Source organism: Vidua chalybeata, chromosome Z (genome assembly GCF_026979565.1).
Source record: "Vidua chalybeata isolate OUT-0048 chromosome Z, bVidCha1 merged haplotype, whole genome shotgun sequence".
NCBI classification, from domain to species: Eukaryota; Metazoa; Chordata; class Aves; order Passeriformes; family Viduidae; genus Vidua; species Vidua chalybeata.
The window spans coordinates 70551259-70786003 of NC_071570.1; the positions used below are offsets into that span (position 1 = coordinate 70551259).

The following is a 234745-nucleotide window of genomic DNA, read 5'->3' on the forward strand; positions in this document are numbered from 1 at the left end:
CAAATTATTAGGAAAATCTATTGAATCCCAGCTTTCTTTGTTCCAGGGAAGGTACTTGGGATGTGAAGATGAGGCCACTATGAGTATTCACTCTGAATGCAATCCCCTGGGGGATGCAGTTGAAGGCTGGAGGCCTGATCATTCTCATTGTGCAGCTGCTGTTTCTCCTGCTGTCAGGTGTCCTTCTATCCTGAAGGAGAGGACAGAGGAGCAGCATCACCTCTGTCACAGCAGACCCAGCTGCAGCATTTTTTCAAGTTTCTGAGGCAGGCACTTAGGTGCCCTAGACGTGAGGCAGGATATGAGCAGCCTGTGGGCCAGATGTGCTTCACCAATCACGAGTTGGACAGTCAATTAGTTTCTATGTTGTGATTAACAGTTTTACAGCCCCTTTGCAGTCTTTTCTGCTAAAGCTGATTAACATATTTTTAAAAAATATAGAAAAATAAAATGGTAACTGAAATAGAAGTTTTCAGGTTGTAAGAGCTCTCAAGTGGAGAGTTTCATGTATAGCTGGAAAGCCTCAGCAGTGGGAAGCCTATCCTAGCATATTCCACAGAACTAGAAGATTCTAATCCTGGCTGAAGGCTACAAAGAGATCAAACATCAATTACCTGATTCTGTCAGGCACTTGGATTGATGTCTTCCCCTTTGCAAGACATCACACTCAACAGACAAACATTTGTTTCTCCTTTAAAATTTTTAAATGCAAATGTTAATTTAGGAATGTTTTCCCAAATTTTCCAGTAACTGATAGTTATCTCCATTGTATGAAACAGCTGCTTATACTCTATCTCATTTAAGTGAGAGACAAATGGAAGCCAAAGCATCCAAGAGTCAGTTCAAATTTATTTGCATAGTTTAATTTAAGGGGCTTGTTTTGTAGCATATTTTCTCTATCCCCCTATTATGCCTTTTTCAGTAATTTTCTCTCTGCTGCTAAAAGTGAAAAAATCAATCAAGAATGATTCTCAAGGTGCAGTGATCACACCACTGGCTCTAAACACAAAATCCAGTTATTCCTTACACTAATCAAGGGTCTCACATAATTCATGGTTCAGCAGCCTCTGTGAAGTACTCTGCTCTTCTCTTCCTGGTGAACAGTGCTCTGTAACCTACGTTCCAATGGCTAAACCAGTGAAAGTGAGAATCTGCCTTCAGGGACACGCTGAGCCTGGGCTGCACTGGAGTGCTTATCACTGGCTGCAGCACCAATGTCACAGGTTTTTCAGTTTTGGGGTTTGCATCCCCCAGGCGAAGGGAGAGGTGCCAGTACTGTTAAGAGGGGCTGGGAAAAGAAGCCAAATGCATTTAATGTTCATGGTGCAAAACTTGACAGCCTCAGGTAAAACTGAAGACTTATATGAAGACCAGAATGTAACCCTAAAATAATGGTTAAGAGAATAAGAACTGTACATAGGTGCAGCTGACATAACATGAGATAGCAAACATGGAATAAACATTCTTATTCAGTTGTTCCAGTGTTCAGGAAAACAGGAGTTAATACAGGAAAGAAAAAATGCCAGGCTACTTTTGAATAAAATAAATGGAGTTGCAGAAAGGGCTTCAACACTCTTTGTCCTAATTAGAAGAGCTGGCAATACTCCAGGCTGTTTTCTAGTTTCTTGGGTCAAAAGAGTTGAAATTATTTGAACCTAATGCAAAATAAACGTCACAGTCAATATCACAATTATTATTCACATAGTATTTTTACATGTAATGCATCATTATCTCTTGCAATATTTTTGAACTGGCATGGTACAAAAAACCTGGGGTGTTGTCATTGAGTTTAAAGATGGGCTTTGGGCTCACAGATTTTTTATTAATTCTTTAAAAATTGATCTTATGTCATGATATTTGTTCTTTTACATTGGTTGCTACAGAAATTGGTTTCTTTAAAGAATCTTCAGGAAAGAGTGATGGAAAACTAAATTATAACTTGACATGCAGGAATAGAATATTGTGAACTAGTTTGTTCACATGGATTATTGCCATGTATTATTCTCACTGATCATAAGGCCTTCCGGCTGATTTTCAGCTACCAGATGTAAACTCATGTTTAATTACTCACATTAATAATTTTGCTATTGGAATTTTTAATAGGTTGAAAGTTATTTGTCTAACTTGTGTTTATGAGATCTTCTAAGTTACTGAATAGTACTTGAGTACCTATTGGATTACAATGATTGCCAGTCCAGGCTGTGGATGTTGAGGATGCCCTGCTTTCTTTTGCTGTGAACAATTCAGATTGGTTGCCCAGCTGAAGGAACTGATGTCTGTATCTGATCCAACAACAGATGGCATCATTTTTATACTTTTGCCAGCACTGATGTATCGTATCACAGCAGATCTATGAGCAAACTTTTTAATTTGAAGGTATTGTGAGAGAAGACTGCTGGTGTCTTGAAAAATTAATCATTTTATTATCCTGAATGATGTCTGAGATGAGGAAAGAAAAAAAAGCCAGTAGATTCTATCAACTCAATTTCACCATCAGAGCCTGAGGTATGCTTGAAGTTCCACAGGCTGCACATATTTTGCTGAAATGCCTTTTTCCTGAAAATAAAAGTCTGCATTCAGCACTGGTATGATTCTACTTTTGCCTCAGATGCTCCTCATTTCTTAACTCTACCCCAGCCAGAGCCACCACACTGACTCAACCCTGCTTCTGCATGATAAAATCCTCTTACATCCTGTCCTTGCTATGGCCAGCACAACTGCTTGTAGGGACATCCTGTGCATAAAAGCTGAGGACTAATCTGACAAAAAAAAAATTGGCAAAATAGAAGTTTCAGCATTCAGATTAGTGTCTTGTACATACTGTCCTCCTTTCCCAGGTAGTTCTGTTAACACAACAGATGGCTTCACACCGCAGGGAGACAACGGAATGAGCAGCATGAAAACGAACAGCTTATAGTAAAACACATGTTTTTAATCTACCACTGAGTAATAAACCAAGATTTAAACTTGCACTTAGTTTTATGTAGTGCTGATTAATTCCTAGAATATCTTGAATATCTTTGAAGGAAAAAAAATTCCTCAGTTCATTTGCACATTAATTTATTCTTGTGCCAGTTTCTTGTGCAACAAATTTTCAAAAAGGCTGTAATGTATGGAAGACTTAAGTCATTTTTGTGGGGTTCTTCTCTGGTTTTTTTTTTTTTTTTGTGTTTCATGATTAATCAATGTTGTCATTTTCTGTGTTATTGTAAAATGCAGGCAAACCCAGGAAGAAATGATGATATCCAACTCCAGTTCAGAAGGCTGAATGATTTCTTTATTATAACTATGCTATAATACATTAATATACAATTTAAAGGAGATACTAAAACTACATACCTACTTTTTCTAACTACCAAATCTAACTAACTCACAACTCATGACCCTCTCTCGAGAGTCCAGACACAGGTGGATTGGATTGGCCATCAGGCTCAAACAATCCTCACCAGAATCCAATCAAGCAATCACCCCAGGTAAACAATTCTCCAAGCACATTCCACATGAGAAAACAAGGAGCAGAAATAGAAATTGTTTTCTCTTTCTTTCTCTCTGTGCACCTCTATGAAAAATCCTGAGAGAAATGTGCTGCCACACTGTGCAGTCACATCTCAGTCAGACTGAAGGCCTACCAGCTCAAGATCTCATCTACAATGGTAGCAGAGAGATAGGAGAAAGTATAAACATATAGTAACATTTCTTGAAAGTGAACTCTTGCTGTAAGGCAGTACTGGCTTTATTTTGCCAAATTCATGAAACTACGCTTGTTTCCTCTGTTTTATCAGAGAGAAAAAAAGAAAGTTATTTACCAAGAGACCAACTGTTCTAGACCTATAATGTAACACTTTTCTCAGGTGGGTAGTAAGAACTTTCCTTCCAACTTCAGGCTGACTGAGCTTTGACTGGGATACAAAGAAAAGAAGTAGGAGGAGTAAATTGGTATGTGGTAGAAGCTTTGCATGACTTGTTTGCCTGTGCTGATTGAGACTGAGCAGCTGGACTTGTCAAAGGTCAGAGACAAGAGGGTATGGTTGATAATTTGACCAAATAGTACTGGAGGCAACAAGATCATTTCACAGGTAGAATAACGACATTTGGAAATGAACTCATTCCAAACTAGCAATATATTTATGAATGATACATCTCCTAGACCATGCAAGTTTACAAAGGATCAGATTAATGAGCAGATTGAAACGATTGACTAGAAGAAAAAGCCACTCTACTTTTGAATTTTCCTTGAATTCATCACTCTGAGGGAAGTGATGTATTCAAGGACCATTCCATTCACAAATAATCTCCTTTTTAGCATTTCCATGGTCTGCAAGGACTCAGTAGCCAGAGGAAGCGACAGATATTGAACAAAACTGTGGTATGGTGGATTTCTAAATTTTTTTCTTGAAGTCCTAGTGTCTTGAAGTGTAACCTTTCTGGGGATACATGATGCATAGGAGGACCATGTTACTCATGACATGCTCAACATCTAATTTGACAGAAGAACATTTCTCTAAGAAGTCTTTAAATTTCTATGTCTATGATTCCAAAATGAATTAATCGAAGCCCCAAAATGTATCCAGGCTCTTCCCTCCATTTCATTCTTCAAATAAAAATTGTACAGCAAATTTAAGCAATCTCAGGTAGGTACCATCATTTGTCTTTAGCTCTCTCTCTTTTCTGAGACAAAATGAAGAGGCAGCCAGAAAATATTGCATAATCCCTTTCAGCTAACTTTTCTCAGTTCTTTTTAGGAATTGCCTGATCCCTCTTGTTGCATCCCGGAGTTTGGGTTTAGATTGGGGTTTTTAATGTATGTTAAAATAAATTCTGTAATCCCGCGTTTCCCCCGCGTTGTCCCCCCCCGCGGTTTCTGGCCCCATGTTGCCTGTTGCTGGACCTTACCCCTGTGCCGCTCCTGTAACCACCCTGCCGTCCGGCCCCGGGAAACCCCGTGCTGGCCGCCCCGAGCCACACGATCCCGCTCAGCCCGCGGCTCGGTGCCCGCCCCTGTGGGGTTCTCTGGTTGGTCGCTGTTGCTGGCGTCACCGCCACGGCAGCCGCCCCTATTGGCCGGCAGGCCATGGATCCTCTCACCCCGCCCCTCTATAAAACCCTATCCCGCCGGCAGTCAGACGCCATTTTCTCCCATGCGAGTGCCGGGAGCGGTCGCGTCTTTCCATCGAACCGCGCCGCGTGACCAATAAACCGTTCCTGCCAAGCACGGAGTAAATGGACAAATTCCTTCCTCTTTGCCGGGTCCTTAGCGCACGGTAACAGAGGCTGGCCAGCCCACGCGCCCGAGACACGGAGCCGTGTCCGGGAACCCGCGGCAGCAAACCCCGGCAGCACGTGGAAGCTACGCCACAGCCGGGCTCCCAAGAGCCGCGTGCAGCCGGGGAGAGCAAAAACCCACGCCGCACCCTCTGTCTTGGGTCAAAGAAACGAATAAATTTAGCATAAAGAGGCAAATCCATGCTGCTTATTATGCCTGTGTTCTCAGTTTTGTGGCTTGGTATTAGAGAAGTTCTATTCATAAATATCTTGTGAAAGCAGCCCAGTATCTTCATTTCCTTTTCATCAGTTCAAAAGGAGCCTCTATATGTAGTGCTCTCTGTGTCCCCCCTCTAACATTCATTCATTCTTTAAAGAATTTAAGGGATTGAATCCTTGGATTAGAACAGGCAATTGAAGATTCTTCTTATAACTTGGAGTACATGTCAAAAAGTAGAAAACTGATATTTTTCAGATAACCATATTTTCCTAGAATAGAAAATTACTGAAAACTAATTCTTCTTGTTCAATCTATGCTGCATTTCATCTCTACTTTAGACAAAAGAGCAGCTCAGTCGCTAAATGTATTGATCCCTCAGTCAAAATGATTAACCAATGTATCAGTTGTCTTTAATTTTGATATTAAAGAGCTGTGTTGGTTGTGGGAAATGCACTAGAAAGATGTTTCTCTCATGTGTGATAAGCTGAGCATCCCTGAGACAGAAAACAGACCAGGAACTCTGAAACACATGATCAAACAGCTGTGGCCATCTATGATTTGACCAACTTGCAGCTTTTTCTCACCAGAATTCTGGTAGAAGTCACTTAGATATGGCAAAGTCAACATACTTTACAGTCAGCTGTACACAGATCAGGACTATAATACAGCTCACCTTTGTCAGCCACCTTTGTCAGCCTTTATATTAAAGGTTTGGCTTACAGAGCAACTGAAGCTCAAAAACTTGCTTCTGTTTTCCAAGTCAGCTACTGGGCATAATCTTCAGAACAAGATCAGTTAGACAGCTGGGAAAAGAATATTTTGAAGCCCTTCATTAAGGTTTGCCAGAGCTTATCTGTCAAAGATCTTGAGGAAAGTAGAACACCTAGGCACAATGATTTATAAAAGTTAATGACTCAGCATTTTAAGGAAAGTTTCCTCTCCAAAGGCCTATGCTAGAGCAAGCCTTGAAGAAGCTAGAGACTTCGAGTTTCCTAGGCTAGTGGAAATTTGCTTTTAGATCTCTTTAGGGTAATCCATGGAAACTTTCATGGAATTTGAGTGTTTCCCGGCTGGTTATAACCAGCTTCATATCTCAGCTGCTTTTAATAGTATTGAATGAAAGTTGACAATGCTTAAATGAAAATTGCTCCTGTCTATTTTTGCTGTTTATAAGTAGAAATACAGATACACCTGGATTTAAATGTTTTTAGAAATAGAAGGAACATGTAACTGCTTGCAACCTCCTTTGTAAAGATGTATGATTGTGAACAGACTTGCTGACTGGTCTGTCCGTAAACTTGTTGGTAGCTTTCGCATTCCTTCCTTTGAATACGGTATGCTAATTGGCCTGAAATGAAACCATTCTTTGTTTTTATTAACTGATACGTGGAGGTAAGGGTAGGTGATGACGTCATCTTCCAAGCAGGTACAAAGGACTGAGCAATGCTTTTGTAGCCAGCTCCCCTCACTAAGCCAAACTTAGTAAAGAGGGGATCCGTCTGAGTAATTTAACAGATGTGAAAAAAAACATCTGTGTGCAAAGGATGCCTATTTGAAGTGGCTTTCTAAAGCCCAACCATTTTCTTTTGCAATTGCTACATGTTGATGACAGACTATAATAACTAACAAGTGAAGCATTTAGTAGAAGCTAATATTGAACTGTAGATCTAAGAAAAACAAAGCAATTTCTGCTGCTTAATGAATGTCAAATCTTGACCTAGAGGTTACAATTGCTTAAATGGAAGAAATTTTACTTTTCTTTAAAGCACATTCACATTTTCCAAATTCTATCTCTTCCTAATTCTATCTCTTCCTAATTCTATCTTTCCTAATTCTATCTCTCTAAACCAGATTGAAATCTGTCTCCAGCCTGCTTTCATACTGTTATAAGAATTAATAAGAAAGGTTTTGTCATTTGAATGTGATTGAATAAGAAGATGCTTTAAATGTTCAAGCATCATAGTTTCTATTAAATATTAAACCAGTCTAAAAGTGGCTTGGAGAATAACTCACAGGCTCTGGGTGAGCAAGATGCCTGTGCGGGTGACTTTTCAGAAAGATGAACAGCATAAACTATGGAGTCCAAGTGCCATTTATGTAAGATATTTTCTCTATTTAAAGATATGATCATCACTTCCCACTGGTAGTGATTCTAAATTTTACTAACTTGCAAGGTAGCAGCCATATAAGAAAGACTAATTCAAGTTACTCCTAAAGTTAAATTGCAATACAATTATTGTATTTGCAATTCACTAATACACTTATGATTAATTACTTTCATAAACCTATTATCATGGATATAAATTGGGCATAAAACCTAGAGATATATCCTACTCTTCCCTCATTAGGAGCATTCTCTCTGAAACCCTCCTGGAAAGTCCCTGGTCTTTGACAGCATCAGGTGTCTCTTCTTTCTGAGGGAAGGCATGCATCTACCTATCAAGCAGATATTATATATTTCACCATCAAGCTTTACCACAAACTTAATGTATAGGCAATTTCAGCAGTTTTTGCTGTTCTTTTTTTGCTATGCTTAAAATTTGCATCTCTTTTTGGGTTGTGACTATGTTTGGTGTGCAAATAGCTGGATCATGCACCCACCAACCCTGCAAGGTTTGTGACATGGGTCCAGAGAAAACTCTGGTGTTGGCAGTGAGCTTGTCAGCAGTGGAAAAGCTGAAAAATCAATGTTAGGCACCCAGTGCATGCTGGTGTCAGCAACTGACACCCTTATTGACCTTACATTTCTCTTGTATTAGACTGCAGGTTACCTGACATTTGGAAGGTTATAGTTTTTTGATTAAGTAGCTTAGTATGGCAACTACTAAGATATAAAAATCCATTGGTGAAGTCTCACATGTATCTTGCAAGACTGAGTTCTGCTTTCACACACAGGTAATCAGAGATCAGTAAGCAACCATCCAGTTCAAAGCTCATACTTCATCACAAATAAACTTGTCACATTACAAAATAATAAATGATACAGAATGCTCTCGCCTCATCTTGAATCTTGTTCAGGAATTTATTCTTTAGGATTTTCAAAGTTTTCAAAGATTTTGGAGTACTGGTAGAAAAGCACCATGAATTTCATGTCACTCAGACTGGTAATACATGTGTTTTTTCCACCCTAAATGTTATATACTGTTTGCTATGAGCTGCTCACCCAGCATTTCAGTGACATTTAGTGATATATGGTACTTAAAAGATATATGAAAGATGCTGCTCTGTGCTTTACCTGTTAGAAAATAATCCACATGCATATCCACAAGACAACTTTGCCTCCAGGTTATAAATTATTTGAAGCATATGTGACATGTAGACCACATCCTATTTCTTTCTGTCCAATCAGCATTTTCTAAATAGATTGTGACATCTTTTTCATCTCATATATGAATCATTCTAACATGTTTCATTAACAGATATGTGATTATAGATTTAGGAACATACTATACATAGATCCTTCTCAAAGTACAAGCTAATGCATATTTCTATCTTTAGAAATAACTAGTCACATAAAAAAGAGAAGAGGTGTTTAAAAGTTCTTTAGCCTAGTTTTGGCAATCTGGTTTTGGTGTGAGATAATTTTTTTAAAAGAGACTCAGAGACTTGGGTTCTCATCTGTGAAATTTTGCAAGTTCCATTCACAGTAAACAAACATTGATAAATTCACATGCAATAACTTACATCCTGTTTTTCTTTTCAACAAAGCTTAACAGAAGAGTGAAAAACTTGAGTATGAATGTCTTTGAGATTCAATAAAATACTAAATAGTATTAGTCTTTTCAACAGTCTATCTTGTTTGCTTCAATAACAGATCCAAAGGAAGTGCGAGGCAGCCAGATGGCCAGAACGCAGCATCTTAAAGGGGAAAAAAAAATCAATGTGAGAACATTACATAATAGAACAAAGTATTCTTTCTTCATTCAGCAGGTTTTTTTTTTTGTTTGTTTGTTTTTGTTTTTTGTTTTTTTTCTGAAGGGTGGATAACTGCCAGACTGGCCATATTGCATTAGAAATGTCACTGTTTGCAGTAAATGTGAAATGTAGGCAGTTTCAATAGTCAATATTAGCCCATCAGTCACTCCAGGCTTTTCCTCTGTGAACTCAAAGGGACATACATCAGTCTGCAAACCTTTTTCTCCGGTACTGAAACGTCCTAGCATTCCCTCTGTGAATTCCTACAAAAGTGCTCTTTTCTGAGCTTTATAGCCATATCACAGCAATTTCCCCTCACATCTAGCTGAACCATTTCATATTGTCTGGTTTAACCAGTCCATCCACTTAGCATGAGATGTGACTGCTGGCTTAATTTTTTTTTTTTTTACCCCTAAATTACCTGCCGGTAATGTTCACACTTGAACTGAAAAAGTTTTCTAAAGAACAAAATCTTGAACTTTATCCAAGATGAGGAGAAAGTAATCTATATCACACATTATTTTGTAGTACCCAGTATCTTGCAGTAGTCTCTGCTCCAAGAAATAGACAAGAAAAATGTGTCCTTACAACATAAGGAAAAACTATAACAGTACTATACATACATTATGTACCTTAATGGATTATAAAATAATTAGAAGTTATTAAAAGTAAACAGAAAGTACAATGTCATTCATTCCTCATCATACCATACCATAGCTGAGTTTGGGAGGGATCTTCGGAGGTCACCTGATCCAACTCCCCCTGCTCAAGCAAGGCCACCTAGAGCTGATTATCCAGGACTGTATGCAGACAGATTTTGTATACCTCCAAGGAGGGAGACTCCACCAGATCCTCCACCAGCAACCTGTGCCAGTGCTCGGTCACCGTCAGAGTCTGAGCCCTTTGCCTCTTCTCCTGTCACTGGACACCACTGGAAAGAACCTGGCTCTGTCCTCTTTACTCCCTCCTTGCAGATGAGCTACCCCTAAACCTTCTCTCACCCATCATGAATAGTCCCAGCTTCTTCAGCCTTTCCTTCTAGAAGAGATGCTCCAGTCCAACATATTTGTGACCCTTCAGCAGACTCTCCCAGTATGTCCATGTCTGTCTTGTACTGGGGAACCAGCGCTGGACACAACACTCCAGTTATGGCTTCCCCAGTGCTGAATAGAGAGGATCATCTCCCTCAACCTGCTGGCAATACTCCTAAGGTGTCCATAATGCAGGATACCATTGGAGCTCTTTGCTGCAAGGGCACATTGCTGGTGCATATTCAACACTTGGTGCTCACTGGGATCCCCAGGTCCTCTTCTCCCAGTCACTGTGATTGACCAGCCATCACTGAGAGTGGCCTTGCAGTGACATCAGTGCCCTGAGCACTTGTGGGTCCATCCCACCAAGGCCCATGGAGGTCTATTTTGCTCTAAGTATTCACTGCCCAAATCCAAGGAATAGGATCTTCTTTATTTTATTTGCTCCTTCCTTTCTGACCAGCCTTGCTAGTAAAGACGGTGACAAGAAAGGCATTCAGTATCTTAGACCTTTCAATAGAATTGCCCATTACAGTCACTTCTTCCTGGTCATCCAGCAGGTGGCCCAAACACTTCACTGGAAGGCACATCTGCTCCTTTTGTCTCCTCTTCCACTTTCAGGGTGGAGCCTGTGCTAAACCCGAAGCTGGGGCAGGACCTTCCAGCTGAAGTCAGGATTATGAGCTCCCAGCCTTCACCTTGCCCCCACCCAGCGGCAGCAGGAACCATTAGGTTTCTCAGAGATTCGTGGGGTTTCTGTAGTGATTATGGATCCCATCCCTGCAAAGTTCATAAGCTTCCAAAGCAGAATCCAGAGACTGCTGTGCAAACTAACGCCCCTTTTTGCTGTGCTTTCAGGACAGTCAAGTAAAGATTGAGGTGCTTGCTTCAGCTATTGGAGAGAAAAGGCACAAGCACAGCAGTCAGCTCTTTCTACTTTACTGGTGCAGTGAAATTTCCTTCTTTCCTCTTAGTTTGAAATGAAACTGTATAGGTTTTTTTTCATGGGAATTCTAATGTTTCTAATAGTTTTTAAATCTGTATTTTCAATGACAATTTAAAATTTGTCATTAACATTTAGGAATCAGGTATTTTTAAAAAAATCTAACAAAATAGAGATTTTTCTTCTGGCTCAAATACTGGAATATGGAAAAGAACAATTTATTAATGAATGTTGCCAAGAAAGCATCTCTCCAGTTCCTTTAGACTTACATTTGTTTTCAAACTTTTTTTCATACAGGTTCTGGCATTCCTGAAGCTAAGCAGGGAGGCTTAAAAAGGAACTGATTTCAATAGGAACTCACAGAGGAAAAAAATTTCCAGGCAATTTATTCCTTAATATTGTTTGCTTTGATTTCTAGTATACTAGTATTTGGATAAGGAAGGATTTGAGTATATTAGCTTCAGAACTAAAAGCATTAGTTATTAAATGCACCATCAAATGCACCAGCTTTTTAAAACCATATTTCAGGACATTTGCACATTCTTTCCCCTATCTTAATCTCATAATCACTGAGTGGTTACACAGTCTGACATTTTATCAATACATTGTAGAGTGCCATTATATCTGACCATGGGATTCTGTTAAATGCTCAGTCAAACCAGATCTTGTTCAGATGAAGGTGATACAGGAGAGCTCACTGAATGACATAATCAAGTGGCTCCACAGAAAAAAATTGTTATGATCAGCTCTGTATTTATAAAGAAAATCCAACCCAGAAAATGCATAGAACCTTCTATTTAGTATGAGAAGTGCCACAGTGAATAGCATTATTCCCATTTTATAGCTGAATGGTCCAAAGGTTGCATGGCAAGAGTGCCTTCCAATCTCCGTAGTTCTTGTTTTATAGATGTCAGACCCCATTCTACCAAAGCTTCAGTTCTCTGTATTGTCAGCTTAAATCAGCACTCTTGCTCTATCTGGTACCAGCAGAGGCTGAGCACAAAAACCATGCAGAAGGTGTTCATGGTATGATGCTGTGCTCTAGAAATAAGCAGTTTAATTCTTCATCAGCTTCAAGACTCAAGAGTTCACTGTAATATCATGCCCTGATCTAGAGATAGAAATAAATAAAATGCCACCCAGATCCATGAAGCTACACAATGATGCAAAGGCTGTAACAAATCTAGTAAAGTGCCCTCTAACTCAGAAGTCAGATGAAGTGGCAGCTGAAGTATGTGCATGCTCAGCAAAAGGACTCACATCTTTTCCATATCCTCTGGTTGCTTTCCTTGCTGTCATCTTAGTATTACTATCCAGACTGAACTTAAATCAATTTGCTCCCAGCCACGCCACAGTCTCTACCAAGCTTTTAATGAGATGCTTGATCACACTCTCTGTGCAGGCTGCTGCAGACACAAAATTCCCCAACAGACTCCCCTAATTGCAATTGCCTGATCCTTCTATTGAGCAGAACCATGACAAGATCCCATCAAGTGTCCTTCATGCTAGAACAACTACAATTGATTTAGTGATTATTCACTTGCTTATTTAATAATAAAAATCAATGCACAAATCCAAGCATCAAATAACAGATTTTTAAAGGCTATTTTAATGTCTCAAAATTTATTTAATTTAGTTTTGTCTTCTTTCTTCTTTAGAGGATTCCTGAATCCTACTTTGTTACAGTAGTAGGATTATTGAGTTTAACTGCTTACATTGGAAAATAAAACACCTCCACACAACCAAGGATGATAAGATAGAATTGCTGCAGCCTAGGGGGTTACTGAAAAGTATCTTCCATAGATTGATTCTTACTATGTGTGGGTTGGTGCAATCATCTCCCCATCCTGCAGCAAAATAAAATCAAAAATGTCACTGAAAAAGTAGTGAAAATGAAACATTCTTGAGTGTGTCTTTTAACTATATGCATTAATTCTCTGACATGTCTTCCTGTCCTCTCCTCTTCCAAATGATTTATAGTATTTTAACTTTGTGCTGGAGTGATTATGTCCCCCATTGCCACGCAAAATCATTCGCATTTTGAAACCATAATGAATTCGTACTACAGTGGTGGTGGCTGTGGGATTTCTCAGTGAATTTTATTTAAGAACTCAGTAATAATATCTATCAGTAATGAAAGCCTGCAAGACATAGTGACAGAATACATATGTATATATGCACAGACTTGTATTAATTACTATGTCCTTCTTTTATCCCTAAGTCATGTTTACATTATTCCAAGAGATTAATTTTTCCTCTGTACCTTCTTCTCTTTTCTTTTTCCCCCTAAGCAATTTGCCTGCTTTGAACAAGTTTTTAATTTTTGTGTTCTTCAGCAGTCTTATTTTTTTATATGTCTGCTGCTGTAGATAACACCATGATATAGTCAGAGGCAATATCAGGTATGTACTCCTTCTCAAATAAAGACAATATTCTCCTTCTAGAATAAATGCTATAAATTCTTAAAATCCACTTATATCATGACTGTCTTATCAAACAGACTTTGAGATGAATAATTTCATATTTTCCTGTGCAGGGTAGAAAGGCAATTTTTTTATAACTAATCTTTCACACACCACCATGTCCTGCCACTTTGCTGTTATTTGCTGGAGCTGTAATAGAGTTCAAAGGCCCCAGCTGAGATCAGGATCCTATTACAATAGCACTGCCATGGGGCAAAAGCACTTCACCCTCTGACCTTGTGAAAAGAGTGGAATTAAACTCAGTAATAATCTTAAGCATGTCCAGGCTAGAGATGGACAAGGAAATATGTGGATTAAAGAATGAAAATACTGCTGCCCCAATTTTTTCAGTGGGGTAGAAAGTGGCAGCAAATTTTCATGATTTATCCAGGACACAAAAGGAATTCATGACACAGATAGATACTATCTTTTCAGTCAATAATCTTATGGATCTTTATTTTTTGCATCTTATTGTCAATAGGAAGAATAAGGTTTAAGGTGAAACTGCACAGAAACAATAGTGTTTTGAATTGCAATGTGTTAAACAGAAGCATAAAAAATAGATTTGTAAGCATACAGGTATCACTTAAGGCACAGCACTATGACAAATCTGCACCAAAGGGTATTTTGAAAACCATTTTTTCTGAGGCCTGCCTGTGGAGCCTGAGGCTTGATTAGGAACTCCAGAGGACAGCAAACTAAGCTAATAAGAACTGTGATAAATGGGGAGAAATGGGCATCTAGGGGAAGAAAGGACTCAAATTGGAAATAAAGGAACAAAACTGGATCTGTCATAAACTGGAGGGAAAGGACTAGAAAGGACCAAATTTGCAAAAGAGGCATGAACTCACAGTGACACAAACTTCTTTAGAAATTAGATTTAAACTACAAATTCCCAAATTTCAGAGTCCCTAGACTATCAGCAAATCCTTCACAAATCATCTTTCTACCACTCAATTTTTGAAGACACTCTGCTGCAGTTCAGCTCGGAGCTGCATAAAGACCCAGCATGATCCAGGTGAGTATCTGCACGGTGACATACAGTCCACAGCTTTGTTTTGTTGCTTGGGCTTTTTAAAAAACATGCAAGATTACATGCAAAAACATAGCTTAAAGCATTTTTGAAGTTTCCTATATAAACTTAATAAATCCCTCTTGTGTCTTTGCATTATAATTTGGAAATTTACTTTACACAAGGTTTGTTTCCCATCCAGTGCTCTCTGAATAGTCTTGCTCTAGGAACAAATGAGAATTATACAGGGTAGGATGCTGTATAATCCTTCCATTAATTTTGCAGAAGTTAGAAGACATGCAGCAGAAACTGATGAAAAGAAGGGATGGTCTGAAAATTCAGGAAGATTGAATGGTGGCCTCAGTAAGTGTATCCCTCATTCTCTTATGGATCTATCACAGCTACATCACCTGAATAGTACTCTTGGCAAGTGGTCACCTCTGTATTCCTCTTTGTTGTAACTTCAAGCCCTTCCTGTGGTCTGAAAACATTAGGTATCTATACCTGCAACACAGGAAACAGGCATTGAATGTATCCAGTACCATGTCTAAAGTAAAACATATACTGTATCTAAACCATCTGAAAAATCAGTTTATGAGCATCTCAAATTGACAGTTAAAAATAGTGGATATTTTCTAATTTATTCTGTCTTAGTTCTCTCTCTGTCAAATTAGATTAATAATTCCTCTTCAGTGCACAGAAGTGCTGAGAAGATAAATTCATTAAGATTTGTTAAGCACTCAGACACTGCAGTTATGAGCACCATGGAAAAGCCTGGGAATTCCAAGAGTTGAGCTTTTGGCTATAAATACACAGTAATTTTTTTTTAAATGTTTTTTTGTTGTTGTTGTTTAATATGTAGAAAGCTTAAAAAACCTCTATCTCCCTTAAATCCTTTCACTAAGACATGACAGCAGCCATAGGTTTGTCTAATGTTACAGCTCATCCCCTAATTCAATAGATTTGAGGTAGTATTGCTCATGCTTCTTCCAAGTCAGCTTAATACCTTCTTTTAAAAGTGTAGAATCCTACCAGAGACAGATGAATATTAATGTAACAATGTCAAGTAAAATGAATGCTATTAAAAGAATCTGAAGAAAAGTTAATTGTAACAATTCAATACCTGTTATATGAATGAAACACAGAATTTGCTGGCTGAATTATCTGGAAGACATTAATCCCACCTGAGAATAAGTTATCCCTAACTACATAAAGTTTCTTTTTAAATTTAAATACCCAAAGTTAAACAAACAAAAGGCTGCTCTTGGTATCTTTAAGTATAAAAACTAGATTTGAAATTCACACTGACTGTTTGGTTTTGCCTTCAGAAAGTCACCTTTCTAATTCTGTTGGCAGTGCTCTGATTGTCTGATTGTTTTTCATTGCCTTGATTGCAGTATCTTTCCTTAATAAGTCAATCAGGAAACTCTGCATGTTTCATGGTGTCCCAGTAGCCCATATCAACTAGCTTCACAGAAAACTTTTAATAAAACGTGGAATAATGATCCTTAGATATATGGGACACTGGGTTTTTAGAAAGAAATAATCCCTTTCTTCTTACTAAAAAAATGGTTTAGAAAGGGGAAAAGCTATTCTCAAGATGTCTGCAAATAAGCAGAGACAGGTAAGTAATTTAAAATCCTTTTTTTCCTAAATTTTTAGAATTCCTCCTCAGAATACCAGGGGTTTGGTTTTTGGGTTTTGTTGTTTGTTTGTTTTTCACAGAAATGTAAACATGGGATGTCACTTTTCCCAAACAGTACTGAACAATCTTAATATTCCATAATTTTTCATACATATGAAAGAGAAAAGAAGGGCAAAAAAGTTTAAAATACTATTTTTTAGATAAAAGTATTTCTATAGTAGTCTTGTACTTTCATACACAATTTTAAAATTAAGGAGATTACACGAGTTATAAAATAAATCAAGACTGATACAGATAAAGTGTGTTTTAATGTATGAATTTAAGTCTTTTAGGCTTCCTTTCTATTTGCATATGGGTTTAAAGGTTAAAAGTTAGAAAAAAATTTAAAGCCACAGTACAGAACAGGGGTTCAATTTATCCCATTTAAAAACTACTTGGAGTTCATGGGTATGAGTAGTTACTTAGTACATATAATGAACGCTTCTGTGGTTGGCATCCAGTGATTACTGGGTTTAGTGCTTTTCCATTTTTATGTTTTTCCGACATTGATAGGACTCTAGTGAAACATCAAATATGACTGTAACCTGTGAAGAAAAAAATTACAGAGGTTAAAACTGTAAGATTTTATGTTATGGAAATATAGATAATGGTGAAGTTAAGTAAGTCTGTCACACTTTGCTGGATAAATGTTCCATTTTTGCAAGACATCAAGCAGTATTCCTAATATAGGACAGTGTATTAACTTTACCTGAATCACTGGGCATCTTTCCAGAAACAAGGCTAGAATGAGACAGGCATAAGACCATCCAAAATCATAAAGTTTGAGAGAAGAAAGATTCTCTGTGGAACCAAATAATGAATTGTCTGAACCAATCATCCCAGTCAAGTACAAACAGATGTGTCTAAGAAGACACCATATGACAATATATAGCATGTCATTTTGTGCTCTGGGCACCAAGTACCATAATAGAGCAGGAAGTTCTCATGCTTTATCTCTATTGCCCTGACAATAGGTTTTAGATTTCCAATGAATTTTAGAAATCCTCTGCCCCAGGTAAATCTGAATGCTTTAGAGAGGTAGATGGAAAATTCAGCCACTGGCAGATGTTTGCTAAGAAGCTTCAAAAAGGTGCCCGGCATAGCAGAGGAGTTTCAGCATCCCTGACTACTTCTGAAATCTCTCTTGGTCACCTAAGTGTAATGAAAGGCAAAATCCTTTTAAATCTAACTCTGTAACAACTATTCAGCTCTGAATTTGCACTTTGAGTAAAGGGGAAAATGAGGTTCAAGAGACCTGAGGGGAAACTGTAATATGTAATGTAATGCCATGCAAATGGCTGCAGGTTTTAGGTCACAAGCTTCATTAGCAATACCTGCTGTACTTATTTTGATAGTTCTGAATATTCTGATATCTGGAAAACAATGAATGGAGCATGTAAAAAGATATCCTAAGACATATTTATGTCTCTTATACCTACATCTCACATTACTGTTGGTAATTTCATCATCAAGTCCATTTGACAAACAGAAATGCTGTTGCGATGAGCTGCAGGACAGGCTTCAAGACAAAAGACTGGACTATTAGATATTAAATTGCTCACCTAAATCCCAACGATGAAGAATTCTTAGCTTTCTTTTGCATCCGCCTTAATGCTTTTACAAATAATAAGAGGTTCTTGTTTGCTGAAACAATGTGTTCCCTTGAAACCCGAGAATTCACATGTTTCAGGAACAGGCAATTTACCAAGTACTGATCCAGTTTTTCACTCCTGCTTTGTTACATTTTTAATCAAAAGTAACTCTTGCAAGTGCAATGATACTATGAATATTCAAATACACCCCAAATTTGTAAGACTTGATGAGCTGGTATCCAGCCCTGTTTAGCAACCAGTAAAGAGCTACCACAAGCAGAAGAAGTCTAAGTTGTTGAGTCTCAGCCTGTAGAGTAGCAGCCTAGCTGGCCTTAAAGAGGAAACAAGCACCAAACAGGCACAACAGCCAGCATTTACTGTCACTCCAGAAAATCTGAGTGGTAGGTCAAAACAGAGAGCCTCAGAATTCCTGTATGGGAGGTTCTTGTACACCAGGTTACAAGATTAAGCTCTGTACACTGGTGAAGCAGATCTTACATAATAAATTTCACAGCAAATTTTCTTCCTGATATTTGTAATGCTTACAAAGCTGTAATAAGATACATGTCTCATTCCTATGACGGTTCTGGGAAACAGTACACAGATTATATTTTTATTCCAATGAGATTAGTTTTCATCCCTTTGTAGAGACCAACAACAGCAGTTCTCTAAATTTGTCAGATCATGGGTGGTAGCCAAGGAAAAAAAATATAATTTGATTTCTGAAGTGTAACATGAGGTATACTTTGATTGACTATATAAATCAGAGAAATCCAAATTTTGAAAACACACATCTACAAAACCAGGATACTTTCCATTAACTATGGTTGAAAAGCACTTTTCTTAAAAAAAAAAAAAAAAAAAAAATAGTCCATGAAGTCCATGAGTGACACGAAGTCATAAAATATTGTTAGTTATAGTAAGGTGGGGAACCAACATCAGAATTAGAAGGCAAGCAAAAAAAAATCAGTAAGCATTTAGTAGAAATATGAAGCTTGAAAAAAGCAAAGAAAAAGGTTAAAAAAAAATCAATACAGTTGAAAATTAAGAAGAAAAAAGATTCCGTAGAATGATAGCATGTTGATATGTCAGTGGGTAGAAAGGTTGCATCAGCAAAAAACAACAGCACAGCTCTGGGTGTGCTACGCCATCAATATCCACAGGCAAACAGAAAATAAAATACAGAAGAAAATTACTCTTGCTTAATTGATATTTAGTAATTATTTTCTGTTCCTTACCTTTCCAATTTCACTTAAAATATTATCCTTCTGCAGCAGAATTTAATCAGAATGTAATATTCTTTACTTAATGTCAAACTATGACATAGACTTACCTGTGTGAGAAACAAGACAGTTTCTTCCTATCTTCAGAAATAAAAGGGATAAAATGAGTGTGAAATGAAAAGGTATCAGAGCTTCTAAAATGGACATTTAATCTCTAAAATACTTATGGCCATATGCTGTAGTGCAACATTTAATGTAAGATACAGTTCAAGGGTAAAATTTTTACAATATGGCTCAATAATTTTGTCTTACTGTCACTAAAGGATTTGTGGCACTCTTTCAAGAGATCCATTATTAAAACTCACATTAACCAGATTCCAGTTTGGAGTGCTTATTTAAAGCAGACAGTGTTTACAATTTTGAATAAATTGATATAAATTTCTCCTCTCCTCTCCTCTCCTCTCCTCTCCTCTCCTCTCCTCTCCTCTAATGATGAGACCCTCTCCTCTCATCATTACTGCAATGCATAGGCGAAGAGTTTTTCTTTAAAATGAGACATATAAAACAAAGGACTAAATAATTCATCACTACAGACTTCATTCCCCAGGTGTAACACACCAAAACTTCTTGAGTTGGATCTGTTAGGATGATCCTGGTTAATCTGGTTGCACAAAGTTTAAATGTGCCCTTAGCAGATATTCTCAGTGCTATGACACCTTTCAACAATCCCAGTATATAGCCACGAAAATAGTTTTTGTGTCCTGCTGTTGGAGCTGTCCATTGGGACTGTGACGCAGTTTTGTCCAAGGAAAGCAGCTTACAATCTACTCTGTGATCACAATCAGTATTGCTTGCCCTCGGTAGAGAGACTTTAACACATCAGAGACCCTGAGCATCACACAGTTGGTACATGACTAATATTTTATATTATATTTAATGTATGAGTATGAAGTCAGCACTGGTCAGGATTTCTGCTGAGTGATGCCGACACGCTCTCATGTTCTTTCCTTGCTGCAGTGTCAGTAAATAATGACAGAGGGCAATGTAGGCAAGTCTTATGGGACTCGCAGACTGGGATGTACTTAGGGAATCAGTAGCTGGGAAATAATTTTATGCTACTCTGAAGACATCATTCTGCCAAGGGGTAATTTTTAGGTCATTAAAACATGCACAAAGAGGTGTCCATTTTAGAAAAAACCCTTTCTCTTGTCCTGTAGATTTGAAAGCACCCTGAAGCAGCACAGAGGAAAACTGCAGGTCCTGTCAAGTATGCTCAGAAGCACCAGTAAGTAAAGGAAATTATTAGAAAATGGAGGCCAACTGGCAGAAAAAGACTGCAGCTTTTCTAGTCAAGTCTCTAGACAGGTCTCCAAGAAAGGAGCTGCAAGCAAACTACCTGTCAGAGGTGGAGGGGCCTGATGAATTCTGACTCCCAAATCACACCCAAGGATAATTCTAGGCAATGTTAAGCAATAGACAAAAATATGTCAGGAAATACACTAGTATAGGCGTATCCAAAGTTTAGCAGGCTTTGGATCTAATAGCTTTGAAAGTAACTTTTGTGGCTTATCAGAAATTCACACACAGATCTGGACTGCATTGCTATTACTGCAATCCAGGAACAGAAGACTGCTCATTTTTATAGCATTGCTCCTTTCAGTGCTCTATAAATGTTGGAGATTTTATTAGTTGGCATTCCAATCTTAAAAGTATTTTAAAAAGCATTGCATGATTTATGCAGTCTTAATAAGAGATTTATGTCAGAATTCATAGCTATCACCCAGGAGCCTGAGAAGAAAGTTTAAAAATTTAATACACAGGTAGAATGTGGGACATTTATCCTTCTGAAATAAGAGGATTCTAAGCTAAATTTCACCTTTCTTTTTCTCATTTGAAGTGCAGGTTATTTTGTTGCATCCCGCTGCATTATTTTATTTGAAAATTAGAAGAATGACTACCAATTAAATAAAGAGAAGCAATTTTGGATTTGAACAATAGGAATATGATAGTTGCTTAAGTTGGAGATCACTTTACAATTACACAATCTTGTTGCCCATTAAATCTATACTCACTCTCAATTTGTCAAGTTACAATTAGGACACACACTTATGAGCCTGGTTTTTTATTAATCCAGTTCAACAGATAATAATTTTCAATTTTAGCAGTCTACAAGTTTCTTCCAGAAATAGTATAACAAAGTTAACATAAACCCCAAACGAATATGCCACAAACCTTGCAGGCCTTCTGAGGAAATGCTACAGGCATTCACAATACTGAATGAACTTTTCAGCTTGCCCACTGGTGAGACTCGACATTCATTATCTCCACAATTTTATTTGTCCCAAGCAATGAAGGGAAGAAACAATTTATTTCTGAATTTGACTATAGCTACATCTCAAAGCTATCAAGAGAATTTAGATCTAAGGATGGATATGATTCCATAGCTGACTTCAAAGTTATACCAGATTTGCTGTCGTGCTAAATTGTGACAGGTGGCCATATGTAGATTTGAAACTGGACTATTCATATGGCACTTGAAGATGAATGTGAGAAGCATTTTTATATACTGCTATTGTTTTTAAAAAGTAGAAAAGATACAGCATTTACTGCTTAAAGTCAAAGTCAGAAAGTTACTTCTGTGCTTCATAAAAAGCAGAATTGCAGGGAAGAGAAGGACTTAATGAACTCAGATAAAATTTATTTAATTGCACATGAAGACCTATGTCTAAATAAGCTCATTACAGTTGACACATCAGGTACTTATCAAGTACATATCAAATACATCCCAAGACAAGGAGCCAGTGCTGGGGTCAATACTTTCTAATACCTTCATCAATGGTATAACCAATGCTATTGAGTGCACACTCAGGAAGTTCTCAGGTGACACCAAGCTGAGTGGTGCAGTTGACACTCCTGAGGGACAGGATGCCATCCAGAGGGATCTGGACAAGCTGGAGCAGCGGCCCATGGGAATCTCATGAGGTGTAACAAGGCCAAGTGCTGGTGCTGCACCTGGGTCAGGGCAATCCCTGGTGCCAGCCCAGGCTGGGGATGAACAGATTGAGAGCAGCCTTGCCCAGAAGGACTTGGGGGTGCTGTGGGTGAGAGCTGGACATGAGCCAGCCATGGGCACTCCCAGCCCAGAGAGTCAAGGGTGTCCTGGCTGCACCCAGAGCCCCATGGGCAGCAGGGGACGGAGGGGATTCTGCCCTCCCTCCTAGCACAGTAGGTAAGATTTAAATTATAAGAGGGTAGATTCAGGCTAGATAAGGATGAAATTTTTTGTGGGGATGGTGGTGAAACACTGTTCCTTAGAGAAGCTATAGATTACCCATTCCTGGAATTATTGAAGATCAAGTTGAATGTTGCTCTGGGCAACCTGATATATGTTGCTGCTTATTTCAGGATGTTGCACTACATGACCTTTAAAGGTCTCTTCCAATGCAAACCATTTTATGATTCTTTTATTCTATGAAGTGTTAAGTTCGTGGTTCTCAGAACATGTGCTAATAGGCAAACACAACATAACTGCTGCATAACAAAGTGACTAACTCTAATTTGCCTTAACCTTTACATTTTTAAACTACTTTTTCCCTTTGGACTCGCACATTTATTCACTGATTATGTTGTGATCCTAGTAAGGCTTTGAACATTCTCCTCTACAATACTTTTATACCTAGAGTAGGATATTATAGATGCAATGAAAAACAAACAAACTGGAGAGCAGCTGGAAGGGAGATGAACATCCTGCTCTACAGCAATTTGAGTGATTCAGCTCTGTGCCCTGTAGCATGGAAGGCCAACAGCATCCCAGCCTGAGCTGGGATAACATAATAACATGAGCACAGGTTAAGGGAAGTGATTATTCTGCAGCTCTCATTAGCCCACATTTAGAGTACTCCTGCCTCCAGTTTTGGACATACAGTGAAACAAAACATTGACAAACTGGAGCAAGTCAAGCAGAAGGCCACCAAGAGGGTAGCCATGTCACCCAAAAATCCCATCTTAGCCATCTTCTGGTGGGGCACTAGTTGACCTCTGCAGCTCTGCTCAGCCTCACGTGGGACCCTTACCTGTGTGACAGACTGCCACCTTCTCCCATAGGCACAGGGTGACATTCAAGGAGTGCTGCTCTCCAGCCACACCTGCTCATATGCTGACCAGTAGGGTTGTTTCCTGGCTTGATCTTGGACCTGGCCTCTCCTCACAGATTTGTGAGATGCCCTGGACTTGGCGTTGCTCTTACTTTCAGCCCATCTGCACTGTGCACCTGCCCTGCTCCCTTCCTGGAATGCTGAGATTGATTGCTGTGAGATTCCTGTCCTGACAGAGATGGGTTCCCCTTGTCTCCCTGGGCCTGGGGAGATCCTGGTCCTCTTCTGTGCTCTGGCACCTAGTCATGACAACATTTTCAGTTGGCTGGTTCTCTGCACTCAACTCAAATGTTTAGACATAGGTGACTGGAAACAAGGCATTGTCACATGGTGACAAACACGTGTGGAGTTCACAGCAATCCTTGTAACTACATAGAAAGTTCAAGGTAACAACTCTGACATGTCTTTCTTGAATGGAGAAAAATCATATGAGACATGGATAATTAAAGACATTTATTCAAATAATCCATAGAAAAGGTTCCAAATGAAATCTTAGATTAATGTAGCAAAACCAGTCTTGCTAGATAGACTCCTTTCAAGGTTAGACATGTTGTTGCATTTATAAATTATACAAGAAGACACTCAGATGAAACACAGAGGATGTGTCTTTAAATGTACTTCTCTCATCATCTAGAAGTATAATAAATCAGATCAAAACAGAATTGCCTGCAGTTGAAAAAGATTATTTTTTAACTAAGCACAAACCAGATATCTAATATAAACTGGCCAAGAAATTTCTGTAACTTGATATTGAAAGTGAGGAATGCTGATAAGCAACAGACATTATATTCTGTGCACTTCCATCAACAATTTTAGTGCAGTTTCAACTAAGATTATATAAACATAATCATAGAATATCTACTTAGCAGGGAAAATCCCATGTTTTACAAGACATGCTTTATAATTACATACAATGTTAAAAAAGTAGTGATTATGTCATCATCTATGAAACAAAGCAAACTAGTTTGATAAATGTTTCATTTAAAATATATTTTGTTGACTTTTTTATTTAAATAATGAAACAGAATCAAGTCAGAGCTTGTTTTATCCTGCTACGGATTCTAGAGGGCACAACTGATTTACTGCTACTGATTAGACAAGGGCAAAAAAAAGTAAAAAACTAGTAATGAATTTGTTACAGCTTCACCTACAGGTATTCAGAGCTGGAAGGTGGGTATCTGCCTGTTTTTCATTTGTTGCATATTGCTGCAAGCTGTGGAATTCATAGTGCTGGCTTTTAGATGTGCTCCCACTCTGCCAGTGACATGCTGGCTTCAATGGGCAGGGTATCAGCACCTCTCAGGAAAGGCTTCCTGCTGTGTCAAATAATGGTTGCTGTTGCATAAAACTCTTGCTTGCAAATCCTACTGCTGGTTTCAGGGTGATTCACTTGCCAGAGGTCCATGGAAGACAGTGTGTGTACTCACCCATCCTCAAAACATAGTGTAGGCCTGCCAGGCCGAAACTGTATAAATGTAATATAATCTACTAAATACTCATTACATGCCTAGTGGCACAACATATTAGATACACCAGCAAGCACCAGCTTAATTTCCAGGGCTAGGATCTAATCAGCTGGCCATAATGTTACCAGTAGCAGATAGCAGTCAAGCTTGTATTAAAATCTGAAAAAACACTTGATCTCCATTCTCTCTCTCTCTCTTTCTCTTATTTTAAAATATTTAAAAAAAAATATTTTCCCCCAATTCACTTTTTGAGAGAATCTATTTGTTAATGCATGTATTACATGCAAAGACCTGACTAGCTGGTCATTCCAGGCAAGATGTGTGAGCTCTTACATAGTTAGAAGCAGTTTGGGATGGACTCAGTGTCAAAAACTGTATGGCAGATAGCTCTTTGTACCCAGTTATTATTGCTGTGCTGAGTAATACTTAAAAGACAATTTTAGTTGTGAAATACACTCTGCTTCAAAAAGAGCAATGCTGTGTAAAGTATGTCAGGCGACTGAGCTCCAGGAACCTAAAGCAGTTTCTGATAAGCAGAAATTCCACTTTAGAAAACTTCTAAAGAAATCCCTGGGTCTCTCCATAAAAGCTTTAAAGTAAATAATGGCAAAATTGACACTTTTTTGCCTTGGGAGCTCTACTGTTGTCTCTTCCTAAATTCTTTAGCTCCATAGTTTGCAATGACATGGTGTCCCTCCAGGTACTCTCTTAGTAATAGGTACTGAAAAAACATTACTGGACAGGACAGTTCTATTGCAAAAAGACATAGGATTTTAATAACCTTTTTCTGACATCAGGACAACAATAATACTTTGGCTTTTCCCTTGAGGAAAAGGAAAAAAAAAACTAGGTAGCAGAGCCAAAAGTATAAAATATAGGGCAACTTATACCCCACTCAGAAAAAAATACCCAAGTATGAAAATTAGGAAGTGAGAAAAATATTTTAACAGGTTTTAATATTGAAATTACTCTTGGCATCAGAGAAAGGTAAAAATAACAGTAGAGTAATCCAATTTCACAAATCAAATCCGTGGAACTTTTTTTGTCACACCTAAGGAGAGGTTTAGAGGAAGAGCTGCATCTCTTTGTACACTGGCTCTGGGAAACACCTCCATCACTTTCCTATAGAGATGTCAATCACTTAACCAGCCACAGTGCTGTGGAGACAAATTTATATAAACTTGTTTATATAAATTTATATAAACCCTTCAGCCTTAAAAAAATAAGCTCTGCCTTAAAGGAACAACACTTAAGAAATATATAATCTTATAAACTCTGTTTCATGTCTGCGATCTTGGGGATTTTAAGGTTAATAAAGTTTACCTTTATCTTCTGCTGCTGCTTACATTTTAGAAAGACTCCTTTTCTTTACTGTAGTAGATATAAACATAATCTATCCAGAATGATTAAATCATCAACCTGTTCTGCTGTCTCAAGGCAAAGGCTGAGCTTTTAGGCCATGGATTAACAAGTTCTGTTTTAAAGGGTTTTTTGTTGTTTGCTTGCAAGATTTTATTTAGTTTTATCGTTTTTCTTCACAATGTAATCCTACCAAAAGCTGTGTCAGTACAACATAGAGTAGTAGCATGTTGCAGCATGGGAGGAGGAATGTACATTGTCTGTGAGATGCAGGAATACTTTAAGCTGAAATTTGTCCTCAAGGTGGATTTTTTAATATACTGAAAATTGTTTTATACAAATGTATTTACAGTGAAGGCTGCAATTTATTTAATCATATAAAGTAGCTTAGCATGTGCATTACAATTCTGTCTTCTCAGAGTAGAAAAAATTTCCTATCCCAGGTTTGCAGGGGTCAGAATGATGCCACCAAAGAGGTAATTCAACCCTGTTGCTTCAGGAAAGGCACTCTTTAGTGGTAATAGTAGCCTGAGGAATTGCCACACTCATCCTCCTTCCCTGACTCCTCACTGTGTGGCTGAGTTGTGCTGGCCCAACACATTTCTGGCTGTGACATTCAGCAGATAGGGAACACACTTGGTTTGAAAAATTTTAATAAGACTTACATAATGAAATCATGTACATTTTAAAATAACAGTATTTTTAAAAAATCTCCTTTGTCTCTTTTGCAGAACAGGTGCATAACCACTTCTGGGAGCAGAAGGGAGGAAAATGCTGAAGACTGAGGACAGAAATACCTCTAAGGTGGAAGGGTGGCAGAGGAATCAATGCTGACTTCAGGTATTGTATCCAAAGATTTAAAATAATGAACTGCAGTCTGAAATAAAATACCAACAGAAAGCTCAGTGGGCTTTTACTTAGGTACATCCACATACAGCTGGCCTGCTTTCTTGCAGCTGGAAAATGAATTTGCTTTAATACCATTGAAATCTTTTAAGGTGGCTTCTGTATCATCTGAATGTTAAACATTTACACTGTTTTCCAGTCTGAATAAGTAAGTAGCAAGATATAAATCCCATGATTTTCAAGGACAGTAATTTAGCTAAGGAATTATTATTCTTTTGGCTTAAGAGTAATAATGAGCTCTGGGTTTGTTGGTTTTGGGGTGTTTGGTGTTTTTTTTGTTTGTTTTTGTTTTTTTTTGTTTTTTTTTTTTTTTTAATTTGTCAGGAGCATAATAACATAAATCAGCAATGCTGCTCCACAGAGCGGGAGGTAGGAAAATTAAATCAGTGTGTCAATCAGTAATGCCATCTGATGCACAGGATAAAATTTGGGCTTGTCATAGCAAGAATTTGGGAACAATGAAATGACATTGCATAAACTCTGTAATATTTTTTACAATTTATCTAAATGCTCAGGAACCTATCTATAGGTCTCCCCCCCATCACAAGTTGATGCAGGATGTTATGTTTGATTTCTGTGAGTGTGTTCCAGTATTGAGCAATGTATCTGTGACCATCTATTAGGCTGAAGCCTATGACTCTAATTAATGGTAACGGCAGTAAATTTATCTGGACTTTAAATAGTTTTAAGAAACCAGGTGTTTGAATGTAAAATCAGAAACTTGAATGCAAAATCAGAAATTTGAATGTGTGTCTTTAGCTTTTGATTATGAGTGCATACTCCACTGCACACTTCTTCTTTGTACTCAGGCATTAGCAAGGATCAATAGCAGCTTTTAAGAAAAAAAATCCATTGAATTCCCTCACGCCATTGGGAATCTTTCCTTGTGTCTTCTGAGTTTTAATTCATTGTAAAATTAAACTGAACTTGCTGGTTCCTTTGACTTCTCTGAGAAGTTCTGTGGCAGATTTCAGTTTACACAGATGAAAAACAAATTGTGTATGTGCACATTGAGCCTGCTTATTTGTATATGTATATACACATATATGTACATATACGTAAATATTTATGGAAATAAATAAAAGTATGCTTACTTCTGTTAATTCCACCATCATCTATTTAGCCACCATAGAGAAGAAAATAGTCAAATTAATGTGATTTGGGATGGAAAAGCATTGCAAGTATTAGGATTTAGCAATGTGAATCTGCACCATAGCTTAGAGCTGGGAAAATCCTGTCAGGTTATTCTAAGGAAACCTTAGACACAAAATGTGTCGTTTTAAATAGCACAGCATAGATTTGAAAAGGGTCTGAAGGCAGCACTAGTCTGATCGTGGTGTTGCCATAGCAACAGACATTGAAATTCAAAATACGAAGTACAAAATGGGGGTGGGAGAAAAAAAAGGGTAGAGAGCAGAAAAATAGCAAGTAATAATGAAAAAATCTCTATAAAGAATATGAAAATAAGACTTTATAATCAGTGATAGAATAACTATAATATCCTTACTCTGCTTACTATTATTTGCATTTTTTCACCTTTTCCACACAAAAATTTGAAAATGCTTTGTAAATATTAACAATCTACACCTTCTAATGTTGTCATTTACAGATAGAAATACTGAGGCAGGAAGTGCTTTGCATAAGTAGAATACCTATGGCAGAGGTAAAAAGGGAGTTCAGCTGTTTGCTTAGCTCTGTATTCATGTGCTTTTTGCTTCATTGCTTTAACATGCCTCAGTTTTATGATGTTATTATCTGGATATGCAATAGAAGAACCAGAATAATTTTCATAAGAGCAGTAGCAACATTATTCTCTTTCTGACACAAAAGCTCTGGTGCTTTAATACATCTATTAAGCTAATAGCCTGATAGATTTTGTATAATTATTTAAAGGTTTCTTGGTATTTCCTTACAATGATAGTGACAGAAAAAAGAAAAGAATAAGTAAAATGGTTAATTGTAATTTTTTCCAAAGACATCAAATAGTTCGGAAAAAGACACTCATACATGCCTAACTCATCAATGTACTGTAGCAAATCTAATTCAACAGGAAGGAATTAATACACCTTTGTTGAGGATCAAGGAAACATACTGCAGGTTAAAAGCCTGAGCTAATGTTTTTGTTGGGTTTTCTTTGAAAATTGATTATTTTATCTTTCACAGACATCTCTTTACAGTCTTTACTTCTGAGTGTATATCTGTATTAATCTTTCTGTATTGCTGACTTGTATATAATATAATTCTTTGGTATATCCAGGAGCTTTATTTAATCTTGAGTTTTGCAATGACTCCTGTTTTACTTTGGCACTATGATGGAGTGATAATGAGGAACTTTCCATCTCTCTATTTCCTACATTTATATTTCCCTTCCAGGCATGTAATTTAGCTTACAGTCGTTATTCTTGAAGGAATATAATGCTACAGTATGTCTCCTAAGAATAACTTTGAGGTTTTTCAACATCAGTATCAGCAGTATAGAACAACTGATAACTTGCCTGTCACATCCAGGAATTTTAGGCAATGAGCCATAAACAAAGAAACTAGATAAAAGGTAGAAAATAAGCATTTAAAATTATGAAATATACTGACTGAATTACAGACTTGCAGTATACCAGAGGAGTTGCAGCAAACAGAAGAACGAAGGGAAAAGAATTCTTGAAACCTATAGCTTACCTGAATAGGACAAGAGTTTTACTATTTAAGAAGCAAATCTCTGGTATTTCTAGGGTCACAACGGTGGGTGGATAGATTATGACAGACTGACAATTCTCTAGTAGTTGGCAAGCCAGAAGAAACTGAAGCATGCGCTTACAGAAAATGAGTAATGTGAGAGGCGAAGAACAACGCAGGATACTGAACTCATTTCTTCAGGTATTTTCACCAGACCACTGCTATTGTTTCAGGTGGTTGTGCCATGAAGTACTCTGCCTGGTAGCTGTTGTGGAGCTGCACCATGGAACCTGGCATGAGCCCAGGTTCTTGCCCAGTTTCTTTGGAGGCAGTTTTGCAGTAAGGTCTGAAATAATGCTTCAATGCCATTGTTGTCCAAACCAGCAGGTTTTATGCACTGAAGCTGATCACCTCTGGTCTAGCATGAAGATACAACGTGTAGGAGTTAACATTAGGAGCTGCTGAGGGCAGAAACTTTCAACAAGGTTTATGAGGGAAACTCTCCTGCTGCGTCATGAGGTTCAAAAAGGTTCTGGCTTTCTAATGTTCTCCTCAGAGAGAAAACTAGGTATGGCTGGATCCAAACCCAGTCCCAGACTTGGTCAAGAGTTTGTGTCTGAAGATTTTTACAGGCGTAAATTGAACCTTAGTACAGCTTTATCCTGCAGAGTTAAGGATAGCAAGCCAATACAGAAGAATTATTCATTTAATTTGATGATAAAAATGCTTAGACTAAGGGATCTTAATCAGAATTTGTTACTACACAGTGAAGATAGTTATAACTACTAGTGTCATGCACGATTTATTGAATACTGAAGGAATAATATTAAAGCCAGCAAAACAATTACTAAACAGAGATTGATGTTACCCACACCAACAACCGAGGGCAAATCTCTTCTGCTCAGCCTTGAGAAGTAGCCTTGAGGGGCATCTCTATTCAACGGTGGAATAGCCACAGTTGCTCTGAGAAGTGGTGTGTTAGAATTCTCTGCAATTAAAAAGAGGGGCTGACCTTTTGTGGTACAAGGTGTTTCACAGCCAGATGTCTCTGGGCCTGCAGCATCACCTCAGCAGCTTGAGATAAGTTATCAGCACTATCACTTGATGGTGCCTCTAACAGCAACTTTACCTGGCACATCCTCACCAGTGCCAGTTTCTGTCAGGAAATGTTCTTCACATTCTCAGAAAGTTTCACTTTGGGACTGATGAATCAGGCTGATTCTTCCATACCAAACACAGCATAAGGCCCCTTCCCCATCCACTAATGATAGTTTTTGCAAATAGGGTCAAGTTTGAGCTATTTTGCCCCCAGTTACGCAGAGCATCCTGCTACAGGAGCAAAAGGGAGAGGCTGGAAGAAAGTACAGATGGAAGTTGTTTAGGCAAAAACACATCCATTTCCCTGATCCTTTTCATCTCTTCTGGATACTTGCAGGAAGCAGCTTCTCCAAATTTGTACTTAGGCAGTGGGCCCTGGGTCAGGCTTGGGAGGAAGAAGGCAAAGGAAATACGTACTGGCTGAGTGAAAGAATGTGTGCAGAACTGGAAGACTGGGATAGGGAGGATCCTTTTACAAATAAACTTGCTAATTTGGATTTTAATTGCAAGTGGTGATAAACTTCTAAAGCTTTTTGTATTCGATTCATAATTGCACTTTGTATATAAAATTAACAATTTGATTTTCAAAATATTTTGCATATGTCTACACTGCAGTGACTATAGTATAGGAACATCTCTTTTTCAGCTTTATTTTAAAAAATATATGAAGCTTTGGGGAAAGCCAACCCTGTTACATAAAAAAATCACAGAGAATCTTTTCTTCCTCAAAAATAAAGTAGATTCTTTGATAAAACTTATAAATTTCTAATCAGAAAACTAATGAGGAAAGATTTTTCTACCCTCATACCATTGTCTACCAGCTTTCACAAAACTGAAGGGTCTCAAGGCCAGGTAAACGACTGAACTGTAGACAAAAATCATGCAACATCTTCTGCAGGCACATGAGACCCAAAAGATACCTGCCCAATAACATAGTCTGTGTTTGAATACAGCTGAACCAAGACTGGCTCAGGTTGTTTGCACCAGCATTTGTCATAAAACACTCTAACTGATGACTTCTAACAGCGAATTCAGTATTAGAATATAAGACTTTTATCCCAGATCAAACACAGCTGGAAATCTACAAATGTAAATTACATCTTAAACCCCCATTTTCTAATACAACTATTTTTTTTTTCCTTCAGCACCACGCAAATTTGTTTATTACTGCATATAGGTCTTAATTTGCCTCAAGGTGCATAGAGATGAGGTACAAAGGAATGTAATTTTTTTCTTATTTGATAAACAGGTAAATAAAGGAAATTATTTTTATAAGCTGTTTGGGAGGAAAACGTGGGAATGGCTTAAACAGAAGTAGAAAACTGCACACACCAAAGGTTCATTAGTGGTCTTTGAACACTTTGGTCTAAAAAGAAGCCATGAACTGGAATATGACTACTCTGTGCATATCTCCATTTTTAGGGTCCTGAATACCAATCACTACCAACCTCACAGGAAAAAAAAAAAAGATACCTCTGTAAGTTTAATCTAAACTGTTAAGGTGCTCTTCAGTATCTGTGCAATATATGGTGCAATCAAATTTTGTTATTGCTACTTCATTAAATTTTTTTTCATTTGCTTTGAGCATAATCGATTATAAAAGACGATATAAAAAGCTTAAATATTCATGGATTTTCCTGAAACCTGACAAGGTTTTTTTTTTTCCTTTTTTTTCTTGGATTTTTTTCCTCCCTCCTTTTTTGTGTTTTTTTTTTTTTCCTCTTTTTTTCCCCTCTCTCCTTTTTATTTCCATTCTTTTTTGCCCTTCATTCTTCCTTCTAGTTTTTCTTTCCCCCATTTTTCTTTTATTCCCTTCTTTTTCCTGCCACTTTTTCCTTCATTTTTTTCTGTCATTTTTCCTCTTCCTTTTGCCCTTTTTTCCTCCATTACCCACCCTTCTTTTCCCTTTTGTTTTCTTTTTCGTCCCCCTTTTCTCTTTTTTGCTTTCTTCCCCCCTCCCCCTTTTTAATTTTTGCCCCTTTTATATCCCTCTCCCCCCTTTTTCTTTTTCCTTCCACACACAATTCCCTTTTTCAACCCCACTCATTTTTCACTTCTCGCTGCCTCTCTCTGGCGCTCAGCTGCCGAAGCACCAAATCACACCGACTCCTTGTCCACCTGTCCGGGCAGCCGCGGTGCCCAGGAATTGCTCTCAGCATCTCCCACCGCTGAGCCTCACACGCCTCCCTCCCTTCCGGCGGCGCGGGCAGCAAGGACCCGCGGAGGTGTCCCCAGGGGTGTCGCCGCGGTTGTCCCCGGCGATGCGGCGGCGCGGGGGCGCGCGGAGAGTTGCCGGGAGACGGAGGCCCGCGCGGGAGGCGTTGGCGCGGGAGCGCGCACCACCCGCCCCCCCTCCACCCCCGCGCGCGCGCGCGCGCGCGTCAGCGGGAGGCGGACCGCGCCGCCATTGGCCGGCGGGGCGACGGGCGGCGCCGCGCGCATTGGCCCGCGCCGGGTCACGCGGCGCGGGTGGGCCCATGACGCGCGCGGCGGCGGAGGGCGCTCGGCTTGTCAGGTAAGGGACCGTCCGCGCGCGCCGCCCGCGCCCCCGCCGGCGCCGCGCCCGCGCAGGGGTCCGGCCGCCCTCGCCCCGCCGGCGCCGCGCCCGCCCCGCCCCGGCAAGGGACCCCCGAGAGCGCCGGGAGCGTCGGGACTCCCGGCTGGCACGGGGACGCAGGCGGGCCCCGCGCCGGCTCTACCTGCGGGCGTGGCGGGGCGGGGCGGGCACCGGCGCCGCTCGCGTTTCGCTCCGCCGGGGCGGCGGCGGCGGCCGCATCCGGTCGCGTCCCGGTGGCGTCCCGCGGGGAGGTGTCAGAGGCGCCTCTCGCCTGGCGGCGGCTCCGCCCCGGCGGGGCAGGGGCAGCGCGGCGGGCGCGGGTCCCGCCCCCTGCCCGGGTCCGCCGCCGAGGTCCTGACTGGAGGGGAAGCAGAGGGCGGGTTCGGCCCCGGTCCGGCGGTGCCCCTCCCGTTCTCCGGCCGGGCTGGAATTGCTGGGAGTAACGGGAGGACGCGCTGGGTACCGCCAGGAGCTGCGATGTGTGACCATCCCTGCTTCCCGAAAAGTGCAACAGCCCCGGGGAGTCGGTTTGGGGTTTTGAGTTCTCTTCCTCCTTGGTGCCGCCTGACAGTTCCGTACAACACAGCGGCTGCCTGCATGAACTTCTGCATTAGTGTTGGAGTCTGCATGGTGAGGCCTCGTGAGTGTCGCTGCCCTGGCGCTTTTCGTGTGCATTCTAATGCTTTGTGTGTTTGAGATTTTGGTATTTGCACGTGTACTGTAATACTCATATTTGGTGTTCGAGAGGATTACGCAGAAGGGCATTAAATGTCCCTTTTCGTGTTGGAGTATGTTTCTGTTTGGTTGGACTTAACATGAGCATACACACCTCTGAAGTGACACATCCTATGTGGACACCGGGAGTTTTGTAAGACATTTAAAACAAGCCAGCTCATTTTCTCTTTGCAGGAGGGCATCATTGCTTTTCAAGTAGGTGAAATAAATTTTCCCTGCTTTGAAACAGACCTGCTCAAAGTGGCTTTGGTGGTCTGCTCTGTTGTACTGCAGATTCCTTCAAGAAGTTGCAGTGTGAAAAAATACACATGATGTGTGAAACTGGACCAAAAAAAATATTTGGTATTAAAATAAGTTTATTCAAATAAGTTAATTCTACTTGCTAATAATACCTAACAAGGTGATTGCTTCTACAGTTTATTTTATGTAAGTGGTAGTCTTTGAGAATCTCAGAGAGGTGGGACATTCACACATCATCTGCTCACAGCCAAAGCAAATTGCAGATGATGGACACATTGTAGGTTGAATTAGAGTAATGATTATTTTTGGTAAGACCAGTGTATGTTACCTCATATTATAAATTCCTTGCAATGTGTTGACAGAAATTGTCACTAGAGTTAGAACTTCAAGATATACATGCATGGAATGTTAACCCTAGTAAACTTGGGTTTTGGAGATATTTCTTTGAGGGAGAAGATCAAGTCTTGTATGTACAATGTCACTTACTAGCGGTACAAAATCTCAGTTATCCATCACATTCTTTGATTTTCTACAGCTGTAACTTCATGTCACAACTGAGTCTTTTGTCCTTTGTCAGTTGATATTTGGATTGCCAGTGTATAAAATGATCATGTAGAAATAATTCTGACACTTGAAAGCAAGACAGGCCAGAGAAGGTGATGAACAGAGTATAGAGAATAGAAAACTTCAGTTCCTCTGGAGTTGTTTGACAGAGCTTAAAGATTAACTAGCAGAAAAGATAAAGGAATGTATCAGTGCGTGCACAGGATGTCGGGCCAAATTCAATATCAAAGAACTTTAGTGATGCGAAGGTGAGATGGGCCTTTGTTAAGAGAGAAGTGACGTTTTCTTCACTAGATAGGAGATACTTAACTGAGAGCACAAAAAGGAAATAAGCTTTGGCTACAGGAGGTACACTGCAGTTAGGTAAAATGGTATGTATTGCCATACTTAAAATGTTCAGAGTTCAGTGTCATTCTTCCTGCCGTGGAGAGCAGAGGTGCTTCCGTGATACGAAGTTATGTTGGGAAGTTATGTTGGATGCGAGAGCGGGCAGGCATCTTGTGGCCTGTTCTTTGTCCATGGGAAATCCCCTCTCCCTGCCCGGTCTGCCGTCCCCACTTGCTGCCTGTCCTCGGTGTTCCCTCAGCTGGGAAGCAGCAGGATGAAGGAAGATATGTTTGCCATGTCAGGCTGAAGGCGGAGAGAGCTGGCAGCAATTCCGGAATTGCTCCATACAAGGAGATTGGCTAGGAGCATGAGGTCATCACTTCACAGGGAGGAGGTTTTTTTGCAGTGTGTGGGAAGTAGGTCTAGGGAAAGAGACTTTTTTGCTGGCGGGGAGGAGAAGCAAAGCAGTAAGAGAAGAAAGCCTAAATGCATTCCAGTAGGAAGTAAACTGCATATATGCTCCTATTCTAAGATAAAACTGTCCACTTAGTCCTGGCTTAATTATATTGTTGCTATATTTGCCTTGTGAAAATGAATTTCAAAAACCTAATGAAGGGCTTTATTCTATGGTAGAGATAGTCTTGAAGTTGTTGAGTATTCACCATTTTGTTAGGGAGTGAAAGGATTTAAAATCTGGAGCATGAAAATATGCAGAAAGTTTCTGCTGGTTAACGTTTGTGTCAGGTAAATATAGCATTTCTTTACAAAGGTTTATTTTTGAAACTTTTTTGCAGTAGTGAATCAGTGAAATTCATAGCTTTGTTTCCAGAGTTTGAGAGAAGATATTCACCTCTCATTTTAAGAGCTATGTGTATGGTCTCATACAGTATATAGGAAGTTTTTGTAAGGATTCTTAAAAACCAGCAAGAGTCCTTCTAAAATGGCTTTTATTTTTGGGATTATAATTTTTCTTTCTTGTGGGACAGCTTGACTGGATGGAAGGCTTTGATTGCTGTCAGCTTGTAGCATGAAATCATATTTGTGACCATTACTGTAATTCTTTTCTATTTTCTCCTGCAAGTTTAAATGCAGTTCAGTTTGGTGTAAGGAGTCTGAAATAATAGGGAATTTTTAATTCCTGTCTGTTTCCCTGATGATAATAAAAACAAATTCCCAATAATTTAGGGCTTAATGCTGTTTTTAATCTGAGTGAGTGAACTGTACCTCATGACATCATTTTACTTTGGATTTCAGATTGCTGTTTGCTCTATAGTAACCAGCTTCCCTTGTATTGCTGCTTTCTACACTTGAGAGAAAATGCCAGGTGCTTTAACCACATATGATTTCAAACTTTCTTCTTCATATCTGTGTTTCTTACTAACCTGCTTACAATATTCAGATGTGTGCCATAGCAGTTTCTAGAGACAACCCTCTGTACTCGTAACTTTACTGTTCAGTGTCTGATTTCTCTTCCCACATATGAGTTTGACAGAATTACTGATCTTTGGAGCATACTAGTTGGCTCTTTAGAACCTTGTTGATGTTGTGGGCTTGCACCTTGAGCAAAAAGGGTATTTTGTTAGGATTTCTGATATGGGTTCTTATTTTCTGCTGAAGGGACAGTTACTGCTTGGATAGTAATTCATTCAGGTTGTCGACAGGGTGAATGTGGAGTAACAGCACTAATTGCATATTATGAGAACTTTATGTAGCTCTCTATTAAGACAAACACATGCTGTCAGCTGTTGAGGGGGAAATAGAACAATCATGTGTATACTGTTAATCTGTTCTTTAAGTATGCTGTACAATACTGCCTGCAAAATACTGTAGTCCACTTGCAACCCTCTCTTAGTATGAGCTAGTAAGAAAATACTTAATGAATAAGTACTTAATGGTTCTCACATATGTGGCATTTTTCTGTATGGCATTCAAATCTTGGTCTGAAGACAGGTCACTGTCTTGCAATTGTCATTACATGATCTAATAATCTCACAACTTTTTTTTTCATGCTGTGATTCTGTAAGTGATTTATTTCAACATGAGGAGCTGAGACATTAAGAAATTGTGCGTAAGTGTAAAACTAAATGACCATAATTAAGACTTAATGAAAAATCAGTTATCTTGTAAGTAGTGGCAACCTGTGAAAAGTTTGTGAATTGTTGTGTATTACATAAGCACTCTTTGCCAGAAGCAGAAGTTAAATCCAGAGCAGTGTTAAAGTGCATTAATCATGAGCCATTTGTTCCTTGAAATTGCCTGTTTAGTAAATGGGAGACACACAATTATAGCAATGAGCCTGATAAGAGTCGTGAAGATGGGCCTGTCTGACAGAGTGCTGAATCATACTCAGAGCACTCCATCCTCTCTAATAAATGGCTTGGGCATTTCTGGAGAAAAGCGCTATGAAAGTAATTACAGAATCACATAGTGCATATTCCTATGAGGGTGGTATTTAGGTTTGTATCCTCATTTTGTGAGTCTCTTAATTTCGTACTTGGTTTGTCAGCTTTGCTGCTTTTTGCCAGTTCTGTTTATGCCTAACTTTTTGCTTTAGAAAATTTGGAAAATCTTACTCCATACATTGACAGCATATTTTAGCTTACATTATCTGTCATCACATTTGTAATGTTTGCTGTTTCAATTGAAGGTGGCAGTTATAAGTTGTTTTCTCTCTTGTAATAGAGAGCTGGAAAGGACACAGATTTAATGGTTATTTAATAAGACAGGAATTATTTTATTGAATATTTGGTGCTTTAATACTCTGACAACCTATTAATAATGGCTGAGCTGCTACACTCGTAAATCACAAAATTCACCTTTGGTAAACCTATAAACAAGTGGGAGTAGCATCATAGGATAAGTCCTGATTTTTGAATACATAAAGCTTGTTTTATCTGCTCTTACGTTGAATAAATTTGTTAAATTATGATCACTGTAGTGTATTGCTATTGTGTCTGCTCAAGTACAGCTTTTTAGAATTATGCTAAAGCTTCCTTTCTATATTTTGTGTGTCTTTCAGACAGCATCTGACTTCCTAGTTGTGGCTTCTGCTTTCAAATGCTCATGAGTGTAAAATAATAACCTACAGCATTTGTACTCTTAAGTTTCAGGAAGTACAGATAAGGGGTACAGTCAGGCAAAGTGGTTACGTTCAAAAATATGACAGCTTAAGCATTGTAAAAATGGTATTTTTAAAACAATCAGCAAAATGTGAGAATTGCAATGTTAAGGAAAATCATACAACTTTACAGCAGCTTTTTACTGATTAAAAAATAGAAACATGAATCAGAAAAACACATCCTTGTTTATTTTAGGTATATTTGTTGTATGCCAATGCTGTGAATGCCTTTTGGATTAGGTGGATGTTGAAACCGGAGTGCAAAATCTCTTATCAGTGAATGTGTTAAGTAAATTTGAAGCCACTATTTTAATAAATTTAATTGGCATCCAGATAATCTAATTTATCTAAATAATTTTTTTTAATGAGAGAAGGTAATTATATGCCATTCTTACTGAAGTTAAAATCTCAGTTCAAGTCAGTCCTTGTGTCTGGTCTCTTAGTTTTCCATGCTGCATACCTTCTAGCTCTCCTTCTCTGGAACCAGGTGGTACTCTCTGAATGGAAGCCAACCCATAACTGATGGGAGTTTACTCCAGGCCCTGCTTCAGACACAATATGGAAACCCATTGCAGCAGATTTTTGCCCTTTGCTGAACAGTCTTCGGGAGGTATCCTGTCCCTGTATGCCTTGTGTCCCAAGGCTTCATGTTTCTGGGAAGCATGTAGTGCATACCCTGTGCAAAAAATTAGTCCAATGGGCTGTGACACAGTGATTTCTTGTGCTCTAATATTTCATCACCAAAGTCACCCCATCCCAACTTGGGAAGCCTCAGTGGGGATGTAGGGGTTAGCAGTGTGGGTGTGGTCTGCTTTTGGTGGGAGGGGGAGCTGCCATTTCCAAAGCTCTGATTAAGCAGATGGTTGTCAACGTTTGGCCATTAGAATAGTGTGGCTTGTATTCCTCTACAGATTTTTTCTCAGAATAAGTTGGCATTTCAGGTTTAGAGATGCAGTCAAATTCCCTTTCCTTACCTCAGAGTACAATAAGGCAAGAATTCTGAGGGACCTGAATAACCCTTGTCTACAGTACAACATTATTGTCATCTCTAACTTGTTTCTGAATGATACTGTTATGAAGAATATTGTCCTTTTAACTGAAATATTGGCTGCCTGGTATAATCTCTGGAAAGAACAGTTTTGAGCGGCAGAAGGAAAGACTGGATATGAAATAATAATCTATTGGAATAAAAATCAGATAGGCTGAATCTTACTTATACAAATAAATTTCCATGTGAAGGATCCAGTCATGCACTTCATGCACTTCAGGACCACTTGTCCAGACACCTGGAAGCCTCTACCACTTTTACCTGTTTTGTAGTAGCATCCATTAATTAAAGCTCATACATTTTCAAATGAGAGTAATACCCTTCAGAAGGAGAGTTCTTTAGAGCTAGGATGGCTGATGATACCCAAACAGAACTGACTGGAACTAAGAAAAGAATAGATAGATTTCATATTTTGGTATATATATGTAGAATGTATGAAATAAAATTTGTTACACACTTAAAGCATGTAAGAAGGGATAAATGCATAGTTCAGTCATCTGCTTTTCTGGTGAGAGTAACTGTATCCCATTTAACACAGAGAGTTATCACAGTATCTTTTAGGATATGGAGATGGGAAGGAACAGTCATTCAGTTCAGGAGCAGCAAACAAAGGCTTGAGGCAGCACCTTTAGCAGAACCACACTATTATGTTATATTTCATGCAGTGCAACAGCCTGGAATATCAGCAGGTAGGAAGAGACAGAACCATCTTCTGGACCTATGGTCCTCATGGCAAGTATTTTCTGTACAAAATACTGTGTAATCAAACTACATTAAATGTGGTACAATGATGCCAAGGAAATAAGTGACCTCGAGAAGACTGAATGAACAGTGAGTTAACTAAGTAGAGGGTTTAATGAACCAGAAGGATGTAATTAGTTTAATGAAGGAGGAGAGAAGAAGAAACATCCTGATTGCTCTTTCAGTTTCTTTCCAAAGAGCAATAAATACTTGGAACTAGATTATGTTTCTTCTGAGGAGACCATTATTGTCATATATTACAGACTAATGGCAGATGTGTTATCTAACCGTTTTTTCTGAATTGAGACATTCTGGCTGATATTGGGCCATAGGATGAAATTAAATGTCTCTAGACTTTTTAAAGTACTTGACATCCTGTGGATTTGTCTTTTTCTATGGCTGTTCTTAAATCTTGAGAGCTAAGACAGTGCTACTGGGAGAAGCTTCTGGTAGTACTCTGGATTTCTAAGTTGAAATGTGCAATGGCAACAGCCAGTGAATTTTGGGACCTGAAGTCTTGAGAAGGAGTCTTAGGTGTAGCTTTTGTGATGATGAGAGACCCCCAGTAGGAGTATTCTTCAACCCTGTTCCCCTGAAGGAATGCTTACATAGGCAGCCTTGGGACTGAGGGTTTGCATGTGGGTTTTATATGAGTGTTAATTCTGACTTGCCATGTATTCATCTCGAGACAGATGGATATCAAGATGTGAAATGCTACTTTCAGGGGTTTGGGGCATTTTTCAAATAAGGAAGACTGCTTCCTACCTTCTAGGTAGACTAAAGAACTTGGTAGCTAATTGAAATCTAAATATCTAAGAGAAATCAGCAAAGAAATAAATCAGCGGTGCTTAGAATAACTCTTTAGTTGAGGTGGTTACTGCAGGTGCTTTTTAATTTCAGTGTTGACTTTTTCTAGAAGTTGTTTCTACCTTCACTAGTTATCTAAGAGAAAAGATCCCTTGAAAATGCAATAGTTTAATTTTCTTTAGCTTCTCTTTTTTTACTCAGAAGTTTCTTTAATACACTCCATAATACACACGTTAAGTGAGCTTGAGTCACTGATGTATTTTTTTATTCTCTTTTCAATTTGTGGCCAATTTTTGCACATTATGTATTTCTTTGTAATTTTGGAATAGTCTTTCTCTTTAGCTGGTAGAATTGGTTAACAGGGCTGGGGATGCACAGTACCTGCCCAGAGATAGTCACTTTTAGCAGGCTTATCCTGCTCAATCCATTTTTCTTTTAGGATCTAGTGTGGTGATACATCTTGCAACACTGCAGAATTGATAGGTCAGTGAAAATTTGTTGGTCAGAAATTCTCTATTGAGGCCATGCTTTCCTTTGCCTTTCCTTGAATTCTGGAGCTGAATTTAGGGAAAGTGTAATTCTTGGAAAAATAGAGGAGGGAAAGCTTTTTTCTTTTTTTATTTTGTAAACACATGAAAGGTAATAGGAAACTAGGCATGTTTACCTTTGAAAGCAAAAGAAGGGTATGTGGCTTATTTTGTCACTTTTTCAGAGTTAACAAGACAAGAGTCTTAAAGCATTAGTGGCAGGATGTGACTTGTGTCAACTAGACTTGCTCTTTTCTTCTTAACCTGTATCTGCCTTCACCTTCTTGTTTGTCTGCCTGGTGAGATTCAATCATGCTATTTAGCTGTGACTGTGAGGTAGAAATTTCTACAGGGTGGAAACAAAATTGATTGAGTAACTGCACCTAAAAAGCACTTGCTGCATGGTTCGCTACCATATGTCAGCTCTACCCTTTGCCCATTCTTTCACAGAAGGCCTGAGATGATAAAGAACATGCTGAGAAGGTTACCAAACCTTGGGAAGTAACAAACAGCTGAAGGTGGGGTGGAGAATGAGATTACTGTTCAGAATAGACTTGGAAAATGGGAGATGTCATCTGGAATAAAGCAGGGGTCAGTGAGTATGAAAGCTCACTAGCTGTCTGTAGTCTGGACAGAAAGGATGTGGGGTGGGGGAAGAAAAAGTGGAAAAAGAACATGAATTTTTGGATAATGAACAAATAATGATATATTATCAAGTTGTTAGAAAGAGGGTAAGTACACAGGCAAGGAGCTTGAAAGTAATTTAAACAAATTTCTCTGTTCTTGTCAGAGTTGGTTGGTCCTACGCTACCTCACTGATTCAGCTTCTGACTTCTTATGTGAGATGGAGACCAGTTGCAGGTTATTTAGAGGACAGCAGTGGTTTAGAAAATAGTTTAAAATGAAAGATTAAAAAAACTAGAATTGTGTCTTGTGATTCTAGGCAGAGAATCTGGGAGCTGTGGTTTTGGGCTTCTATCTGTTTTGCTTTTTTTTTTTTGGACTGCTGATAAGTGTAAATCCTATTCTTTGGTGAAGTCCACTTCTTTTTAGTAACATCACAGCTTCAGGAACTGCTGAGGAGAAATGTGGTCTTCCTACAGGTGCAGGGATGGGAGAATGAGAGTGCACTGTTTGAGACATCTTGAGATGGAACTCTTGCTGTTCTACAGATCTGTTTTTTAAAATAAGTTTTTATAATAATTTTGTACTTCTTTGTTTCATGGTCTCAGAAATGTCTTTAGGAATTGAATTATCTCATTTAATTATTTACTGGGCAAAGAAGGACATAAGAGCAACTTTTTAAAAATTCCATTTGATATTCTCTAGTTCTTCTGGAAAAGACTTCAGGCATTTGACATACCATATCACTTTGTGCTATAATGACCTTTTCTTTTGGTGTACTTTGATCTTATACCTGTCATTCTTACCGTTTTTGTGAGCTAAAAATTCTCTTTTCTTTGTGTGTAACCTGCTCCATGCTATGATCGATATTATCTATATCTTTTCTGGTGCTTTATGTTTTCTTTAGCTAGAAGCACTTGGACATACTTGAATACCATTAATGTATCAGCAGCAATTTGAGGCTTATAGTAGTTATATTCCATTAAAATAATGAAATAAATCATTCTTAGTGCTCCATCCATACCTTAAACAAAGATTATACAAACAATTGACATTTCTGTTTGTGTAGCATCCGTTCCTGGAATGCACAAGACCATGAAACGCAAAACACATGCATTACCTACCATTTGTTTACACTAATCACATATTCAATGAAATCATCTTCGTATGCATAGATATCATGTATACAACATAAACTAGTAAAACTAAACCTTCTGCAGAGCTTTTGCCAACAATAAACATCTGAAGGGGCAATACAAGTTTGCCTGATTATTTCAAAGCTGATTTGAAATACTAGTCCACTCAAAGCAAAGCAGGCAGCTAATTTTCAGGAAGGCTTTTCTGCAAAGCATAACTTAGCCCACGTACCTTAAATGAAATGTCCTTTAGTACAGTTTTCCTATGTCAGCAGCTACTTCCTCTGATTTTCACCTACTGAAATATACTTTTTTTTTTCTTTTCTGGGGACTCTGCGGAAGAAAAGCTTATCAAACTTATTTTTACTATCTCCCATTTTCAAATACATTGCAAAACTCAAACTAAGGTAAATTGCCCTGCATTTTCAGATTATTACCAGATGACAGCTTTTTTTTTTTTTTTTAAAGGGACAGTTCAACTAAAAGAGCAGATTTCTCAAATCACTGCTAGCAGTAGTATGCTGTCACTTCATACACATAATTTTGAGTGAAGAAATAATTTTGCCTCTTCACATGTAAGAAAAGATTTTTCTTTAAGTTCTTGGAATTTCTTATGACAAGTGTAGTGTAGCTGAAAAATTAGACAGTTGTATTTATTTATGAACCTTGCCCTTGGTAAAACGAAAGCAGAAACTTATTAAAGAAAATGAAAGCATGGAAGGCCCAAGTTTGTTATATGAAAGACCAAGTAGTAGTGGTATTTTCATAAAAGTGGAAGAAAACAAGTGACAACAAGAGAAAGGAACCACTCAAGACACATGAATTTCTGTTTCTTAAGTACTCTAATATCTAGGAAAGTAGGAGGGCAGGAAGTTAGGATTACTAGCAGGATCAAAACTTCAAATTGTAGCTCTGGACCACAATTTAGATGAAGCAAACAGAGAGGGATTTTGAGGGTTTTTCTTTGGTTCATGTTGCTAATATGTTTGTGGTTCTGCAAGAGTGTTCCTCAGTTTTAACTGTGGAGGTATTTTCATAATGTTACTAATAGTGATATGGTTCAAAAATACAGCCAACATAAACTATTTACTGTTGCTGTGTATGACTGAATTCCTAGACATCAAGAATAATTCTGACGAAAATATACAGCTTCAAATTAAAGAGCTTATGAAAGCTTACAGGTTTAAGGTTACTCATACAGCTTTGATGTGTCTGTATTGTGTAGATACATAGTAACGTGACACTGTTCTAGTTTTCTTTATTGGATCTTTGTTTTGTTATGTAGCATGGTTTGTGTTCTAAGAATAAACACATAGTACATGAAGCTTATTTTAGAGGGTGCTTGAGGTTCTGATTTGCAAAATCTTCAGAGATTTTGTGCAGTAACTGAAGCCAGTAACATATTTATTTTTTCTGAATACCTAACATGCTAAAAATGCTAGGCACTCTGAATAGTCCATCTTTAAGCCTCGTGCATACTGGTATGAACTGCCACAGTGTTGACATTAGTTTATGTGTCTCAGTTCTTAATGTAAAATAAGAATATTAGTCCTACTTCCCTCACTGGACAACTAGGAAGATAAATTTGTTAATGTTTGTAGAACGCTGCTAATTTAAGTCGTAATGTGTAAAGCCTGTGAAGGAATTGGTCTTTCTGTGTTAAAAAGAACCAAGACTTTGCTGTAGTGCAGGAATTAGTGAATAGGCAGTGTACAGGCTGTGGCTGTACTGCAGTCCAGAGATAAGGGTTGCAATTTATAGAAGCTTATCTTACCTAGTTGAAGCTGATTAGTATAGGAATAGGTGGTTGGTGTATACACAGAAAAGAGGGTTCAGCCCACATTACAAAACCTTGTGCAGGAGTATGTAGGAATTATTTGTATGGTTTCTGTGGTGGTTTGTTGTTGTACAGTTGTTTTCTGTTAATGAGTTTGTAATAGTTTGTCCCATGTACCCCATTCTGTTCCCCTGATGGTTTAGCCCTAAGTTGTTTGCCTCAACCTTTTCCCGCCAAGTGCCTGTCAGTCCCTATGTCAGTCTCCCCAGTCCCTCCTTTGTACCACCCTTGTCTCCTTATATGTCCAGGTCAAGCCCTAGTTCACTGTCCCCTACCCCTGCCTGTCAAGTAGAACACACCCTGGTTGTTCTGGAAAGTTCCCTGTCTGTTACCCTTGCACAGTTTCTCATTGGACTGTTAGACCTGCTTCCTCCCCTGTGCTGCTTTCATTGGATCGCACCAGCTGTGTTCTCCTCCCCTAATGTCCCCTCATTGGATGTGAGTTGTTTCCACCCCTTACCCTCTTCCCTCTTTAAAATGTGATGCCCCCTTCATTCCTGTGTCTACGTGTCCCTGAACCCTCCTTGGGAATAAAGTACCTTGGAATTCATACAAGTGGCCCTTTCCTATTTCTTCGCCTCAGCCCTTCGTTCCTACTTCAGAGCTGTGCTACCCGCACCCCAGCCAGCCACAGGGAGTAGTGAGCACTGCCACCCTAGAGGTCTCAGGAGAGATCTGGGGGCAGCCCTTCCTGTTGCGCCCTCCGGCCGTAGGGAGTGTGCTAGCCGGGAGACCTCCATACTGTGGCCGTAACCAGGCAGCAACAGTTGGCGCGCCACCGTGGGGCTTTTCTGACGTTTTTCCATCTTCGTCGCCGTGGGGGGACATCGTCGCCTTCACGGAGAGAAGCACTTCAGCTGGACTGTTCCTGTGGCATTGACCTTTGGATTTTACAGTCTTGGCAGCACCAACGTCTCTCTGTGAGCACGCCAAGTTTTATTTGGTGGTGCTCCTGGAGGAGGAAGACACAACCTTCCCCCTGGTGCCTGGGAAGGTGTTTCCAGGACTGAGGACCCCCTCTGCAGCCTTTGTTCCGGGACCCGACGGTCTGGTGAGTGCCCTGGTGGCTGGGTGGACCCGGCCAGGAACTTGGGTATTGGGCAGCCGCATCCCGAGGGAGAGGACACACTGCGCGCGGTGTAAGTGGTCTGCCCCCGTCAGCTTCCCAGACCCTTTTCCTTTTACTTTTCTTGCTTTCCCTGCAGAGGTGGGTGAAATAACGCTGAGAGGTCAGGATGGGCACTAAGCTGTCCACTCAGCAAAGGGAGGTTTATGTCCAAGTTCGGGATATCCTAAGGGAGGGGGGTGTGAGTTTTTCAAAGGGTGTTCTTAGATTTGTTGGGTGGTTGTTTTTTAGCTTCCCAAACGTTACACCATTTGAGGTTCAAAAAATTGGATTTTGAAAATTAGTAGGAATCAAACTAAGGGATGACACCAAGAGGGGTGACCCCTCAGTTAAAGATGGTTTCATGCAATTATTTCTATTGATCTGGGTTGTCATCAAAGAAAAGGATCAGGGAACTAAAAAACAACCAACAAGCTTGTCCCCAGTTCTGCCCAAACCCCCTCGTTCCACACCATCTTCCCCCATTCCCTCTTTCCCTACACCGGGTGGGCAGGGGGGAGCAGCCTGTCAAAAGACACAGGGCGGCTACTGCCGCCCTGGCTCCCCCACACCCCTTCGGTACCCCCGCCCTGACAGTGCTGGCCACACTGTCAGGGACCTCACCCCAGACCCTCAAACCAATCCCTTTGCCCCATTTGTAAATCCCAGTTTTGAGTTCCAAGGCAGTTTTGTCCCCCAAGATGGTTCCCCTTTCTATCCCGGAGAAGCACCACAAAATGACCGCTGCCTCAGGGCACGCGCCACTTCATCGTGTAATGCCCGCCACCTCAGGGCGGGTGCTTCTCTTTCCCAAAATCCCTTCCTTCCCCTTCCTGCTCAATCCCTAGACCGTTCCACTTCCTTTGATCCCCTTCCTCTTCCTTTGCGGCAGGCAGCCTTCCCCCTGCTATGGTTCTGCCCATGGCTCTGCCCCCAATGTTACATCAGTTACTTCCTCCCCCTGTCCCATGTCACTCCTTGTCTCTGCCCCCCAGCCTGCAGTCTCTGCCCACCGACTTCTGTTTCCCATGCTCTGGTTTCCAGTTCCCATGGTGATGTGGGGGGTAGGGGTATGGGGCCTGGGGAACTGGAAGTCCCTGAAAACAACAGCCCACTGTTCCTGGCCCCAGTCACCTACAATGCGAGGGGGGATCACCCTAGATGGGAACCCCTCTCATATCAAAGCGTCAAAGAACTTCGCAGAGTATATTTGGCCAAAAAAGCAAATTTTTCCAGAGACTTTTAAAAGCAACGTTTACATCGAACACATTGGTCCCCGCAGATTTAAAACGTTTGTTCAGTTGCTTGCTTCCTCCATCGGACTATAAATTATGGGAAAGCACATGGAAGAGATTAGCAGGGGACTTCCTTCCACAGCTCCTGCAAAGTTCTGATTATTCCACCGATCCTGAGGGTAACAACCTCACACTTGATCATCTAGTAGGTGAGGGTGACTGGGAAGAAGCCAGGAAACAAGTGGGAGGCCTTTCTAGGGCGGTTCTGGACAACATCAAAGATATTGTAGAAAGAGCCTTTCTAAGTATGCCATCAAAGGAGCCCATTCAGTCATATATTTCTCTAAGACAATCTGTTGCAGAACCTTTTATAGACTTTGTAGATTGTGTGCGGGCAGGGGTGGAGAAAAAGGTTGAGGATTCCAGCCTCCAAGAACAATTAATTTTAGAAGTTGTCTCCACCAATACGAACAAAATGTGCAGGAAGGTGATCTTAGCACTGCCATCTGCTCCTACACCAACACTGGACCTGCTAATAGAAGAGTGCACACGCAAAGCTATGACACCTGCAGAGGAACCATCAAAGAAGATTGTTGTAAGAGAGAGAGCAGCGGCTCTTGCAGTTATCCCACCAAGGAGCCAGTTCCCGAAAAGAAGATGTTTTCACTGCAACCATGAAGGGGACTTTATTAACCAATGCCCTTTTCTGGGGAGGATGCCACCCAGTGCAGGAGGAGCAGGGGAAGGGGAAATTCCCCCTCAACAAAAAAACTGAAAGCGGAGTGCAGGTCTGCTCTGCGCGTGGACAAAAATGGGGCAGACTGCAGTGGGGCTGCTAGTGTCGCCACTAGCAGCACTGTTAACACCAATGACAAACGTTTTCCATACCGGCTGAGACTTACTGACCCACTTTTCTTTCCCAATCAGGACTGGAAAGTTATCACTGCTGCGCCTGGACTTCTTCCCCATATCCATCAGGTGGAAGGACACGAGCGCACCACTTCATCAAACTGCAAGTACCTTGTTGTCGGGGGCACCAAACACACTCCCATTGAGATTGAGATCGCCCCAGGGATCCTGTCACCCAACCCTGGGCGATTTAGTCTCATGGCACGCTGTGTCCACCCCCCCCGCTTCCTGCCGAAGGGCCAGGTTATTGCACAGGCCATTCCAGTGCCTTATGCCATCAGCAATGACCTGGACCTGTCCATTTATTTCACAGAAAAGCTGGGAGAGGACAAGCCCCTCGTATGGTGTGGCCTTAAGAGCAGGGGGCATTCCGTCCAGTTGGAGGGGATGATGGACACGGGGGCAGATGTGACGGTCATTCCTCCACACAAATGGCCGTCACAATGGGAGCTGCAAAGCGTGAGCAGCAAGGTTCTGGGTGTTGAGGGTTCCCAATTGGTGAAATGTTCTAAGAGCATTGTGCAAACTGAGGGACCAAACGGGCAATTGGCTTCAGTGTGCCCATTCGTTTTAAATTCCAAATTTACTCTCTGGGGGAGAGATGCCATGTCCCAATGGGGGGCCAAATTGGAGCTTCTGGCCCCTCAGGATTTTTAGGCGCAACCACTGAGGAGTGCCCTACCCAAAAGCTGAATTGGCTCACAGATACACCAGTGTGGGTAGAACAGTGGCCGCTAAACAAACAAAAATTGAGTGCGCTCACTCAAATTGTGGAGGAGGAGTTGGCCAAAGGCCACATTGTTGAGACCAACAGCCCCTGGAATTCCCTGGTATTCATCATCAAAAAGCTGGGGAAGGACAGGTGGCGTCTCCTCCACGATGTGAGAAAAATAAACAATGTCATCGAGGACATGGGGTCCCTCCAACCAGGGATGCCATCCCCTTCAATGCTCCCCCAAAATTCGTCATTGGCTGTTATAGACATAAAGGATTGTTTTTTCCAAATTCCCCTCCACCCAGCTGATGCTCCGTGCTTTGCCTTCTCTGTACCCTCCATCAACACAGAAGCTCCCATGTAGTGCTACCACTGGCAAGTTCTCCCACAAGGGATGAAGAACAGTCCTACCATCTGCCAGTGGTATGTTGCCAGAGTTCTGTTCCCAGTGCGCACCAAAGCAGGAGAGTGTATCATATACCACTACATGGATGATATCCTTGTTTGTGCGCCCGATGACAATGTACTTGCAGGAGTGCTGGAGGACACTATCACTGCCTTGTCGGCGGCTGGATTTGAGTTATGAGAAGATAAAGTACAGAAGCTGCCGCCTTGGAGGTATCTGGGCCTCGAAATTACAAATAGGACCATAAGACCTCAGAGGGTCCTTGTCAACGACAATCCAAAGACTCTGAGGGACCTCCACCAACTGTGTGGGTCCTTAAACTGGATCAGGCCCTGGCTGGAGCTCACCATGGGGGATCTATCCCCTCTCTTCAACTTGTTGAAGGGGTGAGAGGAGCTGGATTCTCCGAGGGCCCTGACCCAGGAGGCCAAGGCTGCGCTCGAGAAGGTACAGTCCACCCTAGCAGACTGGCAAGCCCATCGATGCTGTGAGGGTCTGCCCTTCTACTTCATCATCCTGGGTAAGTTGCCGCACCTCCACGGGCTCATTTTTCAGTGGGACATGGACCAATGGGATCCCCTCTTAATCACAGAGTGGGTGTTCCTTGGTCACCAGTTGTCTAAAAGTATCACAAGGCCACAAGAGCTGATGGCCCAGCTGATCACAAGGGCTAGGGTTCGTCTGCGATTGTTGGCGGGGTGCGATTCCACATGCATCCACGTCTCTATCAAAATATCTGCAGGGAAAATGACCAAAGAGACCTTGGAGCATTTGCTCCGTGAAAATGAGAGCTTGCAGTTCCCTCTGGACAGCTATCCAGGCCAAATTTCAATTCACCATCCGGCTTAAAAATTATTTAATACAGAATTTGATTTGGTTCCAAAAGGCATGCAGAGTAAGCGCCCGTTGAAAGCTCTTATAGTTTTTACTGACGCGTCTGGAGGGTCCCACAAGTCATTGATGACTTGGAAGGATCCTCAAACTCAGTAGTGGAAAGCTGATGTTAAGATAGTAGAGGGCTCTCCTCAAGTCGCTGAGTTGGGCGCAGTCGTCAGAGCTTTTGAGAGATTTTCAGGACCAATTAATATTGTTACAGATTCGGCCTATGTAGCTGGAGTGGTGTCGAGGGCAGAAAATGCTGTTTTAAAGGAGGTCTCTAATCCAGTCATCTTTGGCTTGCTCTTGCAACTTGTCCATCTGGTTTCTCACCGAGAGGAACCCTTCTTCGTGATGCATGTGAGGTCGCACACTGACCTCCCTGGTTTCATCTCAGAGGGAAACAGTAAGGCAGACGCCCTGGCCGCCCTGTTGCAGCTGGCTGGCCAACCTAACATCTTCCAACAGGCCAAGCTTAGCCATCAGCAGTTCCACCAAAACATTCGTGGTCAGGTCCGCCAGTTCCATCTAAGGCATGACCAGGCCAAGGCAATAGTGGCCACATGCCCGAACTGCCAGGAGTCTGCCCTACCATCACTGGGTGCTGGGGTGAACCCAAGAGGGCTCCGCAGTTGTGAGGTGTGGCAAACAAGTATCACACATATACCCGAGTTTGGAAGGCAAAAATACGTCCATGTATCTGTAGACACCTTCTCGGGAGCAGTTTTTGCCTCGGCCCACACAGGAGAAAAGGCCACAGATGCCCAAGGCTTTTGCAACCCTGGGGGTCCCAAATACCATCAAAACAGACAACGGCCCAGCCTATACCTCCAAGGTGTTTGGTGAGTTTTTGCAAGAATGGGGCGTTCAACATCGGACTGGGATACCTCACTCCCCCACCAGCCAGGCAGTGATAGAAAGAACACATCAAATCCTCAAAGAAGTCCTCACCCGCTAAAGGGAAGATGTCCAGGTAACAACACCACAGCAAAGGTTATGCAAAGCCCTTTTCACCCTTAACTTCCTAAACTGTTCCTTTGATAACCCCAACTTGCCAGTCGTGAGGCACTTTAATCACCACCAGCACTTTCAAATAGAGGAGAGACCTCCAGTTCTAATAAGAGATCCGCCTCTCAGGAGGTTCAGGGCCCCTTCAAGTTGGTCACTTCGGGGCATGAATATATGCGCATGTCCATGCTCTCCAGAGTAAAGTGGGTGCCCAGAAAGTGGGTCAAGACCTACACCCCTGCGGGAAAGGAACCCGAGCTGGAAACTGCCATCTCAACAAAAGGACCCAACCAACAGCATGGTGGCTTCCAACAGGAGGCGCCGCAAAGGAAGAGGAAAACCCTAACCCCTTGCCCCAGCACTTGGCACTTTCAGTTACATTTTGCTTGCTTTCTTTTCAAGAGACTTTATTGTTTCTTTTAGGACATCCACCTGACAGACATGAAGACCATACTCCTGCTGCTGACAGCCCTCACCTTCCTATCCGTGGATACATGGATCATGTCTCAGCCACGAAAGAATGTGTGGGTAACCCTGGCCCATGCCCTCAATCAAGACCATCTGTGCCTCTCCACCAACGCAGCAGAAGATCCCATGTCAACCTGCCTGGTGGGAATTCCGTTTAAATTGGAAGAGTATCCAGTTTCCCTAAGAACCATTCAAAATGACATCAACAAGGAACATCCCCCTAATACACGGGTCAACTGGGGCCTTAGTAACAGCGCTCTAACCAAATCGTTAACCCCCTTGTGTTTTGGCAGCAATGGGTTTACAGATTGCCCTGTTTAGATCAAGAACCCCAAGAATTCGAGTTGCTGGGTTCTGCCAAAGCCATCTTTTGTATCCAATTCGATTTTCAACCTAGCCACAGAGGCTCCTATGAAGATGTGAAACAACACAAAATTCAATTTACCACCAACAGATAGTGTCAGCACCTCGCAAAAATAAAGGCCCCCTCCACAGATGACTCTTACCCCCAGAAACTAGATAAAGGCATGTTTTTTGTTTGTGGTGATCACACCTATCCCGGAATCCCCTCTCGCCCTCTCGGAGGTCTGTGCACCCTGGGGCGTCATTCCCTCACTTCCCCCAACATGACCCAAATTGCAATCCGGCAAGCAAAAAGTGAGGCAAAGGTTGCTAAATGGGGTGCAAGTCAATTTGATGAACTCTGTGACACTGAAATTCAGCATTGGGCCAAATCAAAAAGGGTTGCCGTCTCCGTATTCCTATCCTGGGTGGTGGCAGCCAAAGCATTGAGTGAATTGGGCAGTCTGGAATGTTGGGTAACGAAGCAGGTGAATTTAACATCAACGGCCTTGAGCAACCTCCTTGAAGACGAGGGAATAGCCAGGAAAGCTACCCTGCAAAATCGGGCAGCTATTGATTTTCTGCTGCTGGCACAAGGGCATGGATGTCAGGAGTTGGAAGGGCACTGTTGCTTCAATCTATCCAGCAAGAGTCAAAGTATCCATGTGTCCATCAGGGAAATGAAAGACTTAATAAGAAGTGTAAAACAAGAAAATGAAGACTGGTTTAAAGATCTGTTCAAAAACTGGGGCCTGTCAGGCTGGATGCTTTCAGTTGTCAAAGACATCGGGTATTTTATTGTCATCATATTTTTGGTTTCCTTGGTTTTTGGAATTTTAAAAAGACTAATTTCCAATGCCACCACCAACTCTTTGTCCTCAAGGATCGTGGTAGCAGCCACCACCGCTGACTAGGAATGGTGGGAAGAAGGTGCTACCAATGGGACTGTCAACGGGACTGAAGTTTGAAATCTAGAATTCTACCTCTCCCCAGTTGCTTTTTTAAATTTATTAAACAAAAAAGGGGGAGATGTGGTGATTTGTTTTACAGTTGTTTTCTGTTAATGAGTTTGTAATAGTTTGTCCCATGTACCCCATTCTGTTCCCCTGATGGTTTAGCCCTAAGTTGTTTACCTCAACCTTTTCCCGCCAAGTGCCTGTCAGTCCCTATGTCAGTCTCCCCAGTCCCTCCTTTGTACCACCCTTGTCTCCTTATATGTCCAGGTCAAGCCCTAGTTCACTGTCCCCTACCCCTGCCTGTCAAGTAGAACACACCCTGGTTGTTCTGGAAAGTTCCCTGTCTGTTACCCTTGCACAGTTTCTCATTGGACTGTTAGACCTGCTTCCTCCCCTGTGCTGCTTTCATTGGATCGCACCAGCTGTGTTCTCCTCCCCTAATGTCCCCTCATTGGATGTGAGTTGTTTCCACCCCTTACCCTCTTCCCTCTTTAAAATGTGATGCCCCCTTCATTCCTGTGTCTACGTGTCCCTGAACCCTCCTTGGGAATAAAGTACCTTGGAATTCATACAAGTGGCCCTTTCCTATTTCTTCGCCTCAGCCCTTCGTTCCTACTTCAGAGCTGTGCTACCCGCACCCCAGCCAGCCACATGGAGTAGTGAGCACTGCCACCCTAGAGGTCTCAGGAGAGATCTGGGGGCAGCCCTTCCTGTTGCGCCCTCCGGCCGTAGGGAGTGTGCTAGCCGGGAGACCTCCATACTGTGGCCGTAACCAGGCAGCAACAGTTTTGGCTCTTCCAGAATGTTGATGTGTGTTTATTAGCATTAGATGCAGGCATTTTAAAGCTAACTCTAGCAATGTGTCTTGGCCTTTAGTTCTGCTATAGGATTTCATAAGGCAGCATTTCTTACCTGTTTATCAATCTTATTTTATGGCAATTTGGTACAATAAGACTGGACTGTCTAGGGTAAAATGATGTGAACTAAAGAACTCTGACCCAGGGGACCAGTGTATGGTTGGATGGGAAACCTACTTTGGGATATTTTCTGGTTTTTTGGGAGGTTGAATCTGCAGGTTTAATGGCCTTTTAACACAGGGTTTAGGAACAAACTAGCTTCTAAATAGTTATAAATTTCCCACAGATGCAGTGCCTGGGAGCTTGTGTTTTATGTGGATTTTTCTGTGCTCTTAGGACAGTAAATGTGACAAAAGTTTCAGGTCACCATCAGTAGAAAAGTGCAGCTGGCAGCTTGTCTGGAGATATTGTTAGCTGTACTTATTTGGTTAAATATGTAGATTGGTCTTAAGTGTTTGTCTTAGATGCTGTTATGTTTTTTTTCATACTGTAAGTTAGGGAGGGATGTTTTTGCAGAAATGGAAACTGGAATTCTAAGGCTGAAATCTTTTCCAGTCAGAGTTTGTTGTTGAAAAGAGTGCTCTGAGCCTACTTTCAGTTTATACTGAGGATGTTAATGTATGTGGTTAATCTTATGATGAGGTAATTTCAGGGTTTAGGCATCTCCAGTTGCTCTTTGTCTCACCAGAAGTTTTTGTTTTGATAAATGTCTCATCAGTGTTGTTCTCCTTTCAGATGTGGTGAAGAGCCGGTATTTCCCCCTGTCTGGTATATAGTGCCTTAAAAAATGGGGTTTGGAGGCGACCTGAAGTATTCTCATGATGCTTTATTAAAACTGCAAGACTGGGAACTACGACTACTGGAAACAGTGAAGAAATTTATGGTAATGAGAGTAAAAAGTGATAAAGAATATGCATCCACTTTACAGAATCTTTGTAACCAAGTAGATAAAGAGAGCGCTTGTCAGTTGGATTATATCAGCAATGTGTCCAAGGTAAGTCTGAAGTTTGAATTTGGAATATCCTTGGATTCTGGTTTGTTTTTTTTTTTTTTTTATTTTTTTGGTTTGAGTTGGATTCATATCCATTCAGTTTCTTGAGAGTTAATGTTGCCAAAGCATTTAAAATTAATTATTTTAGTTTCTCAGTGAAATATGTAGAAATTGAGCTCTAGTCTTGCTTAGAAAAAAATTAACTGAATGAGAATCAATCACAATTTTTGAAACTCAGTGTTTTACATAAATGGGTTGAACCTGCTTCTTTGTTTAGTGCTTTGAAAATCAAGTATGCTGTAGTAAGCTTTTCTTTTAAGATAGGAGCTATTGTTTATGTTATATAGAATCTGTGACAGAAATAGAAAAAAGCCAGGAAACCAAGGCAAAGCCTAGCATTCCAGCTGTTACTCACAGTGCAGCATGTGTTGTTGTAAGAACAAAACATTAATTCAGGATGTTTCTCGTAATTATGAGGTTATTTTGTATTCTGTTTAAAATAACTGTGTTGAGTTTTTAAAGAGGGAAGGCTGCCTGTTCTCCAAATTAATGGTTTTTAGACTTAGAGCAAGTCCACGTAAATGTAATAATGAAGCATACTTCCCTCATCACCTGTTTGAAAATTCTTCTCTGCACCTGGATTCTCTACTGACAAGAGAAGACTATTCTGTTTTGATGGCTTATTCAGTTCTTGGCCCTTGTTCTGTAGCAGTGGTTACACAGTGCATTCAGTCTGGCATGAATCCTTATTTTCTTTCTGCAGAAAAATACCCTTTCTGGGTCAGGTTAAATTTCAGACAAAGCAGTTTTTATGTCGTGGGCTTATGAGGTGGCTGCTTGGACAGTGGCTGTGGTGTAGCATTAGGAAGAGGACTGTTCCTTGTGCAGCAGGATGGATGTATACAGGGTGTCTGTGTGACTTGAAGGCTGTGCTACTGTAGCTGGGCTGCTTCAGCACTGTGCAGTGTTTATAAATAACACGTTCTGTTGTTGCTTCCCTCTCTCACAATAATTCTTGCCTTGCAAATTGAAATACTGCCTTTTTTTTTTATTGGCACAGAGTATTTAGTGTTATAAGGTTTAAGCAACCATTAACTTTCACATAGGTATCTCAGTCTAGGACAGTTCATGTTAATAACATGAGCACTTCTTGTGAGCAGATGAACTGAAAAAATCTGGAGATCTGACTGAAGCCACATTCTTTTTGGCTTGAAAAGAGGCATGCATGTCACGTTTTGAAATCTTGTTCTGAACAGAGGCCTTCTGAACAGTTGTCCTTCAGCATGATTTTCATTCCCTTTTTTTTATCTCTTAAGGAGGTGTAATTTTTCATTAAGTTGCATCTCTGATTTCTACGTTTTCTCTGATTTCTAAGTTTTAACACTAAAAACATTCATATGAACTGGCAGATATTTTATATGGGCTTGCCTTATGATTTCACTGACACCTTGGATTTTGCAGTTGTGTAGTGGCACATTATGTTACTGGTTTTGGCAGTTAAAAAGCCTGAATTATTGATTATTTACTAATGTCATTCTAATTTATTTTAATAGTCTGTGATACTTTTTTCTCTTTTCCTGACATTTTACAGACCCAAAGAATGATGCAAATATTATGGAACATGAGTCTTAATTTCTTACATCTTCTAAGATATAAAATACCTGTTTTTGTTATCGTGGTGTTATTTGGTATTTTGTGGCATTAAAACCCATTAGCCAGCTGTTTAATTTTTAATGGGTTTTGTTTGGTTGGTTTTGTTGTTATGGTTGTTTGTTTTGTTTTGATTTGGTCTCTAAGCATACAGTAAGAGCGAGCTCTTAGAGAGAAAAGGTGTTTGGGAAATTCTGTCTTCTGTTTTTTTTCATGTGGAGACAACAAATTTGCTGGAAGGCATGGGAGCAGCAACTGGTAATGCTAGAAAAGAGGTGTTTTTAAGAGCTTTCAGACTGCACTTCTGAGTGTGCATATGTCTGAAAAACAGTATTAAACCAAACAATAATGCATTTGCATTTGGACTGTGGTAATTTTTTGTGGAAGGAAATGCTTTACCTTTTCTGCTGTCCCCACCCAGCTTTTTTGTCCCATATAAATCTCTGTTATTTAAGCATTTTCACATCACTTTCTTCTAATTTAAAATAATAATATATAATCATACAAAGCACAGAAATCCTGCTTTGCTGCTATTTCCCTTTGGAAACACCACTTTCCCCTTTTCCTGATGGAAAGAGTGATGTAAATAACAGGGGAATATGCAATTTTTTTTTAATAGAAAGGGAAGTAATTGCTATGTTTCTGGCTTATTTAAGCTCATTTGGTGATTTGTAAACTAAGCATTTTCTTAGAACCTGTACTGTTGAAAAATGCTTTTGGTGTGATTTTTCAGGATTAAACAGTGGTTGTCTCATCAGTAATAAATTAGCCTTACAGAAAATGGATGATTCTGTCTACATCTTCACCTCTGAGAGCACTTCTGTGAACTCTTCTGTAACCACAAAGGCCCACTCTTCTCACATAGGTGTTCAGTACTGTTTTATCCTACGCAGCTTTGCAGTATGGCTTCTGAAATGTTCTCCAGCCATAGCAGGAAAGCTTCAGGCCTTGACATTTTATAACATCACACTTTAAGCAGTCCAGATATCTCGGTGCCAATCTGTGGGATAGTTACAAGCTGGAAGGAATGTTTAAGAGAGTCCAGTATATAGGGGAGTCAATTGTCTTTTGTTTTGTTCTTTATAATCCACTTTGTGTTGCAGCATTGTCATGTAGAGATGGAAATATTAGGTGTAAATGTTTGTATACAGGATATAAAGAAACTCCAAAACTAAGAAACAAATTAATTTTCTAAAGTTTTTATTTCAGATTGATTCTGTTTTAGTAAGAACCAATATAAATGCCAATAGAACTCATATACTAGCTGCCTTCAAAACCTTGTAATTCAGAGTGGCATGTAGCCACTCTGAAGTCTTAGCACAGCATTCATTGTCAGGGAGTTATCTTTAAGGAATCAAATGTTTGACAGTAATATTGAAGGTAACCAAGGCTTTTATTTGAACTGAAGTTTAATTTGTAACACATTTGTGTCTCTGATATCTGTAGAAGTGTATCTGTATTCAAAGCCACACACAGCACATTAAGCTGTCCTGAAAACTGACAGAATGTCCAAGGAAGCTATTAAAGCAAGGGTACAGAAGGATGCTGGGTTACAGTAACAGATGGGTGTTGTGTCTGTTTGTGCTTTGGTGCTGGTGGCCTGACTGATGCTGCTGTGTGAAGCAGCTGATGCACTGGTGTCCTCTTAAACCACCACCTTTCAAATGCATATTGCTGTCAGGTATTCAGACAAAGGTGTGGAAGTCAGCTTGGGCAGAGTAACTGTAGGGGGGAAACCGGAGGACAAAGTATGTAGGAACATGGTTGTTGGGGTGTTGAGGGTATATTTAAAAAAAATAAGGCTGTAGTCCTTTTATGGGTGTTCAGAAATACTAGGACAGTGCTGAAGGGTGAATATTCAATAGCTGTATTTTTGTCTCTGGTGCTTTCTTATGATTTTATGAGTGAGATTGAGGCATGACTTTGCAGTTGCAGGAGGATCTGAAATGCATTTGGGCAAGCTTAAAATTAGTTCTTGTACTGAATTTTTTTAAACAATGATGTATCTTTTCCCACAGTTCTTATTAATTGTTTCGTTGTGAGCTGAAATAAATAAGTGCTTTTCTGTTCTGACTTTTTTATAGTCTTGGTTGCTCGTCGTACAACAAACAGAACAACTGAGCAAAATAATGAAGACACATGCAGAGGATCTTAATTCTGGGCCCTTGCATAGGCTTACAATGATGATCAAAGATAAGCAGCAAGTTAAGAAGAGTTTCGTAGGTGTTCATCAACAAATTGAAGCAGAGATGTATAAGGTATTTTATCAATCTGTGCTTGATAAATTGATAATAATTCTCTGTGTTTAAAAATATTGAGTGGAATTTTTTGGGTTTTGTTCATGCTGTGATAAGAGCTTAGTGGCTGATATGTAGAATGCTTAGTTTAAATTTTAATAATTTTCTACAGATTTTCTTTCATGCTAGCTAATAAGACAAAGATGGAAAAGTTTCTTCCATATGAATTTCAATGGACAAATAGCACTGGAAATGCTTTTCTAGTAGAGGATAATTAATTCTTGTGTGACACTTCTCTATTCCATCTCTTTTCCTGTTCTAATTCCACTCTAGGCATTCATGGAAATATGGCACTGTAAACTGTTGTTAATGAGTGCTCTTGGCAGTCCAGACTCTTTTGGGTGGGGACAGGGTGTTCTAGTCCCTATGCTAAAATATAAAGCAAGTGTAAACCAAACATTGAGACTGCAGGTGTGAAACTCTTGAGAGTGTTTTCCATGACATATCTGTTATCCTGCTTGTGTTCAAAGTGCTGTATCTTGTCAGTAAAGCTGACAGAAATCACAGTTTCAGATACTCTGGGGGAAATTAAGTTACAGATGTCAAAAATCAGAGTGATAGTCTGAAAGGTCTACTGAGAGAAGGAAAAGCACTGTTTCTTCTTTATTCCAGCAGAGAATTTGGGATTTGAAGTAGTGTAATTAAAATCTAACATCTGAGTAAAGCTAGTAACACTGTCATGGATTGATGATTAAAAGATTCTTGGGCCAGTTATGAGAAGAACCTGGAGCTATTCTGTATTTAAACTAAAACTATTTTAAGTTAAATATGTTGGCGCTAATAAGATTGCTTCCATAATATGATAGAATCTTGGCATCTTCCCCAGGTAGGGACTATGGGGATGTCTTTTTTGATGCATGGTCAGTAGGCTGTCATTATCTGATAAAACTTCAAGCTAAATAATCACTCACTGCTACTTACGAATTGGTGTATCTCAAAAATGTCAGAATGGAAGAAGAGGAAAAACTGGTAGCATGTGTTAGAAATAATAGAAGTTACAAAGAATTGCAGAAAGATAAAAAGAAAAAGGTAAGAAAGGCTGAATGGAGTAAGACTTCTGGAAGCTCAGGTATACTTTGAAAAGAGACTATGCAATGTTTTGTTTTCTGTTAATAGGCCAAACTCTAAAAGAACCTCTAATAAAAATGTCTTTTAAAATAAGACTTTTCCAAAATACCATAATGCATACTAAGTACTTGCCAAATAATTATTACAAACCATTTTGGCTTTAGTTTATTATGCGCTGCGTAGCCATGAAAGTATTTTGCATCCTGCTGATTAAGCTTGCATTGTTGTTTGGTTAGAGGTTTTTTGGGTTTGTTTTCCTTTTTTCCCCTTCCTGAATTTGCAAAGAAGTGTCTGAATAGTGTTCTCCTACTGTTAGCTGACATTGTTCAAAGTTTTGTGTACCTGGAGCACTTTAAGAATGATTCCCTGAAATTCAAAAGACTTCTCATGTTCTGTGGTATTATTTCTGCTTTTGTTATGCACAGAGGTAAAATGCCAGTTATATCTCAGGACAGTATGCAAAGGTTGTGAACATCAGTGTCTGTGCAGCTCCTATTTTTAGGATAACATGGCATAAAAATGTGTTTAGGTGAAATGCATGTATGTAATCCTTTCTTATTCTAGACACCTCTACAATAAGGAATCTTACAGGGGAGATTCTTAAGGATAGTGAAATAACATGGCTTTTGCACAAATGTAATAGGACTTGTATATTGTTGATTTATTCCGGTTTCCATTAAGATGTTTAATAATTTTCTTTCTTAATGAAATTTGAGGGGAAAAAAGTCGAGTACTGTGCTAATTAGGTGGGTAAGACCTTTTGAAATAAAAACGGAGTTTAAAGTTATCCTTGACCATCTTAATTCCTTAAGTGTTCTTTGGGAACAGACATGCTCTTGGTGTTGGTTTTGTCTGTTGGAAAAACACAATCTAAGAATCATAATGTAGTTATTATAAAGGTTTCCTAATGCTAGTGCCCTGATTTATTTTTTGGTTTTCTATAAGAGAAGCTGTTCTTGTTATTTAGGTCTTAATTGTGATGACTACTTCCTAATTGCATCTTTTTCTCCATTTGTGATGTTGTCTTTAAATACAAATTTGTCATAAAGTTATTTCTCCTATCTTGCCTCTATTGGTGTATAATAACAGCAGATGTGTATAATTTACAGAGTGTAGATATATGAGATGAGTATATGTGATTGATGTGGAGAAAAGGTTCTGCCTTCAAATTAAATATTGCACAGTTGGCCCAAAACCAGAAACTGTAGACCTCACTTTGTTGGATCTTTAAGGAATTTCATTAAGTTTTCACATGTTGGTGAAAGTAGTGTTATCTGGGCCTTGCCTCATGAAAAAAAGGGAAAATCGTAAACTGCAGATTTCTTCCTGCCAGCTGCCAGAGGAACAATTTTTCAGTACAATGAACTTCTTTTTCTGCATGTTCACTTAGAGGAGCACTTCCGTTAAAAGTAGTCAATAATTTATCTTCCATGATTTTCCTATTGAAGTTGGTTATTCTGTTGGATCTTTTTTCTTTTTTTTTTGGGTCAGAATTTTTTGTTTTTCTTTACAATAGATAAAGGTTTTTTTTGGTATTGTGATGGCTGGTTTGTTACTGAATTTTGTTTGCAAGTTCATGATTTGGGATTATTTCTGAACAGTGCACTAGTTTTGTCACACACTGAATGAATGATGGGGGTAGAAGAGAAAAATTTATTTTAATTTTGTGACCAAAAATGTTATGTTCAGTGCTCAGTTTCATGGTAGAGGTTTCCTATTTGGTTGGTTGCTTCTGTAGTTGGGTTTTTGTTCGGGTTTTTTTGGTTATTGGTTTGGTATTCCTTTTTAAGGGTTTCAGTTTTACAATTGATAAGATTATTTCATGTCAAGTTGCTGTTCCTTAGTCATTTGTATGAAGTGTAATGTCTAAAAATACTGGGTTTTTTTGGGTGCAAAATAAATTCCTTCCTATGCATAGGACATTTTAAGCCAGTATGATTTGTTAAGCAAATTTTTTTTTGGCCTTGTAATTGGAATGGAATATTGTTGATTATTAGCTGGATTTTCTAACTATATTTTTAATTATATTGATGTGAATGGGGATTTGTGTCTTAGGTTTCTTACTTAATTCCATGCATTTATTGATTTTGATTTTGCACCATGTAATTTGCACCATATAATATCCTGTTAAGATTTTCTCAAACCAGTGGAAAGTGTAGCATCCTTATCTTTGATAATAAATTCTGTTAATTCTGTTTTACTAATGCTATGTTTTTTTAATGTGTCAAGAATAAGTATTTTTAATGCTTTTTATATTCCTCTTTTCTTAAAGGTCACAAAGACAGAACTAGAGAAACTTAAATCTAGCTACAGACAACTAATAAAAGAAGTAAATTCTGCCAAAGAAAAGTATAAAGAAGCTGTGGCTAAAGGTATGATTGACTTCATTTTGTATATTTATTAGTATCTTTTTCAAACCTGCTAAAATACTTACAATGAAACAAGGTAATTTTAATTTTTTTTTATTTTGAGCTATATGATTACAATATAAAAGCTAATTTAGTGTCTTAAGTAATTGTCATCATGTATGCTTGGTATAATCTCTTAAAAATTCATTAAATATAAATGGTGATTCTTTCTTTTAAGTTCTTGTGTTATTCCTTCAGTGGATGTTTCTGAAATCTAAAATTGTTCAAATGTACTCTGGTCTCACCTGTGTTGTAGCTGCAGCCTACTTGCCTGTGAATTATTATTTTTGCTACAGTGGCATCAGTATCAGTTTTTGTCAGTGTAACACGTCAGACCTTTGTCAGCCTAATCCGAAAGAGCAAAATAAGTCATTTGCACACCGAGATTTTTTTTTAGGGAGTGATGTGTTCAATCCGCATGGATTTTGATTCCTGTTGAATTGTTCTTGAATGATGAGATAAGAGAGCCATTGTTCTATTATGTATTGCAATATTGTGCTAATAGTTGTTCTTATGTATTCTCCTTAGATTTTCTTTTCTTCCTTTAGTGAAAATTGACTGGCAGTGTGTATTGAATGGCAGTATGTAAGTGTAATTCCAAGATCCATCCTAAGGTTTTGTATGAGCGTCTAAATGACAGTAAATGTTCTTGGTTCTGTTGTAGTATAATTATAGTAGCTCTCGGTGAGGAGAGATTGTTTCTTTCCAGATTTGTCTTAAATTTGGACAAAACAGCAGGGGATAAGAAGTTGCGCTTAGCACTGTTGAACTTCTACTGTTCTTTTACTGAAGTTCAAAAACACTTAAAAATAAAAATGCATACTTTGATGTTAATTTGATCTAGTTCCATATTTTCTGTATATAACTTAATTTAATTTAACTTAGTTTATTCTTAAGTAACTATTTAACATCAGAATATGTAGTATATATAATGGAAAATATAATAAGATGTTCGTATCTTAGTATGTTATTTTTAGCCTGTTTTATCCTCTCTTCCTGTTAATAATCCGGTCATTCTCTATTCCTGAAACACCAAACTTTCCCACTGGAATAAAGGAGTGTTTTGTCTGTCAGCAGCTGTGATGTTTTGATGTGGTTTTATTTAACTGAATTAATGTTTTTTCAGATAGACAGCAAATATAAATTGTTTTTAAGACAATTATCTCCTGTGGTTTTCTTTGACCATCTCTTTCAAACTTTTATCTAATGTTAGTCTTATTATAATTGATACTTAATTTCATTTCTGCTAAAATCTTGCTTTGATAAACACTGATGCCCATGAAAATGCTTTTCTCCCAAAAGTTGCAAAATTGCTTCTCTCCTGCTGCATCCCAGGCCCTGTTCCTGTTTACAAATACTTGTGCATTTGATGAGCTACTACAATTGTTTATCAGCTGCAGGGCAGCTGAGCCACTTGAATTTTTCTAATTTGTGGTATTTCTGAGCTTTTAAGTTCTCAAACTGGTTTGCTGGTGAAGTGAAAAGTTAGGGAAGTCTTAAAATTACAATGCTTCGTTATTCCAGGGTATTCTTTATTCAGTAAGCTAAGCTTATTCAGTTTATGTGCTATTAAGATACATTACTTTTGTTAATGTACAGACTGTTTCAGTTTTTCAGGATTTCAAGAATTACTGAAAACAAGAGAAGAAACAGTGCTTACCAGAACAGTGGGAGGGCATAACCAAGTATGGAAAATAAGCTGAAAGCCATTTTGTTAAACAAAAAAATCAAAATCTTTTGACACCAGCTCTTGCAAGTAATGTGTTAAAATAGCCCTTCCAGGTTCATTTATGTTAAATATTGTTTTAAACAGAGTCTGTTCCTCTGTAAGGACTGTCCAAGTCTGTAAAGCAGTGACTGGCCTTGCCTCTCTGGAGCCAAACGGGAAAACTGCCTCTTAGGACATAGAATTTTAGCTTTGCCCTGGGGGTTGCGTGTAAATTCGTCTAGCACCTGTACAAGCTGGTTCCCAGGAAAAGAATGAAGATCACACAAAGTGGTCTGACAAGCGTCTCTGTTTTGCAAGAGTAGTGATTTTGAAATTTAGTAACTTTTTCTGCTTTGTTTTAGAATAGCAAAGCCACTTTCTGGTGAGAGAGTAGGTTTATTAGAGCTGCTATTAGAGCTGCTAAAATTGATTTCTTCAGCTTGTGAAGAGAAGTGCTTCCCAGTTTTCTAGTTGAGTTATTAAAAGTGATATTAAGCTCTGGGCTAAACACACATGGTAGAGGATATTAACTGATAAGGGTAAAGGCTGGCAAAGTTTGTACAATGGAAAGTGATGTTATGATTGTCTGGAATCAGGAAGTAGTCCCAGGTAAACTTGAATTTCTGTGTGTGCTGCTTTGCACCAGTGAAATGGGGAGTCACTTTGAATCAATGACACCCTAATGCAGGGTTACATGTGTTTTCATTTTTTTGGTGAAAACACTAGGAGGACCATTGGAAAGATCAGTAAGTGTTAAGGACTGAATAATGATATTAGTTAGTTACAGGTTTTGTTAGTGTTTGTGCAATGGGTAAAGTATGTGGTGGGAATTTTTTGATAGTTTTTTAGTGGAGAAAAGGGAGCTGGTTTCTGAAGGAATGCAGGAGCTTCATTATGGAAGACTTCGTGCTGTCCAGACTGGAGGAAGATGAAAGTGAGATTGTGTCCCAGAAGCTGTTCTGGAGAACCCTCTGCAAGCACTGCTTCTGCTTGTGCACCAAGGGAAGCAGTGGGACAGTTGTGTTGCAGAGGGAGCACCACTGAGACTTGGCTGTCACTTCCACCTTGGGCTGGGTTGCACTGCCTTGTTATGGCCACCAGTGTCTGCCTGATGGCTTAATCAGAAACGACTGATTTATTTTGTTTGTTCTAGCCCTTGCCCAAGTCATGCATAGGTGCTCCTTTCTGGACCAGTGATTACCATAGGAATCACAAATGCAGTCTGGTTGGTTTTTCTTGTGCATGGAGGCTCCAGGTGTCAGGCAGTCTGGTTGATGTTAGTCATTTGCATGATAGTTTACTGCCCTTTTTTCCCCAGACATTCATTCTTATGTTTTTGAATGTATGGTAAGAGATAACAGGCAGAGAGAGGATGAAGTCAGCAAGCTGAACTAGTCCAGTGCCTCTTTAATGAGTCATGCTTCAGTTTTCGGGACTCTGTGGACAGATGGATGCAATAGTCTCTTCTGGATTAGAAAGCTTTGTTAAAAAAACTCCACCAAGTATGTGTAGTGGGAATGCAGAGCATGTTCCTTTGCAGAACTGGGGCATTGGAGTCATAGAGCATGCAGGGTTCTTTGGAGCAAAAGATAAGACAAGAGCAAAAAAATGTTATTTTTTTATAATGAAATGGACAGCCCTGCAAAACATACTGGATGTGTGATACTGACAAAAACCAGAGTAAACATTTAACAACAGCAGTCCAAAGTAACAGTCTCAGAGTGTATACGAGTCTGAATTTACAGGGCTGTGCTAATCAGTGATGCTGAGTAACAAGGTGATTAGAATGTGATGTTGCTGCTGTAGAAAAACACATCAAGCCAAAATTTGTGCCAGATGGAAAAAACATGGTTTCACTTAAGAAGTCATAAATCTTCTGAAATAATTTAATGAATAATGTATTAAGAATACAAAATGGGGACTGTAGGACAACTGTAAGTATCAAATCATTTCATTACATTTTGAATCTCATTTGGTTGGACCAGTAACTGCTTCCACTTAAGTTTGCTGTTTGCACAATTATTTTTGTTTCTGCAGGATTGTGCATCTCTAAGTATAGTTCAGTGTGTCTGTGGGGGTTTCAAATATTTTCATCCTTGGATCTTTTTATTAAGCATTACTTACTTCTATATAAATAAGGAAATAATGGTAACATGAAACAACAATAATATACTCAGTTCATGACAGGTTTTTTAAAAAGTTGAAATGCTTCAATAAAATTTAGCATCTGTTTTAGCTAATTTTGGCGTTAGATGTTGAAGTGTGAAAGAGTTGCTCATATATCAGTAAAAATTGCAAGTTGGAACAGAGCTAGTGTAGCTTTGGGAGGTTCATACTGAATTTTAATACAACATACTCATTGGAAAAAATTACAGTATTTGTGTAAATTCATTAATTACAGATGTTTATTGTAGTCTTATTCCTGGTTCATTACTGATTGAATGTAGAAAATATTTTGCAGTGCTCTTATGTGACACAGTGGATCTGAAATAAACAGTAAAGGAAAAATACATGGATTCGAAGTATTTAATATCATAATTTCATTTTATGCTGCTACAGCAGCATAAAAAGTACTTCACCAGGTTCCTCTAGGCTTGTGTTCCCTGACAACATTGTGATTTAGAGGAGCTTGGAAATATTAAGTATACACCTACCACATTATACCACATTGCTTCTGCTGTAAGAATGTTTTCCCTGCAACTCAGGTGATTTAATACTTCAGAACTGATGTGACTTTATCAGTATGTATGTGGTACATACTGAAGCTTCACAGCAGCATAAGATCACATCTATGATAAATAAGGGAGCTGTTAAAAAAGCTTTCATTAAATCAAATTATTGTCCTACTATTCTCTGTAATAGCCAAGTGGTCAGAAAATACTTGCTAGGTGACTGGTGCATTGTGAGATGCCTTTAAAATTGTTATTGTACAACTGGTGGCATATGTTGCCTGTAGTTGTTGCTGCAATGAGGGAAACTCCTAGTAAGTTTTTTGTTTAAGCTTAGTTTTGATTGAAACTCTCATATTGTTAAGACAAAACAAGTAACACTGGCTGAACTGGTCTGTCTTGCTCACAGAGGCCAGCATCCTGCATAGATTTAAAATTAATGCTCTACTGCAAGTGTTTCAACACATATATAATACCAGTGCTTTTCCTTGGAAGGGGTAGGGTTGTTTCTTCTGTACAAAATAAAGCTCCTAGAGCAGGAAACCCAAGGGAGTGAAAAGAGATTTTAGTGACTTCTTATGGAGTGTGAGACTGGCTTGGACATACTGTTTCCTCTACACACAGACATGCAGGATGTGCTCTCCTCACAGACCAGCAGGCACAGGACAGAGAACTGGCTAGAGGTGCTTAATAGCTTGCCCTGACAGTATCTGACAGCAGTTCAAAAGATAGAACATTCATTTTTGCTGTTTTTATGCTATTTTACTTAAGATTAGGCTGGTAACTTTGGTGAACTAATTCTTAACTCAGAAGTTTAGATGTGGTATTCTGTAAATTCGAACTCTAATTATACACAAATAGTTTTGGGGTTTTTTTCCCCTTTATTAAACTATTCATTCTTTTCAATCATTAATTTGTTGAATAATAATTGGGAGAAACCTATCCTCTTCTCAGAAACTGGTTGAGAGGGGAAAGGAATAAGTGATTTTATTTGTTGAAGAAACACATTAATGTAACAATCTTGCAAGACATAAAAGGGAAAGGACCTTTGAGATTGAAGATAAAGATGCTATCTTGTTTCTGTCTGTCTTTGTGATTTTGGTCTTGTAAAACCTGTGTTAATTGAGATGACTGTGTTTGAATCTCTTGATTGGCAAAGTGATGATAAGGCTGGTCACCCACTAAATTTCTGAGTGTGCTTCCAGAGCACACTAACAGTTAAAGCTGTCCTAGTTTAGTGGCAGCATAAAAATTGTCCCAGTTTAGTTTGCATAAAAATTGCTTTGTAGATAGGAATACTTAAAAGTCTAAATTGGGGGTGGAGTGGCTGGAGAGCAGCCCTGCAGAAGGGGTCCTGGGATGCTGGTAAATGGCAGGCTCTGCATTGTCAGCAGGTGACAGGTGTCACCTGGGGTGCATCAAACACAGAACAACCAGAGAATCAACCAGAGGGGATTGTCTTCTGTATTTAGTGTTGGTGAGGCCTCACCTGGAGCACTGAGAGTGGTTCTGGGCCTCACACTTCAGGAGGGATGTGAAGGCACTGGGGTGCACCCAGAGGAGGGCAGTGGAACTGGTGGAAGGGCTGTCCTGTGATGGGCTGCTGAGGAGTTGGGGTTTGTCCATTTTGGAAAAAAGGAGGCTGAGGAGTGACCTCACTGCTGTCTGCAGCTTCCTGGGGAGGGGAAGAGGAGAGGGGATCTCTTCTCCCTGGGATCCAGTGACAGGACACATGGGAAGGGCTCACAGCAGTGCCAGGGGATGTTCAGACTTGATGTTAGGAAACATTCATTGAGAGAGTGTTTGAACATTGGACCAGGCTTCCCAGAGAGGTGGGTAATGCCCTAAGCCTGTCAGTGTTTAGCAGGCATTTGGGCAATGTCCTCCAAAACATGCTTTAGTTTTTTGCTAGCCCTGAGTTGATTAGGCAACTTAATTTCATGATTCTTTTAGGTCCCTTCCAACTGGAATATTCTTCACTCCAAGGGAAGTGAAGCTGGGCTCATTATGGGTGTCCAAATGATTCAAAAGTCATGTCACTGGTGGTTTTTTTTGGCATCAGTAAGAACTATTGTATGAGGAAGTAATTTTCATAATCACCTATGATATTTAGATGTTTCTAGCATTATAGTATGAAATACGGAATTTAAGGAGATAACTGATTTCAGGACCTTCCTGACCCAAATTAAGAGTAATATAGAGTAATATAGAGTAATCAATTACAGAGCGATTTCTACAACCTCTGTCTTTCTTCTTGCAAAATGAAAATCTGGGAAATTGAACAAACTATGAGGAAATAGAACTGGAGAAGTTAGAAGATTGCCTCCAAAAGCAGGGTGCAATGATTTTTTTTCTCAAGAACTAACTGTAAGTTGTGTAATGTACTGTATTGGGAATCAGTTAACATAAATATACATAATTACATTGGTTTGATATATAAAAGTAGGGTTTTTTCCCCCATCATATCTAGGCTTTTAAATTATTTGCTGTAATTTAAGTGCTTAGTCCATAATAAAATTCAATTGAGATAAAGACCATGTCCCACTAGTATTTGCTCCAGTTTAAGTCTGCGGAGCAGCTGAGTCAAGTTTTATGATTCTCTAATGTAAAAATATTTTATTGTATTGAAGAATTATGTTTATAGAAAAAGAGCTATTTGAAAGCCATGGCCATCTCATTCATGAGTGTAAAGAATGTGTTCAGTACCATAATGAAAGCAAATAATGTAATGGAGTGTTCTTTTCCAGGCTCAATTAAATAATGCTCTGTGAAAAGGTGTATCTCCAAAGTTGAAATAAATAAGGAAGAGTGTATTGGAGTTTTGGTATTGATAAACAAATGTAAAGACAGCAAAATACTCAGAAATTGTCTTTGTGGTTGAAAATGCTAAAAAAATGTGTAGATGGAAAAACAAATGCAGTTCTGGAAAATTACTGAAAAACTGCAGTTATAAACAATGGGAAGTGTGCTGTAGATCACTATATGCATTGACAGCTTTATAGTTTAGTGGTGGGATTTACAAAAATAACAGTTTCTAAATCAAACTGAAGAAGAAAAGTTTTTTCTATCTTAAAAATTATTATATGCTCAAGAGTTGCATACTTACTCAGGGGAGGATTGTTGCTTCCTTAGGAAAAAAAAAAAAAAGAAAAAAAATAGCAAAAGCTCTGATTCTCCTCTCTTTTTCATGTAAAAAAAATCTGAAATCAAATACTGTGATACTTAGTGAGATTTTAATCCAGAAAATTGCAACAACTCTGGAACCAAGCTGCTCAGGGTTCTGTGGGACCTTGCCTGTTCCTTCCATAATCCTAAACCCTAAGGTTGCTCCTTCTCTGTCACTCCTCATCCATCCTGAGGCAGTGCTCCATGCACTCCAGCTGCTCTCTCATGTGAAGTACAACTCCCTCTTCTTGACTTCCTGGACTGCTTTTCCCCAGGAATCTGAACTCTCCATTGCATAGCTCCAGTCCTGCCTCTGTGATCCTGACAATATCTTGCCCCTACAGCTGCGCACAGACGCCCAACTCACCACTCTTATTGCCCACACTGCATACAGTAATACACAGGCATGTCATCCCAGCATGCTGAGGTCCTGGAGAGGATTTGTGGAACTTCTCACACTGGTGCTTTGCAGGGACCTTCTTGCCCACCTGCACCTGCTCTTTTGTTTTCTTTGTGATTGATCCCTTCCCATCTTACCGTGCCCTTTCCTTAGCAGTCTCCTTCTTCAGGACTATTGGTCACCCTCTCCATCCTGTGTAGTTCCTAGTTTACAGCCTTCCTAATCAGGTCAGTCATCTTACGGACAAAAATACTTTTACCGTGCTTAGGAAGGGGCTTCCTATCTTACAAGCAGATGGTGGTCTGCAAAAAGGATCCCATGGTTGTAGAATCCAGACCCCTGTGGCTGACCCTGGTTCTGGTGCTACTTACCAGCTTGTATTGTCAGTGCTCTCCTTGCACCCTTTCACTTCACTGGCAGGATTAAGGAGGACACAGCCTGGTCCCTTGTACTTTTCATGTCTGCCCCTAGGGCTCTGTAGTCACTTTTGGTACTGTCCAGATTTCCCCTGGCAGTGTCATTGCTGTCCACATGTCTCATGACTTTGCCTCTGCTGCTCTTCCCTGTGCTTACCTATACCCAGAAATTTGGATTGATTTGGTTTTTGCAATCCCTGAACTACAAGAGATGGTTATGTTCCTGGCATATGTTTTAGTACTCAGTTTCTGTGGATCGTTAGCCACAGTTTTATTTATGTATAAAGACTTCCTTCTTTCTTGTTATTTGTTTACTCACCTTGTCCTTCTGTTTTTCATTTTGTTTGTCTATTTCCACAGTTTTAGCATGTTTAAGGTTTCTCACTGTGTTTCTGTTGGAGGGATGTAACCATATGTTGTGACACACAATGTGTCATTGGCTCCTTTTGAAAATAAATGAAATTATTTGTCAGAAGCTGGCCTTGTGTAATATTGTGTCATTGGCTACAATACATTGCTTCATATCTACATGGGATGGGATTTATTGTGTGCTGAAGCCAAAGGTCATGTTTCAATACCAGGAGCTATAAATCTAGAAATTTAGTTTGTCTGTTGTGAGCTAAGCCTTTATAATGATCTCTCTTGCCTCTTTTATGAATACTTTGTCATCACTTCGGAATGGCGAATGTCTAACTGGAAGTTGGAAAACCTGGGAAAGAGGGGAAAAACCTGAGCTCATTGGCATAATTATTTCTTTTAAAGCCAAAATATGTGTGAAAACTTTCTCTATCTGCAGTGTTTATTTCCTTAAGGTCAGCTTCCCTGAGGCATTTGCACTGTACATTGATGGTGATTTACAGAAAGATGAAGTAAACATTATGAGCTGAAATTTTTCTCAGTTTATTGTCCCATCCACTATTTTTCTTCTATTGTAGGTGATTATTAGGCAAAAAGAGTCTAATAATTATGAGTGCAAGAACTTCGGATTAGCAAATCTGCCTTTTAATTGAAAATAGACTAAAACATTCTTTTCCTGGATGGCTGTGTTGTACTGTATGCAGTAAAATCTTAAATGAGTTTCTATTAGAAATTGAAATACTAGACTCCAGCATGAGTGAAAAAGCCAGCCTTTTCTTTGTAAATATAAAACTTTCATAATTGAATTTTGCAAGCTTCACAGTACAGTTTATGGTGTGACATATTGTATACCCATCAGTTTCTATTAACATTAAACCATTTTGTCAACAGTTGATGGCAGCAGAATTATAATTAGATCTATTTATGAAGTTCATTGTAGAGATAAAAAAAATTGGATATTTTCCTGTGCGCTAATTGATATGTAGAACAACTGTATATGTTGCTTCACTGCATTTTGCTACTTTAAAAATAAATTACAATATGAAAATAATACTGTAACTGTGTTCCCTGAATTAAATATAGATCCAAGGCTCTATTTTAAAGTTGAGTGAATATGATAATTTGATTTATGTCACAATTAGTTGAGGTGTTCTGCTGAGAAGTAATGTGTAGCAAAGGTATTTAGTCCTTAAAACAGATGGGAAAATCAGATAGTTTAGATGCTAATGTGGTTTCTGAAAGAGATATAGTATTACTAAATTGCGAGTTATGTGGATTTGATAATTTTACTGTAAATTTTCAGTTTAGTTTAGCTGTTGAAGGTGGTTTGTTGCAGTTCACAGGTCACAAGCCCATACTGATGGTACGTGGTATGATTTCAGATGTGCTAATACTTCATAAGCTGAAAAATTGATAAGGAATATATTTTAAACACATGCATAGACAACTCTTAGGTCTTAAACTACAACATATGGAGATGATTTTAGATTATTTGATCTAGGGCATGCTTGAGTAGGAATAGTCAAACACAGAATACCCCAAGAAACTTTGCCTGGGTCTTCTGGCTTCCCTGAAAGATGTGTCTCACTATAGACTGGCAAGCAAAACATTTCAGCCTTGACTTCCAACAGCTTTGTCCTCTCCTTTTTCATCCAGTCTTCATTCTGTAACTGTACATGACCTGTACATGACCTGTTCCCTTCCCTTCCAAATTTTCTTCAGTCACCTTCCAGTATTTCCACATGCTCCACATACCTTTCCTTCTCCAGAAAGACCTTATGGTCTTTATGTTTTACCCTGAAGATGACCAGATTGACTCTGTAGCCTTCTGTATTTAGAAAAAAAGTCCATATGATACTTCTGTATGATACTCTGAAATTAGTTGAGGTTTTCTGGTCAGGAATAATGTATATACATTATATACATACAAGATATACAGGAGAAATTTAGTTCCAAAGGCTGATGTGAAAATAGGATTTTACACCATCCTGTTACATTGTTGTGCTGGTGTCAGACATGCATATTTGGGGGTATTTAACTTCTGGGATATTATTCTGATGTGTTGGATTATTTTTCCCCTTATAAATAGTCTACATTTCATTTAGAAATAAATAGCGTGGGCTTTTTTGGGGGGAAAATAAAAAAAATTGGTCTCCTCATGAAACATGAGTTTAGATAGTTTGCCAAAGACAAAATCTGCTATGTCTGGCTAAAGTTTAAGATAGACTTGTGAATGTTATCTTTCCAAAACAGTGCCGCAGAAATTTTTAAAGTGGATTGTTTAATTCATACCTACTTGAAAAATTCTTCTCTGGTGACAGCTCTGGAGATGTGCTTTGTCTTTGTTGTACAGAGTACCTCAGATAAATTGTAGTGTAAGAAATCTATACCTTCCATATGCAAAATCAGGTCAGCAGTTGGATTGTTTTCAATTAAATGAAAGACATAATATCCTTTTAATTTTTATTAATCTGTGTTTGAAATGTAGCTGACAGTGGTGTGAAGTAGCAAGTTTCTAGAGAGCCATAGGAGAGTACAAAGTGATAAAAACGTGCTTTGGCTTCATGTAATTTGTTACCTAGGGAGTTCCTGAGTCAGAAGTGCTGTCCTAGTTCTTAGTAGCTCTTCAGGATTTTTTTCTTTCTTTCTTTCTTTTTTTTTTTTTTTTTTTTTTTTTTTTTTTTTTTTTTTTTTTTTTTTTTTTTGCACACACTTGTCCCTTCACTGTTAAACCATGTAAGCTTTTTTTAGAATACATAGGTTAGTTGCATGTTCATTGAAGAAGATCTTTGATTTTACTCTTTCCATATAATGCCATATAATGTATGGTTTTTGCATTGAAAGAGGTTGTGCAGGTCTGTTAACTGTGTCTCTTCTTACATGTTCGTCCTCAGACTCCTAGTGCTTCAGGACCCTTCACTGTAGTAATTTTATCTGTATTTGTCTTGTTTCCTACCTTTCTGATGGTATTACCCTTTTCTAAACCTTTTTATGTCAGATATATCCTCCTTGAGGTCAACAAATTGCATACTTTTAAGTGGATTTAATTAGTAGCATAACAACCCAGTCAATTTCTTTGCTAAATAATGTTGTGTTCAGCAGCTGCTGGACACTGAGTTTATATTTTCATCAATCTTGCTGTACTGACCCCAAGATCTCATTTCTATGTGCATTTGGATTACTAAACCAGAATAGTTCTTTACCCATGTGCACCTCTCTAAATATTCACTCTATAATTTACTGTTGTTTTAATCAGTACCTCTCAAGGTTTCTGTGTTGGTTTTGCATGCCCTGGTTTTTGGTAGTGGGGGCTCCACAGAGGTGGCTTCTGTGAGAAACTGCCAAAAGCTTCCACTGTGTCCAGCAGAGCTAATCCCTGAAGGCTCTGAAGATGAACATGCTGCTGGCGAAAGCTGGGCCAGTTAGAGAAGTTGGTAACACCTCTGTGATGACATATTTAAGAGGAAAATCAAAACAAAGGGGACACAGTTTTTTCTACCCAGAGAAAAGGAGGAGAGAAAACAACATGGAGACACCAAGGTCAGTGGAGAAGGACAGGGAGGAGCTGCTCCAGGCACCAGAGCCAAGATTCCTCTGCAGGCTGTGGTGAGACCATGCTGAAGCAGCTGTGCCCCTGCAGCCCATGGGTCCACAGGGAATGCAGAGATCCACCTGCAGCCCATGGAGGAGGTGCCCATGCTGGAGTGGGTGGATGGCTGGAGGAGGCTGTGATCCAGTGGGAGACCCAGTGGAGAGAGGGCCCTTGCTTCCAGGCTGGAGCAGCCTGACCTTGGAGGACTGCACCCCGCTGAAAGAGAGAGACCCATGCCACAGCAGTTTTGGGAGGGCTGTCTGCCCGTGGGGGCAGTTCATGCTGCAGCAGATGGGGTTTGGCTGCTGTTTGTGAGAGTGGACCCACACTGGAGAAGTTCATGGGGAGCTGTCTCCCATGGGAGGGACCCCATGGCCTCACAGGGGAAGGATTCCTCTCCCTGAGCAGCAGAAGAACCCCTCAGGTGATGAACTGACCAAAATCTCCACGCCCTGTCTCCCTGCACTGTCAGTGGGAAGGAGGTAGGGGTTGGAGGGGAAAAAGGTGTTTTTAATGGTTTATTTGACTTCTCATTATCTTCTCCTGATTTTGTAAGTAATAAATTCACCTTGTGCCTTTAAGTTGAGCCTGTTTTGCCCTTGGAGTGTTTTCTTCCCATTCTTATTTCAACTCATCAGCCCTTCATTAAATTATTTTCTCTCTGCCCAACTGGCAGGGGAGAGTGGGCAAGGAGCTTTCATGGGTGCTCGGATTTGGCCAGTGTCAAACTATGACAGTTTTTCTTCTGCTTCTTCACATTTGGTTTCCCTGTTTGCTACTTTCAGACAGCATCTTCATCATCATCGTCTTCATCACCTCATCTGATGGATATCCAGCTGATATTCCTGGGACTCTCCATTGAGGGCCTACTTCCTCCTGTATAAACTAATAATATTTTAGCTAAAACTATTTCAAGTACCTTTGAAGTTTCAAAGCTAAGCACCATCCAGTACTCATAATTTGTTCTCATTTCATTTATTCTCAACAACCTCTTTTCTGACAGCTTAGAAAAAAGAGATTCATTGACTTTTTCATGAAGTAATATTTCATCCTGGAAATCTCTGAAGGTCTGAGGTAGTGATCACAGAAGGAAAAAAAAATCCTTTCTTGTACCAGCTCCTTTTATATGGTGACTGTCGTTTCCTTTTTCTGACAAGGTTGCTGACTCTAATGTGTATGAAGGAGGATTTGTTACTGGTTTTCCCTCAACTTTTTTTTTTTAGTGTGCCTTTAATGTTGCTCTGTTTTGATTTATTTGAGTTCACAGTCCTTTGTGTGTTCCTTATATGATATAGCCCTTCAAGGTCTGCTTTCAAGCAGCTGTTTTGCCACTTAGCTACGAATGCTTACATTTTCTTTTTTCTCTACTGCTTTATGATGGGTAGTAGACATGTTCTTACTTACATAAATTATTTTAAGTTTATAAGAAATGCAGTGGCCTGAATGAGATTGCTTTAGGTAGCATATGTTTATTTGTGCAGATACTTGTGACTATGCACTTGATATTTGCAGATATGAGATTAATTTAAAATTATCTTAGTTCCTGAAAAAGTAATGAGGTACTTTGTAAATATCAAGAAAACAGCAAGGATGTCATTAAAAGCTTATGTGTCTGTTCTGGTTATGGCTGAAATAAAGTTGATTTTCTTCACAGTAGCTGTTGCAGGGCTGCATTTTGGATTTGTGGTGGGAAAAGTGTTGATAGCATACCCCAGATACCTGTGCAGTTACTGTGGCAAGGAATGGAATATGTGACCTCATGAAGTACCTTGTACCTCTGCAATTCAACTCTCAACTGGTCCTGTCAGCTTGAACTTCAGGACTTTTGGTCTCAGTGGTGCAAGGCTGAGGCTGTAGAGCCAATCCTGATCAGGATATCAATGCGATAGGGAAATACTGAGTGTAGGAGAGAAGCTGCCCATTTTGAGCAGGAGTAACAGTGTGAGGGTTCAGCTGCTGTATGTAGACTGACTGCATAATCGGTTTATTAGGATTATAGGTAGCAATAAAAATGCTTGAATACAAAAAAATAATATATTTTTAGTGAATCTAGTGTAGGAGGACATCTCTTTCTCTTCTAAAAATATGATTTTGCAAATAAAAGCTTTGAGATAGTAATGCATTTGAGATGTCTTTCTTGTTGATAGTTGTATTATTTTTATACTTGTGGTTTTTATATACTTTTAGATAAGGAATTATTATGTTTCTGCTCAAAGAAAATAACCTTTTTCTTACAAAGTTTATTAATTAGAAAACCTAGACATTTGATCATACTAATTAATTGGAAGTGTTTGGATTTTACCTTCCTCATAGAAGTACCTTAAAAATGACTGTAGAAAAAAGGGGCAAACTGACATAAATTTAGCAGGTGTGTTATATGTAGGTCTGTATACTTTTTAAATCACCATGTGCATTTTTGTTTTGTTTTCTCGCAGGAAAGGAGACAGAGAAAGCCAAAGATCGGTGTGAAAAAGCCACTATGAAACTTCATATGTTGCATAACCAATATGTGTTGGCACTGAAAGGGGCACAATTACATCAGCACCAATATTACGATACTACACTTCCTCTCTTACTTGATTCACTACAGAAGATGCAAGAAGAAATGATTAAAGCCCTGTAAGATGTATTCTTAAATATTTCTAACTTACAAAATTTTTATGTGTAGTATTCTAATTAATTTATAAGAATAGTTGGAAATAAGAAGTTGTGATTAATTACTTATATATCAGGGGATAACAGTTGAAAAAAGTCTATCCAAATGATGCAGACAGTAGTTCTAAGTGCTTACTTAAGCCTACCAATAAGACACCATCTTCTTACAAATTCTTACAGATTGACTGCAGTGTTTATATTGGAGCTCATGATGTTTCCTTCAGCTAATAGACTATACCAAGTTTGTTGCCTCTCTGGAAGTCATTATTATGAGATTACACCAGCAACAAATTTGGTTTAAACTGCCCAACTGTCTTGAAAGTGATTGTGGAAGAGCCACAATCAGATGCATAGTTAATGGTATGGGTAGGAGGATGAACAGGATTATGTAAACTTGATTTCACTGTAAGGAGTCTCCCCTTAAAAATACTATGACGTCTTTCCTAAAAGATCATTCTTGCATCATTACAGAGTACATGCAAAGTGATGATATCTGAGAACAGATATTGAGGACTTTCAGCCCTCCTTTCTGGTTTGTAAGCACCAAAGGGTGGTTACTTTTTTTTTGTAAGTGTTCTTCATTTACATGTGAAACACTCTTACATAGTTCATTTTCTTGCCTATTCTGAAGTTAGAATTTGTCTTGATTTCAGTGCACAGGAAGTGAGGGAAAGTTGGGGATTCCACACTTTATATGATGCAGGCATCATTAGCTTCCCTATGCAGTAATATTTTAATTTTTTTGGTTCAGGTGCTGGTATTGAAATAAACCTTTGTAGTACTCCCTGTACAGTCCTTTTAATTTTGTATGTAAGATTACAGCAAAAGGCTACAGTTAAATGTGTGTGCTCTAATTCACGTGATTTTTTTAGAATCATGTGATATAATAATATTACTGAGGAAATTTATGATGGAACAAGAGCTTATTGAAACTTACCTTTGCTCTTCCTGGAGTAAAAACCTGCAAAATACTTTTGTCACTACATAGATATTTTTGTGAGTTCTGAATGTATTGGAAAATTATTCTATTATAATAACTTTGGTGCACATATAGAGATGCTGATTTCAAATGTAGAGCTTAGTGTGACAACCTCTGTGAAACTAAACTTCCTCAATAACCCTAATTTTGCAGGTGAATTAGTTTTTTAAACCTGAAGAAGTATAGATTAATATTGCTGATGATTTTTTCCTCTTTTTTGTCGTTGCAATTGATATAGATTCTCTTTCTCTTAGATATGGCATTGCTGTAGTTGATGTTTAGCTATCTTTTTTACATTACACTCCATGAAGTATTTTCTGGAACTTTTTCACACATCATATTCTCAGAAAACACAAGATTTAATGCCTTCTCTTGTCTGTTTTCTGCTCAGTACAAGTGCACTGAAAAAATCCTATCACACCATTGCTTTTTACAGAGCAAACATAACTTGAGATCTTATCCAGGAGAAATGCATTTACACTTTTACCTCTGCATATTTGGTCAGCCAAAATTCATCAGTGTTTTTTGAGTGGCCACCATGCTTCAGATCCTGGAAAACTAGCAAATTTATCAGAGATAAAAATGAAATAGGAAATAATTATGAAGGTACATTAGGAAGAAAAACTAAAAGTTAAGGAGAATAGAAGGGTGTTCCAAGTATGTGTCACCAGATGCTATTAAGAGGAGTGTCACAATACCACCTCTTCCTCTGCCATTCACTCCTCATTTGGTTTTTCCCACTCTTGGAAGCAGGTAAAGACAAGGTTGAGTGGCTTGTACTTGCTCACAGCAGCTTCTTGGTTAATTTTCTCTCCTCTTGAACATATATGCTTACTTGTGATTTATGCCTATTTTTGTTTGAATGACAAATAATGGATATAAAAAAACATTAGAACAAGACAGAAAATCAGCGTTGAAAGGAAATGTGTGCATTTCTGTAAGTCGTTTTCCCTTGTGCCAGATTATATTTTGTCATGAAATATGAAAATCTTCAGTGTTACAAATGGGTAGTACAATGACTGGCTCTCACAATTAAGAGATTAATATTGTGTGTATGTTAAGAGAAGTTTTGTTGATGTATGGTTATGTTATTGTAGTTTGTTGGGACACGCTCTCTTCTCCCCATAGTCCCCTTTTTTCTCTGTATGGTTACCATTGGACAGCCTTGGTTGTCAGGGGCATGTGGAGGGAGGGCATGTCCCTGTGCCCCTTGCATGGGGCAGTTGGGAATGGGAAGAGCTTGTTACTAGGGGGTTGTGGCATGACAACACCTGACCTCTGATCAGGTTGTAAGAAAATAGCCTCCACCAATAAACAGCAAAGAAGAGTTGACTGACAGACTTTGGGAGGTGCCAGGGTTGGCTGATGTGATTTCCCTCCCCCATCAGGGGTATAAAAGCCATGTTGTGGGTGAACCTCTAGCAGTTGGCCACGCTCCCAGCGTTGGCCTTTTTCCTGATTCAGTCGTTCGTTGTGTCTGTTGAGGTTTAAAAAACCTTTGAAATTTTAACGTGAATGGTCTTTTCTCACATTCAGTGTAGGTGATAACAAGCGTCGCAAGTCCTGTGTGGAGAAGAGTGTCATCACTGAACTCTATACATTCCCTTTCCTTGTAATCTCTCCAGTTTTTAGTTTAGCTGTGCTGTATGTTGGTGCACTGAAATCAACAGAAGGAGCGTGGTCTTAAGAGACTCTAGCCAGCCTAAGCCTGTAGAGGAAAGTCCTCAGGTGATGCATTGTTTCTTTGAATAACATATTGTCATATTTTTCCCTTTTTAGCCAGTTGGAACAAGACTTTGTAGAAACAACAAATTGAAATTTGAAGCATCTTCAATGCCATCTATGCCTTCCGTGCCATGTTATACACTAGACTTTTTTTTTCCTCTCTAGAAAAGGGATATTGGATGAGTATAGCGAGATCACCAGTCTTGTAACAGAAGAAATTGTGAATGTCCATAAAGAGATCCAGACCTCGGTGGAACAGATAGACCCTAACTCTGAGTATAATGACTTCATAGATACTCACAGGTAAGCATTTTCATCTCATGTTTCTTCTTGAGAAAACCCTGCAACTGCTTAAGTGTTCAGAGGAATTTGTTTCTGTTTGGTTCCTTTTACCTTGTTACTTGTAAAACTTCATCCTAATTTGAAAATTGTTTTACTTTGCACTTACAGAAAGCTGGCTGAACAGTCTGTTTGGCTGGCTCTAGAAAAACAAATTTCTGGTTACATGAGAAAAGCCATAACTTTGGTACTGACAGGAGACTACACATTACAGTCTAGACTCAACATGAGACAATTTACTGTTTTTTTGGATACAATTTGCATTCTGGGCTAAACTTGTTCTAGTTGAAAATCAACTCTTAAGTACCTTTGTGCTCTGCAGTTGTTGCAGGTTGAGACTTCAGAACATGCAGATAACACAAGAAAGTTCTTACTTAAAAAGTGTATTTCCCATTTATTGAACTATTGCTCTGTTTTAGTGTATGAAGAAATAACTCTAAGACTTCTTGCATTATCTTTTTGTTGTTGTAATATGTGAATTTGTGGTCGTCACGTGCAGGTTTATGATGGAAGCGGGTAAGAGTCACCCATTCACATTGGAAATCTTAGAGAACCTTGATTGTGCTGTGAAATTGATTCAAAGAACTGTAGTGCGTTTTATTATCTTATGAGATTTTAGAATTACGGTTTTTTTACAGGAAAAAGATTTATGTATCCAATTGCTATCTATCTTTATATTTCATATATAATTTTAACTATAATCTAGTTAATGAAATACTTCAAAACCTAATGATTTGCTCTATGATCTACTCAAAGATACATGTTGATTTTGAAATTATAACAATTATTTACCAAATTAGGTCATCAGAAGTTGTTGAACAAGAAATAGAGTTTGATACATCTTTACTAGAAGAAAATGAAAACCTTCAAGCTAATGAGATCATGTGGAATAATTTAACAGCAGAAAGTTTGCAAGTCATGTAAGTCTTTACAAATATTTCATCTTTTGGAAGTGCTATTCTATGTTACATCTATGCTCACTTAGATCCTTGCAAGACTGTGTCTCCATTTTTAAGGTCCATTTTCTAAGTGTAGTATTTTCAGGCTACAGGCTCTTTCCCATGCTGGTTGTATTGTTCTTTGCACAAAATCCTTCTCCTTAGTCTCCTCAAAAACTTGCCCTTATTTTCAAAGTATGTAATTCTCTGTGCCAGTTAACAAAATGCCCCAAATCTATGATGAGTCCTCCTTGGGAAGGTGCTGGTTCATTTTCCCAAAAGTGTTTCCACATTCACTACCCTAGGAAAAACAGCAAAATACTTTGATGAAACCACTGAGTAGAGTGACATGTGGTCAGTGATTTAAATCACTGTAGAAAATTTTCATGAAAAAATTTATCTTTCTTGTTTTACAAATGTTTGCTTTTGTTTTTTAAAGGAGATTGTTATTCATTATTGTAAACTTTAGAATACATTAACTTAGCAATACAGATGTAACTGTTGTATAGCATTTCACAGAGCTTTTAGCTATTCAGGGTGATGCACTACCTCTCTGTGTTTTGTTAATATATTGCCTAGTTAAATATTTTCATTACTTTTACCAAGTTCACCTTTAATCATTTGTTATAGGGAATGAATCGACTGCTTGAGATCATTATGTTTGTATATTATCAGCCTCAACTTTTGACATAAAATGGTCCTGCGTGGTCATCTGTGAGATTGCAGCTGTTAATCATGAATTAAAAACAGGAAATTCAGACTTTCATTGGTTAATGATGCTGTTTTTGCTGTGTCTGCTGTATTTCAGTTCATGTGAGACTTAACTGAAATGTTTTCCCCTTAGAAAGTATAACTGATGCAAATAAGACATCGATGGTATATTGTGGGAATTTTTACTTTTAGTTTTCTTCAATTTCAATTCCTTAATCAAGCTATGATCTTTATTTCTTGTAGGTTTTTCTGAAAACAAAAATCAGTTGGATTTTCAAATGTAAACATATTGCAGTGTCTTCTGCAGGTTACTCTCATCCCTGTGTTTTCTCAACATGACAGAAACTCTGGATTTTATTAATTACTTTTTAATGCTATTAATCATCCTCTCTTTTTTCTCCATATAATTTGATTTACTTTCTGTAAATCTATTCCACTGAAAATTGAATATTTTCAGAAATATTGAAATATTTTTTAATATTAAATATCTGCCTATTTAGTCATGAAGCAGCTTTATCTTATGAAAGGATCCCATGATAATTAAGCCCCGCCAATTCCTTTAAACATGCTTCTCTTTTTAATATATTCTGCATCGTTACTATATTGGGATTATTCCTGCCTAAACTGTGAGATGTTGTACATCTTGATGTACTTCAGCACAGTAGCAAGAAATATATAGATACTGAGCCTCCCTTTTCAACTGAATATTAAAATTTTTGAAAGAATCTGCCTTTGGCTTGCCTTTTGTATCCAACTTTTTAGAAATAAGACAGCAGCATGTCTAAATAAAAGAGATAAAATCTTGCTTTTCTAATAAACATTTCTGATGAAATATATAATTTTGTTATAAATGCATGTCTATATATTTACCTACATATATACATTTTCAGTACAATTTTCATAGTGTCCTGTTGCAAACCATTCATCCACTTGAAATGGTTTTGCAAATTGGAGTAATTTTATGGTGTGACATTATTTCTGGAACTCGAATCAGCTCTTTTAAGCGTTGCTGTCTTTAAGGTGTTCACTTTCTGGTATAGATTTAGGGTTCTGAGAAAAACAGTTAAACCATACTGGATCAGACCAAAGACAGACACTCAACTTTCTTCATTCCCGTGTTAGACAACAGGGAAAAAGTCTTGAGAGGAGAACAAAACCGGGATGATCATATAATGCTATTTCCTCAGCCTCCCATAATTTTCATTTCTGAAATATTTTGAGATAAATGTATTTAATGGCCATGGAGTTAGTTTATAATATCCTTGGAAGTACTTTTCTTCTGTGATCTTTTTCAGTCAGGTTCAGTGTGTAAAGTATCTGTTGTCCATAGAATTTTTGGTCAAGGAATTCCAGAAATTAACTCCCTATTTTGTGAACTTGCTGTTATCTTCTTTCATTTTATGATTCTTAAGCTATTGTTTTGGAAGAAAAGAGGAACAATCTATTCCTTTCTGCCTATGATAATGTAAATTTCATGTAAATTTGTGTTCAAATTCTGTGATCTCTTTTTCAGAGCAATCTTATAGCTTTAATCTGTCCTTTCACAAAGTTTACTCATCCTTTATCGATCTGGTTGTCTTTATTTGAATGTTTTCAAGGTTGCTATATTGGTTTTGAGATGAATGACTAGAATTTCACAGGTAATTCAGATACACAGAGAGGTAGGCCTTTCAAGGTTTCCTGTGCTCTTACTCTGCTTTGGTTTTAACAAATCCTAGAGAAGCATTCAATTTGATTTTCTGACCCCAGCAGCTCATCAAGCCAGTGTTTTCAGGGAATTATCTACTGTATCTCTAAGATTTCATTTTCTGAGTGGTAGTGGTCATTTTAGACCCATGCTCCATTTTCTATATAATTAAGGCTTTGGATTATTTTTTCCCCACTATATACTTGCCTATTTCCATACGTATTGAAATGACAGTCCAGGTACAGTGTGTCATAAGGTCCAGAATAAACCTTTTTTATTCTTCACATTCAGCCTTTCTCCTACCTCAAATAACACTATACGATCAGCGTTCTTTGTCACTTTTCAAACTGTCCTTTTATTTGGATTATTATGAACATATTAGGCAGTGCAGATTATTTATGAAGTTCCACTGTTCCCTGGGACTGTAAAAACTGTTCATTATTATCCTGTTTGTTCTTTTGCTTTTTAATGCAGGTGAGAACCCTTCATTTTTTGTTACAGTTCTCGGTAACTGTCTTTACTCATATATCTTGTTAACTGGGTTTTAGATATGTTGTTACAGTCTTGCCTTAAAGCCACTGCAACCAAAAAAAACGCCACTCGTATTTCTGTCAACTGTGTATTTCTAGAAATTTGCAAGCAAGAGAAGTGTAATCATTTATCCATGGTTGATGACTTTAAAAAGGTCAGCTCTGTACATGGTGAAGCAATCGAAATTTGACTTTTTATCTTCAGTATTAAAGTCGTGGCCTTGGAGTTTTAAAATGCTACATTATGTTTCTGTAGAGAACTACCTTTAGTATCTACCAAATAAGTGCACATGGCGGATTTATTTCACAAACATTTAAAACATTCAAAGACTTATATTGATTTATAATCAATAATGTTTGGTTGAATCAGCTGTTTTATTGACTATGCAATAGAAAAATGACAGCTTTGCATACATAACTGTTTAACAGTTTTAACAACATATATTTTAAGGGAATGTGATGAGAAAACTGGTTTTTACATTTTAAGGTAAACTTGTATTTATGAATAAAATTTTGACAGGTAGTTTGGTAATTAAAAGTCAGTGTTGACTAGCTAACCTTTCTAAGCAATTATGTTATGATGTCTCCTGATAAATATTCATAGATGTCACTGAATAATACTGAGAAATTCTGAAGTGTAGCAGAATAAGAGTTTATGCTTTGAGTTATGCATTAGAAGCTGAGAGGAGGCAACCAGAATAAGCTAAAAGTTGATCAATGAGCATAATAAAATCAAGTTATTCTGAAATATGAGTTCTCTAAGATCAAGCATTTATTTTAATTGATAATTGCAGCAGAACAGAGCTTAAAACTAAAGAAATATGAAAGAAAGCTTTCCAGCTAGGGGTATTGTGTGATTTTTAAAGTGTTTCAGTGACGAACTGTTAAGTCATAGAAACCCTTTTGTAAACTGATTGTATCCAGAAGGCAAATATGAGACAGCAAGAAAATTCCTTTGGCAAGCTACAGCCAAGATGATACAAGACAGATGCAGAGTTATCAGCTGTAGCCAGTTTGAATGAAAGTTCTTGTTTAAACAAAGAATAGAAGTGGAGTGCAAGGAGGCAAGGGGTTTTGGTGCACCTGGTAGCTTCTTTTTGTTCTCTCTAAGATAAATAAAAATGTCCTGAAGTATCTCAGAAGCTTCAGGAAGAACTACATCAAGTTAATGTTTTAATCTGATGCTGGAATATAAAATACAAAATCTAATGAAGATGTTGTATCTGCATGTATATACTCATTCCTTCTACTGATGAAGTCTTACCAGTTTGGTTTTAATTTCTTGACTGTTGATGCTGGATCATTAGATAAAACATCTGCTTCCTGTAAATAATTTGTTAAGCAAATACAATGTTGATTAAAATTTTGTTTAGAAAGCTGATCAAAAAGCAGTTAATTTTTTTTAAATTACTTTCTTTAGCAAGGTATTTGGTAATAAGTTGGAGACTCAGTATAAGAAAACATAGAGAAGTTCAGCATAGAGATTTTGACAGCCTGAAACTAATAAAAATGTATATGCAAAGCAGAGCTGTGAGGATATTACTTTGAGGGAAATGTTTTAAGTATTTATCTTATCTCAGAATAAACACATGTAGAAGGTTTGTCTTTTGGGAAATAAATTTTGGTCGTTCACTCTATTGCCTTTTTTAGTGATTTTAGTCTCCTAGAATAAAGTGCATGACTGAGTGTGGATCATATATAATCAACATTGTACAAAATATATTGGGAGGAGAGGACTGATTCAGTGTTTAGAACCAAATTACTCAGTTTGATATATATATATGGACGTGTGGAATGTGCCTCCTAGATATTTAGAGAGTTGAGTGTACCCCTCCCTGGTCTGGAATGATTTTGGGCCATAGATCTGTGCAGTGGTAAATGCTGCATATATTTTGCTTGTGTTCCACTCTTTACTTCAGTAATTTTATTGAAATTGGGCTTGAAAATACAGGGAAAGTAGTTAAGATGTGTAAATAAATGACAAAAAGGAAACAAGATGTACATGCTTATTTATTTTTAACAGATTGTTCTTACTTAACAATTTCTTGATTTTAGAAGTTGTCATTATGTAAGCTATTTACATGCAGTGTTTAGAATGCAAATGTTTTTGTACATTCACAGAATTTTTTTGTTATTGGAGTATTTACCAGGATAATTATGAAGTGTTAGTAATGGTTTTAAAGTGTAATATCCCTTCTCTGTTAGTATTGAGTGGTTTTGTACTTTACTTTGAATTAACCATTACTAGAGATTGTAACCTAAAAAGGATATTTTTAAAGAAAGATACAATCATTATTACAACAGAAGGTGATCATTTGTACTTCTACTATTTCTAAAAGTAAATACAACCCAACTACTGATTCTGTGTATTTATTTAACACATGATTTATGAGTCAGACGGCCTTTGTCTTCCTTAAAGCATCTCATTAATTAGCAATATATTAGGAAGGCATTAATTCATGGAATTCATTGCATATTCTGGAAAAAATATTTTCTTGGTAGGAGAACCTGCAGGCAGGAGATCATTCTGTAAACTTGTGTATATACAGAGGCTCACATAGAATTCTAACAATGCAGATTAGCAATGTAAAGGTCCAGCCACACAAAAAAAAAGAACTATCACTAAGCACTGAGTAACATAATCTAAAAAATAATGCTCTTTTACATCTTCAGGAAAAAGATTACAATATTTCCAGATATATGCAGTTTATGCATTCACAGGTTGGGTTTCTGAACTCTGTTTTACAGGTTAAAAACAGTAATAGAAGAACTGATGCAGACACAGCAGACCCTTCTGAGCAAAGAGGAACTTGTTTTGGAACTAGAGAAAAAAATAGAAGAGTCATCTAAGACATGTGAAAAGAAATCTGAGTAAGTTGAAATTTAAATTTCAAAATACAGTAGTTTGAGGTGGAAAAATGTCTATAATGCAATTCCTAAAACTTAAGTGAGAAATAACCTTCACTAATCTTGTTCTGCTTTTGTGTTTAGCAATTACTGTGAAAAACAACAGTAAGTTAGTTTCTTTTCTCTAAAATAAACCTTTCACACTGCAGACCGCAACTCATTGAAGAACTGAGCAGGTCCATAAGTTTAATATAATTGTCATGGTTTGGCATGGCTCAAGAGCTGGACCTTTCATTAATTCAGTTCAGCTTGTTCAAAGAAGATGAGTGAGTTCAGTTACCTTTCTGTTTGGCAGAATTCCTTGTGAAGGTGTAATTCTGTGAGAGGCTTTCAGAGTCATGTGCAAGACTTTCTTATGCAGTAATATGTTTGCAACTTGTCAGGTTAAGTTCATTCTTCTTTGCATTTCCTTTACAGAAGTGTAAATGTAAAGAATATGAATCTCATACCCTGTAGTACTGCATAGTAAATGCCAAATGTGAGAGATTAGTCAGTGTTTTAGTGCACCATGAATAAAATATTATTATAAAGAATCATTCTTGGGCATCATCTTTAGGTTTTCTTCTACCTTTGGTTAGAAAAAATATTCACATACTCTTCAAAACTGATGTCAGTACAACAGATAAAGAAACCTTTTGTCTGTAGTGATATTTTTCTGATTCTCGTTGCAATCAGTCTTAATCTTACTAATTTGGTCATAAATATTCGTTTACAGTACCAGTAGTGAATTGGAATGCAAGTCCTTTAGGTAGTCTTTCATTCACTGAAGTCTTGATGCTCTTTGTTGATGAAACCTTGTACCATGAAATATCATAATAGTATTTAATTCTCATCCAAAACTTTATTTATGTGTCTGTTGTCAGTGTTTCACATAGATACTTTGTGTCCTTTCTTTGGTGAAGTTTGCACAGTGTGTTTTCCAGTTTTTGGTTCTTGACCTGTCTTCTTTGCTGTATGCTACTTAAAGGATAAATTATATTTGAACTAGTTGAGTTTGATGGGGTGGTGTTTGGTTTTTCCCTCTCAGTACTGGTTGTAACGAAAATAATATTTTATTCATGGTGCACTAAAACACTGACTAATCTCTCACATTTGGCATTTACTATGCAGTACTACAGGGTATGAGATTCATATTCTTTACATTTACACTTAAACTCAACCACTTATTACTCCCTGAAAATAGTTTAGACCATCACTGTATTTCTTACTGTGTGAAGGCTTCTCTGACTGATCCTGTAGTAGATGTTTGTGGTGTTGAGGAGATAATTTCAGTTCAAATTGCACCAGTACCTGTTTGTCTTATGAAAAGGCAGGGAATCTGGCGTAGATGTCTAGCTGTACAGTGAAGGCTTCCCTGAAATCATCCTTGTTCTGATTTGTCATTGATCATGCCTGCCTCCAACAAACTCCCTTTTCACCTTTTAGCTGCAGTGCAGAGTGATCAGAATGTTTCAGGATGTTTACTGTCCCCAGAATATCTTGTCCAACTGTTGCACTGGGTTTAATTATGACTGCATTAGGTCATACCTTATGGCAATGTCTTGGTACTATTATCCTGGCACTAATATCCTTTTCCATCTTCAAAAGATGATACTACTTTCAACACAGAAAATGCTTTAATTGTATTTTATGTTGTATATGTATATATGTATATGTATATATATGTATGTGTCAAACATACCATCTGCCCTTCCAACATGATAGCATATTGAATATTTGGGTTTTGATTTAGTTCACCTTTTTACCACTTTCTCATATGTTGCTCTGATCTGCAGAGATCCTTCATAAAAGATCTCTCTCTGTGAAGTTGCTAGTAGCTATTACTAGCGACAAGAACTTTGCAGTTTGCACTCAGGCAAGCCACAGACAAATAATTTTATAGATTCTAATTCCTCATGCATGACTGGAGCGGCAAGCACTGAAAGTTGGATTTGGGAAACCAAATCAGATTGTAACCCATTTTGCCACTGTTCAGAAAGAGACTCGCTTGTGAGTGACTTCTCAGGGTATGTCTTGTTATTGCTGTGTCCTGATCATTTGAAACCATTCTGTGTTTGGGGATGTCACTCCAGCCAGTGTGTATTTGCCAAAGCCTTGCTGATAGTTGAAACCTGTAATTTTCACATGGTGATGCCCTTTTCTCTCATAAAGGAGACTAGATGGAAACAGATTATCTTCAGGATAACTTCAGAATAATTGTTCATTTGCTTCTCTGATGCTGTTAAATATGTGCAAGTTCATGCCAAATCTCAGTTTCAGATTTGAGAATTGTGTCTGCATACCTCACACTTACCTTTTTGAATGAATGATCATTTTGCTGATGGTGAGGAGTTTTGCTCATTACTAACTTGATATAATACTCACCTATATGAGTATAATTTGTATCTTTTCCTGCCAAAGAGGATTTTATTACAGGAGGTTCCCCTATTAATTTGGAACCCATTTGAATACTCATTTGGCTGAGCATCAATTTGTGAAGGATCAATCATGTATGTATGAACAACTTTTGCCTTTATTTTTTTCTTCAAGGATAGGGCTTGCAGGAGGACTTGTCTTCAAGGGATTATCCTGAAGATCCAGAGTGACACAATACTGTGATTTTTCTTCATATTGTCCTCATTCTTCAGAGTTCTGGTCCATTTACCTCCTTCATCTGTTCTTGCAGACTGTGAAAACTCTGCATCTCCTGTAGACCTCATGTCACTGGGCACTGGTTGAGTGCTTTTAAGGGTGTCTTTATTATACTGTGGGTGATTCTATCTCTTAGGCATCTTCTGTCAGTCTTTGGTTTTGGTAGTTCTTTGGGATGATAGAGTCATTTGGACACCTGCAAATACTCTTAAATGCGTTGTGTGTCCTTCAATATCATTAAATTTAATAATGACTGTCTCAAGTAGTCACGAGTATGAGTGGTATTCAGAGAAGAACTATAAGAATAAGCAGACGATGAAAAGTTGCTTTTAGCTCCTCGTAAAGATAAATTTATTTAGCTTCATAAGACAGTTATAACCCAATCCAGAAATACTTACAGTGCAGAGGAAAAAAACAGATATCTCTTATGTGATGCCATATGAATTTATACTGGATGTGAGGGGAGTTTAATATTGCAAATTGTTACTGCAACAACTACACTGATTGGAGTGAATTTCACATCACTTGAAATCATTATCTAAAATTTACTTATTCTCTAAGGGAAGGGGAACCCCAGTGTTTGTAAATTCAATCAAAAGTGAATGAAAACAGGAGTTCCATCTATATTTATTAAACATGATTTTTGTGATAGAAGAGAATGTGATAGAGAGAAGAGAATGAGTGTTTGCTTTTATCATCTTGTTGCTTTGAAATTTTTCTAGAATTGCTTCACCTTTGAATAAATGATTATGTTGAGGAATTGTCATGCTTTCTTCCCCCCAGCTTTTATAAAGCAAATAGACTATTTTGAATCATGCACATTGATAAATTGTTATTTTTCTTTGCAGTATTGTACTCTTGCTGAGCCAAAAGCAAGCACTTGAAGAACTTAAGCAAACAGTCCAGCAATTAAAATGCTCGGAGGCAAAATTTGCAGCCCAGAAAGAACTACTGGAACAAAAGGTTCAAGAGAATGATGGGAAAGAGCCACCACCTGTAGTGAATTACGAAGAAGATGCCAGATCAGTGACTTCTATGGTAAGTTTTACATCTGTTTTACTGAACTGTGTAGCCCTGACATTGTATTTCAGACCTGGGATCAGAATATCAAGCTACTCACTGAGATGATTTAAAGTTAAGGGACTTCACTTTGCATTTTTGGAGACTTGTTTGGACAAGAAGTTCAGCTGTGTGTTATTTTTTTCTTTTTAAGTGGCAGTAACTCATAACAGTCTGTATCTGGGGATTTGGATTCATCTTCTCTGCACTTGATGCGTAGATTTTCATTACACTGTTTAATAAAGAAAAGTCTTAACCCTTACATAGATTTAGTAAATGTGGCTGAGTAGCTATTGGTAATTCCCGTGGCTGTGCTGAAGAAATAAATTTACAGTTGTAGGCAGAAAATTAACAGCAAAAGCTCTTTGAATTGCTGCACATGTTGTGTAATTGAGAAATTAATTTTATGTACTGTAATTACTTTTTTCTCAAACAGAAATAAACATTGTTTTCTTTACATTATTTTAAATGTTTGCATGCTCTTAATGATCAAAAGGAAATTTTTTTTGGTCTGATAAGACCTCATACAGTTTAAGTAAGTACCTTACTTTGCTAATATTTTGTGTGACTTCCTTTTCTCAGTTGTGTGCAGCTACATGCAGCATTTGTAGGCTATATAAAAGCAAACAAACAGTACCTGTTTACTAAAGGGACAAACAGTTTTTGCCTTTGTGTATTAGTTTTGATGTGTAGGAGATATTTGTGACTTTTTTTCTTTGAGGTTTAGCCTGACATTCTTTTTGGCCTGTGGGGCAGTAGCTCTGTGAAATGATAATTAAATAGTTGTTTCTGAGGGGAGAGCTGTTTTTCTTCCTCTATTTGTGGAACTGATTCCCATTCTACAATTACACTTGATTGTCAGCATTTTCTTGCTTCCACTGCTGTTTAATATTTACAAAGCACTACGAGGTGGTTGTCATTTACGCTGGTACAAAACATTATTTTACAAAGCTTGTATGCTTGTCGTGACCTAGAAGGAGTTTAAAAAGTACAAAAATATGAAGAAAGAGAAAAGAAGGATCAGAATAATAATTGCAAACGATTAGGAAGCTTGGAATCTTTTTGGGGCAGGCTACCTTGATAGTTACTTAATACCACATCCTGTAGTAGTGCTAGTGATTAGTGTCTGCTAGTATTAGTTGAGATGATGAGTATAGTCATAGGAATGGTACTCTTCCCCTTCAGCTCAAGATTCCTGAAGTCTGCTTTCTGGTGTCTAAACCTCTGTTTCAGTGAGTGGGAGAAAATAATCCTGTGTGCTGAGCACAGGCCTACACAGGGGCAACAGGACAGAGACACGGCAGCTCCACCACTGCCAGCACCATCTCACCTTCAGTGTCACCTTCAAGGTGTGAGGGCTCACCACCTCTAGTGTAGCCACTGTGGTGCCCCAGGGCAGATGGCACAGAGTGGCTGGTTCTGTGCTAAGGGCACGGTGACCTCTGCATGAGGGCAGGGGAAGGGGGAACATTGAGCCATAGGATGGTTTGGGTTGGAAGGGACTTCCAAGATTGCCTAGTTCCAACCCCTTTCAACACCTTCCACTACAGCAGGATGCACCGCTTTATAAAATCTTGCCACTTTAATGCAATACAAGGTTGCAGAGAAAAGCCATGAGAGCAATCAGAAAGGGGCCTAATGATGAGAGGCAGTCTGGTCAGCTTCTCGGGGAGAGGGTAAAATAGAAACAGGAAGTTGGTACAAAAGGAGGCAGAAATATTTTAACACATTAAGTGATGTTGTGTAAGCTGAAATAGAGGATAATGTGGGGTTTTGTTTTTTTATTTTTTAAACCAGTAAGTAAAATTTACTGTTAAGACAACTTGAGAAAATAAATCAGGTATGCATTTGCATGCCAGGGATAATGTTGACATTCATTTTTAACATGGATTGTGTACTTTAAGTAACTTGCGCTAGTTTATGTAGTTCCATCTAGCCTATGTTATCTGAGAATTTGAAGTGCCTTCACCTTTTATGAAAACAATGCAGATTATTCAGTCTACCTCGCAGAGAAGACCTGTCATGAAGTGTAATGTGTTAAGCTCCATCTGAAGAATAAATTGTGCAGGATTACCACTTTCCTTTCTTCTTCAAGGCAAAGCTTGCCAGAAGGGCTAAGCCACTCTTGGACATGCACACTTACTTTGTGGGTGCCAGATGTGGAAGTCCTTGTCCTGTACAGGAGACTGAATGGGACTGAAAACAGGGTTAACTGTGAAAGAAGGCTTCTTTATTTCCACAGCTAAGTCAAGTTCAGCATGTACTGGATACAGCATTTACATGCAGGCCATCAGTACTGAGGCTGCCTTGGGGTCAGCACACGTTGCCCCAGAAGGAAATGGTCATCGTCTACTGCAGCCTGCACTGGACCCTGTTCATTCTGCTGCTCATGCTATCTTTTCTCTTAGGACCTGAAGGAGCTCCTGCACCTCAGTAAGGAATTCTACCAGCTTTTGGACTTGAAAAAAGGAGCTAAATGTGCCTGATAGTGTTGATGTTGTCCTTGGTTCCTGAGAAGGGATTTGAGGTGATCCTTAAATGATTTGAAGCCTGTGATGTTGGATAAGCCCTTACACCTGGGCTACACAGTAGAAGTGCTCAGAGGTAGTGCAGACTCTGGGGCATTTTTCTCTCACACAGCCTCTTCCTCAGCTGGTTGCTCCACTGAGCCAGAAGTAGTCAGGTCTATTGTCTCTGCACATGGAAGGACCACTGCTGTCACCCTGCAGTGGAGCAGAGAAGATTAAGGTGCTGTTGGGTGGTCACTGTCAGTACTGGGGGTGTCTCCTCTCTCACAGCTCGTGCCAGAGCCGTGTTCCTGACAGAGCAAGACTCTGCTCAGGCGCTGGAACCTCTCCTCTTCTAGACTAAGACTGGTTCCCCTTACATCACTATCTGCAAATGTAAAGAGTCAGCCTCCATCTTTCTTATGAGCTTCCTTTAAGTACTTAAGGGCTTCAGTGAGATCTTCGTGGAGATCTTCCTTTCCTTCTCCAGGCTGAACAACTCCTCTCTCAGCCTGTTGTCATAGGAGAGGTGCTCCAGTGCTGTGATCCTGTGGCTTTCCTCTGGGTTTGTTGCATCTCTATTTTGTCTTGAAGACCCCAGACCTGGGTGCGGTTTTTAAGATGGAATCTCACAGGAGTAGAGTAGAGGGAACAAGTCACCTCCAACCTCCTGCTGGTCATGGTGCTTTGAGTGTAGCCCAGGATGTGGTTGACTCTTCGGGCTGCAAGTGCATGGTGTCAGCTCATGTTCAGCTTTTTGTCTACCAGCACCTCGGCGTCCTTCTCTGCAGGGCTGGTTTTGATGGGTTCTTCTCTCTCCCAGTGTGTGCTCATGTCTGGCATCACCCTGACCTGGCAGTCTTGACTATATCTCAAGATGGAAAAATAATACTCTGATGGGTTGTTTCTGTAAATGAACATAGTAGTGATTTTTAATGGGATTTTTTTTTTTTTTGTTTAGTAAAACTCCTTAAAAACATGGGGCTGTAAAAGATCAGAAACTAAATGCTCTTGCTGCTGATTGCTCATCCTGGTATCATTCAAGAGGATGACTATTTCTTCAGCTATAAATTAGTTTTCTCCACTTTTTCTGAGAGCAGGTCATCTAAATGTTACTCTGATATACTTGAATATGGTTATTAATTCCTCTTCAGAAATTAATTGCAAACACTTGTTTTGCAGTTTTTTCCCCCTAAGAATTAGAAAATCATAGTTGGCTTGTTTTGTCAGCATCCATATGAAGCAAATTTTCATGTCCTCAAGTCACAAGTAATTTTTTTGTTTTGTAATTTAAAATTTAAAAGAGGGATATGCAAAGCAATTTTGTTTCATATCTCCTAAGTATTTATATCATATGAATAGAGCCAATTTCATGGTGGAATAGTTTGCAAATTGTTTTATTTCCCTTCTCTTATATTAGGTAACTGTATAATAGAATACTAACAAAGAGTGAAATTCTGAAATGCTGTTAGATATGTTTTTAGAGATAGTGTCATGTTACGTGTTTTAAGTTAGTTTCTTTGTTCTTTTTTGCCTCTATTAACTGTACGAAGTTTTGTATTCTGTTAGTGTCTTCAGTATGGTTTGCTTTAATCAATATATTTTTTGAAGTATATTTGCCATGTATTGGTAGTCGTGTACTCATTTAAGGAAAAAAAAAGGAAATTGCCAAATTATTCTCTTTTTTTCAATTAGGATATAAACAATAATGAAACAGAAATTTTGTCATTGTATATAGAAAAACAAAACATTTTGTTGTCACTAGCAGTTATACTTTTCTACTGACTTATCCATGCAAGTCAGAGATAATTATAATGCTGATGGCACTAGAAGTTTAAAATCTTATTTTTGAGCCCCTTAGAGTTGTGCATTTATACCATTCACTATGTTAATGGGAGATTTATAGTTCACATTTTCTTCTGTACTTAAAGTATGGAGATACTAAAATAAAAGCTAGTTATTCCTTGTCAACAGATACATTTCGACAAAAATGTAGTAGTATCCAAAGTATTATGTCACTTCATAAAATTTAACTGGAAGCTACTTGAGCTAACTTTTCCACATTTAGTTGTTCAGACAGTGGATGTATGGCCTGTCATTTGTCTTGAGTTACTTAAGGTGTATTTTTGCTGTTAATAAGATCAACAAAGCATGGCAGTTGTCCATGGTAATTCAAATGAAGAAAACAACAGCAACAAAACTTTTATATGTCTGACGATGAGATTAGAGATAAAAACATCATTAATTTTTGAATATTACATACAGTACAGGTAAACACCTACTGAGGTAATTACATACAATTATGATAATTTGCATTTAATGGTAAAGCTTTAAACTTATATCAGTGTTGCCTTGGAAATTGTTACAGAATAGGAAGTCTTCAGGGAGTTCTTAAACCAGGCAATAGATTCAGTTAATATAAAATAGTAATTAATTTTGTTTAGCAATCATACAGTGAAATCTCTGTGCCACTTTAATATGTCTTCTCCTTTTTCCCTCCATGGTAAAAAAAATTATGAAGGCATAAACTCATGACTTTTAAGAGTATGTGTTTGAAATTACATGCTGTTCTCACTGTAGAAGTGTTTCATGTACATTTATTTTGCATACTGCAGCATTTTCCTGGATCTGGTTGACAAAACTGATACTTGGTGTGTAAGCTATGCAACACTTGAGACTCTTGTCAGCAGGTGGAGCTCAGTGCCAGAAGACTAGTTATGACTGAATAAGCCAAAGCTGTTAGCATGAAGTCATGAGAGATACCCAGGGCAGAAGCAAACTGAAGCACCATGGTACAGCCATTGGGATGTTGTAATGCCTTGTGCCAGTAGAGTTCCAGGCTTAAAACTGTATGCAGCAGAAAATGGTTTTATCTGTTCTAGCATAATTACTTGGAAAAAAAAATACAGGAAGTTCACATCATATCTCATCACTTTTGTTGTTTGTTATTCCTTTTTAAAAGGCTTCAAAGATGTTATCCTTAGTGATTGCTTTAAAAGTAAGACAAACCAGCTTTTAGTGAAGGTTGTGGTAATTAAAAAATTAGTTCTCAGTCATGATGCAAGGAAAAAAATACTGAATACATGAAACAGAGCTGAAGTGCTACTTTATTTGTTTATAAAATATTTTACCTAATGTGAATGTTTTATCTTTCCATCCTTGCTTTCTAGAATCCAAGATTTGGTGCTCTAATTAGTATGATCAATAAATCAATAGCCAGACTTTTCTTCTGCAGGTTTGGATTTGAAAAGAATGTGTTCAGAACTCTCACTAAAATAGTAACTGACAAATTTAATCAGTTTGTATATTTTGATTTTTTCATTGTCAGTTACACAGATATGAAAGAGGCTTTGCAGGAGTTTGCGATTTCATTAAAGATGCTTCATTGCATACATTTTAGATGTTGGATCACAAGGTCCTGAAGCGTAATCTGCTGAAAGAACTACCACACTCTTGGGGGTTCCTTTTCCCCTGCTGTGTCAGACTATGCAGGTTCTTTATTTGAAATAGATGCAAGGAAGTGATTGCCTTCTGTGACAGGCTGTTGAGGCAATTGCAGAAAGTGTAACAGTAGAGATAAATTTGTCATTTTTCTTACTGATTCAGAAGAATAGACACATTCTTACGCTCTGTAATGCATCATCAAACATCTCCCTTATCTGCCCATGTAAGTAATTCTCTACTGATTTGAGGCTCATGACATTTATATAAAACTAAGATTGTATTAGAGCATGGTAGAGGAGCCCTTCACAGTAATTTGGTTTATGTATTTATAAATCTTGTACACTTCCACCGTGTTATTGCAAGATTTTAACTTTCTTGTCAATAGACCCAAGGCCAGTTTGTGCAGCATTGGTATCCTTATCCTTTCTTTTATTTTAGTCTCTGCTGAGGAAGCGCTGCCAGTGCAGTGATGCTATAGAAGTTTTTGTCTATTTATTCATAAAAGACCTGGAAATAAACAGTTTTATTTGGTGGTTACCTGGACAGCTAAAGTTCAGTTTTGTTAATGGTCACTTTCCAAGCTTGCTGGCTTGGGCCTGTGTTTCTGGTTTACAGCCAGAATTTGACATGGGTCGAAAGTGCCCCAAATGTCAGATGCTTTTAAGAAGTGTGGAGAGGAAGCAGTCTATTCCTCTTTCTCTTTTAGTGAATATGTTCTAGCTTCTGTTTCTTCTTTTTGTAAATCCCAACTGCCTGATGGACATAGATCAGAGGAAGAACAATACAAAACGAGATACTAAGGTAGTAGGCAGATAAAATCAGTCATACTTTGTCCCACTGACTGGTCCAGAATTTACAGGATGAGAGGTCAGTGGAGCTGTCAAGACTCTTGCCACTGAACATGCCTAGAAACTTCTGAAGTAAAAGGCTGGACTAAGTTCACACACTAAGGCTCAGAACTTAAGCATTTCTTACAGTTAGCATATTAACTGTCAGAAACATGTTGAGAAATAACTTGGTCTTGGGGAAAATTGAAATTAAAAGTATAATCAAAATTTTTGAGGAATTGAAGGAGGTGGATAATTCACAGAAACAGAACTCCTTAGAATATTTGAAGCCCAGAATTAGTTTACCCTCTCTGTATGAAAGAGAGTTATAAGCGCTTGAGATAAGTACCTAGATCTCTCTTGAACTGCCAAAAATATTTGAAGAGCTTTCATTTCTTCCTTGAGGAAACAGGCTTCACCATAGTAGTGTTGCAGAACTGCATTCCCACTGGGGATTTGTTATTACAGTGTGAATCTTCTCTGTGGATTAAGAAAGCTTCACACAGAAGTTTCCTTTCAAACAGAAATCACATACTGTTAATCCAGCATATGTTTCTCTCTGTGCTGGGAGAAAAGTAGTAATTCTTTGCCAGAATCATCATCCTTGCCTTCTTGCATCTTTTTCTAGTGATGGGACGGAATTAGTGTGATTGCTAACTTCTCATAGCCTCTAGGCAACACACAGGAAGTAATGTGATAGAATTTGGATGCTTTAAATCACTTCTCTGCTTTTCTCTCTTCCTTTTTAAGTGGCTGATTAAAAATACCATTGTCCTTAAAGGCAATTATTATGCTTCTAAAACTCATAAAATCTGCTGTAAAATAATTATGGGAATTAGGATTTATGATTTTAATGGAGTGTCACTGGTAGTGTTTCTGCCAGATAGAAGTGTATGATTTTATGCTTAGCTTCTTTTTTTTTCCTGTCATGTGGGGAAGTTCTTGCCTGCTACAGACTTGAGAAACCAGAATGGCAATCCAGTTTTCAGACCACCGTCTTTAAGTTAAAGAGCAGTTTTTTTGTTCTTCTTTTTAGTTTTTGGTTTTTACTGTTGGTGGTTTTTAACAGTGGGGTAAGTGAAATAGTGTGTTTCATTTTTTTTTTTTTTTTTAATCATCTAGCAGTCAGATAGATGCAAAACATTTCTGGTCACTTTGGGATCCAGGTGCCTGAACTTCAGCACTAATGTCCAATTTTAGATTGCTTAAGGTATCCTGCCTGTGACATGAAGCTATGACTCAAGTCTGCCAGTCCCATGTAGTTGTCTTGGATAACCTAGGCCATAAAGAGCACTGGATAGTAATATTCAAACAGATGAAGCCCCCTTTCTAACAGACATTGAGGTTCTTTGTTCAAAATAGTCTTTAATGGTAGGGAAAATTAAAGTTCTGTGTGAGATAGTGGTAGTCACTGTAACCTTTCAAAAATTCCAGGATACTTATTTCAATTTCTTTTTAGGGAGCTACAGAAACAGGTCCTCAGAAACTTAATTTCTGTTTGGCTGTTGTGTTAGGGTAACGTGAGAAAGTCAGTGACATTTGCATGAAAATAATAGCAGATATCCAGGAGTTTCTGAAACTCATGTCCTCATTGTAGAGAGGAAAGAAAGCTTGGAGTATCACAGCCAAGATGTGTGGAAATTTGTCATTCTTGGAAAATGATTGAAGGTCTTTACTTTTAGGGCACTGTAGGATTTTGTGGACCAAAAGCAGGCTTGTTTTCTGGAAAGTACTGCAAAATATTTCTGCAAGCCAAATAATATTTTAAATCTGATTTTTTGGTCAAGTTTCAGAAAAAAAAAGCAAGATTTGGTGTTTTCTAGAAGCTAGAGTATCAATTTGTATAGATTAGTAAAAGCAGGGGGAAAGAAAGAAAAAAAGAACAAAACCAAATACAGGATAGACTGGCAGAGGTAGATGCTGGTAGCTCCAGAGGCAGCAGAGTGTTTTGTCAGGTTCAGAGTGTGCCTAGGAGTCCTCTCAGGAGCAAGGTCAGGGACAGTGCTGAGGACAAGACTGTCATGTGAGTCCAAAGTCTGTCCAGAACACAGAACCAAACATAGGATTGGAGAAACTTACAGCATGTAGTATAGTCCTACTCATGTAGGACTAATCCAGGACAAAGGGCTGGAGACTGAGTAGTTGTCAGTATAATTTCATTAGACAGTATTTCTGTGAGACTGTGGCTCATCATCATGAGACTGACTTCATCAACACATGTTGCCACAGTGGTAAATTGAGTGCTAAATCAAAGCATAAATGGTATGATAAGAAAAATACAGTATAGAAGTAATATAGCCTGAGCTATATCTGCAATTATTTTGTTTCTGATGTGCCTCAGAATGACTTGTTTTATTTCTAGGTCTTGGCTATGAATACTAAGATGAAATAAAATCACTTAATGTTTGGCTTTATATGTAATACAAACTTCTGTCATTCCCCTTTAGATTAAATTTACCTAGTTTTGCTAGAACTCTGTAACAATGAGGATTTTCACAATATCTAGCTGAAATTATCTCACTCTGGAAACCTGTAGCATTTACTCAGCAATTGCTATAAAAATGAAAACAAAGAACTGTTGGTAGGAGAGAGAGAAAAATGGAAACACAAATATACTGGTTTGGGGTTTGGGGGGCTAAAATGAGATGCTTGACAGTCTTGACAGTTTCTGTATCATGTTAACCTGAAATTTTTGTCTTCTGTGCTAACTGCTGTTTAGAGCAGTTGAACATAGTGATTGTTTATACTGAATTCAGTGTAATGCAGTGAATGTTGCAGTATAGAAGGAGCTGATGTGGCTGAGCTGGCCAGCGATTGTAAGGAAAGAGGATTTTTATATGACTTTTAAGTGAGGGGAGATGTATTTAGAATTCTACAAATGAAAAGGTTTAAAAATAACTTCTGAGCTAGAAACAATGAGACCAACAAACAAAAAAAGTAGCTTCTGGTTTATAAAACCAGAAAAGTTAAAGAAGTAATTCTGGGTATTTTGTTAGTCTGAAAGGGAAGCACACATCCTCAAGGAAAATCAAAGTTCAGTGCAGCTGATATAAATTCAGCTTTCTAATGTCAATTTGTTGGCTGTTATAGCATAAAGGGGAGATGATGTTTTCTCTGTAGGGGGTGGGGGAAAGGCAAACCTGCGAGTGCAAACCTCATAGGAGGATATTGTTACAATGTGGTTGTGCCCATTTAAGGATGATTCAAGTTGATGACAACTACATAGCGACCATTTATGAAGGAATGATTTGTTTTAGAGTAAGTTCTGTACAGGCAAATGAAGCAACTTTTTGACAAAAATGCTGCGTCTGTTTTCTTCTCAGGCTGTTTTGTAGCAGTATGCAAAGCTGTGGCTCTGTTTCGGTCTGCTTCAGACTGCTGCTGCTTTTGTCCATTTGATCTTTTCACTCCATAGGGATTTTTATATATAACATGTAAATTAACACTGGTTTTGTAGATACTTGTTTGTACAATTTGATCTTGGTATTAAGTGTCTCAGGAACTGTGTGACAATGAAATTTGTAGCTTTAGAATATGTAACAAAAATAGTGAGGAAAATAGTATTTTCAACCAACATGACTAAAGTATTTAATCAGTTATTTTCTTCAACATACCTTTTAAGAGGTTGATTCATTGAATCATATATAACTATACCCATAAACTAGAAATTACTGATTTTTTAGGGGAAGGGGGGGTGTGGGCGCAAAAAGGAATTTCTTCTGTAACAGAGGAGACTCGTCTTTGATTCAACAAGCAGCTTGAGCATGCCAAATAAGTACAGCTTATGAACTTTGAGGGAACACTACTTGGTCGTTCAGACCCTTTTTAATAAGTAATGATTGAAATAAAAAAAAATCTATTGACTGAACTAACAACTCAAAGTCTTTGCATTTCTGTAGAAGAAGTGCTTATTTATTTTGCTTCATCATGCTAGATAAAATTTATGAACCTTGGCTTAAAGAGGATTGTAATCTTTCATTTGGTACAATTACTGAGACTTACACACTGACTCTGTCCTTCATGTTTATGTTGATGATATTTATATTTACAAAATAGTCTTGTTTGTGTCTGATTTTTAGTGGTGATCTGTGCATGAGTTCAGTGGACCAGAGGCTTTACTCAGAGTTGAAATTGAGCACTGCTAATTTTGAGGGTTGTTGTTCTGTTGTTTAAATTGGCAGATATTTGTTGTTTTGGCACCTTGCAAAGATTACTCATTAAGCCTACCTCAGTTATGGTGCTCAAGTTGTGTTCAAGCTGTCACAAAGTTGGTCTGTCATTTTATCTATTAACATGCAGGCTGATTTATGCATAAACAAGTATCTGTCAAAATCAAAAGCAAACATCGTATTCTGACTACTGTGCCAAACAGCTGTCAGACAGAAATACCTGATCAGATTTGAATCTAGGCATACTGCAAGCTCTTTACAGTTACGAAAGTGCGGCGTTGCGTTCTGCTCGCCCCGGTCCAGACAGCTCGGGAGCCCAGCTAGGCTTGGGGGTTTGTCCACGATACCGGGGCTGCCGCATATTTGCGGAGCTCTGGGGTTGAGCCGCTGGCGTGGGCTGCCACGTTCTGTAGCCAACGCTGAGAGGAGACAAAGGGGGGAAAGGAATGGCACACCCTGTCCTGCGTGGCTGGAGAGCTTTTATTCCTGCGTGACCACTGCGGTGGAGGGCGGCGTGGTCAAGATGGCAGCAAGACAAAGGAGGCACGGGGTTATACAGGGGGCAGGCAGACAGGGGCGGAAGCCCACCTTGCCCAGTGGGGACAGGCAACGGGGGAGTGACATGGACCACGGCAGCCCACAGGAACATAACAGGGGTGGGTACAGGGTTCTGGGGTGAATGGGATTGCGGGGATGGGGTGACTGTCACGGAAGTTTCAGGAATGGACAGGGGGTGACGACAAGACTGATATGGGAATGCTCCAATGGTAAGCAACCCGGAACGAACCATCGTGGGGGGAAATGGGGGTACACAGAATTCTTAACGTTATTAAAATCCCTAACTGAACCAGCCCAGAATGCAACATGAAAGTTTCAGTTTTATTGTTTAACATGTCTAATGTAAATGTGGATCTGGCTAAGAACCTGTCATGTCCTATTTGACTGAAGCTCTTCAGGGTCAACTCCATGAAACTTTGTTTTATTGTGACAAAATAAATGCATCCTCTCACAGTATGATTTTCCAAACAGCTTACAATCACCAGTCCATATTTAGTAACACTATTTATTGGGAGAAGAAAAAAGGCTTCATATCCTGCCTGATCACTTAATATGTAATGCTATTTCTTGATGCTTGACACAGCATTTGCCAGATGGTTTCATTAGAGCCAGTCAGTGAATCAGCTTGTGCCAGTTAATGAATTATAAGTGAAATCTTGATTGGTATATGCCAGTGTGTAGAGGGCAGAAGTGAAGAAAAGTTGCTTTGTACCAGTAAGAACAGTGTGATGACAAACATAAGGACAGTGCCCCTCTGGTACAATGACGTGGTGGTTGGCTGGGGAGACAGGATTTTTCTGCTGCCTGTAAGAACTTTCTTTGAAGTTAGGGAAAGATTTGGTGGTTTCGCAACCTCATCCCCCTAGAGAATAGTGTTTTCTGCAGGTTGGCCTGGATCTCTGCTGAAGTTGGGCTGCAGGTCCCTGCCTGCAGCCTGGGATCTTGCAGCTATCAGATGTTTAGTTTTTGGTGCCTTGTGAACCGTGGGAGGATTTATGAATTTCAAGGTCATGCAATATAGTGATGCTGTTCTTCTCTGTTCTTTACATACTGACTTTCGTCTACTGCTTCCCCAACAGCTGTTCAGGGTAGAGCTGCTTCAAGACATCTAAGCCCTTCCAGGAACCAGGCTTCCTTGACTTAAATGCCTATGATCTTCACTCCACCGCTAGCTTTGTAAAACACTTATCTTTAGCAGGTATTTCTGAGTGTAAATGTGGCTGAAAACCAACCAAATCCATCAGTGTTTGAATATATTTAATGAGATCTGAAAAGACTGTCATTCCTCCTGTTAGTGAGTATTGCATTCTAATTGAAATAATTGACCAGTGTAGTAAGTGCAGTCACTAACAAATGCCATAGTCAGTTCATGCTATGTTTATAAATACTGCATTTAGATATATTTTGGACTGACTAACTCCTAGCTGGCATAGTTAGAAGCAGCATCAGCTGCTTCATTTGCTGATGCATACAGTACTCCCATACTTTAGTTTTCCCTTTATGCAGTTGGTACAGCATCCAGTTAGTTGATTCAGTTGCCTTCCCATGTCTTCTTCAGATACAAAATGCTGAACTCTAAAGAGATGCAGTCCTCCTTAGAAAACCATGTTTTGGATGGAACCTTTGCTTGAGTTGAGGTCAGGCAAATTTTTTTTTTTTTTTTCAGGAAGAAAGCTAGGAAAGTTATATCTAGGAAGAAACCCCCAAACTCCTTCTCAGTGACCTGTTACCTTTGTTCTGTATTCCCTGTACTTTACTTGAGTGTCTTTTAACTAACCTTCATGGGAGAAATAAATCACCTGCTTGTAGTTCATAGCTTAATTTTCTTCTGTGCTGACTTACAATCGCCCACCAACAAACTGCTATATAGATTTGCTTTATGAGACCACATTTTGTCAAGCTATTGATGCCATTGTACTTAGTGAGATCAGAGGAGCATTGCCTGTGCAGATCTGGAATAAAAGAATGAGAATTGTTTCTGTTTTGCTCTCTGCTGAAATGTGGCTTGGCTTCCTGTCTGAGTGTTTTAGAGTTTTAAAATAACCAACGCAGGTTGTAATGAGAAAAGGAGAATGGTTTGTGCTTCTCAGTCTGCAGGGTGTGTAAGTATATAAGGATTTCTGGCAAGCCTGTTACTGTTATTTTAAGTTTGTGGCTAGTAAAGACAATTTCCAGTTCCAGATGGCATTCTTTGGCATGCACACTGCTCTTCAGGAATTCGTCAACATGCTTGTGGTAGCTGTGGGTGATCTTCATCACTTCCTTACTTCAGCTGCAGACTGTTGCAGACAACATTAGGAGTTGAGGTATTTTGGGTATTTTTTTGCAAGACTTTATGTTTACCAGTCTGGATCCTTGTGTAAAAAATGTCCTGGACATTGTGTTTGTATTTGCTTGGTCTGCTGAGTTCATTGTGTTGAGAACTCTATGCATAGCTTAGTTCTTCAGGCACTTTCACTGGAAAATTTTGCATGCCTCTTGTGAAATGTAGCCTAGAGGTTCTTCACCTGTGGCTTTTGTTATCAGCCCACAGAGTGATGACTCCAGTTTTTTGTATTAGGCCAGTAGTTCTAATAAAGTTCTGTTGGTCCTTGAGTAATATTTACCAGTTTGAAAAGTCTGATGTTAACTTTTTAAAAATTGAAGCTAACTACTGTACACCTAAAACTTCACCATTCCATTGAGGAAGTGCCATTACAGAATACTACAATTTTTTAACAAGTGCCGAAACTACTCTCTACCTTTATAATTGTTTTTGTGAATAAATGAGTGTATGAAAACTTCAGGACATAAAATTTATTTTCTATGCTAATTCCAGTCTCTAGTGGAGGAATACTTATTTTTTGATTGCTGTTTTATCGCAATCTAGTTAAATAGAGATGCAGTTTTCCAAATAGGAGTAATGCTGCAAAACAGGTGTTTATGTAGAAAAAAAATCAATTTCTTCCATTACCTTAGCAAGAATTTTCATTCTAGCTCAGGTTTTGTTTTTTTTTTCTTTTTTAACTTGAAAGGGGGGTGGCAACACCAGTCTTTTTGTGCATAGATGCATATAACCTGTTCGAAAATATATTTTGAGTTGAAGACTTTACCACTTCAAATGGCAACTGTAGTGTTGATCTTGATTAAAACTCTGGGGCAGCACCAAGCACTACTATATTTCTCTGTTTTTCTGAGAATTCTGGTCATAAAAACCTGAAACTGTTTCAACTGGATGTATGCACTATTAAAGTAAAGAAAAAAATTAGCCTTTTTGATTCAAAAATTCTGAATGGAAATCGTTCATGGATGCACATTTATTCACTGCTTTTTGATTTGTGGGTCTGAGTTTTCTTGAAGCAGCAGCAGCAGCGCAGCCTGAATGAGCATGTTGTCCTAGCAGATGGTGACCTCCATCAGCAGCCAGTTCATCATACCATTGGTTTATTTCATGCCATTGGTTTTTTGAATTATTAGCTGCCACTGGATGTAAGATGTTGGTTTTCTTGTTTTTGTGAACATTAGGTACTGCAGTACAACTATGAGTAGTCAGTGCAGTCTTTTTTATGTTCTTCCATTGCAACTTCATGAGCTTACGCAGAATTATAGCAAGAGAGAACTTGTGAGTATGTTTGGAGATCTGTTACTGTTATATGGTAATGGCAACCAAGGAAGAAAAGGACCATGCTTGAAAAGATAGTTCCCTTTCATACATAGTAAGTGCCATACAAACGGAAATAATTTTTTATTACTTGAAACACGTAAAATGATTTTTTGAGAATTAATAATTTTTTGTACATGAAGTTAATAATGGCATTGTTGAATAATAACAGTGCTCTTGAAATCAGTGAAACAGTTAATATCTGAAAACGTCCAGACAAGCCTGAGGCTTTTAAAGGATGGAGGTCTTAATTTTCCCTCTTATATGTTTCCAAAGTTAAATAAGGTAATAGCATTTAAACTTATTTTTGAAAAAGTATTTATTTGTTCTAAATTTATCCGTAAGCTTTTAAAAGTCTTAATTGGTTTGTTAAATCACCATTATTGAAATCAGGTGTCATTTACTTGGCATCGTTGTGTGATCAAAGAATGGAGGTGTTTTGGGATTTAGTGGTGTAGAGATAACAGTCATTAAACAGAGAAGGAATACTTAATTTCAGGGGCCTATCTGCACTGCAAAAGCCCTTGTCTGGCTACTTTTTCCTTCCACAAAAACATTTTTTATAGAAGATCTCGGCTTAGGTGTTGAGGTACATTTAGTCATCTTTTTCTCTAGAGAACTGTTGACATTCTTGATAATTTGGTGAAATCCAAGTATCATCTTTTTAAAAATAAAAAAGCTGTTAGGTGTATGTAAGAATTAAAATGTACTGTGTTTATTGGAAACATTATTGTGAACCCCCATTAAGAGGTGCTCGACTTTAGTTAAGACATTTTATACATGTTTGTGTGTTTGGAAGATTTGCTAATTATTTAAAAGATGAAGGTGACATTTCCTTGACATTTCATATGTAGCTTGAAAAATTAGCCTTCTGAAAGTCTTAATTAAAACAGAAAACAGAGCAGACAACTTAACCATACATTCTGTTATGATAGATGGGGATTCAAAAAAGAAAGCGGAGGGTCAATCATATTGTAGTATTCACAATTCTTTTTAAAAAATGAATCTATTTGCACAGAGTGTTTGCTGATATTCAAACCTTTCCTAAGTAAAATCTGCCAAAGATTTTTCAGGTTTTTGTCTCCAAATATTTCATCAGTTTCCTGCTGCAGTTTTCCTGGAAAAAAAATAAAATTACTTTCTAGCCTCTGTTGTATCTTTGAAATCTGATATATAAGGAATGAAATGCATAAAAGTAATCATAAGAGAAAAAACCTTTATTTTGAAAGAAAACAAATGCTTTTGATAGTAAGTTAAATAAATTCCTGAACTTCCTACAAATTTTATGTATTATTTCTAACAGCCTTTTAAAAACTTTTAATATTAATATCGTATTGTTACTACATTCTAATATCATAATGTTACTACATTCCTGTAGACCAGCCTGTAGTAACACTGCCTGATTTCACATATACCAATAGTGACTTCGGAGTTACCATTCAAAATAAGGTCTAAATGTTCCTGTAGATAGCAGATCACTAGAAGGGATCAAAACCAAAAAGCATGCCAGAAATTTTCAGGAAAAGAAGAAGAGAACAGGAAACATTACATTGCTGTATTAATTGATGTGCACCTGTTTCCCAAATGCCATAGAACTACAGAATAATTTAAACTGGAAAAGATCTCAGGGGGTCCATCTGGTCCTGCTTCTTGCTCAGAGCAGAACCATCTTTAATGTTATACCAGGCTGCAAAATGCCTTATTCATGTTGAGGTTCTAGCAGCTCCTCCAGGAAACCAGCTTCAGTATTTGATCACTATCCTCATTGTGAGGTTTTTGGTTTTTTTTTAGTTATCTAACTGGTGTTTTTCTTAATGCGAATTGTCCTTTTGCTATATACCACAGAAGAGTTTGGCTTAATGTAACCAATTATATTTTCAGCTCCCTTAAGCTGTAGGAGAATTCAGAAAGACAAAACAATAATGCTCAGATATGTGGAGAAGCTTCTGTGAATAAATTAGTGAATAAATAGATTGGGCTTTACAGACTTAAGAACTGCAGTGAAGGGGAATGTGATAAAGATGTATTGGGTGTGGGGATACATGGGGGAAGTGAATAAGGAATAATGACTGTTCTCTGTCTGCAGAAGCAAGAAGTAGGGCTCATCAAATAACCACAGTAGGCAAATGATTCAAAACAAACACAGAAACATATTCTTCAAACATGTGTAGTGAAGTTGTGCAACTGGTTTCTACAGTAGGGTGTTGTGATAGGTTATATAAATTCAGGAAACAGCTAAAAAATATGGAAGGAAAATCCTTCCATGACTGTTGCATGTAGAAACATTAGATCTTAACTAGTAAGGCTGATGTTACACTACAGATCCTCAGAGGACAAAGACATGCTCTGAAGAATTGTCATTCTCTTTTTCTTAAAAGAGGTTTTAGTCTAGGACATACCTTGGCTCTAAGAAATTATAACAAATTTCACACTAGTAAGTCTTGTTTTTCAGGCTACCCCCTGCAATTCAGGATAGGGGATGTTAATTTGCATCCAGTGCAGTGTTTTACAATATGTGTACATCAATTATGCATAATTTCTGCTGCTTTAGAAGCTGTTTAAAACAGAAAATGCTGCCTTATCATAAAGTGATTTTTGAATACCTATGTTGTTTAATTGGTTTCACTGTGTACTTGAGATATTTCTAATTAGCTTTGAATATTTAAATCTTTAATAACTGTATTATATCTACATGGCTCTGCACAGTTCTAGATACCTACAATAGTAAACTAAGAAAATGCATATTATAGTTCCTGGAAAGGGACTCCAAAGAGATGATCTATTCGACTCAAGTAATCAGCTTATATCCAGCCAGCAACTGGTTTCATGTGTGAGTGCCTTGTTATTAATTTAAAATACTCTGTATTTTTTTGTAAAGATGGCATGATTCTTTATCTGGTTTTCTACATGTGGTCTTTCAGAGATACCTACTTCTGTCATGAATGGGACAAAAAAAAAAAGAACAGTCTTTTGAGGAATAAGATTAGTCTTATTTCTGAAACCATAGACTTTAGGGGTGTTGGCCATGTTCTGCTATATGCTCAAAATTTAATATGTATTTCTGTCTCTTTCAGTAAGCACTAATAGCTGTAAAACAGATGTATGAAGATTTTTGTGGTAATCTACACATCTAGATCTAATGTAATGAGTATATCCACTTGTCAATTAGCAGGCCATAGTTAATGTTGCAGTATAAGTTTATGACATGCTTTTGGGGCCGTGCCTCTACTGAAGTGACTGATGCAGGTGATCATTTTCAGAAAGTTATTTTCTCTATTTTAAAGAGTTCCTGCTTGTAAGTCACAAAACTTCGTTCTCACTCCATACTTCCACAGACTTAAAAAAACCCAAAAATACTCCTTGTTCTGCCCATTTTCTAAATTTAAAGCCTTGAGATGAATGTTGTTCAGCACCTTTTTCATCAAGGAATGTGTATCTTTAAACAAGAAAGGAAGCTAGCATTCAGTTTACAAAAACTGTATTAATTACGGCGGCAGATGCTGTCTGTATGCCTGTTTCATCTGTATATTCATTGAGCATATCATTTGCAGTAGCTGCTGAAATTTCCCTGTCTTGTTTTATCTTAGAGCCCTTGTACGGTACTGAAATAGTCTTCATGAAAATATCTGAGGACCAGTTCCCTAGCCAAGTCACAGAAACAGTGATATCACTCTCATCTTTTAGATATCACTGATGATGTTCTTCTAATTGAAATCTCCTTCTGAGAACATTTTCTCTTTGAGTTGTGAAGTCATCATTTCCTCTAAAGTTCCTGTGAAGGTTCTGTGTTTCAATTTGCAAGCCCACATTCAACTTCTGTATCCATGTGGACAGTTCACATCTGACTCATGAGGCATTTTCTTTGAATGGAATAATATTAGAGTATGGGCTTATTTATATCACTGTACATAAATGGCTGACTAGTGTTTTAGGAATATTCAATATATGCTGCACTGTCCTTTGTCTCTTGCTGATAATTTCCCACCTTTGATTCGTAGTGTTACTATTTGCTGTCCCTCAGAAGCATTAATTCTGTTTTATCGTTATCTTAGATCTCTCTCCAGCCTCTTATTTCATTGTTTTTCTAAAAAGAGTATATACTATTTTTACTTTATGGTAACATTTAAAATACAGCTCCAGTCCTGAATTTATACAGCTAAAAAACTCTTCTGGACTTTTACATCACAGTTCCATTTCAGCAAAATCTTGTTTTTGCTGTTGCTTTTTCTTGCCTATGTTCATTGAAAATACTGTTATGACTATGACTCATCTCATCTGTCTTTTTGATTGTGTCACTCTGCTGAGTATATTGTTTTATTTATCATGCATTAAGATTTGCAGTCATTGTGCTCAGTGACAGGACTGTGTGCTTGGCAAATGGGAGATGAGTTGTCCACGGGAATGTATCAGTTGTAGGGCATGACCATAGAATTGTTGTGAAAAATCTGCTAGAACACACAGGACCTCACACTGCACAAGATCTCCCAAAGAGAACATAGGAAACACAGAAGCCCAGATTCTGGTCATATATAAAGGTGCAATTGAGGAAATCCTCAGGTAAAATAGCAGGTGCTTCACTCATGGTTTTTAACTGACCTGAATCCTGCGCTTCTTTTTTCTTATGCTTAATTTCTCCTCTCTGTCATTTGTGAGAAGAGATAGAATGGAAAGGGAAATAAAGAGAGTCAGAATGGTTGTCTTCTGCTGTGACATCTGTCATGGTTTGACGCTGGTGCAATGCCAGCGCCCCCATGAAAATGCACCTTCCCTAAAATGCTGTGAGATGCGATCAGGAACAGAGCAGAGCAGGCTCAAGCTTAGAAATAAAGGAGAAAGAACTTTATTAAGCTACAACTATGATAAAAGACACACTAAATCCAGAATGAAAGTCTTCCAAAACATTCCTCCTCCCCCCACCCAACCTCCATTAAACCACAGTGAGACAAAACAAGGACCCTTAATCAAGTCATCACCCTTCAGATAATCAATACTCAGTCCTTCAAGGGAGAGAGGAGTCTCTCTTGCACCACAGACCCCCAGGAAACACAACTGCCACCTCTTGTGTTTCCATGTCACGCATGGCACCGCCCGGAGATAACCTGCCAGTGTGACACTCTCCAGTGCTCTCATCACCGTGCATGGGCAGACTGCCCATAGGGCTTCTTTAAGGATGCTTTGCCACGGACCAAAAGAAACGACAGTTCAGTTTTTCATTTTGGGACCAGAGTTCCCCCTATTTTTCCCCCTGGGGCCAAGGGTCTCAAGAACAGAGATCTTCTTCTTCCTGAAGACAGAGGGCATCACCACACCCTCCTCACCTTTTCTCTGTTCACTCCATTCCTGTGTTGGTAGTCACTGAAGCAGGTCTCTTGGCTCACCATTGCATCCCCCTAAAAATGCAGCCTCTGTTGCAGGAGAAATTGGTTCAGTCTATGGCTAACAAGAAAAGTCCAGCCAAAAGCCACTCTATCACTCCTACCTAGAATTTCTTTTTCTAACATCTCAGGTCCTAGACTGTCCCTCTTCTCTTTCAAATCGAGGAGGAGTAATATTTCACAAAGCTTTCATTTCCCAGGAAAGGGTTAAAAGTCTCAGACTCCCCAGACAGCTGAAATCTCAGCCCAGAACTCCAGCTCCTACAGCTGGGCACCTCCCCCCCACCTCCTTCTCCTCTGTTGGCAAATTCCAGGTGCCGTCAGGCTCTGTGTCTCTTTCCCTCTGTGGGTGGGGGGGAACAAAGACATCTCCGCTTCTCTCCACCCTTCCGTCCACAGGAGCTGGCCCAGTTCCAGTCCCTTCACCCCTGGCCTACCTCTCCCAGGCCACATGGCTTCCCCTCCCGCATCCAGCCCGTGGCTGGGCAGGCGAGGTCTGCGCTGCACTCTGACCAGAACCAAAGAGACAGTTCCCCTGGGAGTTCTTGCTTTTAACCCCCTGTGTTCTCAGAGGCGTGTCCATACTTTCAGTGGTCACTCCAGGTGCCAATATCCAAACCTGACCACTGATTGGTTTGACCCCAACTTCCTGAGAAATTTCACTTCCCTGTCAAACCACGACAACATCTCTTGAAAAAAGCTGAAGCTTAAGAAGGAAAGAAAACTGAACAACCTCGTATCCTTTCGTTCCAGCACTTCATAGGAGCTGCCTCACCATGCTTCAGTGGTACCAGTAAGGTTATAGCCCTGAAAGTATGAGCTCATCTCCAGTTCTTCCTGTTTACTCACCAGCTGTCTGCATCAGCATAGAGGCATTTCAGTGGGCTCCCAGCAAAGTTGAATTGTGTCTGGAGTGGCTGAAATTCCCTGGTGTTCTTTCCGGTGTTCTCCTGCTGACCTTCCTGGCTACCCCAGGCTCCGGGCATCTCAGTGGTGTGAGTGTGATGACATCTCATCCCAGAGCTTATCATTGTTAAGCCTGATGGTATCCCCTGCCTCAGTTATATCTAGTTTATTATACAGTTAATTTCAGTTCGTTCTGGGGAGTCCAGATGGCTAGTCCTAAAAAGGGAAATATCAGTCATGCATTTTCCATATTTTTTTTTATTATGTGTTCTCATGACACAGGTGTGTTTAAACACACTTAAAAGAAATAGGTTAAAATATTTTCTCATGACAGCTTGTATTTGCATACACACCTAGTTTCTTAATGGTAGAGTACAATATTTTCTGTAGTAATTCAGTTATTGCATAAAATATTACAACTTACAGGTTAGTTTGCTTTCTAGTGAAATTGGTGTTGTATAAAATAAAGACGTGAGGAATCATGCTACCATTTTCATGATGTCTCTGAAAGTAATTAATTTGATCGGAAATGAAACTGAATCAGCTTTAGTATGAATATGCTTTAGTAGCTGCATTGTGTATGCTAGTAAGTGTAATACTCCATAATGTGTCTAGCTCTGGTTTGTTAGTCTGATAGTCACATGTCTTACAATTTTGAAACTTTTGTCATGACTACATATTTGTTCTCTTTGGTGACATGATGTCTGTTGGAATGAGCACTGTGTGGAATTGTAATGAACTTTCTGAGTGAATAGTGTCTCTGCTCTCTGCTAAGTTCCTGCAGAAATTTAAAATTACCTAATACCCTGAAATAATCCTTTCAACTACTAAATCCTTTGTGGAATTCAGAAGGTCTTGGTGGCGAGGTTCAAAATTTGATGTGGCTGTGGAGAGATAGCTGAAAGATAGCTGTGATATTATTTGCTTTTATTTTGTAAATCAAACTTAAAATCCCTGATTAACTAGTAAGATTGTACACACATATGTACATAAATACATAAATTTAAAAATAAGTAGATGGGTTGCAGTTTTACACTAGCCTAGAAAAAAAAATGTATTTAATGTGCAAAAATGTATTTAAGGTGCAAAATATAATATTCTGAGTGTAAAACAGGTTTTCTGCAAGATCAAATAGTTCCTTCTAAGGCACACTGCACCTGGGCAATGTCAAAAAAAATCAGAAGAAGACCACTGTTGTGGCTCTTTAGTTTTGTCTAGGTTGCCCTAAAAATACTTGAATGGAATAAATAAACTCAGTAGTGGCTACAGTTGTGTTTTGTCATCTATTTGGTTATGCCTGCTGTGCAAATTCTGAATCTTCATTGTTTTAAGATACAGACTAGTTTTAATATGTCAGGGGAAAGAACTGTGAAAATGCTAAATAGTGTTTATAAATGTACTGCAGTTGGAACAGGACATGTTTTGAACAAAGCCAAAGTTTATCCCTTAAATCCACATTTCAATACTTGCCCTGTTTAATGGAACTGTTTGCCTCTGTATGTCATTCAGTGGTGCTTATCAAAGTTGTCCCAGGCCTTGAGTCTGATATTTTGAGTCAAAAAAGCTCCCTCTTGTTAATATTTTTTTGTTGATGAGAAATTGGTGAATGTAGAACCTTACTTGTAGTTCAGTGTTGTTGCTAGATAAGCAGGCTTTTAGTGTTCACTTGAACTCTTGAGTTTTGGTTGTGGGAAGTGAAGTAGAATTTGTGCATCTTTTGGTAATTTATTTTCTCCTGTTATGTAAGAAATATACATTTAATTGGTGTTAAATCTCATGGCTAAGAATGAAGAGGTGTGTGGAGTGGATCATTCCACAACCAGCATGCTAGCTAATATAGACTTTGTGTCTATAGTTGTTAATGGGATTTTTTTGTTTGGGTTTGTTTGGTTTTCTGATGCTGGGGTTTTTTTTGGTTGGTTGGTTGTTTGGGGGGGGTTTTGTTGTTTTTGGTTTTTTTTTTTTTTTTTTTTTTCTTTGTGTAAGCAGTTTAATTCAGCAGCATCATAAAAATAAAAATCAGGTTTCAGCACAGAGTTGCTTTACTAAAATTAAATTATTTGGTATATGACAATAATTGAGTCTGATAAAAGGTATAAAAATGTTACTGATGAGTAAGTGGGCACATCGTTAATGAGTATTTCTGTGGCAGATGCACCCCCTATCAGAGTTTTCACAATATGGCTGTTTTTTGCACTCTTTTATTCAATAGTGTACAAACTAGGGCAAATTGCAGACTTCTGCTACCAAATAAATAGTGTTACTTTGCTAGAGAGCGTTTAACCTGTATCTTGTAAAATAAACTCTACTTGGAAATAATTTTCAAAGACTGCTAAATTTGGTGTGCAGATTTGTTGCTTGTTTGGAAGTCTTGGAATAAACTGAAGCTGCATTTCTTACATTATGAGATCTTTGTTTTCTTCTATCAAAAGTGTACATCAGAAACTTGGAAGCAATTTTTCTTTCTAACACTGGCAAACACTTGTAGTCTGTCTTCATTGTCAGTTTTTTACAGTTTAGTTAACCTAAAGCTAATTAGAATGAGGTTGTTAATATATGATTTTTCTGCTTCAAATTTATATACTTTGTGAGTACTCATTCAAGTATCTTTGCTGTTTCTGAAGGTGATTTACAAGCAATAAACTTCAGTTTGTCCATGTTAAAAATACTTTTTTAAAAAAAGTTTTTGCTAATTTGAGAGCTGATAATAAGAGATGAAGAAAAATACAATCTTCGGACTAAGTCAGCTTATGAGACCTTGGAATTTATATTGACTTCTGCTGAACTAGAGATGCTTAAAGGCTGTTTCAGTGTTCCTGTCAGAGCCCTATTCTTGCAGAATTTTAAATTGAGATGGTGGCTTGTCAGAAGTGACAGTGGCACTTACAGTGTCCACTAATGCCAGAAGAGAAATGGCTCCTATTACTTGCACTAATGGGGGCTAATATTTACAGGTAGCCTGTTGTTACAGAAGAACCTGTTAATAAAGGGGAAAAGCTCTGAAAATGTATTAAGTAAGGATAATGCACATATGTAGTTTTTTACTATGTAGGGTTTTTATTACATATTTTCAAATCATTGTCCCTTTAAAATTTCAGGTATTTCAGGAGAACTGAGAGTTATGTCTCTTGTTTTTGGAGTATAAAAGAATTTCAGTTTTCTTTATAGTTCAAATAATTGCACAAAGTATTTTAGGAAATACAGAATTTCTAAGTGGTTAAATTGATCTGTACCTAATCCTGCTGATATTGACACTTCCTGGCTTGTAGCAGTTCAGTTCCTATCTTTTATTTCAGTGAAATTCAGGATTCTGTATTGCACATTCTCCAATAAATCAATAATCCTACAGATTTGGTTTTTTTCACTAAAGATTCTGGCCTTTCTCCTAGGACAAGAAAGACAAAGTCTCAAGATTTGACACTATACGTCATTCTATAGCTGGAATTATAAGGTCTCCAAAATCCATGTTGGGTTCATCATCGGTAAGTAGTACCAATATTGTAGTGTTGTGATATATTCTGTTATTTTTTCAGCTTAAATAAGATTTCTTTTTCCTTGAAACATCACATATTTCCATCGGAATGGACAAAAATTACATTAAAATAATATTAAATAAACACTGTTCTGACTGATCAGCATACAGGATAATATCATAGTGTAATGGTTTGTCAGAACAACTTGCCACACTTCAGGAGAATCACAGTTTGTATGTTCTTTGCAGCTCCCCAGTGTGATGCTATATTGTTCAGAATATTCTTCCCAATGAGGCTGATTTTCTTGAAATGCACTGTATGATAATAATCTGTAGTAGGTTAGGTGGCCATATATGTTTTACCAATTGTTGCAATAATTGTATTAACCATATTTTTTTATAAAAAGCTCCAATGTATAAGCATGTTGCTACTATTGCTACTACTGCTGGTACTATTTAAGTTACTTAAAGTAATCTTGCTTATAACCCCACTAAAAATGGTTGTTGAGTATCTCTGAGGTATAGTTAGCTTTTGTTCAAATTCTGTAATTGCTGGACAAACGTCCTTGTTTGTTTTACTTTGTATTTCCTTCTGTTTGTTTCATATGGAAGCTTGCAAGATTAGTTAGACTCCTTGAGCACCTACTTATGGATGTGTCAGATTGTATTTGAAAACCTTCTGCCTTTTTCTTGAAATGGAATGTGTGATCACCATAACCCTCCCAATTTAAAGTCAAACCAAAACAACAACTCACAAACCAAGCAAAAGAAGAAAATTGGGTGAAGTTTTTAAAATTGTTTAAATTTGCCTTTAAATTGTGATCTTGTCACTTGAAATACAAGCTCAAAGTAGCATTCTTGAGAAAAATTCAGAAGGAATGGGTCTTCTATTTTATGCTGCAGGATTGCATTCAAGGACCCATTAAAGGACACAGCAAACCATGTTTAAGCTAGATAGTATTCAGAATAATGGAACAGATAACAATTGCATATGTGTAAAAACACGTGTATACAGAGGACAACTGTACATAGTGATGAAGAAATGAAAAAATACGTATGATCATGAGATAAAATTAGGGTAGAAAGGCTTTTCCTCTGAAAAACATGAAAGTTGCATGGCATTTGAAAAGTAACAGGAAAAACCTTGCTAAAATATTAAAATATCCTTGATGTTAAACAAAATCTCCACATTATCGTGATTTTCATTTTAAAAAAGTTCTAGTTATGGTAAAAAGGCAGCAGTTCATATTAAAAACTGATTAAAATGTATATTTCTGTGATCTCTGTTCTTTATGTAGGTGAGGCAGAGCATTAATCTCTTTTTCTATGTATTGTAAAACTCATGACTTCAGAGTAAACCAAAAAGATTCCAGAAACCACAGAAAAAAACATACCTAAAACTGCTTCAGAGAAAAATCAGAAGAGAAAAAATATCTCAAGAAGAAGATAAAAATAAAATGCTTAGATTAAATCAGGGAAAGTCAGTGTCAAAATATCAGTTGGCTTAAAGTGTCATTTTAAATAGTCTATGTGCCACACTGTTTTCATTCCATGGAAGCTGATGTAAGTCTGGCTGTAGATACATGGTAGATAGGATTGGTGAAACCTTGCAATATATTTGGAAGAAGTAAGATTGGCATTGGTTCATTTGTGTCAGAAAGTAAAGTCTGATTAACAAGTGCAGTCTTGATTACCTGTTGCCTAAATGACACCTAAATTACTTCAGAGTTAGAATACATAAACTAGCCAATTTTCAATTTTGCTTTGTATTTTGATTTAGTGATTTTGTGTTAGAAAAGCTGACCATATCTATACAGCTCAAATTTGCTTCACAAATTAGTACTTAGGTGTTAAATGTGGTCAGCTGTTTCCTGCTGACAACCACATAACCACGTTTAATTGCTAAATATATAAACTGGTACTTAAAACTTATTATCCATCAATATTCAAAGTGATTATTAAATGTGTATTATAAAGTAATATTAACATACATTTAAAAAATTTAATATTTTTTAAATGGACCAGTACAAAAAAAGATGTCAAAGCAGATTTCGAAAAGGACCAGTACTGATCCTCTCATATAGTCTAGTCTAAAATGTGATCTTACCTACCTGTTTACAAATTATTTGTTTTATGTATTTAAAGTTTTAAAAGTATTTCTAAGTATTTAATTTTTAAATATATTAAAACTTCAGAAATGGAACAATATCATGATTTAAATGTGATGCCATATTTTAAACACTGTCCAGTATTTTTAATTGTTGGGATAAATTGAATTTTGTTTGTATAAATTTGAGAGGACTAATTTTTTGTATGTCATCTGGAAAAAGCCATAGGGAAACTGTGCCATTCTAAAAGCAAGCAGGAGTTTTTGTGTGTTGACACTGAAATTCTATATATGCTCTCAGAATGAGAAGGTAATACAGGAAAAAAGTGTCGTTTGAAGAGAAAGAAGCAGAATTCAGGTAGTTTTTCTTGCACGAAATGCAAGCCAATTTTCTATAAAAGCAAGAGATGTAAATTTAATCAAATGAGGAGAGGAAACACAACAGTGGGGGTAACTTTCATGTACTGGTAATGAAATGCTGTGGATAATCGGAATGAAGAGTCTGAACAAATTGCATCATGAATACCAGCTTCTGCCCTTCTGCTTTTTTTTTTTTTTTTTTTTTTTTTTTTTTTTGATATGAGACATCTGAGCTTGACACAAACATCTGCTTTTGTCGATAGGATTTTTTTACTGTTTATAGGATAATATGTGGAATTAATGCTTGTTTCAGATGGTGTATTTTTCGCATGTGGGAATGAGCCAGGTACCCAGAGACAGAATATTCCATAGGGTATTGTCTCAAATTGTCAACCTAAATTTATTGCTTTACATTCTTATTTGTGTCAGTGCTACTCTTTTACAGTGTGAAAGAAAAAATACCTTGAGAAAATGTTTTGTGTGCTCAAAGATGGAAAATAAGGGATTACTGAACATTTGCATTCAGAATATATACAAAAATACAATATTGAGCATGCTATTAGTGTAATAAAATATCATTCCCATTATTATTTTTATTTAATTGTTAGTGCAAGTGCAGGAATAATACACAGTTTTTTTGAGTTAGAAAAAACGCACTGCTGTTTGCTCAGTTTTTTTCTTGAAATAAGGGAAGGAGCTGAGGAAAGCTTCTTTTTACTATTGGAGAAGACCATATGTTTTAATGGATTGTTAAGCAGGGAGAGAGAAAGGGGCTCAATATAAGGAAAGAGGACACTACTAGATCCATGAGGAGCATGACGAAATACATGAGGCCATCTCCTTGTAGAAGAAAAAGTGTGATTAAATATATAAGGACACACCCCCCAGCCTCACCCAATAATCCATGAGTGAAATATGGCAATAAACGGAAATCTTAAGGAGAAAAAAGACAGGCTTTGTTACCTTTATTATTGTTACCTTTCAGCAAAATTAACAACAATAATCCTAGAAGCAATATTTCTTCCTTTAGGCTGTTGACTCATGGAGTGCTTCTGTAAGCATATATATAGATGAGTGAGAGATCCATCCCCCAAATGAGACTGTAAAACATTAAGGCCTAGAATATAAACTTGTCATATTAACTTGCTGGCTGATATTTAAGTAGAGTTTAAAGAAAAGAAGTGGGAATTTCATTTTGTGCAGGTAGCATTTTTTTTTCCTCCTGTTTTCCTCATAGACCAATCTATCATCCAATTCGAACTATAACATGCAATAGAAATATTAGTACTAATGGTGGTAAATTGAGTTGAAATCAATATTAAAGTAGTTATATATTGTGCATTGGTACTGTTTTTTCTGGGCTTTCAGCTGTGTTTTATTCTTTAGCCAGTTAGAGTCAATATTATATCATAGAAACAATATGTTGGAATCAAAAGACTTGTTCATAAAAAGAATGTGATTTTAATAACACTCAAGACAAGAATAATAGCCACTTACTTCATCAGAAAAACGACCTTGATATGATAAAAAGTAAAGGTAAGGTGAAGTGAATGACAATAAACAGAGAAGACTCCATGGAATTTCCACTCTTTCTTTCTGAAGTAATAAATAATACTTCAATCAAATATCAAAGAGGGGGAAAATTGATTATAGAGTTATAGACAATACCATTGTTATCTGTGTCTAAAATGCTCCGATTTCCTTCCATAAACTCTTTCTCTTGTCATAAATGCTCTTAGGATGCTTTATTTTGAGATTTGATCCTGATTGAATGGTGCCTCAGCCTGCACCCAGTTTGTACATAAGCAAGTGTTACAATCTGGTGGCTTCCTTTTTAAGCTGTAAAATAAATTGCATGTCTGGTTGGTTTTTTTTTTTTTTAACTTTCTTTCATGATGGCCATGAAGTAAATAGTAAACCTATACTGTCCTTTTATCCTTAGGAGCATTTCCTCTCAAGTAGGAATCTGCTTCTCTTAAAGGGTTTGCTGCTCTAAACACAACAGAGGTTTAGGTTTTCTTTCAAGTCAAGCTCAGAATCTCTGAATAAATAAATAAATAAAATATTTACTTGAAATAAATGTTTAAGTAAATAACATTGTCTAACGTTTTGAAAGCTTTTTTCTTTCTTTTAGAAATTTGTGAAAGAAAATGTCAGAATGTTATTTAACAATGGTGAATAGTTTTCACCTGGGATGTTTTTTAACTGTTGATGAAATTGAAAGATATTAATACCTTCTTGGCAATCAATATCTCTGCTTTTTAGCAGCTCACTGTGCTGATAAATACATAACCTTGGAGTACAGCTTTTACCTCTAAAAACTGTGTTCAAGCTGTAGTTATTACTTACATAGTGCTTCCTATCTCTGACTCTGTAACAGAGCACACTTTTTCTAGTGATCATTATATTGGTTATAGTGCTTGTTTCAAATCTCAGGTCTGAAATTCTCCTTGATGAGAATTTCATCCATGATGATTCTGTTTCTGTTGATACCTGAGAACACAAGGGTCTGTAAGGTTCTTAAATATGTTCTCCAGTTTTGCATCAAGATCCTGGACTAAACTGGTCCTTTGAGGTATAACTTAGGCAACCAGAAGCCAACAAAGACATTTTTAACAGCTAAAATGTATCCAAGTACTAAAGAATTGCAGATAGTTGGAAACAAGAATTTCTGTATAGATTCCCATTCTTGGGTCTGCTCATTTCCACTCTCAGAGTCTGAGACCATTCCTAGTGTTTTTTGGACTAGGTGAGACATTGTAATCGAAGTATCCTCTGAGAAGAGCCTTGACTGTACAGATGGCCTCCAACTTGGGTTATTTTCAGGGCAGAGCAATAGCAAAGATTAATTCAGAATGGTATTGCTTTGCTTGCATCTGTTTGATTGTCCGTCATTGAGATGTAGATCTCCATGCTGTTACCTAGGTGCAATTCAGGAGGCTGGGGAACATTCACATACCTGTTCTACTCACAGAGTGAACTGTGTTGTCATTCAGAGCTTTACCACTCTGGCTGTGAGAATTTCTATGAGATCTGGCAATGCTTTTGAATTACATACAGCTTAAAGGCTGAATTACATATAGCTCGAGGGCTTGTCTTCCTACCCATAACAAATAAATCTGAAGTGGTCAGTGACAAAATACAAAGTTTTCTTCAGTGTTTTGTTAAATAATGTAGGCATTTTAAAATTAAAGTGTGAAATCATAGATTAAAACTCATTAGCTTCCACTTACAGCTAGTAGCTTCCATTTGCAGCCAATTCCATGTAGTGATGACAATTCCTTACAATCTTTGTGTCTTATCATAGAGTTCATAAGGACACTACACACAGGGTACGTGCTAGGAAAAAAAAGCTCGTAATTATTACTTGATTTGGGATACAATTGATAAATTCTGTGAAAACAGTTTATCTGATTCAAGTGCTTTGTATGAGTCAATGTGTTACAGTTTGGTGTCTGAGAAGTTTCTGTCTGGATAAAGAAATGATTTTCAGTTGTTAATAGCATATCAGAATATGTGAGAAGGAGTTGGTCAGTATGGCTTACAAAAAATAGCAAGCCAGGTAAAAAATACTGCATGGTTTTATGGATGATTCCTTAAACTTCTGCTTTTGATATATTGATTTTTCAGGTAAACAGAAAAAAAAGTGATGAATTTGCTTTTGTGCAAGTGTAAAAGCTGTAAGAGCCTTGATCTTGTTGGTTAATAGAAATACATAATTTAGATACAGAAACCAGAAATTATTGTTGTTTGTGATACTTTTCATGTACAAGTAAACTCTAAAAATGTGCTATTATAGTAACATTTTTCTTCAATATGTTTCCCAAGTTCTTCGATGTAATCTCAACCACTGAGAAACCATTGGCTGAGCAAGACTGGTATCATGGTGCAATTCCAAGAATAGAAGCCCAGGAGCTGTTAAAACAGCAAGGAGACTTCTTGGTGCGAGAGAGCCACGGGAAACCTGGTGAATATGTCCTTTCTGTGTTTTCAGATGGACAACGGAGACACTTTATCATACAATATGCTGATGTACGTCTCTGATATAGTACTGAATATTCAATTTAGGATCTACATAGTTTACTATAGCAAATGGATTTAGCCTATATGTACAAATTTGAGAGCTGTTGGAAATATTTCCATCGGTGATGGAACCAGGGGTAAAGGTCATTCTGGAAAACAAAGGAAAAGTATGAAGTATCAGGTTATTCAGTATCTTTTGTCTTATACTGAAAAGCCAAGATAATATTTCTGTAAATATTTTGAAAACTGGAAATTGTTACTCTTTATTTATGCATTTACATTTGGTTATTGATTACTTGGTTACCCATTTTCATAGTTGGTGCAAATCAGGCTACTTCTAGTTCAGACTGTAAAGATCCCACTGCATCTTACTGACAAATGGAAACAGCCGTGCAGAAGAAAATAATCTGTGTTTATTTTTATACACATGGGAATTCAAGTCCCTGTTGCACTTCCAATGCTTATTTTTTTTTTAGTCCTGTGGTTATTGTTTTGTTCAGTATAACACAAACACTTTTGGATGTCTTACAGTGTGTATGTTTCTAAGGACTAGAATTGACTCCCTTGTTATTCTGAGGAAAAATCAATGACTTAATGAACAATATATTAATTATTATCTACCTTTATACAGTATGTTTTTTTTATTCTTCTTAATGCATTGCTTGGCTTTTTAATGTATATATTTTTCTTTTTACCTTGCAGAATTTTAAACTTATTAAAAATGTGACAGTTCCCATAACATTGCTAGAAATTTTTCTTGGAAGTATGAAATTGCAGCAAATCATTCTCAGTTTTAAATTCAGTAGTGCTGTCTCTTCAGTCTTTTGTAATGAAGTTTCCCACGTACAGAAGAATTCTCAAATTTAATTGCATAATGGTATTACACTGAGGCAATTTCATTGTCTGAATCCCCAGATGATGCAGCATGTCTGGGGTAACTCAATATTGTGTATCTGGTGTATTTTCTTTTGAGAAGCAGTGATATTTTTCAAACTTCACAGAGGTTGGTATGCTTCTCTAGGATTAATGATTATAGACAGTTGTCAGACTGGAGAGTGTTCATTAGTTATCACCTAGAATTTTCCTTGTAGAAGCGAACACACAGTCAGTGTTTATTTTATTTTGATTGTATGACATTAAAGCATTTTGATGTGTCAGAGTGCAAAATGAGAAAATAAAAGCAGTAAAATGACCTATAACCTAGAGTTTTACAAAGTGCTTGGTGCACCCTGATCTAACCCAGCAGAAATAAAAGCACATTATATACATGGTCTAACTGAAATAATTTTGTGCAAATCATTGTATGTGCAAGTAGTTCTTGAAAAAGATAGACTGGACTTTCAAGTCTAAGTTCTAACTATTATTTCAGGGCCTACCTGTAAGCTGACTCTTTTTTGGTGTGTGTGTGGGGAGGTTGCCACCAAAGCAAAACACAACAAAAGAAGCTATCTTTCCATAGTTTTGTACTTTCTCTTAGCAGTTAAATTTGAAATGTGAGACAGATACTGTTTAATGTTGCATAGCCTGGACAGTCCCAGCATTGTCAGGTCAAGATATTTATCTGCTTGTACATTTACTAATAGGCCATTATGTTCATCTACTCTTGGGATTAATTTGTAGTAGATTTTCTTGTCAGTCACGGAAGCTAACACTTTTTTTTTTTTTTGTCCTTAAAGACAAAAAAAGTCCTCTGTATACATTCCTCAGTTCTCTGTATGCATTTCTATGGGGTGAATCTTCTGAGAATGGGGAAAAAGCTTGTTAAGCTCTAGAAAATAGGTGTTGGGAGTGTTAGGGTCATATAGTGAGGGATTTATTAATGAGCATTTGTGTAGGCAAGTTTAAGACGAGTTTAGTACAAAGGATTTGTTTTTTTGTTTACATTGATATGAACTATGTGGAATTGGGTTTCTGACTGGTCAAACCATACTCTTGGATCATTGACAGGTTTCCATATTTTCTTCTCAATCAAGTACTGAAGATTAGAGTAGGACATCTGTTTTAAGGGCAATCCTTCAGTTGTATAAGTGTTCTGTCTCTGGTTTCATGATCATTTTAAAAGCTAATCTTGATACAACTACGTGTGTGATAAATTAATTCTTCATTCACCTTTAAGCATCAAAATTCACGGCTGTCATTCAAGGCTACCATTGTTTTCACTTCTGCTTATTTGAGGCTGTGCCATTTTAAAATTTTTGTTCGTTAGTGATCTTAATAAGGGTCAGGATTACGTGTAAATACACAGAATGAAAGGACACTGGCTTCTCTAGAGGTTTTACATAAATGGCAGCAAATAGGCAGTGGCTGACTCTGGAATGAGGAAATAATAGTCAGTAGTGGTGATTGTGCTGAGGAGACTCTTAGGAGAGCAAGTTGTTTGGATCATCAGCACAGAAGTATGAAGGAGCTTATTTGAAAGGAATGGGAACTAGTGTTAGAGGTCAATCAAAGCTGAGTCACTATTTAATAAACAACAAAACGTTCAGACTGTGGAAACATTTTTGTGATTGAGATCTGTGAATGTTAAAAACAGCTGACAAGACCCTGCTGCCTTTACCAACAGCAATGACACGTTTCAGGAAGTTAATGCTTTAACCCTAAAGGAAACAATGAACTTTGCATGCACTGTGCAAGTAATTCAGCCCTGCGGGCTAGAAAGAAGGCATGCCAGCAGTAGAGGTGTTCATTGCCCATTTGTGTAAATTAATTTGAACCACCATCTGTGCTCTGAGTTTTTTAAATTCCAGTATTTGTTCATTGTTGCCTTGTCGGGCTGGCTTATGGCAGCTACTGCCTTGTGGGAAAAGCTCTGTATCTGTAGATGCTGAGACTTATTAAAGCAGGAGACTTCAACGTGTTGCACAATCAGCAAATCAGTTGGGTCCTGCCCAACTTCTGTTTGAAGCCTGTGTGTCACCTGCCTTTATCTCTAGGTCGTTTAGACATTCCTGATAAATACTCTTTATTAAAGACCAATCATGCATTCTGTACTCTATTCCAGGGATTTACTAATTTTACGAGACAATAAATGGAGGAAGATAATATTAGAATAGTATTGCATATCTCCTGTTTATTTTATCTCTTGTTGTATTTTATCATATATATTTCTTTAGTTTGCTTGCTGTAATTTTTAGAAATATATAAGAAGTTGGTGTTGTTTTTTCTGGTTTACAGTATTTTTATTTCACTCTGTAATAGTTTTGATTTTAACTGGCCTATTTAAATTAAGAGTTTAAATAGTTAAAATAGTTTATCATATTGCCTTAAATGACTGATGCAGTAATTTTGCATTTATTAATTTATCATTTTCATAACTATCATTCAGGTTAAGTTAGTAAAAATGCTATTCAATAGGTCAGAAAAGGAATCTAAAATAACTCTATAAAAGTGTACATTTTTTTTTCTGTGTTGTTACTAGTGAAGAAAATTTGGTCAAGCACTTTTGCAGTTTCTTGTTCAAACTATTGCTTACAGAGAAATAAGTTTTTCCTTTTGTCTCCATACAGAATCAATATAGTTTTCAGGGATCTGGGTTTCCAACTATTCCTCAGCTCATAGAACATCATTACACAACAAAGCAAGTTATTACAAAGAAGTCGGGTGTTGTTCTGCTTAATCCCGTTGTTAAGGTAATGCATACATTCCAGAACCTTTATTTAACAGACAATAACTTTGGGGGGGTTTCTGTTATTATTTAAGTAAGCTTCTATGGAACTTCTCAGAAGATTTTTAATTTTTGTTCATTTTGTGACTCAGCTCCTGATCTCTTTCAAACGTCTCACCTCTGTGCAATTCATTTACTTAAAACAACTCTCCATCCTGATTCTTACCATGAATTTTGCTATTTTGAAAGAATGGCATTCAACTTCTTACCAAGTATCCTCATACTTTTATTTTTGGTTTCGCACTTGGATTTCCCTACTAAGTAATTCAAAGTAGTAGTTCATTGCTGTTCCTTCTATAAAGTAAAAAATTTATTTTATATAATGGATAAAGTGTCATGAAGTTTGGAAGACTTAATAAAACTGCATTTTGTCCTTATTTTATATTTCAAAAATAAGTTAGATACAAGAAAAGGTACTGATATTCCAGCATCAATGAAAATTTAAAACAAAAAATCCCTTTTTAATCAGGAAGCTCTTGCAAAAAGTCTTTCAGGATGGAAATGAAAAGGGCTAAGTATTAAACTGTATCAGTGTTTTAAGAGTCTCCTTGACTTCTTCCAGCAGTGTTACAGTTAGTATCTATCTAGTTCGTATTTCATTCATAAGCCAGCTCCACTTGTATCTTTGCATCTTAACTACGGGTAAGCCTTTTGTTCTTGATATATTTATTTTTTCAAGACTGGTTTCAAGCCTGTGTTCAACAAAATTTTAGGAAGTATGACAATTTATATTTCACCATTAGTCACCTACTCTAGGGTCCTAGTTCTTTCCTGCTAATAATCCTAAGAAAGTCAAGCGTGTTCTTTTTCTCAAAATTGCACTTAATCTGCACTTAACTCTTCTATATAATTTTAAAATTTTAAGAATGGGACATTGGAAATACACGTTTTATGTTAATATCGTGCTGATTACCAAACTGATGCTTCATAAGTTACTGCTTACATTCATTGTAGATCACATGAGAAAGCATAGGACATAAATTATCATGTGTAATTCTTTTTGATATAAATGGTTTAAGCTACAAATAAAGGGTAGTCAAGCTCAAAATGAAATCTTTTTAAGTCTGTTTGCAAATTTCTCTCCCTCTTTAATACTGTGTTTGTTTTAAAGGTGTAATGCTTTTTCTGTTTTCTGACTGTAGATAACGTGAGAGCAGCCCTGTTTTAGCAAATGTAAAACGGTAGTATAGAATATTATCACATTATCTTACTTATTGTCTGAGAAACTGGAACACACCTAATCTGTAAAACAGCATTTATTCTTCATTCTCTGTTGCTTACTTTGAAGACACGGAGTTTCTTATTCCTGCCTTTTTTGTTTCATTTAGTATTTTCTCTTCATAGAGTTAAGTTTTAATTTAACCATACGCTTGTGTAACTATAGCCAAATAATTTTTCTAGTCCCTATCTTCTAGAACAAATATACTCCCAAATGGCATTCCTGGTCATTTCACCATTATCGCTGTGGTGACAGCAGCGAATTCGCCCCCAAGCAGCAGCTCCGATCGATCTCCAAAGCCGAGAGGGCAAGAGGGAGCTCGCCGCTGCCTCAACCCTCCTTATTTCCAGTTCAATTCTTATGGTATCTCTGCCCCTACGAGAGAAACCCTCGGATAAGAGAGTAGCCAACCGCAACTTTCCCGGGGCAACTTCTTTTTTCTGTTAAGTACCCGGTCGTTATTGTCTGTTAGCAACAAAATGGGAGATAATTCTCTTAAGAGAAAGAAAACAAAAGGAAAAACCGTAACTTCCAGCAGGCCTTTTTTTTTCCCCCTCTATTCAGAGGGAAAATGAATTGGGTCCACTCCTCCCTGGGTTTGTTGACTTGAGTTAGTATCAACTAAACTCAGTATTAACTAAAAATTAGTGGAAATAATGGTATTTCCTGTAGGATTGTGCTAGTTGGTAGATGATCTGAGCTGCAGTGCACAACTACTTCAGTTACTCAGGTTTCCCAAAAATTACGCAAGTAATCGGCATCTATCCATAAAATCCGCAGGCTGTATCTGTTTTTTCATATGACTTACCTTATCCTGGTGTGCATCAGTCTTGATATTCAAGAGTACTTCCTTTAGGGTTAGTAAACCTTTCTCCTTCCATTCTGATATGTTACGTGAAGTAATGGAAAGGGTGACTGTTAGTCACTAAGCACTAAGAAAAATATTGGGTGACAGAAAACTGATTGTATAGGTTTTTTAAATATACATATTGCAATTGCATGTATACTTATGTGAATTTATGAAATAGGATGTCAGTTTCTTTATCTACTAATACTTAGTGTAAACAAGAACCAATATATAGTATATTTAGTGCTTCCTGACCAGCAGTTTGAACCAAATAAGGCAGTGTTGAAAAGGCTGTTAGTTACATGATTTGAATTTCTTAAGAACAGCTGTTCTCAAAAATATTTAAATTGTTTTGGTTTGAGCTATAATTTTACGGTGGTTTTAGTTCTCCTATCTGATAAAAACTATTTGCTGTATTCTGAAGCACTTAAGAGTGAAGCAAAAGAGTGTTGTGAACTTTCCTTTTTAATTTGCACGGAACTCTGGCTTTCATATGGGAAAGTGCAGACATTTTAAGTAGTTTTCCGAAGTGAAAACTGACACCTAGTGTTGGGGGTAATTTATGCATCATGTGCTATTACCAAGATGTCATTAATCATTTCATTAAAGTTCATTTGGCAGATGCAAAGACTGTTTTTGCTTTGTTCACATTATAGCTGCAGAGCAGTCATTGTCATTTTATGTAATCTTTAATCTTCTTATGCAAATTGCTGTCCCTGTAATAACCTATTTAGAAATTGAAAGTTAAATATGACAAACTTCACAGCAAAAAAAAAAAAAAAAAGTTATCCTTTTAGTTTGCTTTTGCTTTCCTTCCTTCCCACAGTCATTCATCCTCCTTTACTGTGTTAGTAAAATTAGTGTTCACCTTCTGTGACGTTGCCCTTGAAAGGAACAGGCTTAACTGTGTCACAAAAGGCCTGCCCCATGTCCCATTTCATATAGACTGAATTGCCTGCTTGGAATTTTAATGATTCTGTAATAATAGAATTTAAATTAGAAAAACTGGTGGTATTAAAAAGATATCTGCAAGTAACTTCTTTAATGGAAAAGTGTCTCTCATTTATTTATAATCTTCTAGAAAAAAAATGTACTTTTTGTTCTTCAGGTTGTTATTGATGGATTGACTGGTACACAAAACCCCTGGGTAACTCAAAGCACACCCTAGGACTTTATTAATAAAAATGCTGGTTTTACCATACTGGATGTAGTTTAACCTTTTAACATCTTTGACCTCCTGTTTTGGAGGTTTTTAGATTTCTTGAAATAAAATTTCTTTTTACATTTTTACAGATTATAAACCTGTATTAAGGTGTGAATGTGCTTCAGTTTGACTGCTAGAAAAGAGAATAGTCAAAAAAAATAAGGAATACAATTTTAATTTAAGTGTGCCTGTATTAAAGTTTTCACTTGGATCATAAATGCACCTTAGGAAAAATCTGCCAGGTTGCACAACTGCTCATGGAGGGAGTCCAGTTTCCAGAATCAGGAAAGATTTAGCCTAAAATGATGCTTTTCCCCCAAATAGATGTTTCAGATTCTGAGCATGAATTGATTCACTCTGGAGATCTGCTACTATTTCACTAGTGCTGAAATGCTCTGAATGCTCTGTTGTTAATTCAAATTCTGAGCTTAGGGAAAAAATTTAACTGCTGCTTTGTCAGATGAGTTAAGCCATATGTTTGTTACTAGTAACTTTAATTTAAAAATTCTGGATCTGTTTTTACATGACAAAGAAGCCTGTGATATGGTCTGATACATTTTGCGTACACAGGAAAATGATGGATCATAAATGATGAGGTGAAAGAAAAGTGCTGAAAGAAAAAAATCCAGGTATTTCTAAGTAGTATTTCTAATGCTGATAAATAAGTTTGCAAATGACATTAGAATTCCCTGCAGCTCTGATGGTGTCTTGTAAGGTATGAATATATTGATGAGTTAGACTTGGAAAGAAATTCTGAAGAGCTATAAATTTAAGTTAGATTTTCTTCATGAAAATCCATGAGTAAAAATTTGAAATGACACTAATTTTTTGCTGGTGGGTTTTTGGGGGGGTTTGTTTTATTTTAGCAAAGCAAGCTGAGGTTCACTGTTGCAGACAACACATGTGCTTAGAGTACAGGTAGTGTGTGCCCCTCAGGCCAGCAAAGTGCATGAGGAGGAATTGAAGGAGGCTACTGAACAGTCTCAGTTTCAGGGAAGCGCTCTTATGCCTGCTCAGAGATGCTGGATAGAAACAGGAAGACTTACAAAGGCCAGGTTTATCACAAAGTAATGCTGTCACAGAATTACAGATGCTCATTTCATGGCTGGAGACAACAAAGATGCTGCAGAGGGAAGCAGTGGCAGTAATGGTGCTACCTGTGGGGAAGATCATCTTGAGTCTGTTTGTCCTGAGGACAACTCTTGAGGAGCAGGAATCTGAAAGGAGGAAGCAGCCTGTAGCAGGGAGTGATGCAGTTATTGCAGCTCTACCTTGGCTACTTTTGTCATTCCAAAGAGGATTCCTGTGGCACCCTGGATTACCTGTGTGCTACCCACCAATTTGTCTAGGCATTCTGTAGGAATGCCAAGAAGCACCTGGTGGTAGTGATATTTGGATGCTGGTTTTTGGCCTAAAGCTGTAGTTCTTATGAGTGTGGTTAAAGTCTAATACATACATTTTTAAATGGCACAATATATCTTCAGTTTTCTTTAAGGAAATTGTTCACCATTAAAAGTGAGTGTTTATAATATGCAAAAGACATACTTACAGGAAATGAATGTATTTATTGAATATGCATTAAATGAATAAATAGCCTGCAGCTATTGACATTTGAGAGTAGAGTTTCATATCTTAATATTAGAGGTGCATTTCAGTTGCGTTCTTATTCCTTCAGAATTTGGAGAAGTGTCACAGGATTTGCTTTTAACATTTTTTAGCAGAGATTATTGCAATATTTCTGTCAGGTAACAAAAGGAATGCATCATCCTTAATGGTGGCCTGTACTTGTCAAGGCATGTTATCCTGTAGAGAAAAGGGAAAAAAAGAGAGTAATTTACTCTTTGTGCTAACAAAGTACTAAACCAAATTTATGTATAGTTTCAGATATATTGACTATTTTCAAAATTGAAAGTATTTATTTTCTCAAAAAATCTCATTAAAATGTGTTGTAATAATGGGGGTACATAAGGCTACCTGAATAAAGAATAACAAGGGTTGTTTTATATTCAGTGATCAAAGTTTTTTATAGTTTTTTTTTTTTTTAGAGGCCATGGCAACAAACATCTGCTCTGTTGAATATTTCTGATTCAGTCTTGTTTTTCTAGTATTTCTTTCCATGATCAGATTTAGACTAAAATTGAAAGATAACAGTCCTGAAGGATGTAAACATTATGCTCAAACCTAGGAAAAAATATTTTAAAAAATATTTTCTCAAGTATATGAATTTCATTTTAACAAATACAATGTAATTTCTGACCAATCTCATCAAGAAAAATCTTTGTCCTTGAAATTTTAAATGAAACTTTGGCAACATGTGCATTCCTACTTTCTGTACAACTTTCATATAAAAAAAATACAGAATGCTATATTCCTGTGTGGAGTGCAAATTGAATACAATGAGTTATCTCAAACACAGCTGAAACACTAGGAAGTAGAAAAAATAAGTAAAATTTATAAAGCAAGAGATGGAAGCAAGCCATTCATTCTTACAAAAAATAAAAAGGTATATTGTTAGGAAGGAGTAAAAATTATTAAATGAAAGATTTAAGACAATTTTTTTTGATAACTGGTAGTAAGAGAATAAACTACTTCAATTAAAGCATCCTTCATTAAAGATTATTTAGATTTACTAGATTTTGTTGCTGATAATTTGTATATACATGTGAAAATCAAAGGATTGATTGTGTTCTGTAATATTCTGGGTGTAAATTATGCCTTATGGGGCACTTGTAAAAATTGGGGCTTTTGTCAGAAGCTTTATAACCAGATGTTAATACAGTGTAATAAAATTGTATTAGAATTGTGTATGATTGCAGCATACTTAGGAGTTTTTTATGGATTCTGACTTCTTCCCTTTATTTGGAATTCAGACATTCCCTAATAATTATTTTCTATAAGATGGTGAGATGTAAACTTCTTGTAGTCTTCTAATTATATTCTTCTTCCTGTTTTCACTAGTGCAGTCAGGATGACCTTAATGCAAATAATGCTTTGAGTTTTCGGTATTTTCATAATATGTGACTGACAAGCACGTAACCTTCCTTAAACGTGGGCTCTCATGCGTCAGAAAACAGAGTGGAGATTAAGAACAGGAATGAGTGTCTGTGCTCTTAAATTCCTTTGTAGAGTTACATTTGTGCACAGTGGGGTACTGTGAAGTAGCTTGTGGTTGCTTAAGTATTTTGGTCTCCACCAATTTAAGTGGAACAAAATGTTAAAAAGGAGTGAAATGACATTTCAGGTGTGGAGGAGTAAAGGATGCAAATAAAAGGAGCTATAGGGTAAAAAAGGTACATTTTTCTTAAATCAGGTTAGTGCATCTGATGTATGTAATAGTGTCTCAATTCTAAAGAAGATCTGTTTATTTAAATGTTGATTAAGGAGGAATTCAGGGGTGAGAATAGGTAAGGCTTCAGGATTCCTTATTTGCAAGGTAAATACTGTACTTAGCCTACTCTTGAGGGTAGTGCATGGATTTCATGCTCAGTTCATAATGAAGTTAATGCTATTACCAGTTCTATCCTTTCTGTCACTAATAGAGTGACAAATCTTTATTTCCTGTCTTTTTCCTGTAACTAATAGAGTTGACAGTGATTTACATAGTATATTACTAAAATCAAGATCACCCCTATAGGGTGGTGATCAGTGGTACAAAGTCTAATTGGAGGCCAGTAACTACTGCTGTACCCCCAGGGTCAGTACTGTGTCCAGTCCTTCCTTCATCCACTTCATTAACAAACTGGTGATGGGGCATGAGCAGTTTCACTGATGAAACCAGTCTTGGCAAAGGGGCTGATACACCAGAGGGTCAATCTGCCATCCAGAGGGACCTGGACAGGCTGGAGAAAGGGTTTGACTGGAGCCTCATGCAGATCAATAAGGGGGAAAGCAAAGTTTTGCAACTGGGGCAGCACAACTCCAGGCACCATGACATGCCTTCACTCCAAACATCTTCCCCCTTATTCTTTTTGAGCAGCTTTATATGCTAAGCGTGATGCTGAATGGTATAGCATATCCCTTTGGTCTGTTTGGTGTCAGTTGTCTTAACTTTGTCCCCTCCCAGCTACTTGTATAACTGCTAGAATAGGTGGTAAATTCTTCAAAACATTCATACTCACTGTTTACATTTCATGTTTAATTTTAGAGAAGGATGTGCACATATGCATGCCATAAAGATTGCTTCTTATGCAATTGTCTTTGTCAAGAGAATAATTTAATATGTAAAACCAAAATATAACCCCACACTAGCTACTGTGAACAAAATTACCCCAGCACAGTAGCAAAGTGTAGATTGCTACAGACTACACAGGAAAATTTTGTCACTAATACAGGAGAAAAAAAGATTGCTGAAGACAGCATTCAGAAGATTGCTAAAGCAATAATAGAATCTTCTAATATCTAGGAGAGCCATTTGGTGTGCTTCTCTTTGTGTGTCTTTGATTGGCTTGTGTGTCATTGATTGGCTTTTTTTTTTTTTTTGTGCTGCTAAGATATTTTCCAGTGCTTTTCCTATCTGAATAATGAGTTAGTGGTATGTGAGAAACTACCAGTATCTTGTTAAAAACCTAGTGCAGCATCTGATGTAAAAACCTGGTGCAGCATGCTCTTTTTAAACTCTTGGCATCTATGTAATGTTGTATGACTTCTGATTCAAAGCCAACATCTTGCTTGGAATGCAGGCCAAGCTCACTGGTACACTGAAATCTCATAAATTAAGGCTGCAGTTTCCTTTCTGTGTGGCTTTGCCTTTTTCCTGCACTCTCACAATACAGCAGATTATTTGAAATTTTGACTGGTTATTTCTGTTCCAGCTCAGTGGTTTTAACATGCTATCTGAAGATTATGAAAGACAGTGCAAAATGAGCAGGTGTGGCTAGAATAACATAGGATGAAGGATCTTGGGATTTTGCTTTGAACAAAATAGTAATTTGGTGGAAGCTCTAATGTGGAACTGTAGCACTCTGAAAGGTATGCATGCTGACCACTGAAACTTAGATATTATTTTTAAATGTTTCTCTTCCTGGGGTAAAGAAATCATCTAACTGGAAACAACTGGATATTTTTGAAGTTAAGTCAGGATGAAACTAAGTATGCGGCTACGTATCTTACATAGTTCAAGGAGACTGTCTTGGACATTGTTAGAAACACCTGTAGTTCCCCGAGCTCCATATGACATACATTTTCATATGTGTGTGGAAGTAAAACCGTGTTGGCACATATGTGAAAATATTTTAGCCTATTCTAATAGTTTGAGTGTTTGGGGAGGGTGTTATGCATGCATAATGTGACTCTGCTTTTCCATTCCTCTCTGTTTAAATTACATGGAATGTTTAATGGAAAACCATGTTACCACATGGTTTCGTTTGCATCTGAGTGTTTTGTAGGGCATACCTGATCCAGAGCTGATAATTTTTCTGTTTGAGTATATTTGGTTGACAGATGATTCAGAGTACTTTGTTTTGGTAGGTGAATTTACTGTATTCAGTGAAGAGGAATAGTATGTGTTCTAATGTGCTTGAAATATAAGGGTTTTGACATAAACTTGACTTTCCTTTTCCTGTGCTTAAGGATTTCACATTCTCTGTCTTTTTGTTTTCTCAGTTGTTTTTAACCTCTTTATTTTTCTTTATTTCCTGTCTTTTTCCTGAAATATCCTCAGCATCATTTTAGCCCTTTCATGAATAAGAAAACATAAGCTTAGGGAAGTACTGCCAAAAACCCCTGAGGAAAACAGGTATTGTATGTTGAATTGTACAGTCACTTTGTCTACTGATCTTCAAGAAAGAATGGTCAAAGAACAGCTGTGCAGGTAATCTGAGGTCACTCCTGCAGTTTATAAATTGCACAATAGCTTTTCCAAATCTTACTTCTCCCCTCCTGTTCTATGATAATTTAGAATTTGGCTTAGCAGGAGGGTTGAACGTCACAGAGTTTTTAATGTAACAGTAAGAAATCAGATCAAATAGTATTTTTTTCCCAAGGAGCTAAACTTGTCTGTGATATTACTCTCTTCTACAACTCACATTGAGTTTCATCAGTGTGGTTTAATACAGTGCCGTTAATAATGCAAAGCAGCTTCCATAACAATTTTTACAGCTCATGAATTTTTATTCTGAAACAGTTTTAAAGAAGTTGCCAGTGAGGTTTTTCAAAACCCCTCCTGTAAAACCTACTTTTTCTTATGAAAAATCTTTCCCATCAGCTACGTTTATTTCTGTACTTAATCTGAAGGACTTGAAACACATACTTTATGATTCATGAAATTGATATGAACATTAGATCTACTGGCATAGGTAGCAAAAATAGTACTTCTCTAAAAAGACAATTTCTCATTCCTACATTGATAAACCCTATCCACATGTACACAGCTGGTTTTTTTTTTTGTTTGTTTTTGTTTTTGTTTTTTGTTTTTTCTGTCTGGTTAATCAAGTTCTGATAAGTGAGATTTGAATACCCATCTGATGAAAATTGTCTATGATTCTGATTTTCTTAGCCATAAAAACAATTTTACTCCAATTATCCTTAGTATTGGAAATGAAAGATTAACTTTCCATTTTTGTTGATGTGGAAAAATAGCTCTTAGCTGCAGTAATTCATACTACTGATATTTCCTATTTAACTTGGAAGAAGGAGAGCAAATAATGCTTTCCAAAGTATTTTTGATGCATTTTTTTTCTGCTTAAAACATGAAGAAACAGGCGCCATGCATGTTTAGGCACTTCTGAGATGTTGAAAATACCCCTTAATTTTGAGGTTTTTTAGAAGAATGTTAAGGATTAATGTACTGGGATGAGGGAAAGGGGAGGGATGTTTAGGTTTTCCATAAATGCTGTGCTCAGATAGATCCTTAAAATTGGAAAGTCATATGTTTTGAGTTCTCTTAAAGCAATAAGTTTTGGTTGATTCCTTCCAGGGCTCCCTAAGTCGACTAAAGTTTCCAGCCTATAGAGTTTTTTATCCTTTTTCACTTTTGCTACATCTACAATTAAGATGAAAAACAGTGACAGTGTTTGCTATAGATACTGCTTTGTGAACTAGGAAGAGTAAACAATGTGACAGAGAACATGAGATGAGTAAATAACAGTGATGATAACATAAAGGTCTTTCTTACTCATACTGTGTTGGAACCTGATCAGAATTTCCTCACTCTTCCTCTTTGAAAAATCTTGGTAAGAATCTTGGTGTTGTTTGGTGGTTCTCTGAAACTGAATACAAGCACAGGTGGCTTTTTTTCCCATTGCTTTTCTCTCTCCTTTTAGAAATTGCAAGATTTTTAGAACCAGATATTTAAGCTGAGGCTCATAAATTCATACCTAATTCTCAAAACATCTGTTTTTAAAAGTTTACTTTTTAATTGCTTTACTACTGGTTTTTAATTTGAAAAAATGCCATTTTAGAATTCTTAATGATTGATATTGTTACTGAGAATTATAGAAAAATAATGCTAAGGGAATTTGAACACTAAGTTCATTAGATCATGATTATGTTTTCTATTTTATTGAAAGCTGTTATAATTTACTGCAGATAATTTGTAAGCTTTCTTCCTGGTTTAGTAATTTGTGATCTCTTTGATGTAGCTTCTCCCATTAAAGGGAGATGGGCAGGAGAAAAACTGCACTTATGTATTTCGAAGATGTTTAAGGTAATAGTGATAACATTTCAGTCTGATAGCTCAGAAAAGGAAAAATGAGATTTCATTTTTTACATCAACCTCTGCTGTTCAAACTGTTCTCAGTGCCTTGCACACAACTCCACTGTATGCACACTGAAGTAAGGATTGATGAACAATTTCTTTGCTAAAGGTTGAAGGTTTGAACTTTATCATGGTCTAGGGAACCATGAAACACCCTAACATTATAAAAGGAATGCTTCATATCCAGGAAAAGAATATTGTATATGCAGAATACCTTGTTTTATGAGTAAAAGGAGACATTTATGATTATTTTTAAGTATTCCTTTTCACAAGTGAAAGTTTTATTTCTTTAATTACTGTACGAGGTTTGGTTTTTGTCCGTTACAATTAACTTTTGAAATTGCTCTTCTCTTTGAAAACGCTTACTTAGTTGAAGTCAGACAAGTGTGCTGAGTAGTTGCACAGAGTCTAGAAAGGTAGTCACTAGCAAGCTGCTGCATATAAAAAACTTGAGTGTGATGTGTATTATCAAGTGCCTGGCTATTGGGGAAGGGTAACCGTCAAGGCTGATGAAGTTCTCCCATTTTTGTGCTGTTTGGTTGACAACTTGTTTCTCAGTGTTTGACCAACAGATGTAGCAGTACCTCCACAGGTAAGATAAACTGATAGGATTCCCATCATCTTATTAGTAAACCTGTGCTTGAAGTGTGAAGTTCACCTCATTCAGTTTCTCCTCCTGGGGGAAGCTAGAGGACAGAAATAAAGTAGGGTGTGGTAAAGCTTGTAGATTTCCTAAGTAGATCCATTTGGAAATAAGGTATATAATTAAGATTACAAGTGAGTATGCTCAAGTGCTAATTTATGTGACTGAATTTTTCTGAAGTGCTTTTATATTCTGTTGTGCAAAATTAACAAGAGAAAAATCTGAGCAAGTGCAAGGTAGAGAGTTATAGCAGTGTCACTATAGAAGAAGAGGACTGCATCATAAACAGCTTCCTTCTGGGTGAAATTAATGGGCATTAATAGTCTCAGGAGTTCTGTTTGCTGTCGTTCAGATTAGTTTGATTAGGTACAAAAATGTACTGGATTTGCTCCATTTGATTTAGAAGGAACTAACTCTATTGAAATTAAAATTTCTGTGGACTGATGTGCATTAAAGTGTCTGTTGATCTATACCTACATTAAAGAATATTTTTGTCCTATTTTGCTGTCACATTTCTTTTATAACTTTCAATATCTTTTGCACACATGATTAATCTGTAGAATAATGGCATTTGAAAACTGGAAAGATTCTTACATTCTATTCTCAGTCAGAATTAAGCATTTAGAGAGGATCATGAACTTCATGATCAGACATTAATTCATAACCTTTGTTTATGAGTACTAGTATTTATGCATTGATTTTGACATTGATAAGTGTGCCTTATTGATGTCTTTAATTATTGACAACTATTCAAATTATTGAATGATGTCATATTAGAGCAATTCAAGTAGATTTAGTGAGACAACAAAGTTGCAGTAGAATGTCTTGTTATCTTTGACCTTATTGTTCATATTATAGTTTATTAATTAAAGGCAATTATCTGAACCAATGACAATGTATTTTGAACACTATTTAAATTAATATAACACACTGCAAATCAGAAAATTTGGTGTGTTTCTTTTTTAGCGTCAGAATTGTACACTGGCATGACTCTCTTCTGTTAGATTTTTTTTTATTGTCTGCTGAAGAAACTGCTTTTGTGCAGTTTATAGCACTTATATCAAACAAAGTTGATCAAACTTTGAATAATTTTTGGATTGTGAAAAATCTGGCAGAACCACAATAAATTAATGAATAAGTTAAAGTGGTATAAGAAATGACTGAAGTCTTTCATAAAATGTACAGGTAATGATTAATGTACAGATGCAATGATAATAAATCCTTCAACGGATAATTTGATTCCAGTTTATGATGTTATTTTCTTTGGTTAGTTCTCTGAAGAATTACCAGATTTTTTCCTTCATAAACAAGCTTTAGAAATGTCATATTGTCAATTTATTCAAAAAGTTATTCACTGAAGTACAGAATCCTTGTAGTTAAGCAGTAAAAAATCCATTCAATTTTAATTCTTTAACTTTTTGGCTTTACCACACTTATTTCAATGTTAGAAATGATTATATTAATACCTCTAAGTAGTAATTTTTGTGGGTTTAGGTTTTTTTACAGCTTTCTTTGCAAATTGTTTCCTTAAACTTGAGTTTATTGAAAGAGTGTGCAGTTTGATGGCACTTCCTATCTATTTGTAGGATAACAGCTTTTGAATGAGACATTCATTCAGCAAAGAGTATCAAGTGAGATGAAGGAAATATGTTTCTTATGTTGTTTGATCAGTGAGGCAGTAGTTTTAAGCAATAATCTTGTATATAAGGGTAAAATAAACTATTGTATATTGAGAATTTCCTCCTAAGTCTCACAGTTTCCCGCCCAGGGAAGAGATGTAGTAAAGATTTGTTTAAATCATGCAGCGTGGTAGTGTGGTACAGGAATCTTTGGAATGGGACTGAGACGTGTTGTGTGCTGGGAGTTTGGGTTAATGAAGGCATTCAGAGACTCTCTAGAATGCACACTTGTGACATTATACTTACAAACAATAGCAATGATCCCCACCCCTGTTTAGATTTGATGAATTCATGTTCGACAGAAAATCTCCAGAGAGGGTGACTCCATGAGCTCCCTAGGCAGCTTACTACAATTCCTAACCACTATCAGTGAAGAATTGTTTTCTAATTTCTAATCTGAACCTCCCCTGGCACTATTTAAGGCCATTGCCTCTTGTCCTTTCATTTGGGATGTGGCAGAAGAGACCCCCACCTAGCTTCAACCTTCTTTTCTACAGACTGAGCACCCCCAGCTCCTTCAGCTGCTCCTCATCTGACTTCTGCTCCAGACCCTACCCCAGCTCCAGTGCCCTTTTCTGGACATGCTCCAGCCCCTCAATGTCCTTCCTGAATGGAAGGGCCCAAACTGGCTACCAGTGCCCAGCACAGGGGGGATGGTCAGTGCCTGGACAAATGCTTTACCTGGCATCTGTTATTTTTTCAAGTAGTTGCTTGTAATATTTCCAACTTCCAGAAAGGATGTAAGAGATGCAAGTATGTGTCTTGTTGACAAGTTAAAAGATCAGTTCATTTCCATGTGCACTGAGGAGACAAATGTGGCAGTTTTTTTGATTTAGTAGTAAGTTTCGTTGTATACTAAAATGAAGTTTTCTTATCTAATTTTCACTTGACGAATTGTTAAAATCAGGATGCTAAATATAATTTCCAGAGCCTGTGTGAAACTTTACATAGTGCTAACCTATTTACATACCATCATGTTGTAGGCTTAATTTCTAATAAAAATTTGCTATACAGTATCACTCACTATTTTACTGTATAGCAAAATTTCTGAACACTTGAATTATAAATGCTTAGCTTTAAAATTTCTTGGTATGGTTGTGATTGAGAGTTCTAAATGTAATACTTTTTCAGCTCCATTTCTACTGATATGTATCTTGGAGAAACTGTATCTAACTGTATCTTGTGTATTTGCGCAGACTGAAAATTCTGCTTTCCTTTTCATAGGATAAGAAGTGGGTTCTCAGTCATGAAGATGTCACACTGGGGGAATTACTGGGCAAAGTAAGTAGTAAAGTGAGCTAAATAACATTTGAGTTATCTGTAATCATTAAGCTATTTCTGTATACTTTTTAAATTGCTCTGGTATGCAATTTTTATGTCATTTTTTTTTACACTAATACACGAGATAGCCCTATGCTTTAAACAGATGTAAATCACACTTGCTAGGAAACATTATAATGGTTATGCTGAAAGTACTTAACTAGCATACATATTTTTTTTCTCTTTTGGAAGTGTTTTGAGCTAACTAGATTTCTACAAAGCATGATGTGGCTGTTTTACTTTCTGTAGTTGGAGAAAAACATTGCAAAATATAAATAAAAACATGAAGAGAAACAGGTGTAAATTTATGCATTTGTGTATAAAATTTGATATGATCAGATGACTATATCATTATTTCTTAAAACAAATGCTAATTGCTTGTGCATTATTTTTTTCACTCATTCATTGATGAAATTAGATAATTTCACAATCTTATTAAATCTTGTGTAGTTCATAAACATGTAGTTTACAAAGTCTGCTTAGGAACTACAGGTGTTTAAAATCAGGCAAATTCCTCACTTTTTTGGCACTTTTGCACCTGCAGAGACCACTTTGGGTGCTATGCTGGACACAGAGTGGTTTGAAAAGATTTTTCAAAAACTGAGGAAGTAAGATTAAATGGGGAAGACACAAATTAAAGCAGTTAATTGCCTTCTTACTATGGTACACACTAAAAAAATCAGTAGGAAATTCAAGAATGGGGATATAAAATACTGCTATAAACTTCTGTTTCCCAGGATAAAAGCTCTCTGGAAGATTAAGATTGCAAAATGTATGACCATATTGAGTTGTGCCTTCATAAAATACAGGTACTGCAGGATCTTCACATTCTTAAACAGGATAATTTCAAGGAAGAAAAATAAAGATGTTCCAGCCATAAAAAAGCTTTGACTTGTTAAAAAATAAATATTAATTAGTTTTGATGGGTAAAGACAGTTAAAGCAATTTGAAAAGCATTTTTAGTAAATTCAGTTTACATGTGTTTTGCAAGTTTTTGGCACAAAGTATTTTTAACATTCAGTAAAGGCAACTGAGAATTTTAAAGTAATTATAGAAGGATGTTCTTTAAAATATACAGAACAGGCTAAAACCTTTATTGGAACACAGCATGATTCTTATGCATTCCCCTCTAAGAAGATGTAGTCATACTAGAAAAGATACGAATGACAGGAACATCTGTATGACAGAATGTGAAATAAACTATAACCATTCACCACAGAAATGAGAAATCTGAGAGTCTACAAAACCTTGAGGGGCCTGGAAAAGATGAGGAAGAAATCACAAAATTTTAGTGTATAAAAGATGCAAGCTTTAGAAGAGATGATTTTCCTTTACCTCAGGGGTGAATGGTCAGTTTATTTACTCAGTGTTAATTCCATAATACCCCACAAAATGAAAGTTGCATAATAGGAATGTGTTACACTAAAAATCCTGTACCTAATAATACTTCAGTATTGACAATAAAGAAGTAAAGCGTTTTCAAGACTTAAATAAAGCTCAGAGTGGGTTCAGATTTCACTGTTAAAAAATAGTTTTGAGCAGAATGGTAGAGGAAAAGTGGTCTGGGAGCAACCCACCTGCTTACCTTGGGCACCTCATGCCATTTCAGATCTGAGAGGTAAGTGTGCTAGCCTCTGGAAGTGCTTTAGAAGGGCTGTCAGAGATCCTAAACCTCACTTGCCAGCTACATCTTCCTTGTCCCAGTGTACAGAAAATAATAATTCTGCAGGCCTGTTCAGCCCTGCATTTCTTCCCTTGTTACTGGAAGTACATTACTCTTTCCCATCTGTGAGTTTCTTTTTTTTTCTTTTCTGTCATTTTTCTTTGGCAACACTAAATTCAGCTCCATGATGTAATGAAATCTTCATCACTCAGGAAAGGAAGGAAAACATCTCCAGCAGACTTTTTTGAAGTCACATGCAGCCCCAGACACCAGGACACAGAAATGCAGTTTGTGTAGAAATTGATCAGACATAGTTTCAAAATTGTGAGATGTGCTTATTCTTTGGGAAATACAAAGCTTAACCAGAAGTATGAAATCTATAGTTTTCTTCTTGTTTCCTTCTCTTGAGGGTTTTTTTCATTGATACCAGTGTTTCATATCTCACAATTTCCTTCTTTCAATTTGTGTCCTAAGTAATTATCCTTTTGTTTTTATTAAATAAAAAAGCATCTGGTGGATTGTTTGTGGTATTTATTAATTTTTCTTCTCTGAAAGCTAAAAAAAACCTAATTTGCTTTGGGGGTATGTTGTTCACTACCTAAAATGTCTGATTATAAAAGGAGCTGCTTTCTAAAGTCTTGTCCAAATGGAAGGCATTATAGAGCAGTGCTGAGCTTGAGTTTTAAAGAAATTCTGGATCACCATACACAACAATTCATTTTGCAGTGGGTTTAATTTATGATAAAAATTAACGTTCAGTGTTTTCATTCTTCATATTTTGTATCTTTTCTTTCTTGTATATGAGAATGTTTATGTTATTTTGGTATGTTTTGTCACAGTTTTTGAGATCAGTTTTTGGTCTCTTCCAGACTGCAAGTTAAAAACTATTCACAAAATACAATAGCGTGAAAATGAAAGAGTGCAGGAGTAAGAATAAGGAGAAGAAAGTACTACAGTCAATGTCAGTTGATTTGAAAAGTTATTTACAGATCTTATGAGAAAAATCTAATTACTTAATTAATGGTGCTTTTTTCCTCTTTCCAGCAAGGTCAAAACAGAAGTCATATGCTGTGTCCATGTAATAGATGTACTGTGTCAGAGTGAACAGCTTTGGTTAGGGCAGATACTGAAAGAAAATCTCATTTGGCATCATAAACACATTCCAGAGTTCTAGTCCACTTTCAGTCACTCTCTGCATTATTTTTTCTGGCAATTCATTAAGATTTTATTTACCTAGAGTGATCTTTTTTGTCCCAATTTCAGGGTAATTTTGGTGAGGTGTATAAAGGAACATTAAAGGATAAAACCCCTATTGCTGTAAAAACTTGCAAAGAAGATCTTCCTCAGGAACTGAAAATAAAATTTCTGTCTGAAGCCAGGTAGGTTCTCTAAAATTACTTGTGGCAGTTCTTTTCAGTTTTTATCACCAGATGCATTTAAAAAACCTGACCTTCTGAAAAATTAATAAAAGCAGTAGTCAAACTTTTCCTTCCTTTCTCTCCCTCAGTAGATTCCACAGCTGTAACTAAACTTTGGCATTTTTAACGTGTGACTGCAGTAGCATTTTCGCCTGCTGAAGCCATCTTGTTGACAAAGCATGCCATGCCTGTAAAATAAAATTTTGTTGTCTTACGTGCTTTCATTTAGAACTTCTAAGATGTGCCATGAGGATTGGGATAAGAAGACTGGAAGATATTCTTAAATTAAGCGTGATTATACCAGGCCTAACTCCTGCCTTATATTCATGGCTAGTAGAGGTGATCAAATGTGCCCACATTACTTTTCTTAGTAGGGTATAGACCCCATTTAGTAATTTTCTCTTTGTAAGAAGAGTTTGCTCCCGTAGAGGTATTTTATACTGTGTCAATCAGCATGAGATTATATGTTTATTTTCCAAATTGCAGTCATGACACAATGTGCAAAGCATTCTGAGTGCCAGCTGATGTGCATAGGTAGATTCTGAGACTACAGAGAGGGCTGTCTTGAGATAAACTACCTTGCTCCTTCTTGCTATGAAGCTTCATATGTTTTAATTTCCATTCCCAAACTAGTATGATCAGTATTGGAAAAAAAAAGATACTATCTACATTTATAGAGTGAGGATCAGCCACCCTATCTGTTGAATAATTTAAAAAAACCTGTAACTTGGCAACAGCAGAGATAGTAATTTGTTAAGCAGCTTGACACTAATGGGAAAAAATGGTCTGAAAAAATGGAGTGTGTTATTTTTCACTACATATGTGTGTAGGTTAGTATTTTAATCTTGATCCGTGGGAAAAAGGGAAAAAGAGGAGGTGCTTTGAGTCAGCAAATACCAGAAGAAACATTTAAGTTACAAGGTCTCTGTAGAGTTTTGTATTGCTCTTTTTTTTACTTACAAATCATAGCATGCTGTTTTAGGCTGGAAATGTTCTTATTAAAGCATTGTGTCAAAAGATGTAAATTGTTCATTTAATTCTCAAAATTGATGTCCTTATAGTCTTCTAAAACTTATTGTATTAATTAATCTTTCAAAGTAAAATTGTAACAAGTGTGCTTTTGAACAGTGCAGCAGGGAAGCATACAGGCAAGCTGTGCATACTGTTTTGATGTAGCTCTGCTTCTGGTCCACCACTGAAATTCTGATTAAATACAAGGGTTCTGTCAGGCCATTTTTCAGTTATATAGATAAATGTCACATAGACAAATGGTAAAATTACAATGAGAATAATTTTTGATTTATTAGTGACTCAGTTATGATTTTCATTTCAAACAGTGGTGATTGATCTGTTACATTGATTTTGATAACAGTAATGATATTTTTTCCTTTGATAACAATAATGACATCTTCCATTAAAGTAACATTAAAGGTTTAAGATATTTTCCTGTAATGTTTAATCAGCCTGTACAATAAAGTTTATTACTATAATAAACTTCTTGTGTTTTTTGCAGACTACTCAAACAATATGATCATCCTAATATTGTAAAACTTATAGGAGTTTGCACTCAACGACAGCCTATATATATTGTCATGGAACTTGTTCCAGGTAATTGTTTTTTTTCCTTTTTTTTTTGTAGCATATTTCCATAGGTTTCATTGTTTCCATAATGTGAAATGTATTGTTTTCTATTTGTCTTATTCTGCATTCTTGTGTCTGACCTCCAAAGTCACTTGTGTTGCAAATCTTTGGAAGTGCTGGGTTCTACTAGCTTTGGAGTGGTTGAACTCCACAAATCTGTTGAGAATTTTACTGTAGCCTTTAAAGACAACAGAAGCTTCATTATTCTCTTGATGAGATATATAAATGTTACTTCCTTTAACAATAGAGTTAGGTAGAGAATATTAAGTATTTAAAGAACCTTCGTGTCTGGGTAATATCTCAATTTTAATAACACTTGTTTAGGTCACCTTTATTAATATACATTTTACTCTTTACCAGAATGTGTTGTTTGGTTTTAGGGTTGGTCTTGATTTATTTTTGGAATTGGGTTCATTTTATTCAGCAATGGCTGGAGTGAATTTCCAATTGTTGCCATGATAACAGCTTTTGGGCAATTTTACGTCTTTGTTGATTTTCTCAGCAGCTGGAAAATGTGTTGATTTGGTAGCCTCTAGTACTGCTTAATATGCAACACTGTATTTGTTTTATATATAACTGGATTTATCTTCAAAATTATACAGCAAACTGCTTTAATAACCTTTTTATTCAGAAAGACTTAGATTGCTTATAATTCTTAAGTACTAGCTGTAGAGTGAGAGCACTGATGAAATATTTGACCTTGTGGAGTTTTCTGCCTTTATTAAATTAGATTATATTAGATTATTATATTTGTATGCACGATTAACTTTATTAAAATAGAGAGTGAAAGCAGTGTCCTCGGTTTTAAGGGGTACTTTAGTAATCAACTTCTCCAGACATCTCTGAAGATAAAAGTAAATCCTGATCTTTTAACACCTTTGTTATTCTGGTTCAGGTTTTTCAGAGCCTTGTACAAGTTGTTGAAACATGCTAATGCAATTAAGGAGGAATTGAGTGAGAACTTTCCTCTGATTCTTATGCCTGTTTTGCAGTTCAAGTCTATCCAAACATTCTTGGAATTGAATTTGCTTCAGAAAGAAGCTTCTTGCAAAGAGAATTGTTGCCCTGTTTCAATAGTCTGTAAACCCCCTGGGCTAGCTGCTCTGCCTGCACACCCTGATAAAAAAGGGACTGCCTTCAAGCCATCACACTTTCCCACGTGCTCTTACATCTTGGCACACCAAAGGACTGACCGTATCAGTAGAAAACATAAGGATGCCAGAGAAATGTCAAATCACTTAGATGAGTAGAGAAGCAGTGATTCTGATGTGACTGTTTTTCTCTTTTTCTAGTGACAAGTTTGGATGAGATTACAAAAAATGATAGTTAGTAGTGCTCTGACTTGGTATTTAACACTGCCCTTTGAGGAACAGGATAGTGGTAAATTTGTCTTCCACTTGACACTACACTTTCTCAGTATCTTCATTGTTTTGTCTTAAATGTGTTTATGCTTGAAGGTGTTTAAGCAGTTTAACTCTGACATTCTGTTTAATAACTAAAAATGTCAAGTTTTAACTTAGAATTGTGTTCTGTGAATGTATGGCTAAGAACACATGTAATTTATAAATGTCTGACAGTTTTTTCCCTGAGGATAAAATTAGAAGCATCTCCATAAAATAAGGGATTTCTCCTGTGTTTTCTGACTTCTGTCTAATGCTTGCAAATTTTGTGCCATTTTTATATCCCAAATACAAATAGGCTGTACACCTACTGTGTCTTTTGAGACTCCTGTAGTGTGGTTCCTTCCATAGCAGCTAATTCTGCTTTGCATTCCAAATTCTGATTTCAGATTAGAGTCTTAGTTTATTCAGGTATTAGAAATGTATATTGAAACTTAGCACATTATATAGAGAGGCGCTACTCTGTTAGTGATTCTGTCATAAACTGGCTCCGAGAGATATCTTTGTTGCAGGTGTAAATGGGGTTTAAAACCATGCATATGGATAAAGGCATCAATGAAAGCAGTAGAGAAGTGTTGCAGATGCATCTTTAATTACATGTCCATGCAAAAATTACATGCTACATGCAAAAATAGCCCAAATGTTGCCAGCAAATAACAGAGAAACAAAGGTGTCAAAAACAATTATCCTTTGCAGTAGAACCTTTTCTTGAGGGGGTGGTGTGAGGGGTGTTAACATAAGTGACATGTCCTGTAAGTGTCCTATAGTAAGAACCAATGATAAAGAAATGTCAAGATGGTTGGTGTAGGAAGGATTAACTGAAATAATAAACAACGTAGCATATTATGGATATATGGAATCCTAGAATATGGCTTGGAAGGGGCCTTGAAGATCATCCAGTTCAAACCCCCTACCATGGGCTGGGGACACCTCCTGCTAGAGCAGGTTGCTCAGAGCCCCACCTCACCTGGCCTTGAACACAACTAAGTACATATTAGTTAGAAAAAGACATCCTTTACTTATTGCTCACTGGCTGTTGGCCATACTGATCTCACTGCACATGTCCTCCCAGTATCAATCCATCATAGTACTGCAGTACAGAAGGAAAAACGTGGTCCTTTTCACAGTCCATCTATCAAGAAATTAGGGAAAGGTCTTACTGTAATGTATGTGTGTGTTATATAGATCTCTCTTTAAGGGATGCACCTACAGGAAAATGCATCTGATCTCCCTGCCATTGGCTGGGTTTTTAGAGGGCCAGGTCTCTTTTCTCCTGAGTTTTGTCCTACAGGTCTTTTTGCAGGTTACTCTAAAAGTGGGAAGGAACATATTGTAAGCAGAGTATGTCCACTGTTTACTTACTGTAGAGTTTATATTTAGTATTGCATTCAATAAGCTATTCTTTTAATTGTTGAAGAAATAAACTAAGTATAATGTCCCTTGTCATGTATAAACAGAAGCTAAATTGCAATTTCCTTCATGTACATATGGAAAGTTACGTATATGCAAGAAATGTGGCCTAAAACCACCATTCAGGAATTTGCAGAGTTGCTAAAAGATTTTTTTTTTTTAATCCTAAACAAATTGTCCTGTCTTTCTTCCCCTCGCCTTCCCAAAATTACCAAGATAGCCATGGAAAATGAATCAATAAACTGTTACTATTTTTCTTATACAAGTTTTATGTATTGGTAAGTTGAGATCTATACACATATCTGATTTGCAGGCTTAAGTTATGCTAGCTAGCTTCTGTGAAAAAGGAATCTAGCCAAGCAGATGGTTTATAAATTGTTGTGATTGCATAATAGATAAATGGATAAAACCTTTGAGGCACTCTTGCAAATAATTAATTTTATTGGGTTTTACCTAAATGACATTGAAATACTGACTAAAAGGATAGACAACCCAGATCTTTATATGGGCCCAATCTGTAGTTGCTGGATGGCTTTTCAACTACCATATAATAATGAAACTCCTTGTCATTTTACAGTGCCCTGGTTTTCTTCTGTGAAATTTTTTAGTATGCTAAGAAATGAGAAAACAACTCTACTTGGAAATCATCTTCTATTATAACATTTTGTTCTTAAGGGAGAATTTACCAGAGAGATTTCCCCTTCTTCTATGACTGATGACTCTTTCTCTATGACAACTGTTGTTCCTAGTTTGAAAATATTCGGACTGTTAAAAAGACTGCTGGTTAGATAAATCAGACTGTTGCAACATCTTAGTGTCTTGAAGGACTCTGAACATCATATAGATTATTTTCTTCGGAATATTCCTCTTAATTTTTACTGCTTTATATTGAAATACTCTCTAAGATAGGTTTGATAAGGTTTGTTGCAAAGGTCACATTTGCTGGAGTCTTTTTCTGGTATCTTCTGATCTAAAAATAGGAATACTGCACTGTTTCATAACTGAATAGAGTAACATTTTATTAATCTGTTGTGCTACACTTTAAGTATGCAGTTTATTCTAAGAAAGATAGAAGAAATTAAAATGATAATTGCTAATGAATTTTTGGGAAAGAAACCCTGTATGTTGAGACTTCCCAAATGCTTGATGGTAGTATAGAGCCGTGAGTTTGTATTGTCCTATGGACTTGACTGACCTGACTGAAAAGTAATGTAGTAAATTTGCAACATGAGTTTTAAAGCTGTTCAGGGGGAATTGCTGCATATTTGCAACCACTGGAATTTTTTAATGCAGGCAATCCTTTGTCAGGGATTGTTTCCCATGTGAATAAGAACAGAACATCGTGTAGGAGTTTACAGTGCTGTGTAATAAAGAATTTTACTTTCCTGTAATGCCAAGTCAATCTCAAAAACGAAGCATTATACTCATATTTGCTGTGTTAATTTATTCATTTTTCTTTGCTCTGTGTCTATTGTCCTGGTGGAATTTCTGTGCTTTATCTTGCTGTGTTGACCTTAAAACTGAAGAAAGAGAAATAATTAGGAGGAACTGCTTTGGTATTCAGAACAGTGAAAGAGCTATTTGCCGTTGTCTCTTAAGGCCGCACAGGTCGTAAGGAGTTTTCATAACAGCTCATTTTTAGTAAATTTATATGATGATTAAAAAGACTGCCTGGAATACTGCAAGAGTCCAGACTGAAAACTGAGACAAATGGATGCTGAATTTTGTTGGGGCATGGAGAAGATTTGTCAGGAAAATGCTGAAGGGACTATAGAGCTTGCTTCCTGCTCTTTTCAGAGTGAACTCAACATCTTTTCATGAAAAAAGACAGAAAAAAAAAAAGAAACCAAAATCCCCTTCTCTTTTACCCTTTTTAACTGTTACCTTTCTGGCCCAAACTTCTCTTTTAGTGATCATGCGTGACAACTGTGTTTTAATTCATTGCAATACGTTGGATCTTTTAACTGCATTTTCATTTGCTTATAATTATCATAAATTCTCCCTTGTAATCAAAAAGGAACTGCAAGAGTGCTGTTGAAAATTTGAATGTTTTCTCCTCTTCCTTCAAGGGAAGAAGAAATCAAGATCAAATGTAATCTATAAGATGCAAAAAGCAATCCTAAGCTACAACATTCTTGCTTCTCCTTATTTATGTTAATTTCAATTTACTTGTATCTTAGCTAGTCCTGAAAAGAGAATTTAATTTAGGGGTAAGAACTTGGCGTGTCCCTGAAATCACGTGTTCTAGAATGCGGTGTTTTGAGGATAGATGTGGAATCCTGTGGTGCAGATACCACTTCATGCAACTGTTTCAGCAGCTTATCTTGTAGAATTTTCCACAGTGCCTCTGTCCCTCCTGCAAAGAGTCTGCAAGATAAGCACCATCATCATGCTTGCACCAGCTCTCTCTGAAAAATTGTCTAATAAAAAGATGCAAACATCTTTTTGTGTTCCAGTACTTGATTCAAGGTAGCAGATGGAAGCTTGAAGTCCCATGTTTTCTGACCTGCTCCTTTTTGGAGCCAAGATGTTTAATCTCAAGTTGGTAGCCTACTTTCTCTGTTTCAGGTTGCTGTATATTTAAACATTTTTATAACCAACATAGTTAAAATTAAAACCCCAAGAATATTTTGGAATAATTTCATTTTTGCTAGGTCAGGCATTCAAATGGAGGCAATTGAAGTGTCTGTCTTGTCTGTTGAGTCTTAATATAGCTTCCTCTAGCATATGCATTATGCTAATATGATCCGTGATGAGGATATTATATATTATGATATTATGAAAACTAGGTGATCTTCCTGTACCAGATCCTTGCCTCAGACAGTTCTAAACAGTTTCTCAGCAGTTGTCTCTTAGCTTTTCATCCATTCTGTGGCCATAGACCATATTTAGTCTGTTCTAGCAGTGATCTGCTCTGATACGATTCTCATCCCCTGTCCCCAGTGTGTGCATGGACATTTTTCATTCTCTTGCTAATGCATTGCATTTCACTGGGGTACCAGTGTGCCTTCCTGATACCACCAGAGAATTCCTTTCTGATAATAGATACATGCTTTTTAAAAAAGCAACTTTCTTTTTAATTTAACAGTGAGATTGTGTTCGTTGTTTTAACTAACTTCTGTTGGTATGTTCTGAATGCTGGCAGCTGGAAAGAGGTAGAGCTATTCCTGTACATGTAAATGGCTATGGAAATACCCAGTAATCTAATAGCATGGGAAGATTGTCAGAATTAGGTTTAAGCTATTATCCAGACATGTGTAGCCAGCTTCCAAGAGGGAGTTCAGCAAGGTCATAAGTTCTGTCTTTGCAGCTGGATAAGGTAACCTATAGAGGTCTGTTCTGAATCATTTGGGATGCAAATTGCCTGTGCCACTGATGCAGAAACAAATCAGAGGTGGCAGGTTTTATTAGCTGAGATGTGACACTGCTGGATGTGAAGTGCCCTGACTACGAGACACACCCAGAATGAGCATGGCCATTTCTGTTGTGCCTGTACCCGGAGTCACCACTCAGAAGTGCTCATAAAATGGTTAAAAGTGGCACTTCAAGATACGGCTTAGTGGGCATGGTGGTGTTTGGTTGAAGGATGAACACGATGATCTTGGGAGTCTTTTCCAACCCAAGGGGTTCTATGATGCTTAACCCAAGTGTGGGGTTACCTCTGAGCCCTGTTCATGCTGTCTTACCTGCAGTTAGCTTTGGTCTGGCTTGGTTTATTCACTCCCTTTCTTCTGAAATGTGATTCCATTGCTACTTTCTGTACGATAGAGCACTTCTTAACTTCCACAGGGTGGGTTATGTCAGAAACATGTGTAAATAAAGCGTGGTGTCTTCCTAATCTACTAGGCTCACTTTTTGGCTTTTCTTGGAAAAGAGGGCTCCAGGGCATAAAGTGTAGAAGTACCAACAGGTCCATTATAGGTGGCACTGAGGAGCTAATACAATTTACTAAATCTTAAATTACTTTTGTGGAATTGCTCTTATTTTCTGCATGTAGTGATAATTCAGAGTATAGCACCAAATCACAGCTGACTTTGTGCATTTCTCATTACTTGCACTAGAGCCAGTAAACCCATTTATAACTAAAAACTCAGTTCTGAGACTGAGATGTATATGATTTATTTATTATTATGAAATACAATATCCATATTATCTTGAGCTTTTCTGCTAAATTAATTATTTTCTTAAATAAAGGAGAGCAGATGCTAAGAGCAGCTGAAGTACATGGCTTACATATCATGGCTTACTTGAACCTTAGATTAGACCTCCTGTCTCTGAGGTGCCACTGATTTCATGCACAGACCTGGAATGCTGATTGGTGCTGGGAAGTATCTGAACTTTTACTTTCACTTTGTGTGATTCAGCTGCTGTGTTTTCTACTTCAGTGTTGTTTTTTTGTCTTTCCTACTTTTGGAGGCAGTGAGATCTCTATAGAGATCATTCATGCGTTTTTTCTAATTGCTTCTCCTTAAAGAGCCCCTTAAAACTTCAATAAAGTTTTGTATGATCTCACCCATTGGTTGTATTGGTTGTATATACTCTGTAGTTGTCTTTTGTGGGCAGATTTCAGATTGAGTCCTATCTTGCAGTCACATCCTGAGTCTTTACTGCACACTGTCCAAAATCAATACAACAACAGAAAAAAAAATGGGTCCATCAAATTCCAAGTAGAGATAGGGTGAAGTGATAGTGACTGTCTGGCTTTTCTATTCAGTTCTGTTTTTTTCTCTAGTCAAGTAAGTTATCTTCTCATTATTGCTGGTCATTGAAGCCACCTTCTGTCTACCCTACAGTTTCTCTTCACACAGACACCTGTCTGCTTCTCTAGGTTTTCTCTCTTACTTTATCCTGTTAAGTTTCCAGCTTCCATTTTGATTTGTCTCTGTGTCTCTGCAACTTGTTGTGCTTCTGCCTGTGCCATCTTTGAGTGAAATGCCTGTTGGGCATTTCACTCAAAGAGCCAGACACCTCCCACAGATTCCTTCTCTCCATGTGTCCAACTTTTCCCTCTCCTCACCAGCCCTGGTGCAGTACACACATACATACATATAGACCCTGTTTCTTCTTCCTTGCCTTGCTTATAGCCCTGTAATGCACATGGGTCTCTTCCTCTCTCTTTGCTTCATGGATTCCAGATTATTAAGAAAAATCAGATTCGGTTGGTATGGTGAAGGTGAGAGTAATCAAAAATTCCTTTTGCCTCGGAGCTACTGTTTAGTCAAACAGGAACAAAGCTTTGGTCTCCTTTTATAGTAGCATATCAGACTATAGTTGGATTTTTATCTCTTCACATGTTATGGGCTTTGATGTTACAATATTTTGTATCAATATTGTACAAAATCAAATCAGCAAATAGGTTAAACTAGAAAATCCATTTTAAACTGAATAAAAACAGCCAAACCTAAAAAATTTTTGAAGTGTTTTGGTAGTTCAAAAATTCTGTATTCAACTAATTTATTTTTATTCATGATTATTCACTTTTTTTTACTTTGCCTATAACAGTTTTTACTATAATAGCTATTTAATGTGTTTGTGTTGTTCATTGTTTTTCTTTAGATTAAAAAAATCCTGTGTTCTTCAGGTACATTCTGTTTCACATCAGCTGTTGTGTCTCTGTAATCCGCAGTACTTTTCAAGGCCTTTATTATGGATTATTGAGCATTATCAGTTTACAGGAATTATTTACTGAAGAATGGAAGACTCCCTGGGGAGGTCTTCCTTTCACGTAGCTTCTGAAGTAGGTTTTATCTCTGCACTCACAGTGGATATCCTTATAGCCACAATATTAAAACATAAGGAGTCCAGTTAGTCTGGGTAGTGTTGTTTTGGCAGCACACAAGACAAGGGATGATAGCTGTTGATGTCTCACTATGATTTCTGATTTCTTCTTGACAAGTGATGACAGACTCTGTTTTGGACAGGCACTTATGTCACATGGGATATTGGCTTCATGCTCTACCTTATTTGCTCCGCCTGAAATCTAAAGCAGGATTGTTGAGCATTGTCAATATTTCCTTTATTTTGATAATCATATGTCTGTGGTCTGTCATCCGACTGAAAGGAAGTGCAATAGCACATATAAATATGTTGTAACCTTCTTCTCATCTTCATTTTATCACAGTGCAGTTATTTTGTGCTCATGAGTCATCTCTGTTCTGGTCTCATCACAGGTTGTCTGCTAAAAAGTCATCCACAGCACAGTTCTGGTACAAGCCACATTTTCTCTGTGTTTACTTCTTTGCTGCTGTTGCTGCTCCTGTCCTTGGCTCTCAATGCACACTATTAGTTTATTTTTTTTTTTCTTCATCTTTTGTTTTCACATTCAGGTATTTCTACTCATACTTCATTACTGCCATTGTTAATACTACATTGGCAGCACTTTGCGTAGTTATAAGAACTTCTATTTGCTTTACTTAACAGGAAAAATAAAGTTTTAACTGGATATCACAATAGTAATCTGTATGCAGCTAAAAAAGTAAACCTTGGGTTTATTTACAGTTTCTGTTACTACATATATAAAATAAAAGAAAAAAATGTTAATGTACAGCATTGCACATAAGTGATGCTTTAGTTGAAATGTGAAGGCACAGTGCTTTATTGAAAATGAGTGTTTTAACATTTTTAAACCCTTGTACTTTAAATAGTTTGTCAAATCGCTTCTTACATACTTAAAAATATACCTCCTAGAATTCCCTAGAGATGCGTGTTTACTATTTTAAATTCATAGTTTTAAGTAACTCCATTTGGGCTTGTGTTTTTGATCCCATGTATATGGGATTAAGATAGTGGGCAATAAAGGAAATTCTAAATTGCTGTAAGGCTATTTGGAATACCGACCCTTTAAATTCTCAGATTTATAAATACTTACAGATGCAGATAAAGGTAATTTCAATAATATTGCAATGGCCTGTAAAGCAATTAGGAATACTGAATTCTAAAGCTCCCCTGGGTTAGGTGACCTTTAGGATGTGTGGCCACAAGCAAAATGTATCTGCATGATGAATGTGTGTATAAATATAAGAAGAATTAAGCAACCTCTTTAAACAAACATAGTTAAAAAGGCTGTTTAACAAAGGAAATTCCCCCACTTTATTAAAATTTATATGTGAGTAAGAATACATATAACTTCCTATCATTTGTAATAATTGGTATTGTATTAAGACATTTTTTAATATTTGTATAATTATTTATAATATTGTTAGGATACTAGATAGAGATACACTATATAAACAATGTATGTATACCAATTCAGTGGGAGATTTCCCATCATCATTTCAAAACATATTTTAGTTGTGTTCAGAATGGTTGTCTGAATGATGCCTAGAGTGCCTAGAGTAGGTAGGTAGGTGTCACTGTGGATACCAGCTTAGGAAAACACTGAAATACGTGGTCATAGTTGATTATAAATGCCAGTCAAATCAGAGATTGCCATAACAAAATACTTTGTAAACCTATTTAACATTTTTCATTGTTGTTTCTTGCATTTTTGGTTTCTTCTCATAAATCACAGGGTTTTTTTTTTCCTCTTTCAAAGCTTGTTTTTTTGTGTGCAGAGGAGTGAACTGTTTTATTACCATGATATGCCACTTACTGTACAACAAGAAGTTTATGCTGTAAAGCACAGCCAACACTAGGAATTGCTGATATGTGGTATTTTCACACTCTCAGAATTCCAGCATGTAATGAGAAATAGTTGCCATTCACAGCAAAATACATGAAGGGCTCTGTTTAGAAACCCAGTTATAACAGGCTGCTCTCATGGAGCTTCTGCTTATGAACTACATTTTGTCCTCTACTTAGTAAAATTCAGTACTGTTATTTATCCTCTTGTGAACCGAAAATAGGCAAGCCATCTCTGCTAGGTGATTTTATATATTTATATATTTATATATATATATATATAATGGTCTATTTTTTTTGTAATTCTTAGGGCTGTTTGAGCATATGTCATTTTCTAGTGGTGTTGTGGGCCATTAACTGGAATAACAGGTAGCCATGCAGAATACAATGGAAATTCCATATAAAAGAGAAAGCATTGCTTACTATTATGTAGTCTTCCTAGTATCATTGGTCTGTTTATTTCATTTTTATCAACAGCTATTACATTGGAAATGATACTCTGACACTATGTGCTGCAAATAGTAAATTAGGTCTTTTCATGTTAAAACTTACTTTTAAAAGTAAATAAAGATGTTACCTAACCACTGCTCTGCATTAAAGAGTTTGTAAGGAAATACTCTTAATTTAGCCTTGGAGATATTCATGTGGATACTTTGCTGTGAAGATGAATAGTTGGAACATTGACCACAGTAAAGGTCAGAATTTACTGAGGAGTATATCTGTTACTTAAGGGACATACACTTAAGCCTATGTTAGTATCACAATGATGAGGATAATCAGATTAAGCCTAAACATTACATATATTGTACAGAGTGAGATGGGTGTTATTTGGCTCTTTTATTTTGTCTGCTACTAAGACTACTTTTAAATTAATATTAAACAGACTATTTAGAAGATTTTTTTGCCATTTCTATGCAAGGACAGATAAAGGAAAACAGAACATGAAAACCCTGAGACAGATTAAAGTAATATAATTAAAATTTGGTGATAGGCATCTAGTGCACTCTATGCATCTTGACGTATGGTGCTGTTTTTGCCGCAAACGCTAGAATTTCATACAGTGCATGCCACGCTCTGAAAATAAGCAAGTCTAAATCACTTCCTGATGGTAATGAATTGCATTGGCAAGTAAAGGGCTTGTGCTTTGTGAGTTTGTCATATTCGGATGTTAGGAACTGAGCAGTTTTTAATATAATTCTGAAACAAATTGTTAAAAATTGGAATATCGGTGTGATTGCCTGAGCATTGGGAATGAACATGTACGATTAAAAAAAAATGGAAATGGTTGGGTTTTCTTTTGTTTAAAGTTTGTTTTAAGTTTCCTTGTTGTCTTTAATATCTTGTTACTTGAGAACAGATAGTTTCACTGTTGATTGTGGAGAGCATTAACTTATTTTATGAAGAATTCATATGAATTGTGAGAATTATAGTTTATTGATGTTGTTATAGCAAGTTTTTTTAAATAGAGAATCTTTGCAAGATTTTGGGGGGATTTGTTTCTGCCCCAGTTTTTTTGCATGTTTTTGGAGTTTTTTTTCTTTTTTGTTTGGTCTTTTATTTATTTTGTTTTCCCAGAATATCAAACTGAGCTTGTCTTTTCAGTTCTTCCTACAGGAAGTTGCTAGCAATTCTTAATCTTCAATATTGAAACATTGGTTGATTCACTGTAGAGGGTTTTTTTTTTTTTTTAAGATCTTAAATGTCTTTTAAGGTCTTAAATGTATTTTTATGAGCTGCCTTGATTTACTGCTCTTTCTCAAGTAATGCTACAGTTTGTAAAGAAGGCTTGTAGTCATACTTTCTCATTCAAAGATGATTCCTGCATAGGGAGCAGTGAGGTCTCAGCACATAAGCAACAAAATTTTCATCAGCTTGCTTTGTGTGTTGGAGGGGTGAGTTGCTTAGAAGTTTTTTTTAGCTGTCTGCTGTAACTAGAATAATTCGGTTTACATGTGCAAGAAATGACACATTATTTATTGGAGTGTTTATCTTAATTTCCACTGGCAATACCTACTTTTTACCAGTTACCAGACTATGTCAGTAACCTCTGAGATTAAAGAAAAGGTATGAAAGATATAAAGAAATGGTACCCAGTCCATTTTACAGTAGTCATCTGTCCTTTTTTCATTGGAGTTTAAAATTCAGGATAGGGTGTTTCAGATTAGCTTTAGAGTTGAGGCAGTCCAGTCACCTCTTGCTCTCCCGTCTGTGTGTTACCCAGCCTGGAGTAAAGGGGAGATCCAACGTAATGTCTTGAAGGCATTACAGTTACACTTTATAACATCTGACTTTTTTCTTTAATATTGTCTTACTTACTTACACTATAAAATATAAATATAGATAGCCTCTTAAAAGAAATCGCATATGAAACTTTTAATATAATACCGTCATTTCCTATTCCTAAGAAAAGGCGGTATATAAAATTGTGTAATAGCTTGCAAGAGCAAATCCTAATAGTCTGTTCAGTCCTAAATGAACAGAAACAAATACTGGAGCAATGACTGGCTACTCACTATCAAATAATTGTGTGATATTAAAAGGTTTCCTGTGATTTTTTATTTTTTTGCCTGGAATAATAAAATATATTTTAGAAAAGACTTGTAATGCATTTGTATCAGTTAGAACATGGCTTTGCAGTGTTTGTATGATATTCTTCCATCTTACCTTTGTCCTAAATCAGTTTTTCAGAATATTTTTTTGCTAACACAGTTTTCTTTTTGGAAATTCTCTACCCTGACGCTTCCCACTTCTCAGATGAGAGGACAATGGCTTTGCTCCTCTGAAGGCAGAGTAATAACTGTTCACCTTCCACTACCCTGGTCAAATGTCCAGTTAACATTGCCCAAGAAAAAAACACTTCGTTACTCCTCCAACACATCAGTGTAGAATTAGAGAAGCATCACTGCAAATGATCAATTAAAAAGTAATTACTTTCATGTAGCTAATAGGACCTAACCTCTTTATTCACAATTAGTAATTCTCTGATTAGGGAAGAATATGTGTCACAGGTTATCAGGTTTTTTTGTCAACAGTTTGTGAGTCTGTATTTAATGTACACTGGTGAAGACTAGTATCAAAAGCATGCTGTGCAATTTTCACTTTCACACATCTAATATTTAAGGGAAAATGCATTTTTGAAAGATGAGTTCCTTGCTTGTTCTTGGACTAGCCTCAAACTGTTGGGATGAAGATAACAGCTAATAATCTGCATTTTGTTGGGTCTTGCACCCCTAGTGAGAGAGAGATGTGAATATCCTATCAGTCTGTTTCACTGTCCATCTGTCTGATTTTCTAGGAGGTGATTTCCTGTCATTCCTAAGAAAAAAGAAGGATGAGCTGAAAACCAAACAGTTGGTGAAATTTTCATTAGATGCTGCCTCTGGTATGGCATATCTTGAATCTAAAAACTGTATACATAGGTAAGGAAGATTTTCTATTTCTCACTATTGTACCTTTGCTTAGTAGAAATGCAAGATGTTTAAAGGTGTATGGTCTTTACTATCACAGAAGTGAACCCTACGCTTTCAAAAAAAACCATGCTTTTTCTGATAAGTTGGTCATTATTGCTTGTCTAATTCAAAAATACTCATTTGGGTAACAAAGAAACACTACATTATTTGATGTCTGTAGTTTGGTGCTATTAATATAAGTTAAAAATTATTTTTCACCATGATATGCATTATAAGGAGCCTGATTCATACAGTGAGAATGAATCATAGCAAGAAGCAGTCTGTGAGGTTTATGTCATGTCTGAAATTTACAAATACTTACTGGGTCAACAGAGAAGTTAAGGTATTAAATTAATACCTTAAGTATTAAGAGCTAAAGTTCTGTATATTAAATTATTAATTGCCTGAACTGCTCTCTCTGAAAGATGGAAGATTATGGGGCATTATGCTGTTGGAGTTTCTTATTTCTGTTCATACCATTCCTTTTTCTTGTTTATTCTCCAATGACTCTGCCATTGCTGTTTATGCTCCATTTATATTAAAGGGGATGGAATTAGTTTCCACCTGTTTTGTTCTCTCAGAATAGCACAATATATATCCTGCTTAATTCTGTGGCTGAAATCTGAGATGTAAACATAATGATGATCTATTTCACAGAAAAATTATGGAGAACAAGTTTTCATTTATGATGTTGATGTCTTACACTTCATGGAAGATCTGCAGGTGAACTGTGTGACACCTCATTTACATAATCAGTTCATTTGGGATTTAACACCTTTCTGATGAATGCTCTTATCAGAGACCTGAGTGGTATTTCTTAGATTTTCATCAGCAATGAATGGGTCAGTTGCAGTCCTGCACATCAAGTTAATCAAAACAATTGTGCAAGATCATGATCTATAAGAAACACTGAGAGAAAAGAACTCATGATCTAAAACCATGTAAAATTCCCTTAGGGAAATCCAAGAAAGGGATTGTAGCATTCTGTCATGACAGAATGTGTTTCAGCCTGGCTCTGTTTGTCAAAAATATAATGGCATAAAAATCAGAGCAAGTAACAGCATTAGTGATTTACACTAGCCTCATAAATGCTCTAGTGCTTAATAATTCCTGTAACACTCAGATGAGTGTTAAATCTGAAGTGCCTGTTTTAAGCTCTTGTTTTTTTAGTTAATTAAAGCAAAGATAAAAAATAGTAGCTGGATAACTGAAGTTCGTTATTGCAATTACTGAAAAAAAATTGCAATATTTATTCATTAAATGGTAGTGTGCTGCTTAAAATATAAATAGCTTTATAATTTTTTTTAACACTGGAGAAAGGGTATTCCTGCACAGATGTCTGAAATAGAACTGTTCTAGTAGCTGTAGATGACAATGTGACTTCACTGTATCTCTGGAAATTCGCTCTGCTGATTGGTGAATAGGAACTGCTATTCCTAAAATCTGTTTGCAAAGCTAGTAGTGATCTAGAGAATGTGGTTCAAAGAGAAGGTATATGGAGTATTGTCTTATCATATGAAGATTTCATTTTTTCATAGTTTTCAGTTGGAAATCTGAAACTGATCAAATCTAATTTTTTTTACTTTTTAACTTCTAAAATATTAATGAGAATTTTTTATTATCACAGATTGCCACAGAAGGTTATCATAGAGAGCTAGCACTTTCCTTAAAGAAAAACTCAGAAGTTTTAGGAAACCTGTTCTGAATAAAAATAGAGTTTTAGTGTAACCAAACAAGCAAACCATGTGTTCAGGACAACTTCTTACTTTTATGAAACACACAGGTTTATAAATCAAAATATGAATTGCCAATATTAGTTTACCAATCTTATTTTCTTTGGTATGCAACATTCTTTTTTGTTTTATGTGGTTAGCCGTAGCATGTACTTACTTTATTTATATGTTAATTCCTCTAAATTTAATGGGTAAACATAATGAAAATTTCAGAATCAGGCAAACAACCAACCAAGTTTAGTAATTTTTGCAGTAACAGTAAAGGAATTTGTGTTGATTGGTTTTATTTGTAGTTACTAACACAGGTTAATTACTGGGAAAGTAGCTCATAAAGTTTTAAAATGTGTTTGACCAATGGCTAAACTGCAATTTGGTAGGCTTAGCATACCTAGAATTTTGCTAGGTCTGTTCCCTGTTTGAGCACGGATCCAGGATTTGTGGACACCCTGGGGAGTGGCTGGAAGTGCATCAGTCTAGAGCCCCTGTCTGCCACAAGAGCCCAGAGAAGCAGGGAAAAGTCAAGCTGTGTTGTGCTCCATGAGTAAGTTCTTGGGTGTTCTAACTCAGAAGCCCACTGGAATTTCCCAGGCACTGGAAGTGCAACCATGTGGCTGCATCATCTGTACAAGGAATCTGGGAGCCTTTGCTGCCTCTTTTTTAGGTCAGGTAGGACAGATTAGTCATGTGTGAGTTTAATGTTGACAGGAGGTAAATGGCAATGAACAATTTAATTCACAGCAGGAAGACGCTTTAGCACTCTGTAAAAAGAGTGGTGGTTTTCTGAAAGAACATTAAACTTGTTCTTTTTTTGTCAGAAAGTTCGTCTACTGAAAGTGGTTCTCAGGTAAAAAAGAGGTGAGAAAATGAACTAGAGGCAATGGACTAAAAAGTGGTTAGAAAAAAGGTAGTCTTTCAATTTCTTTAAAGGACTGTAGGCCTTGATTACTATTGCTTAAAAATCAGTAATGTATAGTTAGAAATAGTTTCTATTATATAGATTGCAGTAAAATGAAATTGGTTTGCTTCATGCTGTTGTCTTTCTACAGTATTCAGTTTAAGTCCTTTGATTTAAGGTTTTTTTTCAGAATCTCACATATATATTTTTATTAATTTAGGTGACTAATTTAGTACCATGCATATTTGGTTACCTGCTGAGGGAAATAAGGGCTACTCATCAGTTTATTCACATTATTTTTAATGCTGCTCTTTAGTTGTAACTGCAGTAGCTACACTTAGCCTTTATATTTTAAAATTCTACCCAAATTTGTATTGGATTTCAGAAATTATTGTCTGAATTACACTTTAACTTACCCTTTCAATAGTTGGGACAGTGCCACAACTAATGTGCTGTTGGTTTTCTATTTTTTTATGTGTTAGCTATTTCCTCTAGCATCCAGATATGACATTCTTCGCTCGCTCTCTTTAAAGAATAGAAATGACTGCACTTTCAGGGGGAAAAAAAGCTGCATGAAAAGATGTTACTAGAAAAATAAAAAGAGTGGTTGAACATGCACAGAAGAATGTAGTCATTTCATCTCCATTTAATTAACATAAGGTTGAAGAATTGTTTCCTGCTTTCATTTTTACCATATGCTATTGTTTAGATAGTTCAATTTTTCTGTTAATTAGAAACAGAAGATAAGGATGGAGATGTGATAATTTGAGTTGGCTTAATAAGCATTTGGGAGTGATCCTCTTTTCCAGTACTTGATTTGCATGTGATGAATTCATTTGTCTATAACTTATGTTTAGTTTTCAAAGCAGTCTTGGGGGCTGTAGGAGGGAAGCTGCAGTTTCTATTGGACTTTATTCGATGTGCAGGGATGTTTTCTACAGGATCAGGTTGACTTATTTGCAATAGATGCACTATGAGTGTGAGGAAACAGGGACCAAAGTTCCTGCATTCAGTGTCAAATTTTCCTTTCAGTTAATGAATTTATCTTCTGGAAGTCTCCTGTATTGTGAATTAAAAATATGTTGGTTGGCAAGAAGATCATGTTCTCTAGTCTGGTTCTTCCATTTTTACTCATATTGCTACTGCTTCTGTTTGCCTTGGTTTTGTAGCTGTGAAAAACCCTGTGTTGTATTAAATCTGGTTTACTTTCATGTTATAAAATCCTGACTCTGTGGATATTAATTCAGGATTTCTACAGTTTTCATTAGATATGTATCATTTAATTTAATTACATACAAATTGCTAGGAACATACTTGCTTCCCTGCCACTAATCTAGTTTAGCTGATCTGCTCTGCTGTGAGAGCTTTTTTTCCTCTCAAGTCTGGTAACTGCTAATGTATAGAATTTTGGAAAAAAAGTGTCAGAACCCTTTCGTAACCATGAACATAAGAACTATAATAAATAGTTAAGTAGGTCTTCCATTTCCTGTGAATCTTCTGTTTCTGCATGGAACAATAGTTCAGCTACCACGAAAAGGATGAAAAGTGATCCTTCTCAGTTTAGCAAAGGTGCTCCTTAGTTCTGTGTTTCAGGAGGGATTAGAGCCACCTGGGATGCGGAGAGTGACAGTTTAGCTCCAAAATGGAACAGGTCTCCTTCCTAAGGAGGAGGAGCAACCTGTCTGCTTGATTTCTTTACCTAAATGCCATGGAAGACAGTAGCTAAACATTTCTCAGTGTGTGCCCTTGGGAGGCTCCACAATACCCCATGCTCCCTGAAATGACAGCTTTGGTTCTGTTCTGCAGCAGCTTGGGCACTTGTTTCTCTGAATATTGCATTTCCTCCTGGCCAGTTGCAATGCCTGAGGCCTTTATTGCAGTTTCTGTAATTTTCTCTGCTAGCGTATGACTTAAAAAGAAAGGCAACATTTTGGTGGTAAACCACCTCAACTCTCTGAGGTTTATTGCAAGGATTAATTTGCCATTATTAATTATCTTTTTATAATTCCTTCAGAATTACATGTATAAAACAATAATGTGAGATTCAATTTCTATAGTTTTCTTTCATAGAAAATTTATTTATAACTGAATGAAAAAATGTGTTACTGTGTTGATAACATCTGTTGATCATACTTCAGTGAATAAGTCTTTGAAAGAATTATTGTCAGTGCTACAGTTGAAACATCCCATAAATGTAGTGAATAATCATAGTTTTGATCCTTTTTTATAAGAAGATGCCTCTGCTTTATATAAAATGATGTTTCAACGCATTTTTTCCAATATAAATGTTAGAAATATTTCTATTCTGTTTAAAGATAAAACAAATGGAAGCTTCGATGAAGAACTGTTAGTTTCTGCAGGCCCCTTTAGATAAGATATATTGTTAATTTTTTAAAAATCCACTAAAATTTACTCTGCCATGTCTATAAAGTAATTTTTACTCAAACTTTGTATTTGATTGGCACATTACCATGTGTTGAGCTTTTATTTCTTAATATGGGCACGCCTTCTCTGTTGCCTTTTAACTGGTAAGGGTTTTTCACCAAAATGAGTATTTCCACTGACTATTTTATTAGATTATAAAGCTACTATGCAATTAAAGTATTGCCAGTTTTATACACATTATTGTTTTTTATTTGTTCTGTTGGTCATAAGTGTACTAATGAAAGAAACGTTTGCAAGATTACAAAAACTGCTTCTCATAGTTCTGTTGTGGGTAAATAAATGTGTGTCTGCCAACTCTTTCAAAAAAAAAAAAACTGAATTCAGAGAGCTGCTCTCGGGACTCCCAGCTGTTGCTAAACAAATAAAGGAAGCACTGTTTCCAGAACAGTGGTGCTGCTCACCTCTCAGCACATTAATGCCAGCACTCCATGGGTGCTGTTGGGACACTTGGTCTGCCATGATCCTTCTTTCATCAGTGGCTATCAAAACTGCATTTCAGACCATAATATTGATACAGACAAATGTGTCACTGCTTTCAAATGTGCCAGGAATTTATTTGTCTAAGTTTTCACTCAAAATGAGGTGTTTCCAACCCTAAGATAACTAATATGGGGCATTTCAACTGCTGTCATCCAGGGCAGGCAGCTGAACACTGCTAGATTTCAATTCCACTTTGATTATAGAGTTTATATACCAGGTTTCAGCTTTTAAGAATAGATTTTTAGGAGATTCCCACCTCTTTTTTTTTTCCTGCTGTCACATTGGTGTGGTTTGCTCCTAGAGAAGTACATTTACAGTTAAATTTGGATCAGTTCTGAATTAGTACTTCTGATTGTCTAAGATCTTATTCAAGCAGCGTGATTATTTTTTTCTTTAGTGAGCTTGTATGAATCTAATCTGAAAGCATTAAGGGAAAAAAAAAGGCCCAGGAAATGTGAGTATCTAAGCCCATGAATATTGTATACTTTAAACTCATTATAATAAATTAGAATGAGTGTTTAATTCGAAGTATATTGTAATGGAATTGCCTGTGAACTATGGTGAAGAGTTGCTTCTGTATAAAAATTGAACTTTCTTCTAATCTATTATGTGTTTCCCTAAGCTATTGAATTTTGACATGGCTGGTAACAAAAGAATTTAAAAGGAAGAGAAATACAGTTTTTTCCTTGTGGACGCCGTGCAATTGTTGTACTGGTTGATACTGCTTCCCCGTGTGTGCTTTATTTGAAATTCACCCCAGGCTATATTAAAAGCAAACTAGGCATAACAGATTGAGCTTTGCTTTGCAGAAGACTTCTAATTAGAGTAACAGATTTGGATGGCCAGAGTGTGATATAAGAAAGGTCTGCATTCATTTTATATACTGTAAATCTTCACGTTATTCTGTCTCCGTAAGATCATGCTATCTTTCATATACTCCTGATGCATGCTCAAGGTAGTTCTATTACAGAGGAGTTAGTGATCACAATGTGTAGGAAATACATGTTTAAATTATGGCTTTTTCCTGTTACTGTGTTAAATAAACATGCAGTAGACTACACAAAATATTACATTAACTTAATGATTGTTACATTAATGATGGAAGCTCTGGTGTTTTTTTTTTTTCCCTCTTTAGGAATAATAAGGTATTTTATTCAACTGCTATTAGGATAGGTTTTATTTGCCGTGGGGATTTTCCAGTATTCATCTCTACAACTTGCTACTCTTCTTTTAAAATATTAAAATAGAAGGCATCTATTCATACTAGTGGAAAACAAAGTTCTTGTTCAACTGTGGTCATTCTGAGGTTAATATTAATAATTAATGTTCCCAGAGGCCAGTTTAGTATAGGATATTAGTTTATGCTGTTTCTTATTTTCAAATGACAAAGTGATGTTTCTTCATATTAAATAAATAAAAATAAATTACCTTTTTTTTTCTGTGTTTGTATTTTCTTTTGAAAAGGCAGTTACATCTTTATTTTTGTTTCATCTTTATTTTTGCCTAATTGACATTTCCTTTAGCTTCCATTTTATGTGTAAAGATAACACAGCCTGTATATCAACTGAATGGCATCAGGGATAATCCAGTATGATCAGTTAAACATAATTCTTTATATTAATGTTTTGAAGTGTGTGTTAAAATATTCAATAAGGTGGATATTTTCATTTTATTGCAAAATTTCCCTAGTGGTCCCTATTCAGTATGTGCTTAAGTATCATCTTTTGTGTTCTGCATAAAATGGGGAAAATACCCAGTTATTTCAGACCTGGGAGCTTTCAGTATTCCAGTTTTTCTAGGATGGTGATTTAAAATGGTACGTAGAGTTAAGCTAAAGATAGTAATAGTTAAATTGGTTGGCATGTTACTGCAATAAGCTGTATTAATACAGATACATGTGGTGATAGAATTCATTGATAATGGCTAATACAAGGGACGCTGAAAATCCATTACTTTTCACAATAGTTAAAAATGTATAATGGCTTCTATTTTTTCTTTCTGTTGTGTACATTTCACTTGTCAGTTAGCAATTAGAGGTTGGATATTTACCATTAGAAGGCAGATTCTTCATTCTGGTCAGCTGACTCTTGCATTTTTAAGGAACATTGAGTGTTGATGTATAATTTATTTGTGGCCTGAAGTCTTAGTCTCACAAAGAAGAACATGAAAAATCCTTGCTAAGGGGCATCTGTTTGTACAAATATAAAGGGACAGAAATGTGCCACTTAAAAGATAGTATTTTGTAAGAAAATGACCCTAAACCCTAAACTTTTTGAAGTTCCTTTACCTTCTGTTAGTCCAGGGCTTTTCCCCCGGAGATTTCACACCTCTTCTTTACATTGTCCCTGCCCTTCTAGATTTTACTGTACAACTGGGTAAGATTGTGAGTGAGGGAAAAAATACACAAAATGAAAATTTGTTAAGAAGGAAATCTTTTTGTTCTTCTTATTGCATAGGTAAAGTACATATTGCATAGGCAAGCTAATACTTCTGCTCTTACATGTTTAAGTGAATAGCAATGAATCTGTTCCCTGAAATCTCAGATAATGCTCTGATCTTTCTGCCATGCTGAATTTCTGTTTGGGTTCCAGGAGTCATCAGAGAATCCAAAAAACCAACACAAAGTTCAAAATATTGCCATATACTGTAACTAAATGTTATATGTGATGAATATAGTTACATGATCTCTTCTTTTAGAAGTGCATCTGTTTTATTCTAAGGGAGGCAGTTGTTCTGTGTAAAATCAAAATGAAGTTATTAGAATTTAGTAACAATATGATAGTTAGTATTCTATAGACAGTGGGGAGAAACATTAAATATTAAAAGCTAATTATAAAAAGGCTTATATTAGAATAAATTCTCAGGTTGTAAACAATCTGTAGGAAATGTCAGAGGAAGAGATTTAGATTTTTTTTCTTGTCACAGAAGTTGCATAGTATGAAAAATATTTATTTCTTGCCATTGGAGTTGAATTAATCTATTTCTCATGAGATATCCCTGATACAGAAAGCTCACTCCTAAAAAATTAGTAACCTTTGCTAAGAATAAAGGAAATAAGACTGAAAGAAATTAAAGCAAATTTTCTTAGACTCTCTCATTTGGTTTAACAAAAAGTAACATTTTAAGTGTTACTGTATTTGTTTTTATTTACTGCAATATCACTTTCTTGTTGATAAATATTAGGCATCTACAAGTATTTCTCAGTAAAATAATTTGAATAACATTTTTAGTATAATAAATCTACTCACTGCATGAAAGCAACAGGCTCTCTCTAATTAAAAAGCAAAAAGGAAAAAATGAAAGTTACAGGCTATTGAAACTGAGATTAAAATAACATGCTGTTAGTGTTTGTGGAAGCTATAGTGCTGACTGTAAAGTCTCATAGCTCTTCTGGATAGTGTAAATAATATTTTCTCTACTCTCATAATCCTGGTACAGTAGAGAGCAGTGGGTGAAATGTAATTACTTCCTAAGAAAGATGGGCTGCAGTATACCATTTGTGCAGTGGGCAAAGGAGGTATTAGTAGATGATGAACAACGAATTAGATGATAGGATAAGAGAAAAGCAGAAGAATAAGGGAGGAGAAGGGGGAGAAAGCAGTCAACTACAGCAATTGCTTCAGAAGTGAGGTTTAGGGTAGCTCTTTGAGCACAAATCATTGACCACGAGGTGTGTCAGTGTCTGTATAGGGAAGGTAAAACATGCTTTCATATACTGATTTATTTTCTTTGGGGTGTAGAACTTTTCCTGGTTTCTTTCTTACAGCATAAAAATTCTAATTGGTGTTTTTGAAAAGGAAAAAGATGTGTATCTTAAGATACAGTGCACTGAGATATTATGTACTGCTTCAATATTTTATTGGCTTCCTGATACTAATTCTTGACATTCCGAAGAGGAATGTCCCACAGTTACCTCAGACTGTAAACAACTTTCTTTTAATAAGAAATTCTTAGGCTGTATGTGGTAACAAATAATTCATTCCCAAATTGTTTTTTGGAAGAAAAAGTTATTTCCCTTTTCTGCATTTTATACACATACATACACACAAATATGTATATATATGCTTACTAGGTTACACCTATTTTCCAGATAGTACTAATGATGATATAACCTAACTGTGGTTTTTACCAGTGCCTCAGGAGGTTTTTCAGAAGTGCCTCCAACCTTTATAGTGCTGTAGTTTTATCACTTGTGTATCATATTCAGCATTGTTATCTGGCTGTGTATGTAGTGAAAAACAGATGAAAGAAGGACGTGTGATGGGTTTTAGTGTGTATTCATGAAATAACTTTGTTTTAAAGTTTATAGAACGGGAAAACTTCATGGCATATAGGTCTACATATCAAATAATAAAGAGAGGGCAGTTTTCTAGCTCTTTTTGTAAAATCAGGACATTTTTCTCATAAAGTTAAGAGAAACTTCTGCCTGTTAAGCTAGGTTCGAAGGTAAATTCAGTTCCAGTAGGTACTGCTCACAAAAAACGTTGTGACCAAATTTGAACTGTCTGAAAGGAATCACACTTGCTGAGGATGAGTAAAATAAAACACACAGAAAGCTAAGTGCATGTTTTCTTCTCTTTTTGTCATTGCTCTGTTGTTCTCAGCCTCTTCCCTCCTTGTTCAGCAGAACTGTAGTGCATGGATACACTTTTGTGAAACAATTTTTTTATCACTGTGAGTTTTGACTCAAATAAGGAGTTACTCTTTGTCCAACGCTATTTCAAAATCCTTACGCAAGGTAGTAAATAGCAAGGGAGGCCATACTGGCATGTTAACTGGTTTGGAAGATTGATGGAGATCATCACGGTACATGGAGCTGTGAGAGTTTTTCAATCAATGTTGCAGTATTCAAATGCTCACAGATTTCAGCTGAGTCATTCCAGCTAGACATAAAAAGCTCCTGGCAATGCTGGATGTCAGATACTTCATCAAGTGTCTTGGCTTCTGGGAAATAAAAATAGGTGAGTGGAATAAGGACCAAGCCCCAGTTAAAAAAAAAAAAAAAAACTATATGTAGGAGTTAGGATGCTGTAAGTAAAAATACCTGATTTGAAAGGTTTCTGCTTTTAAATAATTTTGATTTTGGAGATCAGTAAGATAATTAGCCTGCATATGGTCAAAAGGAAGGGTTTGAACTTTACTGCTCTGAATATTGCATCTTAGTAGTTAGTTGGTTATAAACATCCCAGGCCGTTCCACTAAGAAATTAATTGACTGTCCTTTCTGCTTGGTATCTTAGACCTGTCTGACTTCTTATATGCTTCAAGAAGCCACCCTTCCTATCCATGGTTGCTTCTGCAGACCATGCTGTTTTGTATGAGGTTATCTGGACTAGTTTCTTACTCTTCTTGCAGGGTCATGCATGGATTCATGAAATACCACTCCCTCCGCAGGAAAATTCTGAATATCCCAAATGAAGAGCAAAATTGAAATGACAGGGTCTCCCATGCTGCTATTGTCTTTTTTTTTGGCAGAACTCAAGTATAAAATATTAGTATTGTGGTTACAAATATATTTACCTATCCTGGATGATTTTTAATACATATTTATTTCAAAGGAGTTATTAAACTTCTGTATACATTTTTAATCTTCTATAACACAACTGTACTTATGTTGTAAATTGAAACCAGTTGTTTTTGGTTTTGTAACTCAATAAGCATCTCTCTAACCACAGGAGAGGGTTATCACCTTCAGAGAGTCAGGTAGACAGAACTCCTAGAACTAAGACTGTAAAAGTTATGGAAGATTTTTCTATGTCAAACATAAAGACATATTTTTTCCTTAAGCAGGCAGTTTCTGCTTCTTTTAACTATCAAAGAGCTATTAAATTGAAGTGCTTCAGTTCCCTTTTGGGGAGTATTTTATAGTAATTTATACAGAGCTTGGTAATCTCTTTGATTTGACAGTGGGCCAGTATTTTTTTCTGATGGTTTTAACCTATTCTTTAAAACTGCATGATTCACCGCTACTGATGTTCCAAGCCCCTTGCAGATGTCTGAACCTGTAGCTGGGCTCTGAAGTGCCACAGATGTGCTGCTCACACCAGCCTAGGTTAGGAGACAGGACAAACTGGTACTCTCTAAAGAAGCCTGTAACTGAGGAAGCCAAAATTTGTGTGGTGGGTTTGCTACACACCGTGTGGGGCCACATTTGACGTGTGAAACTACCTCTAACCACAAATAAATGCTGTAGCTGCATATGATGGAAATCTGAGGAGGCTCAGCAGCACCTGTGTCATTCTGACTTCATGGGAATCTACCTGTACCCAGCTGGCAACACCTGTGGCCCTTTTCTGTACAGAAATTAGTAGTTTGTGTCAATTGCATTTGGAATTTTGTTGTTTCCCCAAATATGTGATCGGTTGAAAAAGTCGCCCTTTCATATATGATAAGATGAACAAATGCACTAATCCAGGAAATTAATAATTATTTGGGTTTCTCCCTCTTTGACCACTACCTTTTTGTTGTGTACTATATGCCTGATAGTATAACAATAGATTCCAGTGCATCTGACAATTCTAATGTTTACTTTATGTCAGTAAAAAGTTGGATTCATTTACTTAGTCCATCCCTTTGAAAGAGACACTGGTCTGTACATCTGTCAAACTTTTTTTGGTTTATTAAGTAACTTCATTAGTAAAATAGAATTTTTAAATTTTCCTAGACAGATTTCTCATGATCTAGTAGATAACGAGCTTTTATTTTTTTGATGCTCAATTTAATTCCATTGCTTGTATTTAATTGGAATCCATATCTTGTTAGGTTCTCTTTTCTTTCTACATGATTGCCTAGTAGTATTTATTTTTTACTGAATGTTTGTATTTAGGCTTAATTTTTCAAAATATAATAGTTCCTGATTTACAGGCTATGTCTAATGCTTATTCCAACAGATATATTTCCTCCCTCTCCCTCTCTCCCCCTTCTTTCTCCTTCTCTTCTTTCCTTCTTTCTTTTTATTTATTTGCCCTTACTGTTGCTTGCAGCTATTCTTAATTTGATATTATCTGGAAATGTAATTAAATTCCTGCTTGATTTTTCCCTAAGATCATTAACAAAGCTGTTAAATGAAAACACGCAACTCCAGTTTGTTGCCCTATGTTATATTACCATCTCAGAAATTTCTTAGCCATGATTCTTTAAGCAGGAAGATTTTAAATGTTTAGCAGATGACTAGTTGGACTTCAGTTACTTTATAACATTAGCCTGCAACAAATGCTAAAATGAATGTAACATTAAATGGCAAAGAGGATCCTGTCTTCCTAAAGTATGATGGCAGAATAGTTTTTTGTGCAGAAATATTTCAGAATAATAGCCAGGTGCTGTTGTAGATGTCGGTAATGTGCTTACCACAAGGTGCAGTAAACCCATAGCTCTGCAATAGTTTTCTAATAATTTTTTCTTCCTGTCTTTAGATTAAGCACAGGAACGTGTTTTCTGCACCTCCTATAAACTTTGAATCCTGGTAGGACAAGAACATTCAGATCCATAGGGAGTCAGTTCTATACAGGAGTGAACACACTTCCACAGGGAGTGACCAGAGGCAGAGGGGCTGTTTCTAAATACAGAACTCTGGATTTTCCAGGGAAAGGACATTCTTGTAACAAACAGATGACTTCATGAGATGTCGTAAGGTTTTAATAGAAGAAAAAGGATAGAGTTCAGTATGTGATGAACTTGGAGCCCCTGGACTTACTAACATCTCTTCCTTGATTCAGCCCAACTGTGAAATTCTGCCATGGTGAATATGCATGTGACGTGTGAGTTCATCCAGTTCCCAAAAGCTATGGAAGTCCTGTCCTATCTCCTGCTATCAATATGAGATATAATCATGATCCTTCATCAGCACTGTCATCTCTTTTCTTCCTTCAACATCTCCTACTTTGGATACCCCACCATAATTCTATGAAAATTCCATCACTTTCTTATTTTTCTTGTGATGAAAAAAGTGCAAAATATTTTCTTCCACATATAGGTTTTATTTTTGAGTGAGAAAACTACTGTGGATTTTAAGTTATAGTGACAAAAACCAGGACAGAGGTTCAGTTTATTTACCGTCTTGTTAATTTACAGGAAGTGAATAGGTAATTTTATTCCTCTAAATTTCTATATATAATTCTCTGCAATGTATTAGTCACATGAAATTTCTTCCATATTTCTGTAAGCTAACTGCGGATCGTACTTAGCTCTCTAGGACAATTAGTAAATTGTTCCTCATCTTCATTTTCATTCATCATATTTTATTATAGTTACAGAACAGGCTATTTTGAAAATACTGAAATATTCCAAGATGCCACTAAGTATTTGTTGGTAATCCTTGATTAAATGTAGAGATTGTAAAGTACAAATTAGAATTTTTTTTCTCTGACTGGAAAATTATGAATTAGTGAGTTATTACTGTATATCTTTGTCAATGTTTTCCATTGCTAAGAATGTTTGGTTGGCATATGCTACCTGTGCCATCCATTTAAATTTTTTTCTCCCTAAATAAGAAACATCCCCAGATAAATAATTGCCTTAAAATGTGGCTGACTTTTCTCCCTTTGCTAGTGGCTTTCTTTGAGATTTCTCTAAAAAATGCAGGAGGTTTCATTCTTTCACTTTTTTAGCCACTCAGTTTAGGGCTGCAGCACAGTCCTGTTGTCCAGCCCTGCTAGATTCTGCTACTTCTCTGCTCTGTCTTTTCCTTGTGATTTCTAATTAGACCTAATGTATTTGGTTTCTCTCTTATTCCTTGTGTATTATTTTCATGAATATGTAGTGTCTTGTACCTTAATTATGCTGGATGCTTCATTTCTTTGTAGCCTGATTATTACCTTTACCTTTTTTTACCTTCATTAATAAAGTGTTTCAGGATCTAGTTCCTATAAAATACTTTATCTACTGGAAAATCATGAACATTAGTCCATGCTTATCTGTTACTTCTAAAATCTTAATCCATGCCTATCCGCTGTAGGAGCAAAAGTAAATTTAAGTGATGGAAGTGCATGTAGAGATAACTTAAACTACACCTAGTGTTGCATACCCCCTTATTGGTTCTGGCTATTGAAAAAGCAGTAGAGTTGCTACCTGTCCCAGATGAACTTTGATATTGATACTCACCTGTGGCAAAGTACTTAAATCTAGCCTGAGAAGACTTTGAAATATTACCTTTTTCATTAGGATTTGAAGAACCCTGCAAATATTGTATTATTGTGCTATTTTATTTCATTCTAATGAAAAAAGGTGGGAAAAAGTGACTCATATCATAATCATGCTTTTGAATTTTTTGATTTCTTGTGCACTTGCAGTGTTTTTCAATTCCATATGCTCTGCTTTGCATTATTAGTCATTTGAACTTAATCCATCATGATATTAACACTAGAAAATGGCTTTGTTTAATAGAATGGAAAGTTTATTTTCTAAAAACCTTAATCATCAGAAAATCAGTGATAGAAGCTACTCTGCTTTAGACATTCTCTTTAAATCCAGCATGCAGCCTTTTTTATCACTGATGTATAATGGACAAGGGAATATGACCTTTGACCATATCTGGTCTGCCTCTTTAGATGATTCCAGTTTTGTAAACAAATTAAACCAGTATTTAATGCTTCTGTACAGAGAAATCAATTACATTTTGACATTATACTATATAATAAGATACAATAACAGAATTATTATAGAATAAATAGAATAAGGAAGACATTAATTGAAAACTAAATTCAGAATTAAGAACTAAATTGAGTGATCGGCCCGGTCTAAAAGGGCAAGGACACTCATTGTAACAAGACTTATGTTATCACACATGATAAAATAAAGCCATGATATTATACTAACTTGCACTTGTTATCAAAATTTTGTTCTCTACTGTTGTATCTCATTTTAGTTGCCTCTGTGAATGATGCAGTGGAAATTTTTGCTTGAAAATGGTATTTTTCATCCTCTGAATAATACAATCTACTTATATAACTGGTTGTGGAAATGGATGGCATTGTGATTGTAATTTAAGTCCACTGTAATTTTATCAAGCACAAAATGTAAACTTGTGTTTTGGTACAACTTTGATAATGCATTTTTGGACACTTAGTTTCCCCTGTAATTCAGTTAATATCAAAGAGACTTTTCAGGACTATTACAAACTGTACATGTTTCTTAAATGTACCAATATTTGTGCTTACGTCCTGTAAAGTTTCTCTCAAAATCCAAGAGCTTAGGGATGGTTGCATGGAACCCAGCGGGGGTGTTATTCCTCTGTCTATCCTGTCATTAAGGATTTCTAGAAAGTATATTTCATTTTCTAGTTCCTCTAATACTGTAGATCTCCAGGAAGTTGCCTATCATCCACTGCGAGGACTGTCCAGACCTTTAGTTTTTCACTAAAATAGGCACACAAAAGAAATTGGATTGCAAACCTTTGTTTCAAGAGAGGAAGAAAAAAAAAAGAATTAGACATTTTGTTCAGCATATTACATGTAATCAGCAGTGCACAGGAAAAATTGGTTATAAAAGTCTACAGTAATATCAGTATATAGAGGGCTGTTATAGACCAAAATTACTGTGATGCCATTTTCATCAAAATAACTATTCAGAAGAATACAGGCAATAACTATTAAGTTCTAAAACAGTTGAGAAACAATGCAGATAAAAACCATTTAGATGCTGCTGATAGGAATGTTTCTGTTCCAGGACCAGGCATTGTGAAGACAACCTCAGAAACAGGAAAAAGGAAGGAGGAATAGATGATGCAGCAATTTATTACTTCATTTCCATCTTCATAGACTACTACTTTGATTCTCCTCAGAAAGTGCTCATTGTCTACTATTACCTTCTTTATCTTTCTTAAAATTGCTGGTACAGACAACTTGCCCTGCTAGGAAAATGGAGGGCACACAGTAGCCTACCAAAATAAAACTCAGACATAAAAGTTTCCCAATGTGTCAGTAGATCTGTACAGTCCCTTGAGTCATATCTGGGTGGCAAACAGTAAATAAGTTGACAGTTGTGTTCAGCTACTGAATACAATTTTTGGGAGTTGTTTTGTTACTTTTCCTCTTTTGAGTTCATTTTGCAAAAATTTTAAGTCCTTCACTTGAGTGCGAAGTGCTTTATAAAGAGTAATTGAAGGACACCAATGCTGTGACGTGGGTAAAGTTGCTTATTTTTATCGTTGAGAGGAACTGAGCAACATCCAAAACTGTGGATGGCAAGCAGAGCACCTGACATTATTGAGAAATCACTACTCTATCCAACTTGGAGTTTCTCTGGTTTGCCAGCACCATCTGTGGAGATGAAGATGGGACTTGCATTATATATGAGAAACTGAGAGAACTTATTAGCATTGTAGTTAATATTACTCCAATATTTTCGTAATAGCTAAAATAATGTAAAGAAATAATTAAATCAAAGTTAAAAGGGGGAAGAAAACACAGAATGCATGAAAGGGTGTTCTTCTAACCCTCTAATATTTTCCCAGTCTGTTACTAGGCACATGTTATTTGCTGTACTCTCCACATACAGCAGAATTAGCATATGTATATCAAGAAGGTTCTGAAATAGATTTAGGCACTACTGTGTTTTGATTTAGACACTACTGGAAATTACATCAGGTGTATGAAGGTTAGGTAGTATCTTACAGTTCACAAAAAAACCCCAGCAATTTATTTTGTAGTTTCACTTCCTACCCCTTTTTTTTGTATTTAGGTAATAGACTATTTTCATTGAATTTAATGTGCAGAGGAGATAAACTGATCCTGTTCACTAATTAATTGCTTGCTTTTATCACCTTAGAGTATTTTAACTGCGTGATCCAGGGACTGAATATAAAATGGCTAATTAGTTCAGTGAGGCAGTTTGTGCTGCTGGTTTAGTAATGAGGAGTTTGCTCTCTAGTTTTGATTTGCTTTAACTCATAGAATGGCATTGCAATGCTAGGTAGTACTTGCTCTGCAGATCCTGTGGGGTGTGGGTGGGAAGGGGGGAGGGAGTTTAAGAATGTCCTTAGAGAAAGCTTTAGTAGGTTTATGTCTTTACTGACAGATGTGAATCCAGGTGGTAACAACTCCCAGTACAGAGAAATTGCCTCTACTTCCTCCTTGAACTGGCTCTTGAATTTTTAGCAGAAGTTCTATGACCTCTCCCTTAGAGTTTCAGCAGATTCGACCCATATTTGAGATCCCTAGGAGATGTCCTGTTTGTACTTACAGGGACTGCACAGCAGTGCTTAAAAAGGACATTTCCAAATTACACACTAGTTTTTACTTGTTAATAGCTGGAGGGAAGAAACTTTGTTTCTAGCAGTACTAGGAACTTAGATAATATTGGTATTAAAATAGTGAGAGTCAGCTTCTCTTTTACTAAGGAACTTACTCTGTAGCAGCTCAGTGTAATGTGTGCCCAATTCGTAGAGCTTTCACAATATAAATAAAGAATATTTTCTTGCTTCCTATGTTAAAGACAGATACTGATTTTATGGAATTACTGCTTTAAGTAGAAAATACTTTATGAGAAAAAAAAATCCCAGAGACACCTAATTTCATGCAATTATCTCTGTATTTCTTCAGGATGATGGCTTTAGGGAACATTAGGGAGAAGGAAGAGAAAGCAAATAGAACACACTGGTTTTTCAGGGGAAAGAAGACAAATAGACTGTAGTTGATTTTGGTGGAGTTTTTAGTTTGAAGGGCTGGTGTGCAGGGGTTTGGTTGTCGTTTTTTGGGAGTTTGTTGTTTACTTATTTGATTTGGTTTTTTTAATGTTCATGTAGAAGGAGTCATGATTTTCTATATAATACTTAACACTGATGTAATCTTTAATGTTGTCTTCTCTTAGTTGATTTTGGTCATCAGACCTCTGTATTTACATTTTCATGTTTCCCCTAACTCATGTTGTTCATCTTACATATGGAGTGAAACTCCACTTTGGATTTCTTAAGGAAGGTAAAGAAGTAAAGGGTCTTTATAAACTCTTTAACATTATTATCCTAGAACTCCTATCTGTAGAAAACAGAAATTAATTATAATTATGGAAACTGGAAGAAAACTAATGTCATAATTTATTATTTTAAAGTAATGGGAGTAATAGTTGCTGATGCCATTTTCTGTAATAAATCATATTTAAGCATCTTCTGTGTTTTTCTCTTAGGTCTAGACTCAAAAATAAGAGCATCCTTTTAAAGGAAGCTGTCAGACATAATGAAGAACAGTGAAGAATTTATTTGAAAAATACTGAAAAATCTTTACCAAACCCTCAGAATAATAGTAAAAAAAACCCAAAAGCTGAGGTACCCCTAGCTTTCAGTGTAACTGTTCATAAAATGCTTTTAAGCATGCAAATACATATAAAAATTATCTGTAAAATTAAGCAACACATCACTAAGGATATGAAACAGATGTAAAATTACAGTAGAAATACTAACAAGATAATCAAACATTGTGACATTTGTATGCCTAAGGAATGAAATTATCACATCCAAAATATTTTCTAAATAAGAGAAAGAGCATATCATACACAGGATGATAGAAGGCAAATTTGCTTGTGTCAGAAGTAAATATATGAAGTGCTCACAAGACTTTATTAAGAGAAATGATGTATTGAAAGTAATACAGAGTATTATAGCATAAAAAATTAGAGAGTTTTAGCTAAAAGCATAAAGAGGTGTTAATACTGTGAGACTCAAAACGTGCAAACGTTTAATTTGTTATTTGTGGTGTTAATTTACATATATCCTGAACAGAGTGTCACAGTCTTTATGAACTTCCACAAATACCAGCTGATTTTCATGGAAGTGTTTTAGTCAGTTTTCAGTAGGGATGAAATCTTTTTCTCTAGGTGATTCTGAATGAAAAAGAAAATTCATAAATTCTATATACAAAGCTGACAAAAATTATGCAAACTGAGTGTAGTCTTTGTTTATAATGTGAATATTATTTACGATCCACTTTCCCTAATAATCAGACTTATGCATGAGGAATAAACTTAAGGCAGCTCAGTATGCAGATTTTTCTTAACCTGAGTCAATATGTTTAAATGCTAGGTCATACTTCAGGTAGGGGGATGCCTGTGCTTTCAGTTAACTGTAAATTTTCTTTGAGATAGAACCTCATTACTTTTTCCATTCCTTACGTGCATCAGTTGCAAAATCTAGACTATATTGAGTAACATTATAAAAACTAATTACTGAAGTATGATTGGAACCTAAGTCATAAATTCTTGAAGTATCCATTGGGATACTTTTTACACACTTGAGTATAAACCATAACAATTTGATTTTGTTTTACAGCTCACTTGCTTTAACCAATGTAGCTGTATATAACGATACCACCACGTGCTAACATCAAACTATGTAACATGGTGCACACTGACTGTTTTATGCATTTGTGCACATCTTCAGATGGTGCCTGTGAGTTCAGATTTGTTTTTTAGTGGTCCGTCTTCTCAAGTCACACAAATAACTTCGTTTGTATCACTCAAGCTCTAGAGCTGTTAATGTTCTTGGTGGCAGAAAATCTGCATGATTCAAATATGTTAAAAATCTTAAATCAAGTTATAATATTTAGGATCATACCTAGACTCTGTCTACATATTGAATAACATAGCCCAATATCAATATGGATGAGCTGATTAAAGTGGATGTATGAGCTTCAGCATCCTTAAATATGGCTCAAGACTTTTAGTTTGGGTTAAATGTAGTTCAGTCCTTTGTCATTACTGTGGGTAGTGTTGGAAGCTGTTTACCACTGGTTCAGACCTTTCTGCATTAGCTTTAGAAACAAATTCCATAGAAAAAAAATTCTGTAGCTAGAGAAACAAATTTTGTGCACAACATAAGTTAGTTTCTTCCAAGAGCAATGTAGTTTGCATGCACCAAATTTATTCTTCAAAAACCAATGAACGTGAATTAAGTGCTCAGGGGATTCACTTCAGAACTGTGTTACAGCTCCAATTCAAAACATCAAAATTAATGTAGTTTTTCTGGTATGTTCATGTAAGCCTTTTGTGAGCATATTAGCTATTTAGCTAAGCAAAACCATAGTAAGTTTAGTTTAAAAATATTTTGCCCATGATGTTCATAATGGTTTAGAATTAATCGTCTTGCTTAACATATCTCTTCCTTTTTATTAATTACAATGGGGATAATAATATATATTTTATTATGTTGTATTTTAATAAATACAATAATAATACTGTGAAACACTGAAATTTAATATACACGTAGTATGTTTATAGTATATTATTAGCATGTAGAGAAGTCACCTTTTATCAGGTATTACTGCATGTCTCCTGATCTAAAAAAATAAACAAATTTGAAGTGAAGGGAGGGAGTTGACTTTCTGAGCTGCTCATCCCATCACTGAGCCAAAATTCCTTTTCTATGCTGAGTAGCTTTTATCTTTTGATGAAACTCTTACCAAGCAGAGGGAAGATGGAGCTGTTTCCCAGATTTCTCACTGAAACACACACTGAACACATTACAGGATACTTCTTCAATTTCTGTTTCATTTTATGTAGGATTCAATTCATTAATTTGGGGTTTATTTTTGTGGGGGAATAAACAGAGGGCAGTTGTGGTGGGTTAACTTTGCATGGCTGCCAGACACCCATACAGATGCTTTCTTACTCCCCATCCTCAACAGGACAGGGAAGTAAAATAAGATAGAAAAACTTGGAGGTCAAGATGAAGGCAAGGAAATCACCTACCAATTACCATCATAGCAAAACAGACTGAATTTAGCGTGAATTTAATGTATTGCAAATTAAAATCGAGTTGGATGGTGAGAAATAAAAGACAAAAACTGAAGTACCTTCCCTTCTTCTGAGGCACTCCTTCATTCTGAAATACCTCACCTCCTCCCCCAAGAGGTGAGTGGGGAATGGAGGTCTGGTCTGTCCATAACAGCTCCTGCCCTTCAGCCTCACACTCCTCCCCTGCTCCACTGTGACTCCTCTCTGTGTGCTGCAGGAGATTATCTGCTCAGGCACTTGGAACATCTCCAGCATTTCCTCCCCTTACTTCTTCATAGGATTATTTCCGACTTTTTTTCCCCCTTCCCTCACTTCTGTTTCCGCACAGCAACTGTGAAGTGTATTTTACCCTTTTGTAAATAAGCCTCTGAGAGGCACGACCATCTTGGCTGAGGGGCTCAGTCAGTTTAAATGACTTCCAAATACTTTCAGACCTGTAAAAATGTGGGTGTTTATTTCTTTTTCTAATTTAGAGACCTGGCTGCAAGGAACTGCTTGGTAGGTGAAAGCAACATCTTGAAAATAAGTGATTTTGGGATGTCCCGGCAAGAGGATGATGGGGTGTACTCATCATCAAGCCTAAAACAGATTCCAATAAAGTGGACGGCTCCGGAAGCTCTGAACTATGGTAAGAACATAACTGGATTATCTTGCAAAAAAAAAAATAAAATAAAAAATCCAAAGTACAGTAAAGAGCACCAGAGCCACAATATTCAAGTGCATATACATACAATTCTTTCCCCCCTGTTCAAATGAATGATGTTTAAAATAATTTTAATATTTCAGTCTGATTTATGTAAAAAATGCAGTTTTGCTGCCAAAAAACAATAGGGCAGCAACATCAGAATTGCTATTATGCAGCAATAGCAGAGTGCTTTGGTTCTGTTGGTGACTCATTCTCATAGACAGCCTCGTCAGTCATCTAAATTATGATAGTTAGCAAAATGAATGGCAAGTTCTGCATATTTATGGCCCCTCATCGAAAACACTAGAAAATGTTAATGTACTAGAACACTGTGTTAGATAATTCATTGCTTTGGTGAAAATTACAGTCATTGTTTTATTTTGTTTTTTTTTTTTTAACTGCAGTTTTTCTTTACCTGCATTTTTGTGTATCACTAGGTTGTTATATTGGGGATAAAAATTAATTCTTTATTACTGAGGGAAGTGGTTCACACTACATGGGTAATTGTTCCAGAATAGAAACAGAAGCTGCTGCTCTTAGCTTTTTTTGCTTATATGAAACTATAAAAATAAATTCTTCTAGGTAAAGTGAGCTGTGAAGAAGCAGCACATTTAATAATGATGGCATGTTTTGAATGTACTTCTCTAAACCAGTTCTTCAGTTGAGTACACTGAATAAAATATTGTTTAATTCTTTATTTGAAGTGTCTATAAATATTTCTGCCATCTCTTAAATTTAGACTTTTTTTCAGAAATCGTGCATTGGAAATCATAAGTTTGTGAATTATGATTGATAACAGAATGCTTCCTCTCATTAGCACTTTTGCAGCAGTTAATGACATAACACAGTAACACAGATCTTCCCTTTAAAAGCCTGACTGTAAATTCAGTTTAGTAATTGATCCTGTATTACCAATTTTTCTAAGAGATGCTAGTGTTGCCAACATTCACTGGTGAATGCTTTGCTCTGTTGTGTGCTTGGTCCACTATAAATGGTGTTTTGGGTTTTTATTTTTGTTATTTTGGAAATGCATACAGTGTTCTTGATGTATTATGAAAATCTATCCTTATAACCATATGTGATCCAATTGGCTACCTCTAGCAGGGAGCAGGCTCTTGTGACAGCACCTTCACTTTGTACTGCTGACTCTGCTTTTTGTTTTCTGCACAGTACGGGAGAAGAAGGGATTGTTGATTAACATCAACTTATTTTGTGTTTCCTAAAGCACATACATATTCCAGCAGCTATAAAATGAAAAATATTCATCTTCTGTAATGTTTGGGAAATAAGCTCTCTCAAACATGTTAATATGTTCAGCACTCAATATTCAGCTTTCAAAATGTCATGAAAGATTTCTCTGTGTTTTTGAAGGATAGTTCTTTCCACTCCCTTGAAAGATATTAGTAAAACTTACTGGATTATGTTTTATTGTTTTCCATTCTAATAATAAGGTTGTAAGAATTGCATTGAATTGTGTAGGTAAGACTGGAGGTTTTTAAGATATCAAAATGAAATAAAACTAAATCTGCAGTATTTCAAAATCAGGTGGTAAACACTGGCCAGGTCAGTCCTGAGTATCTAGTTTCAAAGGTTGGAGGAAAATGAGGAATAGGGTCATTTGGCCATTACATGAATGCTAATGTACTTAAGAAGCTACAAAAAAAGTTCCTTTTTTTAGTCTCTGCTGAAGTCACTGTATATGACAAATTAAGAGTGGTCATTAAAGTATGTTAATTTAAGAAAAAACACATGTTGTGAAGGCTAGAAACTAGCCTAGGGCAAATGTTGTGGTTCTGACACAAATTGTGTCAGAAGTCAGAAGCAAAATTCAGATGCCACTGGAGTTTTTGAGAAATGGAAACTTTGGTTCTGTGAGTGCTGTTGAGAGCTATTCTACACCGTTTTTGGGAAGGCAAACCCCATCACTCCAAATGTCTCCCCTTTCCTCCTTCCCCCACTGACCCTGATGTCACATGGTCTGGAATATCCCTTTGGTCTGTTTGGGGTCACCTGTCCTGGCTGTGTCACCTCCCAAGAACCCCCAGGTTCCCCTCACCAGCATGGCAGTGTGAAAAGCAGGGAAGGCCTTGGCTCTGTGCAATCAAAACAATAACAAAAACATCTCTCAATTATCAACCCCGGGTTCAGCACAAATCCAAAAGACAGCCCTGTACCTGCCACTGTGAATAGAGTAATTCTACCCCACCAAAACCAGCACATGTTTAGGATAATTATGGGGTATTTTTGCTTCCTGATCTTTGAAAATTAAAATACATGTAGTATGTATGTTTTCTCCCTACAACGTTTTGAGTTATTTGTGATGTTAATAGTAACGTGGGGAGAACTTGGGTTTTTTTTTTCAAAACAGATCTTTTTTTCCCCCGCAGATAATGTAATAGCAGAAAATATAATTAACTGTACAGAACTTGTACTTTCTTTAAAAAAAACAGCTAATCACCTATCTTGTATTTGCTGAATGCTTTCAGTGAAAAGTGTTAAATTACTGGATGCCCAACTGTGGGGAATTGATACACAGACAAGAAAACTAATCTTACTCCAAAGGGCATAGTGAATATCTATAATTGCCAGCTATGAGGCACACAAGCTAACATAGCACAGCTGGAAGTGATATTTAGTCTAAGAGTAAACTGAGTTTTCTGACGTCAGAACAGTTGTCACTGTCATCAACTGTCACTATAATTTATATGTATTTCCCTTTTTTCCCTAGTCAGGAGTGGCTTAGCTTAGCTTGTTTGATGATTAGAGATAAACAAATGATACATTCACAAGTGTTGTTTTTAAAGAATAAAGACATGTAAATACAAAGCAATAGTATGCAACAAAGAAGAGCAGTCATGAAAAATGTTGAAAGTGATGTTGAAAATAGATTTTTAACGTAACATTTTCACTGATTCTGCTGCAAAAGGCTTTAGAGTCTTAATTTTCTAATGTGAATCCATCAGGGACAATAGAAATATCTGCTCCAAAATGTCTCCTATTTCCTGTAATAGAAAGCTGTAATTCCTCAAAGAGGCTTGGAATTCCATTGTCTATCAATTATCTTATTTTGCTATCTCTGAAGCATAGCTGGAGGCAATTGAACCAGCAGGCCTGATTTTTTTTTTTTCTTAAACTGGGTGTGTCAGTTTTGCAGGATCCAGCCTTACTTTGATTTTCAAAGATCAGTTTCTCAAAGCATATGAGAACCAGGCCTTCTTCACACTTAGAAACAGTGTTGGTGGTAGCTCCTCTCAGAATTAACACTGCTGTGCTAAAATGGAGAACTGGAAAAGGTAATTTTTAAAGAATATTTGGAATTGAACTCAGTTGTAAATGAGCGGGGAAACCCTGATTTTTTTTTATCCTTTTATATTAAAAGAAAAATATTTTTGTACAGTAAGAAGGAAAGAAATTCTTAACTTGCATGACAGACTGGTGTGGTCTGTGCATAACAGTAGAACTTAAGGTTAGCTTATGTTACTCCAAAGTATTGACTTTAATATAATTTGTTCATTCTTTGAAACACTGGAGACTGTGAAATGTTTTAAATAAAACATTCTGTAGAATGTTTTATTAGTAGCTACAGCTTTGTTTTACCTGAAGCTTGCCAGTGTAACACTTTTACCTTTACAGGAAATATGGGCCATAATTATCTGAAACACTAATTTCTCTGTATGTTAAGTTGAAGGTTTGCTTTCCTTTTCTTAGGGAGATACACATCTGAGAGTGATGTATGGAGCTTTGGAATCCTTCTGTGGGAGACCTTCAGTTTAGGACTATGCCCATACCCTGGAATGACCAACCAACAAGCACGAGAGCAAGTTGAGAAAGGTAATTATGCATAGGGAGTGAAAGAAATGCTGGATAAATTATAAGGATTCAGTGTAAAATAGCCAAGAAATATCATACAAGTTTTGTAGCAACTTTAGCAAAAACAATGTGATATTTCCTAAATTGCTGAATCTAGCTCTCTGGAAGGAGCAGGGTGTTGTATATATAGGCCTTTTGAAAAAAAAGGAGTACACTGACCAGTAACTTAAAGGTTGGAAGACTTACAGCATGCTGACTTGCATTATTGCAGAACTAACAGGTGAGATGGAAAGGAGGGATTTACTGCTGTGCAAAGCAGAAGCTTGAACAGAATGAATTATTTAAGATTATGCTAATGCAGGTATAAATATTCTAAACTGCCAGAAAAAAATCTCTATCATTCCATCTTCTTTATTAAATCATTTCACAGAAAGATTTAGCAATTATGGTGGAGAATGGTGAGCTAGTTGAGCATTGCAAGCTGCATTTCTCTTTTACAAAATAATCTAAAGGCTTTTACTTAAAATAGCAAATAACTATGAGCAGGATTTCAGGAGTGTCTTTAGTGGCATGTCAGAACTGTTCCTTCCCTACATAGTACTACTGTATAATTTATAAATATGTTCTAAGCTAGTAAAGCTTCCAAATTATTTAAAACAAAACAAATTACAAACAAAAAAACTCTGGTTTGCTGATTTACACACATTGTCAGTGTTTTTTATAGTTTTATAAGCACTGTAGGTGATAATAAAGTTTCTCCTTAAAGGCCAAATCAAATCCTAGAGCCCAAGGTGTTTTTGTTTGAGCTTACATGCATTCATCCAGTACCTAGAGCAGATGTGTGCAGTACAAAAAAACTGAAAATATTTCTCAGATTTACCTGTTTAAGAGGTCAGCGTCATGGCACTATTCTTTAGAAAGGGACACACAGAGACTTGTGCAATGTGCCTGGAGTCACAGAGCTGCATTTAGCTGTGGGGTCTAATGCACATCACTGTGCACTGCCTGTCATTTGCTCAGAGCTACACGTGGTAAACAATTTGTGGAATCACAGACTCAAAGAATGACTGAGGTGGGCAGGGAGCTCTGCATGACATCTGGTCCACCCAGCTCAAGCAGAATCACATCCAGATGGCTTTTGCATATCTTTCTGAATTAAGATGCCCCCACCTCTCTGGGCAATCTGTGCTCAGTCACCCTGACAGGGGAAAAAGTGTTTTCTGATGCTCAGGAGGAATTTCCCATGTGTGTGCTCATCACCTCAGTGTCCTGTCACTGGGCATGGAAAGAACCTGGACCCACCTTCTTTGCACACTCCCTGCAGGTGTTTATATACATTGCTGGTATTCCCTGAGCTTTCTCCTCTCCAGGATGAGCTACTGCAGCTCACTCAGCATTTCCTGATAGGAGAGAGAGATGTTTCAGTGCCTTCATCACCTTCATGAGACGCTCTCCGTTGTGCCTGTGTCTGTCTTATGCTGGGGAGCCCAGCACTGGACCCAGCACTCCAGATGTGGCCTCAGACAGTACTGAACAGAGGGGACAGATGATCTCCCTCAACCGACTGCAACACTCCTTCTGGTGCAGCCCAGTGTGCCATTAGCATTCTTTGCTGGAACAGCTCATACTGGTGTCCAGCAGGAGCCCCAGTGCCTTTCCTGCCAAACTGCTTTCCAGCGGGGCATTCCCTGCCCGTGCCAGTGCCTGGGGCTGTTCCCAGCTGCAGGACTTGGTTTTTCCCGTGCTGAACTGCTTGAGGTTCCTGTCAGCCCCTTTCTCCAGCCTGTCCGGGTCCCTCTGGACAGCACCGCGACCCTGTGGTGTATCAGCGCCCCTCAGAGCTCGCTGCCACCAGCCAGGGCGCACCGCTGCTGCGTCACCATCGCCAAGGGTGCACCTGCCCCTCTTCCACAGCCTTCATGAAGGTGAGACACAGGATTGGACCCTGGAACTCGACTCAGACTTCATATCACTCATCACCTCCCTTCAGGGCTCACTGTTCAGCCTCAGTTTTCAATCCACCTCCCTGTCTGGTCATCCAGCCCATAAATTCAAAAGTGTCTTTGTGGGGATTTTACAGTGAGATCCCCTCATGTACCAGGCCACTCATCTCATGGAAGAAGTTTCTCACATTGGTCAAGCATGACTTGCTCTTAGTGATTCCATGCTGACTTTCTGTATGCTTACTCCTGATGACTTCCTCGTACTGCCTGGAAATTATTTCCAGCATCACCTTCTGGGATCAAGGTGATGCTGACCAGCCTGCAGTTCCATGGGTGCTCTGACTTGAAGACAGGAATGACATTTGCTTTACTCCTGTCTTCAGGTACTCCTTCCAGTAGTCAAAGCGATGTCTGAAAGGTGATTGGGAATGGTGTGGCAGTGACATCAGGCCATTCTCTCAGCACTCATGGGTTCATCAGAGCCCCTGGACTTAGAACTTAAGTCCAGTGTGCTTAAATATTCTCTGACCGGGTCCTCTTCCACCAAGGGTACATCTTCCTTGTTCCAGCCTTTCTCACTGATCCCTGGAGCTTGGGATTCCTGGAGGCTGGTCTTGCTAGTAGAGGCTGAGATGAAGAAAAAAGTGTTCAGTACCTCGGCCTTGTCCCTGTCCTGAGTTGCTGAGTTGCTCATTGCAACTCAGCAGTTCAGCAGTGGGCACATTTTTTCAAGCTTTCCTTTTGTCCCCTGCATAGTTAGAGAAGCCCTGCTTGTTGTCTTTGACATGCCTGGCCATGTTCAATCCCTTCTGGGCTATGCCTTTCTTAACTTCATCATTGGAGGTTCAGAGAGTGTTTTGGTATTCCTCCCATTACCTAATTTTGTGTTTGATTTTGTCCAGAAGCTCCTTGTTCATACATACAATCCTCCTGGCATTTTTCCCAACTTCTTACTCATTGGGTAATTGTCTTCACTATTGTAAGTACACCTCTGTGCTCCTGGGTATTGATGATATGCCTGAAGAGCCACTTACCTGTGACTTTTAAATGATTAGCTGCTAATTTACTTAACTGATTGTCCATTCTCCTGCTCATTGTCAAGTCAGACAACTCCTTGGCTGATGGCAGCAGAGAGGTGTGGAAGCCCCTGCCTATCTAAGCAAACCAGAAGAGAGAGTTGAGATAAGATGGAAAGATATAAAAATTAAGAAAACAGAGGAGGAAAAATTAATTACTAAAGTGTAGATGGGGAAGAACTTCCTTAAGGACAAAAAAGGGGAAGAAATGTGAGAATAAAAGTGGATACATCTTCAAAAGAGCAAATAAATTTACTCAAATCTTAGTTTTTATTATCAATTTCCTCACTGCAGGGAAGTAAGGAAATACAACTGAAAACCAGAGGGTAGCTACTTCCTAAGATACAGGAAAGAAATCTGTGTGAGTTGCTGCAATTAGGGTTGAGCAGCAAACTGACAGTTCAGCATGCCCAACTTAAATGTCAGTGGTACCTGAGCTTTAATTAGTTTCATAATTATCTCTCATGTATAGGATATGTATTGAAGATATTCCTTATATTGCCTTGAAGGTCTTTATAAAATGAAATGGTCTTGAACTTTGCTCTTACCTTTTTAGATTTGTCAATATGCATCAGTTTTCAGTACTAAAAATTTTCTCCACTTTTTCTGTGTACCAGGCTACCGAATGTCTGCACCACAAAAATGTCCAGAAGAAATATATAAAATAATGCAGAGATGCTGGGACTACAAGCCAGAAAACCGGCCAAAATTCAGTGATATTCAGAAAGAGCTGTCTTCAATCAAAAAGAAAGTGACATAGTGATGAAGAAGTGCCAAACTCAATGTCTGGGACTTTATTTTCCAGTGAAGTAATTGTTTCCCTCAAACACTATGCATTTATATAGCATTATTTGCAATATTCTTCTAGGATTACTTTGAAATTAACTGGTGTACCATCTTGAATGGTGTCTACACCTGCATTAAAGATATATACTGCGAAATGCTATATATCCAGTCACAGTAGTACTGTAATTTAGGTTACATGTACATAAGAAAGCACATACTATAAGGGACTGTGGCTTCTACCTGTTTTACAGCAAATAACTGCTAGTGACATTTTTCAGAAGTATTATACTTTAAGCTGTGCTCTCACTCTGCTATCCCTGTCCTGTATGTCAGCATATTAATGTGGGGATTGTCATACATGTTGGCCTTAAAAACTGAAGACAGTTTTGACAAGTATTTCAACTAGAAGCATTTGTTTTTTTTTTTTTAATTATTTCTGCATCTGATGTATTTAGGTGATACTTGGTTTTAGGCATGAAGCTCAGTTAGATTCTGGATGCAAACATGCTTACTGAATGGAAAAATCCAGAAATTTTTTGGTAGTTGAATTACTTGTGCATTTATTACCATACAATAGAAATACTTCTGACTTTATATGTGATCTACTTAAATAATGCCTTTTTTCTCCTTCAATGCCATCAAAATTCAGTAACATGTTTCTTTTATGGTGACCTATGTTTATTTTAGGAAAAAAGAGACCAATTTCTTAGCACATGCTAAGAAATACTGCAAACTATCTGCCTTCCAAAGAATATATGAAAGTAGTAGGCCAAGAAAAAGCGGTTTATTAATGATAGCAGCAGATAACAAATATAATTGATTTTAGAGGCACTAAAGAATATGTTTCTAGATTTGATTTTGACCCTGATTTTTTCCCTTAAATTGGTAGAAATTCTCAGAATGCAGCTGGAGCATGCAAAAGTTTATTCTGAACTAAAGAACATTTCATGCATAGTGTCCAAAGGAAAATAATACTTCTATATGGCATGAGGAAGTTGTTCAAAAAACCAAAAGGAAATAAGTATGTTTAAAGCCTCTGACAGGGAACAGCAGAGTAGAAATACTAACCTTCTATTTTTCTTACATTATTGCAATCAAATATCAAAAGACTGGGGATAAACAAGGTTTAAATGCACCAAGAATATAAACCTTGTGATTGTATATATATACATATAAATATATATTAAAAAAAAGCCAGAAAGAATAAAAACTTACTAGATAGGGGAGGGAGGAAGTGAACCATTTGTTACTTTGAATCTGGGTCCTCTTTGCAGCTGGAATTGTTTCCTAGGGCTCTGAATAGAAACAGGAACAAGTTACCGTATCCATGTCTGAGTTCCAGCATTAAGGTGCTTAAAATATTTCTAGGAATTTACTAAAATATTCAGATCAAGGGATACCAGTTGCTGCTAATGCAAGTAAGAAACAGGGATTGTGAGTAACACAGCATCTAGAATGTTAATTAGCCTTATATTTTAGTGTTCCAATGGGGTTGAGATGTAGTGAAGTCAGTGGCTACATTACATTTTTATTTCTGTTAGGGTGGGTTTTCTATTGTCCACATCATCTTTTGCTCTCTAAAGTATATTTACAGTAGTGCTGAGTGGTGGTTTAGGGCTCTGTGTGACCAAAATATGTGTAGTCTAGAAGAATTTATCTGTTATATAGGAATTAGTGTCCAACTACAGCAGTGAATGGTTGTGTGGGATCACATCACCTGCGTTTGAGGTGGTACTGTCACTATCCAGCTGTAAGGAATGGTAAGTGCTTCTTGGGTTTTGTTAAGTGATTTTTTTCTTGGAGATAAGGAAGCATTTATATGCACATACCTGTTACAAACTTGGTGGCATAAATTAAAACTTCATTGTAAGTGTACTGGATATATTTACTTAGTTCTGTACTTCAAGTAGCCCAGAGATATTTTTAAAGAGCAGTAGGAAATGTTCTTGTTAGCTTGTATGCTTCTAAGTAGTACACAGAGTCTGTGCCTTAATTTGCTAGTATGCTAATGCAAGTGCAAGTGTACTAAGATCTAAGAAATGTTTCACAATCATTTGGGAAAATTGGAGATGCATCCAACTGCTTTTCCTTACATATGCATCCCTGAAGTCTGCAAGTAAGGATAACATTGTCAGCATTCATAGCTTTTCTGAAGAGTTAATACTGTTTTGTTAGAGAGATGGACTGTTTCTTTGCCATATGTCCTCTTGACAGCAAGAAATACTGCTTTATTCAGATAAAATACTATACTGTTGTATTTGTCATAATTTAACCAGTCACCATCCTGACTCTCAGAGAAGGATAAAAACAGTACTAACATTTTATTCTGAAGTAGTTAACCTCCATACATACATATCACACTTCTGTTTAAATTTGAAGTCTTTTTAAAACAGGAGATTTCTACAGGATTAGGAAACTTTGTTACTATTACTGAAGTAGGCACTAGTTCAGTTCAAAACTAGTAATACTTTGGGAGAGTACCAGAATGGCTTTATAAGTAGAGAATAAATTTCAACACAGATACATGTCTTTTCAATTATTTAAACTTTTCGTATCATTAATTTAACGGTTTGTGGCAGAATTTGTTCGTTATGTCTGACTTGTAATTGTTGAAACTATTCAATTTAGGAAGTGGAATCCATACCTATAGATACTTTAGGCTTCTCACAGGAGCATTCACAACCAAGCCTGCCATGCCATCAAATTTATAAGAAAGACGTGACAGTAAAGAAGCAAAGCTGCAATATCTTCTCTCCATGGCCTTTTGATGACTTCATCTTGTCAGGTTAATCTTACCAGGTTAGCCAGATCCTGGTCATTTGGCTCATGTACTGTGTCTATCATAGAGAACTTCAACAGAGAACTTAGAAAGTTAAGCTTCAGTCTCTTTTGCAAGTATGGATTTCAGGGTAGGTTGTTAACACTGGCACTGTCACAACCAGAGGGACCCTGATGGAATTGTGACTTATTTTACATGTTAAATGTAGGAAACTCTAAATACTGTTATCCTCAGCTTGTAATGTGAGAGAGAATTCAACAGGTTATCTCTTATTTTCATGTTTTTCCCAGGAATTGCATTCATTGTTTTGTGAAAATTGCTTTGATGGCAAAAAGTGCATCCTTAGTTTGTTTTTAGTAGAAAATAAGCGCATGTTAGCTTCCAAGTCCAGTCCTCAGTGAAGTCATAAGGTTTTTTTAAGCTTCTTTATTTTATGAAAAGTAAAATAGTGAAAAGTATCTTGTCTGGAAACAAACCTTGCTTCAGCAAAGGGTAGAGATGTAGAGTTAGCATCCCACAAAGGCATTGTCTTTGAAATGTGTATTTTCATTAGTTTCTGTGAAAACCAATGAACTAGCTTTTCGTTCATCAACTACAGTTATATTGCATTTCTTCTTAACAAAAATATGCCCTTTTGCAGAGTTGCCTAAAACTTTTTTGGAAATTGCTATTGGGAAGTGCATCACCAGAAGGCCATCAGTGAGAACTGCAGCTGGTAAAGCCAATTCTTACTGACAGGAAAGAGAAAACTGGTTGAGGAAATACTAAGTTATTCATACTCTTTCATTAATGTCTTTGACTACCTGTTATGCTTACTTAAATCCTACAAGCACATCATTAAAATTGACTATGAAGTTACCTATTTGTTATCCCTTTATAACTATTTTGTTACCCTTTTTGCACCAATTGTAAAGGTAATAAAAACAAAAAAGAAGAAAAATCCCCCACATTTTTTGAGGTTACAGTGTAATCAAGTCTGAGAAGTATATACAAATGTCTCCACTCCAGTTTTCTCAGATGTGCTGCTGCACAAATATTAACAACAGTGATTAAATACTAGCCCTGTTCCCATTAGTCTTGCTGTTACATCCTGTAAATGTCAGTGTTACTCACAGACTTGAGGGAGTGCAATATTTGAATACCTAAGCTAGTGTGTAAATAGTGTCATCAAACATGGTATTCAGCAGTTCTGAGAATAATTGATTGCCACAAATAATAACTCATTATAAAGATTAAATAAAAAGAAAGAAGCTGAGAGAGTCCACTTTCTGTAACAGCTGTCCTGTTTGTAGGCACTAGAAATATTTGTTTGTGCCAGTGCACTTGGATTTGTAACATTTTTATGGCTAAGCATAAAATAGTTTGCTATTAAAGGAAGAGTTTGCCAATTATTTTTTTTTCTCCTAAAGCACAAAAGGACTTCAGATATTGTTGGAAGCTTTCTTCCTAGGCAAGTCAGGGAAGAGCACCCCTGCCACCAATGAAGTTACTCAATTTTTTCTTCTTAGAATGATTTTCATGCAGTCCTTCAGTTCCACTAATACAGGACCTCAATTAGTAATTAAAAGGTGCATGGCAAGAACAGGGCAAGTCCAGTATTCCTGAAGTTCCAAACAACCATGAGTTTTTAAGAAATCTGGTCAATTTGAAATATCAGCTCTATTAGAAATGTTTTCTTTCAGTTCCGTTCTGCAGATTTACTGAAAAACAAAACAAACAAAAAAGCAGTCTTTAATCATCAGCAACAACTTATTAGGAAAGTGAATCAACCTCAGGAGCCTATCACATTTTTCTAAGAGTAAATATTCCTTGGGGTAGCTTCCCATTATAAAGAAATAATGTTTAAAGGTGGAAAGCTCCAAGTTGAAATGGAAGAATCCTTTCACATGTCACATTATGAACAGTCAAAAATTACTACCATTTCTTTTCTCGAAGTGGTACTGAATTGTGATTTCCAGCTCCTGCATGCATTGCAGAATTGCCTATTAGTGTATTATTAATACCCAACTTTACTTTGCTGAGACCTGAAATTTCAAAGAGGGGAAGATTCTCTCATTGAAAATTCCATCAAGATCTACCTGGTAGTTTCAACATTTTCACATATTTTCACATCCAGTTATCAGAGTCATTGTGTTCATTATAATAAGTACCACATAGAACAGGAACTGGAAGCCCCTGTCTTTAAACTTTCATAATTTTGACCCTAGAATCCACCTTGATTTTGCTTCTCTGTCAGATAAGCAAAAGAAATTTCTGGTTTTCAGCCTTAGTACTAGTCTATAAAACAGAAAGGTCTAGAGATGTATTTACTGTTCTCTCCCAGGAAATGCTACCTCCACCAGCAACCCTAAGTTACCATTATGACGACTTCTCTTTGATTTAAAATTGCAGCTGGAATATATGTCCAAGTATAGAACTTGGGTGTTAACTCAGAGTTGTTTAATTTTCAGGCAGTTGTATATTACTGGCTATTTCAGAGCACCATTTTCTCAGGCATCATCTAGGCAGGACTTAAATTATTTTCAGATGGTTTATTTGGGGGCAGGGATGTAAGCTAAACAACTAATTTGTTCACTAGTTACATTGTTGTTTTGCAGGTGTTTGAGATTGTAGCTATGGAAGGGTAGTTCATTTAGAAATCTCAGATCCATATGCCTTCTCCAAACAAAAAGCTCTTAGGCATACTTAGAAAAAATGGATAAATAAAACCCTAAAATCTAGTTGACTGAGGTCATAAATTGAAAACATAGAAGAGCCATGAACTAGATTCTTTTTTCCTCTGTCTCCCAGAGTGAAACACCTTGTAAACACAACTTAATTGATTTATTGTTTATAGATAAATACAGCCTCTGAACCAGTATGGTAACCTAGGATTCACACTGAGCAGGGAACACTTCAAAAAATCCTGAACTGCTACTATTTGCATCTGCCATCTAGTTTTAGAAACACAAATGTTTATAGATAAGTACTTAAGTTTTGTGAATACAGTAAGTGAGACAGACAGTGAAACTCTTCATCCATATAAGGCAATTAGACTTTTTAAAACAAAAATCAGATCATTGATTCCCTCTTCATTACAGATGTTGAAAGTATGAGCCAGAACTTCCCATTGCTAAAAAAAAGATGCACTGTACTCTTTTAAGTCAGCTCAGTCTTTCTCAATATATGAAGAAGTCTATAATTGTTACATGCAAGTAATAATGCAAAATTCTTGGATTACTTATATGTAAACAATTGATTCTGAGCTGTTGCCTCGATTCTCAAAGACTCTTCCTGCTCCCTAAAGAGGGTTGCAGTAATCTTACACTTCCAGCTGAGCTCTGCTGTAATAATCTGTACTGTTGCATCTCTCAAATATTTCCGAATTCTGAAGGCTCCACGTACCACAGATGGCACCCTTTCACTTATCAAACAAAGTTTTTCTGGTGACAGAAAAGTCCAAATACACTCCTGTAATAATCTGTACTGTTGCATCTCTCAAATATTTCCGAATTCTGAAGGCTCCACGTACCACAGATGGCACCCTTTCACTTATCAAACAAAGTTTTTCTGGTGACAGAAAAGTCCAAATACACTCCTGCTTTTGTTTAATTCAGAAGTACTGTGGTGATGTTCTACTTTAAAACCTAGGGCAATGTGTTTGTGTGAAAATGGAAGTAACCATGAATCAAGGTGAAGCATATTCTTAAAATCAGATTTTTAATGAAATTTCAGACCCTAACTATATCACAAATTGTCCACATCATAAAATACATCAGAGGAACAACATTTGTTACTGTCTGGTTTACAATACAGTAATGGAACATCCTGCTACACATAGGGAGAATTAAAATGCTAAATACGCTCCTTGACATTTTGCTGTCAGGTCATATTGGAACAGTATCTTCAAAATCAACAGCAATTATGTAATTCCACCTAAGCCTTATTGTGAACTTCCTTCTTCTTAACAGACCTTTTCAGACAGTGTTAATTTTCATCATTTTGCTTTCAGAAATTTGAATTCACTATGTCATACAACATTTACTTACAGAAATAATTATACACCCCCACCACTCTGAAGTGCTGAGACCTGCAGTTCCACAAGATAAGTATTATTGTTTTGTACAGGGAACTGATCTTGCACTGGGTCTCAACTGAAACATCTGTTTTCATGTCTGTTTCCAGTGTTAATTGTACCATTGTAAATCACAAGTTTATTTGTTTTTCACCAAGCTTCCCACTTAATTTTCACTAAAATACTGAAAGCATGTAATAGGAAAAAAACACATGACAGAGGTTCATCACATAGGACACAATAGGCAGGCAGACTCCTGGAGAGAAATATTGAGGAGTGAAAGCCTGCATTAAACACCTGCCCTGTACCTTCTATTAAAGGGCTTCCAGGGATGAAACTTGGGCTGGAGTTGTAGGACTGCTGATTTTAAAATTGCATATGTTGCTTTTCCTTTGTGTAACTGTTGGCAGCTGGAGACAGAGCAAGGGTGTTAGGGAAGGAGGGAAATTCACTTCACTGGCCTGTCATCAGAAGCCAGACTTTTGTCACCAGTAGCCTTGAGTGGGTACAGATGCTATTTGCAGATGTCTTTAGGTATCCAGTTCTCAATTTTGTGCCAAAATACACACCAGCAATATCAGGTAAAGCACCTTTTATGCTCTTCGTTGTTTAAAAATAATATATTTGCGAAACAGATCGATAATACATAACACTGGAAATGGGTCCTTCTTCCCTAAAGTACATGTAAAATAAATTAAAAAAAAAAAAAAAAAAAAAAGAAACAACATTTGTGAGTTTATCTGGCTTTTAGTCAAGTCTGAAAATGATAACTATGTTATACAGTTGCCAGTTGTCAGTCCTTTATAATTTTAAATAGATCTGCATTTTAACTTTATTTATTTGCCAATTTTTTTATATACTTTAAAGTTACACTTTAGAACTCAAGCTAACTTTTTATTTTCCTAGGCTGTTATGTAAGAGATTTTCAGTATTCTTGTAAATTGCAGACCTTTTTGAATAGTCCTTTGTCTTCTCCTTTGGACCACTTACCACTAATGAGTCTGCAGTCCACGTTTTACTGTACTCTTCCAATAAATGTAAAATATTTGTATCAAGCGGTCTCATTTTATTTGATATTTACAAACTGTGTTTCTTCATTTGCTTCTGTAATCAAGTGGAAGACCAACTCTAGTAACATTGCTTTTGGGAAAAGGCACAATTCAAAATACTCTGTTTCACACAGTAGGGGGAGACCCAATTTGATTTTTTTCTTTTTTTTTGAAATTTCTGGAGATAATCTCTGTATGATCCTCACAGTTTTGCATTACTTTTGTTTACCTTTTGCATATCAGAAGAAATTGAAGCAAGGAGTAACAAGCAAGGACAAGGGAAAGGAGATGTTGAAATGGGCTGAGAACTTTTTATTATTATGCTTTAAAAAATGCAAACTAATGTTTTAAGATCCTGTTGGTAACAAAGTATGAATACCCCTATATGAAGAACTTCTTCCACTAATGAGGAGCCTAATGCTCCCTGCAGGTGCACCTTGTTTGAAGACCCAAAATCAGGTAGAAATATGGGATTTTGGGTACCTGCACCTTACACAGTAGTTAAGCACTGCACACTGGCACAGCACTGTGATTTGCAAGACTTAGTGCCTGACTGAAGAAGTTTATGGCACGTAAGGCATTTTACAGCTCTGGTTCCTAAGTGGGACTGAGGTACCTGGGGTTTGTGTCAATTTTTCTTCTGATAGAATACAGTTGTTCCCTTTTACAAATCCTTTGGGGCATTTTTCCCCACCACCTCCCAGTAATCATGAATGGATGAGGTGTAAGTCCAAAGCTCATTTGCTGAATTTCCCCAGTGTATGTTGGAACAGAAGGCAGCACAGCATGGGATTGCACACAGGTCTGGTACAATTCTGGTGAGACTAATTTATTAGCAGGATTATTTTAGAAAGAGTTACTGCAGCTAGATCTGTTCTGCTCAGTGATGCCTGGCCTCCAAATAAGAGAAGTATGTTGTTTGAAAACCTGCGACTGCCAAACACTGAGCAGCACAGGGTCATCAGCTTTCCTCATTTGAAGTGTCACTGCATTGAAGTCAAAATGAGGCTAAAGAAAGGAGCCTTGGAGGAGATCAGCGCCTTTGAACAGTCCTACAGTTTCTCCAGTTTAGAAGTACAGATTAAAGACTTACTGTTGAAAATATTTAGTTGATTAAGACTTCTCACAAGATCCCAAAGGACACTGGTGTACAAAGACCACTTTAAACGGCAGATCACAGCATTTCCCTATTCTTGAGATGTCAAATTTAGCCATGGAGGCACATTTTATCCTAACAAACCTCATGGCCTGCAGTAAGAAAATGCTCCAAGGTAGATACTCCCCATTTCCCAGGTGACCATAATACCTTATTTTATATTTCAGCTCAAGTTCTTCACTTGGGACTTTTTATGTCTTGCTGACTTCTGAGCCCTAATGTTGCAGGTATTGTACAGCTGGCAAAAGTCCACACAGAAGATACTTGGGCACAGAAGTTTTGATCCTGGATAGCAGTGCTGTTTTGGGGTTATTTTTCTAGACAGCCAGCATTTGTATGTCAAAGCTGGATCAGTTCTTTTTCTCCCTTTTAGATCCAAATACTTTGCATGCAAAGATGTTTTGATACAATCCTCTCTTGATTTTGGCAGAAATGCCAATGTTGTTAAATGAGGGAGAGATTAATCTTGTTCAGAGACAGTGAAGAGGCTCACATCTGAAGACGCCAAGCAGAAGAATGTGCCTGCCTGGTGAGGCAGGGAATTTGTGGAAAAGCAGGGAGGGAGAGAGTTGTTTTGGGAAGTGGTTTGGTTTTTGGTTTTGTTTGTTTGTTTGTTTGTTTTTGTTTGTTTTTGGTTTTTTTGTTTGTTTGTTTTTTTTTTTTTGGGTTTTTTTCAGCATTTTCAAATTTAGAGGCACACTGGGTCTGCTGACTTCCATAAATGTTCTCCTAGATCCCTATGTTTCCACCAGCTCCACACTGGAAGCTTAACTTATAGCCAAGGACCACAGAGGGATCAAAAGCCAAGTATTGCCATATTTAAGATTTTTGATAGATCTACCCCCTAAAAAGAGGTCTGAGGAAATCTGCAATAAGATGCACTTAGTGTAGAGCACAAGGGCCATTACAGATCACTGAGTATGAAGTTTCACCAGGGCCAGAACTTTCTCCTCAGATAAGTTCCTGATATGAAAACTGTTTAAAGGACTGTCTCCATCACACACTGCAGCTACTGTTCAGTCCTCCTTGAATTCTTGTTCCAGCCATTAGAAAATGCAAAAATACAGAAACCTCACTGATATGGTCTGGATTACAACTGTACACTTTACACCTCAAGGGACATGATACAGATAACCACAGAAAATAAGTCAATGACACATGCGCACACCACTAACACTGCAACACACAGAAGTCTTTGATGCAATTTCATCAGTAATCCTCTGCTCCATCACCCTCTGTTCCTTGCAGGTCTGCTACACTAAAGGCACTGCCGCTAAACTGTGCAGAAATGCACAGGACTAAAGAAACTGCTCTGTCTTGAGAATACAGAATAATGAGACACTGTGCTCTATTTTTCTAACAGCTAAGTTCCTATAGCTTTCAATGGCCTAATCTGCTGCAAAAAGAAGTCAGGGGAGAGAAAAATCAAGCTACTAACTAGCTTAGAATCTTCAAAAGAATCCTCAAAGGAACAGGCTAGCATTTGACCATGCTGTAATGGGAAGACGCATGTATCTTCAAGAGACATTTCCAACTCATGATGGATTAATTCTCTGACAGCTGAAAGAAAAATGATACTGCATTAGAAGCACCTGGAGTATATTGAAATATTTTTCTACTTTCTATCTTAAAAGCTTGCACTGCCAAGTGCAATTTGCTAAAGAGAAAGTACAGAGAAGGGTTAGTAGGATAATCCAGTTGCTAAAATTTAGTCTGCAGTCAGTAGCTATGAAAGCCCATCCTGTTAACAGTAAGGCATGGAAGTCACAGCCCCTATAACATCAGACAAACACATACTAAGCCCTTACCTCCAATGGTCATAAAGACTTTCACTTAACTAAACCTACAGCCATGTGCATTCAAAACACCTTTCCACTACTCTATTGCCCTGAGTCTGAAACTAAAAGAATGCAGTGACCTAGATCTAGCTAAATATAATTAGAGAACCCTGGAATATGATGGAGCTAGACAGCTCCATTCACTCACAGCTATGGACCCAGAGGGTCAGTTATCTAAAGTCTGGGCCTGAACAGGGGTAATTTTTGTGCTATGCATCTGATTTACAGAGAAATAGATACCTTGACTTTCTGTCTTTCCCCAATACTTCAGGTGGATCAGGCCCAGGGGCTTTGTCAAGCTCTCTGAACGCATGCCTTTTTTTTTTTTTTTTTTTTTTTTAATACGGCACCAATATTTAAGCAGGAAAACTATGGAAAAACCCCTCCTAAGTGCTTGTGCACTCCCAGCCTGATCACTGCTGGAGTGGTATGAGAGGCAGGAAAGTCCTTGCCTCAGTGCCAGCCCTGCTCAGCAATAACTAAAACATCCTTGTGTTATCAATTCTGTTTTCACCACAAATAGAAAACAGCTACTGTGAAGAAAATTATCTCTACCCTGGCCAAACCAGCACAAGAGAGCACACAGAGAAGTTTTAGGTCTGAGGGAGTTCTCATGCATTTCCTCAGGGTGCAGCTCACAGCAGCAGTCACATTTCACATTCTGACCCCACAAGGCTGAAACTGTCTCTTGTGAAAGAGCTGCAGATGTGCTGGTTGAAAGTAGCAGGTGGTCAGGGCTGTTCCTCAGGCAGGGCTGGAGGGATAAAATAAGCAGTCTAAGCACCCTGTAGGTGTTTATATCAGTCACTAGAGTACATCCTCCAGCCCCATGAAGGCTGTATTTTCACAACAGGGTGGAGCAGAGAGAAAAGCCCTTGTCCAGCACTTGGGACCTTGGCTTTTAGGGCTGCAGGGAAAGGCCTTGGAACAAGGTAAATTACCTCCCTGCAGACTCAGTTCTGGCTCTGGCTACTTACTGACTAGGGGAAATGTCCATTTTGAGGCTCACAGATGTGCTTAACACAGAAATGTGTGGGAGACACTTGGCTAAGCATGGAGGTAGCACCAGATCTTCCCCCCAAGAGGTTCAATTTGCCCCTTCAAAAACAGTGTCTATGCCAGCAGCTGTCTTGGACCTTGGCAGCTCCAGCATCCTGCATCCTTCCAAAGGCCTGTCCCTTCTCTGAGCTGAAAATACCACCTAAAGCAGTTCCTGAAAGCCAGAGACTATAGATGACTTTGAAAAGCATAACAATATGCCACAGTCTGTCACTCAGGGATTATTAGGTGTATAGCTATAACTCGTCTAATTACAAAATCACTGTGAAATAAAAGGTTTAAATGAATTCAAAACTAGCAAATGGGAAAACCCATGCAGCCTTTTAATTTTTCTGCAGTTTCTTCATGATCCACTTGTAAGCAGTATCTGCTTTACATTCTGATGTTTGCCTACACTGGTATGGGGAAGCTTTTATTGAGGGGAGGGTGAGCAGTTCATTAAGGATTAGTTTCAGGAAAAAAATTGTTCCAGAAAATTGCAGTGAAGTCAAAGTTCAGGCAGTTTTATGCCCAGCTATTTGGTATAGAGAGTGAATACTAAATGGCTAGATCTTCTCATACAGTGTTATCATCACCAATGGTCCTTCCTCTCTCTGTCTTACTCTTCACAGAGATGATGGTGAAGTCAGATTAAAGCAACAGAATCAAAGAGTCAATATGGTATTATCTGAATCACGCACCTGATTATTATGGGGGAAAAATTTAAAGCAGATAAATTCTTACATTTTTTTACAATAAAAGTAGCCTTCAATTTCCAAGACTTCTTGGGGTGCTTCTGCTGTGAGGTTAAGGGCAGCTTTTATACCAGAAACACATTCTCCTGAAGCATTTTGAGGCAAGCAAAATCTGACAAACATCAAAAATCAGAACATAGCCTTTCTTTTATTCCTTGTTATTATAATATTCTTCAGCCACGGAGATATCAAAGACTTTGATGGTAGTGGATGCAATTTAGCTGCTCCCTAGAGATAACTTTGGAGAATGCATAATCAATTTTATAAATGAGCAGCTGGCCTGCACAGCAAGGTGCACACTGTGTTTCACTAAAATGAATAATGAATTGCATATACTCTGCTTTAAGAAGACTGACTTTCCTCTTAGAAACTGATATGACTAAGTCTTGTTTGCTTCACTTGTAGAAAGATAAACTAATACTTGGCTATTGCTTAGTGTACCCAACTTTTTTGTGTGGTAGCTATGGCCAACACCATCAGAGAGAGCCCATGTTGGGAGGAGGCTCGCAGACGTGGGCCATGGTCAGGGACCCGGTCAGCAGCTCATGAATGTCAGTCTCCCCAAACCCTGTGGATCCTTCACTGGAGACAGCTATCAGTAAGCCTGAGGCTCCAGCCTTGGACATTATCTTTTGCTGGCCCAACAAATTGATAATCTCAGCTAAATGGCAAGTATTTATTTTTATATTGAACAAAAATATTTCATTGCAGAAGCAGAAAAACAATTTCCAATGCAACATCTATTTCTCTCAACATTAGTGATCTCTGTGATCCAGGACAAAAGTTTGCTCAGGCCCAAGGGCATTTTGTTGACTTTCCACTGGCCTTTCAATCTATAATGTGATTTCTCAGGTCTCTGTGTGGAAATGATTTGTGACTCTCATATTCCCATTGAGAATAACCCATCCATTGTATAGCCTCCAGCAAAAGCTGCACTGTGACACATCTTTTGAGGTCAGATAGGCTACTGCAATGCTTCAAATGGGCAGGCATAACAGGCCTGCTGCTCCTCACAAGGCACAGAAAGCAAGCAGGAAGGAAAGCAACAGAATGTGGAAAGTAAGAAACAGAGCATCCACCATCTTTACAGGGGCACAGTCATACTCAGATTTACATTTTTTTCCTGAAAGACAGTCTCTGAATAAATCTGACTTCAGCTGCCCTAATCCAGCCCCTAGGAAATGTCCTGTCAACACCAAGACTTTCTTGAGATTCCTAGGTGTGCCCCATGAAATTTCACTGGCATTTACATTTAAATTTCTTATTACCAGATGTACTTGTAAGACAGCAGGAAGGGAACTGTCGTCACTGCTAAGAGCTGGCTCCAAGACGTCTGCGGGTTGGTTTTTTTTTCTGATCTAGCTGGTGTTTTAAGAGAGTCGTGGCAAAAACGGTGGAAGCTGTGCAGACTATATTCAGCAACAACATAAGGCAGGAGAAAAAGTACACGTGTGGGAGCACATAGAAATAGTGCTCGGCTTGGTGTTCCATGTGTGCTGCAGGAATTCAGCATACAACACCAGGCCCCGTGACATTGCTGTGGGCCTGCTCTGTCCCTGCACTTTCCAATGACTTGAGCAAAACACCAATCATTCTCTCTGCACAGCTTTTAACATTCAACTACTGTCTTGGACATCTCTGATGCTAGAGAGATGCAAAATTAAGTGTAGCATCCAATAGTCCCATTGCATCACTGCTTATGTGGTAAACGCTACATGGAATATAATAAACTCAGTCAAGACTTGAAGCATCACACCTTTATATGAATCAAAGAAAACCATACAGAGACCTTGTTCTGTTTCCAACACTAAGGCCAAGGATGGAAGCTCTGTATGGAATAACACACCACTGTGTGGTCTCCCAACATTCAAGCAACCATCCAGGAGTGTGATTAAGGCTCCTGGCTGTTACCAAAAGCTGGCAAAGCTCTGCTGGAAAACAGAGCTTTATGCTACTGACATACCAACAGCTGCAGTCCCAAGCAAGCATAGCAGCTGCTCTAGTGGCAATTCCTAAACTGGCAATGACTTTTGCTGCAACACTGCCCTCCAGCTGGCAGCCATCCCAGATGACCAGGCCAGGCATGGATAAAAAGGCCTGCTTTTTAGCTCTGAGCATCTCTCCTCTTCCTCTTGCTGTTCTAGGTGTGAAGACAAGGAGCAGGAATCCAAACTGGGGATTTGGCAGCTGCTCCTCTCAGAGGGCACCAGAGCTCAATTCTGCACGTTCAAGGCAATTCTGGTAGCTCCTCTACTTCTGCATTCTGCTTCTTAATTATTCAACTGTGCTTTTCCTCTGTTCTCAGATCAACTACTGATTTTTTTAACATCAAGAATTCACAAAAATGTCATGAAGTACTTTCTTTCTAAATTTCTAAACAAGTTCATTATGTGACAACTAAGTAATTAGTCTCAAAATACATTTTTAAAGGCAGCTGTAGACAGGAACCAATCTGTTGCCAAACCTTGAAGATATTTCTTCTCGTGGGAAGCTTGCTTTTCCTCAAAAATACTACCACAGCCACACTAGGAATGAGCCTGCTCTTTCTGTGTTTCTGTCTAATTTCTGGAGAAATGCTCCATAATCTAGGACTGAGGAGGGCATTATAGTACTTCAGTGGCGCTGACACTCCACATGCAGCAAGCAGACTTATCTGCACCCTCCCTTTTGATAGCAAGGTTGTTTTCCAAAGGGAGGCCAATTTGTGTGTCAGAAAACACATTTCTGAGTCTTCTTTTGCTGTTGTTTTTGAGAATAAACAGCACACTGCAGCATGCCATGTGGAAAAATGACAGGAGGCTGACACGTTGTGTGCCATTTGGATCAGGCCGTGTCACAGAGACTTGGCTGTGGCAGGACTGCCAAAGGGAATGGCTCTCCAGAAAATCTGGGACGTCACAAGCTGAAGAGAGGAGATCAAGTCCTCAGAAGAAAGTACAGAAATAGTACAGGGACAAACTAGTCCTTCTGAACAGTATGTTTTCCTGTATGGTTCTTACTCCTCCCTTTAGCAAGAATTCTGGATAGATGACACTAGTCTTTAATTCTTATTCAGAGGGGAAGCCAGTAAGAAGCTAGTAAGAAGCATTATGCAGGTCCTGAAAAGGAACACTAGTCTTACCCTCTCAGTAAAATCTTAAAAGGCTGCTTTTTCATCATTCTCTCTGACAGCAGTTGATGTCATGAACAAAAGACTTTGTTGTCACCAGATTCTTCTCTGATTATGTAAATGTTATTACTCAAGCTAAAAATAAAGAGCTAAAAAAGATGTTAAATTTTCAGATGTTTGAGATATTTAGGGCTTTTGGTTTTCTTGAACTAGAACTCTTTACATACCCATGGCTGTTTATTTGCCCTCCTATGCAAATTCTGAGGAGTTGAGCCACCAACTTTCTAAGGTTTGGATAGTTTTAGAATACAATTTTATTTTGATAAGTAGATGAAGCAGGCTATAACCAGGCAGCTTGGGCACAAATACAGCTATAAAGAAAAAAGGCTGATAGGGTAAATAATCTATAGTGCATGGGCAAACTGAGTGCCACACAGGACTGTGAGCCATGGGGTAAGAGCTGCTTCTCAAACCCAGTTTTCACATGTGCAGCTTGTCTGTGTTGTAGGGAGGGCAGGACAGAGGGGTGGAAAGCCCACCTGTGGCACCTTGCCTTCCAAGGCAGATGACCCATTTTGCACCAATTGCATTAAGAAACTCATAATTAAGCACCCAGTCAAAATTCCTCATTACCCTGCCTGCACATGCAGGAGGTCAGCTGTACTCTACTCCATTTGATAAGGGTGTATGTCCATCACTGTCTGAGGATTTAGGTGGTTCCGTAGGAAATGCTCATAGTAAAAGCTAGAGGAAAATGTTGTAGCAATGTAAAAACATGAGTATTGCAATAATGACCTGCATACCACCTCTTCAAGATGGCATCTTGATGCTTGTGTCAATATTTAGGGCTTTTCTTCAGCAGTCTGCCACCACCAAATATTTTCCTCCTCAATCAGCAGTGGTTCTGTGTTGCAAGTACTAGTTAATCTTTTGTGAGAGGTTTCTGGTAGGATTAGTTCTTTGTTGTTGTTGGGTTTTTGACTCTTACTTTTTTTTTTTAAAGAAGGTAGCCACCAACTTACATGATTATGAGTGGAAATAGAGCAGCAAAATGAAAGTAAAACTTATATTGAGTTGTAGTCTTTACCAATAGGGTTCTTTTTTACTTTACCTAATAAAAATTAAATGTTTTTTCAGTAAGAAATAGGACCAACTCTCACGTAAGTCATCAAGTATTACTTATGCATTAGCAGAGATTATTCAACAATTCAGTGCAATCCTCACAGCTGGTCTTTGAACAGAGGGCGAATAAAGGCAATGTAGTTTTCGCTAGATGAAAAACACATCAGCAGAGCTCTCGTTAGAGCTACAATCACAAAAGATACACTTGACAAACTGCATCCTAACTGTGCTGCCCAAGGAATTCACAGCTGGTTTCTGTGCAAACATTATTCAATCAGACATTTTTCTTCTGTGGTCACCCTGTAGGCAAACACAGCCAGGGGGAGAGGAGGCCAGGGATGTTACAGCTGTTACGTTTCCTTCCCTTCCCATAACTATTTACCCCTTGTCACTGCAAGCACATGGAATTTCCTTGCTATTGATTACACAGCAGGTGATGCATCAAAGGCATTTCATTGCTGGGTGTGAGCCCTGTCACTGCTGCAGCAGAAAAGAAAGGCAATTAAATTTCCTGAGGGTAGGTGGGATGGGGTCATAGAGCACAGGCCCCCAAAGATCATCCCTGCTCAAAGCCTGCAACAGAACAAGTGTGGAAGCATCCATGGAACATTACATGATACCCCACCTGCTTCCATAAATCCTCCCAATCTCAGCTGGCTCCTTGATTGTCATAGTGTTAAAAAATACATGAAAGTTCAGTAGAAAATTTCAGTCACGCATCAAAGTGCAACGATTTCTGTCTATTTTTCTCTTCCAAAACAGGCACTATTTCTCAAAGAATGAGATTTCACTTAAATCTCTCAATTCCTTTATTTTATATGTATTTTTATCCTGAAACTCCACTTTCGGACTCTTCTATGGTACTTGAGCCATGCAACAGCTGATTATTTCTGTTTGAGAGAAATCCATTCACACAAAGCACATCTATCATCTCACTACATATCCATACATACTTTTAAAAAATTGTATAGAGCAAATTATTATTAGAGGTGAGCAGGAGTAGGCGGAGCTTCTCTAATACCCTCCTATCCAAATGCTAGCATTTGAAATCAAGCTCAGATGACAGGACTATGCTTCAGTGATACTGAGCACAGATGGGAAAAAGAGACTGCAACAATATAGGTTGAGAAAAATAAAGAAATGTTATCATCCATGTAAATTTGTAGGTTTTGTCTTAATTAAGCCAGGCATGAACTGTTAGTGTCGCTGTCCAGCCAAAGGGTGATGCCATTGGCCAAGCAGCACACACCAAATCAAGGCAGGGTTGACCTGGGAAAGGGTCTCAGCCTTCAGCTCCCTGCCCAGGCCCTGTGGAGGAGAGGCCAGCCCTCAGGGCAGGTGGGTGCAGTGGCCAGCCAGCTCTGGCCATCAGGGCCACTCTGGCTCAGAGCAGGGAGGTGGCAGCTGCTCTCAAGATGGTCCCATGACTTCATCCATCACTCTTCATCACGCCTTACACCCCTCACTCATGCGTAAAACTGCGGGTACGGATTTTACGGAAATCCAATGTCAGCTGCAGTAAAATGTGGCTTCAAAGAACAGCCAAGCACTTGCAGAAAAGTAAACATAACGAGGAGGAAGTTTTACTGTAAGTATCCTAGGTGTCCTGCTTTTTCTAATTTCTTGTTCATGAAGATCAAAGTTAAGCACTTAGTTTTTCTTTCTTTGTAAGCTTTTGCTTCAGAGATGCATTACAAAAGAGTCAGAAGGGAGTGAAGGTGTGATTCTGCTATCACTACTATGACACCATTAAATCCACGTGGAGTATTTCAGATATGGACTAGTTCCCCCTCTGAAAACAGCATTCATCCTCTGATGCTGTAAGCTAAAGACACAACTCTTCCACAAAAGACACTATTACAGTTAGATTGCTTCTGAATTTAGGGAGTTTTGTATCACCTTCACATGTGGTAGCATCCAGGAATTAAGGAAGTTTTGAGTGGGCCCTCCAGTCATGCTGTCACCAAGCTGGCTCAGCCCTTAGCAGGGATCCCAGCCAGGCTGCCTCAGTCAGTGTCTCTCACTGCTGCTGGTGCTGATGAAGCTGCTGAGGTCAGGAGGGTCGTGGAAGGCTCATTTACACCATAAGTCTGCTTTGTATCAGGCAGAACATTCTAACTCAGTGTATCTGGTAATTGAGTGGTCTTCCATCTCCTTGTTCTGACTGTCCCTTGCTGTAATTGGAATTGGCCTGGCTGTTGATGGAAAGTTATTTCAAGGCTTCTATAACCTTCAGACTCAGGTTTCAAGACTGCAAAGAACATTTCATGTTTCTCTTAGATCCCACTCAAGCCATGGCATTCATTTATCAAGGAGCTTTCAAGGCTGTTGATTTGTCACTACCCTTTTTAACTAACTCCCTACAGGAACAGCTGTACCCCTTTCATCCACCAATTACCACAAAACACTTTCCTTGCAAACAGGAACCCCCTTCCTTCCCACATCCATGTGTACTTAGACAAGTACCTGAAAGACACAGAAGTTTTAAATGTATTTTTAAAGGGATGTGTCAATTTTCACAACACTCCCTTGTTTCAGCATCATTTAAAAGCTCTCAGATGCGCCATAACCACATCGAAAAATCAAATCTACTCTTCTGAGAGTAAAGATAATCTACTTAAAAAACTATGATAAAATACAAAGTAACACCCAAACTACAGTAAGTGTGCTCTCTCTTTCCTCCCTCCTCTATTGCTCCTGCTACTGTTATGAACAAAAATAAAAATTTTAACTTTTAGGAATGTAATTAACAAACGTTAAATGTTGTTACAAAGTTAAATGTTGTTTATATATGTTAAATGTTGTTAATACAAGTAACAAATTGTGATTAGTTATATTAAAACCCAGTACTGTTACTCGCGTATAAAGGGGGAGTGGAACCGGGGAGGAGATGGGGTACCAATCTTTGTGGAGGGGCAGAGAAACTTTCAGGAGTATTACATCACAGAATACAACCACAACTTAAATCAAGATTGGAAGAGAGACCAACCAAGGGGAGTCGAGAATTCCAAAATGATTGGCCAAGACTGCACCAGCTTATAAGTCAATCAGCAACGGAGAAATAGACCTGTCACAGCGCGGATCCTGAGCGCCCCAATCAGGACATGAGAGAGACTTTAAAAGGCCTGGGGTGTCGGACACCCGGCTCTTTCCTCGGAGCCGCTTTCCCTGGAAACACCCCTAGGTTACAATTACTAAGCTGTTGAAACAGTCTCCGGTCTAGCCGGAGGCTTTTGCTTCCAGTTGTTCGCTTTGTAATAAACAGGCTTACTTTTTAAAATTAACATGCCTCCTTTTTGATACTTTAAAGTTTTCTTTCCAAGCCTGTCCACAACATTACCATGGATAAGGTATTAAAATTCTTTTTGAGTCAAGCACTTCTTACAGTGTTTAGTAATTCATTATGAAAATTGTCATGTCCTTATATTCATGGTTTCCTGTCCTGCACAATTAGGACACATCCATCAACAACATCATAAAACCTACACCTGCACTATAATTAAGTCCAATATTAACTGCAACCACCCCTCGAACAAAATATTGTGTGCACAGTTTGGAAATTTTAAAAGGACACATAAGTCTTAAAACCTTTGCACTGAAAGAAAAAAGAAAAAAAATCCCGATTTTCAACATCCACATACATGAAGCATCAGTTTGAGTCATAAACTGCTCAAGATCTGTCTTACAAAATAAATGCTCTTAAATACCCCACTATTCATCTTGGAAACTTGGTTTTGAACTTCTGTGCAGATCAGAAGGTGCTTCTTACCTATTCCCCAATTCATCCTCTCACTTTTTGCTCTGGTATTGTCTTTCACGTCATAAAGTCCCTTTCCTCCAACCCTGGCCAGTTTCACTTCAGGGTTTGATCCAGCATCATTAAACCACCAATGAAGAACAGCAGAGAACAGTAGTTAAACAGCAGTTTAAAGTATTTTAACAGTAGTTGGAGCTCCCACATAGGTAATATATTTCTGCAGTATACACATTGTGCAGATGGTGGGAATAAATGGCTTGGGGTATCTTGAACATCTGCTCCCTGAAAACTGTGACAAGTGTCTGGAGCTGCAGTGATGGACAGGATAGAGAGTAGGCCCTTTTTTTCACAGGGAGCCTGAGGTGTCCTCCTGAGAGCCCAGCTGTGCATCCAACCAATCCCCCTTCTGCAGGTTAAATAGACACAGAAGAGCAAGCTGGTGAGTCAGCACTCCTGCCTTATTCTTTTGTGTTTCATCAACTAACCTTTTTCTTTTTACATTATGTCTTTTTTTCTGAAAAAAATTATTATTTTATGTTACTGCAGACACCTTATGTAACAACAGGTTGAAACAGATCTTACACACTAAAGGCCCTTTCAGACATTTTGAAATGGAGTTTTTGAAGGTTCAGGGCAAGACCCCTGTTGCTTTTCAGGGACAAATATTGTCCAGTGAAAAGACTGGAGCAAAATGAGAGTAAAAATGGGGTTTTCTGCCATGTTTCTCCCTTACCAACCATTCTTCTTCCTCCTCATGACACTAAAGTTTACAGCAAAATGGAATGGTGTTTTGGGGTACTGCATGACTGCAACATGCATACTCGGTAACATCTCCTGTCCAGTTTTTGAAAGAGCACTTAAGTCTTGAAAGAAGAAAGTGATACATGCAAGTGCCTCAAGAAGGTTTGCTATCATTGCATGCCACACTACAAAAGCCTTGAGAGAAAGGAAACCTTCTCTGAACTCCAGGGAGCTGCACAACCACCTCTCCCAGCTACAACTAAAGGTCTTTCTGCAACACTGCCTGTAAAGCAGCATCTACAGACCTGTCTGGCTAACAAATGTGGAGCTCTGGTTTTACTTGGACTTCTGCTGTAGCATGCAAGAGACAATATAACAGACAATAAAAGTAAGAAAGAGAGGGGAAGGAACATGGAAATTCTAGTTTCTTGCATTGTAAAATAGAAATTATCTGGAATGCATTAAATGACTGTATTCACCCAACCTTTGCTCAGTCTGCGGCCATAATTGACAAGTAATTTAGGAAAAAAAAAAAAAAAGTATTAAGTGTTCTGCATAAAATGCCACCTGCCACCCTTCAAAGTGCAAATTATCATGAGTCACTGTTGACTAATCTAAAAGGTCAATATGCAAAACTGGAGAAGCACATATAGTCTAGAAAAGCATGCTGTCAGCTCCTCCAAAACTCAAAGAAGCAATGTTTTTGTCCTATGCAAATCATGCAATCCCAATTCCTGCCAGGTTAGTTTCATTCCCTGTAGAAACTCACTCTAAGTCAAGGCAATAATTAGATTCACACCTTTTAATTGTTTTTTTTTTTTTTTTTTTCCTTTGGGTTAAAAAGGGCAGAATTTCTGCATTTCTGTTGGGAGGGAAAAGAAAGCAGAATAAAAGCCTACCCTAATAGATCTGTCACATCTGTCTCCAATCCAAGACACATTCCTGCTCTTCAGTGTGACCTTTTCTGGTCACGCTGAAGGAATTGTTTCTGTATGATTTGGGAATTGCAGAAGAGAGATTCCTGTATCAGCCACCCTATGGCCACACAGCAACAAGGAGAGGAGCTACCACAGCTGTGGATTTGCTCACCACTGCTGGGAAGAGGAGAATGCTGCATGTGCGGAACCAGGTAGAGGATGCAAAGCAGTGTAAAACCCCCTTTCAACAGTCCCAAATCTCTTGCTTCCTTTCTCAGGGAAGAGAAGTGAGGCTAAGCCTAATCAAGGAGAAAGCAAGGGGGAAACCAAAGGCAGAACAAATAAATCAGGGAGGCCAAAAAACAAAAGGCAAATTCAAAGAACTAGGGAAAAAAACAAAGGAGGAGGAAACAACCAGCCAAATTCAGACAGGGAATGAGGGATAAAAGCTTCACTGTAGTCACTGTTACAGTCACTGTCATTTTGCAGGCAAAATTCACAGTTCAGTGACTGCAGCATGAGGCAAAGCTAGTTAATACTGAACTGAACATCCCATTGAAATTTAAATGCATCCAGTGCTTGACACAGGGGACCAAGGCCTCCATGAACTATGGAATTAAACAGCTTTATAGCTAACAGATTTCCAGGAAAGGCTGTGAGACACTTCTAGGCAGTGAGGGAGCAAAGAACATTTCAAGCCAATAAGTCTTTGAGAAAGGTTTGAGTAACCAAGGAGAAGGACTAGCAAGCCTTGCACAATGATAGATGAAATCCAAAATGAGCAAAACAAACCAAAATTAAACACTCTTGAACTGCTAAAGTTAATTTTTAAATGTGAAATAAGGTGGCTGTCAGATGTTTTGGATCCCTGGTAAATAAGCAGTGATGTACTTAAAAGTGAATGCTAGGGTTGCCCTGGTTATAGAAAAGACACTGAAGTTGTGTGGTCTTAGCACAAATGTTTTTACATTCATTTCTCCCATGTCAGTGCTCTGCCTGGGACCCTCAACACCTTGTTTGCTCCAGCACAGCTTATTTTGTCACTGAGAAGGCTCCAGCTGCATGCAAACACGGTCCAGAATAGTTTTAACTTGGTTCGTTCTTTGGGTTGATCCTTGCAAGAACATGAGGCAGTAAATCCAGGAAACAAAGGCTGGGAATCAATGTTACAGTAAATACAGTCTAACTGACCAACTAAAGGTCTAGTTTATGTGAAGAAGGAACAAAGAAGTTGATTTTTTTCTCTCTGTACTTGAACCAAGGAAAAACATCCCCTGCTATGTTTGAATTACTCCCAACTGTTTTCCACAGCCCCTACAAGTTTTCTAGAGCATACTTCATATCTCCCTGCTCCTGCAGCATCCTTAGGGCAACTCTGGCAGCCCACAAAATTTTGGTTCTCATGTCCTTGCTTTTGAAAATCATCAATAATACTTTGTGCATCAAGCTGTTTCCATTCTAGTTGACAAAGATATTTGCCAGTTATCCCTCAATGTTCTCTTCCCTGCCCATGCCTTTCCACATTTCCACCTTCCACCAGGGACAAAACAGATTGCACTATACTATACACAGAACTATCTCTTAAGTAAAATGCTGCTTGCTTGAAACCAAACTAAACAACTAGAGGTGCAATCCTTGGTATCCAACACAGTGTTCCAAGAACAACCTTCATCCCCTCCTGAAATCTACTGCATCCCTCACTCTGCTATAAATGCAGACAAAGATACCAATTCTTCCTCATAAATACACAGAGCACCCTGGAAAAGCCTACTGTGTTTTAATCAAGTAGCACATGTCCTCCCAGCTGCAGCACAAGCTCTTACTAAAACTGAATTTCTCTGCCAGTTGTTTCCTGTGTAAGAAACAGCATTCCAACTACACTTAACAGCCGGCTTAAACTTTGCTCTGCAGCAAAATGAGCAATCCTATGGAGGATTAAGGAACATTAAGATTTTAAAGTGCCAAATAAGAAGCAAGATCAAAAAGCATAATATACCACTAGCTCACTTGGAAGAAGAACTTCCTGTTTTGGATACAGCAAAGGACTAAACTAAGAGGAGACATGGGAAGTTAGAGGGCTGGAAGAGGTAAATTTTAGGCCTCGAAGCACAGCCTCTATTATTTATTCAATAATAAATATTATCTGTGTATCATACAGTGATACTACTTTCTCAGTGTCTGTAGTACCACTCTGAAGTAGAGATGTACCTTGCAAGGACATGTTGCACTGTCTGCTTCTATGAAGTTTTGCTGTCCAAGGTCTTTGCTATCCCAGGTCTTTGCTGTCCCCTGCTTTAGCCACATCAGCACTACTACTGTTACAGCAGGACAAAAGTATTAAGGAAAGGCAGCATGTTTTATTCATGCTAGAGGTCAATACTGTGTTTTAAAAGTTGTTGCAATTTTAGGAGATATGGCTAAGACAGGAGTATGCAAGCAACCATTTTTCTGAGGGCAAGACTGAGTTAGTGAATCAACATGCTCTTCTGCATTGTCTCTTTATACCATTCTTTGATCCAGATATATGACAAATGTGCTGCACAGGGTGTTTAGGGAAAAAAATAATGCACAGCCTTTCCTTCTCCTCCAAAAGTAGTATTGTTTTCTCTGACTGTGATGGATGTCCTCCGCTTTTGTTTTCCATTGATCCTAGATTGTAAAGGAATACTAAACCAGCCTTTTTCCTGCATTTGCATCATCCAACAACAGGTTGGAAGTGTTGATTTAGGATTTCCAGCACTATTTCTGCATAGGGTTTAATACATCAGTTCAGGAATTCGTTGTATCAAATAACTCAGCAGCTCTTTTTTTTTTTTCTTTGCCTCTTAAAAATTGCTTTTATCATGTTGTCCTCAAATGAAGGCTGGTATGTCATTAGTCAGAGCAAACAGAGGGTCTGTTGGAGATCCCTGCACAGGGAGGCTGTACAGAAGGGTTTCTGTGCTAAACATCACCCCCAGGGAGCCTGCAATAACTAACAGCATCACAGCTGCCTGGGTGTAGTTTAACTTCAATCAATGAACTTTTTGATAAAATTTTTATGCTAACTGGAATGCTGGGGAAAACTAAAAAATTCCACTACATGAAGGCATTAGCACTGTTTTGTTATGGAAAACAACCTCTGTATGCATATTCCAGGATTTAAACTATGCAGTGATTGTGTCAGTCTGTACATGAAAAGAAAAGCTTCTTACAGCATTGTGGGCTGTACAAAGCAGAGGACAATAATATCTAAGTTTGTGTCAACTTTGGTGAAAGGTTAGTTTTGTTTTGGGTTTGGTTTTGGTTTTGGTTTTGGCTTTGAGTGAAGAAGTGGAGATCAGACAAAGATAGCAGGATTATTCACTGCCATTTTAGGATTCCATTGTGCTTATTACAAGTGCAAGGACCACCTTCTGCTTCCATTCCTCACATAAAACCAAAGAATTAAGAAAACCCACAGATGTCCTTGTTCAGTACTGGCATCAGTTTCAGCATGATTACCCAAAAGATAAAGAGATGCTGTCACTGTGGCAGACTGCTCATACATTGTTCAAGGCAAGGGTATTACAGGGCTTAGACAAGAGGATCCACCTTATAAAACAAAGTGTAAGACAAATTTAGCATTTTACTTCTGACAAAATAATCCTTTCTTCCTGAAACCAGTATGTTGTTCTTAGGCTGAAGGACAGCATTAGAAATAAATTTAGATATGCAAATCCTACACACTTTATCTTATCTCAAAGCTGTTTCTAATAAGTTGCCAACATCTCAGCTGAAAATTATCATGTATAGCCATCAATTAGTTTAGAAGTTATATGATGTCTCATTAATTGCCTCTGGCTACTTTTTCCAAAGCAATAATCAATAATTTGTATTTCAAGTCACAAGTTTGATATCCTGAGACATGCAGATGTGTTTCAGTGACTCACCTGGACCTGTGAGAAACCATATGTTTAGTTAGCTGTAGGTCACACATTACCCACGCTTGATCAAAGTGTGAACTAGCAAACACCATGAGATACAGCTTTAGTACTCACTGCCATGCCCACCAGGGTCATTCAAAGCATTATGATTTCTGACAAGAACATTAGTGGAACAAGGGATACAGAGGCTGATCAGGCATACACAAGTTTTGAAAGCAAGACACATTACATTACCTCTCAATATTTCAATGACTGCACTGCTCTGAATTTAAAAGTCCTTGGGTAGTGTGTTTCTGGGCCTGCAATTTCATTCTATGCCACCTAGGACTGATGTCAGCAGTTAGCTTTAGAGAGGATGTATAGAGAGGATGTACACTTTACATTATCAGTGTAAAAGCCAGCACTATGCCTTACAAAATTTCACTACCTGGTCAAGAGATCCAAACTAACATTTAAGTGGTATCACTGGATTTTTGCTTCTTTAAAATAATTTAGAAGTATGTAAAAAAAAAAAAAATGCTACAAAGCAGTCCAAAAACATTTGAACAAGAGCACTTCTAGCTTGGAAAAGATAATGTAGAAAAAAAATCATGCAGTTATAGAATATCCTGAGCTGGAAGGGACCCACAAGGATCATCAAATGCAACTACACAGCATCATCCCTAAGAGTCCCACCATGTTTCTGAGAGCATTGTCCAAACACTTCTTGTACTCTGTCAGGCTTGGTGTTGTGACCACTGCCCAGGGGACCTTGTTCCAGTGCCCACTTGTTTTCTGGATGAAAACAATTTTCCTGATAGTTAGCCCAAACCTCCCCTGACACAATTTTAGGCTATTCCCTTGGGTCCTGTCACTGGTCACCAGAAGAAAGAAATCAGGGTCTGCCCCTCCTCTTTCACCTCAAAGGGAAGTTGTAACTGCAATGTAACTCAGTCTCCTTTTCTCCAGGCTAAACAGATCAAGTGCACTCAGCCTCTCCTTGTGTGGCTTTCCCTCAAGGCTCTTCACCATCTTCATGACCCTCTTTTAGACATTCTCTTATATCTTTATATCTCACATGGTGGTATCCAAAACTGCCCCCAGCACTGGAGGTGAGGCTGCCCCAGAGCAGAGCAGAGTGGGACAATCTCCTCCCTTGCCCAGCTGGCGATGCTGTGCCTGATGTCCCCAGGACAGGGCTGACCCTCCTGCCTGCCAGGGCACTGCTTACACATGTTGAACTTGCCATTGACCAAGATCCCCCTGGGCTGCTCTCCAGTATCCCAATTTAGTATCATCAGCAAACTTACTTAGTGTACCTTTGAGTCCTGTGTCTTAGTTGTTTATGAAGATCTGAAGAGCACAGGGATGAGGATGGAGCCCTGTGGAATCCCACTAGTGACAGGTCACCAGTGAGATTTCACTCCATTCGCTGTCACCTTTTGTGCCTGACCTGTGAGCCAGTTACTCACCCATCACATGATGTATTTATGCATCTGTGTGCTGGGTGTTTTGTCCAGAAGGGTCCTGGAAGAGACAGTATTGAAATCTCTGCTGAAATCCAAAAGACTGCATCAAGACTGCATGGTTACACTTGATCCCCATAGGTGGGTTACCTTGTCGCAAAACGAAATTAGGTGCGACAAGCAAAACTTTTCTCTCATGAATCTGTGCTGGCTGTGGTCAAGGGCTGCATTGTCCTTCAGGCATTTTTCAATACCTTCAGGAATAATTTTCTCCATTATTTTACCCATGACACCACTGAATGTGTGACTGACAGGCCTGCAGTTTCCAGGGTCATCCTTCTTGCCCTTTTTGAAAACTGGGACAATGTTCACCAGCTTCCAGTCAACTCGGACTTCTACGGATTCCCAGGAATGTTGTGTTCACTGAGAGAGGCTCATGATGACATCAGCAGCTCTTTGAGTATTCTCAGACGAATCCCATCAAGCCCCACAGATTTGCAGGGATCCAGCTGGAGCAATGGAACCTGCACAGGCTGAGGGTCAGCTGGGAGTTTGTCACTCTCATGGTCCTCCAGCTCAGGGCACTCGGACCCCCTCAGCCCATCAGCAGTGTTGGAGACGGAGGCAAGGAAAGCATTAAACACCTCTGCCTTGTCCCTGTCCCTGTTTGGGAGGTGACCAGTGTTAGCCTGTAATGGGCAATGTTACCTCAGCGCTGCCTTTTTCTCTTGAGCTATTTTTTAAAAAGCTCTTTTAATTGCACCCCACAGTTCTGGCAACTTTAACTCCAGTATTTTTGGCTGCATTAATTTTCTCCCTTACAGGAATATCTTTGTTTCCCTCCCATGTCTCCTGATCTTGGCCACACATCTCCTTTTTCTTGCTTTAGCTCCAAAAGACCCCTGCTCAGCTGAGCCAGCCTTCTGCCTCACCTGCTTGACTTCTAACATTTTGGAATTGCCTGTTCCTGTGCTCTTAGGAGGTGGAGCTTAAAAAGTGACCAGCACTGATAGACTCCAGCACCTTCAGTTTCACAGGCATCCTTACTCACAAGTTTTCTGAGCAGCCTGAAAAAAATATGATGTAGTGAGACTTCATGGTGTCTTCAAAAATCTGGATAGAAATGGAGATTGATTTAAAAGTTAATCACCTTACTTCAGCATTTCAAATATTTTAGCTTTCTCATCAGAATAGATGTGCAATTATTAATAAGTCACAATTTCAGCCCAAAATATACAGGGAGCTCTGCAACAATAATTAGTTTTGATAGTGCTAAACTCTGGAGAGGGGAATGAATCAATTAATATGAGGTGGGAGATAAGGGACCTGAAAGAATTGGAGGCAATAAGTGAAGGGAGGAAGCAGTTTTGCATTATTGGTTTAAAGAACACCACCAAGAAACACAAAGTCAAGAAAATCTGCAACAGTGCAGAAAGTATAAAAGATACAGATGAAAGGGAGCAGCAGCAACACTTGAGAAGTTTAAAAGTAGGATATTTTAATTCTGATTTTGTCACAATTCAGTGTATAGGCTTGGAGAAATGATTTCTCCCATGACTCAGTCCTCCTCTGTTTGAAACTGGAATGACAGTTTTTCAGAAGTGTCTTCCCCCGACCTTTCCACAGCATGCTAATCACTGGTAAAAGAAAAGCATGCGAAGCCTTCTACCAGGTTTTCAATTGCTAAGGGTGTTACTGCCTGTAGTTTTCAAGCTCTTGGTAAGAAATGTAGTATTTGCCATGCTGTGCTGGACCTGTGGTATGTGCAGGTCTCAGTCCCTCCTGTGTTCAGTGGAATAGTAGAAGCTGCCAGACACTCAGGGCTGGTGTAGGTTAGTGGCAAGAGCAATGAAGGAGGCAGACAAGGAAAGAGCTGAGGTGACATGTGCCTGAGTCATCACTGCAGGGGCACAGACACCATCTGAGTCAGAGCCCAGGTTTGTGTGACAGCTCTTGTCATTGAATGGAGCAGCTTCCAACTGAAAACTCGCATGTGGGGAAAAATGAACTGCAGTGGCTGCTAAAGAGCTTGATGTATGAGGGAAAAGAGCTGTCACTCCTGAGCACTCCTTGGACGCCCAGTGGGGCTGCCCCTGCAGCACCTCCACCAAACCATCTCTAGACCCTCTAGTCTAGATAGAATCTCTAAATATTCAGGATCTCAAAACCTCAATGTTATGTCAGATATTGTGTCAAGGTGTCTCCTTGAAAGGAAAGAAACAATGACAAGAGCTAAAGTCCTCTGCAAAATTAGGTTAAAAAAGGAAAATAAGTAGAAATTCCCAGCTGGTGGTGGTATGAGAATGAGGTGTTTTTAATGTGGAACTCATGTTACAGGACCTGTGAGTTATATACTGTAGATAACCAAAAGTATATAAGGGAAACAAAACACATTCCAGTCCTCAGCAAAGGTTTGGAACAAGCAAAAAAAAATATTTTCGTCCCTTTTAGGTATGCACACTAATAACATAAATGTTTTATATCTTTGATTAAAGGAAATAATTTCATCTTTAATTCAAACTTTGAAGTAATTTCCAGCACAAACACAGCATCTTTTTAATTAAAATAGGAGTGGACTTTTTTTTTCCTTGAATAGTAATCATTCTTTCTGTTCTTGGAGATCAGATGAGCATGTTGAAGTCTCTGAAATTGCAGCAGAAAGTTTTGATTGTTTTTAAGGTTAAATTATTGTTAGACATCAGCATTAAGCAGCAGCTTCATTATTGAAAGGGGAAAAGTGTTTATTTTCCAGCACTTGTTATGAAACTGTAATGAAAAAAAGAAGTTAGAAAAAAACCAAACCAGAAAAAAAAGCACTCCAAGGTTCCCAGATTAATTTTGTTTTTAAAAGCAGAATGGTTTACAGTTATGTAGAAACCTGAAACTGCCTGAACTTGACCTATATTGAATCTTAAAGCAGAAATAACACAGCATTTTTTCATTTCAATATAAGGCCCACTAACACTGAGATGGGCTTAGTGTGTGTATGTGTTAGGGAAGGGACCCATGTCAGGGTTTTCATCTGTGGCCCATTGATATTGTTCAAGATCTTCATTATGATGGTTTGTGCTGTAATATGCTTTATGAAACCACCTCTGCCAATAATTTTCTATTAACAAGCTGGTGAGACACAGTAATGAGTGTTGAGCTCAGAGCAGGGATGACCTCTGCAGTGAGAAGTTGTCACATGCTGGACAGTGATCTTTGTACTGTTTTCAGGCATGGCTGGTTTTGTTGTTGCTGTTTATTGCACCTCTAGTCCACAGGAGCAGAGCAAGGCAGAGAGAGGACACCTGTGTGAGGTGTGTGACCAAGTAGATGATGGCAGAGCTTTGAAGGGAAGTGGACTGGTTAAGGAACATCAGGGAGTCTGACAAAAAGCTGCTGGAGCCATGCTCTTCCCTCCCTGAGACAGAAATAGGAACATCTGTGAGAAAAATCCTTCAAGATCCTGGATCCTACCCCCTGCAGCCCCACCCCCAACCACAGAGAAGGCAGTAACTTACAGTAAAGGAGAGAATAGAGGCAAATCTATGCTTAGGGTGGCAGGTGAACCCTCTCCAGCTACCTGCCTCACCTCCTCAGGTTCCTCTACACAAGAGGTGTGAGGCTCTGGATCTGGCAGGTCTGTCAGCTGATAATGTGGATGATGGTCCATCTACCCCAAAGGCGCTGCCAGCATCAGAAAGGCCAACCCTGGCGTCATGACCACCTCCATCAGGAAGAAAAGATGGGTTACAATTGCTCCTCCCCTTTCAAAATGCTACTGCTTAAAAGTCATTCCTTAGTGCCAGACAACACTTCACATATATCTTACAAATATGCAAATTATAGTTTTACTACAAGCTAATTCATGTTTATTTCTCTAGGAGCGCACCTACTAGGAAATACGCACAAAAGCATAGAAAATTGGAAGAAAATCCTTATTTTTTCCCTCAGAGGAAAAAAAAGCCTTGTGCTATACTTCTCAGTATTGAAAACATTTATTACATAAACTCCATGAATATATTCCCGAAGAGTTTTACCAGAGGTGCTGAGGCGCTTCAGCAGGATCCCCTCCCCTGGTTTCATGGAGGGTTGGTGCAGACTAGCTCTCACTCCCAAACCAGCAGTTCACCTCCCACAGCCCCTGCCATTGCCTGGTGCTGAGAGAGGAGTTGTGATGGATCATTGCTCTAATAAGCAAGACAATAAAAAAAAAAAAAAAAAAAAAAAAACCACAATGATAATTAAAGCTGTCTTTATTTTCACCTTAGACATCTCTCTGCATTTTTTCCCCATGAAGAATTTGTGTTTGGTTTTATTATTGTTTTTTTATGTATATATATATGTGTGTGTGTGTGTGTGTGTGTGTGTGTGTGTGTATGTATAATTATTATTTTTATTGTTTTGGGTTTAAAAAAAACCTTTTCTGTTCTGTCCTTGTTTTCCTCCATTTTAGAGCCAAAAGAACTGCCTGGCTGGCAGGCACCCAGGCTCCCAACAGCTGGATGCTCTCTGGAAGCTGCTGCTCTCCACCCACTGGGCAGCCCAGCATCCCAGAGAAGTGTGAGAAGCATCCCACAAAGTGAGGAAGTACCAAGAGGCTGGTTAATGGTAGGCAAAAACTGGGCCACATGCTGCAGCTCATGCATCCAGGAGGTCTCCTGGCTAGGATTAAGCTGCTGGTCATGGCCCAAGGAATTGCATCCTTTCTTTAGCCCTGAAGGGGAGTTTTTGTTGTACCACTCACTGCTCACTGGCTCTTGAGCTGGGGCAGGCACTGAGGAGCTCATCCCCACACCTGGCCTGGGCCGCCCGTGCTCCTGCAGCCCCTCAGAAGCCCTTTTCTGTGCCAAAGGGATCTGGCTCCCTCACCCATATTCAGGCTGGGAGCTTTGACAGGAAGAGCAATCCTAAAAGTGTTTTTTCATAAAAGCACTACTGACTAAAATACATCTGCCACTCAGTGGATTGAGCCATTTGATTTGACATTTAAATGTAGTAATCTCTTACTGCAAAGTGATTTAACACTCCACTGAAACACCACAGTTACAACATAATTTTCAGAGTAAGAAAATTTTAGAGAGTCACCTATCCAACCAACCTGTTCCCAGAAATGTAACAAGGTCTGCAGGTGCCTTCTTTTGGACAGAAGCCCCAGAGCTGCTGCTGGTGCTGGCAGCATTGCCTGTCCCTCTCCCTTCTGCTTTACAGGAGTAGACAGGAGCAGAATAGAGGGGAACAGACAGGCACAGAGTGCTGCAGCACTGCCTGGGCAGCTGCACCCAGCCCCTTCTCTCCTCCCTTCCTCCAGGAACAGGCTAAAGGGGCAGCTCTTCTGAGAGCTGTTTGGAGAGAAATGTGTTGTTGTGGCTGGGAAAGAAATACAGACAGTGTAAGAGGGGATAGAGGAAAAATTGAGAAAACAAGAGGCCTCTGAAAAATCTCATGATTGAACACAACACAGGAATTATGGAGGAAGAAATCAGTTCTTGACTGGAGAAAAATCCAAAATAATAAAGAGTAAGAGAAATGGAAAAATACAAAATGAGAGTTCCAGACCAACAGATTAAATCAATTCATTCCTCTCTGCCTTTTTGGCAGCACTAGGCTGATGATTGCCCACTTATCCACAGCTGAGGATAATATATTTCACATGAGGATTAATAGGAAGATTATATTTTTCTCCTCCTTACCATTTCTGAAAATAATATAATACATCCATCCAAAGCTAATACAACCTACTTTTCAAATCCAGAATGCATTTTCACTGACATTTTAAAGAAATCCAATATTGACAGTTGATGCACTGTACAGTATAGTGGAAATATGGGAAGGTTAGAGGACAGTGAAAAACAAATAATATACCCATGTTCCTCCTCTCTTGTGTGTTTCATTTTTCCTGCTCTCAAAAAAGAAAGGTTTTCACCTCAAACACGTCTGAGTGCTCAGAATCATGAAAATGACCAAAGGGTTATTAGAAAGCATTTAACTTTCTGCCACTTTTACAAGAGATGTAATAGGTATGTGCTCTCTAGCTTTCATTTTCATTGCTTGCAGCAAAAACATTTTCCAGGTTTTAGCACAGTGGCTTTTTCCTTTTCTTGATGATGCTCACCACAGGACTGTTTCTGATAAGGACAGTATGATTTCTCTCCTACACCTGCACAGTTCTATTAGTCTAGTGTATAAAAACACAGTGCATTGCCTGGACTTAACATGCCAAAGCAAACTAGGAAAAACAGACTGAAATCAATGCAGTTAAAACATGCATGGATTTGATTCAATTTTTAAAAAAAATTCATTACAAATATAAGAACAGTCTATCTAAATTCTTCTTTTAAAACCAACCAGACCAATGTCAACAATAAAGTTCCAGTAACCAAACAATAAAAATTTTGTATTTTCATCTGCACTGTATTAAAAACAAATTATTTAATTTTGTGTGGGAAAGCACTTCCAAATATGCAGAAAAAATGGGCATAGATGTAATGAACAGAACATTACAGTCACATGCAAAATATAATACATACCAATGCATGTGATACATTTGTATCAAATCATGCTTTTCAGTTCCATGAACTATTTCTAAATTGCCTTATGCCAAGGAGAAACTGTGCTACAGTTTATTATCAGATTTCTTTTACCCCTAATCTTCTTGGTATTTCCCCCTAGCAATCACTGTCACAGCCTTTTACCTTTCTTTGGGGTGTTAGGAGAAGGTGAATGGTGGACCTAAAAATCTAGGGATGCAGAAAGGACAGCCAACTTTTAAATGAATTGTTGAATTTTGGCACTGAAAACTAATAATAAAAAAAAGATATCTCCCTGGGCTAAAGCAACCCATAACTATATTCAGCTGTGGTCAAAATTGCATCTCAACTTTTAATCTCAAATTTCCTATTCTGAGAAAAAATGTGTGAAAACAGACTTACAGCCAAAGAAGGCCCAAACAGAAAAATATTCTGGTTTTGAAGATATTTTAAGTGCACAACTGACAGAAACAGATTCTTCAGCTTTCAGGTTTTGTTGTGATGTTGTATTATCTTCATATATGATATCAACAGGAAGCAGCACCAACACGTAACAAAATCCCTTCACAAAAACAGAGTAGAGACCACCCAAACTGTACCCATTCCTGCCAGACCTGAGAGATGCACAGCTGGAGGACAGAACTTTCCCCATCTGCCAAAAAATTGTATATTTAAGTGATTGAACCGTCAGCTTCCACCCTCTCATCTTAATGTCAATGCTTTCACTGCTCTCTCCTGTGTACATACATAAAGAGATGTAAAAACATGCTAGATTGCATTTAGCTACTCTAAAATCACATTGCTGAAATTACAGAATTGTACTAATTTTTAAATACATGATAAACACTAACCCATCTATTCAATGACTTCTTAAACAATATGGGTTTTGCATCCTTCCAGTATTACAACATAGTATTGAGATTTAAAAAAAAAAATCTTTTCTGACTTTTAAAACTCTTGGAAGGGCAAAAGTTTTCTTGATTGGAGTTTCCACAAGTGTGTGTTGGCCCAAATTCCCTTTTGAACATCAGGGAGCAAAGTCTCCTCCTTCGTTCTGTACATTTGGGAATAATGCAAAGCCCTGTTGCTCCATGTGAGCCACCTCCAACTGAACCTGGAAAGCACTGTAGCACAGGCAGCACTTGGCAGAGCAGCACAGATAGAAGGGCTACAAAGGCCCTGGTGAATGAGCAGAGTGGGACAATCCGCTCCCTTGCCCAGCTGGCAATGCTGGGCCTGAGGTCCCCAGGACAGGGATGTCCCTCCTGGCTGCCAGAGCACTGCTGACTTAGATCAAATCTACCACCAACCAGGACAGCCAGGTCCCTTTCCACGGTGCTGCTCTCCAGCCTCTCATTCCTCAGTCTGTCCCTACACCCAGGGTTGTCCCATGCCAGGTGCAGCATCCAGCACTTTCCCTCATTGAGCTCCACATGGCTAGTGATTACTTATCTCTCTACTTTGTCTAAGTCTCTCTGCAGGATTTAGCACACTTAACAACACAGTTATGGCTACAGTATGACTTCTGAAATCAAGTATTTGGCCAGACAAAGTGCAGCAAATACATGTACACTGCAATAGCATGAAGTGCCAGAAAGCCTCCTGTCCCCAGCACCAAGATGTCTACTTGAAGAAAAGTGTCACTGCAAAGCTACCTGTCAAACTCCATAAAGACTCTGCCTTGTCCTCCTTCACAACCCTCATGAAAGCTCTGCAGAGATCATTCAACCACTTTGTAATCTGATCATGCTGAGACAGCTGACAAGCAAAGACTGCCCATTTGTACCTAAAATACATTTATTTTGCTGACATTTCAGTCTCCAATAGACCATACACTCCTGCTGCACAGTTCTTACTAGTGCTTTGTGTAATCCAACACTATTTTATACAAGCACTTAGGAAATGTAATGTTTTTATTTTCTTTTCTTTTTTTTTTCATTGCTTACAATGATCCCTAATCCTTTATCAAGTGCTCTAGAATTTACTGTGTCAAAATTATAAAAGCCACAAACTAAAGTATTATGAATAGCTAAAGAAAACAAATGGCATATGCCACAAGGTAGTAGTAAATAAAAGGTTTTAGAAGAACTCAGATGCTTCTGCATTGAATAATACAGTTGTGAAGAAAAATGTAAATCTATTTAATATTAATTTAGTACACTGATTTCAGTGGGAATGTTGCCTTAAAAAGGATGTCGCTACTAAGATTTCTGGAAAATAACCAAGCTTTTCATTTTCCCTTGCACACTGCAGTCTGTATTTAGCTACTGAGGGACAGCCTTCAATCTTCTGCTTCCCTACTTTGAACTATAAATCACTTCCCAGTTGTATTACACAGATGCTCAGGAAAAAAATGGATAGTGGTCATGGTTGCGAAAACATAATAAAACTCATAACAAAGACATTTCAAGGCTGAAAGGTTAACACTTGAGCATCTAGTACTATCTATCCTCCATTAGCTTTTTAAGTAGCACAGAAAGGAATGTAAATTATTGCAGGCATGTAAGCATCTTTGCAATGAATATGCATTTTAGAATTTAAAGCTGAACTTTCACAACATCTTTCAGCCAGTTCTGCCATTCTAAGTTATACTTCTGAAATTTTGCAAAATTAGTCATCACCTCCTATGTCAAATTGTCACACATACAGAGGACAAGAGACTCACTTACCTAAGGAAACAGACAAAGGCTCAGCTACGTTTTTGCTCTCTCACTCCTTTTTTACCTCAGGAAAGAAAAAACCTAATTTGCATCTGAATGAGTATGTGTGTCATATAACAGCAACAGAGTTTTGCATTTGGGAATTGCAAATATATTTGAATTTTATGCATCAAGAGAGCAGCAAGAATTTTGAAGAATTAGACCTTCATCAAAGCTTAATTTATGTGATACAGGAAGACATAAGTAGCATTTGTAAGAATGATTGCAAAAAGCTGCACGAGAACAATTTTAACTGTAGCCAATATAAATATATACATTTATTTTTTAGGGTTTTTAAATTAAAATGATGTAATGACAGATCACAATGCTTCAAGAAGTTCATCAATATTTGATATATTTTGTACTTGGATAATGAAAAGCCTGAAAGGATTTCTAACTGATCTCTGGAGCTTTAAAGTGAACTAGAAATTCCACCATATGTTGTACTATGATCTCAGTTTTGAAGGCAGGTAATTATGTAAAAAAACCCAAACAGTTTATTCAGATACTGTACTTCAGTCTAGCCCTGTGGTATCAACTCTTAGTATTCAGATGATTATCCAGTGAACATTGAAACTATGCAAAAAAAATCTATGAAAAACTGGATCAGCCCTGACATGCTCCCCCCCCCCCTTTTTTTTTTAAGGCAATATTGTCTGAAGTCTCTGACAAGCTGCTACCCTGCATTGCAGTACATTCCCTGAGTGCATCTATTCTTCTGGTACTGTAGAGGAGCTGAGGCTACCTCGCACTCTCCATTGTGCTCCAATTCACATCATAAGAAGGCAACATGAATGTTAATGCAAGTTAACTAATTATACTGCCTTGCTGATAACTTCAAAATGCAGCAGGTAAGTGGGGAAAAATTTAGTTGTCTCCCTCAGATGCATGATGTCATGTCTAACATAGGACAGAAGAGGAACAGTTGCTAGAAGTACTGGCATCTCAAGTACGAAACATAAAAATCATCTATAATTGTTTAGAATATAAGTTATAATTTGAACATGTATTTATTCTGAAAATGAAACATCCAGAGGATGCTCTTGGTGCCCTGTGCTTGAATTATGACCACAAAGAGACACCTTCCCTCTGGAAGGTGTATGGAAGGAGAAAATGCTACTTTCAGATACTTCCCCACTAACACACACTGAATGTAGCAGCAATAATATGTCTCTGATTACTGTCATTCATCAAACCATTTTCACTAACAGAACAAAAATTAATTTTTATCAACAAATTAACTGATGCTTCTTTTTTTCAGTTACATATGATAAATGATTCAGAGCAAGAGAGTGTACAGTGACACACTCTGTAGTGATAATTTATGATAAAGACCCTTCTGTAAGTCATGGGTGTCTCATGAGCACACCCTTAACCTGCAGGGCACGCTGGCACCCTTTCTGTGTCCCTGACACCAATAAATACAAGTTATTCCTCTCAGTCAGAAAGAAACTGTCTCATAGGTCATGCAAGATTTAGATCAAGAGATTTTGAATCTGTTTTACTGATCAGGCTCCACATTTCCTGAAGAGCTAGGGGAGTGCAGTGGGCCAGACAGCAGTGCCTCCAGAGCTTCCATGCTTTCTGCTGTGGGACAGGGCTGCCAAAATTATTTTTGTGCCACACATTCCTTTTTTTGGCTTGCTTCCCTCTACTTACAACTGAATTTGGTCTTGGTTGATACTGTAGGTTGCCTAGATTCACTTGAAAGATCACACTTTTTCTGCTCCAATTTCTCCCCTTCCTGCTGGCCACTTTCAGAAGAAAACTGCATGAAGTGAACTGACCTGAAGGGCGTTTCTTCACCAAAAGTCCTGGTGAACTAGAAATTTGTTTCAAAAGCTCCAAGAAAGATACTTGCTGTGTCATAGAGAGAAAGATAACGAAGGAGGACTTTGGCTATCTGCAAGTGACAAACACTGCTGAGGATGCCCCGGTCTCTTGCATCACTTCTGTTTAAATGGTGCTATTCACTCATGTCCCAAAAGCTCACCATTCAGGAGCAAACTCTTTAGTCAGGCTATTTTTTTTATTTGTGTGTGATGTTAGATTTGCTTTGTATTGGTCCATTCAGTTATTTTTCATATTGTCAGAAGAAAAGCCTCACAGTTTCATGAAGTTTTAATGTAAATAATGAGGACTAAATCCTATTTTTAATCTCTATAGCAAAACTTCTTTCTTTTTTACATGACTTGTGATTTGGGGAGTTAAAACAATAAGGACAAAGGCATGTACAGGATGCAGGCTCCAATTTATTTCACTAAAATAGCTTAAGAGGAACCTATTTACAGTATTGCTGACAAGAACATCTTCCTTGACTAGCAAAGCAAGTTAACACCTTATAAAAGGATGTCTGGAATATGCAAAAAGCATTTTCAAATCTATGTCAGTGTTTCTGCAGCTGACATCCTCCTACTGCAGCATTAAAGCAGTGTTAGAAAAGCATTTTTTATGTTTCTGCTTTTAGTAAGAGGAGGGAATTCCACTCATCCTCAGGGAAACTCTTCTACCTATTGACAGAGACGATCTTCCAAATTAGCAGGTCATACATACTAGCATAGTACTCAATATACAATAAAGAAATACTTTGATATACAATATCAATGATTTTTATATCCTATTAAGAAATTTATTTCCTCTTTAGGTTTTTCTTAACACAAAGGTATGAAAGATCAGCCAGGTCCTATCACTAGTCAGTAGTACTTACAATACTAAAATTAGCCCTTGGTTCTTGTCAATTAGAAAATCTGACATAAAATGCCTAATCTGCCTTGGAAAACGTAATTCTCACCATCACATTAAATTTCATTGACTTCCTTGACATATTTTCAAAGGCTTCTGTCTGGTAAGCTAAAGACAATTCTGCTTCACAACTGAAAAAGGACTTGTTTTTACTGAGATTTAAATGTAGGTAAAGAAACCGCCTAGACTAACCTCCTTCCTATTTCTTACCTATTTGTCTTTTAAGTCTTCTTGAGAGCCTTTTCTTTTACCTCAGGAGGGCAAAGCAACTCTGGTATAAATGAAAGTCATGCCCTTTACATTTTGGCCTCAATACATCATTAAATGCTCATACTTACTTATTAATAACTATCATTAGTTGTTCTGTCTGTAATTATTTATGATACATGGCTCAGAGCACAGTAGTTGTCTATCTACACAGAGACTTAAGACTGGAAAAAAATTACAATTATGAGGAATTTTAGGACAATAAAATCTGTAAATACATATTTTGCTTACTAGCCTATAAAAGGACTTATTCTCCACATAGTAATATTACTTCTCTTGTCTAAATAGGTATGCATCTTAGCTGTCTGTATGTACCACCTTGAGCAAAGGACTTCAGATAACTAATATATTTTCCTGTTTTCTATTATGTATATCCTAAAGCACTCACCGACACAAAAAAAAAAAAAATACAGGGGAAAGAGCATGGATTGTAAAAATGTGAAAAATGTGCAGATAAAATAAAACTGAAATTACTGAGCCAGGGTTGTTTTTCTTTTCCATCTTTGGCATTTTTCAGAACAGGATACCTACTGCATTCATAGTATCAATTCAGATGTGCTCATGTTAGTGCATCACCATAGAGAGATTGTCCTATTAAAAAGAAAACGTGCAGCAGGATTATTACAGCTGCACATATTCATTTTATGAAATAAACAACTCTGATGCTGCTGCTTTAAAATGTGTCCCTTATGGCAATAGTCTTAAATTCACTAAAACACAATGGGCCTTTTCAGGAATGATTCTATTATAAGTTCAAAGAGAAAGATAATGAACCTGGAAATATGCTTTGGGAGTGAATTACACCCATGCCAAATACATCATATTCTCAGCAAAATAAGCTCCTCTCTCTCTCTCTCTACCCAAAGTAACCTGAAAAACTTTGCTTCAAACCTAGGGAAGAGAACTTTTATTTTCAATTATTTTTTACACTGCATTTAAGGAATGTGGCATGAGCTTATGAACCCTAGAACTCTCTGGGCTTTGACTAGTACCAGGCTTTGTTTGGGTTAGTTTGCACTGGATTTCAATGACACAATAGCAAAAATGAGGGGAACTTCAAGGCTTCTGAACAGCTTTAAAAGGTTTAAACAAAGGTTTAAGCCTTTATTACCAGGTCTGTACATCCAAAGGCTATGCAGAGATGACTGTCAGCCCACTTGTCTCCTTGTAACATAAGACAAGGAGCCTTAGCTACTAGTCCTTGGCAGCTGTTCTACAATTCAGTAATTGAGCCCTACTCCATAATGAATCAAACCTCAGTGTAAAGAAGGTTCTCTTTGTATACCCTCAGTGTCCAACAAAACCTCATTACATCTGTTTCAATAAAAAGCAACTGGAAATAAAATAATGTATTTTCAAGGTAGAAGAGCAGCCAGGTGATCAAGGAGGAAACTGAATTTTGTTTATTTCAGTTTTTGCCTTGGCTTTCTGAGAAAGAATGAGCCTACCAACATAGGCTTATATGCAACATATTTTGTTCAGTGGAAATAGCAGTATCTTATAGGAATGTTACAATATAAATAAATTTTCTTGATCTTTAACAGCTTAAAATCTACTCAAGGAAGCTGTGTATTGGACAAATTCTGTCCAAAAGCCTCAGAAAGCCACACTTTTACCCCTGTTCTGTTCAAGTAAGAAAAAATGGAATTTTGTGAGAGTACACCAAAGTATTTGTGCAGCATACCAAGCAGCATCACTACAATGTTAATACAGCTTTTAGGATTCAAACTGGAGAGCTATAATTCCTAAACAGGAGAGATTTCTAAAAACAACAACACCACCAAACAAAAAAAACCCAAAAACCCAGAAAAAAAGAAGAGTTCCAAGGATCACGCAGTAGGCCTTGCTAGTGCCACCAAAAAACCAAATCACCCAAAGTTTGGAAAATTCTGTGCTTTGCAAAATAGGGCACAAATATCAAATCATATCATCATGTCGACAAGTTCCCTTCTCCTGTGAGATGTATTTCATTATCACTATTTTCATTTAAAATGGATAAACTATCTCTAGAGTAAAAAGCTCTCAAAAACTATATTCTCCTTCATGCTCAGAAGAATTATGTTGTTGCAACATTTAGTTTTTGTGCAACCCAACCTTGCAATTCTTTAACAAACTGAAGAACACAGGAGTTTTTATATCTTTAAAATACAACAAGAAGGTAGCATCTTGGAAATAGCTAAACATTTAACAACTGATCCTAAATGCTGTTCCTAAAAAATTGATCACCTACCTTTCAATTAAGTTCAAGAGAAGATATTAAAAGGAAAAAAAAGAAAATACTTCCAGTGTGTTCTAAGCAGATATGGACTGTTTGTTCAAAGTGGAAGCTTATTAGCTTGAAGATTGAAAAGCTGTTTTCAGGGATGTGAGATTTTTGTGGTTTGTCTGTTTTGTCTTCTCCTTTCTTTTTTCTTTTTTCTTTTTTTTTTTTTTTTTTTCTTTTTTTTTTTTTTTTTTTTTTTGCATACAATATTGATTGCATCTCTGATACCAGATATTGAGCACACAATTTCCTGCACTGCAAAAAGTCAATCTTATGACCAGCAAATTTAAGCCTGGAAGTTGAGCCAAAATACTGATGCACCAGGAATATATTCTGAGGGGAAATGACAACATGCAGTAAGACAGTGGCACATTACTTTCAATGTAGAGTATGAAAATTCAAGGAAAGTGCTAGGGCCAAAAGTAGCACCACATCCTGAGGCTCCAAGGCTGTCAGATAAGCCCCAGAGGTAACAGTGCACTAAGAGCCGAGCTGTAAGCAGGAACAGTGGTGCACTATTCTGAAACAGCCACAGCTGGTGAGCTCAGGCAGATGAAAAACTGCCCACAGAGAGAGCTTCAGCTGAACACTTTCATTCCAAAGCAAGACCAGAGACAACTGATAAAGCAGAAAAAAACCCAAAGAAATATAATGATGAGATAATTGTGAGGAATTAAAATAAATAAAGAAATAAAATGAGGAATCAACTTAAGCTACTTCAGATCCCACAGGCTTGATAAATCCAACTGAGAAATGGAAAAACTGCTTAAGCAAACACAAAGGTGTTATTAGTTGAATTTTGTTGGTGTAAGAGCCTCCAAAGGCTCACATATTTGTGACTTTGCATTGAATTCATGCAAGAGATTAAAAGTCTAGATGGTACCAACCTCTTTACAGAAGATGAGACATAATTATTACCTGATTGCTACTACAGAAACTTGCTGGGATGAATCGTACAACTGGAGTGCTGTGACTGATGACTACAAACTATTCAAAAAGGACAAGCAAAAAAGAGAGTTGGGGGAATTTTCCTCTATGCCAAAAATGAGCTTGATTGCACAAAGCTGTTCTTGAAGAACAGCAATTTGCAAGTCAAGGGTTTATGGATGGAAATTAGAGACTAAGCTAACAACAGAAACCTTGTGGTTGGTGTCTACTACACATTACCTGATCAAGGAGAGGAGGTTGATGAAGAGCTCTTTCTTCAGCTACAGGAAGAATCACATTTGCAGGCCACAATCCCAATAGAAGGCTTCAGCCACATGGATGTTTGCTGGGAAAATTGCACAGCCAACAGCAAGCAGTCCAGGTAAATACAGGAGAGCATTGAGGGTAGGTTTCTAGTCCAGATGATGAAGTCAGACCAGAGGAGAAGAATTTCTTGACTTGTTTCTCACTAATATGAAGGAATTTAGGAGAGACACCAAAAGAGGAGGTAATCTGGGCTGCAGCAATCAGGCCTTGGAAGAATTTCCAATGTTGAGGGGTACTGGTCTGGTAACAAGTAGAATGAGCATCATAAACCAAACATGGCATACAATGCAGTTTGAAAGAAGAGGGGAAGTTAGCAAGATACAGATGGCAGGAAACACCAGGAAGAAATGTGAATGGCTTGGACAGTCTGCAAAGGAAGAAAGGAAGCAGGTTCAAAAAGAAAATAGGAAGTGATGGTGCACAGAAAATTGAGGGCTGTATCTCAGAGGAGGTAAACTGCAGAAATCTGTAGAGATTTCAAAAAGAAAGGGATGGCTTTGAACTGGATTTTTTGCCTGAGGACTTTCTTTAAGGGGATCTGTTTCTATTTTTAGTCCAAGGAGTGAGATGAGTTGCAGAGATCTGCAGGTAAGATTACAGAAGAGTTATAAGATGACAAAAGGGAATTAAATGGAAAGGAAAGACAAACAGGCCACAAGACTTCAACCTGCTTGGACAGTGCACTCAAACAGAGAGATGTGCTGACAGTGGAAACAGAACCACAATCTGGGATCCAGGACCCACTGCCCTGAGAGGAGTCCTTCACTTCTCTGCCATACAATAGCCTTCTCTTTAATTGGGAGAGACAGATTTGACAGACAGGACAGTCACATTCAAAGGGTTGTGGTCAATGGCTTCATGGTCCCAGGTGGAGACCAGAGACAAGTACATTCCTCCAGCATTATTGTTGGACTGGCCCTGCTGAACACCTTTGTCAGTGACACAGGCAGTGGGATCAGAGCACCCTCAGCAAATTTGCTGACAACACAAGCTGTGTGGTGTGATGGACACACTGCAGGGAGGGGATGTCACCCAGAGGGACCTTGACAGGCCTGAGAGGGGCCTGTGTGGATCTCATGAAGTTCCACAGAGCCAAGTGCAAGGTCCTGCACCTGGGCCAGGGCAATTCCAAGTACAACATAAAACACAAGCTGGGCAGAGAACGGATTGAGAACAGTACTTAGAAGTACTTGGGATGCTGGATGATAAAAAGCTTGATATGACCCAGCAACATGCACTGGCAGCTCTGAAAGCCAAACATGTCCTGGGCTGTGTTAAAAGATTGTGAGCAGCAGGTCAAGGAAGATGATTCTTCCTCCCTGCTTCACTCCCATGGAGAATTCTTCCCCTAGCTGGAATGCTGTGTGCAGCTCTGGAGCCCTCAGCTAAAGAAGGACATAGACATACTCAAGCAGAACTTGAGGAGAGCTGCAGAAACATCCAGGGAGCTGGAGCACGTGCCCTGTGAGGACAGGCTGAGAGACCTAGGGTTGTTCAGCCCAGAGATGAGAATGCTCCAGGGGGACCTTAGAGCAGCCTTCCAGGGGAGCTACAGAATAGTTGAAGAAGAACTTTTAACCAGGGTGATAAGAGTGATAAGAGGAGGGGTAAGGGTTTTAAACTGAGAGGTTTAGATTAGATACTGGAAAGAAATTGTTTACTGTGAGGGTGGTGAGGCACTGGAACAGGCTGTCTGGGGTTTGGAACAACCTATCTCCTGTTGCAGGGGGGTTAGAACCAGGTGATGTGTAAGAGCCCTTTCAACTCAGACACTCTGATCCAAACACTTTACAGTTTATATAAGCAGGTTATGTGGTTCATACTGAGTTATTTTTTAGAGACAAGAGAGTAGTTGCATTTTGCAGCTTTACTTTATAAAAGAAGAGTTTGTTTTTCTCATGTGTTTAATCAAGCAGAGAATAAGGGAAGAAGGGGAAACAGGAGCTTTCTGCCTTGTATGACATGGAAGGCATCTACAGAGTTTCAACTTATGAGGCAGTTTACCATGTAACCTTATCCAAAACCCTTAGAACTTTCCCTTTGACTTGAGGGAAATTCTTTTCACACTACTGTTGCTATGGCTAGTTAGGAAAAAATTGTTATCTCTTTGTCTAATGGTCAAAACAAATTAACTTATCAACACCTGCCAGAATCTGAATGCTTCCAATGTACTAGTGCACGTACAGATAACATGAAACGAACAGAAACAAGCTTATTTTTTTCCATTTGCTTTCTCATTCTTTCCCATTTGGTGGCCTTCTATGATGGAGTGACTACAGCAGGGCATAAAGAAAGTGTTACAGGTCATTTATCTGGACTTCAGCAAAGCCTTTGACAGCATCTCCCACAACATCCTTCTCTCTAAATTGAAAATGGATTTGATGAGTTGGCTAAAAAGTGGTTGGATGGCCGTGTCCAGCGGGTGGTAGTCAATGGCTCAGAATCCTGATCAACAATAATTGGTGACCCTTGAGGATCCCTACTGGGACCAGAACT

At 37.7% G+C, this 234745-nt stretch overlaps 2 protein-coding genes across 7 annotated transcripts; both read left to right on the forward strand.

Annotated features, from left to right (window-relative positions):
* The first annotated feature begins 33446 nt into the window (after window positions 1-33446).
* Window positions 33447-196732, forward strand: FER (FER tyrosine kinase). Of its 6 annotated transcripts, none has more exons than XM_053968882.1 (19): window positions 33447-33512; window positions 54871-55129; window positions 58861-59034; window positions 62414-62513; window positions 77292-77475; window positions 80381-80518; window positions 81355-81474; window positions 87169-87291; window positions 90807-90996; window positions 115833-115925; window positions 122211-122414; window positions 125912-126034; window positions 140579-140635; window positions 143601-143716; window positions 145269-145363; window positions 159122-159245; window positions 181018-181172; window positions 184938-185060; window positions 188676-196732. In XM_053968882.1, the coding sequence occupies exons 2-19, from the start codon at window positions 54923-54925 to the stop codon at window positions 188816-188818; spliced, it is 2469 nt and encodes an 822-aa protein (XP_053824857.1). In that variant the 5' UTR covers window positions 33447-33512; window positions 54871-54922; the 3' UTR covers window positions 188819-196732. The 6 variants fall into 6 exon arrangements, with proteins under 6 accessions (XP_053824857.1, XP_053824858.1, XP_053824860.1 ...); XM_053968881.1 differs by lacking the exon at window positions 33447-33512 and adding an exon at window positions 33943-34184; XM_053968880.1 differs by lacking the exon at window positions 33447-33512 and adding an exon at window positions 33944-34194.
* LOC128802467 (uncharacterized) lies at window positions 46074-53846 on the forward strand. The gene is made up of 2 exons (XM_053968887.1): window positions 46074-46309; window positions 51936-53846. Exon 2 carries the CDS (start codon window positions 52508-52510, stop codon window positions 53234-53236), a length of 729 nt encoding a protein of 242 aa, XP_053824862.1. The 5' UTR covers window positions 46074-46309; window positions 51936-52507; the 3' UTR covers window positions 53237-53846.
* Window positions 196733-234745: the final 38013 nt, after the last annotated feature.

Bases quoted from the DNA above. Each gene is read 5' to 3' on its own strand.
- LOC128802467 (XM_053968887.1), top strand. From the start codon at position 52,508: ATGTTTTTTGTTTGTGGTGATCACACCTATCCCGGAATCCCCTCTCGC.
- FER (XM_053968882.1), top strand. From the start codon at position 54,923: ATGGGGTTTGGAGGCGACCTGAAGTATTCTCATGATGCTTTATTAAAA. The intron at 90,997-115,832 runs GTAAGTTTTACA...CCTTTCTCCTAG, and splicing joins CCAGATCAGTGACTTCTATG to GACAAGAAAGACAAAGTCTC. The intron at 145,364-159,121 runs GTAATTGTTTTT...CTGATTTTCTAG, and splicing joins TGTCATGGAACTTGTTCCAG to GAGGTGATTTCCTGTCATTC.